A 257,907-nucleotide genomic window follows, 5' to 3' on the forward strand; every position below is an offset into this window, starting at 1 on the left:
CTTTTGGAAAATTGATTTAAATCCAATTGTTCCCCCCCCCCCCGAAAGGAATCAGAAGACCCTATTAAGAGTGGCTCCTTTTGAGGTGCCAGGGGTGTCGGGGAGAGGAGGTGCGGCTGGCAGCCCCCAAGATGGTACCCCCCAATACTCACACCCTGTGCAAGCTCCTCCTCTTGGGTGCAGGCTGCACTTACTGACTTGCCTCTAATGAGTACAATTCAGAAGTGGTGGATGTCCCTTCCAGGAGTAGACTATGGAAAGACTGTGGCTTCCATCTTGGGTATTTTGCTGGGTCCTTGGTCTGCTCACTTGCAGGGAAGCTGGTTATTCTGTTGTGAGCTGCCCTGTGCACAGTCTAGGGTGGCAAGAAACTGAGGGGGGCCCCTGCCTCCAACAGCCCACGAGGAACTAGGACCCTCTGTCCATTGCCTGTGAGGAAGAAAATCCTGCCAACGACCAAGTGCGTGCACTCAGGAGATCCTCCCCGAGCCAAGGATCTACAGGAGACCAGTCCAGTCAACAGCTGGAGCCATAGACCACCAGCTAAGCAGTGCCTAGAATTCTGACCCACAGAAACAAGGTAAGTGTTTTGTTTCAAAAGCTGCCTCAGGTTGGATTAATTTGCTGTTTAGCAATAGAGAACTAATACAGGAAGCGAGGATGGAAAAGGATTAGGAGAAGCAGCTCTACTCATCCTGCCTCCTGTGCCGTATGCGTTTTCTATTCATATACATGTATTTGTATTTAAAATACTGCCAACAGGTGTTATTTGGGCAAGTGGGTTATGGCAAATTCTGCACATTGACTCAGCACCAACCCCAGCACCCTGTCTTGCCTTCCTGTACTATTGAGGCTGGAAATCTTTTTTTTTTTTTTTTTTTTTTTAAGTAAACCTACATGTCCCAGACTCTCTTGCAGCTGGAGATCCATATGTAACCTAGTTCTCACGAGGCAGACACACGGCCTGTAGAAAACTAAGAAGGAAGAACAATTGCAATGTTGCAATGTGAGATAGTGGCATCTTGTGGCAAACCTGTGGGTGGAAATGCCTATTTTGCACTGTCAGAGGTGCTGTGGTCTAGAGGTAGCATAGGCTCTGATCCTCCTCACCTCACCCTGTTGCTTGGCACTTGTGATGCAAATAGAGCTTCCAGAAGAATTCCATGGAAGAGTCAGGCATGGTTTGTTTGATACCATTGTATCATACCATTGGCAGGTTATATCCTGCAGAAGGATTTGCTTCACTTTAATGCTTCTCTCTCTTCTCCCTTTGGCCTTTCCAACTTTTTGTTGCTACATTATGTTTCACTTTTGGTATCTTCAAACCTTCAATAATATACAGAAAGCTTTACTTTTTTTTTTTTTTTTTTTTTTTTTTTTGGCTCAGTCACCCTTTTCTTGACCTCCTTTGAGCTTCCCATAAAACTATTTCCTCCAGGAGGAGCACCTGAGTGGCTAAGGTGGTTAAGCATCCCACTCTTGGCTTTGACTCAAGTCATGATCTCAGGGTCCTGGGATGGTCATGGGTCGGGCTCCATGCTCAGTAGGGAGTTGCTTCTCCCTCTCCCTCCCCCTCTGTCCCTTCCCCCACTCATATTATCTCTCTCTCTAAAGATTTTATTTATTTAAAACTATTTTCTCGGGCAGCCCTGGTGGCCTGACGAGTCCCATGTCGGGCTCCCTGCATGGAGCCTGCTTCTCCCTCTGCCTGTGTCTCTGCCCAGCCCCCTCTCTATCTCTCATTAATAAATAAATTAAAAAAAACTATTTTCTCCAACTTTTTCCATCTTTGCTTCACTGAAACCCTTTCAAGAGTGAAAGAAGGCCCTACTGGTAATTACGCTGGGGGAAAGTATAATCCAGTATATGTTCAGTCACGCCATGGAAACCGGGTTATATTCCTGCCAGATTGCTGTACCTGACCTGGAAATATATACATAGTTTTCTACTAATAAAAAATAAAAAATGAATTACATAATCTTTCAATAAACTAAAATACATAGAAAAACCTAGAAAGGAAATATGCAAACGTGTTCGCCTTGGTTACTTCCAGATGGTGAGTTGATGGGCAGTTTTTATTTCCTACTTCTCTATTTTCTGTGCCTTCCTAATTTTCTCCATTATGAGTGAATTATTTTTAAACTAGGAAATTTACTGGGAAATGTAAAACCTTCCTAATAGCCTAAGTGAATAAAAAATATTTAACCATAGTTTAGAAAACTTTGTGTTTGGGAACAAAGTATTTTTCCCTTTAAAGTCCTCAATTTATTAAAAAAAAAAAAAGAAAAAGAAAAGTAGCTAATAGATCATTTAAATTTTGACCACATTGAAGGAGGAGGTCTTTGGAGGCAGTGAGTGGGGGAAAGGAATCACAGGAATTTTGAAGGTCTAAGAACCCTCAATTTAGAGGGTTCTAGAAATTAAATAGCTGGGAAAGCCAAGGGAGAGAGTGAGGGCCAGTTCCTCAGCACAGACTCACATTGGTGGCAGGATCAAGAAGTCATGAGTGCATATGTATCACTTCTCTACCATATATAGACCCTGGTTCTTTTTTTTTTTTTTTTTTTTTTTTTTTTTTTTTTTTTTTTTAAGACCCTGGTTCTGTGAGCAACCAGGTGAAATCCATGGTTGGCTCTCCGCTGTCTTCAACAGATTTTATGAAGAATACATAAGGATGAAGCTCCCAGATTACCTACTTTCATTCCCAGTCCAGCAGTCTTCTGGGAGGATGAAAAACTGGGCCTAGTGGGGCTTTTTACCAAACTGCAGGAAACCTAGAAGTGCCACAGGTGGGGGTGTCCACTGTGGAGAGCCAATAGGTAGATAATTTGGTGTTGCTGCCTGAAGTAGAGGATCGAACAAATGAAACAAATCTATACTTAAATATTTTCAGAATTTTTTTTTCTAAAATGAAAGAAGACTGTCCTCTTCAGATGAGAAAAATTTATAGCAGGTGGCCAAAGCCATGATACTGTCCCATTGAATCTGCTAAACCATAAGGTTAAAGACAGAATCTTATCAATATGCACATTATCTATGACGTTTAGATAAACTAAACTTAACTGAAGATTAACTCAGACCTCTTTTGAGTAGCATTAAATGCTAGTAGAGGGAAGCCCAGGTGGCTCAGCGGTTTAGCGCCGCCTTCGGCCCAGGGCGTGACTCTGGAGACCCGGGATCGAGTCCCATGTCGGGCTCCCTGAATGGAGCCTGCTTCTCCCTCTGCCTGTGTCTCTGTCCCTCTCCCTCTGTGTGTCTCTCATAAATAAATAAAATCTCAAATAAATAAATAAATAAATAAATAAATAAATAAATAAATAAATAAATGCTAGTAGATATTGGCGCAGCTTTCAGAGCAGTGTTCCTCTGTAGGTCTGCAGGCTTCACCACTGGCCATCTTCTTAGGACCTCATACCCTACAGCCCTAAGCTGGACACACAAATTTCAATTCTCTAGAAGCGGGGCCTAGAAATGTGTGTTTTTAATAAGTCCTCCAGGTATTTCAGATGCATGGTAAAGTTAGTGAAACTCTGCTCCGGAGGTGTGGTTTTGGTTTTTGTTGTTGTTGTTGTTGTTAAAATGGCTATATTACCCAAAGCAACGTTGTTGTTATTTTTGAGATAAGCAGAGTACAACTGATGGATTCTATACCATGTTGTCATTTACGTGAGAAGGTAACAGAAAACCATCTCTTTTTTAAAAATGTTTTTTATTTATTCATGAGAGACTGAGAGAGGCAGAGACAGAAGCAGGCTCCATGCAGGGAGCTCAACGTGGGACTCGATCCTGGGACTCCAGGATCACGACTTGGGCTGGAGGCAGGCGCTAAACCACTGAGCCACCCAGGGATCATCTCTTTGTATGGACTCAGGACCATCTATTTCTCATGAGTATTTGAAATGGGGAATTGAATGAAGAAAATCAGTTTCACAGTTGATGGAAGAGTGAAGATAATGTAGGACAATGAGACACTTGAAGATTAGCAATAGCAAGAAGCAACAGCATGTCTCTCAGCTGGGAGGACAGAGGAGCCCAGGAGCCAGTCTCCTGAAGGAAGTTGTAATCCTGGCAGACCTTTCTAGCAGGAACGGAGCAATTGCTTTAGACCCATAGGGAGCTGGTGTCTGAGTTGGACAGGGAGAGGGGAAAAAGTCACTCTGCTACCCTGTCCTCCATTCTCCCAATGACCAAACCTCCCTGAAAACCAGCTGATTCAACACTGTGATGAAGTATCTTGCGGAGGAAAGCCCCTCTATGGTTCAGAGCTAGTAGAAGGGGGAGGAAAGAATCCGAGGGCCAGTAGGCCCAGGACCGGCACAGAGTCTTAATCCAGTCGACCAAACGATAAAATACCTGAGAGAAATAATCATGTTCACAAGAGCGCAGAGGTTATACCTATTTACCAGAAGGCCCCAGGATGTTAATAACAATCCCAGACAACAATCCTAGCATATCCCAACCGAAAACTTGGAGCCGATATGAGAAGGAAGTCCATGTGGGTGGATTCCCTCATCTTGCATCAGGGAGAAGGAAAGTGAATTGATTCTGCCAACAGCATAGAGCTGTCCCCTCTTCCCGAATCTGTCAACAAATCAAATGCAGTCACAGACAAAAACACTTATTTTTGTGACTTGATGCAATAATTGAAAAGGTCCTCTGAAAGAATATAGAACAGTAGCTGGGAGAAATTCTAGGAATAAAATATCAGGTCTGTTTGCCTCCTGCACAGGAAAACATATGAAATTCTGTTTATAGTAGGGCAGGTAAAGGATGAGCCTGTGAATGAGTCCCAGGAAGCCAGCGTGAGGAGGATTATTTGTAATCCATGTGGGCACTCAGTCGAATGGCTATCTGGGGAAAAACAAAGCTTAGTTCCTACTGCCTTAGAGCAAACAAAAATCCAAAATGGATCAAAGTATATGTGATAAAAATGAAATCACTATATATATATTTTATATTTTATGTTATGTAACATTTATAAAATGTTTAATATATATAATATATAGTATATAATATATAATAATTATTTTATAAATCATATATATTCATATTTTTATAAACCATGTCCTACATTATGTTGCATTACTTTTATGGTTTCTGTTTTGTGGCTTATTTACATTTCTCTTTAATCCAATTAGAATCTAGTCTAGCCCAGTGAGCTAGAAAACTCTGTTATAACTTTATAATGTACTCTGATCAGCCAGGGACGGTTTAACCTCACTACTTTCTTTTCCAAACATTTTCTGAATATTCTCACGGGTTTAGTCTGTATCAATTTTAGAAGTAATTTTAATCTGGTGTTACCAGTAATCTTTTGGGATCTCAACTGGAGTTGTGCTAAATATAGATTATTGTGAGGAGAATTGATATCCTTATCCGTTGGAGTCTTCCGCTCCAGATATCAAAGACGTCTCCATTTATTGAATTATTCATAGGTCTCTATATTGATCTTTTACATTTCTTTTTACATCTGCCTGCAATGGTCTTACACTTTAAGGGGCTACTATGGTTTCACTCTTCCTTACCGTCTAATCGCACAAGCTGAGTTAATCATGCTCCCCGGTCGGCTGACCTGCAGCAGCTTCTTGCCCATTTTGGGGTGGGTTTGTTTATTCCTTTGTCGTTGGTCACCATGCCATTGGGCATGTGTTCATCTCATCAGATCGGGGGTGCTGTCCAGCACGGCCGAGCTGTGGTCCCCCTGCGATGTGTGCCTTAGGTGGTGGTAGGCACCCCCACATCCGGTCCACACACAATGTGCATCCTATCCTCTGCAGTTGCTTTTCCTCCAGGATCTCGAATCTTCCATTCCTAGTTGCCTTGGTAGCCCTGAACTCCAGTGTAGACCTCTCCTGTCCGGTGTGTGACCGGGTTGGGTCTCTGTGTCCCACACTGTGAACTAGCAAACGCTCTGTGGATGAAAACCTCTGGAGGAGCCCAGCTCCCCTCAGTGGGTTACCCATCTCTCTCCTGAGTACCCTGCTGCCCTCTGATACCTTCAAATGGTTTTGTTTTGTTTGGGGTCTTGGAGGGGTGGTGGTTTTCTGGCTTTTATTGTTGGGTAGGTCAGATAGGAGCTGCTCTGCAGAGACAAGCAATGGACCCTCTAATTAGCTTTTAATTAATTAAACTGCACTGTATCCTTTCACTTGGGTGTCACCATTGTGATCACATTTTTATCAAGTGGGGAATTTAAGTTAAGGAAAGAAATTGTCCTAAACCATTGAGGCCCAGATAATGTGGTCAAGGTTACATAACCAGGCAGACATCTGGTTTAAGAACTTAGGATTTGGGAGGATGATTCTCAATGGAAAAATCTAGCATTGGGGCAACTGGGTGGCTCAGTGGTTGAGCATCTGCCTTCGGCTCAGGTCATGACCCAGGTCTAGGGATCAAGTCGTGCATTGGGCTCCCTGTGGGGAGCCTGCTTCTCCCTCTGTGCCTCTGCTTATCTCTGTGTGCGTCTCATAAAGAAATAAAATCTTTAAAAAAATCTAGCATTGTGGGATGCTAGATTCCTACCCTCCTTCCCCTGGACCAAATCAACTTTTCTGTCCATGGTCCTGGCAGGTCCATGGCTTAGATGACAGAGAGGGACCTCTGACACTCAAGATGAAAAAAGGTACAAATGCTCTTTTTCACATAATAATCACAGAAGATATGCCTGGAGAGTGACTGTGAAATACTGAATTATCCCTGGGGGGTGATCACAAAATAATGTATCCTCTGTGTGTATGTATATATGTATGTGTGCAGACATACATATGCATAAATATGTATATATGTAAAACTACTTTTTAGTTATGGCTACGACGCCGGTCCAAGTAACAAATCTATTTCAGCCTAATGAGGTTTCCAGGGAAAATGGTGCTAGAAGATAGGCAAATTTGACATTTTTAGATAGTGCGAGAAGATCAAGGAAAGGAAGGAGTTGGCACTCCCACCTGCAGGCCTATCCGAGTGTTTGCCTGTGGTGATTCCCAAGGGGAAGCTGCCATGATGGAAGCTTAATAAAGGCTTTCTCCCCAACACTGAGTGTATCCCCTAAAGGGACGTACGTGTTTGCCAATACATATGTCAGAGTTGGCAAGCTAGGCAATTTTTGACTACTTTTGCAGACCTAGCTCTCTCTGCGTGGTTTGACTTCAGTTGACAGCTGGAACCACACCATGTGGGAGAGTTCTCCTCCATGTACCCGCTCTTGAGCCACTCTGCTCACTGTGGTGGGTTTTGCTTCCCTTTCTGGTCTTCTTCCTTTGCTTGGACAAATAGGGCTCCCCACCCCCCACACTCAGAAACGTTCATAATTTTTGCACTGCTTCTTCCAAGTGAACAAGAACACTTTTGGGCCTGCAGCCCTAGGAATGGAAACGTGTCCTTCCTACTGACTTTAAGCAGTAGAACCATCTCTCGGTGGCTCTCCTGTCCCCTGAGCTCGTGCACCCAAGTACACTCAGCTGAGTAACCCCCACTGGCAAATGGGCAGCCCTGGAGAAACCTGCTTCTCACAGACATCCTGGACACCCACACTTATCTGGTCTTCCTTCCCTTAAACCTCCTCTGCTTCCCTCCTTCAAGACTTCCTTCTGAACCCCTACTCCAGGACAAATACGTTCCTCTAGGTCTTAGAACAACTCCTCTTATGTTCCATCCACATCCACATGCTGGTCCATTCTCTCCTGGTCCACATTCCCAGGAGTCCTCGGCAGTGTGGACAGGTCCTCCCAACCCGCCCTCCATGCCAGGAGGAAGATTCCATGAGTTTTCTACCTACCGGTGCTGCTTGAGTCTAACTGTCCTTCCTCTGTTGGATGCAAAACCTTGTGTTCATTCTTTTTGGCACCATTTTTCACGGCACAGTCACTAAAGCGCTGGGCCTGCCCACAGGCCACCGCCACCTCCCTGCAATGTCCCGGTGAGTGGCCAGAGCAACACACATGCCCATGTCCAGGGACCCCCATTCGGCTCCCCACTGCCAAGGCCACATTGTAACATTTGAGGTTCCCTGGAGTTATTCCTCTCTGAAAACTGGACCTCAGCCCCCCACTGCCTGACCACAGCCTCCTGTCCCACCAGCCCCACACTCCTCCTCTTTCTCTTGCTTCAGCACAGCCGCCCCACGGTTGTCACTGTGCTCTGGTCAGAACCATGCCCTCCCTCCTGCTGGCTCCGGCGGCCCATTGCCCTCTGTCGAAGGCTCCTTTCCCCTCACAATCCACTCTCCAGGTGGACCACAGAGAAGGTCATGCAGTCTCACAGAGCAGTGTGTACAGACTGTGTTCTCTGACCTCCGGGGGGACCCCCCTGCCACAGCCTCACATGGCAGGTCTTCTCCATTCCTTGGCAGCTGTTGGAAATTCTTAGAACCAGAATAGAGCCCTTGGCTCTCTTTCCCCCTCCTGTGTACGTAGCAAACAGGATCCTCTCCTCTTTCCCGGAGAAACCAGTCATTGAGCAGAACCCTCCTCCCTGCATGTCCCTCCGTGATCTGCATCATTTGTCCTCCACTGCCACCTCCCTGGCCTGTCCCGGCCACATTCGCTGGCCCCTCCTGGTTGGGGCTCTGTGTCCCCAGCTCCCCCCACCCCCCAGCTCTTTTCTGAATGATGCCATTGGCTTTCCCATCTGAAACAGACTCAGGTCCATGTTATCTGATTATCACCTCTGTCCTTGTCCTAGTCTTTCTATTTTAGACGTGGTGAGTGTGAAGTGACTGCAGAGGAACACGTGGATGTATCTAGAAGCCATCTGTACATTTGAGTTTGCAGTTTGAGCTATCTAGGCTAAAGGCCTGAACTGAGGTGTGGAATTTGGAGTAATTGGCGAACACAAATGGTCCTTGAAGCCACAAGAGTGCAGGTGGTTGCCCAGAGATGGGGTCGAGAGCGAGACAGGAGGTCCAAGGTAGAGGAACCCCTCAGGTGCCACAACTCCATGCCCAAAGTAGTGTTTTAAATGTCTGAAAACTGTAACGATGTCTTTGGTGCAAGAACTGTGTGCTGGTCGTTGCTTGAAATGCTCCTTGTTCCTAACGACAGAGGTAGGTGTCCTCAGCTTTCCCACCCCACAGAGGAGGAGAGCGTGACTCGGGGAAGTCCTATGACTGGGGAAGTTGTGGCTGAGTGGATCCTGGGCCCTGGTCAGGGCCTCCTGAAGTCTGCCAACCGTATCCTTTATCCCGACTTCTTGACGGGAAGCAGGAGCTGAGAGGAGAGCTCAGGAGGGTTTTTATTTGTGCAGTAAGTTTTATGTATATATAGACAGCTAATGAGAAAAATTTAAATTTTAAGGCCTAAAAACCCCATCAATATACCAACTATGAAGAGTCACAAGATTATTTTAAAAATGGCTTACAGAGTTATTCAGTGACCATTGATTGCATTGCTTTCTTATGCCAGGTATGATGTTGGGTAGCAGGAATTCACAAATTGGTGAAAAGTAGCCCCAGGTTTCCAGGGCACAGGGCCGTATGAGGATAGGGCCATGGAAAAGTATGCCACAATATGACAGGGCCATGAACGACGTCACTGGAAGACAGTCTTATGTTTGAACTCCAAAGCCAAGTGGATTGAGCCCCCATTATTGCTTCATCCAATAAAAGGGGGGCACAAAGCATCCCGTTGGGATGTTGCAGTGCAAACAAGAGATTCTGCCCACAGAAGCCCATGGGCTGCCCTGACCAGGACAGGCAGTCCAGGGGTGGAGCTGCTGCTCTAGGGCCACAATAAAAACAGGGATTAGTATCATTCACTAACTCATCTTAGAGAATATTAGCTTTCTTGGAAGAGGTGATGATTAGGCTGTGACTTAAGATTGGGAAGACTCTCACCAAGCAAAATAAGAGGCTGTCCTAGGTAGCAAGTACTACCAAGAGCAAAAAATGAGAATTTTCCATGTACAGGCAATATGCTCAGAACAGAGACAGGCGGGAGGATGGCCCAATCATGAGGAAGAGTGCTACAGAATTTGAAGTTTTATTCTTCAGATCAATGAACCCCAAAGTAAGGTGCGTAATCTGTCAGACATTACCCCAAATGGTTTGTTCACTGGTTTGCTGGAATAAAAATTGGAATTCCTGTGAGTATTTTAAAATTTTCTCCCCTATTAAAAACTTACACATTTTGCATGTTTGATGATGGACGTACTGGTTTGGTGTAGAAGCACACCAATGCAGTTTGCAGTTTGTAAATAGACCTATATTGTGATGGACTCTAAAAACTGTCTGCAGGTAGGGGTACGTGCACCCCAATGTGAGAAGCTGATGAGGCATTCTAGGCAGGAAAAGGATGTGTGCAGCTCTGGGTTTCTGACGGGCCTTCCTGAGAACAGAAGCAGCACATAGAACATGACGGAGATGATGGCAAGGCTTAGGGATGGCGATGGCCCCGCCGTGTTTCCAGATTCCCTGCGGACTAATCTTTGAATCTTTGTGATTTGTGGGGGAGAAAGTCCCCAGAACATTCATGAAATCCCCAAATTTTCAACTACTCTGTTTTTTTTTTTTTACACAAATTCTATGTGTATGTTTTTAAATGATGAGTGAACAAAATATATGGTGAATAATTTTTCTGTGATGGGGCTATATACTTTAAATTTTCTGCTAAAAAGATATAGTAATGCATGAATAGTTTTTTATTGTTGACCAATACATTGTGATGAGAGGATATGTTTTAATAACATGTAAAAAATGATCTCTACTTGTGGTGCCTGGGTGGCTCAGTCAGTTAAATGTCTGCCTCTGGCTCAGATCATAATCTTGGGATCCAGCCCTGCACTGGGCTCTCCACTCGGCGGGGAGTCCGCTTCTCCCCCTCCCTCTCCCCTTCCCCCTGCTAATGCATGCACTCTCTCGCTGTCTCTCAAATAGAGAAGATCTTAAAAAATAAAAAGATCTCTACTTGATTTAGACATCTGATGATAACATAAGATGGGAATACGGGCACAAATGCCAACAAAAAGCAGTTTTAAAAACTTGAAATACCAGATTTAATAATTACCCATTTTCCCATTCTTTTTTTTTTTTTTTGAGATGAGAGAGAGAGAGAGAGAGATCAAGCACGGTGGGAGGACGAGGGAGTGGGAGAGAGAATCTGAGGCAGACTCTGTGCTGAGCTGTCGGACTCAATCTCAGGACCTGAGCTGAAATCAAGAGTCTGATGCTTAGCTGACTGAGCCACCCAGGTGCCTCTTTTTTTTTTGTTTTTTTTTTGTTTTGTTTTGTTTTTGTTTTTTTTGTAGCTGACATACAGGGTTATATTAGTGTCAGGTCAGTTGTCCATTCTTAAAGTGAAAACTTTAAAATTGGGATGTGGGCGGGGGGTAGGGGTGATTGGGTGATGGGCACTGAGGGGGGCACTTGATGGGATGAGCACTGGGTGTTATTCTATATGTTGGCAAATTGAACACCAATAAAATAAATAAATAAATAAATAAACAAACAAACTTTAAAATCATAAAGCACCAACAGCCCTATCCTATGGTCTTGATTTTCACTTCATGACAAACATCCCAGAAGCAGAAAAATTTATTTTGCTTCACATTGGCATTAGTCGAATTGTTAAGAGGGCCTCTAATAGCATCTTCGGATCAGGCGTTAGGGTAGTTGCTGCCTCACATAAGCTTATTTTAACCAATGAAAGCATTTGGTCTGCTTGCCCTGACTTGGGATTTGCTGTCAAATTTACAATCTATGTTGCTTTTGCTGATTCAGTTTTTCCATCAGTTTCTAACTCCCCATTGGAGTACTCCACAACAACATTCCTATTTTCTTCTCTTTGTGTTTCTACTGTCAAAATATTTACGGTGAACTGGAGCCTATAGCAAATAGGCTGGAAAACCATGACACAGTTGTGGAATATTCGGGTAAACATTTGGATCTCTTGGCAAAGTTGACACCACTAGGACAGAATCGTGTGTTGAAATTGCCAAATTTAAGGACTTCTTTTGCTGCTTAAACTTGTTTATTGGAATCGCACTGATGGATTTATATGCAAGTGTGTATAAATTTACGCCATCGACTTCATTTGCAAGAATGACTCCTTATCAGCAGATGGCACGTATGTGGACTAATATCCAACCTTGAAGAGGAAGACCGTCCTGAAACATGCGACAAGATAAACCTTGAGGGCACAACGCTCCGTGAAACCAGCGCATCACAAGAGGGCAACGACTGCACGACTGTCCTTTGTGAAGTACCTACAGTGACCCGATTTCAGAGCCCGAAAGTAGAATGGTGGTTCCCGGGACTGGGGGCGATGGGCGCTGGCTAATGGGTAGTTTTGGGGGTTTTAAAAAAGATTTTATTTATTTGAGAGAGAGCGAGAGCAGAGGTGGAGGGCAGGGGGCAGTGAGAGGAGGAGAAGCAGCCTCCCCGCTGAGCAGGGAGCCTGATGCCGGGCTCGAACCCAGGACCCCGGGATCATGACCTGATCTGAGCACAGACACGTAATGGACTGGGCCACCTGGCGCCCCATGGGTGGGGCTTCAAAGGGGAAGCTAGTCCTGGAGCTGGGTGATGGTGATGGTGATGGTCGCACAGCGGCGCGGGTGTACTTAAGGCCGCAGAGCCGCCCGCTTGAGGACTCCGACCCGGATCTGAGCGACAGTACCCTCCCCTGCACCTGGAGCGCAGGTGGCCAGTTCCAGGGGTGACCTCGGGAGCACCCTGCCCACCTGCCAGGCTCCAGCAGGACTGTTGGGAAGCGCCAGTAACAGAATGCAGACCGCTGGGCAGGCGCCACCCCACCGTCCTTGCTCACCAAGTAGAATTCTCGCCACTTAAAAACCTGTGGCTTGGGGGCGCCTGGGTGGCTCAGTCGGTGAAGCCTCGGCCTGCGGCTCAGGTCACGGTCCCAGGACCCCGGGATCCCAGCCCCGCGTTGGGCTCCCTGCTCAGGAGGGAGCCTGCTTCTCCCTCCCCCTCGGCCCTCCCCCCTGCCCCAGCTTGCTCTTGCTCTCTCTCAAATGAACAAAATCTTTAAAAACAAACAAAAAAACCCCAAACTCTAAAACACAAACACCACTCTACAGGTTAAAACAGTAGCAATCATTGTATTATCTCTGACCGTACTGGGAACGGACTGGGGTCAGCAGGGCAGTCCTCACTGGGGGGCCGCAGGTTGGGGTGCCTGGGACAGGGTCCCCTTGATGCCCTCCTCACTTCCAGGCATGCTGGCCGATGCTGGCTGGCGGGGGGCCCCTGGCTGAGCCAGCGCCTCTGGGGCTGCGGCCTGGGTGTTCTCGGAGCGCGGTGGGGAGAGTCCTGGGAGAGCACGGGGAGGCGCTCAGCCTTTTACAACCCAACCTCGGCTGCTGGAGGTGGTTACATCGTAAGGAAAGTACGTGAGATGCCGTGATAATCACCTTTAGTAGGAATTTTTTTTTCTTCCTCTGGTTTTATTTTTTATTTTTTTAAAAAGATTTTATTTATTGGTTCATGAGAGACACAGAGAGGGAAGCAGAGACACAGGCAGAGGGAGAAGCAGGCTCCATGCAGGGAGCCCGACGTGGGACTCGATCCCGGGACCCTGGGGTCACGCCCTGGGCCGAAGGGACACACTCAGCCACTGGGCCACCCAGGTGCCCCTCTTCCTCTATTTTTAAGTCCCCTTTTCCATCAAGTGCTTGAAGATGGCAGAGAACCAGGGCTCTTTCCAGGTCACAGATTGTCCCAAGGATGGCACTGAAGACCATTCCCATTCTCTGTCTTTCAGTGTGTGTGGGTCATGTCTGTCCATGGTGGGGACAGGTATGTAGACTCCAAACAGACAAAGTAACTTGGGATTTCTGCACCTGGAGAGAACAGAAGACACTGGACGTGTGCAGGGCCTTCCCTATGCCGAGACCAAAGGGAGCGGTGAATGGCTCCTGGGAACCCCTGCAACAAGCTCCCGTCCAGTTCTTACTCATGATCAGCTTCTTGGAATGACCACCCCCCTTCATCCTTAGGGGTCTTCTGTAGACGTCTTTCAGGAAGATCACGGTTCATATTGTGATCTTGCCTGGCTGCTGAAATTTTCTAGATCATCTTCCTTAAAGGATGACAGAGACGGGATTTTGCTTTTTCAGATGTAGCTTAAAATTAATTTTTTCCTTATCGCCAATCCAAGTAATTTTCCCAACACTGGTCACAAGATCCACAGATTGAGAAAATAAAAATCACGCCTTTCAGAAGAAGGCAAGCCAAGTTTTGCCGCCTTCTTTAAAAAAAGTACATCACCCACAAACCTGATGATGAGGCAAATCCACAGCCTAAGTTGGCTCTGCAAAAATGCCATAGAAGGTTCACTCTAAAAGGGTATTTTGACCTCGCTGAGACCACCAAGTCCCAGTGGTGCCTACACACACCCAAACAGTCGGCAGCTGATAGAAATGTTTTCCTGTGGTGTCATTAACACACGGGCCAGTGGCACTCCACTCAGGGTGGACTTGGCATCGAACTGTTGGAAGAACTAGCAAGACAGTCTCATTTCCTAGTCAAGGAAAACACTGAGGAATCTAATATAACGTAGAAGATGTGAAACCGTAAAGGGTCTTTACTTTCGAGGAAGAGAAGGTCAAAGAGGGAGGAGCCCCTCCTTCCTGATGAAACTGGTGACTGTGAGAATCTTATCCTGCTGTGGATCCTTTGACTTTTTTTTTTGAATTAAATTTATTTTTTATTGGTGTTCAATTTACCAACATACAGAATAACACCCAGTGCTCATCCCGTCAAGTGCCCCCCTCAGTGCCCGTCACCCATTCACCCCCACCCCCGCCCTCCTCCCCTTCCACCACCCCTAGTTCATTTCCCAGAGTTAGGAGTCTTTATGTTCTGTCTCCCTTTCTGATATTTCCTACCCATTTCTTCTTCCTTCCCTTATATTCCCTTTCACTATTATTTATATTCCCCAAATGAATGAGACCATATAATGTTTGATGTTTTTTTTATATAACTCCTTTCTTAGTTTCCTGGGTAATATATACATTCCTATACAAACAATATAGACAAAGCCAAAAAACTCCTTTTCCCAGTGATTTCCCAAGTGCCTCTCTCCACCCGAGAGGCACCTTACTGTTATTTCTACGCGCGTAGCTTATATGCATGCCCAAAACCATGATTGCTTTGTTTTGTACCTAAGTAGAACCATTCTGTAGGCATTATTTTGCAACTTGTTTGTTTACACTTTGCGATGGTCTGCTTTGGAGATTGGCCTATTCAAAAAAAAATTTTTAATATTTATTTTTTTTGTATATTTTATATTGGAGTTCGATTTGCTGACTTATAACACCCAGTGCTCATCCCGTCAAGTGCCCACCTCAGTGCCCGTCACCCAGTCACTCCATCCCCCTGTCCACCTGAGATTGGCCTACTTTAGTCCCGAGTCTATTCTCTAGAATTCCAGAGCACATGCCATGACTTAGCAGGCCTTTGCTGATTGACGTCTGTGACGATCGTCACCGATCATGCTTTCTGTGCACAAGTGTGAGACTTCCTCCAGGATAGACCTCTACAAGTTGAATTTCTGTGATGAGGCTGTAGTTTTAATTTTAACGAATGTTGCCACCTAACCTTCCAAAAAACCGTGACCAACTTACACCACCAACCTACACCATATGAGTGTATCTGTTCGCGGTACTTTGCCAACAGCCTGGGCCTCCCTCAGTGCATTTCCCTACATATCAGTGGCGTTGGGCTTTTTCTGTGCTTTGGCCATTTGTCTTGCTTTTCAGTGAATCTTTTCGCTTCTGTCTTTTGTCTGTTTCTTACTTGGGATGTAGGGTTCTTTTTCTTAAAATTCATCTGAATTGATTGTATGCTCTGTATATTCGGAGGAACTTCTAAACTTTTGGAAGGGAGGAATCCTGCTCTTCATCCTTTTTAAGGACCTAACACTGTGCTAAATTATTTTTGTGATGTTTCCAAAATTAGACTGTTCTTGGGTAAGGCTCAGCTACTCGTGAGCTTGCAAAGTCACACAAAAAAGTAGATATAACATAGTAGCTACTCCAAAAATCAGCACCCCGAGGAAGACCGGAACTGTGCAAAAATACCAGGTCAGGAGATGAAACAGATTTGAACGTTTGTATGAGGAAATTGGCATATCCTCTTTTATTAAACATTCAGACAGGAATAAGGGAGGGGGGACAACCCAAAAGCAACCTGTGTTCAAGGATAGACCCATTTTGGTTTGCACCCTCAGGAAGGCTGGCTGAAGGGCTGTAACTCTGTGGGTCAGGACAACTCTGTTCCTATAGACATGTCAGCAGAATTCGACAGTTCTCACCTTCCCGTTGCTTACAGGGCTCTCTGGGGGACTGTGACCCCCTCCTCCTTGCTCAACGGACCATCTTCACGCAGTTGTGTCCTAGACAGACACCCTCCTACCCCGTGCCCTCCTGACCTCTCTAGCTTCTAGAAGACTTCCCTGATCTTTCTAAACCAACCCATTTTCCAGTCCAGCCCCCAACCATTGAAGATTGTATCTCAAACACTGCTGGTGAGAGAACAGATGGCTAGAGTCTTTCTGGAGGGCAAGCTGCTAATAGGTTTCAGAAATATTAATGGGCATCTTGTAGGAGCTAAGGATTTATTGTAAGAACAGACACAACGTAACAAAGATACCTGTAGAATGTGTGTGTGTGGGTACGTGTAGAGAGGGCATGGGAAAGGAGATGGATTGTGGGAAAAGGCAATGATAGGTCACTCTGCAATAGTGTTATTATTTTTTAAATTTAGTTTTGACCTCAAACTGTATCAAGAAGTAGATAACACCAAAATGTTGATTAAGATAGATACTGGGATTTAGGGCAGTTTTAAGAACAATTATGCATTTTGGCATCTTCAAATTTTCTTCTATGAAAATATACACTTGCTTTTACGATTAGAAGAAAATCACCAATAAATGAATTCCTGGTAGAAAATAAAAGGGTGGGGAGGGCAGACCTATACATTAAAAAGGAGTTAGGAAACCCATCAATGTGATTAGTTAGGCTCATGATGTGAACAAATTGTAAAAATAAATAAATATATAAATTATTTTTTACATATGGGATTATAGTCTTGGTATAAAATTGCTCATGACATGTATATAAATATTTATGCATGAAATATGTGTAATCGCTTTAGAATTACGGTGACGTGAGTGGGTTGTGAACAGAAGCAATAGGGATGAGTAACAACTAATCGTTATTGACGTTGGATAGTGAGCGCCTGAGGATTATAATAAACTCCCTCTTCTTGTGGGTGGTGGCAGCCTTGGATGCGCAATGTCTTGAGAAGACAGCAACAGAGGAGCATCTACTAGACCCCCTGAAGCACAGCAGGATACACCAAGAGCGGCAGGGGTGCGGGGCTGCACGCTGTGATTAGCCCCCGAAGCCAGTTCTGCCCATGTCCCTCTGTGCCCTGGGCCCTGCTGTCCCTTCGTTCTGTCCTCTGGTCCTGTTTTGCACCCCATATCTGAAGCAACTTCATCTCCCAGTCTCCACATGCTTGCTTCTGTTGTGGACTTTGAAATGATTTCTCTGTTGTGACCAAGAGCCCGCTGGCCTGAGGAGCCTTAATGGTCGGTGCTCCTGGTGGCAGGGCCGTGGGCCCTCTGTCCTCCTGTCCTCTGTCTTCCTGTTCTCCTCCAGACTCACAGATAGGCCTTGGCCCTGGAAGGGTGGGGTGCATGTCCATTGTTCAGGGGCCCTCGGTAGTGCTCGTGCTGCCCACCTTCCCCATCCTCATGCCGAGTGGGTGACCCGGTTCGTGCGTGCTGGTGTCACCATTGCAAGGGGAGCAGCAGGCTCCTGAAGGTGCTGTGGGTACGTCTTCCACCATCATCCTCAGTGACCCCAGGCGTTCTCCTGTTAACCTGATAATGGAAGTAAGTGGTAGATTTTCTTTATATATGTATGTATGTTTTTCCCCACTTCATTCCTATTAAACATCACGACCAATTCCAGTAGACTGGTAGACGTGGGGGGTGGGGAGGGCAGGGAGCAGGTGCCTCACATCCTTTACCTCACCACCCTCACCGCCTGGGCTTTGACGAACGAGCCTGTCACCAGCAATGTCAGCCTGGAAGTTGTTTCCAAAGACCCATGTTTCTTGCTAAATACGCTGAATTCCATTTCTAAATGGTCTCAAGGGGGGGACATCTTCATGTTCTGTGCAAAAGTCCTGCGTGAGGTGGGGGGGCCTCCCATGAAGGGTGCTGACGGACCCCAGGGCCGGGCGGGTCCAGGAACCGGCTCAGGTGACCTCCGGGGTGGGCAGGGGAGGGTGCTGGTCTAGTTCCTCCAGGCCCCGGCCTAGTCCGAGCGCGTCGCTCCCTGACCGAAGTCCTTCCGTGACCCCCCTGCCTCCCGCGTGGCTGGTGTGGGTCCGGTTTCACCCTCTCCTCTCCCTCCTCGTGACGTGATGGACCTCGTTCCCTGTCCACAGCTGCTGCCTCCACCTGAAGTCACCCCCCCTTACTTGGGGCCCAGGGGCAGCTGATACTGGAAGGAAGGGATGGACGAGTGGCTGGCTCGGACCTGCCTGGGCCGCCGAGGGCACCGGGGGGCCTGGAGAGCCTGCCTGCGCCCCCGCTTGCCCTGTGGCCGGCCGCCTGCAGCACAAGCCACTTCCGTCCCTGCCCTGCTCCCCCCAGCCGGTGTGGGGCTCTGCCCAGGTCTGCAGACTGGAGCCAGGTTTGGGGCCCCACGTGTCCCCTGCAGTGGCAGCTGGCATCTGCTGTGGTGGCTCCAGGGACAGCCGGTTGCAGTGACCTCAGACACCAGCAGCACCTTCTACCCCTGGGGCATCGCCCTTCCTCCCTTGGGCCTCTCTAGTCTCCCTCAAGCTTCTTTTGCCTTTTTTTTTTTTTTTAACACCCCTGGAGCATCTTTGTCCCACATGTCCCTGTGCTAAGTGTCCTGTTTGAAACCGAGTAGGAGGGTTCCTCTGTCCCTGACCAGCTTTGGGCGGAGAGAAACCAATTAGCTTCTTGAGGGCAGGGACTGTCTTAGGCACCCTTTATTTAAACCCTCCTGCCCAGGATAGTACCCAGCACACCCGTCTTGCAAGTGAGGATGTAGTAGACGGTGGAAAATTCTTGGGGAGCTTGTGGGTTTTTTTGGAAACATATACAGGTTATTTAAATGTATTAAAAATATATTCGCTTTAACACCTCCTCCTAACCACAGCCTCCTCCCCACATGGCACCGACTGACTCCCTTCCAGTGGCTTCAAAGTGTGCATATGAAAACCAGTTGGTGCCAATCACCGCTAATACAGAGAATGTTCTGGAACTGTTGGAAGAGGAGGCGCTCCTCTCTAAATGCATTTCTGCGAAAGACCTTGGTTCAAGTCTCTTGAGGTCAATCTGTCTTTCCCACTCAGGAACTTCATCACTTGTTCCTTAAAAAAAATAAATAAAAAAAACGACATTTCCATTATTTTTGTGGCCACAAAAATTCTTTTCATAAAATCTTAGCTTGGCTACTGCCAGTGACCGGGCTGAGGTTATTACAGTCATTTTTCTATATTAAATGAATATTAGAAGCTGTAGGCACTTTGGGAAGAAAACTGGTCTGTTTCCAGTGATCTTGAAGGAGTATCTGGGCCGCAGGGTACGCAGTACGGAGGGCGCAGCCCTGAAAACAGGGTCATCTGAGGGTGACACCGCAGGGAATCAGACTATGGGTGTGACTATGGTTGCTGCTGACGTGTAACGAAGAAAGCAAGCTCAAATCCAAGCAGTGGCTCTGTTTCTCTGCGGCTCTTTCATATCGTGCATCCAAGGGGATGGTGCCCCTTGAGAATCTGATTAGTACTTTCCGGACCACCAGGAGACCCCATGCTGCCTCCACTGGCTCTGCCTCTGGGTTTGGCTGGCAAGAGGAGGATGCTCCCTTTGGGAGCACTGGAATCCAGAAGTAGAGGTTGAGAACCTACTGTGTGTAAAATGCTTTGTTAGAGGGGATCCCCGGGTGGCTCAGTGGTTTGACACCTGCCTTCGGCCCAGGGCGTGGTCCTGGGGTCCCTGCATGGAGCCTGCTTCTCCCTCTGCCTGTGTCTCGGCCTCTCCCTGTGTGTTTCTCATGAATAAATAAATAAAATCTTTTTAAAAAATGCTTTGTTAGAACGCTCTTCAGCTTTCATCCTTTACCTTCATTCCTGTGACAGGATGGCATGTTGATAGCGGTGAAGGGAAGAGCCCAGGCTGAAAACGTAGAGCCTGGAGTGGGAGGGTCACACGGACCTGCTTCCAGCTTATGATTCAGACACTTTCCCTTGGGTAAGTCGTTTTACCTTTCTGGGTCCCAGACTTTATAAAGCGAGAATAGCACTTCTCCTACAGGATTATTATACTGATTGCATGAGATCATCTATATGCCTGGAAGACAGAAATGAATGTGAAGAAACACAACTGTGTGTTTGTGCTGAGGGTGCGGCCTTGCATAAAGGGTCATCTCAAGTCAGAACACACACCCCTGCCCCCGTCTTCGGCGCTGTTGTCTTCTTCAGGGGGCTCTTGTCCATCCACAGTGTATCTGTAACACGTTTGTGAAGCCTTGGAACTTGACAAACTTTTTTGCGTAGGCCTTGAGAGAGGGCTCGGTATACGGGACATCGTCTTTGCCTTCCAGAGGCTACTCGAGCAAGTGGACACTGGATGCCTATCACAGGCTGTGCCAGAGAAACGTACAAGATGGTAGGTGAACACAGGGAGGGGAAAGGCACATTCTGACTTCTTTTGGACTCAGAAAAGCCAGAGGTTCTGGAAGATGGCAGTTTTAGGCAAAGGCGAGAGCCCCTTAAGATGACTGCTCCATCATCAAGGGGTCACAGCTCCCGACATGCTGTCCTCTTCATTGTAGGCTGTAGACCTCCCAATTCTTTTTTTTTTAATTTTATTTATTTATTAGAGAGAGAGAGAGAGAGAGAGAGAGAGAGAGAGAGAGATTGGCAGAGACACAGGCAAGGGAGAAGCAGGCTCCATGCAAGGAGCCCGACATGGGACTCGATCCCAGGTCTCCAGGATCAGGCCCTGGGCTGAAGGTGGTGCTAAACCGCTGAGCCACCCGGGCTGCCCTTCACCTCCCAATTCTAAGACCAATATTACTTTCTTCTGTTCCTTCTCCTTCTCTACCTTCTCCTCTTCCTCCTTGTCTAACGTCTCCACAGTGCAGAAAGGATCATACCCAGTCCTTGGACTATCTCAATGCCACAGTAGCAATAGCTGTACTTGACCCTTGAGCAGAGAAGGGGGGGAGATGAAGAGCAGCCCAGGATTAGGCCTCTACCATCAGGGGCAACATGTACTCGGCTGTGTTGCCTTCAGCCACTGGATTTGGGTTGAGTCGACTGGGGTCCATACAGAATTAACTCCATCTTCCCAGTCGTCAGCAAGCACAGTTGAGTGTCTTGTACGTAAATCCCACTTAGCTAGGCACAAAGGATGGGCCTGAGAGGCCCGTGGCCGTCCCTGCCAGCCGGGGACTCCTAGTCCAATGGGCATCAGGTGGGCAACCAACTGCAAGAGCTCACGGGAGAAGCCAGGTCGCTGGGGCGCACTTCACAGGGAAGCTGGACTTCCCTAGAAAAGCGATGAGGACGATTCCCGCCAGGTCACGTTTAAGCTGAAGGACAGGTAGGAGTTGGCCCGGGGGCATGTGGGGAACATCCCCTTTTCTCCCTGCCATGCATCCCCCTCTGTTATCACGAACTTGAGCCCAGATGCTCCCCCGCTCATGGAGAGGGGCCCCCACGCTCCAGCTGACACGACTCAGCACCGAGAAGCATGACAGAGACGGCAGCCGGAGAGCTGGCCAAACCCTGGGGAGCTGCTCGTGCTCAGGCCCAGCTCCTCCAGGGCCGTGGCTGCTCCGGGCTCACCCGTGGGTTCCTCTGGATCGTGCGAGGGAGGGCGATGGTGGATGCCGCCACCTCCAGGAAGTCCACCTGGAGTCCTCAGGCCGTGTGAGGGTCTCCTCTTCAGTTCAAGTACGGGCTTCCTGGGAGTCAGCCCAGGCGCCTGCCTGCCTCCTTGTCATTCCTCAGTCCCTCCCACGAAGTCTCTATATTGACCGAGCTTAGGTCGAGTTGTTTCTCTCGCAACCGCGAGTTGGCATTTCCAGGCCTCAGTTGCCTCCAAGGTGAGATGGGGTGGTCGCTGCTCCTCCGGAGGAGGCCTGACTGGGTGGACGCAGCGATGCTAGTGTTTGGAGAAGGAAAAGCCATGGCCTGAACCTAAGCCTTGGTACAAGGGTGTTGTTATTTAGTTTGGGTAAGGGGTTAAAATATTGAAGCTAAAAAGACTCTTCGAAGAAGCTGCTTGCTTTTTTTTTTTAATAAAATAATTTTTATTGGTGTTCAATTTACCAACATACAGAATAACACCCAGTACTCATCCCGTCAAGTGCCCCCCTCAGTGCCCGTCACCCAGGCACCCCCACTCCCTGCCCTCCTCCCCTTCCACCAGCCCTAGTTCGTTTCCCAGAGTTAGGAGTCTTTATGTTCTGTCTCCCTTTCTGATATTTCCCACACATTTCTTCCCCCTTCCCTTATATTCCCTTTCACTATTATTTATATTCCCCAAATGAATGAGAACATATAATGTTTGTCCTTCTCCGATTGACTCATTTCACTCAGCATAATATCCTCCAGTTCCATCCACGTTGAAGTAAATGGTGGGTATTTGTCATTTCTAATGGCTGAGGAATATTCCATTGTATACATAAACCACATCTTCTTTATCCATTCATCTTTCCATGGACACCGAGGCTCCTTCCACAGTTTGGCTATTGTGGACATTGCTGCTGTGAACACTGGGGGGCAGGTGTCCCGGCGTTTCATTGCATTTGTCTCTTTGGGGTAAATCCCCAACAGTGCAATTGCTGGTTGTAGGGCAGGTCTATTTTTAACTGTTTGAGGACCTTCCACACAGTTTTCCAGAGTGGCTGCACCAGTTCACATTCCCACCAACAGTGTAAGAGGGTTCCCTTTTCTCCGCATCCTCTCCAACATTTGTTTTCTGCCTTGTTAATTTGCCCCATTCTCACTGGTGTGAGGTGGTATCTCATTGTGGTTTTGATTTGTATTTCCCTGATGGCCAGTGATGCAGAGCATTTTCTCATGTGCATGTTGGCCATGTCTATGTCTTCCTCTGTGAGATTTCTCTTCATGTCTTTTGCCCATTTCATGATGGGATTGTTTGTTTCTTTGGTGTTGAGTTTAAGAAGTTCTTTATAGATCTTGGAAACTAGCCCTTTATCTGATAGGTCATTTGCAAATATCTTCTCCCATTCTGTAGGTTGTCTTTGAGTTTTGTTGACTGTATCCTTTGCTGTGCAAAAGCTTCTTATCTTGATGAAGTCCCAATACTTCATTTTTGCTTTTGTTTCTTTTGCCTTCGTGATGTATCTTGCAAGAAGTTACTGTGGCCGAGTTCAAAAAGGGTGTTGCCTGTGTTCTCCTCTAGGATTTTGATGGGGCCAGCGCGGTGGGCGACCCCTGAGGACCCTGGTCACGGAGGGGCGCCCGGGAAGGGGCCCCAGGGCCTGGGCTTCGGAGGGCGGCGGCGGCCCCGGGGAGACAGATCCACCCCCCCACCCCCGCGGGGAGTCCTCCGCGGTCACTCCGGGGCGCACCGAGGTCCTTAGTGCGGGGCCGGGGGGCCACGGCCGAGGCCGACTGAGCAGGGCTGCAGCTGCGAGGCCGCCCCTCCCCCTCCCCCGCAACCCCCGGGTCTCCTGCGTGTGTGTGTGTGTGTGTGTGTGTGTGTGTGTGTGTGTGTGTGTGTGTGGCCGCCGCCTCGGGTGGGGCTGCCGGGCCTTCCCACCGGGGCCGCCCTACGGCGCCAGGTCACCTTCGGGACCTCCCGAGGGGCCCCATCTCCAGGCGCCGCCCTATTCTCAGGCCCCGCGCTGGGGCTTCGAGGGTGGGGGACAGTTTGTCCCCAAACACAGGCATACTCCTTTTTCTGCTTTTTCTTTTCTTTTTTCTTTTTTCTTTCTCTTTCTTTTTTTTTTTTTTTTTTCTTTCTCTCTTTTCTTTCTCTCTTTCTCTCTCTCTTGGGGCTTCCGAAGGGAAGCAGTTTGGCCCAAAACACAGGCATGCTCCTTTCTTTTTTCTTTTCTTTTCTTTTTTTGTTTTTCTTTCTCTTTTTTTCTTCCTCTCTTTCTTCTTCCTTCCTTTCTCTCTTTCCTTTCTATTTATCTATCTATCTATTATTTATTTATTTATTTATTTATTTATTTATTTATTTATTTATTTATTTATTTATTTATGAGCGACACACACACACAGAGGCAGAGACACAGACAGAGGGAGAAGCAGGCTCCATGCAGGGAGCCCGATGTGGGACTCGATCCCGGGTCTCCAGGATCACACCCTGGGCTGAAGGCAGCGCTAAACCGCTGAGCCACCCGGGCTGCCCTCCTTTTGCTTTTAGAAAAAAAAAAAAGTTTTATGTTTTTTTTTTTTTTTTTTAAGTAAAAGTAATATTGACAGCTCTCTAAGAACGGGCATTATTATAAGCTGACGGCTATACGCTAATCTCACACACACACACACACACACACAAAGGGAGCTGCAACGTGGTCAGATGGGAGAGGCAAGGGGGTCGCGCCCGGCAGGGGGGAGCGGCAGGGGTGCGAGGACCCCTAGCGGCCCCGAATCGCTCAGCCAGCCCAAGGCGCACGACAGACGGCCCCTGGGCCCGAGTATAAAAACAACAGCGTGAGAGTAACCGATTAAACGTGCTGTTTGCGGAGGGATTTGGAGATGCTTAGCGCGGCGGGGCCTGCGCCCGGCTGCTGTGCCCGGCGGCCCGGAGGGAGCCCACGGCCTGGGGGGAGGGGGCCCGGCCCCGGGAGGAGCAGGAGCGGCTGGACGTCCCCGCGGTCAGGAGGGTCTTCACGCCCTTTGGTTGACCTGAGCAGCTGCGCCTCTGAAGCCGCGGGAATGGGGAGGGGCCGCCTGCTCGTGCCCTACTTCGGGCGGCGGCTCGTGCACCCCGCGGCCCTCCCGGCTCGGGAGAACGTGCTATCGAGCTCCTTTGCTCCTTCCTTTTCTTTTTCTTTCTTTCTTTCTGAGATTGTATTTATTTGTGAAACACAGAGGGAGAGAGGCGGAGACGCAGGCAGGGGGAGGAGCAGGCTCCCTGCGGGGAGCGCGACGCGGGACTCGAACCCGGGACCCCGGGCTGAGACCCCCGCCGGGCGCCGGCCGCCCCTCCAGCCCCCACCCTCGCCCCGTGGGGTCCGGTTCCTCCCCCAGGAAGGAACCCCCTCTGTCCCCTCGCGGCCTGGCTCTCCCGCGGTCCACGAGGCCGGGCCCCAGGGCCTTTGGATCTACCCCTGGAAGTGGCGCTACCGCCGGGCACCACGAGGCCAGCGTCCTGCACCCGGCACCCCGAGCAGGGACACCCCGTCCGGGGTTCCAGGCCACCGGGGCTCGGAAATGCTAACTTCCCCAAGTGGCTCCGTGGGGACGGGCGTGGATTAGGGCTCCGGTGCACCCGAAGCGCAAAACGCTCCTGCCCTAAGCCAAGGCCTCTCTTCCCCTGGACTCCTAACGGGATCTTCTCTAGCCCATCTTTGTACAAATGACTTTACTGCGCGTAACTGGAGAATTCTGCATTTCACCAGTATTAAGTTTTGCATGCTCGTTGAATATTGCAAGGTGGCTTTCGTCCTTGATTCCGTGCCCTGTGATCCCTCCCACCCTCCCTGTGCCACCTCCGGGTCCCATTCACATGCGGGGGGAGAGACCGTGAGGGCAGCCGCGTGCACAGACGTGCCTGTACAACTGGATAAGCACTGGCATTAGACTAAAAGCCTGATGCTTTCCGAAGTCCAACTTTCTAAAAAAAATTGAAGTGCAAGGGGCGCCTAGGTGGCTCAGTCAGGTGAGCCTCTGACTCTTCATTTTGACTCAGGTCCTGGTCTCGGGGTCCTGAGTTCGAGTCCCATACTGGGCTCCGCGCTCAGCCAGGAGAAGGCTTGTGATTCTCTCTCCCTCTGTCCCTCCTGCACTTGCGTGGATGTGCTCTAACAAGATCTTTTCTAAAAGAAATTGTAAGCTTGAGTTCGTGCTCTATAGCCACATGTTGTCAATGTGGGCGCGACTATGACGCAATGGCAACTGGAGTCACCCAGTCGGCCCTTTGCTCTGACATTTAGAAAAAATTGGCTCAAGGCCTTTATCTGTTTCCCATCAGGAAGACCAGCCTCCTCCCAACAGGCCCGCCAGGGTGCGGTTTTTGTGCTCTTGTCACCCCAGGGGTCTCTACTGTTCCCAGGCAACTCCAGCTCCTGCCGCTCACCGCTCCTCTGTTCTCCCTGCTGTCCAGGGTTCCAGATGTAGGGCACAGATCCTCAGTTTCCCCTAGATGCTACTCACAGAGGACACTTTATATACAGACTTTACCGAAGGCTGGGGGAGGCAGAAGGGCTCAGCATCAAGGCGACACACAGATGCGAATACTGGCCTGTCTCTTGAAAAGCCCTTTGGTTATTTGCAGTTGCCTGTTCTCCTTCCCTAAAATCCTCCTGCTCGGTCCCCCTCCCGTCAGAAAGCCGAGCAGCGCGGCCCTCCACCCCGGTAGGGCTCTGGCAGACTCCGATGATCCCAACAGCGCAGCCAGGAGCCAGCGGAGGTCCTGCTTCTAGGGCAGCCGCTCGAGTCTCGGTGGGCCCAGCAGCCCCCGCAGGTGCAGGATTGCAGGACAGAGGTTTAGCTTTTCACATGTGTGGCCCCTACAAGTGCCTGTAGGAGGCAGAACCTGCTGTCAGCTTTGGCTCTAAGTCGCGTCATTTTCTCCAACTCTGTCCCAGGTGGTGTTGAGCCCGGAGTCCAAGAGGGGGCCGGGCTCCCTGGGTTGGCAGGGACCGTCGTGTTGGCTGGCTGCGGTTATAGCCGCCCTCACGTCCTCAGGATGCCGTGGTTGGGATCGCCGACTACATGATCGCTCGAGTCCAGGAGCAGCTAGTGGGATTTTGAGAATCTACCATTAATGGGCCAACGTGAGAGCCAAAGGGAATGGAGGCTACTTGGAATATTGGGGGCAAAAAGCTAGATGAATTTTAGAAAAAAAGCTTTAGCTTAAATCATTTGAATACATTGATCTGTGGTGATCTGACCTATTCAGGCATTTATAACGTTGGGGACTAAGGACCTTCCTGATGTCCTTGTTTTTTTTTTTTTTTTTGACAGCGCTTTGTGTTTTGAAAACCACAGCACAAAAGGGGAACTATGGCAAGTGGATGTATCCATGGAGGCATCAGGTATCAAGATCAATCATAGGAGCTACCCAAGCGAGGTGGGCTCTGTTGTCTTCTTTCTGCCATAACATTCCCAACACTCTTTCCAGGGGAAAGAACCCCACACCTGGCAGGAGGATGAGGTTCAGTCTGGTAAGGGACACTGAACAAGTGGCCTTTCTGCGCATGCCTTTGGAGATTCTATTTTTCTTTTGAGGAGCAATTGACTTACAGGGATAAGACCTATATCCCTGATAAGAAATCACCAATACCTTTGTCATGTTTGTGCCACAGTCATGGAGGCTGGAGCACAAACTGCTTTACACTGGGGGGCAGGGTACCGTGGGGGTTAGACCGGGAGAGGGTGAGACATTAAGTTAGATGTTCAGGGCGGGTGGGATCTAAACCAAGGAGTTGGAAGCAGGTGACTGAACACATGGGGAAAATGTACCACAGAGACTGTAAGCATTGGGAAGAGCAAAATACTGGGAATCTGGATCAGTCTGGAGGGCCAGTTAATTGCAGAAGTTGGGTGCAGAATAAATCAGAAGTGTGGATATTGGAGACGGGAAAACTGGGAAGGGACTGGTTTCTAACCCAGCCGAGTTAGGTCCAAGCTAGCAGCAGTGAGAATGCAAAAGACAGCGTGATGGTAAGAGAAGCTGGCACACTGGACGGGGGACAGAGGAGGAAGGACGCGCCAAGATGAGGTTTTAGGAACCTGAGAATAAGTCGTGCTTGTTACGGAAGTAAGAATGTAGACAAAGGAGACTTGTTGATGGTGACCGTGAAGATCAAAAGGGAGGAAGAGAGGGCAGTGGGTCTCTAGAGGAGCACAATGACCAGAGGGGCCACATTTGAGTCTTGTCACTCAGGTCAGAATGATGTCACGTGCTTATTTCTGTCTCGAACAAGGGAGAAAAACTGGACTTCATTCAGCAGACGTTTCTGGGTGCCTCTTGTGTGAGAGAGGCACGAGAAAGGTGAACACGAGAGGTCCTTTGTCTTCACTGAGCTCCTGGTAGGAAGCAGCAGACACGTAAGCAGAATGGACAGGATGCTACTTTGGTGTAGTATCCCAGGGGGCTTGTTTCCCCCCTTGGGGAGAGTCCCCTGTTCACAATAAGATGGCAAGGAGGGCGGGGATCACAGAGCAGAGAAGGAAAAGCAAGTCCTTGATTTTTAAGTTCTGGAATAGACTCTTAGAAATTGAGAGTCAGCAGCTTGCAGGAGCCTCAGTCTGTGGGTATCCAAAACAGTGCATGCTCAGGTGAGGCCGGTCCCCCACTGCCCCAGGTGGAAGCACTCCACCAGACGGGGCAGAGCCAGAGGAGACAGGCCCTGGGAGGAGAGCGGAGAGGTGAGGGGTATTGCTCTGAGCTCCATCCAGACTGAGGTCTCAGTCAAGGTGGACTCAGCAGATAGGTGTGGAGCTCCGGGAACAGAGGCACCCCACTTTGTTTTCTTTGAGAGGCAGCAAGCCTTAGAAAGCAAATGCCTACCTGCTCCAACACCCCACCCCCCACCGTGACACACACACCACACACACTCTTGGGAATGGCAAGGAAGCTATGGAGAAAGACCAACTCGGTTGGCAAGACTGACTTTCCCAGGCAGCAGAGCCAGGAGGCTGACAGGTGCGGGGAACTGGCTGGGATGGGAGGGGGCGCTGCAGAGGCCTGGCGGTCAGGAGCAGCAGGGGCAGTCGGGGAGCCGAGGACCAGAGACTGGGAGGACTGCAGGCTCTAGGGGATGCCAGGGGAGAGGCAGGGCTGGAAGGCTGTGGGGGTGACAGCATTCTGGCCGATGCCAGCCGGTATGGACGGAGGTAGACTGACAGCACGATGCATCTCATAGACACTGGATGCAGTGAGGCCACCCCAGCTGCTACCCCAAAACTTAGAGGCAACCAGGAAAGAAGGGGTCCCTGAACTAACTCAGAAAAAGCCTGATTTCTCTGAGTCTGCCGGGAACTAAGATGAAATCTATGCCACTAGGAAGACTTACATGGTGTCCTGCCGCGGACCTGGGTCTGGGTGTAGACATGGCAGCTGTGCCATGTGGCAAAGGCAGACGGAGCCCCAGGCGCCCTCCTAGGACGGGTGGGTGGTCCGAGGCGGCCAGGGAAGCGAGGACTCACGAGCACAGTACCGTGGGCTGGGAGAGCAGAGTAAGGTAAAGGGAACCACGAGTTACTTGGTGATGGCCGGAGCCAGCCTGAAGTCCGGGGTGAAGGGCCGCAGAGGCCCATCTGAAAAGGCAAAGCCCCTCCCCCTGCAGGGCACTGGGAATCCTGAAGGTTCAAAGAGGAGGGACGGACGTGACCATGCGCACATTGAGAACCACCGTTCTGGGTGTAAAGGCAGGCCTGGCCTTGGCTAACTGGCTTCTGGGCTCCTGAGGCCGAGTCCTCCACTCTCTCTACTAACCACCCCCACCTGCGCTGCGGGAGCAAAGGCCTTTCTTTCCAGCTACGGGTCCAGGTCCAGGACGGAGAGGTGTCTGGGAAGTCAAAGTTCCTGTTTAGCATCCAAAGTGGTGGAGCTTCAGGAGCCCAAGACTTGGTCAGAGAAGCCAGAAGCAGCTGGTCTGAGGTTGAGCCCATAGCCATGTCTCCTACACACACAATAACACCGAATTTCCTTCGGTGTTACTGAGCAAACTTTGAGAGAAACTGAGACTGTATTTTTATTTACAGTTTCCTTACAAGTAGTGGTCTGCATGCTCTGTGCAGCCCGTCCTCTGACGAAGGTGGGCTGCGGGTGCCCCTGGCAGCCCGGTCCTGGGGGGCTTTGTGAGGTGTTCCTGGAAGCTCTTCCTGTTGACGGTCACCTCGGTCCTCTCAATGATTCTGTAAGCCATTGGCCAGTTTATAAGAAATCCCCTTCTGTGACGAGACTGGATTTTACTTTCTATATACTGACCACAACAGGTCAAATACATACTTAGCCACTATATATGTAATTTTTTTTTTTTTTTTTTAAGATCACCGATGCTGCAGGCCTCTTGCCTGCTACCTGACCTCAGACGGATGGCTTGGCCTTTACGTGCTCCAGCCTTTTCACCTGTAAAATGAGGAGAGTCAGGGCTCCAATCTCACAGGGTGGGGTAAGGACAAGTTCTTTATAATAGCGTCCGACACATAGGAACTACTCGAATGTTTGTTTTTAGAATGTGAAATATGTGGTTTAACACTGTAACAGCCAGATGAAAAATCTGTTAAGAACTTCTTCTTAAACTGGTATAAAACCCTTTTGGCTAAAAGCAAAAGAAAGCCACTCTCACAAAATAACTTTGAACTTGGCTATTTTGCACTCAAAGGCTTCCTGTAAGGAGGCGAGATGAAACATGCGCTTTACAACCGCCGCCTCTTCTCCAACCTAAGTGCAGTAGCTCGGCTTCTTACCTGTGTTTCAAACGGGCTTGTGAGGTTTCTTGGGAAGGAAGGATTTCTCTGGCTAGAACGAAAGGGAAAGAGAGCAGAAAGAGCACTAGTCTTGGAAGGAGGGGAGAAGATGCTGAGGGGGCGGAGAACTTTCCAGGACACTGAAGACCAGCGGGAAAAGCCTGTGGTCTGCCAGAGAGTATTCTTTGGGACTCCACTGGGGAGATGTGTCATGAATTTCTTCTGAATTCCCTCCTCCCACCCCGATTTCCTGAATAGAGCCCTGCTCTGGAGCTCACCCCCACCCCTGACTGTGATAGCATCTCTATGTTTCAGCGCTTGTCAGGAACCGAGGGGCATGGTATGCTCCCGGGGGTGCTGGGAGCACGAGAGGAGACGCTGCTCATGGGAGTGGCAGGGCCAGCATCAGTGGTCAGTATGTGCTCAGGACCTGCTGGCATCCCACCTTCTCCTCCCCCCCCCCCAAAAAAAAAAAGCACAAAGTTGCATTTATTCCCATTTGTGGGGCTGAGAGTGGTGACAGCCTGGGGCCTTCCATACTTATACGCCCCTGGCAAGAGGATGGCAACATATCCCAAGGCGGATGAAGCCGGTAACTGTGTGCATCTGATGTTCTCTATGTTCCACGGGGGCCGACACGGCTCCAGAGAAGGCTCCAAGAAACTCTTGCCCACCCTCCATCACAGGACAGCCCCATTTCTCCTGAGAATCCCTCGGACTCTACGGTGTCCCTCCCTCCCTGCTGGCAAAACCAAACCACGACCCGTCACACCCCTCCACGCAGTATGCCAGGATTCCAGACTGAAGTTCAACCCACTAGCAGTGAGTGTTTCGTCACGGGAAAGAGCTAACATTTATTCAATCGACAGACGCTGCAAGTCGTCAGAACGCACAGAACACATGATCAGTCTCCGTAAGACAGCATGACGGCAGCCTGCTCCTGTCATTCCCAGATGCCTTTGAATAAGTGACAATTTACACAATGTTTCATTCAACACCTATTAAGAAAATAACTACATAATGTTGATGACATTAAAAAAATAGCCAAACCCAGAAGGTGAGGCCTAATGCCAGCAGAGCCTCTGGAAGCAGGTCCAAGTGGCAGCAAGCGCTGGCTGGGCAGCTACCCTGGCGATGCGCTTAGGCAGCGGGGACCCCTTGCAGTGGGCTGCTCAGTGGACAGTTTTACTAGGATCTAGAAATTCATTTCCAACTCCCAGACTGACTTTTCCATTCCCAAATAAAGATGGAGCCAGACATATGATGAAATACGGACTGTGAGCCCAACTTCATCAGCTGCACAGAGAAAGCTCGATAGGCGAAGATGGTGAAACTTTTTTTTGAGCGGAACATAAACATGTACAAATCTCTTAACAGCACTGGTGTCAACAGCTGCTGCTGGGGCTGCGACAACAGTCTTCAAGGGTGGTGAGGAAGATGAGGACAAACGAAGCGGCTACTTCTTCATCTCCAAAATGGCACTTCCTGGTCCGCGGTGCTTGGCACTGCAGATGCCGCAGAACTGCGCAGGGGAGCTCTAAAGATGTAATTTGAAAGACACAGAATTTAAAAAAGCTCTTTCTACTCTCATATTCAGAAATATTTTACGGGAGCAGTAGTGGGGGTGAGGGGCTATGAAACAGCACTCCTTTCCCTGGAGATGCTGCTGGTTCACATAGGGTTCTGTCTATACCAGCTGTTACTGTGACTCAAAGGATACCCCGAAGCAAAACGACAGCAATGTGACCGGGGTGGGGGGGGGGGGGACGGGAAGCAGGACACTAAAAACAGTAGTGTCGTGATACAGGAATCAGGCTGAGAAAGTTCTACAAACTGTAAAATTGTTCTGTGTGTCGTTTCGCCCTAGCTTGACAGTCCTCAATTTTCCCTAAAGGAATTCCCCCCGGTGAGTACGCCTGTGTGATGTTTTGCACAGTAATCCCCCTTTAACCTTGGGAGTATGCTCCAACCCCTCTGGTGGATGCCCGATGCCACAGACAGTACTCAGCCCTGAACGTACTGTTTTTTCTGTGTATACCTACCCACCGTGGTAACTGACACCACGGGTGAGGGGGGGCTACTGGATAGTACAGGATGCACTTGAGAAATCATTTTTCTTATGTGATAGAAAACAAATTCGGAGAAGCCACAAAGCTGCGGGCTAACGGGTATACTGCTGAGCGCACCCTCCCGCCTGCATCCGTTTTTGTTTTTTTAGTTGGTGGCTGCCAGGCAGCCAACTCACCATGCTGGGCACGGGCAGGCACTCCTTGTGGAACATGTGGCGGCAGTGGAAGACCACCACGCTGAAGGGCTTAGCTGCATCTAGGGGGCAGAGGGCAGCAAAGACATGGGAGAACTCAGTACACGAGCAGACCAGGAACTTGAACCCATCCTGAATGAAAGTCCAGCTGCAGTTTTAATTTTCCAGCCAGCAGTTGCCTTGGGAGGATTACATATTCACAGACACATCCCTGAGGGGTGGTCTCTGCGTCACAGCTCACCGGCCTGGACGCTGCATCAGTGAGGACTACGATCCAGGGACCAACGCACAGCAAATGGAACCACGCCTATTTTGAAAGTTAGGATCAGTGTGTATGTACATGCCATGCCCTCCTCCCCAGGAGCTGCACACCATCGACTGAAGTCCATTTGGGGCCTTAGGAAAATCCTGCTAGTTCACCTCCTGCCTTTGCCAAAGCCATTCAGTGCCGTCAGGGCATCATGGGCTTAGTTTCCCAGGCAGGGACCTCGCAGAGCTGCGTGTGCTCCAGCAGGACCTTGATCCTACGATGCGGTGTGCTCGTCTGCATTTCTGTTAAAACACTACCTGAAACCACCACATGAGCTCCCAGCTTTTCCTGTGCTCATTGCTGTCTTCACCATGGACACTATTTCCTCTAGGAAAGACCCCAATAGAACGAATTCTCATGTTTCTGTCCTATTACATAATCCCTTAAAGCAAAGTAAATCCTACAGCAGCTAGCTCTTTAAGCACCTATGCTGAATTTATATTAAAAAAAAAAACACTTCTTGCACCCTGATAACTATGTTTTAATTTCTTTCAAATTACAGAATTTTCTCTTCTGTCCTCTCCTTCTGTGAGGTGCTCTGATTACATGTGACCTTATATAGATAGATAGATCTACCAACTATAAATACACACGTATATTCCAATTAGATGGCAAGTAGTAGGTTTCTCTCGAAACGTGGGAAAACTTAGAGGCCTAGGATCATACAGCAGAGAAAAAGTTTAAAGAAAACAGGAGGACTCTTATCTCATCTTTTCCCCAGATACGCGATTCTTCTACCTTGGAATTTAAATGTTGTTGATGGTAGTTTCCATTCTGTCTTACTCCAAAGCCCTGGTATCTCAAACAGTGCCCCCTGAAGCAGCATCCACATCACCTGGGAACGGGTCGGAACTGCCAATTCTGGGGACCGCACCTGTTGGGGTGGGGCTGGCAATCTGGGGTTTAACGAGCCTCCCGGGGAATGCAGACCCTGCTCCCCCCACTCCAGCATGAGCATCTCCGCGCTCAAGGGGTGGCGCTGGTGTACAACTGAGTAGGGCTGTGGGCTGAAGTTCTTCTCTAAACTGGATTCTCCCAAAAGTTATATAATTTAGTAATGAATTAACACCTGGGGATGTCCCCCCTCCCAACCGCCTTACCTGATGGGAGAATAGGAGAAAGGCACGATTCACAGATGTTCTCCTCTGCAAGGAAACACACACACTTGGATCATACAGTACTTCTACTTGCCCAGTCTCTTCTGAAAGCAAGGTATAGGGTTCTGATATGATCACTTCCATCTTACCCACCATCAACCAGAACGCCTTTCATTTGAGTTCGGTGCATTTTCTTCAGTAAGGACAAAGAGTCCGCTACGAGAATCTTCTTGCAACCTTCACGAAGTAGAATCTAATGCATACATTGTAAGAAAAAAAGGCATTTTTAAAAGACTCAAGTATGGGGGTGAACCCTCTCACTGCGGATTCAAAAATTGGTGTTTGAAATTGTCCAATGAGGCACTTACTGCTTGCCTGCCTTTGCTACGCTTTTCTCTCCAAACTGCTCAGACCAACCTTTCTAAGCCCCCATTCGGCCACAACTGCACATATGAATACACAGTAGTTTCTGTGGCACTTGTAAAATTAAATATAAGTTGCAGAGTCTGGCAAAGAAGGCTGCATTAACCAACCCTAACGTCATCTTACAGGGCTTCCTAATGTGGACTCTCTCCGGCAGTTTGGCCCCTATGTGACCTGCTCACTGCAACCTCCAGATCTTTGCCCAGAATGGATAACCTGCTATTCCTAAATCCTCTATTTGATAAATCCATCTATCGCACTCATCCATAACTGGGTCCCTGTCATATGAGAACAGGGCACACGGAAACTAAACAGATGTCATTTCTGTCCTAAATCCCGGCCCGGCTCCAATCCCTCTTTCTTTCCGATCCAAATTGTTGAGCGCAGTCCCAAGGATGTAATGTGTCCCTGTTAACCCTCAAATTTGGTGGCTCACAACTGAAAAATGACCACAGATATTAACACCCTGGTACAAAATTCATTTTCTTCATCCCAGCACTGTACTTTTTGTTTCTTTATGCATTTTTCCTGTTACTTGGTAGGCTTCATTACGTATTTTCTCCATCCCTGCCTGGAGGATTAGGAGCGGTAGGAACACTGTAGCAGTCTCAAGTTGGGACGCAGAGGGCAGGCTGCCGTTTCTGGCTGGCCCCACACTTTGTGTTTCAGACCCAGTAGGGATGGACACAAAGTCTCTCCACCTGCTTTTAGCAAGAGACCTAGAGGCAACCCACTCTACCTTCCACCCCACTCTGCTGGCCCCAGTGTTTCCAGGCTGCCTTGGGTTTTCCTAGGTGTCTTATTAGAAATTAGGAGAGGCTGTGTGAGGTGTGCTTAAGCCAGGTGCCTTTTTTTTTTTTTTTTTTTTTAAACCAGAACTTGTTGCTTTTCTAAGAGGGAGGCATTCAAGGCCCGAAGGGCAGAGAGGCTCTGTATTGCACTGTCTGAGGCCCACCTTTCTGGTCTGATGGCTCTTCCTGCAGGATTTCCATGCAGTCAGCTATAACTGCCATGAGATTCACATGACAGCATCACCATGCCACTGCGGTCCAGCTCTGGGTCACAGTGAATGCTGCTCTCAGAGATGCATACTGCCTTTCTTCATACTGAGGTCACTCTCACCTCTAGAACTGTGGGTGTCCTGATGTCAAGTTTTTGATTCATGCCACTGAGAAGGGGAGTCAGGGAATACACCTGGAATGTGCTATTCCCAGGCATCTACACTAACACATGCTCTTCTCAAATCCCAGAAAGCATGGGTTGTGGGTGAATGTAGCCCAGGGGCCTTTTCCCCAGTCAAGGTGAATATTAAAAACAAAACAAAAACCCAGAGCTGACATCCAGATTCTGGAGATACTTTTATTGTAGCTTTATGTTCTGACTACTGATTTAATGACTATAGGTCTACTTGCTCTTTAAAGTTGGTAATTTGTATTTTCTTTGACAACTATTTGAGTGTTCAAATATGCCAAAATTGTAGCATTTACTTATTTTTTAAATCTTGTCTGCATCTCTAGTTATGTCCCCCTTGTTTGTTCCTGATATATATATTACATATATATATCTTCTATTTTCTTGATCAACTTTGTTTTCCTGTTAATCTTCTGATTCTCTTCTCCACAAGAAGTGGTTGAGGACATGTGCAGTCTAACCTCCATGTCTCTGTGAGCCACTCTTGTATCTTCTATCTCTTAATTACTCTGTGCTGCCTACTGAACAATTTCATCAGATCTTCCAGTTAATTCTTCCCTTCTGCTGCGTCCAATCTGCTACTGACCTTGCACTGAATTGACAGTTTAAGTGAATACACACATAGTTTCAAAGAGTTCTATTGGGTTACTTTTCGAATATTCTTATTTTCTGTTCATATTGTTCTACTTTTCCTTACAGGACCTATTTTTTTTCTTTCATGTCTGTGTTTTAAATGGACTTGTTAATAATGCCTTTGAGATTGATCTAGTGTTTTCCAGTTCTTGGAAATATTAAGATTGTCATATCATTTTTCATTCTTCTGTGTAATCTAAATCTCAAATTAGAATTTCTATCTCCTATTAGAATTTCACCAAGGTAAGTAAACCACTGGTCTTGTCTTTCCTCAACTTCATAATGGCATCAAGCCTTCATCTTAAAAAGTACTTGTGGGCATTGCAAGGCAAGTACAATATTATCTTTCAGAGGTTCATTTTTCTTATGGGACTTTTTAAAATTTTTTTCTTCCCACACATTCTTCTCAGCAACTCTTGTTTTCTTGTTATTACACTGTTTTCTCCATAGTTCAAGGCTTTTCAGCATTACCTTTATCCTCATTATTTTCAAGACAGCCACTAGGAGGGTCTATAAGCAATCTGTTATAAGCATACCTTGTTGTATCATAAATTTAAGTATCTATTTATAAAATAGCTGTTGAAAACCAACATGAGACTTTAGATTCTCCGTCTTTTTCCTTATTTCTTTGTAGTTCATCATCATTGATAATCATCCCAATGAAAAGGAAAAAGCACTGGACTCAGATATTCTATAGCGCAATAAAAGAACTGTACATCAGTGAAGTTACTATGGCTTATTAGAAACAGCTGCTGTGGGAAAAATGCCATAAAAATTACAGAGTTTTTGAATTTTTTATTTTAAAAGATTCTTTGAATGTTGAACTTCTTGCTGACATTGCCTTGTTCATACTGCAGTGCTTCTCATTAGAATTGCAAAATGACACATAGTTACCTGGGTTTACAAGCCCCAGTATGATACAAGAGGTAGCCTGGGAAACCATTTACCTCATTCCTCACCCAGCATATAGGCTATGATGCTATGGGATCTGAATTCTAATTGGAAAAACTTTTCTTTTTGTTGGGATTATCATCAAACATGATGAACTGCAGAGAAATAAGGAAAAGATAGGAAGGCTCAAAGGTCTCATGTTGAAGTTCAAAACCAATATTACAAATACAATCCTATCTGCAGATAACAACAGCACAAAGTATACATATGCCAGACTGATTAAAGAAGCCAGAGCTGGTTGTCACGGGCCACTTAGGTCACCTAAAAGCTGTTATGAGGCCAAATAAAAACAATCTGAAAGGAAAAAGTCCATTTTAAAAGTTTATCTCAGGGATCTATATACATTTAAAAATATCTCTTAGAAGAAATTAAGAGCTTATGTACTGTGAATGAAAAGAAACCCATGTGAGTCCCAAAATAGGTAAGAAAAAAGTCACTATTCCTCTTAATTTATCTCTGGATCTCAAAGTAGAGAGAGATGAGGAATAATACAAAACTGTGGCACAGCAGAAAGGCATAAGAACGTGAGACACAGAAGATACTTTAGAGATTACCAAATCTTGAGGTTCCTCAAGGTTGAATGTCAATGCACATACGTGTGCCAGGCTGAGCCTAAGAAATCTCAAGATGGTTGAAGGACATGACCCCCTAGTCCTCCCTCAGAGATTCTAATCCAGCAGATCTGGGGTGGCACCTGAAACTAAGTAATTTTTTAAAGAATTTAGATAATTCTGATGTGGAGCCACGCTTGACAAACACTCATTTAATCTAATGGGAAAACTGAGATCCAGGAAGATGAGGTGCCCTCCCAAAGGTCACCAGTCTTGTTGCTGGGAAAGCCAGGACTGGACTCCAGCTCTGCAAACACCGTGCCCACTGCTCTTCAAATAGACTGCTTGTTCAACCCCGTGTACTCGTCTGTTGTCATAACATGCCAGGACCATGAATGCATCTCCAGAGTGCCACGGAACAACTGGTGGTCTACCCAAGATGTAGTCAGAGGATGTGGGGTCAAGCCCAATTCATCACCATCCCACACTGGCAAAGTGTAAATAAAACCACTTTGAGACAGTCTTCCCATCTGGCAAACAGAGATGACAGGTCCTAGTGACTGCTCTGTGATGAAATGACAGTCAAAAAAGGCAGTGAGAACATAGATGTTGGAATTCCTGAGGAACATTAAAAAAAAAAAAAAAAAAAAAAGACATGAATGCTAACTTTATAAATAAAAATATTTTAAAAATATAAAGTATAAAAATAAGTTTACAGCATAAAAATAATTTGGAAACTGTTGTTAGCTTAATGTCAACATTGAAATATCATTTATGCCATACTGTTTTGCAAATAATTTCATATCAAAATAAAAGCTATTCTGTCCTTGAAATCCGGCCTAGAAACATTTCAAGTTTATAAAGGACAATAAGGGCTACTTTTATCTCACTGACTTCATGAAGCGTCTAACAGTTGCTGAGTAATTACACTAACAGTGTAACAAGGTATAAACACATATGACGTATATCTATGACGAAGTAAACTGTAGAACTTCAACACTGCAATCACGGCTGAGGATGTGTCTTCCTTCTTTTTAACGACATCACAGACCTCTAACACACCTCATACTGAACTTCAGTTGAAGAAAGTTGTTGCATTTTAGAAAACAAGATTTTAAAACAAGGAGTGATACTCATTTTAAAGTTTTTTCCCATTTTTCTTGCCTTCTGTTTCCAATTAGCTAGTGAGCGAGCTCCCGGACACATTCTCAGTGGCCCAAATAGGTTTCCCAGGGCAGCATGCTTCATTGTAAATCTGCTGAGATATCCCCAAGGCAGATGAGCAAGAGGTCCCAAGAAGCCCTTTCTTTCCCTGACACCTGACCTCAGATCCTCAGGTTTGCTGAAAGGTTTACAAGAGCCCCCGGGGCCCTTCCCCACTGCCCCATCCCAGCAGAGGAGGCTCCAGGTTCTTACAAATTCGTGAATCTCGAACACCTGGGTGGCTCAACGTTGGGCACCTGCCTTTGGCTCAGGTCGTGATCCGGGGATCTGGGATTAAGTCCCGCATTAGCCTCCCTGCATGGAGCCTGCTTCTCCCTCTGCCTGTCTCTGCCTCTCCCTCTGTGTCTCTCATGAATAAATAAGTAAAATCTTAAAACAAAACAAACAAAAAACTGTGAATCTCTAAAATTCCCCTCCCCCCAATTTTTGGGATTAACAGGGCTAGCCATTTTTATTCTGTGAGAATGTGTGCAAATAAACTATACTTTTATGGAACAAACAAAAGAAACTAGAGAGTCAAAAACAGGTATGTAAAACTTTTCTAGACACTTCAAAATGCTCTATAAATTATTTTTATGGCGATCTCTTAACAAGTGGCCCAGAGAAAGAAAATAAATGGTCATTAATGGGGATGCCTGGGTAGCTAGCGGTTGAGCAGTCCTGGAGTCCTGGGATCGAGTCCCACATCAGGCTTCCTGCATGGAGCCTGCTTCTCCCTCTGCCTCTTTCTCTGTGTCTTTTATGAATAAATAAATAAAATCTTAAAAAAAAAAAAAAGTCATTAATGCAATAGTAGCCTTTTCCATAGAAAAAACTTCCAAACTCTTTCTTCATATGTAAGAAAGAAGCAGGAGCCCTTCCAACTTGATGTCTGAGCCACAGCGGAGATGGTGGTGCAGTTCTTACAGATTCAGCCACCTTCCCCAAGGGTCCCTCTCCTCGTCCCAGAAGCCATTCCCTGGTCAGTTATTGGGATCCACTGGCTAAGTCACTCCTAGTTCCTCCACACATCATACTTACTGCATACTTACACCTCCTAAGGAAAAGCTCTCAGTACATTTAAAAATATAACAAAGAGGATAAAATACTGGCTTAACAACTGTTTTGGTAGATGATTTTTTATACGGAATTCATTTTGCATCTAATAGTTTATTTTTATTCCCGGTTGACTCGGAACTATGCAAATTTATTCATGAAAAATGAATGAGCAGTAAAACCCAATGGTGCCCATGAGCTTGGTTCTCTGGATTAAGAGCCTCGTAAGAGGGATTTATTAGGTGTTTCTGAAGGCCTTGTAGAGGCTGGGGTAAAAATAAGGCATATTTTCAACCTCTAAGCTTGAGGCTAAGCTTCATGCACTGCTAAGCAGGAGGACAGAGGAGTGATCATTTTGTCACCTCCCCTGGTGAAGAGATGCTCAGAGACACTACCCCTAAATGACTTCTCAATACATCTGGATTTGAAACTCCATGCAAGTCCTGGCATACCCAGAGACAGGGCTTTAGGTCCAACATGGAAACCACTTTCCCCAACGCCCGGTTCCCACCTGGGAAATGGTGACATATTCCCCACCTGGACCACATTCCTGCAGCCCTCGGGCACTGTCCAAATTGCAAGGTCCCCCCTGCTGCTCCGCTTGTCTATTCACCCACTCCTCTCCTACTCTCTCCTCCCTCCCAGAATGTTTCCCTGGGCTGTCTGCAAACCTCCCAATTCCTCTGTAAAATAAACACCTGTATATCTTGAAGCTTTCTGCAGAACAGATTCTCTCCCAGGACCCCGACTCCCCATTAGCCTCCTGAGGAAGGCTCTTGTTCTCCTCCATCCTGCAGGCAGGAAAACCTCTCCTCCTCTAAGCTGAACTACCAGCAATACAGCCCCAGTGCTCATGTGTCTTGCCTCTTGGTTCATGGAGAATGCTGGAGCCCAGCTGCTGCCCTCCCGCCCCGTCCCTCGATGCCTGTGGGGATGATTCACTGCCCTTACAATTCCTGGACTGATTCCATGCCAATGACCCTGACCTTCACCCTGCTTCCTGAAAAAGTTCACAAGGAAATTTTAATGTAATAACATCCCACTCCCAGGCCTGACATTCTTATTCCCTCAGCTCTGTCATTTCTTTTCATCTCTTCCTTCTCTTTTTTTTTTTTTTTTTTAATTTTTTTTTTTTTCTCTTCCTTCTCTTCTTAATGCCACCAATCTTCCTCAACTTCTGGTCCTGTTCCCCTGCCTCTTACCTGAGTCCCACCCCATGCTGCACCCTCACCGTGGCTGGGGGGCCCCACAAGCCCTCACCACGATGCTCCTCTCTCTACTGAACCTGCTAACCACTTCTCTCCCTACAATGTCATGTTCTGGCTCTACCTGCAAAATCTTTACGTTTCTAGGAAAGCAATTTGCCTCCTTATTATAATAAAAACTAATTTTCAAGTGAAGAAGAGAAAGAACAGTCCCAATTGTTAATGTGCCTTAAACAGTTTCAAGTTCTACAAAGCTACCAGCACCTTGAAAAATAGTAATTGTGAGGGTTCTTTTAAAGAAAAGATTAGGATGCTTTGAAATTAACATATTAATTGTTTATATGAAAATAATGGATTCCATTGCTTTTATCCCAAATTCTGATTTATTACAGATAACAAAGTTGTGCTAGTGTAGAAAACAGACAAAAAGTTAAATAAAATCATGTATTTAAACATGTTTCAGGCAATGGATTACTGAGTAGCTTCTAGGAAACTATCAAATTATTTGAAAACCTTTTTATTCCCCCCAATGGACACAATACTCATTCTACTTAAAAGTGGCTTGAGGGGTCTAGCAGCCACTCTAACTACCCCTTACCCTTCCCAAAACCATACCATATCTACCACATAAATGTAAAAATGCCTGCTCATCAAGGAGAGAAAATTTGGGGATGGTTAAACAATTGGATGGCTTCCTTAAAGGCTGAGATTTTCCCTACTTCATGAGCTTCCCAAATACCTGGGCCTACATAAAACGTATCTATCCAACTGAATTCTTTGTTATCTAAAATAACCCTAGATCCAAAAATCCAAAGTCAACTCAGCTCACTCCCCATGCTGACTTGTCCCAGAAAGGATACTTACTTGTAAATTGTAGTCTTGCAGAATCTTCACCAAGGAATCTCTCAAATTGGGAATCTCCATCCCTTCCTTAATACGGTGAATCAGTAGGATTGGGTCCACATGCGTGCCAATGTTGTTCAACAAGCCAGTAATAAATGCTGCAGAATACCAGCACAACAATTAGCATGTTGGCAAGGCACACAAGGCAGTTTTAGGCCAAAAGGGATGCAAATAAAAAATTACTTTTTTTTTTAAGGTAAGTGTTAAAACCATTTGGATTTCTGAAGTCTCAAAAACTAACTTTCCTTTTACTTCATGATGTATAGGAGGAGCTCCATGAGTTACAAGGAGATGGAGAAGAGGTGATTACTGGAACACAGCTGGTAGTGGCAAAGGGATACAATTAACATTTCTAGAGAATTTACACTACGGCTCAGCGGTCACACACTTTTCTTCAATATTCTGCAAGGTACAAATGTTATTCGTCCCTTTTGCAGGTAAAGCAAATGGGGTGGTTAACTAATTCATTCAGGCCACAAAACTAGCAAGCTAAAAGCCCAAATTCACCAGCAGGGCAGACTGCAGGCCCAGGTCATATGTGTTCCATTTCGCTCACCCTGCTTCCTTGGACATCTGTGAGTTACAACTTTATCACGCTGACCTAGATTCTCAAAGATGCACATGCCTGTGACCATCTACATCTGAATTTGACTTGAATCACATTATCCTCTTGTATCTCTTATGAAAATACAAGCATAAGAGCAGTTTCTAAAACCTGAAAATCCTGAAACAGATAAGCCTTCTTACTAAAAAATGGTGGGAAGGGGGCCAACTTTAAATCACTACCACCAGTTTCTGAATCATTTCTAGATCTTCACAAAAGGGTCAGGTTACTGAGAGGTGCCTGTATATTTCTTTCCAAACCGGGAGACCTGATGGAGACAGTCACACAGAGGCACTGCACATGCGCACGCGCGCACACACACATACTCCTGGTGCTGCACTGAGGAAGTGGGGCAGGACAGGACAGAGACTAGGTACTGTCAGGGCAACAGATGTCCAAAGATGGTCAGTGTCTAGTGACAGTTCAAGGCTGCCCTAAAAAGAGACTGGTTAGGGCTTTATATTTTCAAAACAAATGCCCCTGTATTCAAACTGAAAAAAAAAAAAAAATGAAGTCATATCACATTTATTCAATCCGGGTACAGTATGGAGGAACACGCTTCATAGGGACACAGTGAACAAATAACATCAGGCAAACTACCTGTTTGCTTACACATTCAGGTAATGCAGAGTGATGAGGCTCCAGGCTTCTCTGCACAGAAGGAGTACTAGACATCGTTATAATGTACCAAGCCTATTTTTATTATGGATACTTCACCATATTTTTCACCCAATGTGTCTTGAGATAGTTCTTACTCTAGACATAACTGAATGTACTGAGAGAAAACAGGTCTGATCACAGATGGCTTTTCTGCTTACGTGGTTTGTCGATGGAATATAAAATCAGATCTTCCCAGAGTTCTCCATCATCTTGCTCCTTGGCAAATTCAATTGCTTTATCAACATCATGTAATTCCTCCATGATCATCTTCAGGGCACTTCGGCTATTACCCATTCGGCCTAGCAAAGATGTGAGAAATACTTCATTTACAATGCTTTTTAATATTAAAATATTTTTTGTATGTATGTACGTATGTCTGTCTCTCTGTATGTATTTGAGAGAGATAGAGCACAGCAGGAGGAGCAGCAGAGGGAGAGGGAGAAGGAGACTCCTCACTGAGCAGGGAGCCTGATGCAGTTGTCGATCCATCATGATCTGAGCCAAAGGCAGATGCTCAACTGAGCCACCCCCAGGCACCCGACATTTAGGATGTTTTAATAAAACTTTTTTGAAGAATCAACATATCTCTTGTTTATGTATCTTCTTCTGTCTTGAAAGTTAAGACAAAAGCATATTTTAAAAAAAATTTTTTTTAGCATATTTTCTTATGTGACATTAGCATTTACTATTTTTAACATACGGAAACAATTACCTCCTATTTACTGGGTGTTTCCTTTGTGCTGTATATACTCATTTAAGTGCTTCACATAAATTACATCATTTAATAATTACTATAATCCAACAAGGTACGTTCTACTATTATTTCTACTTCATGGAAGAGGATACAGAAACATTAGTAACCTGCCAAGATCATACAGCTACTAACTGGCAGCTCTGGAATCTGAACCCAGGTCCCTCAGATTCCTACTTCCCTCTGTCAGATCGATACTTCTTTTGGACATCTTCATACCCAGATACAGTTAAGACTTATAGTTCAGACTTTTATTTTTTTTTATTTTTAAAGATTTTATTTATTTATTCATGAGAGACAGAGAGAGAGGCAGAGACACAGACAGAGGGAGAAGCAGGCTCCATGCAGGGAGCCCAATGCAGGACTCGATCCCAGGACTCCAGGATCACACTCTGAGCTGAAGGCAGGCGCTCAACCACTGAGCCACCCAGGGATCCTAGTTCAGACTTTTAAAGGCCTTGGAGCCATCTGTCTCTTTAGGTAGCTCTGGATTTGGTCTTTTGATACACTTTGTGCCAAACACAAACTCAACTATCAGAGGGCTACCTCATTTCCTTCTCTTCCAGATTTGGGGGAAAGCCTTCCAATAACCCTTATAGTTGGGAAATGAAAGCATTTACCAACTATGCTTCTATTAGGTCAATAATCTCTATATGCTTTGCTTATTGACCTACTGGCATTTTAATGGCTTTAGCAGTTTCCAGGAGTTTTTAATACAGGATATGTAGAAAGCTTTACTCATAGGAGGGGCAGCAATTGAATCCTTCTCATTCTGAGCAGCCATTATCAATGATAACTGCTGGCCTGCAAATAAAATGATATCCAATTTGTTATACCTTCTATAACATTTTGTTTTTCCTTCAAATATTATTCCCATTTTTTAGGACTTAAAATTGGTTAATTTTTAAAATGTACATAGGATTTTAAAATTTTTACAACTTTAAAAAAGGAGATTGTCTCCTTTTATAAGTTCCCTACTTGCTTGTCTACAAAGACAATATGACATTATGACAAAAATGGACTCCACTGGCATATTTTCTGGGAAGTGATGCTGGAAAAACACCTAAAGTTTGAACTCCACGTTTATGCTACAAATATCTGCACAGAGCTTACTTATGAATTCTTCAGGCATCTACACTGCTTGTATGCAAGTGGTTCATTTTGGAGGAATGTGAAAGTAAGTCTGACATATATGGAGGCAGTGCCAGAGGCCTGGGAACAATGGAGAGCTGGATGATACTAAAAAGTTTTCCTCTCTCCAAAACTTTCATATTCATTGCATTTTCTCCATTTACTCAAGGTGTGATTACTGACAGTGAACATTATTTTCTACCAAGATGATGGTAAAAGAGGCTAAAAAAAAAAAAAAAAGAACAAATTAACCCTTCTACAATTCATTTTTGAGGTGTGAGCCGATACAGGCTTATTGTGCAATACTCAGGTGTTATGTAGATAGCGTTTCTTAAATAATGCTTCTTTCTCTACTGAGCTGTGAATCCTTTTGTATGAGTTAGATTCTTTATTTTTTTTTTTTTAAGATTTTATTATTTATTCATGAGAGGCAGAGAGAGAGAGAGAAGCAGAGACACAGGCAGAGGGAGAAGCAGGCTTCCTGCAGGGAGCCCAATGTGGGACTCAATCCCAGGACCCTGAGACCACGCCCTGAGTCAAAGGCAGACGCTCAACCACTGAGCCACCCAGACGTCCTTGTATGCATTAAATTTTTATAGAGACTAGCTCTACGCATTGTGTGACTTTGGTCTAAAATCCATGTCCACTCTTAGACAACGTACATGATGTTACCACAGTGTTTCTCAGCTTACAGGGACCAAAAGTAAAGCTACTTACTAAGAAGATAAACGGTCTCTTCTACGAAGTTTCTCTGTTGACAGATCTCAAGAGCCTTCAAATAAAGCAGGGTAAGAACATTACTGTGGGCTACCAGACAAGAATAAGTATTAATAGATTCACTTAGACATACAAGTTTAAAAGGATGTTTCCATTGCCTTGCTTTAAAAACAAAACAGAATAAGCAAACAAAACACAAATCCTAGGTTTTGCTGGTGATTGCCCTCATTCGCCTCTCAGATAAGTGCAGGACTGAGCACAATTTAACCAACAACATATATGAGGCAACTCAGAACACTACATGAGCAAAAGCAGAAAGCCAGGTGCTAAAGAAGGCCTTTCCCACCAAGTTTTCACTCAAGGCTCTTTTAGGTTTCTTCACAGCACTGCTCCGCACCTAATTCCCAGTCGCTGCTTCAAGCTCCCTGTTCCCCCCACTGGAGTGTAAGCTCCAGGAAGGCTTTGCTAGTCACTGCTGCATGTTTCCAGGACTCCACAGAGCACAGCTCTGATGGGTAAATACACAAAGACAGACCGAATATTTCTATTGCCAGCTCACAGGGTTTAGGAAAAAATTCTGCTCAATGATCCGTCAAAAGTTGGGGCAGGGGGGAACATATCTGACCATCAAGAAGGATCAGAAAGGAGAAGATCAAGTAAAGAAACGAGGGATTCCACAGGTGACTGTTTATTAATAACTGAGTAATTCCAAATGAACTGGTACACATTTACCATCCATTCTGCTGGACACTGGAGGGTCAGGTGGGATGGAGATGCAGAGATGACAGTATATAGATGACAGAGGAGAAGGGGTGGAGGGGAACATGTGGAAGCAGCATGCAGCCACCCAAGGGAGCACAGGCTCCAGGGAGGCTCACAGAGATGCAATACCACCCAATCCCATGACCAGGGGAAGCATGAATAGAGGACCCTGTGCTAAGACAGGGGAATGAGCCCCAGTGTGGCCCTCTTGTAAAAAGCTTCACAGAAGAGGTGGCATTTGAACTGGGTGTGGCATGACGAGTATGCAATCACCAAGAAACCTCATCTCCCACCCCAGCTATGTAACTGCTCCACCTTGGTGCTCTGCTCTGACAGCCGAGAATCTTCTCAGTGGTCTACGATATATCCATGACCTGCCCTGCCTTTTCGGGCAGCAACACCTCTCTCACACCCGGCTCATCCCTCCACTGTGGCCCTTCTGCCTGTAATGCAGTCCTCACTCCCCACCCTCCACCCTTGGGACCACATGACTCAAGCCCTGTGCCCCGCACAGTGCCTGGCTACTTGTGGTGTGCAATAAATATTTTCTTAAATAGATGGGCAGGCAGGAAAGGTTTCAGGAGGAAGATCACTGGGTTGTTTAAAAACAAGAACCAAAGGGGAAAAAAGAACAGCAGAAGCTCACCAGCTCTTTCAGTTCAATGACTTTTCTTGGGAAATAAAGGAGCTGGTTTGGACATTTAATTTTTGACTCAAAATTTCTATGTAGAATATATATATTTAAGTGTGTGTCTCTGGTTGGAGAGTAACAGCTAAAAGGGAGGAAAAAATGTTGGTCATAGAAATCAATGCTGGGGGCTCAGGGCATGGCGGGGTGGGGAGGACTCTGAACCAAACATAAAAATGGAAAGAACATCCTACTTTAGAATTACAGTGAAATGAGGGGAGTCTGAAATACACAAAGCATTTAAATGGGGAGGTAGGAAGACTGGAAGGTCACAATGAAGGGGAAACACTATTATGTGGCAGAGGTAGCCAAGCTGCCCCCCAATATCCTCTACCCATTGTAGAGGGTAGACAGTAATAAGATTTTAGGTGGGTTGTGTGACTGCCCAGAATTTATTATTTTTTTTATTTTTGTTTTATTTTATTTTTATTTATTTATGATAGTCGAGAGAGAGAAAGAGAGGCAGAGACACAGGCAGAGGGAGAAGCAGGCTCCATGCACCGGGAGCCCGACGTGGGATTCGATCCCCGGTCTCTAGGATCGCGCCCTGGGCCAAAGGCAGGCGCTAAACCGCTGCGCCACCCAGGGTTCCCACTGCCCAGAATTTAAACAACAATGTCCAAGCCTCCTCAGCCATGGGAGAGTCGTATGACTGATGTCCCCGCAGGGAGGAAACATAGCAGTTTCTGGCAATATTCTCTAAGAAGCAATGTGAATCAACTTTTGTTTTCTTATTTTTAGTCCTTTCACCCCATCTGCTCTTGGAAATATGGGTAATACTATCTTACAGCACCAGGTGAAGGTCATACAAGGTGAGGGAATGAGAGAAAAGAGCCAGGTCTCCGACTGTGTGGCACGCTGCCATCAGCAGGGCCATGCCACCAGGATATCCATGTGCCAGAGAACTAAACTGCTACTCTACTGAAGCCATTATTATTTTGGGATTTTTATGACTCATAGCTGAATCTAATCCTAACACTTAGAAAAATCTTCATTAGTTTTGATTAAAAATATGATTTGCCTTATCTCTATACTGTCATGCTCATAAATCAATGGAACTTTCTTACCAACTCCCTATCCTTCTGGAATGATACTAGGGCAGAGACAGGATACTCATGAGAGAAGTAGTGAAAGGAAACAGCAAAAAATAAGAAGTTCAGAGGACCTGGGACCATTCCAACAAAAAGTTGTTGAGAAACCAACCGAGTGCCCTGATTCACGTGAGGTGCTAGAGATACAGATGGACAGTTTATGGCTGAGTGAGACTGCGTGTGCACAGATAAACAAGAAAATGTAATACACGTGGATAGGTAGACTGTTCAGAGAAAGTGTGAATAAGGATGAGTATCTATAAACCAATTTTGTACTTGGAAATTTACTGACACCTTAAAGTACCATTCTGAAGTTTTCAACAAAACCATCCCCCCTTTTCTTGAACGTTTGTGAACATGCTTGTCTCAAGCCACATAGACTCTGTAGTCTACAGGCTCACCTGAGCTAAGACAGTAGGCATTTGCTATATGAGGCCATTTAAATTTAACGATTCAGTTCCTCACTAGACACTCTTTTTTTTTTTTTTTTTTTTTTTTTACTAGACACTCTTCAACTATTTCATTGCCACATGTCAGCACATTTTCATCACTGCACAACATTCTAGGGGGTAGTGCTGCTGGAAGCTCTGTTAGATTATCATAAAAAATGACAAGTCCTGTGAGAAGAAATATTTAAAGGCAAATCTGAAGTCAAGGAGGGTCTGGAATGCAAGCAGATGTGTAATGCTAAGGTCAAAGATAATCTGAGTCCCTGAAACTTGAATTTCACAGATTTTTAAATGTTTTATGACTAGTTTCTAACAGTATCTGAAATTATTTTCTTATATATGAGAAAGCAGAGATTCTAGAAATCTCTAGAAATTTTGAGTAAAATGTAAAAAAAAAAAAATTTCTGGTACATAGAATTTTTCTATTTTTGACACAAGTGAAGCATAAAACTGTTTCCCCAAATTCTTGAATGTTCCTGGGCTACCGTGCTCCCTCTAGAGGAAAGAGTAGGGAAAGTAAGATTTTTAAAGCCAAGAGGAAGAAGACACAGACACACACATGGAAAGGGAGAATCATAGTAAAAGTAAAAATGAAAAGACAGAATAATGACATACACTGAGTAAAAAGCTATACAAAAGTAATATTTTAATATTCCTTTTCCTGATTCAGTATAAAGGCAAAGGGAAGAGTTAGAAATTTGGGGCTGACTAACCAGTACCTTATCAACTATAAATTAAATAAGGATTTCTACCCAGCCCTGACCAAGCCATCGTTTATCCAATCTTTATATGGCATTAATGGGAATCTGTAAACCTTCCATCTCCTGGCTTTATTCGTGCAAATTCATAAATACTGCCATGTTGTAAATGCCATTAGATATGAGGGAAATCATAAATTCAGGTATAAATTCTCAAAGCTGCAAAGCTGATATTCTGCTTTTAACTATTCTAGGCATAAGGCAAATGAGGCTCACAAATGTAAACTACCACCTGATGACCACACCTGGAAATTACTGGAGAAAGGGAGGGTTAACAGTTTAAAAACTGATGACTTTCATGATTCTTACAATACTAAGGAATATCTTTTTTTTTTTTTTTTTTTTAAGATTTATTTATTTTGGAGAGAGAGAGAGAGGAAGAGAGAAGGAAAGTGTGTGTGCAAGAGCCGGCAATGGGGCAGAGGGAGGGAATCTCAAGTAGATTCCCTGGTGAGTGGGGAGCCAACAAGGGGCTTGATCTCATGACCCTGAGATCATGACCTGAACTCACACCAAGAGTCAGATACTTAACTGACTCTTTAATTAATTTTTAAAACTTGAGAAATGATTCCTCACAACCATGGAAAGAAGAGGGGACCTGACTTAAGGGATCCAGGTTCTAAGTCTCGGCTCTCTGACTTATTAGCTCTAGACTCTGGGTTGTTTCTTTCAATTCCTTAAGACTCAGCTTGTTGTGAATAAAATGACTTTATCCACCTACCTGCGCTTTTGTAGAGATTAAATAAAAAGAAGGTACATGAAAGCACAGCTCACGTTATAAAGCACAACAAAAACAAAGGACTTTTACTGTCTTTTTAAACTGCTGTCAGTGTTATAAATTCCTACCACCTCTGTATCTCCTTTAGAAGGAACAATTTCATAAAAGCTTATGGTTAATTTTGGGATTTATGAGTTGTGGTGATTTTCAATCCTGAACTCTGGTCTTTGATAAATACTGCCACCTTGGGAACATCACTTTCTTAAAGGCTTCTGATGTGATATCAGGGTCTCCACAAAGTTGTTGGCCAAATATTATGGATTGTGGGATTTCAATCAATACAAACTAAGTTTGACTGGGATTCTTGAAGATTTCAACCAGCTGTTACTTGAAGTCACCCCTCCTCTCAACAATTACCCAAATCCTCACAAAGGCAGACAATCAGAGGAAGACAGTACTGCTATGCTGCCCGAAGTGAATTATCAACAAGGGTGGTGGTGGTGGTGGTGCTCAACAGGCTCCGAATAATGAAACCCTAAACACTTCCCATTTAAAATAAAACAAACACCAAATTACCACCAAAACATCTATAGGACTCTATACACTCTTCTGAAATAAAGATTTTTTTTTTGGTGAGTGCATTAAAATTTTAAGCTCTTAACTTTACATTTAGTAGAAAACGATACCAAATTTTCTGAGTCTCTCTTTAGACAAAACAAAAACTGTACTCATGACTTTTATTCATTTATCATGCCTGCCATGCATTTAAGGGGGACAAATCTACTTTGCTTTTTATGAATTGTTAGCTTTTTCCAGAGTTTCAGTATGCATAAAGGAATTAACTCTAAGATGATTAAATGTATATAAAGTTCTTATTTCTAGGGAAAAGGAATGAGATCTTTTATGAGTTAATAAAGTCCAGAATATCTTCTTTAACATGGCTTTATGTCCCCAAGCAAGGATAATGATAGATATTTTTTTTTACAAACATAGAGATGGGTATACACAATGGATCCTGATGAGAGATAATCTCTTACAAAGATATCTCAACGATCTGTAACATGAAAGCTTGTCTAGAAAGTTCTAAGAAAGGTAGATTACTGACTTATTTTTAATGGCACGCTTCTACCATTACCAGCTCTAATTCATTTTATTCAAAATTCTCTTTCAGGGGAAAACATGAGATAACTTAAACTCTAATTGGTTTCACTATGCTTTTGTTGAGTTCTTTTACGTGTGAACTGGTTCTTCTCAGAAAAATTCTAAAAGGTCTCTACAATGCTCTAAGCAAGTTCTAGATACTAGGAATGCCACGTGTCAGTTGCGATTTTCTGATGCTCCCCTTTTAGGTAAAATAGAGTGTCTTCTGTTGAGCACTGTGAGACTGGAAAATGTAAAGCAGATGGATTGGAAGTGTGTGAGAAGCACAAACATTCTGGAATCTGGGTGGCACCTCTGCACCCGAGTTTAGTGAATGAGAAGGAGCCCTGGGTGGCTGCTGATCACGGGTGTGGGGCTCTGTTGGAGGAGTCAATCACAGACAGCTCTGGACTCTTGAAAACAAATGATATTTCCTCAAAGAGTGAGATATAAATGAAGGGGCATGGTTCAAAGAATGACATTCTCACATTGTCCCCCTAGATTATAGATTCTGTAGTGAGAAGAGGGAAACATTTGCTTTTATTTTTAGAACAAGATGATAAATTTCCAAATCTACTCTTGAGAAAATGTTTTAGGCTCCAAATTTAAAATGTTAAAGTTTTTCATAAATTATTATGGAGGTAAGATATTTTTTCATTAACTGAAGATTTTGAAAAGCCACTCAGCTAAAACTGGTTCATAATAAATCCAATTCATTTATCAACATGGCTGAAGAGGCAAATATAAAAGTTGTCAGTGCATATAAACAGCATGTTATCAACTTTTTAAAGATTTTATTTGAGAGAGAGCGTGCGGGAGAGCATGAGGGGGTAGTGGCAGAGGGGGAGAGACAGGGAGAGAGAACCTGAAGCAGAGTCTGCACTGAGCACAGAGCCCCACTGGGGTTCAATCCAACAACTACCAGAGCAGGACCTGAGCTGAAAGTGAGAATCAGATGCTCAACAGAGTGAGCCACCCAGGTGTCCCTCTATCAACTTAATGCCTATCTCTAATGGGTCAAATACATTTTTTTGTTTTGTTGATACATACAGCTGACTAAAAAGTACTTGTTATCTGGCCATCTGAATTTAGTAAGATACCCGCAGATGTTAGATAGCTTTCCAACCGTATGAAAAACCATGGTAAACAACACTGGTGGCTATATTGGCTAAATGGGTAGATTGCCCATTTCCTGGTATGTATGTGTGAAGTTTCAACTGTGTTCCAACAGCAGGCTCCTAAAACTGATTCATTCACTCACTCACTCACGATGCAACAAACATTTAATAAGTGTCTAATACAGTGCCATGGCTGCTGGGTTTACCAAAATGAGTGGGACAGACTTCTTGTCCCTTAAGAATATACAGGACAGTGGGAAAGAGACTAGTAACTTTTTACAATTATAACAAAACTTAGTACAATAGAGAAATGGAACATAGTGTGATAAAGAAATATAGAAATATATGATATGGATGTGGAGAGCAGATGGGGTGCAGGACCCTAAGTCACTGACCCTGAGTCTGGAGCAACCGCTTCTGGCTTGGGATAGCCTGGGTCACTCACTCAGCTTGATCTTAGGCCCCACTCTGACCCTGTTAAACTGACTCAGAGTCCTGACACTATTTTTGCTTGATGGTTGAATAAAATGACTTTATCCACCTCCCTGTGCTAGAATCTAGAGTTCTACACCCTGGATTAAACCTTTAATTAAACCTGACCCAGAAATGCTTTAGCTCCTCAACAAAATCTTAGCCAACAGTACCTCCAATTTTCATCGGAATGCCCCAGAAAAACCTACTGCCTTGACAGCAGCAGTCACTTCCCCTGAACAGGGATGGATGAGTGATAGGAAGACTAGAATGATCGACAGCTTACCAACAAGGACAACTTTTTCACTGGAAGTATGTGAGACAAGTCTGTGACTTACCTTTTCAAGTGGGCAATGGGTACTATCTCGGAGAAAGGGAAGTAAGTTTGGTCGATCATATTCAGCATAAAGGCTAATCTGTTTTTCATGGTAGCGCTGCCCCTTATGATGGTCTCTCTTGAAAAGCTTATGCAGATACTAAAAAGAACAAAGGAACAGACCATGAATATAAAAATATGAAAAGCAATACCTGTTTAACATTGCTGCGTTCAGTCCTACCAGCCTCCACGGAGAGCCAGGACAATCTGACACTCTCTCTAGAATGGCCTCGAGGGACCTGGCTCCACTACTTACCAGCCACCTGACCTGAACAAGTCACTAACCTTTTTGTGACTGAGTTTATCTTCCAAAATCTCACTGGGTCATTGTGAGGATTGGTTGCGTTGCCATTTGTAAAACTCTCAGATCTACATTGATACGCCTGGCATTTACTGAGCACCAGAGACATGTTAATGGTAGCTGCTAATATCCTCACCATCATCCACATCATTTCAGAAATAAATGCTTGATTAGTGGCCTTCCTGAATCCTAAAAATTCTCGCTTGTCTTTTACATAAAAGGGGTATAGTGAGACAAGAGCATGTTCTTAAAAACTCAAGCAGTAAGTGCTAAATTAATTTTCATACACTCTGCATCTGCTCTCTGTTAAGTCTCATTGAGCTCTGTGTCTGCAATGAAACGTTGCCTATACTGGGGACATCGAAGGTAAAAAATCAAGACGAATACAGGTGTTCTGAACCAATTTTCAAAACTGAGTCCTTTCCCTAGCTATCTGAAAAAGTCAATGGACCTCAAAGAAAGTGAGTCATTCACTTTCTACTCAGAGGCAAGATTAAGTCTTTCAATATATTATGCATCAGTTAGAAATCGATGTCCAATGTGTACTTAATGTTAAATGTAAACGAACACCCCATAAAGTACCAGAGGCAGAAAGACCTGAACACGCCAATCACGTAAAGTGAGGAAGAGAACACTATAGTGTGTCCCTGAAGCTGACGCTGTACACAGGTTTGCTGGAGTTTGACCTCCACTAATGAGTCAACCAGGCCATATGCACACAGATAAACAGCTCCTCAGATCAACTGGTCACGTCTCCCTGGGGCGAGGACAGGCAGAGAGTGGCCAGCACTTCCATGGCATCTGACGGAGGCCCTACCTATCCACTGGCACTGGGTCAGTGTGTGAGCCAGACACGTGGGGCCGCCTCCCAGAGGCACAAACAGGGTTGGGAAGGTGTCACATCGCCAAGGCAAATTTACAGAGCCATTCCGTTGCCTGACAGGGAAGATGAGCCATGTTAGTGGGAGCTGTGCCCTCATTTCAGCACTGTACTAATTACACTGTCACACAGACACCTGCCACCAGTCCTGTCTTATGCTTTCCACAGGCTAGAAATCACTGCTTCATCACTCAGTCCCCGGGGCGGGGCGGCACAGTGGCACCTTGCTTGGGTAAGGCCATCTCCTTCAGATTTCCCATCACAAATGGTATAGCAATGGCTTCTGCACAACCACTGACTAAAACAAAATGGAACAGAGTACCTCACACTTCGATCCTAGAGTCTTTAAAAGTTCTTGTGTAATACTGACTGATGAATAAAAACTCGATCCCGAGCCTCCTCCTTCTGCAGTGCAGAGGTGGGCAAAGGTACAAGATCCCCCATTGAACTGGATGCCCGTGGTCCTACTGGCACCTATTTTCCCTGAGACTTTCTCTTTTATCATTGTTAAAGGACACAGATAACATGTACTCCTGCTTTCTTCTCATGGTGACAGCAATGCAGGAATCAAACTAGCCTCCCAAGGGAGTCTAGAATGATAGGCCTTCACAGTACTACCTCCAAGACCAAATGAGAGAAGCGGGAGGGGTGAGGGGCAGAAAAACGAGGCTCTGGTCTTGGATCCTTCGGAGGTGTTGCAATTTATGGTGTAACTATATTTAGTGTTAAACACAGAAGCAAGGTACTTACTCCTAGGCACAGTTTGGTGGCACAAGCATGAATAGGATGAATTTTTTTTCAATCACAATCCAATGGTGAGTCCAAGTTAAAAATCTGATCTGTAATTAGTCCTTAGCCAGGGCCAGAGCACATGCCATATCTTACTAGTTATGGAATACTGTCGGTGGTCAAACTTGCAAGCTGAGGGGTGACCTGAGAGAGCTCACGCCACTTCTCCCACACCAGAACTGAAAGGTGGCTTGCCCCCACAGTGCAGTCAAAAGGGCAAATGAAGGTGGTTATGCTCACCACATGCTGCAACTCTGGTCTATCTTCCAGTTCTTCCACTACTTTTTTAATCTAAGGAGAAAAGAAGTTTGTAAACATTGATTTATGAGGACACAAACATAGCTGCAAGATTATCTGGCAAACAGTTCTCCTCTTTACGGCAAGGGTGTTCCCATCTAGTAACACGTATAAAAAACAAAAGACACTCACTGAAATTTTATCTTCATTGTCCAAAAGCATGTCAACAGCTTTCTGGGAATAAAAAGAAAAAAAAAAAAAAAAACAAAACAGCCAGAGTCACTGACACCTGCTGTGTGAGAAGAGAGCGCACACACAATGAATTGCACATGCTGTCCCTTTTTTTTTTTTTTTTTGTCCCTTTTTTCCATACATAAGGGTCCCTTTACTCTATAGTTGCCCTTAAGGGAGATACCTGTGAAGAATGTGTTTTGAGACGTGTCCCAGTCTGAGGCCTATGTTTTGCATGCCACTCAAACAGCATTCTGCTACCACTCCCCAAACAAAATACAGCTTGTCTATGCACAGTTTAACCTCCATGTTATCTGCAATATCTCCACAAGTACTCATATGACTCTCGCTAGTTATGGAGACCGTATTATTTCCTGGACCACAAAAATGAACTTTGCTTGCTGCCACCTGAACCTTCACTGAGTCCCTCTACAGATTTCACAGATGTCAGGAGCTGGTCTTCCATGGAGAGGAGGGTTAGAGCCAGAAAAAAAATAAGATACCTGAAGTTTCATAATGATATAAAGCTTATGGACTTGCAACACTTCCTTACTATGAACACTTCATAAAACACAAAGGAGACAGTGTCTGTAACAACAAGTGCTGGGTAGACAGCCCACCAGGCTGAGTGCCATCCTGGCTCTCCTGACTCTGCTCCTACCCAGCTATCCACTCCATTTTTTCCCTCTAAAACAGGAGGATGTTAAAAGAGATTATCCGTAAGGTATCTTTTAATTAGAAAACTATGATTCCTTAACTTTGGTTCATACTCTTGAACAGCAATCAGTTTCAGCTCATTCATCTTTTTTCTATAGCTACGTAAGCCAAACTAGGCTCTTGAGACACACGGCATGGAGGGGGGAGGTAGGCATAAGGCAAGAATGGATATGGGGAAATGTAATTAAATTTTATAGAAGCACTTCATCCTCTTAATCACCTTTTGCAAAGAAGCAGAACCTCTGCACCTGAACTTCTTCACAACTGCACTAATTCTTTTTAGATCAGTAGTCCTTAAGGACTTGAATCATTCACTATGAAAAAAAGGGCTAAAAGCATCTTTCAGGAAAAAGTAGTAGATTTAGCTCCTATTTATATTAAGTTTAACTTTATGAACACTAACCTACAGCACATCTATATATAGTATACATTTATACACATATACATAATATAGGGCATAATACCCTTAAATGCAATTAAATAGAACAAAAAAATCCAAGTAATCCCTCTGGAGTTTCACAGGTTCTACTCTTTAAACTTTCAATTTTCTGAAGAAGTACTGGGTTTTATGAACTTCTTTACTTCGATCACTGTCCTTTGTAAAAATGTACACACACACACACACACACACCACTGTGAACTGTGGAGGCTGGGTGACCTCATTAGTCAAGCAATCCACTGTTCGAATTTGTCATACAATAAAATAACACATTCCACATGTCTGAGACCAATGAAAACACCACATGCTAAATCTATGAATGCTAATGAGTAAAAATTACAATAAATGGATCAAAATAGAAATCTACCTAAGATTTTAATCCTGGGACATACAATTAAGAGAGGTGAATGAGCCAAAGTGTATGGCCAGTTTCTTTGTTTCTATGAATTGTGTGAATTGTTTTACTAAAAAATTACTTCGCACACACAACTTTCAAAGTTCCACATCAAATTCTGATTGCTTTTACAGAATAACCACATCAAGTAAAGGATTCAAAACATCTAGTGAGGGTCAGCATTCTGAATATGATCAGCGTACAGCCCAACTATGTGATTTATTAACTACCCCAGCATTTGAATCGATGTCTAATTATTAAAAATTTGGAATAGTAAAAATAAAGGGTCAGTACTAAATAAGAAACACATTACCTCAGAATCAAAATCCATTAATAAAACAATTTTATCCTTGATAGAACTGAAAAGATTATGTTTGTGGATCAACTGGAAAACATCCTTGTGTCTTAATGTTAAGTATATTTCCAGAGCATTGCCATAGTTTTTGTCATAGGTGTACCTGGTAATACAAAATTTTTACATTAAAGTTCATCAACACATCTAATTAAAACACACATGTACGCATGTAAAAATCATTATTTTGCATTATGAAAAATTTTGTTTAAATAGAAAGTCAACTTTATTTGGAAAACTATTCCTTGGGATTTAACTGTATGTGACCAGTATGTACTTCTTTCTCACAGCCTTGCCTCTCACCTCACCAAAATTTCGGAAAATGGACAATGCTTAAGTAATAAACATTCTCTTTTATACAAATTTTCAAAATTTCTTCATAGAAATCCATATACCTAAGAAACTATGATCCAAAATGAAGGAAATTCTTATTCTAGTAAAAAAAATTCAGTTAAAATTTCTACAAGCACTGTTCAGCTGGCAAATGGATTATATCCCCAAAACTTATTTGTGAGGGGAATTTATAAAGCTGACATGTGTTTTTCTGTTGAAGCACTGTTTTTCACATTAATTCCTAAGCCAGCTCCCGAAAACCAACTGAACCTAAATTGTACTGTGAGTCCATTAGTAGTACTAAGAATTACGAGTAGTTAGTACTGCAGAACCCAAGGAACATCTAGAACAATGTTTCCAGAAGAAAATGGTCAGTGTTTCAACTCAGAGAGTAACAAACAGCCCTGAACTCTAGGCCGGTTGGGTGAAGCTTTCTTGGTCTTGGCAAAAGATAGAAGGAGATGGGGGAGGGGTGGCTTGAGGTGGTGGGAATGCCAACACAGGGCTGCAGCAAGAAGCACCTTCCTGAGATTTCCTGCAGTTATGGCTTCTCTTTTCACAAGCCCAGAGCTCCTCTAGGGCATGAGTGCATCCCAGGGATATAGAAGAAAGCCTGGGTTACCGAAAGTGCCCAAGAAATTTGAAAAATATTAACCAAGCTCCCATTTTCTGAGCTCTGCCTCAGTGCCAGGCACAGTGCTCAATTAGTTCTTACTTATGACCTCTCCTTTAAACCTTGATATCATCCCGTAAGGAATACATACAACTTACAGAGAAGGAAATCTGAGATTTGAAAGATTAATGGACATGCAGATCCAAGAATGACAATCCAGAGCCTCTCCGGGAAAACCAATGTTCTGGTGCAATCTAAGACCTGGCTCTCTTCCCTCCCTGACCCACTGCCCCTACGGACGTAGTCCGGCTGACAAGAGTTCCTCTCTGGGAAACAGACCACATTACAACCATACAGCCTCACATGTTTTCCTCACCTGCTAGCTGTTTACTGGAGGTTTCTTTTTTTCTTGTTTTATTAAAGATTTTATTTTTTATTCATGAGAGACAGTGAGAGGCAGAGATACAGGTAGAGGGAGAAGCAGGCTCCCTGCGGGGAGCCCAATGCGGAACTCGATCTCAGGACCACAGGATACGACCCTAGCCAAAGGCAGACTCTCAACCACTGATTCACCCAGGTGTCCCTCACTGGACATTTCTGAAGGGACTTTACCAAGAATGAATATAGGAAAATGGTATAAAAGGCTCCCTCCTCTGCGTCCTCCCCATGAAGAGTCTACTAGGTCTAAAATATGAAAAACTTTCATGTAGGTCAAACTGGAAAAAGAAGCACTAAATTATACTCACAGTTCAGCCAGGGTTTTGAGTAAGGTTCTATTCTGACTATCCTTCTTCAGGTGATCCCGAACTGCTTGCACAATTACTGAATTGTTGTACAGATCTCCAGGCCATTCTCGGATCAGAGTGGCAAAGCCCTAAAATCATGAGGGACAAACAGAAGAACACTCTTTATATAGGGTAGCAATGCAAATAGTTTAAACAATACCTAAAAGTATTAATGGAAACAGACAAAATAATTTTACGATTAAACCTTTGGTCCCTAAAGAACACATCACCCACTTTCAGACTCTGGGTTTGGAGGTGGCGAGGGAGGCAGAGAATTACTGCATGCTAATCTCCATTTACTGTTCCTGGTAGGTGGTGCCATCCACTTCTGCTCTTATTTGATGAAATGTGCAAGTTAGCAAGATGCCCTCCTGGTTCTTCAGTAAAGTAACACAGACTTTAGGTTTGATCTGCTCTAACCTCAGTCTGGACGAACTGTAACATTTGGTTGACATCTTGAATATCCTGAAGACAATGTCCAAGCTGGCTACTTTCCCCCAGCTTCTGTGCCCTTTGGGTCTGGCCTCCCATGTGCACTGGGCAGCAGATGTCACTGCACAGCCGGTATGACGGCAGAGGCTGGTTTCCACAGTGGAATCACTGGTACCCTGCCTTCAACAACCTATCATCTTTGTCCTCTTTCCATTTTTCCCCCACTTTCCATTCTTGCCTCTGAACCTAGTTTTATTTGGGATTTGGAACTTTGGCCCAAGTCTTCTCCCCTAACTGGATCTCAAATTTTGTCGTTCTGATAGAAAACCACAGATCCTCCAGTTGGATTCTATTTCTCTCCTGTGGTTAATTCTTGGCCAGCATCCTGGGCAGTCCCTACACTCCTGATTCCTGACTTTAGAACTCAAATTATGGCAGAGTAATTTACTTACTGATCCTTGACAGTTTGTAGAGAAAAACCTTAGATGTATTCAAGACAACAAATAGTACAAATCTTCATGTTATTGAAAAAACTATTATTAATATTAAATATCTTAACTAATACTTTAATAAGCTACTATGAATTTAGTTAAGTGACACTTAGAAATGAAAATAGTGCTGGAATGTGCATCTGTAAAGTATGACAATTTGGTAAAAAGAGAACCAAAAAGAATCAGGAATATAGTCTCCATTAAAGTCCTATCCAAGTAACCCTGGGAAAGATGGCTAAGAGAGCAGAATGACAGGCAACACGTTTTCCAGTCAAACTGCAACCTTTCCACAGAAGAACATGACTGCAGCTTGACTTGAAAGATTTGGGGAGAGGACGTCACTAAGTAAAGATGATCTATTTTCTAAAACCATTGAATCAGAACATTAAGATGTTCTTTGAACCAAAATGATACTTTGGATCAGGTTTCTGTTTAAGTCTCTGTGATGTATTAGATACAAACATCTGAAAAACTTCCCACCCAAACACTGGCAGCCCTCAGTAGCCCTGAGACCAGAAATAATACTGTTTGGGAAAGGAGGCGGCTTGGCTCCATTTCCTCTTTTCCCTAATTCATGTGCCAGCCTGGCAGTACTGCCGATTCCTAACACAAAATAAGACAAAAGGACCGGTCATACTGTGTGATAAAAACATGATGCCTTCAACATAAACTGACATAAACACTTAAACTCATTTCAGATCAGGCTCTTCTCTGCTAAATTGGCTCTGTGTAACCTCGAATAAATATGCTAAGAAATACGAATGCCATCAACCCTCTGGCCTTTATTATTCATCAGAGGACATGGTTATGAAGCTGTTATAATTGAGTGGGTGAAGTCAGAGAATACCTTGGTGCTCATCATAGTAAGTACAAAGTTAAAAGGTATTTACTGAATGAAATGCCATAGCAATTGTCCCACTTTTAATATGCTCATATATCTGCCATTAATATCATGAAATAAAGACTCATTAACTCTTTGTGGAGCTCCGATGGCGCCATCACTTGGTGCCTGGTACTTATAAAAGTAATTCTGCTAGGTTATAAATAAAAAGAGAAAGCTAAGGGCATCTGGATGGCTCAACAGTTAAGCATCTACCTTTAGCTCAGGTCATGGTCCTGGGGTCCTGGGACTGAGCCCGCTTTGGGTGGGGGAAGGTCCCTGCACAGCAGGGAGTCTGCTTCTCCCTCTCCCCCTGCTCATGCTCTCTCTCAAATAAATAAATAAAATATTTTTCTTTAAGACAAAGCTATATGCATTTCAGTAGAAACCCCACACAAACAAGGCATGAAACATCATTATCTCCAAGTAAATACTACTACTTTGTATCTTTTTTAGGAAGAAAACTGAGAAGTCAATATTCTAGAAAAGTACAGCTTTTTTTTTTTTTTGCCTTTTTAAATCTAGCCTTTAGTGCTGTTAAGTAGTACAACATTTTCATCCACATAATATGTGCTATAAAATACTGCTCCTTGGTTAATCATGTGACAATTTAATTCAAAATTAAACATGAAATTAAAAACGATGGAAGCTAAATGATTTAGAAGAGCTTAGGACAGTAAACAACGAATTATTTATACCCTTCGTAACACTACTGGCCAGGTAGACACTCTGAAACATTCAGGAAAAAACATCTACAAGCTCTAAGCTTAAGTCATGCATATTTCTTTCTGTCTCAGTCAACAGTCTTCCAGACACGAATCAACAGGATAACTTTAATGATACAGAATCTAAAATAGTTTCCTGAAAAAGAGTTGAATCATGTGAAAGAATTACAAAAGAATCATAAAAATAATAGAATTGCTTTCCCATGGTTAAATTACATTACTTTACAAAGAGGACAAGTATACCAAGCTTCAGTATTTCTCAATAAAATTCACAGTGTTCCCCATCATTTTCACAGAACACTCATAATTCTCTTTCTTTTGGGAAGATGTACAAAGACAGAATATTTATGACAGCCACTCTATATACTCAGAACATCCTGGAAAGAAATAGGAGAAGTCCATTACAAGTCTTTATTTACCAAAGAAACCTTTCCCAATAACTATGGCCAATAATAGACTCTCATCAGATCTTTTACAGAACATATCACTCTGCCTATGTCACTTATGTTTTAGTTGTTTAAAGCATATCAATATCATCATCCCTCTCAGCCTACACATCTACTGAAGACAGGACTGTGTTTTTAAAATTTCTCTTGGATCCAACTGAGTACTCAGCCCAGTTCTAGGCCATGGTAGGTTCTAAATAAAGCAATGCTGAATTGAACTGAATAGGGAATGAATAGGAAGTGGGTCTCTAGACTATATCAGCTGGTACCCAACACAAATGACACAACCTATTACCATGAACTCTTCTAGAAGATCTATACCTACAGATCTAGAAAGAAACAGACCTACTCCGTTATGGCAGATCGGATTATAATATGCAGTATCAAGAGAAAATGAGAAAATATTGCCTCTTTTAGTATACACAATTATTAACAAAGTAATTTGTTCAAGTTTAATTCATGCTGAAGCACTTAATCCCTCTCTATGATGAGAACACAGAAGTAAAGGAACTGTAGATCACACATGCTTCAGGCTGCTTGAATCTTCCATATCCAGGAACACCTGGCTGACAGTAACTGATCCAACACCTGAGTTATCTGGGTATGGAATGGCTACCATAAAGGTCCCTATAGATCTTAGGATCTAAAATTCACCTCGAGTTAAAACGTAGTAGTGTTAGCCATATTACCTCTCCTTAGGTTGAATCCGTTACTGGTAAAAAGGATCCTAACAAGGCATTTAGTGCTCAATAGGCACTGAGAAGCTAAGGATTCCTTTCCTCATTCTCTCTCCTCCTCTACGTATTAATTTTTTTGCAAGTCCCCTCAAATTCTTTAAAACATAACACCAAATACAAAACAGTGATGACAAACTGCAGCATCCCATGAGGCCCTGAAAGTGAACACCTATCACTAGGTTAGGTTCCAGATGGTGCCACGTTGATGAACGATTATGAAGGCAGGGGTGGGAGAAGCTGAGGACAGCAGCCCAGGGTCCCAGATCTGGTTTGTGGAGCCTCCTGGCTCAGTCACAGCTATGGAAAAGAGCTGGCCTAAAATCTGCCCACCAGAAATCTTTTTCCTCTGGTCAGAGGGAAGGAGGCAGAGTCTTAACCACATACTTTATTGACAGCTTTACTAGAGCAACCAGTACATTATATAGTAATTTGTTTCTATCAGGGTTTCTCAACCTCAGTACTGTTGACATTTGAGGACAAATAATTCTTTGTCATGGAGAGGGCATTTCTCGTGCATCCCTGCTGGCCTCTATCCATTAACCTGGTGTCAGTAGCATGAATTACCTAGTCATGATAACCAAAAATGTCCCCAGAGGGCCTATTTAAGAACCTGTTAAGAACCGCTGGTTTACACACTTGCGTGTGACTTGGACCATGAGCTACCGCTGAATGCATGCCATTTCACTCACACCTGCATACCTAAGTGCCTACCTCATGCCTGCAATATGGTAGATACTACACGAATATTTTCCGAATAAATGTGTGTTAAATTAACCAACTTTAAAAATTATAATCCATTTTGGGTGCATGCAAACACTTGAAGTTCAAATCCAGGCACACCTGTTTCTTAAATGTACGCCTGTGAACAAATTATTTAATTTCTTCAATCTTTAGTTTCCTCATCTGTAAAATTTGATATTACCATTTATAGTGCTGTAAGTCCTGCCTTTCTCCTTCATCAATAAGCTAATAGATCACGTCCAATCCCCTTCCCCCATTCCTGACGCCCCAGTTTCTCTTCAATCCTTCTCTGGCAAACTTAGATCCGAGTCTCAGGCTTCAAGCATCAATAGCAGCTGCTATTCTATGTATGAAATTACCAAACAGCACTTGTCCTTTTTATTTGGTTTTCTCAAGGAGCCAAATGAATTAGTTTTATAGGAAACTATAAAGGAATTAAGGAATTTTTCAAAATGTGCATGGATTAGAGGTTTTCACTGTCTACACAGACACGAGCTGTCATGAGAATGTCACCTCAGTTTCATCCATCACCTACAAACCGCAAATCTGCTTCCTTTTAACTGCTTGCTCCACTGTATGATTTTTCTACATTTCTTACCATTTTCCCATTGAGAGCAAGTAAACATGACCACATCTGAATGCCGTACCTCATAATCACTTTCCAAAAATTCATGCAGGATCATTTCATAGATGAGTGGTTTCAGAATTGGATCTCCTCTTGGCAAGTAAGGACTAATAGCCTAAGGAAGAAAAAGAAAAAAAAAAACATCATTTCAGAAGGGGCAAAACAAAACCATACCACAATTACGCAGAAACTATGAGAGCACAGATCCTCATCCTACCACAGGGTTACATTCTGAAAGACCCATCAGAAATATAAAATATTTTAAGTCAGAAATGCATTTAAAACCCCTGTCGTACTGAACAGCACAGCTTGGCCAAGCCTACCTTACACATGCTCATACCACTTAAGTTAGCCAATGGTTAGCCAAAATCATGTAACACATGGCCTATTTTAGAATAAAGTGTTGGATATCTGTTTAGTTTGTTGAATACTGTACTATAAATGAACAAGAGAATGGCTGTGTGGGTACAGAATGGTTGGGAGTGTATGGGCTGCTGACCTTGGTGCTGGCGTGGCTGAGCTGCCTGGGAGCTATGGCTCACTGCTCTGCCTGGCATCTCGACAGATCATTGTCCAATGTATCACTAGCCCAGGAAAAGATCCAAAATCAAAGCACACACACACACACACACAAGACTCAAACACATCTCCAGACTGAACGTGAGGGGATGGAATAGGATTTAACATGCTGATGGACCCTAAAGGAAAGCTGGAGTAGCAATCTTTTCAACAAGAAGATCACCAATTATCAATATTTATGCTCCAAACTTGGGAGCAGTCAATTATACCAGCCAGTTAACAACCAAATTAAAGAAACACACTTATAATAATACAATAATAGTAGTGGACTTCAACGCCCCACTCACAACAATAGACAGATCACCTAAGCAGAAGGTCAAGGAAACAAGGTCCTTGAATGACACTCGACCATATGAATTCACAGATATATACAGAACATCCCATCCTAGAGCAACAAAATGCACCTTCTTGTCTAGAGCACGTGGAACCTTCTTCAGAACAGACCACATACTGGGTCACAAATCAGGTCTCAACCAATACCAAAAATTTGTGATTAGGCCAGTGTGTCTGTTTTGTGCCAGTATCATGTTGCTTTGAGGATTACATGTTTGTAATACAGCTTGAAGTCTGGTGTTAAAAAACAAAAACAAAAACAAAAAATCAAAGCATGATTCCTACTGAATTTGTATTGCCTTTGCACCACTCTAGAGTTGAAAAATCATTAGCTGAACTACTCTAAGTAGGAGACCATCCATTTTAACTTTTAAAATGTAAGGCAGCAGAGTACTTTGTAAAATTATTATGAAAAGAAAAATTCAAAGCAACTCTACCTTCTTATAACATTTGACAATATATTTTCAAAAGTACATTTGAGGTGTATATATGTATGAATGATGAATAAAAAGACTGCTTCAGTTAAGTTAAACTTTCTCTCTGTTCTTCCTGACAAATTAATGAATATCTAAATAGGAGGGAGAATGTCATAGAGATAAAAGCTACCGTAAGTAGTCAGGGAGTTACAGATCATCTATTCATATTTTTTTTCCTTAAAATAGAATATATCACTCTTTAAAAATTCATAATCATTGTTCAAAATGAAGGGGAAATACACACTTTCCATTCCTTAGCTGTCTCAGTGCTGTGTTAAGGGGTACATTTCCAAACAACGCTGAATAACTCTGAAGTGCACTATGTACTGACTGCTATACTTTGTTCTGAGGACGGAGAACTAGAGTCACCATCCCAAGGGGCTCAGGGCCTCAGGGGGACAGTGTGCAGACATCCAAACAGCCAACTGCAACACTGGCTGCTAAGTGTTACATAAGCAAGGGTTAACAAGGTGCCATGATGAGCAGGTAAGAAATGATGAATGCCAGGAGTCTATGAGGCAGAGAAAGATGGGGCCGGGGTACCCGGGCAGAAGAGCATGAGCGAGGGCATGGAGCCTTGAATGTATGCTCTGTATTCAGGGAGATCAGAGCGGCTCTGAGCTGTGAGACGGCGGTCAGAGAAGTGAGATAAGGCTGGGGAGAAAGGCAAGGGTTTGCTGTGAAAACAATTTGGATTTTACACTTTGAGAAGAAGGGAAGAGCAGATTTATTTTTTTAAGCAGCTACCTCTGGGGTGAGGTTGTTCACAGATCTCTCAGAAGGCCTGCAACAGCACAGACAAGAGTTGAGGCCGTGGCCCCCGAGGTAGGGGCCCCACTGATGTCGACACGTTAAGACTGAGGAGAAGTGGAGATGAAACAGCATGAGGAGGTGAGTCAGATGTTCTCATCAGGTGGTGGCTTTGAGGAATGGGCACACCGTGATGTCCCAGATAGAGACTGAAATGATGAGGAACAAATTTGGGAAAGAAATGGATTCACAACGATCTGAGTGGTTGTTATCAGCAGTTCATACAAGGAAAAAGGCCATCACACACCTCTAGCACAGATACTGAATTAAAAAGAAAGGTCTAGGTTACAGAGCTATCAGTCTGACCCCAGCCACAGGACTGGATATAATCTTCCAGGAGCAGCCCAACAAACAAGACAAAAAGTGTCCATAGGGCAAAGCACTAGTCATAGGGCAGGCAACCTAACTGGGAATCTTTTTTTTCTAAGATTTTTATTTATTTATTTGAGAAAGAGAGAACACAGGTGGGGAGGAGGGACAGAGAGAGAGGGACAAGCAGACTCCTCGATGAGCAGGGAACCCAACATGGGCTCGAACCCAGGACCCTGGGATTATGATCTCAGTCAAAGGCAGTCTCTTCACTGACTGAGCCGGCCGGGCTCAACTGGAAATTTTATTCATGACTCCAAGAGAAGACTGAACACTAAAGGCTTATAAATATTGAAAACATTTTAAATGTTTTAAACTAACAACAGGTATACTTAATTGTTTAGTTTGGATGTTGTACATTAAGTTGAAAGGTAAATTGTTTCCTTCAAAGGAAGCAATCAACAAAACTAAAGGCCATCCTTCAGAATGGGAGAAGATATTGCAAATGATATGTCTGATAAAGGACAGTATCTGAAATATATAAACAATTTATAAAACTGAACATGGGCAGTTAAAAAATGGGCAGAAGACCTGAATAGACATTTTTTTTTCAAAGAAGACATCCAGATGGCCAACAGACACATAAAAAGGTGCTCACCATCACTCATCATCAGGGACATATAAATCAAAACCACAATAAAGGACACCTGGGTGGCTCAGTGGTTGAGCGTCTGCCTTCAGCTCAGGGTATGATCTTGGAGTTCAAGGACGGAGTCCCGCATTGGCCTCCCTGCAGGGAGCCTCCTTCTCCCTCTGCAATGTCTCTGCCTCTATGTCTCTCATGAATAAAAAAACTTTTTAAATCTTAAAAACAAACAAACACCACCACAATGAGATGCCACTTCACAGCAATCAGAATGGCTAAAATTAACAACACAGGAAACAACAGGTGTCTGCAAGGACATGGAGAAAGGGATCCTTCTTACACTGTTGGGAATGCAAACTAGTTCAGCCCCTCTGGAGAACAGTATGGAGGTTCCTCAGAAAGTTAAAAATAGAACATCATATGACCGAGCAATTGCACTACCAGGCATTTCCCCAAAGAATACAAAAATACTGATTCAAAGGGATACATGCACTATGATGTTTATAGCAGCAGCATCAACAATAGCCAAATTATGGAAAGAGCCCAAATATTCACTGACTGAGGAATGGATAAAGAAGATGTGGTGTATTCTTACATACAATGGATTATTACTCAGCCATAAAAAAGAATGCAATTGTGCCATTCACAATGACATGGATAGAGCTACAAAGTATTCTGCTAAACAATGTAAGTCAACCAGAGAGAGATAAACACCATATGATTTCACTCATATGTGGCATTTAAGAAACAAAATATGCATGTAAAGGGGGAAAAGAAAAAGAGAGAGGCAAACCAGAAAACAGACTCTTAACTATACACAGAACAAACTGAGGGTGACTGGAGGGGAGGGAGGTGAAGGATAGATTAAATAGGTGATGGGGATTAAGGAGGGCACTAGTGGTGATGAGCACTGGGTGTTGTATGTAAGTGGTAAATCATGAATTCTACACCTGAATTAATATTACAGTGTATGTAACTAACCATAAATTTAATGAAAACTTGAAAAGGAAAAAAAGGTAAAAACATGAAATATCAAATTATTTGTTATAGCTACATGGTCAAATTTTTCCATTTATCTTCCAGCAAATAAAACAGTATTTGAAAAATGCATTAATTCTTCAATGCATTTGAAAAAAGCTTCATTTTAGGGATCCCTGGGTGGCGCAGCAGTTTAGCACCTGCCTTTGGCCCAGGGCACGATCCTGGAGACCCGGGATCGAATCTCACGTCGGGCTCCCGGTGCATGGAGCCTGCTTCTCCCTCTGCCTATGTCTCTGCCTCTCTCTCTCTCTCTCTATCATAAATAAATTAAAAAAAAAATTTAAAAGAAAAAGCTTCATTTTATAATCTACAGGATGAGACTATACCTGCTTTCCATATTCATTAAAAAGAACATAAAAACTTCAGAGGCACCTGGGTGGCTCAGTCATTAAACATCTGACTCCTGGTTTCAGCTCAGGTCATGATCTTGGGAGCTGTGGAATAGAGCCCTGTGTCGGGCTCTGCACTCAGCCAGGAGCCTGCTTGAGACTCTCCCTCTGCCACTACCCCTGTGCGCTCCTTCTCTCTCTCTCAAATAAGTAAGTCTTTAAAAAAACAAAAAACAAAAAAATATGAAAACTTTATCTAAACAGAATTGGAGGTATATAAGAAGGTAGAGTATATATGTGTATATTTTATACACATAAAAAATGAATCAGATTTATATTTTTTCTTCCTAGCTAACATGCTTCCTGGGATAGAACTGTTTACTATTGTCTTAATTTTATTTCCATCTCAATATTAATATACAATATACAAAAATTCAGAGTTCAAAATAAGGCTATGCTTACCTTAAGCTGCCCAATTTCTTTAAATTTATAAACTTCACATTCCCAGAGTGCCGTATTTTTCCCAAGAATTTTCTGGCATTTGCTGGCAGTAAAAACATCCCAGGGAGAAAGAAAGAAAAAAAAAAAAAAAGAGTAAATAGACATTTCCTCTATTGGTTTAGATAACTCTCTCATCCCAGAGTTTTGACAAATTTCTATGTCAAGTACCAATGAACGTAAAGGTATTACTAGATAACCACTTGATTGTATACACAAGGTTGATAGAAATCATGACAATTATTACAAAATACTTATAAATAAAGATGAATCCTTTCAGAAGACTGTGATTAGGGGCTTTCCCAAAGATTATCCTGTTCTGAGTCTTCTACTATCCAGATGAGCGCTGCTGGTTTTGGGACCTTTCTCGTCTTAAAGGAATGTCCATCATACCCCAAAGTACCAATTTAAACCACTTCTTAAATGGCTTTAAATAATGGACTACCAAAATCAGACTTAAGAAAAGTAGAGTCCTATCATAGTATATAATCTGGAGAAATATTTATATATGAATAAAAACTTAATTTACACATCAAAGAAACAGGTTTCCCTAAATCTCAAAAGATGCAAGGTAGGCGTGAAGGCTATGTTGCTAGGCTGTCCCCTAGTCCTGCAGGCAAGCATCATGAAGCTTCAGGGGGGACCAGTCACACACACACCACTGACGACCACTATGTAACATTTATGTTCTTGTCCACCATTTATGTTCTTGTCCATGCAGACCCCTGCAAACCTGAAGCCTGAAATCTGGTCACTTCCATGGATTTGCCACCCTCTTGCTGGGAGACAATTCTCTTTGAATTATAAGCAGTGGCACTGACTGCCTTCTCAAGGATGCTTGTGGAGGGAACAGCTCTGGAAATGAAAGACACAGATAGTGTTCCCCTCCAGAGCATAGGGCAGGTTTGTTTAGCATCCAGTATAGTAAATAGATCTCATTCCTCTGAAGTTAAAGGCAGGCAGGCTCACTGCCCATTATAAAAGAGTCAGATACCCAAAGCTCGGGGTCCCTCTCCTGGAACAGGAACCACTGCCCTCTATAGTATCACCCGGACAGCCCTCTATGTGGTGCTATGGGATCTGGTACAAATGCCAATACTCTGGCTACCACTGCTGAGTTAGGCCTGCATCTCTGACCCTGCATCTCTGAGTCTCCTGTCTTCTGCTAGTACCCATGTGCTACTCGTTAGCTTATAAAAAGGGTAAACTCTCAGACTCTTCATGATTTTTTACCTCTTTCTCATTAAATTGTCTCACTTTGGTCAAAATGAGGCAATAAGTGGATTAAGTAATAAATCCATTCTGTAGTTAAAGCCATTAATACTCAAAAATCACCCCTGAAAGAAAGATACAAAAAAACGTTGACCTCAGAGAATGGCTTATGTTACTGTTAACATTTCTCAATTCTATTTATACTAACAAATGATCATGAAAATGTCATTATTACCGAGCTGCTATGTCATAGTCTCCTTTTTCCACCAGGTGGTTTATATATGCCAGGCCAATATCCTAGGAAAATTAAATGAAGGAATTTCATAATTAACCAGAACAACTGAAAAGTTGAGCCTCAATTCCCGAGTAGGCCATAACACTGGGGTCCTACTGGCTAGAACCTGTTTTATACATCTGAGTGTGCTGTATGTAATTATGCTCATTTCCTTCCTAAGCAGATTTAAATGCACTTATATTTTTATTTCACAAATTTTAGAATTCACAAAAAAATTATATTCCTATGGCAAAGGCTCCTAACCTGCTCCCGATTAGGAGATTTTCTACAAAAGAAATCTGCAACATTAGAAACATGGTCCAACAATTTCATGCTGTCACAGATATAAAATTGCTTCTTGTGCTTTCATCTCTAAGCTCTGAGCTACTGGTCTCCTCTATATCAAGACTGAAAAAATGCTGTAGGAAATACACAATGACAGATCATATTAAAGGGAAATATTGAATCTTAAAGTTAACATTAATGTGAAAATGAGCTCCAAAAACATGATTCACACCCATGAGTTTACAGATGAAGAAATGGGTTCACAGCAGTGCAAGGGCTGGCTTCTGTGTAATATCCATTCGCTGACGCCACCTCCGCTCTGAAAGGATCAGGTGGACCGCGTTACACCAAAGACACGAGAGCTCTTGTTTGATCTCCCCAAGACTCCTCCTGTGAAATATTATTTCCAACTAAAAGCATCTTCATGAGAAGCTTAAATTTATCTTATGTAACAAAACTTGGATTTTACATTCTAGTTTATATACAAAAAAGGTGTGAGATTTCCTCCTGTACAGCGGAAATGGCAGGAGCCCATGTCTCTCTCTGCCTGGTAGGAAATTACACTGTGTTAGGAGGGGGAAAAAAAAAAAGTCTCTGTGTAACTTAATGTACAGGACTGCTGGCAATTTCAAGGCTGCAGGAAAACACTAATAGTTCATAGTTCGTTACATTTTTACTCTAATGACTATGTAGGAAATCCTATTTCAAATCTGTATAAACTAACGAGTAAAAAAAAGGGTGCCTAACTTTAGTTTTCTGCAAACAGACTACACATTACAGTATCTCTGAAGTCTCTCTGTCCAGGGTTAGAGAAGAGAACATCTCCTTTGCAGAGCCCATCTCCAACCTTTGTCCTCATGCCAGGCCCCCACCCCACTGTGGAACTTATTCCACCACTCATCCTCTTTCTCTGTCCTTCTTTCCTCAACCTTAGTTTTCTCTCTTCCCTTTGTGTAAGCATGTTCTGTGTCTCTCTCACACAAAATACTCCCCATCACCAAGGACCTCTTTATGACCACGTGGCTCCAGCCACAGTCTACTCTCTTTCACTTCACAGCCAGCCTGATGGTCAACATGCAACCCTACTTCATCATCCATCATCTCCTCACTTATCACTCCTTACAGCACATTGGGAATGAATAATACAGAGAAAATTCACTAGTCATTTCTGTATTACCAAACCCAACGGACAACCAACTAGCTGAGTTTATCTTACCTTTGGCCTGCTCACCTCAACTACTTCAGTTTGCTTACCCTGAAATGCTCTCCTCTCCCTGCTCCCCTTCCCCTGCCGTTCCAAAACTGTTTTGGACATGTCATTCCTCAAACGTGGGCATTTCCAATGGTTCCATTCAAGTTCTCTGTTTTCTGAGGCTAGATGCCTACTCTTGTGTGTGGATTGGTTCAAACTCATGCATTCCACCTGTTTGCGGACAAATCTCTGGAATCTTTCTGAGTCCAGATCTCTTCGCTGTGCTCCACTAGGATGTCCCAGAGTTGGCCCAAACCCAATGTATCAAAACCAGTATTAATCTACCCACATTCCTCCATCCCGTTCTCCCTGGCATGGTCTCTCTCTCTCTTTCTCTTAGGGAATGGCAAGACCATCCACCAGAAGCCCAAGACCAAAGACTGGAAGTCAGGCTAGATTTCTTGCTCTCATATGCATGAGGAGCCAACCACCATAATCTGCAGAGTCTGGTTGGATGTATCCTCCATTTGTCTTCACTTCTCCATTCTTACTGATCCTTTCACCTCCCTACCAAGAAGGAAGCCATTCTTGATTGATCTCCATTTCAGCTGGCTATCCTCTGGCCCCTTTCTCCATCAGAGAATCTTTCTAACAGGCACATTTGGTGAGGTACTGAAAGCATAAACTGTAGAGGTTTCAAGATGAAGCCAAGCTCCTAATTATATATGGCCCTTCAGAATCTGGCTCTTGCTACCCATATATACACTCTCTAAATGCCCCACATAACCAAGCAGGCCACATGGTGTCACTTCTCTGCACTGTCACGTATACTATTCTGTTGGGCAGAATGTCCTCTCCAATTCTAGACAATCCTTATTTACGCTCCACAATTTTGAATGGAGGGAAAAAAAGATGATCTGGTTCTCTCTCCTCCTTTGGGTTCCTGAGTTCTTTTATGTGTACACTCTCAAGGCATTAGGCTTTTACAAGGTGTTTGAGAGAAGCTTAAGGTGAGGAAAGTATAGGCAGAAGGAATTTGTGCTACAACCCCAAATAGCCATAAAAGAGTTTTCATCTCTCAACAAGGGTGCTGGACTCGCTGGTCCCTTCACACTCTCTCTGGCTTTCCATCTGCACATCCATTGTCACAGTTAGCAAAGAAATGGGCTTTTTCCAGAGTCCAAAATGTAATGAAAATGTATATGAGGTCCTAGATTAGTTTCCACAACACAAATGACTCTGTGACTATGCAGACACTGAAGCAATCTGGTTTTATGAAACTACTTTTGATAAATTTTGTAATAATGTGATTTTACCTATGACTTAAAGAGACTTCCCCACACATAACTGGAAAGCTTTGTAGTTAAAGTGCGTTTCACAATCCAGGTTCCAAATTACCTGAAACTGTCTCCTAGAAGGTGTTCAAGTCTCTTGTTTACAAGCAGAAATGGATTCAATAAAATGAGATATTTTGACCTGGCAGGTTAGAGAATTAGTCTGAAATAAAATCTCAAAAAGGTAGGAAAGAGCTGTTCTTCTCAAGTTACTTTCAGCCTCATTATAACTTATTGAAAGGTAAAATTATGCTTCAAATAGTAAAATTACATACTTACTAGAATCTTATGTCTTTTAATGTTCTTCTGGCTGATTTCGGCTGCCATCAAAGCTTCCTGTATTTACAGAAGCATGGTAAAAGGAGTCAGAAAAGAAGGGAGGGAAAATAAGAGAGAATGGGGAAGATATTGATGTTATAAACACTATATTTATTATGTTTTTAAGTTCTGGACTACATAAATAAAGCCCCATTTTCCCATGGCTTTTGCCTCAAGCACAGGCATTTTTAATGTTATGGTTGAATGAACCTCACTGCATTCAAACTCCAACAAAAGCAGTCAACCAAAATGAAGACTTCTCTTATTTCCATTTGAATGCATTTCCACATTAGGATATTGGAATCACATTTCAGGCACAAATCAAAACACAACAAAATTTCTTTGGTTCCAACTACAAAAAAAAAATTCATGTGTCATTCTAAATCTGCATGACATACATTGACAAAGGGGTACGTTTCTTCTATAAAATACAAAAATTAAGCTATATGTACTATATGCAAATACATTTAGGTGTATTTGCAACTAAGATTTTAAAAATCCCTGATTTTACTTTTATTTTGGAAAGTTCGTAATTATTACTTTAACAGAAATGTTTAAAACATAAAAGTTATTGGGGCACCTGGGTGACTCAGTTGGTTAAGTGTCTGATTCTTGGTTTTGGCTCAAGTCAGGACCTCAGGGTCATGAGGTCGAGCCTCCCATCAGGGCTCAGTGTAGAGTCTGCTTGTCCCTCTCCCTCCTCCCACCCTCAAATATATACATACATACATACATACATACATTAATACATAAAATCAATCTTAAAAACCATAAAGAATTATTTAAGGGACTACTGGATCTAAAGCAATATATGGTAATAATTGAAATATAAACTTTTTGTATCAATACCTAGACTCCAGTTTATATATGAAAAACATTTTTCCCCCAATCCTTTCAGGCAGTCACAAACTTAAAGCAACATATAAGTGGAGTATTTTTTGTTTGTTTTTAGCTCCACTTATATGTTGGAGTATTTTTTGTTTGTTTTTAGCTAATTAGCATATAAGCCGATCCAGAGAGTTTCTCTCACCAAATGGACATAATATTGCCTTTTCTTCTTTTAAAGTCAGGAAGGTTTTCGTTTTTAAAAAAGAAAAGCTCATCATGGGACATTTTTCTATTCAAATCAGTCTGATTTAAGACTCAACGAAGTGGACATTATTCCATCAGAAAAGTAGTCCAAACCATCCTCAGTGAATAATAATGTCACAGCTTAACTTTACATATGAAATTAGCACAAATGAATGGCACCACCAGAATATAGGAGACAATTCTGAAATACTAGCTCCACTTTATTTTCCTTGAGAAGCCACAAAATAAACACTTGGACAGGCTGGATCTAACCCACCCCACTCCTTCTACCACCACGTCTTCCTCCACTGAACAGTAAAGCCAGTTAACCTCCTTGTAATCTTTTCCCCTCTTAATTTCTGAAAAGAGTATTGGAAAGTTATTAGCCTACTACATATTTTTCGTTTAGAGCACTCTAATTCACCTACACAAAGACTTATTACAGAAACCTTTTATCCTCTCCATGTTACAGAAGTGTCAATACTTTTAGGAAAGGAAAATCAAAACCACCTCGTATTTCTTCTTTTCAAGGAGCCAGTCGATGTGGTCATCTTGGTCTCGTTCCTTGGCTACTACGATGTCTCTTGGACTCACGATGTAAAAGAGCGATTCCCCTTCAGAGTACTCTATAGGTGAGGGAAGAAAGGAACAGCATAAGCTGCAGAAACCCTGGCTATAGTTTCAGAGACTTGGTTAGGGAAGCCAACTCCAGAGGAAACAGGAAACTTGCCCACCTTTGGAGCAAGTATGTTTGGCTCTGGTTGAAGGTGTGAGTGCTTTAAAAAATATTTACAAGTAAAATTATTTGAAAGAAAAAAGGAAGGGAAGGAAGGAATACCATAAAAAAGTAAAAAAATTAATGTAGGTTTATAATTCTGTATTTAACACATTAACATTGTGACTTCGACTGAGAAGGTGATCAAGATTTTCTAAGTCTGCTGTGTATCAGAATTCATCTTCTGTATATACACTTAATTTATGGCCACTTACAGCACTGTTCTACTTTTACAGAACAATTACACTCCATAGTTGGCAATAAATGTTTCCTCCTCATCAAGGTCAAGGCCGTTTACAGCATAAATGACAGATGCCCCAAGCCTTGGGGACATAATCTATCATTTCGGCATGTTATGCACAATGCCGTTCGTGAGGGTTTCCTGCAGAATTCAATTATACAACCTGTTCTGAAGGGTTTCCAAGTGTGCAGCAGAGTTTGCTCTGAGCAAAAACCCTAGCTTGGATCCTTCCAGTTGTGGATCACATTTGCTTTTTGCCAAGTCCAGAATATACACTCACATTCCTCAGTTGATTAGGGGCCATATAAAAGAAAGCTCCAACTCTATAGAATATTTCTTCATTGTCTTTGGCCAGATTGAGAACCGAAATATTCTGAAAATATGTCAATTGGTTTATGAAGTGGGAAAGAATTTCTTAAAAAAAAAAAAAAGAAAAAAAAAAAAAAAAGCTTAGGCTCTTCCGCTTTGATCAATGTATTTTTAAAGGATATGAGGACACTAGCACAGATGCCCTGGCATGACTAAACATCAGTAGTTCATCCTTTATTTCTAAGCAGCGACCAGTGCATTCACTCACCCACTCTGCAAATATTCAGCGAACACCTAGTACTTACCAGGCTCCCTTCCAGGCTCTGGGGATTTGGTCCCAAATAGAAAGACGACTTCTCTGCCATCCCAGAGCACACTTTGCAGATCTATGAAGCTGGGAGTCATATGGCAACCACAGAACCATGCTGCCCAGCATCCATGTAAATGTCACACTAATTAGGACACCATACAAAATGTAAGAACAAAGACCACAGAGCCTACTCACCTGAGTCCTGGCCCCATGCCTACCCTACCCTTCTGCTGTGGGAACTCAAGCTAGTTCTGTAATATGTCTGGGCCTCATGCCCTCAGCTTTGACACAAGACATGTGCCCAGGTATTCTCTATGACCCTTGCAGAACCTCAACTTAAATTCCTGGTCATGCTAATTGCATAAAAGGGAAAAAAACCACAAGTATAAGAAATAATATGAGCCAGAGCTTTGGTCTCTCACCTAAATGATAATCTCTGCACTCATTCTCCTGAAAGCCTCTCACTGTCAGAGCGTCAGAAGAGATCTCTTCACAAGTTTCAGAGAGCGGCTGGATGATATCTAGTCGTGGCCTGGCACAGTATTCTCTTTCCTGGGTGGGAGGAAAGAGAAGGAACAGGCATGTTCTCATTACATTTCTAGAAACTGTACAAATTCATTCTAGTCAGTCATTAAATGCATTGGCTTCAGGATGCCTGGACGGCTCAGTGGTTGAGTGTCTGCCTTTGGCTCAGGGTGTGATCCCAGGGTCCCAGGAGCAAGTCCCACATTGGGCTCTCTGCATGGAGCCTGTTTCTCCCTCTGCCTATGTCTCTGCCTCTCGCTGTCTCTTGTGAGTAAGTGAATCAATGAATGAATGAATAAATAAATAAATAAGTGCATGCATACATGCATGCATTGGCTTCATAATTTTGGAAGATGTAAGCCCTTCTAACCTAACCTGCACAGACAGCCTCATCATAGCACGTTATTTCCTGACCTTTTTGTGTGACATCAACAGGACAGGTGCTGCTGTGTCCCTGCAGCTGTCCGCCACTCAGCTCCAATGGTATGGCCACCACCCACTTCCACAACCCGGCTTAAATCTCTTCCTCACCAACGTGAGAAAGAGGAAAAATGTTACAAACTGCTAAACCACTGCCACTACTGGTGAACTTACTGGTGATGCTGAAAAGCCACACAGACTGAAGAGCTTCATCTAGAACACAATCACGGGTGTTGCCCAGCGTGACAGGCAAGAGTCACTAGGGGTTAGAGCCACCAAGACCCCGAGTGTTTAATTTTATTTCATTTTCATTAATTAAAACTTAGATAGCCACATATGGTTAGTGACCATAGTGTTGAACAGTGCAGTTTTAGGTCGGGAAAGAAGGGGTAAAGAAGTCTTCCTAGGGCCAATGGAGTTCCATAACCCAGAAGGGGATGAGACGAGGACTGCTCTTGCCAAGCTTTTTTTTTTTTTTTTTTTTTAAATTTTTATTTATTTATGATAGTCACACAGAGAGAGAGAGGCAGAGACACAGGCAGAGGGAGAAGCAGGCTCCATGCACCAGGAGCCCGACGTGGGATTCGATCCCGGATCTCCAGGATCGCGCCCTGGGCCAAAGGCAGGCACTAAACTGCTGCACCACCCAGGGATCCCTCTTGCCAAGCTCTTAAATGACCCTTCAGTGAGTAGGACTGCTCCAAATCTCACATGTGAAGGATCCAGGGATCAAAAACTCAGCTGAGGTTGAAGTCACAGAAGTCAATAGTAAGGCTGCCACCTGTGGACTTACGTGAATCTGAGACTTGAAGTCAAGTTTGTTTTACTTTAAAAGTTTGTTTTTGAGCTTTCAACACACAGGTGTAAGATACACACTTGAGTGTTTTCCAAAGGAAGACTTGGGGCCATGTGACACGGGTGCTGAGAACCCAGATGATGAAGGGGTGCAGCGTGAGACAAGTTGGTGCTTCCCCAACACCCCAGGTTCCCTGAGGAACATGGTAGGCCTCAAAGAGTACCCAGATCCATTTTGTTAGGTCAACTGAGGGGTAACTACATTAGCTTTGCATCTCACACACGTTTCAAAACATTCCAAAAATAAAACAGCAACTATAAAAAAAAAAAAATCAACCAGTAGAAGGGGGAAAAATAGTGAATATACAGTATAATTTTTCCCATCTGTGGAAAAATGAAAAATGTCTCAATTTTGAAACAATGGGGAAAAATGGAAAGATTTGAATATTTTAAAAATGAACTGCTGTGGACAGTGACCAAAAATATAGCAAAATTGGAATAGCAAGAATAGAAAAGATATTTAAAGCAAATAATATTAAAAGAAAACCGCCTTGCTTGGGTCACATAAACCGCTCCTTGAAATGCATAAGAAAACTGTCAGTGATGTGAGTCATCTTATTACTTTACAACCTCTGCTCATTGGTCAAGCAGCCCTGCTAAGGGTGAGAATTTGGTCTTGCTGGGTCTCTAATCCCTAATGCTTAGCGTGACTCTGAATGCACATATGCTTTACCAATGAATCAAAGAGAAACAAACACTAGGGGACAGCTTAATAAATCTAGATGAAATAGTTCACAACCACTATAAATGATAATGATAGGAGAATACATAGCCACATGGAGAGAGAACAGAATAAGGTTCATAAAAATTGGGCAACACAGAGGAGTGTGTGACCGTGATAGCAACCATGCAGACGCATGCACGTATGTGACAGGTCTAAGGGAGAATGTTCTGGGGGAGGAGAGGCATGATATAAAGACAGGTTTGGTTTAATGTTGTGGTTACACTGTCTCTTCTGTATGAAAAGAAAAAAAGAGGGGAGAGGTTTGAACCCGCTTTTGCTTTTCTCCTTTTGTCTTAATTTTATCAGTTTACTCCATGTTTAATAATCTAAGGTGTACTTTGGCATCAGAAAATAGCTGCATGTGTCAGCACACATATTCGTGAATCATCTCTGAGACCCTCCCACTTCTTCCTCTGAAAATACTCCATTTTCTTTTCTTCTCAATTCCATTTTCTAATGTGCTCTGTGAGGTTGGCCTTTCTTTGGTCTTTACTCCTTTGTGATAGTCTTGTTTATTATCAAAGGTTTCCCTGCTTCCTTTCTTTTTTGGTTCGGTTGCTTATGAGGCTTTCCCTTTTTTCATTTTATTGCTTCTTTCCTCTGTCTTTCAATCACAATCTCAATCTGCCCCACCTTCTTCATCAGAAAGCACTGTATTTACTCCCTCAGGAGCCACTGCTTTTCTTTCTTTTCAAAAAAATAAATAAAATAATAAAGTGATGTCCTGCAACAGGGCTAGAAGCCAGCCCTATTGATTTTAGTCACTGGGAGGATTCACTTAAAGTCGACAGCATCCCATTGCCTAGCAACATGGGCGCCCAGAGCTTCAGGTTACTATAGTGATGACTTCCCACTGCACGTGCTTGCTCAGAGAAATGCTTCAGAGCAGCTACCACTTCAAAACCGGGGCTCCCAGGGTTTCCCCCCTCCCATTTTATTCCAAGCCAATTGAAAAGGGGGAAAAAAGGAGAGGATACAGACAAGGAGAGCCTACTTACTGTAATGGCCTAGACAATCAATTTGCAATTTCTTTTATATACAGCATCTAAGAGAAAATCCTCTACAATAAGCTCTCCTTGGTTTATGCCTTGAAGCCACCCACTCCTGCCCCCCCTTCCCAACAGAACCCCTGGACTCTAATAGTGAAGCCAGGCTGAGAATGGGGCCCATCTAGGCTGCGAAGGAAGACCGAGTGTCTCCACTAGATCACACAGACAGGCTTCCCTCCAGAGTCACAGATAACGAGATCTGGATTCTCTCTGCTGCTTTCTATTGGCCATGCATTTCATACCCTCATTTCCATTGATAACTGAGACTTCACTGCAACCTATTTCAAAGCTAAAAAAATCAAGCTGCTCTAAATCAGTCGGCCATTGGGAAGTAAGCAAATCTGTCTGGACCACAGGAAATAATGAAGTGCCCTCTCCATAATTCCCTGTGACCACAGGGGCGCCTGTTGTTGCGGAAGATCAACTTTGCTGCTGTCATTTCTGCTAATGCACAGTGTCAGCTTAGTTTCTTCGCCCTTCAGCAAAAGAAATCCTTCATTCCTTTCGACGAAAATACCAAGAGGTGGAAAAAAGAGAGAAAAAAATGACTCCTCTGGGCTCGGCCAAAGGAACAAAGGCAGGCAACGAGTGGGGCTTCTGAAAGGTAAATACATAATCGTTGCTGACCTTATTTTATAGGTCAGAAGTTGTGCCTCGACTACAGCACATCCCTTTCATGGGCAACCTGATCTGGCTATCGTGCTAAATAATGAACCCACATTTCCCTCTGTATTGGGGCTACAAAAAAAAATTACCGTTTTTTCTGAAACCTCCTTCACATAGGAAAGAACAACCAGCTGGTCACAGAGAGGTGCAAGTCCACTAATGTAGAATTCAGTTTCAAACTGAGACACTGCAAACAGAAGGGACACAAGAGTAAGTGTTAACAGGAGCAAAAAGCAGCCCATCAAGGAAAGGACACATGGACTACAAATGCAGGGTGGATTTACTCTAGAAATCGAACGTAAAGGGGGCGTGGATAAACACACTTCTTTGACAATAATGAAAGGCCAGAAAAGGATATCTGGGAACTAGAAATTTTCTATCACCAACAAAAGCAAACCTGTCACAGTCAGACGTGACACTGTGACCAGCTAGTTTAAAAACGACACAGTTAAATCCCATGAAGACACTTTTAAATCCGTAAAATTCAATGTAATACTAATGACAATAATTTAAAAAAAAAATGCCTGAGTTTAGGTTTTTTATAATTAGGGCATTACAGTAGTCCAGAGTTCACAAGGAACGCTATTTGTAATTATGAAATATTATGCTTTTAAAAAATAATATTTAATTTGACGACTCAGAAGCAAAAAAAAAAAAAAAAAAGAAAAAAGTTGTGTTAATACAGATCACATTGTGATTAAAGACCACTATTTCCTAAGTGAAATAAAGATTAAAGAAAATAAGGAAATTCTTTCTTTTTTAAAGACATTTAAAATTTTAAACTAGGGCATCACTTAAGAAGTATATGGATTTAATTATAATAGAGTTCACAGACCCAATAGAAAGCTCAGTGGCAGAAGTACAAATATTGTTAATAGTATGATTCTAATAATTAGCTACTATAAAATATTTATAATAAATGATTTTTGCTTTAAGCAACTAAGTTTGGGGGTGGTTTACTATACAGCAAAGCTAGCTGATACAGTAGTGGTGGTGGCAGAGACTCTTCCAGGAGTCATGCACTGTACTTACAGATTTGGAAGCAGACTCTCATTTGGACCCACCACATTTTCTAAGAGTTGCCTGGCTCAGACATTCTCCACAGTTAGTGGTATTAGCTTCATCTTCAGCTTCAGTTGAGTTCTTTTCTCTCTTTTTTAAAGATTTAATTTATTTGAGAGCAAGCAAGCATGACTTGTGGGAGGAGCAAAGGTGGAAGGAGAGCCAGGTGAAAGAACCTCAAGCAGACTCTATGCTGAGTGTGGAGTCCAACATGGAGCTTGATCTCAGGACCCTGAGATCATGACCTGAGCCAAAATCAAGAGTTGGACGCCTAACCAACCGAGCCACTCAGGCATCCCAGATTCAGTTAAATTCTATGATGAAACCGCTCTTTTCTCCAAACCAGGGTACGTCACTGTAGCATAGCAGAAACAATATTACGTGGCTCAGTTGGCTGAGTGTTTGCCTTCAGCTCGGTCATGATCCCCGGGTCCTGGGGTCCAGTCCTGCACTGGGCTTCCTGCTGAGCTGGGAGTCTGCTTCTCCCTCTGCCTCTCCCACATCCCCACCCCAACCCCCAACTCATGCTCTTTCTCAAATAAATAAAATCTTAAAAAAAGAAAAGAAGAAACAATATTTAACATAGAGTCAGGAAGCCTGGATTATAATTTCCACTAAATCAAACTCAGGGAAGTCATTTATCTTCTGCAGGTATAACTTTTCCCATCTATAAAATAAAGGAATCAGAGTAGAAATAAAATCCCTAACACAGATGAAACGAGGGGCTACTGAATTTTTCTTCTGCATCTTCTCCACTTTCCCTGGAAATCCGTCACTTGTTTTTTTTAACATTTTTAACGTCAACTCTTTGTACAACTGTTCTCACAATTTAATTCTCTCACTGAAACGAAACTTAAGTTGAACGAAAAAATTACTAAATAGTAACATATATATTAAAAAGGTAATATGTATTATGCTTTGTCCTTGGTTAGATCACATAAGTGGTCACAGTGGCCTATGAAGAACCAAAGAATGGAACTCCAAAGGCAGGTGCTCTGGTCCCAGCTTAACTGGGACCAGTCCACTGTCACTAACACTTTTCCTCAATCTTTGTGGGCCTGAACTGAACATTTTTATCCGGGCACTTAAAAATACTTTTGGTAAAACATTAATGTGATAAATGTTCACAGGAAGTTGCATATGCAGAACACCACCTGCACCACAACCACACGTACAGATGAGCACATACAGTGTGGCCAGGCACTGAAGGCTCTAGAGAAGCTCCCATGGCTGTGTGTACACAGGGGGAGGGGGTAAGGTAGGGATGGGGAGGGGTGGAATGTCCAGATGCTACAGAACAGTATGGGGCCAGTGATCAAAGAGGTGGCACTTTTACATTCTAGAAAGCATACAGGCACATTAACCAGAGGTTTTGACTGTCGTCACTCCTGAGGTGGTTAAACCCAGTTTGGTAGAAATGGTCTTGAGTTCTATTTCACTAAATAACATTTCATCATTGAAATGTTACACATACAGTTCAATCGATCGATCAACCAGTCAATCAACCAGAGATGCCACAGACTCATGGGAATTACAAGGAAGCTTTGATGTGCTTGTCTACTAGGCACCACAGGGAAAACATCATCTAGCCAGTGGTGGGTGAACAAGGCACTCTCCCCATTCAGGATGCCAAATATGCTGCCTGGGTTCACACTGACAAGGAGTAACAGTGTCTCTCCTACATGTAACCAAATACACATCAAGCCTTGGTTTTTATGAATGAGCTGAAAGAAACAGAACAATGAAGCTAGAAAATAATTCTTTCCAAATCTTCCCTGTTCTACATACTTATCTCCCAGTCCACAATAGCTTCCATTAATAAGACAGAAAATTTCCTGTTCTCTAATAAGAAAGATAGGAAATCTAATGTGCTCTTAAAGAAAACAAAGGAAAATGTGCAGAACCACACAGCTATTTTTCTGAATTCCAGATACTATAATAAATGTTTTTGTTAAGCACTAGATCTTACTAGACTTTATTGAGAATTAGTAATAATTTAGGGAGATAATGTGAAGTGGCTAAATTATAAACTAACTGGAAAGATGCTACTTATGAAGAAAAGATGTTCCATGTAAAACTAGTGTCAAGTTTAATGTCAAGAGAAGGAAATGTGGAATGGCAGTGTTTATTCTCCTGAAGGACATACATAAATGATGTAAAAGTTAATGGGATGATTTTTGTAATACTTGAAATACCTTCAAGTAATTACTGGGCTATTCCAAATTTTCAATGGACCAATGAAAGTTTTGGTTAACTTATTTTCCCCGAGATCCTATTCTTTTCCACATATCAATGATTTAATCATTTTAATGAAGATCACCTGTTTTTCCCTAAAGGAGAACTAGTTTAAATACAGATAATTTATACGTCTATTACCACAGCAGCTCATCTTTAAGCTGATTATCTGGAAACAATAAATCATAAGGAAAACAAAGACAAATTCAGTTGGAGAGCCCTAAAAAAAAAAAAAAAATACGATAAAAGCTAGAGAGGGATGTGTCCAGAGGGAACCCAAGACAGTAGCTATACTTCAGGATGAGATCTAGAGTGCAGTGATGGCTCTGGTCCTACGGAGGTGCTGTGCTCACTCTTGAGTAGGAAGGACCAGACAAGGGGGTGTTGGTCAGAACTCAGGCACCGCTTTCTGCCTCCACAGACGCAAGTGGTGCTGTGCTCTGGCTTATTCTGGGGGAGAAGCATTCCTTGAAATGCAAGAAGAAAAAAAGAATTCAAGGAAAAAAGAAAGAGTCCAAGCATACTGAGAGAAAGTTTCAAAAAGACTATTCACAAGAAAATTCTATTCAGGGAGGTCCTTTTTTTTTTTTTTAAGATTCTATTTATTTATTCATGATGAGAGAGAGAGAGAGAGAGAGAGAGAGAGAGAGAAGCCGGCTCCATGTAGGGAGCGCGACGTGGGACTCGACCCCAGGTCTCCAGGATCAGGCCCTGGGCTGAAGGCAGCGCTAAACCGCTGAGCCACCTGGGCGGCCGGGGAAGTCCTTTAGATGCAGAATGGGGACCCTGATGCAGAAGGGAGCTTAGAGTTCTAGATCTGCACTGTCCAACAGAGTATTACGCAAGCCAAAAAAGACAACTGGCGTATGCAATGTTAAATCTTCTACTAGCCACATTAAAGACTAAAAAGAGATAAACTTCTAAAAATTTATTTATTTAGTGCAACGTATCTAAAATGTTTCCATTCCAACATGTGACAACATAAATTAACAAGACAATTTACTTCTTATTTCCATACTAAGTCTTCAGAGTCCTGTGTGCAGCGCAGCTCCATCTGCACCTGCCACTTTTCAAGCACAAGTGGCTAGCGGCTACGGTAGTGGGCAGCGCAGATCGAGATGCCCAACAGAGTGTTTGTCTTGAAAGTCCAGTAATTTCACTCAAATATATCTTGATGGTGCTCATCATGGGCCACTCTTTTCAGATACACAGGGGTATGCTTTTGATTTATAGCTTTGAGTTTTGTTTCTTTATAGTTTCAGGAAATTTTTCTTGAATTACATTTTTTGGTATCTGCTCCATTCCTTTGCTTCGTTTTGTTCTTTTCTTTAGGGACTGGTACTTGTAGGTTGAATCATCTTTGCCAGTCTTCAGTATTTATCATTTCATTCCAAATCTTTTTTTCTTATTGCTTTGTGATTTTTTTTAAATTGTCCTATTACTTATAAATATTTGAGTTCTGTCATCAGAGATTTTTTTAGTTCTGAATGTCTTGCTCTTTTTTTTTTTTTTTTTGTCTTGCTATTTCTTAAAAAAAAAATGTCTTACAGCTTGTTCTGGGTGTTTCTTTCTGGTTTCTTGCTTTCATTGCCAACAATGTTATTCTTCTCCTTATTTACTTTCACTTAAACCTCAGTATGGGATTTGACCTTGGTACTTTCCTGGTACCTTCCTGGTCCTGGTCCGTGGGTGACATCATGGTCCCTGAGCTCTTAGAAAGAGGTGGGGACTGGGACAGCTCTTCAAACTTAGCAGAGTTCCCTCTTACACTGTTTTCATTTAGTACTAAAAACCTGGCCTCTTGCTTTTTGAGACTTCTTGGCACTGCCCCTTCTCTTTTGTCTCTATAGTTCCTCTCCTATTCAGGTTTTATTCTCTTCCAGCCTCAACACACAGCACGAGGTACTCAACTGCTAAGAGTTCACAGAGGCTGCTGGGCTGAGCCCCCCACCTAAGTGCAGCCCCCCACCCACTGAGCAGCCGGTGGTCTTCTCCAGGGAACACCCACCTGCTGTTTGGGAGTTCTCATCTCAAATTCACCATATGCCTCCATGCTCCCCTCTATTGTCTCTCACACAGACACTGACACCACAGTGGGTCTTGTGGCTACTGGTGTTTTTTTCCACTCACTTGTATCTGAGGTTTTCAGGGCTACTCTGTCATTTACTTGTTTTGTAAATGCTGTCAGTGAGTCCCTGGTTGTATGATCTAGTTATTCCATTTTTAGGTGATGCATTGGGCAGACTGGAAAATTATGCTACCACTACCACCATCTTCTGAGAATCCTTCAAGCACAAAATGTTAACGTTATCAGTGAGACACACCAACTTTCCAGCAGCAGGGGCAATGTGGTCAGGTTTAGAGTCACAAACACATAGGTACCGTTGGGCTGTCCACTGCATACTCACTATCAATTTCAGAATGATTGCCAAAAGAAATTAACAAGAACTCTCTTATACCATGAGTCTTACATCTTTGAGGGTTATCAACTACTTAATATACTACTTAAGAATAGCTGAGTACTAATTGGGCAGAAGACATTCTTTCAGAAGTATCAGAATGATAAAACCCTGTTTGACTAAAAGATTTTAAGTCTAGAAGCTAATAATAATAATTAAAATACCACAGGCTATGCAAAAACAGAAATGAAGCAAGACACAGTACCAAACCAGGATAATTTATTTTTAGGGGGATTGAGATAAGGATGAAAACAGCAATAATCATGACTGTAAGCTTCTCAAGGGTGGGTATGGTGTTTCTAATAATAAAACATTTCATTATATGTTCATTAAAATATTTTCATCTAAAAAAGTATCTTAAAACGTGTATTAAATTGTACAAGACAAAAATCAAGATTTTAGGTCTGAATACAAAGACCATTCTCCAAATAATTCACAAGCAGTTTATTTCACTTCTTATCAGCGTATTCGGATCCTTAAGTAATGATATTTAAATCAATATTCTTGATTACCACTTGCACTTGTATCATATAGGTTTACAGATACATTTTACTGAAAAATACAGTTATGAAATATATTAGTCTCCTCAGGATAACTCAATCGAAGCTTATTTATACCTTCCCCCCAATTCTCGTTCGGTTGATTTCACGTACGACAGTATTTTAGTCTTCTGACTGTTGTTAAACTAGTTTTTCTCTCTCACTGAGTAACTGACTACGATGGTAGTGTTAGTAACAGCTCTCATTAACCAACATTTCCTATGCGAGAGGGAGTATGTGGAATCCTGTGCATACCATAACAACCCTCTACTTCTTTCGGGGCGGGGCACTGAAGCTCAGAGAAGTTAGGTTACTTAACTAAAGTCACCAACATAGAAGGTAGCACAAGTGGGAATTTGAAGTCTTCCTTTTCCCAGACAGCAGTCACCCAGATATGCACAGGTGAGAAGTGTGCTACAGCCAGTGGGAATCAAGCTAAGGCTTTAACAATTGTGCAGTGGTTCTGCTGCAGCAGCCAGGGTGCCCGGCCCTTCTCTTAAATCTGCTGTGCTACAAGACCAAACAGCACTGAAGCCCGTAGAAGCCTGCACTGCTTCTTTAGTTCTGGCCCATTTTATCTTTGTTGGATTCAAAATGCCCATTAGATGTGACCCGGAGGATCTGGTCCCTTCACTAGAGCTAACTAAAATAATCTGCTATAGATTTGGGCCCCTAAGATTTGTAAAAAAGCAAATGAACAAGAATTTCTCAAGCACCTTGTAAATAGGACCAATTATGTATTCACTTAGGAGCAAGCGGTGAGGCCCATTTGTGATAGAGCCTTATTCTCCAGAGAATTGGACCCCTTGGTCACCAGATGTCAGTATTTCGCAATGGACTGGATAGAATATCCACAGACTTTTCAGTAAGTTTAGACACTCTGCCAGCCAGACCACTGATCTAAGAGAATGCATTTGGAAACCATAACATTCCAGCATCTTCAGGGCTGTGCTCTGAAGCAGATGTGTTACAGTAAAAGTGACTTTACCATGTTTTACATCAGGAAACTATGAAGACGACCTAATACACAGCAATAAAATACAAGAGAATGGTTAATACACAAAATAACAAAAATACTCAAGCCAGGAGCCCATAGTATACATAAGACAAAAACCATTTAAAGAAGTGTAGTCTGCAATTTAATTGCATCTTTTCTAATCAATATTCAGCACACTACGTGCTAAATGACAAAGCTAAGCTGATGTGATAAGCTCCTCTGCTCAATTTCAGCACTCAGAAAACAGCACAGATGAGGAGTGATTTTGTGAGCAGCTCACGACATACTGCTTGCACAACAGAAAAAGTGATACTGGTTAAGGACCTGCTGGATCAAAAGGGTCAAACCAAGTAGTTATACTTTAAGTTGTAAATAGGGTACGTCAAAAAATGAAAAGGCAAATGTTGGTGAGGATGTGGAGAAACTAGAACCCTTGTATAAGGCTGGTGGGAATGCAGAATGGTATGGTGCTATGAAAAACAGCATAGAGATTCTACAGAAAAATTAAAAATATAACTATTATATGATCTAACAAGCTTACTTCTGGGTATTCTTCAACCTGTTTACTTTTTTCATAATAAAATGTCAGGGAAAATACTGAACACAGAAGAATTAAGAGATTACAGAGAGTCTAACTGAATTATAACAGAATCCGTACAAAGCTAGATCCTTAAGCAAAAAGCACGGTGATTGATGCCAGAGCTGCCTCGATTCCTCCTGAGCCTCAGGCTAGGGGATGAGCTGCGTCACTCACATGCACGAGAACTGTCCCCTGCTGGAACCGGTGCATCTGGGTCAGCCCAGCCTAACAGGTGGATGGTGAGACACACTTAGGTCTAGGAAAGACATTTATCTCACAGCTCACCTCCACCACCATACAGATCTTTCCTTTCCAGGTCACTGTTTTCCTAATCAATTGGGAGGCTAAAAATAGAACAACGGGCTAAATGCTAAGAGCCATAGCATACAATCAACTGAAGATAAAAATACACAGAAGCTGCTTAATTAAAGTCAAAAAGATGTCCCTGCTCTTCTCCTCCCTCTCTTTCTTCCTGGCTTCTCTCATTTTATATAGATTCTCATATAGTTTTGTGTTTTTTTTTAAAACAAGCTTCCATATGAAATCAAGATGAGGACGCCAATCATGAATTCCTCGCATGTAAGTCATCTGTCCCTGGCAGTAGATACCCAGAAAATGACCCACGAATACTGGCTTCATTTCTCCACAGCTGTCCAAATGCTATTCCATGAAGCCCATGGAAGACTGGTGGAAAGTACCAAAGAGAGAGAGAGTCCTGTGATAATGCAAGAGATCCAAGTTCAAATAAGTATGGCAGGCTTGGACCACAAAAAAACTACTTTTAACAGTGTAATTTGGAAAAAGAAATGACAGCCAAAAAGTTTATGCACAGAGAATGTCTTCATGGGTTGCAATTGCCCAGTGAGCCTTATCTTTATTATTATTATTTTTCATTTATAAGAACAAATTAATATGTTTGAGAGTGAAATCTTTTGTGTTGTTCTTGAGATTCTGATTTATAAGTAAGAGTTAGAAACATCTAGCTTCTAAGAAATGTACAGCCACTGATAGGTCTTTAACCTTGATGCCATTTTCACCTCATTTACTAAAGAACAGTGGCTCACACCATTCAGGGCTAAAGCAAATCGTAATCCAGACCTCCTAATATTTCTCTTTTCCTCTATCCTCGTCAAGGGCTCTTATTGAAACCACTTTGCGGGATCCCTGGGTGGCGCAGCGGTTTGGCGCCTGCCTTTGGCCCAGGGCGCGATCCTGGAGACCCGGGATCGAATCCCACATCAGGCTCCCGGTGCATGGAGCCTGCTTCTCCCTCTGCCTGTGTCTCTGCCTCTCTCTCTCTCTGTGACTATCATAAATAAATAAAAATTAAAAAAAAAAAAAAAAAAAAAAAAGAAACCACTTTGCCTCCTGCTATGGAAATGGTTTATATTCTTAAAGGTTTGCTCTTAAGAGGGGGAAAAATGGTACTTAACCACTAACTATAGTGGTAAAACGTCAGTAATGTAATACTGCCAGCACCCACACACGGTCTATTTCACGTAAATTGTAGTACAGATGAACTATACTTTAATAACGTGATCCCAGGGCTCTGGGGCCACCGCCAGAGACATTAACATTAACAGTTAACAGAGACTGACATTAACAGTCGCAGAGCTGGGCTGGAAGTCTGCATGGTAATAATCACCACCATGATTCAGTGAGCGCCTACTGTATGCCAAGCACGTGATAAAGATGTTACTTACGTCTCAGTCTCACAACAGATGGCAAAGGTAGGTCTTATCACCTCCATTTTACAGGGGCAGAAAGCCTGGCTGGGGAAGGCGAAGCAAGCTCATCAAGACTATACGGGAATTTGGCAAACTGCCCTGTATCCCCAGAAGCTGGTGGTGGTTCTACAGTTAGATTCTAACCATTTCTAATGGCACTGCAGTATGATCTGAGATAAGATATTTACATCCCTGAGCCCCCACTCTCTTCGTGGTTGAACTGAGAAGCCAACTGACTGCCCCTAGTGGGGCTGCCATGAGGAGGAAGTGAACCGAAGCAGGTGAAGCACAGAGAGCACCGGCCCATGCCTTGTGCGGAGCAATGGACATCAGCTGAGGAGAGAAGAGGATGCTTGCTACACTTTTATGCCTTCCTGGCAATTCTTCCAACCTTAAAAACTCCCAGAGTGTTTTTTTGTGGTTTTCTTTAGGGTTTTTTTTGTGTGTGTGTTTTTCACTCATTTGTATTTAAAATATTGTAATACTTTCTCTCACTATGCACTGACATGTTCAGAGGTTTTTGCTAGGAGGCAGGAAAGAAGGCAGAAGACACTGAAATAATGACCGTGACCTGGGAGTTTCCAGTCGTCTCTGGTTTCCTGTTCCTCTCAGTTCTTCTCAGGACCACTATATCCTGCAGATGCTTGTTCTGTCCACACTCAGAGCAATCCCAACTATGCACGGATTTCTCCCTCTAAGGCAAAAAATTATTAAAAAGTACAAAACATCCCAGATTGAAAAGCTGTGACCATATTAGCCATGGGAGTAATACACATATTTCTGGTTTTAGAAACACAGTCGTGTGCAAATGATTTAGCTTCACCCTGTTATAAGGACCCATCAAAGTGATATTGCCCACCCATCATCTGAAGAGGCAAATGAACTTTCCAGTTGACTTATAATACGGTAAAACTTTGCCACACAACTTTGTCTCCTCCTGCTTGGTTCTAAATAATCCAAAAATAGCTTTTACTATATCTGTTTAATTGGGAAAAGTCCTTCTGCTTTCATCCTTTCTGTCTGAATAACTTTCACACTAAGTTATGAAACTAAGATGTAAAAAGTAGTGATAGATCATCTTTCACATCTGTCTCCTAAATGTGTGTTTCCTTGAGTCCATTCAATACTCGGTATTATTCAGTATCTACAATGTGCCATGTCCCTGAGATACAAACACTGAGCAGAGACAGAATTGTCTGGTAGAAGGGACCAACCCACACTGAAATCACAGCAAGTGACATAGGTGTAAGAAGGGGAGTGACACGTATGCTTCAGAGGGGAAGGTCTGACCCAGGTGACAAGGTCCAGTGTGCTCTCCCGGTGGGCTTTCTCAAGCAATACTTGAGCTGAGGAATGATTAAGGGTCAATGAAGTATAAAAAGGCAAGAAGAGCCCTCTAGAGGGACCTGAAGAAGAAGCATGGATGGGTGGAAGGTGGCCAGTGTGGCTGCAGTGCAGAGACCAAGGAAGAGCTTTGTATGAGCTAACACTGTGGAGGCTGGGGAGGGGTGAGGGCAGCACAGATCCCTGCTCTCACGCCCAGAGTCTCATCTCCTTGATACATACAACGGGAATGGGCTGAAGGGTGGTGACATGATTTGATTTGTGTGCTGACTGCAGTGGGGAGACCAGATCGCCATAATTCACAGTGGCAGATGAACCAGTCAGGGGGCTGCTGTAGTGATCCAGAGAAAAGATTATGGCAGTTCGGACCAGACCAGTGATGATGAAAATTAGTATATTCAGAGAATACACATGATAGGACCAGGGGTCAGTACCTTGCTATGAGCTGCGCATGCATGAACTCTCCAAATTCCGAACAACCCAAGGGAAAGGTGTTCTTTCCCACATTTTATAGATGAGAATGCAGAGGCATGCAGAAATCTGCCCAAAGTCCAGGTGGGAAACAACAGAACCTGAACCCATGGTTATTCAACTTCAAAGCCAACTATCAAGTACTGCATGAAAATCAGAACTATATTTAGAAAGAAGGGTCTCCATAGCAAAGTTTCAAAACTTAAAAACAAAAGCTTCTTGACCTACTTCACTAAGGTCCCAAGTGATGAGCTCTGAAAAGGAACACGATTTTAAGGTTTCCCTTTATTGAAATGGACTCTCTTTTGTTGTCTTACACTCCTAGAAGGCTTACCTATTTCAACATATCGACTTGGCAAGTCCCGCATTTCACTGGCATGCCGTTCCTTCACTGAGCAGATCTAGAAAATAAATTCACAGGTTATTTTACTTATCTGATGGAAAAATCTTCATAACATTTCATTCAATATACTATAGTTTTGTTAAATTAGCCATGTAGCCCCAAGATGGAGCACACACAATCCACTTGATGACTTAAAATGATAGAAATTAATTTCAATGACACATAGGAACCATTGCTTATGTTCTCCAACATTATTCTTCAGTAAAGTCTTATTCAAGGACAAAGGAAGAAGGGAACCTATAATATCAGTTTAACATGTTTCCAATGACCCATTTCTGTACCTCCACTTAGGGCCTACTTCTACCATCGTCCAAATAGAGCTGTGGTAACCAAAACACCCAGTGACTAACCTGAGCAACATTCACTTTAGGCTTGTGTTCTCACTACATGTCAGTCATTTGCTTCACTGCTAAGTAATACTTTACATATAAGTGGTATCATGCTCCTCTTCTCTCATTTTAAAATTTAAAAAAAATCTTTTAAAATCAGTGTATAATATGATGTAATAATATATTATAATAACACAATATATAGTATTATATATATCATGATCCCAGAGTCCTGGGAATAATAGAAAGTAATCCATAAATAATATTAACCAATAGAAAGTAATCCATATATAATATTAACCAGCACTTTGAGCAACTACTGAGCACCAGCCCTGAGTTAAGGGTTTTGAGAAATAGACACAGTTCTCTTCTTAGAGTATGATGCAGTGAGGACGCCACAAAAAGAAGTCCTTTCACTCAAAGGTGAGGGGGGTACAGAAGTACAAAGCAGAGGCATCTCCTGGCAGGGGAGGAAGCCTCCTCCCAAAAAAGGAACTCATGCCAAGGCTGGACTGTTTCTCTGGCCATGCTACAACCTCTCTGAAGACCAGCACACTGGCGGTACTGACGGCTGGGCTCTCCTCTCCCCTCCTCAGTTCTGTGGTCTGAGCTCTATCCCAGTTTGTGCCTCAGAGCAGTAGCAGCAGGTGCAGGTAGGTGAGAGTGAAGCACTATCCTAACTTCCCATCCTGCATAACAACAGATCAATGATTTCAAGAGCCTCTGCACTGACAGGCAGGTTCTCACTCAGGAATGCTAATTTGCTCCATCCAACTGTCTCCTCCACTTCTCCACTTAGGTGTCTAACAGCATCTCAAGCGGACACACACAAAAACATCTCCCGACTTTCCCTCTCAACGTGTTCCATCAGCAGTCTCTCCCATGTCAGTAAAAGGTGGCTTCATTACATTCCTTTTCCCAGCTTCTCAGGTTAAAGGAGAGTCACCATTGACTTCTTTTTCTTATATCCCACATCAAACCATCAATACATCCTATGAAGGTCTACCCTTAAAATACATCCAGAATCTAGTCATTCCCATCAGCTCCACTAGGCTGATCTAACACACCAGGATTTTTACTGAGGTTCCTGCAGTACCCTTCTCCCCAGTCTCTCATCTTCACTGCCCCTTTGCTGTTTGGCTCCACATAGCAGAGTGATCCTTTCAAAATCCAAGTTAGATCATTTAACTAAGTCCATTGCTCAAAACCCCTCTGTTGGCTTCCCATCTCACTCACATTAAAAGCCAAAGATTACACAAAGGCCTGTGAGGCCCTACATGATCTGCCCCTACATAATGCACCCACCTCCCTCTCTCCCTCAGGTCTTCTATTCCTCTCCTCCACACCTGCTCCAGCCACCATGGTGAGAATGGCTTTATGTCCCATAAAGACACACCAATCACACTCCTGCCTCAAGGATTTGCCCTGGCTGCTGTCCCTGCTGACACCTCTCTCCCCCGAGCTGCATGACCTCCTCCCTCCAGATCTCTGGCAAACAACACATTCTTTATGAGAGAGGTCTTCCCTGGACAGACATACATTAAATGCCACCCACCCTGACCCCTCTCCTCATTTCCCTAACTACTTCCCTCAGTATTTACCAATAACAACATGGTATAGTCACTTGTTTGTCCATCTTCCCCCTAGAACCTAAAGTTGCCCAGGAAAGAATTCATCTGTTCCTTTAAGTATCTGCAACACCCCAACACTGTTGCCTGGCACATCAGTAAGTAATTGATGGGTGAATGAAAACAGGAAATGGTTAGCTCTAACTGCACACTCTGCTACAATGTGTGGCTATTTCTCCCCAACAAGACTGCTCTCTGAGAGGAGAGATAATGTCCTATCTTCCGCCTCGGCAGAACACGGGGGTGGGGGGGTTGGGGGGGTGGGATTCTCAACTGAGAGGCAGCACCCAATGTCCTGCTAATTGAGCTGGAATAAGAAGAATTCCCAATAAAAAGAAACATTTGATATGAAAACTTACATATATGAGTTGGATCATGATTTGGGCACAATGAAAGCATGGTAGTTTCCCATGGCTGCTCTAACAGACTACCACAAACTTGGTGGTTTAAAATAACAGAATGTGGGGCACCTGGGTGGCTCAGTCAGTTAAGCATCTGCCTTCAGCTCGGGTCGTGATCCTGGGGTCCTGGGATCAAACCCACATTGGGCTCCCTTCTCAGAGAGGAACCTGCTTCTCCCTCTCCCTCTGCTGCACCCCCTCTTGTGCTTTCTTGCTCTAACAAATAAATAAAATCTTAATTAAATAAAATAACAGAAATTTGTCCTTTCAAAGTTCTGAAGGCTAGAAGTCTAAAACCAGTTTCACTGAACCCAAATCAAGGTGTTGGCAGGGCTGCACACCCCCAAGAGGCTCTAGAGGAGAAGCTCTCTGTGACATGCTTCTTCTAGCTTCTGGCGGCTGTGGGCATTCCCTTGGATAGGGCTTTAAAGGGAGGGGTGTCAGCAAGGCAGTCCCCCTCTCCCCGCTTATGGTGCCTTCCACTTCTCTGTGGTGGTGCTCCTTCTGTAAGAATACCATAAGAATGTAAGACTGCATTTAGGGACCACCCAGATCAAGAAGGACAATCTTCCCATCTCAAGATCCTTAACTCATGGTAGGTCATGCCATACAGAGAAACATTTATGGGTTGTGGGGTTAGGACATGCTATTTCTGAGGGCCATTATTCAGCTGAAGAGAGACAGCTTTTCTGGTAGCAATCAGTAAACTTATGTGTCCCTATAACCTAATTGTCCTTGTCTTTCCCCAAAAGAAAAGAAAATCACAACTTTAAACAACAAAAAGCCACTTGGTCATTTAAGGAATTAAAAAAAAAAAATCAAGAACATGAGTTTATTGGATGAGTAGCCACAAATACAGGGTAAGGAGACTAGAGAATCACTTTTAGTTTAGTTTTTTTTTTTTTTTAATCCTAGACTATTGGGCACACCTCTTCTGCTACTCTAAATATGAATCAGGCTATGTTCATTTCATGCATGATGATAAGAAAGAAAGAACTTGAATCATACAAACCTAAGGGTCACGAGGACCTTACTTCAAGTTAACAATCCTTGTTTTGCTTAATAAGAAGCACTGCACTAACAATTTTTATGCTTTCCTTTTCCAGAGAAGAGTACATTTCAAATAACCATGTCTCTTTCAAGAGTTTTCTAGAATTTCATGGAACAATGACAACTGAGGTTTATGAAGCCCTTGCAATATGTCAGATTCTATGCTCAGCTATTTGTACACATTACCTCATTTAATTCTCCCCAGAGCTCACACAGGTGTTCAATCAGTGCTCCATTTGTGGATGAGGAGAGTAAGGCTTAGGCTCACTCAGGAAGTATGTGAAGTTGGAACTGATCCCAAACCTGTCCAACTTTAAAGCCTGAGTAAGCTGGGATACTTTCTTACACTATTCTTAGCTAATTTTTTGTTTATTTTGTTTAGATTAAATTATATATTTTTAAAGGGAAGCCAACAACTTTGGGTTTGAAATATGTAATACAAGGCAAACACTGGCACGCGAAAAATAAATGTGAATGAGCTTTGTAGAATGGCTAAATTTCATTTACCCAGGCACACAAAGGGCAGATAGTTGTATGCCAGAGAAAAGCCCCTAATTTTATCAATAATAAGTCTGGGCCTCTGCTCCATCCAATTATGACCAAGCAAGTGGGATGATTTAGCTTTAGAGTTCTTTTTCTACCATCAATGCTAATGAAGAAGCTAAGGGTAATGGAAAGAACAATAAAGAATGGAAAACCTGACAAACCAACGAAACCAACCACAGGTTCCATAAATAGCTAAGGCCAACGGGTGACAGGAAATTTAAAGATGATCACAAATGGCAGCACCATTGTGAACAAGGAAGAGTTCACAATTTGTTCTGCATGGCAAGGAAAAGAAAGACTATCTCCAAATTGATGCATATGAGAGGATCTGAGCATAAATGAATAGGACATGACGATAATATTCAGGGGAAAATATTTTGGTTCCAAGAAGCCATTCAAGAACTCATATTCTTCTGGACCATTCTCAGTGGATCTATAACAACACAGACTTATTATAAAGACAAGCAAAACCACCTTGACAGAAGTCCCCCAGCCAATAATCAGCGTCACGCTGTCCTTCCAGCAGAGGCTGCAGGGATACATATCTGGGCGAAGACTTATATCATCCCGGGGCACATTGGTGATTCTCTGCTTTGAGGTGATGTCAAAAATCTTCACACCCTGGAAAATACAATTGCATTAAGCGTCCTCTCCTCAGGAGAAGGAAAGGAAAGGAAAAATTTATTAACAGCCACTGCCATACACCACCAATAACTAGCACTGCAAAATATTGACAGTGTTTATTGAGCACGGCTGGGAGCCATGCAAAAAAAAAAAAAAAAAAAAAAAAAGCTTCTACTCCACAAACCCTGTGAGAACCCACAACAAAAGAAAACCTCTACCCTTCTTCCTGGACAAAAGAGAGTTTATTAGCAGACAGCATCGGTGGCTCAAATACAACACAAATGTGAAATGGACAGATATCAAGCACCACATTTCCAAAATGACAGACAAGTAACACTTCTAATTGTATTGTTCCACTATAGAAATGTGGAGTTTTTTGTTTTGTTTTTTTTTTTAGAAAAGCTTTGAATCTGACAAACCTGCGTTTTCTTTATGTGTAAAGAAAACCATACCTGACATTTTAAAGCATTGAAATGGAAACATCAAGCAAGCAGCTAACTAAAAATAAACCAACAGGTCACAGGTTTGCTTACCTTTAACTGTGACCTGGGAGAAGTTTGAAAAGTCCTGAATAGCAAAGTAGGTTCTGGGAGAAGTCTACCACTTAAAACTGAACAGAACGAATTTACTAAATTATACCCTGAAATCCCAAAAGATATGCCAGATGTCAAAAGCTAATTTTTAAACTTTCTACTCACCCTATCTCATATTGAGTAAAAACCTTAAATAGGAGGCAACACCAAAAATTACAATCTACTTTTTAAAAAGCGGGCTTCTTTTTCACCTGTGATTGTACTGGGAGTAAAACAAGATTGGCTATTCCTGTTCTTGTTCCATAGTGGCTGTTACTTGCCCTTGGCTAACAGGCAAATGGTATTTTCAACACCACATTCCCAATGCAATCCTTCAATTATTAAGATGCCTTTTCATTTTCTTGGCTATTCTCCATGGCTCAGGTTTCTTACTCCAAAACAAAGCCCAGCATATGTTGGGAATTACTCTATTATGAAAGCCAAAGGCAATCTAATCTCTTTAACCTTCCAGGTACAAGGGTGTTTCCACTTGTATGTCTTAGAAAAGACCACCGCAGTCAGTGGCATCCTTCCCTTTGTCACAGCTCTCTCAAGGTGGCCACTTTTCTGGTTCTGAAGAAGAATCAGGAAGATGAAGATGTGCTTTTACCATATTATTGGCCCAAGCAATCAGATGGCCTCTCCACTTCACACTCCTTATGTTCCCTTCCCCTTCGTGCAAAACAGAAGACTTCCATCTGCTCATCCAAGATCGTTCAAATAGCAGCAACTAGGGACAAATATAAAAGATTTTTTAAAACTAAGAAGCATATATTAGATTTCTTTTTTCTTTTTCTTTTTCTTTTTTTTTTTTTTGCCGTTCCACTGAATGATGTTACTACAACGTCAAGCCACAAGATGGCACCAAAATACCAAAATTCATGGAGAAAATACAGATTAGTCAGTTCGTGTAACAGAAAGTTCTTCAAGTGATTGCCCAGAAATTAATTTATTTTGTAACTTGGGAAATCAAAATCTCATAATTTTTTCCTTGAAAGTAAAATACTAGTCATGGTTTAAACTGCAATAGTCAGAGAGCAACCTGTTTTTCATTTAACCCACAAAAAATAATTTAACAATGATGCCTGAAGAGTAATTCATCTCATAAAATAAGACAAACTTGGGGATCCCTGGGTGGCGCAGCGGTTTAGTGCCTGCCTTTGGCCCAGGGCGCGATCCTGGAGACCCGGGATCGAATCCCACGTCGGGCTCCCGGTGCATGGAGCTTGCTTCTCCCTCTGCCTGTGTCTCTGCCCCTCTCTCTCTCTCTCTCACTGTGTGCCTATCATAAATAAATAAAAAATTAAAAAATATATTAAAAAAAATAAAATAAAAAAATAAAATAAGACAAACTTGCTTTAGGATTAAGCTTCTTTAAATAGTTTATAGTTAGCTAGGGTCTTTATTTTAAAAGAAAGAATCTATAATAAAAAATCTGCTGGGGGTCCACCTGGCTGGCTTAGTCAGTGGAGCATGAGACTCCTGACCTGGGGGTTGTAAGTTCTAGCCCCACACTGGATGTAAGAGATTGCTTAAAAATAAAATCTTAAAAAAAAAAAATTCTGCCAGATAAATTTTATTACTAAATTTAACTGGTTAAAATATCTAAGACTGGTGAAAATGTAGTTCTAGTATTTCATGCATTATTGACACAGTATTTTTTCTTGATATATCCAATTTAAATCCCTTAAGACATTTATACAATATAACATATATAATTTATATAATATATAATTTACAATATATAACTTCAGAATGCAATCCTGAAATATATGTTTACCTCTTAAAAGCAATGCTGATGATAGATTCCATCACAGATTTTTAAAAATTCCAATCTTTAGAGTAAATTTCAGTTTATCTTAAGCATAGTCTGTGTCCCTTCCCACCTCTAAAGGGGAAAGATCGGTAACAAGAGAAAGAGAATAAATTCATATTTAATTTATATTTCTTACAGATCTTTCTCAATACTTAGTCTCCTTCAGTCAAAAGGGGCACACACAGACAACACACCAAAACTGTAAAATGAAGTGTCCATCTTCACAAATGCACTGAGGATGGTCACTTTAAAATGACATAAATGTCTGAAGTTCTCTATTATCCATGTAAAAGAAAGGTGGCCTCACATAGTCCATAATGGAGAGGGCTTTTACTGACCATATAGGATCCTGTCTTCCCATCAAATACAAGATATCCTCTTTGCTCTCGAAGCTCTTCCCACCCGTCTCATCCTTTCTCAGTCCAGGTTCTAAGTAAGAAATCACTACTACCATGCCTCCCTGCTCCCAGTTCAAGACCCAGAAATCTGTCCTCTGTCTGTTGATTCTCCCTCTCCCTGGGCCATGATGCAAAAAACACAGTCAAGAAGGTCACTGAAGGTGTTTAGTATTTTGTGACTGGGTAAGTGAAATCTGAGGAAGGAGAAGAAAGCCTGAGAATATAGCCTCCTGCTGTACACATTCCACTAAAAATGGGTAACTAAAAACAATTATATTAAACATGAGGAATTGGTAAGATCATGTCTATCTTCCACCTGTGGTGGATCAGATGGGAAAGGATTTTAAGAAGTGGGCTGTGCCCCCAGAGTGCCCCATAATGACCTGCTAGAAGGAGTGACTGGCTGGATAGCAAGGAGCAAAGTGTGGTGTGGCACGGCATCAGATTCCTCTCCCTCTGATCCCACCTAGGGGTGACCGATGCTGCATGAAAGGGGGACAATCCACACCTGTGCAAGGAAAATTAAATATGACCCAAATTTTAAATTAAGACAACTACTGAACATGACCGAAAGAAAGCGTCAGTGAAGGCCAAGATTTAACTCCCTACAGGAAAAAGCCCATCTGGAAAGGAGCTGGTAGGGTAGGTACTAGCATGCCAAAACACCTTCTGCTCAGTGTAATGGGGTGGAGGTAGGGGAATCAGGGGGAAAACTGCGCTCAGGGACACACAGGCCATGGTCAGCATTGGTAGTGTCATGGGAGTAGCCACTCCTGCTGTCATTTGGCCACACAGCTTGGGAGAAGAAAACAAATGTGCTGGCAATGGGGTGGGGGCCCACCAGTGGCGGCTGTGCACCACAAGCGGTGGGCAGCATTCACACAAACTTTAAAGTGCCTCAGTGATTACAGAAAGCAGGCTTTTAACACGTACATCACTTTCCTGCTGCATCAATGATTATACTCTTTGGAAGCTGTTTCCCCAACAGACAATTGTGTTCCAATCCAGGCACGAAGAAGAACATAAAACTTCCTTCTATCATGTCCAGAATAAAAGATTTGGACAAGTTCTCACAAAATCTATGACACATTTGCAGCAACGACAACTGTGAATACTGAATATAGACTTCTCCCAGTAAATATGAACAAGAAAAGATACCAGCAATATGGAAAAACTCAGTATTTGAAAACAACAGTACTTATAAGAGACATCTCCCTTATTCCCTATCTCACTCCTAACTCCACATGAATGAGATCATCCATCAAGCGGACAAGAACTTTAAAAATAATTCTTCTGTTCTTAGGTGACAACAAAATCAAGCAAATTCACACCCAAAGGATAAGAAACACAAAGTAAAGTTGAAATTAAAATAATATATACTCTATATGGAGTAGGAAAGGAAATCATACTGTGACCAGAGCACTTTTGAAAACGAGAACACAAATGCTGCAAATCTAAACTTCAGGGGATGTGGTTGAAGTTGTAAACAAGGGAGTGAGTCTACAGCTCTAAAAGAAAAGGAACAAAAACAAATGTGCATGCACTAGCTACATGACAAAAACAAAAATACTTTATTGAGAGATGTAACAGGAGAGCTACAGAAATGTGAAGACATATTATCTTCCTGGATATTAAGACTCAAAATTCTCACTGAAGAGCCTTAGTTTTAGTAGTTAATCTGCGATTTTAATGGAAGTGCACTGAAAACCCCAAAGGAATTATTTATAGAACTTCCAAAATGTTATCAATTCATTCTGAAGATATGTGAGAATAATAGGAATTTTTTTTTAATTAAGCAATCTGTGGAAGGATGAGTGTTTGGTAAAATTAGCACATAAAACATAGCAGTGGTCCTAGAAATGAGACAAAGTAAAAAGAAAAGAAAGAACTGACAAAGTTGAATCAAAATGAAGAAGAATGAACTGGGGGTTGGGGCGGGGTGCATATGCTCAGAGAACCAGGTGCCCTTAACTCACTCCCTTTCTGGAAAATCCTTTAGCAGTGGGGGAATCAGTTTTGCAAATGACCCCAGAAGTCCACACCTAGATATTTATGCTCAGAAATGATCAGAAAAATGAGTAAAGAAGTATATAAAGTTATTTATAACAGCTGGGAAATGATCGAGTAAAATGTGGCAGAGCTACATCACCAAGGACTATGCATCCATGACTATACACATATGTTTATTAATGTAAAAAAGATGTTCAGGGCCCATTAAATAAAAAAGCAGATCGAAAAACAATATTAAATATGATGACCTTTAGGGATCCCTGGGTGGTGCAGCGGTTTAGCACCTGCCTTTGGCCCAGGGCGCAATCCTGGAGACCCGGGATCGAATCCGTCGGGCTCCCGGTGCACGGAGCCTGCTTCTCCCTCTGCCTATGTCTCTGCCTCTCTCTCTCTCTGTGTGACTATCATAAATTAAAAAAAAAAAAAAAAAGGATTCTCTCTCTCTCCCTCTGCCCCCCACCCCTTTAAAAAAAATAAATATGATGACCTTTAAACAAAATATGTGTACCCATATATAAAAATCTGATGGATACTTTACAAAGTAATCATAATTAAGTCTAGAAAGAGGTGATAGGAGACTTATTTTTATTTCACTAATTAGTCTGCATGGAACATGTGAATTATTTTTGTGTTAATACGTAGAGGGCTGAAAATCCATTCTCCGATTATGATAATCAGGATAATTTAAGGCAATAGTTGAAACAAAACAGTATCAACGATTCAATGAAACCTAGAGAAAGAAGGAATGTTTGAATCACAGTGAATATGTATTAGAATTTACTCACATAAACTGTAGCTACTTTTTAAATAAAACATTAACTTTAGAAAACTGTTAATGAAGTCTTGTTGCAATTCCAACCAATACCCAAACACATTCCAGTTGAGCCCTTCTGTTGCGGTCGGTGTGCTGTGGCTTACAGCAGGAAGCTGAGGCCGGCTGGACAGGCCTCCCTTTGTCTCCTGCTCCAGATCCGAGGAAAACCTCCAGCAGAGGGCAGGAAGAAAAGGAGGGAGAGAATTCTGAATTCAGCTGGTCTAATGGTTGAGTCTGACTTTCCAGAGTTCTCTTACAATAAATCTTATGTACCCTGCTCTGACATGGAATCAAAGAAACTTCTTCCATAATATTTTTATAGTACAGACGGTGCACGTCATTCTGTGCAACTGATGAGCGCTCAAGAAAAAGGTAGGGGGAGGCTAACATCCTCCTTTCTGTAAAGGAAAACAAATCTCAACTAATTTGCATCACAGTTTTAGACATGATTCATGTTATTATCTGATGTTTCTCAAATAGCAGTAGTTTCAATCAATTTTACCTTCATATTTTGTGGATGAAAAAAGAAGAAATGCTCTGTAAACAAATGGCCTCTAGGAAAGATCTTCGTTTAGAATTCTTTTATAAGTCCTCCTATTTTTTTGGCTCTGATATGTTTTAGGGTCATGCTGGTCCTATCATGGGATAAGGAATACTACAGTTTATATTGTTCAGTGGGAATCATGTATTTACTTTTCATCTCCCCCACACATGGCAAATGCATCAGGGAAAGAAACCACATCTACTTTGCTAGACGCACAGGGCGCAATAAACATTAGATACTGAGTAGGCTTCCCTGACCCTAGCAGTTTCATTCTTTCTCTTACCTTGTTTACTCACACAATTTGTTTGCTGCAGGATGAGCTGCATCACACCCCAAACCTTCCATTTACTCAGCCTTTCATTAGTGATGTCCCTAAGCAATTTTGGATACACTGGCATCTTAATGACGTGAGGCATCCTACACCTCAAATGTTGGTTCAGTTCCCTTTGCTCGGTGGCAGAGGATATAACTTGTACACAACCTATCACAAATTTGGGAAGGACTTCTAAGGTTCACCTCCCTCTATTCAGTTTAGCTGACTACAGTTCCTTCATTTCCGGGATGCCACCCGGCCTCTTGTTTGGTCTGAACGGTGTCTGTGCGACGCTCCACCATCACCACCATGCCCTCTTCTCCTGCTTGTCTAGCCCTGGCCTGCTTCTCTCTCTCTATGTCACCTCCCCTGGCCCCTGAAGCACTTATTTCTGCCTTCCCTCTCCACTACACTTTCTTCCTTACTCACGAGTCCTACTTTCCAATCCATACATAGCAGAAAACCTTAAATGGACCAGTAATCATGGAAGCATTCCCATGACTGTCCTTTGAGACTCTTTAAATTCGAGGAGGCAGCACAGGGGTGGGATTTGATTTACAGCATTCTGTGGGACCCATGGTTGTTTCACACAGGAAGGAAAAGGACCACAAAATCCACTCTCCATTTGCTTTTTTGATCCTAATCTATGGGAATTTCAAGCCGAAACACCCCGTCTGGCAGGAATGCCAAGGAAAGTTCTGCTTCAGTGACTTCAGAAAAGATAAGCTGCTTTTCTTACAAAGAGTCTACACTAATTTAACTATAGCAAAACTATCTGCCTGTATTTCACTGACATTTAATAAAATCTATTTCTTTCTTCTAGTCATAAAACTGCCTAGAGACCTACTGAGCATGAATGTTCTACAAAATATTTTAGAGGGTAACTCATTGCGTGAGCTACCTTTAAAAGCAGCTGGCTAATTTATTTGGTTCATCTTCCACATCCCATAATATTGAATTGTCATTATCACAATACTGAGAGCAATTTAAGCTCAATGGGAGCTAAGTACATAGAAAGGAAAAACTGTTTCCAAGAGGTCTATTTTTTGTTGGAGAAAGTATTCTAGGGCTTTATTTCCCATAAATCCACATTCTGGCAGTCAGCACTCTTGGTACTTATATTTCAATAGGAGCCCTCACATCCTCAGCAATATACTTTATTCTCCTATGCTTTGTGCTGATAAATCTATCTAGTACTTTGCTACACTGGAGTGGTAAGGATGCACATCCCAGAATCTCCCACACATGGGGCGTGATTCCTATCGTGCTGTAATAAAGCCACCGATTCTGGCAACATAACACCTGTCATTACCTATCGTCCACTCTTCCTTGATGGAGGAAAGGGAGTATGATCGGCCCCTTTTTAATCATCTTGTGATCTTTCAAGTATATAAATCACCTGAGTCCGTTAGGCTTCCTAAACACCAGCGGCATTGCTTGCTCTGAGGCAGACAAGGGTGTAGGGAAGAGTGGGCAGTGGGGAAAGCCCATAGGCGTGTCCTGGAAAGCAGGTGCATTACTGCAGGAAGGACCGAGGGGCTTAGAGAAAACAGACTCCATAAAGATAAGACATCAGACTACAGAAGATGCTGGAGCTCAAGGGAAAAAGAGAAATACAGAAATAAAAGGAAAAACCCAGCAAGTTAGAACACGCCCAAGTAGACTTAGTAGAAATGGAGAAATGGCAAAATGATGCGCAGGACCTGTCCTGGAAGCATTTAAAAATCCAAAGTTGGAAAGGATTAGAAATGAAATTTAAAAAGTCAAGAAAGCAGGCAGCCTGGGTGGCTCAGCGGTTTAGCGCTGCCTTCAGCCCAGGGCGTGACCCCAGGGTCCTGGGATTGAGTCCCATGTCAGACTCCCTGCATGGAGCCTGCTTCTCCCTCTGCCTGTGTCTCTGCCTCTCTCTGTGTCTCTCATAAATAAATTAATTAAAAATCTTAAAAATAAATAAAAGTCAAGAAAACAAGAGAGACAAAATTAGCACAGAGAAGATCTGGGATGGGTTTGGCTGCTGACGACAGACAGGAGTCCTGGATATGAATAGAGGTCAGGGTGACCAAGAGTGGAACAACTGGTGCCTCTGTATTGCTTCCTGCTTTGGCCCAGGACCAGAGTTTTAAAACACACAGCTTTCCCAGACGCGATCAAGAAAGAACATAAAGCACGTAGGAAGAGAAAGAGCATTTCCCAGATAGAGTACTGCTTAAATTCAGGGATGATGTGCTGGACGAATTGTAATCCTTCAATCTCCTTTCCCTTAAAGTAATTTAACATGTTTAAAAGAGGTTAAATAACGGCCCCAAACTGCTATGACAGGAAATCTCTGTACACAGATTTCCAGAGCCTGACAGACCACTTGCTTCTGAGTGATGTTTGAGTAAACGCCATGCCAATGCAACACAGGTTTTGGACAAGCCCTTGAAGTTAACCAATCCCGTGAAAACTAGGTAGACAGAACACCACTTTGGAATTTAAGAAACACCCTACCAACACAAGGAATTTAAGAAACACCCTACCAAGCTACAGGTTCAATGAGAACAGAAGAAGCTAAATGCTAAAGGTACCACATAGGAGCAGTTTCCTTTACATTAACATACTGGTGATGACAGATAGACATAGATCTGTGTACCCATCTATATGGGTTTAGCATTAAATGTGGCCACATGTGCGGTAGGCTCCTATTTAAGCCAGCAATCTGCAATGTCTGCATATGCATACGCTCTTTAAGATTACATCTGCTGGGCTGGGTTTAAGGTTGGACCCCTTTAGCAGAAGCGAAAACACAAAAGTCATCCACTGGGTGATTAAACTTGAATTAATGGTCTGTGTGATGCACAACGATCTCTCACTTTAACTACGCATAATCTCAGTTACAGAATACTGGAGGGACATCTTCGCATGGTGGGGATTATGAAAGAGAAATAAAGAAACTGCCAAGTCTTGAGTAGCAGAAAAAGTCACCTCAACACACAGGTTTATGTATTTGAACAAGTATTTCACTCAATTCAAAGTAAAGCAGAAGAGGAAAATATAAAGATCAGGCCACCATCTACAGAAGAAACCAAGTCAACTGAACTTGCCTTTAACAGGGCACACTGGTCTGTCCTTGACAGCCTCTGTGCATGTGGCAGAGCTGATGGTTTGAGGGCAGACTCACATCTCTGTAGGAGCTTATATGTGTCCTGTTTTTACAGGCTTCAGTGTCTACTCTACAGTCTCATTACGACTTCTATATAATGCCTCCCTGGGAACAAGAATAATTATTCCAGATTTAGCCAAAATTGGAGAAAAGGCTGCAGGCTATTCAGTAAGCAGCAATAATTTGTGCTCAAACTGACAATAAATATCAAATGGACAGTCTTCATTGTCCTGGGTTCTATGGTAATATTAAAAGGTGCCCCAAGCAAAGAATACAGTCAGACAAATCACAAAGGAAGATATATAAGTGGCCAGTAAATTAAAATGTTCGAAATTGCTAATAATTTAAAGAAGTTACAAAATAGAACGGACTATCTTTCTTTGTATATCAAATTTGGCAAAGAATATGTGGTGAACAGGTAGTTTCATACATGGCTGGTGTAAATTGGTATGTTTTCTCAAATGCAACTTAGGTGGTGGTATGCATCTAGAGCCTAAAAAATAATCATGATCTCTCCACTCAGTAATCCCAATCCTGAAAATTAGCTCTGGAAAAAAAATTAAAAAGCATAGTGCAAGTTCATGCCCAATGGTTTCTAGCTTCATGACACCATGATTTACAATAACTAAAACCTAGATACAACCTAATTGTCCAATAATATGAGAATGGTTAAGAAAAATTAAACAGATCAATAGGATGGAATACTACATAACCATTAAAGAATGTCTGAGTTAAGATTAGACTTCAACAATGCGGGGAATTCCATGTGATCTGCAATGTTAAGTTAAAAAGAGATCCAAAATAGTTGAGATTACTTTATACCTTCTTTTATTATTGCTTTTTCTTATTATAAAAGTAATGTATGTTTTTTTTAAGATTTATTCATTTATTTAATAGCGAGAAAGTGTATATAAGCACAAGCAGTGGAGAGGGGCAAAGGGAGAAGCAGACTCCCTGCTGAGCAGGGAACCTGGGGTGGGGCTTGATCCCAGGACCCTGGGATCATGACCCAAGCCAAAAGGCAGAGGCTTAACTGACTAGATACCCAGGTGCCCCAGTAATGTATGTTTTCTTTAATAAAAAAAAAAAAAAAAAAAAAAAAGGCAGAAAAATGCCAATGAAGGCCAAAAAGAACACTCATAATCCTGCTCAAATATTATTAATATCACTAATAATTTCATAGGTGGCCTTATACAAATATTAATATATACATAATTTTATTTCTATAAAAAAATCAGACTATACATATATTTTTGTAACATATCTCAATAGAAGCAGTTTAGCAAATGTTGGGCATTTTATTTGTTGCAACTGAGAAAAAGAAAAGCAGACATCCAGGAGGTGGCCGAGCACTCACAGCTAGGCCCTGGTGCTCTCTGGGTGAACATAAACAATTTCACAGAACACCAACATCAGATAAGGCCTTGTGACCATGAAAGATCAGGACAAAAACAAGACCACTCCATAATCAGATCTGAACACAGCCAAAATACGAACATTTTCCAAGTCACATAAATGATCAAGTATCTCCCCACCCTGGCTAAAATGAGAGACCGTTGTGTTTTTGTTTTTGTTTTTTTTTACAAATTATATTTTTAAGCCTTGATTCTTTCCTTCTCCTAGATAAGATTTATTAACATACCCAATGGTAGAATTACTCCTGCTTCCAGAAAGCATCCAATCTAGAATGAAGCGCTGCTCCCTAAAGTCTCTCCCAATCACCTCTCACCAGCCCAAACCTGAGAATTCCTTATAACACTCCATAGTCTTATATCTGGTGGTCTTTGGCTGCAGGGCACTGACACGGCTAATTCACTATTGTTAGACCTTTAATTTATTCCAATTTTCACTGTTACAAGTATCAAAGAGGAATAGAGGCTGGAACTGAATAGAAAACGGAAAGGAAACAAACAATAGGGGAGAAAGTGCAAGGTGAAGGGGTGCAAAATTATCCCACCGTGATACACACATACATTTGACAATACAAACATAACATATGGACATATGTACACGTTCTTCCATCTCAAAGACTTGGAACACTCATTTTCCTACAAAATCACCATTCTGATTAATGGTCTAACAGACTAATTGCTTTCCACCAACAGCATTCCACTCATCTACTTTTGGAAATACATGGCACGCCCTTCCCAAAATCCAGGTACTATGTGTTCATGATTCCTAATGTGGACCTGACACAAAGTTGTGTTCAGGGAGGAGATGTGGGCCAAAGAGTCTCATGACATGACTATGATTCAGTTTGCACTGGTGATGCCAAACCTACAATAGTTGCAATTATGACTCTCTGCTTTAACAGCCTTATCTTAAAAAAAGAAAAAGCTCCAAATTTAACGATGGTACTGATACAGCTTTTATAAAGAGACAGAAAGACACCACCTCTCAGGGTTCAAGACAGTGAAGGTATTAAACCCCATAAGCAAACATGATGAGCAATCTGAACTAGGTAATTATTCTTACACAGTCATTAACTATTCAAAATACTTAAAAAAAAAATCACAGCACTCTCAGCACGCAGAGGAAGATATTTTCAGTAAGGAGCAAAGGATGGTTTGATTGCTCCAGGAAGACAGATGGTAAGTTTTACATTGGAATTCAGGGGGAAGCTACAAACAATATGGAAATATCACATATGGAAAAGTGAGCTGAACTCATTAAAGAAAAAAGGCTTCTACTGTCAACAGCGTTTTGACAGATATGAAACAAGAGAGATCACGGAAGAAAATGAAACTGCCATGGATCCATCCCAAGGACTGTGGGAATCCTGCATGTTGACATCAAAAAAGCAATTAATATTTGAGACAAATGAACTTGATTTTGAAAGCAGTGAAGAATGCCTATTTTTGACATTGAAATGATTTCTACTTTAAGAATTGGATTTCTATTTTCAGCTTCAGCTGGTTCAGTATATACAGAAAACATGCCCAAGTATATGTTTACCACACAGCTATTTCATAACTTGGTTTTACATACCCCAAAACTGTTTGTGAAGGTTATACATGTGTTGTACTTCCTATTAACAGGTGGTTTTTAATCAATTTTGGGATGTTTAGAGCATTAAATAATTTCTCATAATGGGACCAATTTAAAACACAGTACTTGAAGAAATGAAGGTATTTTATGTATAAATGGTTCCACATGCAACCACCAGGATATAAATTTGGTAGTTGCCTGTGAAGTAATGTGTGACAAATGTTTGCACGTCTAAAGCTGCTATCTGACCACCTGTAGAAATACCATCCTTGAGATCCACTGGACAACAGACCAAGCAGGGTAACTGACAGTCGAATCCCTTTTAGGCCCAAGAACCCTGGCTCTGACCTCAGGAGAAGATAGCCAACATGAAAGGAAGACCTCTCCATGTCACATTTAGTGGTTCACTGGGCTGTCGGGATTCTAAAAAAGATCTGCATTAGTACAAAAAGCAGCTCTGTTAAATCCCCTTCCAGAAAAGATTCGGAACACAATCTAGACAAAAAGAAAAATGAATGTAATCTGAATCTGCAGATCACTGTTGGAAACTTACAGAAGCTAGCTGATGTTACACACCCGCCCTTCAGGTAAAACCTGCCACAAGCCTTCAGCGCTGAACAGTGAAATGCTTCTCATTTCATGCACACAGACCCTTTCCTTGTTTGCGAACTGACATTTTCTAGCTTACAAAGCAACCTGTCCCTGCGGCCAGGTCCCCTCATTCTATCCCACCACAATGCCAAACAGCTGACTATCTCGTTTCTAAAAATGAACTTGGCTGCAAACAGCACTGTGACAATTTAATAATTTGTCAGTCGTAGAACAAACTATTATGAAGTGTATTTCAGAGTTCAAAGGTAAAGGTCATAGGAAGCTAAAGTTTATCTGCTGACAGAGAAAGTTTAGCAATTAAAAAAAAAAAAAAACCTAGGTAAGATCTGCTTGACAGACTTATTTCTAAAATAGAAACCTCATTGCTATGCTCATGTATTAGAATTTTTGCTACACAAGAGGTTACACTTTTTTAAAAATCCATAGGTTCACGTGTCTGAAAGCTCTCTCCAATGGCACTTTTAAGAAATGTGCCTTTTCTTTCCTTTTTCTTTTCTCCCAACATGAAAACAAAACAGAATTTAGAATAAGCTTTTTATGCTCATGTGTCAAGCAGTGGAGACCATAAATCCAGCTATGGCATTCAACTACTGAGAAGTTACCTTGAAAACCTAAAATAAAAGTTTATGCCAAATAGAACTATAGCCTCCTCTTCCTACTCCCTGGTGTATAAGGAGCTATCTCTAAAGACCAAAACAGCCAGAACCTTAAAAGGGAAATATCAACAAATGTGTCAAACTACAGACTCAAGTTTTTTCTGCTATGTTGCTGTTTTGTGGGGTTATTCTGAACTGTTTGTTCCAATTACTTGAAAAAAATGTTTTTATAGGAATTATGATTTTAAATAAAATGAGAACAACTAAAATAGTAAATTAGGCATCGCTTTTAATTTTTCCTGTGAATATCCCACTGTAGGGCTTCCATTTTCCAAATTTTGTTTCTCTAGTCCCTGTGCTACTTTCACCAATGCTTACAGAAGTTGGCATATAATTCAAAGACTCATTTAGCTGTCAGTCTAAGGAAGATCGGTGTTCTTAAGGGTTAAGAATGCCTCTATTCCAGATTTCACCTTCATCTGGCTAGAATAATTTCTCTTTCAAAGGCAGAAGATCATAACCTCTCAGTTAATGCAATATTTGTCTTTACTCTCTTTTCTCTCTATAGGATCTGCCATCTGCCCTAATCAGAGAAGTCTCGAGATCTACGATATATGATTATCGCAGTCTTATCACCATTTGCTAAATGCTCGACTCTTCAAACTTGCTCTGCTTAGTTTACAGTGCTAGATGAAAATTGCAGTTGGAAAGATCAGAGTTACAACTGGGCCAATGTCATCTTGTGTTTCTTATTTTTCAAAGGTACAAAATGCCATAACTTTGTTATGAAGCAAGCAGATCTTCCTAAAAACCTGCCAACACTTTCAAGATGAAAATGATCATGTCACAGTAGTGACCCCCCTTTAATGTCACCTTCTCAAAGCTTTTTCATTTTTAAAATCAAGGATACATTCCTTAATGAAATCAGAAATATTCCCTGAAATATTTTCAAATAAATAAATGTGTTTTATAACAAAACACATTAATGCCAAAATCATGGAGCATAAGTGATCTTTAAAAGTGCATACCAGGGGCACCTGGGTGGCTTAGTTGGTTAAGTGTTTGCCTTTGGCTCAGGTCACGATCCTGGGGTTCTGGGTAGAGCCTTCCACCTGGGCATCCTGCTCAGCAGGGAGTCTGCTTCTCCCTCTCTCTCTGCCCCTCCTCTCTGGTTTTTTTCTCTCTCTCAAATAAATAAACAAAATCCTTTAACAAAAACAATTTTTTTTTAATAAAAGTACCATATACACACAGAAGCAAGAAATAGCTCCAGGGATTTCTGCAAACCACACCAAACTCATGCACATTTTGGAAACCTCTGGTTATTTAACTGCATACAGAGAGGTCATTACAGTTTATTGAACAAACACTACTTTTTTACTGCTTAATAAATACATATTTATATAAGCAACTTAATGGATCCAGGGAAATCAGTCGATAGTTTGTACAAGTCCCTAAATGGAAGACACATTTACATAGCAATGTTTCTTAAGCCTCTAACACACATAAGAGAAATTATAACAGCTTTTTAAAGAGCAGCTAATTTGTTAGTCATCACACAAATAATTACAGCAAAATTAGTGACTCTAAAACCTAAAACGGGTATTGGCACAAGGATAAATATACATAGATCAAGAAAACTGAGAGACCAGAAAAAAATTCTAACATTTATGATTACGTGATTTTTGACAGAGGCCAAGACAATGGCAAAAAAAAAAAAAAAAAAAAATCATCTTTTCAACAAACAAGGCTGGAACAAATAGATATCCATATGTAAAAGAATGAGCCTGGACTCTTCCTCACACCATACACAAAATTAACTCAAAGAAATTCTAGACCTAAATTTAAGAGTTAGAACTACAAGAGTCTTAGAAAAAAAACACAGGCATAAATCTTCATGACCTTAGATCAGGCAATGATTTTTTAGATACAACACCAAAAATATAAGTGTCCAAAAAAAAGGGCAGGGTGGGTTAATGGGACTTCATTGAAATCTAATATTTTGATACCTCACAGATACCATAAGTAAAGTGAAAAGACAGGTCACAGACTGGGAGAAAATATTTGCAAATCACGCACTGATAAAAGGCATGGATATACAATATATAAAAAAATTTTTTCACAGGTATATAATAAAAAAACAAAGAGCCCAATCCAAAAATGAGTAAAGAATCCAAAGAGACATTTCTCCAAAGAAGATATACAAATGGCCAATAAGCACATGAAAAGATGCTCAACATCATGGACAATGGAAATCACAACAATAATGAGATACTAGGGATGCCTGGGTGGCTTAATGGTTGAGCGTCTCCCTTCGGCTCAGGGCATGATCCTGGGGGTCCTGGTATCAAGTCCTGTATCAGGCTCCCCACAGGGAGCCTGCTTCTCCCTCAGCCTGTGTCTCTACCTCTCTGTGTCTCTCATGAATGAATAAATAAAATCTTTAAAAAATAATAATAATGAGATACCACTTCATACTCAGATGGCTATAATCAAAAAGACAGATAAAAATGAATGTTGGTGAGAGTATGGAGAAACTGAGGCCTTCATATATTGCTAATGAGTATGTACAATGGTGCAGCCACTTTGGAAAAGTGTGACAACTGAATAATATACTTTAAACTTTATGATATGCAAATTATATATCAATAAAGCTATTAAAAATCTTAAAAATTGATCTAGTATCACTTACAATGACATGTGTAATCATATGCTTCTTCACATCAAAATTCTTCACACATGTACTTTTATCAATCCCAATATACTGAGTCCTTTATATAATACATTAGCCCTTTTGTGTGTTTTTTGTTTTAAATTACTTTAATCCAAAAATTCTAATCAGGTCCATATGACCTGATTTGTTTTTATTTTACTTATCTTTCTTATGTACATATAATTAAACATCTTTTTGTGCTTGAGAAGAAATGTCTACAGATGCCTTTCTGGAGAAATGAATAGGAAAAAAGAATCAGAATGCTTTCTTGTAGAACAATATTGTCAGATACAGAACTAATTGTCAAGTAGTCAATGATAACCAGAGATGAACCAAACTCCTAATGTTCTTGTCCTTTAAGCATTTGGTAAATTTCACTTATACTGCCCATCACAATGTTCATCTTTGTATAAATTCCATTGTTTCCCATATTAGCTCACCCACAATGAAGACTGGACTATTCAGTTGTCTGCACAATGCTCCTATATCTACTCAATGAGCTCTGACCCAAATAGCCACGTTCACACAATCCTTCCTAGAGATGTCTATAAAGGATATCAAACGCTAAGTATAAGGATGAAGAATACACAATCGACACAGTTCACCCAGGCATCCTGCAAACTGACAAGCCATCCATGTAGTATTACTACTGTGGCAAACTTGATGAGACTCCTTGTATCCTCACAGTATAAAAGCAATTACCAGACTTCATGAATAACCGAGTTAAGAACTCAAATTAACACAGAAAAATTCCACCTTCAGATTCTGAGTACTATCACTCAGACACTGCCACTCATTTTATCTCTATGCTCTTCTATACCAATGCCTTCAAGAAATAGAGGTCAACTGTAAAATTTCTAACTCCTAAAATTAGAAACTGGAACACAAAACTGCATCCTATGCTAGAAAAACACTTAAACCAAAGTGATTTATCAATTTTAAGTATATGAGGGATTATTAGTAAGAAGGCAACTGAGGGTGCCTGGGTGGCTCAGTTAATTAAGCATCTCCCTTTAGCTCAGGTCATGATTCTGGTTCCTGGGACAGAACCCTGCATTGGGCTCCCTGCTCAGCGGGACTCTGCTACTCCCTCTCCCTCTGCTGCTCCCTCTCCCTCTCAAATAAATAAAATCTTTAAAAAGGGAAAAAAAGAGAGAGAGAGAGAGAGAGAGAGAGAGAAGACAACTGAAGCAGGTTCTCCAGTCCCAGTCAAGCCTTCAGAGGACAGCATCCCCAGCCAAAAATGCAGACTGAAGCCTAGGGAGACTCAGAGGAAGCACTACAGAAGCAAACCACTCTGTAATTTCTCAACTGTGAGACAGTAAAAGTTTGTTGTTTTAAGCCACTTAAAAGAACAAACACACAAGAAAACACTACGTATTCTTTATCTCCACTCAGTTTTAAATAAAAATGCACTGGTTTAAATTATAGCTGAGTGAGTTTATGCTATAGCTCTCCTAAAATTTCTTAACTAGAAAAGCATGCAATAAAGAAATACTTTAATAAGAGGAATTTTAAAGCTATTCTTCCTGAGGTCAACAAAGACAAGTAAGATAGTTGTTTTGTTTTGTTTTTCCAAGAAGTGAATCAGCTGCAGATCTAAGCTAGAGAATGTTAGATTGAATGGGTAATTCCCACTGATTGATCCCACAGACATTTTTATGGGAGGCTGATGAAGTACAGCCTAAGGATAAGCATGAGCTGGGGGATGGGAAGCTGGCCGGCTCCCAACAAGAAATCAGAGCTGGTGCAAAGTTGGCTTCATGCTGTGGAGAGGCATCGGGATCTCCAGGACCTGCCATTCAACCATTACAATGAGCTAAAACCAGTGCTTGAAAAACACTAGGTAATGACCAGTATGCTTTCCTGCCCAATCAGTCTGATACAGCAAACCAAAGGAAAACAACAGATAACCACCATAAAACATTCAAATACCATTTGGCAGCTGAGCCTCAAGGTAGCCAGTCCGTAGGTATACAGTGCTACAGAAAGAACCACAGACCACCTCATTTTCACGGAGCGCTAAACTAGATATGAAATAATATTTGGCATTCCAGTACAGTGACAGCATTTTTGTTATAAAAATGGGTTTAAAAAATCACTGGCTAATAAAAATAGAAAAAAAAAACAAAACAAAACTTGGACTTATTTTCCAGAAGCAGAAAGATTCTTTTAGAATTTACTGTATCTCTATACAAACAAGTAAATGTACAAAAGGAATACTTTATTCTCTCTCTCCTTTTTTTTTTTTTAAGATTTTATTTATTTGAGAGAGAGCACAAGCAGGGGGAGTGGCAGAGGGAGAGGGAGAAGCAGGCTCCCAACTGCTGATACGAAGCTCGACCTCAGGACCTGGGATCATAGCCTGAGCCAAAGGCAGACACTTAACCAACTGAGCCCCTAGTGGGCACCCCCTACTCTCTTTTTTAAAAATAGCACTTCATTAAGATAATGAAATATGCCAGAAACAGGTCAGAAAAAAAAAAAGCCATAATCGTTCTAAAACTTTATGAAAGCCTGCAAGAAACTTCCACAACAGGTAAAAACATGAGTTTAATTGCTCTTTTGTTATTTTTAAATGCTACTTTTTTGTTTGTGGAAGGGACATTTCAAAGCACTAGATGACAGCTCTGTTTTTCTTGCCCTATATCTACTCCAAAGGATGATCAGTGAGAGGCACTGAGGTCCCATCTCCCCCAAGGGATAATGGTCTTACAATTTCACCACAATTGTCTTTCTCAAAATTTCTCCTAACGAATAGTTAGACATTAAAAATATTATGGATAAATAAAAAGCCCCAAGACTGCACATAATGGAAGACACAAAGCACTTACCTTCTTCCCTCCAGTCACAAACTGCTTGCAGCTGGATTTCACGAAATGGGGGTGCACAGCAATGATCTGCAAAGGAACAAGAACCCATCACTGATTTAGGAGTCACAGTGAGAGCACAGAATGAAACTCCTTTACACATTACAGGTAGCATGATCTAAAAATTATCCTGATAGCTAGGTAAGAAGAAATCTATGCAGGTAATAGCCTAAGACTGATGAAGTCTGAGTTTTGCTCTTTGGTAAAAAGACTTCTCCTGTGAAGCCAGGTCAAAGCTGAACGATGAGAGTGAATTAGCTCTAGTTTCTGGCTGAGTAAAGGACTCTGAGTGGGCACCTCTTCCTTAAGATCAATCAAGGCAACAAGATGTCACAAATGCTTGTAACTGAATATGATGCATGGGAGAAATCCAGAAAAAGCCAACTAATTCCTTGTCCCAGATGCCTTCCAATGATCTGAGGGCACCCAAGTTGAACAGGTGGGGGAGTGTGACCTCCAATACACGTGGAGGGGAGGGGTCACTCGGAGGCCCTGGCAGTGGGAAAGCTAACAGAGCTGTAGGACCCCAGCGACAGAGCTGACCAAGCAGGACCTCCCCTTGGCCCTGCAGCCCAAGTGGTCCCCCCCCCACACCCATGCTCACTGGCTGTCCACTCAGCCAATCTCCTCCCAGCCCCTTTCAGGGGTTTCTCCACAGGCTGCTCCTCCCTCATCACTGTCTACTTCATTTACCCTGACTTTTCTGGAAGGTTTGGGGGCTCCCCTCAGCGCAAGCTCATCCTCGTGGCTCCTCCTTTGTGGTTGTGCGTCTGCATATACTCTTACCACCTTGTCTTAGTTCCAAAACCACTGTAATTGCTAATACATCTTGGTTTTTTTCTAACCTAACATAACAAGCACTTTTGGGCATTAAAAGAAAAGTCACACAACTGTACCTTCACAACTTTTAACTAGATGCCATTTTATATTCTTATTGACTAATACATTCCCATCCTCCAATGGAACTGATTCCACCTCCTACACTGTCATTGTTTGGGCTTTAGGCATATGCTGCCATCTTTCTCCAACCATTCCTGCCTCCCAGGCTAGCCCTGCTTCCCTCCAACACTGTCCTAATCCACCCTGGAAACGAACTGAGTCATTGACACATTCTTAACATCTCTCATGAGAGTCCTCTTACCTCCCTTATAATGCATAACTCTAGAGAGCAACTTATTCCAGATATCCCCTATGTTCCTTGACCACATTATGTCAGCCTTTTCTTCTCTTCAGCTGTAAGAAACCAAGGCCTCCTGGGTCACTGCTCTTAACAGCAGCTCCTACAGGGCCCAAGTGGGCGGTATGTAGGCTCGGTCTCACTAACAGAGGCAGGAGGACTCTTTCCTACCTAGGTCACTCTCCCTCCCTACGTGGTCGAATCCATTCCCCAGCACTGCCCAGCTAAGTATTCTTTGCTCTTTATTTGCAATCTTTACTCCTCTGCTGATTTTTTTTTTTTTTTTTTTTTTTTTGCCATCAACTAAAGCATGACTGGCAGGAATCAGGCCAGGACAACGCCCTGCTCTCCTACTGGATGATCTCTCTTCTCCATCACCAAATTCTTCAGGAAAAAAAAGTTTACACTGGTTGTTTCTACTGCTTCATCTACAATTTCTCCCTTCCTTTCCTTCCTTCCTTTCCTTTCCTTCTTTCAATTTTATGTATTAATCTGAGAGAGAGAGAGAGAGAGACCATAAGCTGGGGGAGGGGGAGAGGAAGAGGGAGAAGCAGCCTCCCCACTGAGAAGCCCAGGCAGGACTCGATCCCAGGACCCTGGGATCATGACCTATGCTGAAGGCAGAGGCTTAACTGACTCAGCCACCCAAGCGCAGCCTCCAATTTATTTCTTGATATATGGTGAGCTTTCATATGCTTTTGAAACTGTCCTCACTAAGGTCACCAGTGACTTCATAATTACCAGGTAAATGCCCTGTGTCAGTCCTCATCATGTCACTTCTACACTGATGCCCACTCCTTTCTTCTGGAATCTCTCACTCCTCTGGCTTGCCTGACACCATTCTTCTGGAGAGCCCTTGCTCCCCACCCCATATACACACTGCCTGAATCATTACATTGGAATGTTCCAGAATTTCACCATCAGTCTTCTCTGGTCACTCTTTAACTTCTACCTGGATGATATCTTTAAACAATGTTCATCCTACTCAACTGTGGTTATCAACTTTGCATTTTTAGGACCAATCTCTACCTGAGCTCCACATTCATGTTTTTAACCTCTAAACCATTTCCACCAGATATACTAGTCATTTGAACTCAGCACCAAATGAGCAACATCCCTTCTTGCAGCTGATGGCATCACCACATACCACTGCCAGAGCAAGAACCAGCTCCTCCCTCCTTCATCACCCCATCCAACCCATCACGATGGCTTGCAGCAAAGTCTACTTTCTAAAAGCTTTCTACATTCACGCCTTCAACTCCACCTTGAATATTCCTGACCCTCCTGTTAATGAGGTCCTATGAAGCCCTGCCTCAAGTTCAGCATTAGCCTTCTAAATTGCCTTCTGTCTACAATCTCTCTCCTGCTTAAATCACCCTCCACTCTGGCAGAGTTGCCTTTCTAAAACACACATCAGATCCTATCTCTCCTTTACCTGTTGATCAATAAGTGTTTGAATAAACAAGTGAAAACAATGAATGACCTCTTCCTTCAACAGCTCTAATCATCACTTTAACGACCATAACTGTTATTTAAGACCGCTCTTCCTGCCACACATCTATCAGCCCTCTAATCTATACTGTATATAGTCACCATATTAATTTTCCTTAAGCTTAGCTCAGTTTATGTCACTTCTCTGCTCTTAAACATTCAATAATTTCTCCTTATCTACCAGAGTTCCAAATTCTCTAGCCTGAAAATAAAACCAGCCCCAAACTGCCTGCACGGCTCTCCTGCCAAGTCAGTGTTTTGTGCACCATCTAAACTAGACTGTTTTTGCCACTTCCTGAACACAACTTGGAACTTTCTGGCCTCTCCATCTATATTATATTGTTCTTCCACATGGAGAGCCGGTTTGTCTGCCCTGTCCATTTATTAATGCCCACCCAAATATCACTCCTCCTGTGAAGCCCTCACCAACAAGGACAACTAGAAGTAAACTCTTGGCTTTGGACTCCTTGATACTGTTTTTACCTCTTTGATTCTTTAATCATAGGCTGTATGTGTCATCTCACTCACTACAACAAAAGATTCCTGGGGACGGACCGATGTCATAGTCATATAACACACATCCTGTGCTCTTTTACACCATCAGATGATATCTAGTACTTCCTAAGTATTGAGAAGATGCTTACTGACAAAATTAATGCAAGATGGGTAGCGCTCAAAGTACTGCAATCCTAATTGTCTTAGTTAAGAAAACCCTTAGAAAAATTAAAATTTACTGAATACTTACTTTAATGGGACAGTCAAAAGTCTCATGAAATTCTTCTCCAGAATACAGTCCAAACACCTGCACCTGAAAAGTAAAATGGATCCTGTGAGTTCACCATGACAGCAACAAAGAAGGCTGCTGAGTCGGTCAAAATACATACTATTGATTTTTTAAAAAGTAGAATATTTAATAATCCAAGACCCCTGTGATCTCTATTAAAGATCCAATGAAAACAATTCTATCAGGGTGAGAGTACTCCACTGCAATTAAGCTTTTATAAGCATCTCATGGATATAGTTCCCTTTACTTACCACAAATTTGTTTTATTAAATGGATACCAACTTTTAAAAATGAAATAGGTATGAATAGGTTATTAATATTCTTTTATGAACTTCCCATAGGCTAGCCCTAAAGGAATTATTTTTTCCTTCCCTTGAAGGAAAAAAAGAGCTTCTTTTTTTTTTTTTTTGAGTCATATATACATAAATCAACCATGCAGATCAATGTAGCAAGAGATTAGGTGAACTGCACTTCATTTATAATCTTATGCTGAATCTACTGAGAGTGTATAAAAATAAGATTTAAGTTTCTACTTATTACTGCCTCCTTTAAATTTGTTCCAGACTACTTTATCCATAATCTGAGTGGTTTACTTAAAAACTGAATGATAGACATATTGCAAAAAGTACGAATCATAAATTTACAACTTGATAAATTTTTATGAAATTGCATAAACCTTGCAGACACCATCCAGATCAAGAAATAGAACCCAAGGAGTGCTTTTGTATTGCTTCGCATTCAGTAACACCCTCACAAATGAACCACTACTTTCAGGTCTATCACCACAGATGAATTGTGCTGGTATTTGAATTTTATATAAATAGAATCATAAACTATTTCGCTGGCTTCTTTCACTTTACGTCTTCCTTAGAAGATTTATCCACACTGTCATGTATAGCAGTAGCAGGTTCTTTGCCTTTGCTGTATAGTATTTCAATGTATGAATACACCACAATTCACATATCCACCTTCTGTTGATCATTTGGGTTGTTTCCACATTGGGGCTATTACAAATAATGCTCCCATGAGCACTCTTTATAAATTTTTTGGTGCACTTAGATACACATTTGTGAAGAGTACGTAAGTGGGAATGGAACTGTCACAGGCTAGGCAACTGTTCACATTTAATAAACAGCCAAACCATTTCGCAAAGTGGTTTCCATCAATTTACACTCTTATCAGCAGAGCTTAAGATTCCAGGAGCTCTCAGACACTTGGAGCTAACTATTAGGGGCACTTAGAACTGTTTCCCAACACTTGGGATGTGTGCACTTTTTTTCTAGTCTCTAGAAGAGAGGTAGTACTCCTTCTTTAATTTTGTAAGAACTCACTAGTGAAGCCATCTAGGTCAGATGGCTCTATGTGAGGAATTTTTAAATTACAAGTTCAAATATTTAAGTAGTTATAAAACTATTCAGGCTTTTGATTTCTTCTCATTTTCATCCTAGTAATTTGTGAAAGGTTCATTTTTGCGAGTTCAAAGAGGAAAATTTACTCATGACACAATTTTTGGAGACAGAGTCATTCATTAAGAGGTAAAATCATGAGGACACCCTTTTTGGGGCTACTCCTTTCACATCCTGTGCCAAGTGTGTTACCTGGATTCCAACAACAGCACACAGTCCAATGGAACAAAGATGGAATGTGATTTACCCTGAGGTGGTCTGTTAGAAGGTATTCTTGACATATAAACACATGCATGTCCCACTACCATCTTGCTTCTCATTGTTTGGAGGCAATTATCATTACTGCACAGATAAGATCCCTGGATACTAATGGCCAGGCCCCACCCTAGACAAACTAAACAGTTCCAGTGGGGTAGAATGGCATTTTAAAAGGTTCACAACTGCAAGTATGCAGTTAGCAATGAAAATCCTGCTCATTTGGTCCTTATAGGAACACCGCTAGGTATGACAGCAAACACTACCAGGCCTGTGGACCAGATGATTCTGCAGAAAAATGAATGACTTGCCCAAAGTCATTAAGAAGCAAGAATAATGTTCCAAACTCTATTCTCTTACACACTAACATTATATGACACAGCCTATAATATGGAAATAGATGTCTTTCTATGTTAAGTGTAGGCAAAGTGGGACAGGAAAAAAACATTCAAAAGCCTCAAATATTTACCAAACGGAAATGAAGGTGAATGTCAGACTCTGAATTAGGCAACTCTGTGACAAAAGCTGAAACTAAATGAAGCCGACCATTCATTCCACTGGACAAGCTTTCTTCTGACTACAGCAGAGTAAAGGTGATATTCAGAACAAAAGTTAGGGGATTTTTATTGTGGGGAAAAGTATATGAGATGTAAATAAACAATGTATGACCCACAGAAGAAGACTGAGGCATCAGTAAATGAGAAAATAAATATTAAGGAATGTGAATCTAAAGGTGAAATTAAATTATGAATCAACAGGGATAAATGTCCCTTAAAAAATTACGAACCCATATTAAAAAAACGTTATGAACCCATAGGAGACGTAATAGTAGAATAAGGGGGAATCAACAGGAAAGTGAACAGACCAGAGCTCTGGGCTATGTCTCTACTGCTACGTTTACTTCTTAATCACCTCTTCCTCAAATACTCCTATTTTCTCCTTCAATATGGAAAACACTGTAACTTCATGAGACAAGTCTCATAAATGTGAGCAGTACAAGCAGGGTAATTTGTAAAATCTTCTACATTTTGGTTCATTCCAGTAATGTGACAGGCCAAAGGAGTTGGTCACAAGTTATACTACTATAGCTAATTAAACCCAAAACAATTTTTATTCATTTCTTCTCTTTCTCCCTCTCTATTCACTTTGCCTTTTGTCAGTGGATATCATACTTGTTTGTGAAAGGCATTTGTTGAATGTCTGCCTAGAATTCTGGCTTTAAGGAAGATCACATTCCAGATAAGAACCTGTAATTACAGACTAAAGTAGAAGGGATCCTTTTGAAAATGGTCTCCTCTAACAATCTCCCCCAATTAATCACAAAAATATCTAATGAAGGAAAAGACAAAATTCAGAACAGTTGGCCTTATAGTCAATCTTCTGCAGTCCTGGACGATTTCTCATGAACTCTAGGCCCGAACCACGGAAAGTATGTGATATGTTTTATTGCTTAAAGTAAAGAAAACGTACCCTCACAAAGCAGTAAGAAAGGTGTGTATTCTTCTCCAATTGAGCATCGAGTTATATTATTTGCCAACCGGGAAACTGGGCGACAGCCCATCTGATATAGAGTAACCGTGCATGAGGTGGCCAGAGTGTCAAAACAACCCCCCAGGAAGGACTTCCCTTGAAATGGCTTCCAGCTTCCAAACAGCAATGGGTAGAGTAGGAAGAGGAATGAATATGAAAGTAGCCATTCCATTGAGGGTGGTCGCTGAAGAGACCCTCACAGAGGAGATTGCCAGTTTTCATTTCCTCCACCCATAAAGAGTGTCAGAGACTCAGGAGAGGTGACAGCAGAGGCTCCCACATCACTGGGGGTGCTGCCTTCACTGATTACCTCTGGGCAGAGGAATTCAAGCTCATTAGCAGGACCCCTGTGCGGAGCTGAGAAGGTGATTTCCACAACACCCAAAATGGTAACAGGCAGGGCCAAGAGCAATCAGACATAGAATGTGTTTGCTAGCCCAGATTCAGAAAGAGCCCTTCTCCTTGATCTGGAATGGATAAACAAGCAACAAAAAATGTATACAAGGTCTATAAAAAGGATACTGCAGAGCACAATTCTGATAACTTGGAGGGAGAAAAAGCATGCTTTTAAAAATGTTTACTGGTAAGCGGATAAGAAAGAAAACTAGAAAACTGTTCAGTGACTTCACTAAGATGACAAGACCTCCATGAGTCTGGAGCAGAAAGATAGCCTGATGATGCTAGTAAATACAATGTTTCTTTAGTTCCTCATACTATTCCAAACAATTTACAAATATTAATTCATTTACTTCTAATAATTAAGGAGGCAGACACTATCATTATCCCCATTCTATAGAAGAGGAAACCGACTGAGGCACACAGCGACAGGAATAATGAACCTGACATCATACAGCCAAAATGTGGCAGGACAATTCTACTCCTAATCTTGACACTGTACTGTCTGGCACTTTAAGACATACAGAAAGCTGTAAAACTTTAATTAAATATACTATCTGGCTAATATGCAAATAGAACTCGAGGGATGCCTGGGTGGCTTAGCAGTTAAGCATCTGCCTTTGGCTCAGGACATGATTCTGGGGTCCTTGGATCGAGTCCCACATCAGGTTCCCTACAGGGAGCCTGCTCCTCTCTCTCTCTGCCTCTGTCTCTGCCTCTCTCTCTCTGTGTGTGTCTCTCATGAATAAACAAATAAAATCTTTAAAAAAAAAAAAGAAAAGAAAAAAGAAAAGAAAGAAGAAAGAAAAGAAAAGAAAAGAAAAGAAAAGAAAAGAAAAGAAAAGAAAAGAAAAGAAAAGAAAAGAAAAGAAAAGAAAGAAAAGAAAAAAGAAAAGCTCAGAGCAACAGAAAGACTTCAGGAAAATTACAAATCCAAGATGGAATAAAACTCTATTCCATAAGGCAAAACTGACATTGGGAGGAAAGCAAATCAGCAAAGGGAACAAACCAGAAACTCTCCGTGACTACATAGAAATGAGGAGGACAAAAACATTGAGAAAGAAAAACACATACGTGTGTGTTGGTGTGTGTGCTTGTCTGTGTGTCATGCACACAGTATGACCAATTTTCTTAACAATATACCTATTTTCAAAAATAGATAAGTACCATTCACCCTCTCGCCTTGAAAAGTTTAGGTACAATAATGCAGCTGGGAGAAAGGCCAGTCTGCAATGGGTTAAGAAGTGAATGGCTAGCTGGAAAAACAGTTAACATACACCCAGAGGGCTCACCATACACCCAACATCTGGCAACAGGCAGGCCCCCCCAGTGTGTCCACTGCCCAGCAGCAGAGGCAGAGGCACTGGGAGGCCAAGGGGGAGCCCCCAGCCTAAGACAGGGGAGCGGAAATCCCGCCCAGGCAGGCGGAATACAGAGCCAGCTCTTAGCCTCTGCACTGGAACTGCCTCCAGCCTAAGTATTATTGGGTTTCTTTGAAGAAATGAAAATAAATGGAACTGAAGCAATAATCAAAATCAGAACTGAAGTAAACTTTCCCAAAATGAAAACAATACTTCAGTATATGGATCAAAAGGACTTACTGTGTTCCAGACAAAATTAATGAAAATAGACCCGAACAAGACATAACTTAGCAAACTGAACTACAAGGGCCGTATATTGTTGTTTTATTGTTGTTATTATTATTAGTCTAAGCTCCAAGGCAGGACAGAAAAAAAAAATTAAAAACGTTTTGTGAAGGAACAAAAGTATGCTAGCCTCAGACATGTCCGCAAAAATAAAGGTCAGACAAAAGGGAGCAACAGCTCCAAAGTTTTTAAGAGAAAATATCTCCACCCTGAACTCTACACTAAATTGATCCTACTTTATGTATGAAGGCGACATATTTTATCTAAGAAAAATCACAACAGCCACTTAAAGATGCATTGCGTCTAGATATCTAGGGGGGTTTATCTGTGTAATAATCTTTATGTTTTTAGCATTACTAACTACTTTGCCAGATCATTCTATACTAGATACTCAATTTCCTCAATAGTGGCTGGCTTACAGGCATACATACACATGCACATACATGCGCAATACCAGCTAGCTTACATAAATTATGTGCACCAAAAGATTTGTTTTCAGTTCTATCAATGCTACTAAAATATACGTGAAAACTATTTTTAAAAATGTATCATGGGTCTACACCAAATATGGCATTTATAAATCTATCTAAATTGGAAAACAGGTATTTGCCGAGAAGTATACCAGGTGATATCTTAAGGTCATTAACCACTAGCCACAGTAAAATATCCCACTTTGCCATATCAAATAATTATTCAACAATGAAAGCTTTGAGAATTCCTTGATGAAGTATTTTAGTAAAAATTCTTTTCCAATATGAAAAACAAATATTCTCTTTCAACAATTTAGTTCAACTAAATTGGTTGTCAGCCCAGAAGGAATTCCTTATCTTTAAGAAAACAAAATAAAGATGATCTTTCCTTTACAAATACATGACTAAAAAAACGTTTCATTTGTTTGGGTTAATTCTAAATTTCATTACATACCAACTCCTCCCTCAACTCCCTGACAGTCTGGTCCTCCTCAGAATTTTAGAAAGCACTATAAAACTTGACAGTGCTCTTTGGAAAACACAGTGTTCCAATGACCATTTCAAAGGACCTTTTGGGCCACATTAAGCTTAGATATATAAAATGTATTCTTGTGTTTCAAGAGGACTTTATTTTTCTTTTGCTGATAGATTAAAAGGGTATAAATCTTTTACATGGAGTACATTATTTTTCATTTACTCATCTTAATGACCCACTGAATTTAGATCATGTAAAAATGCAAAATTAGATTAGGAAATGTGCTCTATTCAGTCAGGAATATGTAAGATTGTGTAATGATTCTAAATGCACTTTCTTCTCAAGCTGTTATTTTAGAAAAGTAGCTTAAATACACTGTGCATTAGAATTTTATCATTGCAAACCAACATTAGAAAAGACTTCCATCGACTGGAAAACAAAAAAGACATTCTTATAAGTGGAAAATCAATCACCACAACCACTAAATGTCACAGCTCAACATCAGCAAGAAGCACTGATAATTGTTAGTTATACACTGCACAAATGATGTATGTCCTCGGTAGAGGAAGTGGGTGCCAGGTTTTTAGAAAACTGTACATATATTGATTTTACATTTATTTAATGTGGCCATTGTAAGACACTTTATTCTTCTGATAAACTATGATTGCTTATCAAAAGATTCTATAATTCAAGAGAAACATTCATAACTTGTGTGAAAATGAAAACCACCGGCCCACAGAAATCAGGCCCACAAAATCCAATTTTGTGGATTTATGGCAGAAAGGCATTAAACTACTGTCTTGCAGGAACTGCAGACTAGTCACTGAAGTATAAGTGGCACAGCAGTAATGATTAAGATGACACGTCCCCCTGCCACAGCTGTTAATCAGCTTAATACTAGTTACATTATTGACATTCTTGTAATTACTTTTCCTAAGGCACATTTGTGCAAAATATATTTTACTTTAATTATGAGCAATCGGAAGCAAGTCCAATACCCAAAAAGAATAATCAAGATTCTCCTAGGGCAGGTATACAGTAAGCAGAGGTGTTTCCAAGCCCCTAGAGTGGGAGAATATTCCAGTCCTCAGAGCCAGACGGTGCTTTCCACCTGCCCCAGTCATTGCCATACCTTGCCATCCTCTGAACACACGCCCATGTGCTCTCCACTTTCATCCAGGCTAATCTGATTTATCTTCACAGGACTCTATTAAAATAAACAAATAAACATGTAAAACTTCAGGAAAATATATATCAACAACCAAATGCTTTGGCTCTTTGTAATATTTAAGTGATATAAACTGTCTATTAAGTTTAGATGTGTGAGTCCAAGACATACTTGGCATTTTGCAAATGCAAATGGTAAAGCACAGCTTTGTTCTCACATGTGTAATAAACCCAGAAACCTAGATTTCTCGAAATTACATATTTCATATGCTTCAAGTCCCAGCTAAAATGTTTTTTGTTACAGGTTATATGGCTTTTTATTAACTCTGTTCTATTTATTCCACATTCCTAAAATTCCTTCCCAACCAAATCCATTAAAAGAACATAACAAACACCAATGTAAAAATCATGATGTAAAGAGAAATTTTCACTGTTTTATTAGCTTGTTATGTCAGCCACGCTATCTGTTCTTCTCTCTTAAATCACAAGTCAACTTTGTATTTGCACTTTATTCTTCGTACTTTCTGGGGGGAAATCCACAGGGTCTAGTTGATATTCACTAATTTGTTATCCCTATTCTTTTGAGTAATCTCAAATTTTAAAAATCTGTCAAGACCGAAATCAGGCATTCTATTTTGGATGTATTTTCCCAAGTATAAATACACAACAGAACTTTTACAACTGTTCATGGCTTTCTAGTTTTCTATGTAGTCAACTGTTTACTTACTTAAACATTCATATAGGTGGATTTTCCAATAGAAGTTAAAACTGGTAAATGTTGACATTAAGAAATGGCAACCTTTTTCCCCCTTCTTAAATAATGGCAGCTTCCTGCTATTTTACACAAACATGATTGAACAAACTAAGCATGGAAAGAAAAGTAAGCCTTTATCAGTTATGACATGAGTCTGCAAATTAGTTTCTTAAAGTTTCTAACCTTAAAGTAATCTGGCTTATTGATAAGAATAAATGAAAAAATAGAAAATGGAATGTTCCTTTCTCAGAGAAAGTATCTTAGAACTAATAAGCAAAGGTTAGAGCAGATCCAGACTCCCAGACCTTGGAAGGCCACTCAATGACTAATGCTGCTGAGACAAATTCCTCAATCGCAGGTTAAGACGGCTGGCCTCAGAATCCTTCCTCATGTTGATTCCCGCACAAGCAACATTCCTGAAATGCAGTCTATGAAAAGCAACCTATCTCCTTAAAAGTTCCTAGAATGTTAGGGTGCCTGGGTGGCTCAGTCGGTTATGTGTCTGCCTTTAGCTTGGCTCATGACACTGGGATCCTGGAATCAAGTCCTGCGTCAGGCTCCCTGCTCAATGGGAAGCCTGCTTTTCCCTCTGCCCCTCTTGTGCTCTCTCTCTCTCTCAAATAATTTTTTTTTAAAAGTTCCTAGAATGTTAAAAAGAGGAAAGGATCTTGTAGATAGATATTTGATCCCTTTTATAGAAAAATAAACCAAAGTCCACGGATGAGAATCACAATAAAGAACGAGGGATCTAAACCTGAGAGCACTGGACAGGCGTCCTGCACAGGGAGTGTTGTGATGAATGGCAAGGAATATGCAACACAAAATACATGCTGAACTGGGACACAGTGAGGCCAGCATGTCTGGACTTCTGGCTGACAAGCCTGACTCGGCACAGCTTCTACAGTCTTCTCTGGATAAATGCTTTCCTCATCAAATATCTTCTGTCACCACCCTCCCAATGCTCATCATTTTGCTCATCGCACATTTTAATACCCATTTACTCTCGGCAAATATAGACCTCACATACCCCTGACTGTAATTTAACCAGGATGTGATATAATCTATCTCAAATTATAATTTAATAGGTGCATGGAAGCCTGAACAATGTCGAGCTTTTCTCTCCTGTCCTGTCTAATTCGGTGGTATCCACACGTGACCATATAGGTTAAATTAGTAAAAACTAAACAAAATCACAAATTTCATTCCTCAATTGCACCAACATCTGCCAAGTGCTCAACCACCACACAGACCAGCAGCTATCGTATTAGTACACCAATCAGAATATTTTCCTCACTGCAGAAACTTCTACTGGACGGTGCTGTTCCAGGCCTACAAAACTGAGCCCTGACACGGACTGCGGTCCTTCTTTATAGGCCTTTCTTTACAACAACTCACAGTAAGAAGTGTATTTCCTTCCCATATGCATGTCACAATTTATGTGATCTTTTTTCTTGGGCTCTGGCATCTTGCCAGTATTCTCCAGGTCACACTGTATCATTTTCCAAAGACTCGGCATACACAGTAGCTGGTCCTCAGGATCTCAGGGGAAACAGTCGCCATAGGATGAGCATACGATGGGCATAGGATGGTCATCGCTACCTCACAATAAGGAAAAGGAAACTTCCAGACTTTCTCAGAGCTGTCTGGAACCACAGGACTTCTCACTGGCTAGTCATAAGAAAAGCAAACTTTTAATCACAATGTGTTTCATCCTGAGTAGAATATGTACTGGCATATTAGCAATCTAACAGGGAAAAGCACATCTACAAAATTTGAGAATCTTCTTTTCCTCACATCTCTGTTAGCAACAGAAATTTTTTTAACCTTATTTTTCTGCCAATGATCATTGATTTACTTCCCTACTTGTAAACAAGCATTTTTTTAAAGATTTTATTTATTTACTCATGAGAGGCGGGGGGGGGGGGGCGAGGGGCAGAGACACAGGCAGAAGGAGAAGTAGGCACCATGCCGGGAGCCCCATGCGGGACTTGATCCCGGGACTCCAGGATCACGCCCTGGGCTGAAGGCAGTGCTAAACCGCTGAGCCACTTGGGCTGCCCAACATAAGCATTCTTAAGTCTGTTGGCCAATTAATTTGCTCAAGCACTTGAGCTTGTTCACAGACAGCTTTTACTCATTTTTCTATGGATATGTGTGTTGCTATTTTTTTTAATTTCCTTTTTATTTTTAGGGTATGAGACCTTGGTACAATCTCTCACCCAGACGCTGTATGCAGTCTGTTTTTGTTTTTGTTTTTGCTTTTAATTGCAAGATGGTTATTACTTTTTTTCTAATGTTTACGTCTTCAATACTTTTGGGACTCATTTTTTTTCCAAAAGGATGTCCAGTTGGGGTAGCCCCATTTATTAAATAATCCATCCTTCTTCTGAAGAGAACTATGTCATATAATAAATATTCACATACACTCAGATAACCTTCTGGGTTTTTAGTTGTGGTCTCTTTGATCATTGCTATATCAATTCATCACTGACTTAATTACAATACACATAGTATGTTCTGCTATCTGGTAAAAAGGCAAGACCCAGCCACAATTCTCCATATTTTCCTTGGCTTTTCTCAAGGATTTTTATGCTTCTCCTGTGAAGTTTAAAATCAAATGACCCTCACTTTGCTAAACACAGTGGTCAGTGGTCAAGCCTAACTTACCTTAACTGATACGAGGATGCTAATAACTCTCTCCTTCTCTTTGCTTCCAGGATACTAAACTTATCTGGTTTTTCTTTTAAATTTCCAGCTTCCCTCTCTGTGTCTATGGCTAGATTCTCACAATCTTCTGATTTCTCTGTTTCATGGTTCAGTCCTTGTAGCTCTTCTCTCTGGCGTCTATATTTGCTCCTTTGGCTATTTTCTCCCAAGCCATGAACTGACTCTTCTATTTCATCTCTAGATTGGGCCTCTTCCTCTTTCAGACCAATACACAGAATTGCCTGTTTCACAGATGTACTTGGATGCCTCACAGGCATTCAACTGAAGTGTATCCCAGCCCAAGATCCTGATGCTCCCTTATGTAAGGGCCCTTTTTGGGGGGGGGGGGGGGAGTTCAATTTGCCAACATATAGCATAACACCCAGTGCTCATCCCACCAAGTGCCCCGCTCATTGCCCATTACCCAGTCACCCCAACCCCCCGCCCTCCTCCCCTTCCACTACCCCTTGTTCATTTCCCAGATTAGGAGTCTCTCATGTTTTGTCACCCTCACTGATATTTTCACTCATTTTCTCTCCTTTCCCTTTATTCCTTTTCACTAATTTTTATATTCCCCAAATGAATGAGACCATATAATGTTTGTCCTTCTCCGATTGATTTATTTCACTCAGCATAATACCCTCCAGGTCCATCCACGTCGAAGCAAATAGTAAGTATTTGTCGTTTCTAATGGCTGAGTAATATTCCATTGTATACAGAGACCGCATCTTCTTTATCCATTCATCTTTCAATGGACACCGAGGATCCTCCCAGTTTCGCTATTGTGGACATTGCTGCTATAAACAGTGGGGTGCAGGTGTCCCGGAGTTTCACTGCATCTGTATCTTTGGGGTAAATCCCCAGCAGTGCAATTGCTGGGTCGTAGGGCAGATCTATTTTTAACTCTTTGAGGAACCTCCACATAGTTTTCCCTTTTGAATGTTTTCCTCATCCCAGTTAAGGACGACTACATTCTTCTGGCTGCTCAGGGAAAAAAAAAACCTTTGAGCTATTCTTGACTTCTGTTTTTCTTTCACACTCTACTGTGTATCTGTCAGCAATTCTGATCATCTCATAAACCAAAGTTATCCAGGCTGTGACCACTTTCACCAGCCCTACAACAGCCATCATGCCATCATCATTCTTGTCTGGACCATCCTAATATTCTCTTAACTAGTGGACCTGCTTCTGCCATACTCTCCCAGAAGTCTGTTCTCAAAAAACCAGCAGAGAGATATTGTTAACAAGTTGATCAGATAATGTCATTCCTTTTAAATCCTCCAATGGCCTCCTATCTCAGGATAAAACCCAAAGTTTTTACTATGAGCTGAGAGTCCTCAACAGTCTGGTTCCAGTCCTCCCGCCAATCTCTCCCCTCACCTATTCTCTGCCTTGTTCTCTCTCCTCCAGCCACGACGACCTTCCTGCTGTCTTCCTGCCTTAGAGCCTCTGCACCTGTCTGCCCATGCCCAAAATGCGTTCTTGCCAGATCTTTACTGGTCACCTTCTCAGGGACGTGCTCTGGCTACTGATCTAAAATTTCAACATTCACCAAAACACTGCAACTGCTTCACTGCTTCATTTTCCCTTGTAGCACTTCTCACTACCTACCTTATTTTACTTATTTATCTATTCTCTGTCAAACTCACTCGCTATATTAAATTCACGAGAGACAGTTCAAAGAGTAAGAAATTCAAATTGCACAAAAATTCTTCCAGAGAAGAGAAAGGTTTCCCAAATCATTTTAGGAAGCCAGCATAACCTTATAATAACAAAATTCAACAAGGTTATTTTAAGAAAGAAAAGATACAAGTGAATCTCAGTCATGAACATAAATTGAAACATCCTAAAGAAAATATTAATAAAGTCGGCATATGTACAAAAGCCAAGTTTATTCCAGGAACACTAAGACTGGTACAATACAGGGAAATGAATGAATGTAGTATAATCTTCTGCATTAAGAAAATAAATGAAGACTATCAAAAGATCATTTCAGTAAATGCAGAGAGTGATCAAACTCAACACCCATTCATGGTAAAAACTCTTGGCATAGTGGGAGAGAAATTCCTCATTCTCACTTAATGGCAAAATGTTGAAAATTTTCCCTCTGATATATTTACAATATTAACTCTTCTAATCCATAAACCTGGAGCATTTCTCCATTTACTAGACAGTCTTTAATGTCTCTAAACAAAAAATTTGATATTTTTCTCCTTAGAGATCTTGCATTTTATTTTATTCTGGGAGTGGCAATGCCTGTAAGCACCCTTTTCTCATTCCTGGTATGTGTAATAGGATTGTTTACACAACATACAAAAATAGGCAAAATTCTATGACAGTGCACAGGGGGTACACATAGAGGGTATAAAATGAAAAAGAAAAACTAAGCATTTTCAATTACGAAGATCAGGGCAGTAGGGTCCCTCTAAGGGTACCGCAAGCAGGGCGAGAGAGCTGTCACATGGTCTATTCTCAACAGAGTGCTAGTTACATGATGTTTTGCTTTATAACTCTTGCTTTTCACTGCATATTTTATGTGCTTTGTCAAGTTGTATTTCACAAAGATAAACATTAAAATGTTAAAATAAAATTAAGGGATCCCTGGGTGGCGCAGCGGTTTGGCGCCTGCCTTTGGCCCAGGGCGTGATCCTGGAGACCCGGGATCGAATCCCACGTCAGGCTCCAGGTGCATGGAGCCTGCTTCTCCCTCTGCCTATGTCTCTGCCTCTCTCTCTCCCTCTATATGACTATCATAAATAAATTTAAAAAAATAAATAAATAAAATAAAATAAAATTAAGAAGAACTTGCTCATGAAAATGTCTGTGGTCAATACCTTCATTGGCTTATTTCTTAAATCATCGTTTTGTTTTGTTTTGTTTTGTTTTGTTTCCCAATGACTGTCAAATAACTCAAATGTTCTCATTCTATTCTGGTCATTTGATTTTCCCAGAAAATACTGCATTTCATATCCTTAAGAGATGAAAATTTCTTTTTCTTCTTTTTTTTTTTTTAAAGATTTTATTTATTTACTCATGAGAGACACAGAGAGAGAGAGGCAGAGACATAGGCAGAGGGAGAAGCAGGCCCCGTGCAGGGAGCCTGATGTGGGACTCGATCCCGGGACTCCAGAATCACACCCTGGGCCGAAGGCAGACGCTAAAACGCTGAGCCACCCAGGGATCCCCTCTTTTAATATTTTTAATATTAAAATAATACTTTTAATATTTTCTTCTTCTAGTATTTTAATAATACTAATGATATTACTATACTACTACTATTACTACTACTACTACTACTACTACTACTACTACTACTACTGAGCTAACATGTCCTATTGTGGCTTATTGTGCACCAGTCTCTAAGAGTTTTACACATGTACCATTTGGTCCTCATGGCAACTCTAGGTGACAGGTACTATTATTTTTCCTATTTCCCATTTGCAAATATGAGAATGTAATTTTAACGTGTTTTATTTTATTAATTTCTAATTACATATTAATTTTCCCTTTTTTGCCTTTGGACATTTTGTTGACCTTACTGAACTTCCTGACATTAATATATTCCACGTTAGTTGTTAATGCTCATTTGTTAATCATAAAATAATCAAATGTCTGGCATTTGCCTTTGAGTATACCAACTGGCCACAAATCAGAGGCCAAAAAATAATGTGTAATTGCAATAATTATTTCCTCTTTGAGAAAAGTAACATTTTATTTTATTTTGTTTCATTTCTAAGGATGGTGACAGTATTAATTGGTTACTTACCTAGTTATTAATAAATTCTACTGTAACTACAACTGTGGTCAGAAATGTGGTTTGTGTAACATTTTTTTTTTTAAATCGTTGCTCTTTGAAACCTAAGATATTCATTTCAAACTAACACATATTCTCTGGTTCAAAATACATTTTTTTTAAAGATTTTATTTATTTTTTCATGAGAGACACAGAGAGAGGCAGAGACACAGGCAGAGGGAGAAGCAGGCTCCACGCAGGTAGCCCGATGTGGGACTCAATCCAGGGTGTCCAGGATCATGCCCTGGGCTGAAGGTAGCACTAAACCTCTGAGCCACCCAGGCTGCCCCAAATACATATATTTTTAATATATGTATATTTATATTATCTAATTTTTACATATCCTTATTTACTTTTTCTTCTTGATCTATTGAAGACTGATAAAAGCATGTTTCAAAAACTTCCCATCACAACTGCAGTTTTGTCCATTCTTGGTTTTGGCTCAAGGAAAAAAAAAAGATTACTTTGCAAAGCTGTGTTCTACAGCAGATTTCTTTTATAAGACACTAAGAAATGGAAATTATCTACATTTCTAAAAGCAAGGAATATAAATGATGAAAATTAAAAGAACAAATTAAGTCAAAAAATGTATATGTACATTAGGGTGACTTTAGGGTGTCTAAATGGCTTAGTTGGTTGGGCATCAACTTTAGGGTGACTTTAGGGTGTCTAAATGGCTTAGCTGGTTGGGCATCCAACTCTTGATGTCAGCTCAGGTCATGGTCTCAGGGTCATGGGATGGAGCCCTGAGTTGGGCTCCACATTCTGCAGGGAGTCTGCTTGAGATTCTTTTCCTGTCCTTCTGCCCCTCTCTCACTGTTCACATGTGTGCACCCTCCCTCCCTCTCTCTTTTAAATAAGTAAATAAACCTTTAAAAATACAAAAAGACTCTGACTTTATCCGAGAGAAGTCAGGTCTTTGCCCTTGGTTTCCGGTAGATAACCTGTGTCATACCTACAGATCCGATAGGAATGTCTTTGTTAAAGGCAAAAGACCTCATAGTCTTTCAATGGGCCATGCCAGAAAGATTAACTTTGTGATTTTAGGTGAGGGCTTTGGATCACAGGGTATCAACCAACCCAGAAGCTGAATTCAACCATGTGGACAACCCATCAACCAATCATGCCTACATAATAAAATCCCAATAAAAATCCTGAACACCAAAGGGAGCTTCCCTGGTTGTCACACATCTATGCCCGGGGTAACATGTCCTGAGGACAATGGAATCTTGTATCCCAGGGTCTGCCCTATGAGACTCTTCTTTCAGCTGATTTTTTTGACTATATCCTTTCCTTATAATAAACTGTAATTGTGGGTATAGTAACTTTCAGTGAGTTCTGTGAGGCCTCTAACTAATTATCAATCATGAGAGTGCATCTGGGAACTTTCTACATCTTGTAGTTGGTGTCAGAAGTCTTCAGCAAATTCACTCATCTGGAAGACTGTGCCTTCAACTCTCACAATTCAGCTAACTCTGGGTAAAGATGATCCCGTGTTTATAAACACAACTGTATTTACAGGTATTTTCACATAGCATATGTGACTGGAAGTAGATACTCCAAAATATTAGCACTGGTTTTATCTAGGTGCTGAGATACTATTACTGTTTAGATTATCCTCTATTTTTTGCTAATTTCTAGGATATATATCTGATTGTAATACAAACATAAATATTTTTAAATGATTATGTAGTCAGTTCTCTAATTTAAAACCAAAAAGATAGCAAAATTTATCTTCGTTGTTAAAGCCGTCACTCTGAGGACCTGCAGCACCTATTTTTACCTAAAGCGACGACTGGGTATCATCACTATGCACATTGGTTTCTATTACTAGTTCCACAATATTTGATAGAGAACAAATAAATAACAGGATTTCAGCATTACAGCTGTCAATGGTACAGGTAGTGGGTCTGGCACCTATAATCATTCCTCACAGAAATAGGAACAAACACCTAACGCGTTTCTGCCATTTCTTCACACCTGAAGTAAACAGTGGGAAAAGGAGAAAAAGGGTACAGAAGGGAAAGTGGAGTGAAGAGTCTTTCTGCAATACTGCCTGTTTTACACACAGAATGTAGAGGGTATGTTTGCAAAGCTAGGACACTGGAGTAGATGTAAACAAGGAGAGGGACCCGAGGAAAAAAGACCAGAGAAAAATGGCCTCAGCTGTATTTTCCATTAGCTACAATTTTATTCCTAATGGAGACATGTTTGGAATTCTGGACAATATAAGTGAGTTTGTTCAAAAATCAATAATGTCAAGCTGACACTATAGAACATATAAAAATGTTTCCTTAATGGAACAAAAAGAGAGGCCTGAGTAAGCAGGAGGGGGTGAGGACTGGCACATACCTTCTAAGCCCAAGTCCACTACAGGTGGTCTCAGGTTCTTAAATTTAAAGAAAAGGCAAAATTACTAACATGTACACCTCATGTGATAATCAATTACCTAATGTAAAAATGCCTGAAATAAATACACTTAGTATGGATTATGTCAGCTCTTCAATTAGGAATAAATTCACGGTCATGGCAAAAGCTGCTCTTAATGGTGTTCTCTGTGGCAACTTCTTTTCCCTCGACACTCCTCATCATCCCACCTTAAGCTATCGGTCCCCCAACAGTGAACCTAAGAAATCAATCTGCTAATGTATAATTTGTAAGGCTCCTCTGACTAACAAATGGATAATTGATTCCTTCACAAATGCTGCATCCCCATGGACACAGAGTGGAATGAATAAGAAACAGAAGATGGATTTCATTTTCGTTCTCTGAGATCCACTAGTTAGCAATCCCAACATCCACATGGTTGCCCAGGCAGCTTCATGCTCTTTAGTCACACTTAGCAAGCAAGCCACACTTACATTACACGTGTGAAAAGCAAACGCCTGTTCTTTCATACTTGGGAAAAGCTCTTTTTACTGCTTATTTTACTCTCTCCTGATGATACACCCTGAGGTGAGCAAGACCTCCACCTGGATTTAAGAAGTCTCTGACAAATACACCTACTCATGAGTTTTCTACAAATCTACAAAACAAACATTTATTTTCTCACTGACTTAGTCTATGGGCAGAACAACCTAACCTTTAACTACAAACTCCCAAATTTTCTCTGTGGCTCTAAGTTCATCTCAGGTTTTTAATACTCAGTATCAGGCTTGAATAGCTGAAGAAGTGCCGATGGTTCACATCTGGCAAACAGTCCCCCATGATACCAACTAGAATCATTCCATCATTAAAATGAGTACGCAGGAAAAGTATTCTTGTGAAGTTTGGAAGATGATACTACCTCCCTAAGCCTTAACAACTATGTTAATTTGAAGTTTATGATGTGATAATCCAGCTTTTAACAGAAGCTGCTGTTTCTGCAGATGAAAGAAAAATGCTTTGTTAGTATCCATTCATTCCAACTTGAGAAATAATTAGTATATTTAAAAAGCTACAAGGTCATTATTTTCCACTATGAATAAAAGAAAAATAGTGGTGAAAGGAGGCACAACTACATAGCAGTTACGTTTCAAATTTTGCCTGATAATGTGGCTGAAATATTATTTATTCTACAAACAACTACTGAGCACCAATTACAAATTGATACTATCAAAAACAGTCCTTTCCACAGAAATAGAAAAAAAAATCCTAAAATGTATATAAAACCACAAGACTCCAAATAGCCAAAGTAATCTTAAGAAAGAAGACTGGCTGGTAGTCAAGCGTCTGCCTTTAGCTCAGGGCATGGTTCCCAAGTCCAGGGATTGAGTCCCACATTGGGCTCCCCTCAAGGAGCCTGCTTCTCCGCCTCTCTCTCTGTGTTTCATGAATAAATTTTAAAAATCTTAAGAAAAAAAAAAGAAAAGAAAAGAAAAAGCTAAGTCATCACACTTCCTGATTTCAAACTATATCACAAAACTATATTGATCAAAACAGCACAGTACTGACATAAACACACACAGAGCAATGGAACAGGATCTAGGGCCCAGGAGTAAACCCACGCATATATGATCACCTTGTATTTCAAGAATACTCATTGGTGAAAGGACAATCCCCTTAATAAGTGGTGGGTAAATTCGATATTCCTTGAAAATGATGGAACTGAACCTTATCTTCTACCAACTGCAAAAAGTAACTCAAAATGCATTAAGAACTTAAAAGTAAGATATGAAACCATAAAAACTCCTAGAAGAAATTATAGGGGGGGGAAAGCTCCCGGATTGTCTTGGTTTTCTGGATTTGACACCAAAAGTTCAAGTAAGAAGACCAAAAATCAACAAGTGGAACTACAGCAAACTGAAAAGCTCTGTACAGCAGACATAATCAACAAAATGAAAAGGCAGTCTACAGAATGGAAAGCAGTATGTGCAAACCATGTATCTGATGCAGGGTTAATATGTAAAATCGACAAGGAATTCATACAATTCAAAAGCAAGGAAACAATCTGATTTAAAAATGGGCAGAAGCCTTCAAATGACATTTCTCCAAAGACATACAAATGGCCAACAAGTACAGGAAAGGGGTTCTATATCACTAATCACCCTGGAAATGCAAATCAAAACCATGATGAGCTATCGTGCCATATCCTAAGAGGACAGCTATTATAACAGATAACAGATGCTGGCAAGGATACGGAGAAAAGGGAACCCTGGTGCACTGCTGGCGTGAATATAAGTTGGTACAGCTACTATGGAAAACAGTGTGAGGATTCCTCAAAAAATCAACACCAGAACTACCACATGATCCAGCAATCTCACTTCTGGGTATATATCCAAAGGAAATGCTTCATGATCTCAAAGAGATCTATACTCCCCTGTGTTCACTAGCATTTTTCTTAATAGCCAAGACATGAACACAACTTTAGTGTCCACTGATAGAGGAGTGGATAAAGAAAATGTGGTTATGTATATTTATATAGAATATTCTTCAGCCATTTAGAAAAAAAAAAAAACTGCCATTTACAACACCACAGATGGACCGTGAGGGCGTGATGCTAAGTGAAATAAGTCAGACAGAGAAAGACAAATACTTTATGATCTCACTTATATGTAGAATCTGAATCCAATTCCCAGAACCTGAGTAAGATGGTGGTTTAGGGGTTAGGGAGTGAGGAAATAGGGAAATGCCGGTCAAAGACACAAAGTAATAAGATGAGGAAGGTCAGGGGATGACGTAAGGCACAGCCTAGTGACTGCAGTAAACAACACTGTATGCTATAACCTGAAAGTTAGCTATGAGGGAAGAGCTGTAAGGTTCTCACCATAACGCCATCACCACCAAATGGTAATTACAGGAGGTGAAAGTTAACCTCATTGTGGTAAACGTTTTGAAACAGACAAGTATCAGATCATAACACGGTATACCTTTAAGTTATATAACATTATATGTCAGTTATATTGCAACAATGCTTGAAAAAATAAAATTGCATATTCTAAAAAAGAAGTACTAACCTATTACATAAACAAAGCTGATTTCTAAGTGAAAAGTATTTAAAATAACTTATGTATTAGTTAAAACATTAAGCATAGTTATTTTAAAGTCGAACAATTACATGTCTGCTATTTGAGGTAATGGCCATTATATTCCTAATGCAAGAATTCCAAAATACCCTTCCCGCATCACAAGCTGCTGAACTACAGAGCATTCCTGTAATTCAAGTAGCTTTGTGGTTCACCAAAGCTTTCCACTGATGCTGCAAAACTGTGAGTAAATATAAAATGACTACCTGAAGATACAGAGTACACTGTCTCCATCTCCCAATAGCCTTAATATTCTATAACTTCCACAAAAAAAAAAAGTTTGCCACTTAAATTTAACTTGCAGTTTAAAGATCAAAAACTGAAATTATCCTATTAGAAAATAAACGTCCCAAGAAAACGATTTAAACTCTAACTAGTGTCTTGAAAATAATCTAAAAGAAGTAAAAACCACTTGAGAACGAGAAGAGAGGAAAGAAGTTCTCCAGAAGAGTCACCTTGTTGGGAAAGAAAAGCATTTTGTCCATTCATTGCGTCATGGCTGTTTTAACACTTGAGCTTAAATTTCCTGCAGTTATAAGAACACTTCTAAATCAGTCTCTGCAAGCCGCTGAAACATTCCTAAGTACTTCAACCTTTCGAGAGTATCATCTAGGGGCGCCTGGGTGGCTCAGTAGGTTAAGCGAGGGACTCTTGGTTTTGGCTCAAGCCATGATCTCAGAGTCCTGGAATTGAGCCCTGCATCGGGCTCCCTGATGCAGAGTAGGCTTGTCCCTCTCCCTGTTTCTCCCCTACTCCCTTTCCCTCTCTCTCAACTCTCGCTCTCAAATAAATAGAGAGCATAGTGTGCCTTGGATGCTCTAAGCTGATGGCAGCACTTGGCCACTGCATCCGACTCATCAAAGCCGGGACAGGGGCCCCTCCCAGCATCGGAGGCCCCCAGTCCCTGGACACGGCTGGCCAGCTGGCCAGGGAGGAGGCCCCCAGTGAGGAGCTGAGGCCCCCACCCCGCTGCCGCTCCCATCAGGGTGAGTACAAGCTCCCAGAAGCAGGAGCGCCGAACGGCCTTCCAGCCTGCAGAAGACTTATTACATCAACATTCGTCCTCTAAATCCTAACCACCTTTAAAAGCACAGGGAGGATTTGAAGGGATTGCCTCTGAAGGAGCCGGCACGCTGCTGATTCCCAGAGCGGTTTTCCTTTCGTTCGACTGCATCTCCCGCCTCTGCCTGCCACATCCCCGCAGGCAGCAGGGGAGGCAGGCTTGCATACGACACGCACACAACACAATCCCTCGCAACCTGGGCACCGATTAAAACACTGCCTCAGTCAGAGGTGAAGTCAGGCTCCTGGTCTACTTTTATTTGTCTTTATTTGGTCCTCTTTCATTTACATGCTGGGGACTGTGCCGGCTGCCAGGTCAACACGGTAAATGTGGTCCTTGCCCTTAGGAGGCGTGCAGGCCACTGAAGCGCGCTGTTCACATTCAAGACCGTGACCTTCCAGGGACGCCACAGACCTGCAGCCATCCTCTGCAGGGAGATGGATGAATGGCAAATTGCAGTCAGAGCTCACTCTCCCCTGAGCGTGCAATGTCCGTTTGCCGAACAGAGCAGACATTCCAGAGAAGCCTCCCTACGACGCCTTGGATAGCTGTCTATAATACTAAATTTGGCAGCTGAGGGAGGAAAATGTTAATAGGAAATCAGTTCTGAGCAACAGCATAAGGAGCCAGCAAAGTTTCTCTTTCTCAGATCCACACCAGAAGAATTGCTGAGCCCAGGCCAGCTACCAGACACTGTACCCAGTCTGTGGTGCTGTTGTAAATCAATCAGCTTTCCTGGAAAACCACTCTTCAAAGCATAAACATTTTCTTATATACATAAATAACCTGTAAAGAAATACAATTGACAGTTTTCAAAATGGTGAAATATACTGTATGAAGTATGATAAAAATTATGTTCTCAAGCCGAGTTAGTATCTTCCTGACTTATACATGTATCCAGCAAAAACATAGAAGAAGGAGGGACAGAGAAAGGAAAGCAGAGCCACCAAAGAAACGCAGTCATCAGGGTATCGCGAGGGAACCGCATATTGGAAAATCTACCCATGAATGCATTTAACTAAAGAGCAACAAATATTACCAAAACCCCTCTCTGATAAAAGAGTATTAAATGAAAAGTGGACACACAGTGCCTGCTTTCAAGGTGTTTGTGTACACAGTCTGTGATTCCAGCACTTTGTGACACTTGTATTTTATAAGTTAACACATGAAACCACGGAGCATTTATATGACTAGTCCACAACCTATTTGACCTGAGAACAGGGGTTGTGTGTTATCATTCTTTATATCCTTTGCACATACTCAGAAATGTTTACTAAGGGAATAAGAAGCAATCAGTGAATGAATATGTGAAAAAGGCACTCTTTCATGTGGGGCCATCAAGAAAGTTGTCACAAAAGAGGTAGGACACTGAGCATTTCCACAGGCAAAGACAGGGGAGCACATTCCAGCAAGAGCCAAAGGACAAAGTCTGGATAGAGCATGGGCCACGATGAGGGAAAGAAATACTGTAGCAGAGACAGGGGAAGCCTGAGAGCTGCAGAGAGAAGCTCTGTTTTATTCCACAGGCATCAGGAGGCACCCAGGTGTTTTCAGGGAGGGGAGTAACAAAATCCCAGCGTTCCCCTGGGAAGACTGTCTGGACAGCTGTGCGAGGGATGGATTGGGGGCGGGGGGCACGAGGCAGGGAGATCGGCTGGGTTTCAGTGTAATAACCCAGGTGAGATTCAATAAAGACTTGACCAATAGTGGTGGCAATATAAAGAATGAGCAAAAGAAAGAACAAGCTCAGAGAAGAATCTAGGGGATATACAAGGTAATGGAGGCACATGATGGAGGATAAACGTCACATGGTTGGAAGTAAATCCCGAGGAGAAGACAGGGCCTTCTAAAGACATGATATCTAACGGGCCTGGAAAAGCCTTGTCTCTGCAGTAAAGCAAAGATGGGCTTTTTCTTGGCTATAGTATTTAGATTTGTAAAGAGACTATTATCTTGTCTAGCCCACTCGATCCTACTGATAAAGAAACAAGGACTTCCAAAAGATAGATGGTCTAATTCAAGGGCAGAACCTTGCTGGGGCCAGTGTAAGTGCTGTCAGGCCAGGGAGCCAGGCCTCAGCAGAGAAGGGGCAGAGCAGTCCCTTCTGTCCCTATGGTAATTCACAACACAGATGTCTCCATGCATGCACAACCCAAATTATCTAAATTATTTCAAATAGTACTTTAGCATAGAAATAAGTACTAGTGTTTTAACCCAAATATGCTTGGCTGAAAGGGGACATCATGAACAGAGTATCCTCTACAGGTGGCCATGGCCCTGAAGTTCCTAGCCTACAGGCTTCTAATGCTACAACTTCAGAAAATAAAATTCAGTTTCCCCCAGAGAACGTTGCCCTAGAGCATATAAGTTTTTTCTTTAAGAATTAATGCAACAGGGCAGCCCGGGTGGCTCAGCGGTTTAGTGCTGCCTTCAGCCCAGGGCGTGACCCTGGAGACCCAGGATTGAGTCTCACGTCAGGCTTCCCGCATGGAGCCTGCTTCTCCCTCTGCCTGTGTCTCTGCCTCTCTCTCTCTCGCTCTCTCCTCTCTGCCTGTGTTTCTCATGAATAAATAAAATCTTAAAAAAAAAAAAAAAAAAGAATTAAGGTAACAGAAATGGGATTGTCATCCCTGCAACCACATAACTAGAAAAGAAACAGGCACATTACTAGTCTTTAGAATTAAGGCTTGGAGGGCTACCCCCTAGACAGCCCAAGTCCTAAGCATCTGCTATGCCATACTTTGAAGGACAAACTTCATCACCAAAAGCAGGTCCAGAAAACCCAACAAAATGCAAATCCATGACGACTGCAGAGCTGATATGAACATCTCACCAGGGCCCACGGATAACCTTGTATAATTCTCGATATGTACATTAATGATAACATCAATGATTAAGAAAAATTCTCTTAGGAGTAAAGATGTTCTTACTTTCTCTTTCATTTATAACTGAATAATAACAGCAACAATGCTGTTGGACAATGCATTCTACTTACCTTAAAACAACATCTGAGAAAGTAAAGACTTTGTGTTTCCACAGGTTGAGGGAAAAAAAAAAAAAAACCCACTTCTCTAAAAAGGCCAGCACATATGGTTTAACTAACAGAGACCAAGTTATTAATCACATAGAAAATGCCTTATTTTTCAGACATAAGATAAAGAAGGACCGTTTAAAATTTCACCAATGCAGCTGTACTTTCATCATAGAAATTGTGATAACACTCTCTAGCACAAAAACTTTATCAATTCTCCATTAAGGCATTTCCCAAGTAGACTGTCATCTCTCAACAGTTCTCAAAAGAAGCACCCTGTAAACGAAGTTGCAATGCCTCTGCACTAAAAAGAAACTCTTAAAGTCAACTCACAAGACCTGCACTGGGGACATTTCACAGAGCATCATTATAGAAGTAAGCGTGCTCCTACACCACCATAGAAAATAAACCTACTGGTGACATGCTATAAAAGGGACCCACGCCCCAAATAAACAAAGGATCGGATGGAGCAGGCTGCAAAATCAGTAAAAAATGAGTGTGCTGTGGAAGTTTCTCTTTCTTCTCTCCTTTTTCCTATTTTTCCTTTCCTTCATCCCTCCCTCTTCTAACTTTGTATGCCCTAGATACAAGAAACAGCATTAAAGTGAATCACATAAATGAACTAAACAAATAACAGTTCTTTCAGCAAGCGTCATAAATGGCAGAAACCAGATGCTTGGCTTGATGTGGTTCCTCATGATAGGTAACACTGAGCCTTGCACTAATATTTGACATGTGTATCTTAAAAGATCCTCAAATTAATCACAAGCTCAGGGGTGGGATATGCTGCACGTTTCACACAGAAAGAGTGAAAGAGAGGTTTAAGTAGCCTGCCTGAACCAATGAACATGGGGAGACTGACCCCCAGCTCAGCTGGCCGCCACAGCACCACATTACCTAACCCCTGCCTTGGGACCACAATCTGCCAACTCCAGAACCTGGCCAGCCTCCCTTCTGCTGGGCATCACTGCCCTGTCAGCCTTCACCTCCAAAAATCCCATCAGCACTTCTCTTCCCACATCTGTTCCAGGGCAGCTGCGTTTCCCAATAATGCAACCGAGTCAAGGCCTAAAGGGAAAGAAAATGTGAAGCCAGCAGGTTCAGGGGGTGGCAAATTTTTGTGTAATTTTTCTTTTCCCTGGCAAAGCAAGAACTGCAGACTCCATCTTGATACCAAGGAATAAATCCTCCTCTTCACAGAAGTGAGGGTTTTTTTTTTCTTGAGGAAGAACGAAGAATTAAATGTAAAAAAGGAAAACTTTATACAGAGTATATCTTTATGACTTAGTAGGGGCAAAATAGTTTTCCCTCAGAAGACATAAAAAAGTACAAACTATAAATGAATTGATTAATATGTATTTATTGCATCCAAAGTTTCTGAACTGAAAACATCACAAATGTGGAATTAAAAGATAAACCAATGACTAGAAGGCATATGTCACTCATCTGACAAAATGTGTCCAGACTCTTTCATCTGCCACCTGAAGAGAGTGCCCAATTCCCTGGCCGCCACCACCATCTAGTGTCTGGTACTCATCAGACTTTTAAATGTTTGGTCATACTGATGAGTGTAAAATGGTATCTATTAGTTAAGAAAATTTCACATTTTCTCAACTATTCCATCAGTACTAGAGAAATTGGGCTCCTTTTCACATGGTTATTAGAGACATTTAGGGTTCTCCATCTGAGAACTTCCTGTTTATCTCTCTGCCCAGCTTCTTTCTGGGTTGTTTGTATTTTCCTTATTGATTAGAGTTCGTGGTAGAAGTAATATTTTAACAAAAATATGCAGTTAAAATTTGCTACAAACACCCTGTGATTACAGCTTTTACAGAACTTAAAAGTATCAAGACAAGTGTATGAACAAAAACAATAAAGTTCAGATTTAAAGTATTAATTTAGTGTGAAAATGGATGTTATCCTAAAAGCAAATCATCAGTGTTTCATTTAATAGAAAGATTTATCGGCAACTGTTAAATGTGACTTGCAGTGACTTCTGATTTTGAGCCTTCTTCACACAATCCACCCTGATCAATGTTGTTATTTTTCCTTGTAAACAGTGAACTTTTTAATTACAAATCAATTTAGAACTTTACACACATACCAATGAAGTATACAAACTAACAATTCTCAAAAGAGTAAACAGCCTCATTAGTAACAAGAAAAATACAAAGTAATCAATAAATTCCCATTTTCTAGAAATCTAAGTGGCAAAGAACTTTTGAATAACAGCTAATGCTGGTGACAAGATACAGTGAGGTACTCTCATGTGGGGCTGGTGGGAGTACAACTAGGTAAAATCTAAGTATATTGAAAGGCAGCAGCTGTAGCAAAACCTTATGAGCATTCACAGCATCTGAACCAGTGATTTTTTTTACCTCAAAGATGTGTTCAAAGGAAAGACTCAGTCACCAGATTCCTCAGCCCACCCAAGGACGTTCACCCTGGTATCACTTCTAGGTTGAGCATCATTCAGTTACTGTATAAGGCACTAGAAAGTTGGCTCCTGGAGAGTAACAGACCAGCTTTTTACTCTAAGAAATTCTATTAAAGTGGGGCTCCCTCCTTCCCACATCCAATACCTACTCCTAACTCAAGCCTGGCCAGAGTATCTTACTAAGCCACCTGTAGCCACTGCTTCAGGTACAAGCATAAACCCCATTAGGCCCATGAAAGCCCTTCCTGGTAGGTTTTTGCCAGTTACTGAAGAAGTCCTATGTCGCTTATGAGGATGACAGTGCTGTGACATCAGTGTTGGGCTGTGGGCCGACCATGGTGCCTGCTAGATAGTGAGCCTATTCCAGAGATGGATACTGTGAGACAGTGTTGAGCCTGGTATCCCCACTTCAACTTGATTTACAACAGAAGCCAGTATTTCCCACTGTTAAACCTGGCCAAGCTGGGTTTCCATCCCTGGGCAAACAAAGTGCCCTAATGTATTAATTTGTTTCCACTAATGTAAAACGGAATTAGATGATTAGACTACCTCACCACCCAATAGGGCATTTAATCCTGAGATAAAACTCTATTTTAAAAGTAGAAAAACTCTGGTAGACTTTCTGCCAAAAAGGTAGCTAGACCCCAACAAGATACTTAGCACAGAAGCTACTCATTCCATTATTTCAGACAAGCCCATTTTTACACCATCTGAGAGTACCCATGCTATGGAGAAATGGAAAACAAATACTCATTGATCCACTGACTGCACTCTCAGTCACTGTATCATTTCTATAAAAGGTCATTCTCCTCCCAAAAAGGGATATGCAATACAGAGCATATTACTTATGTAAAAAGAACCTAAACAGGAAAAATATATTGATATATTGGCAAAATTCTTCCACCTGTCACAGAAGCTAAAATTTTGGTATTTTCTCCAGCCATATATTTCATTGGTCAGAAACAAGGAAGTTATGCAAAAACTTATAGAAGACAATATTTTTCTTTTGACTCATAATTTAAAGAAAAGCCAAAGAAGAAGCCAGTAATTAGATAATCTAGATCCCATTCTGTATGGTGCTGTTTATAATGTCAGGCACTTTAAAGAATACCCACAATTTGGGCTTCCATAAATGGAAATAACAAATATTTTGATATATAAATGTCACCTCTTAAAACACATTATTCCATTTTTTCTGTAGCTTGTCTTTTCATAGTTATTAATTTTAACAGCTTTACTCAGATACAATTGAAACACAATAAACTGCCATATTTAAAGTGTAAATTTGAGAAGTCCTGACATACATATGGACTTGTGAAATCTTCCCCAAAATCAATATAATGAATATATCTATCAGCCCTGAAAGTTTCCTCATGCCACTTTATAAGCCCTCTGCCTCTCTCAATGCAATCACTTATCTGCTTTTTGTCACTATAGATTTGATTGCATTTTCCAGTGTTTTATATAAATGCAACCATACAGTAGGTAAGCTTTTCAGTCTGACTTCTTTCACTTAGCATGACAGATCTGAGATTCATGCATGTTGTAGCACGTTATCAGTAGCTCATTAATTAAATTTAATTAAAATAAATTTTAATTAAAAAAATAAATAAATTTTAATTAATAAAAATTAATCCTTTTTATTAATAAGTAGAATGCCACTGTATGGATATACCACATTTTGTTTATCCATTCCTCTGTAGACGGACATATCGATGGTTTCCACACTGGGGGCTGTGACAAAATAAAACTGACATGAACATATATGTGCAAGCCATTGTACAAGCATATGCTTTCATTTCCTCAGGGTAAAAAGAAGAGAGCATAGGGTGGGTATTATGTTTAATGCTTCTGAAAACCACTAAACTGCTTTTCCAAAATCGTTCTACCACTTTTCATTTCCACAGCAGTGTATGCGAGTTCCAGTTTTTCCACATGCTTACGGACACCTAGTATGGTCAGTCTTTGTCACATTAGCCATTCTAAGAGGTTGTTGGTGGTATATATTCTTCCATTTTACTTAGTTTTTAATATGAATTTTTCCCTTGCTATCAATTTACACTAACAAAACCTAATTGGTACTCCCAGAAGTATTAAGTTCCTCCTTACTAGAAGTATAAAAAAAAAGGACTCATCAGGCAAATGACAAGAATGCTTTTCAAGAATTTCATGTCTTGGGTGGAGAGATGACAAAATACCCTGCAGATTCCCAATTATCATAACATATCATGATTCTATCAAATAAAAAATACTTGTGAATTTCAGCCAAATAATTTCTAGAGAAGGCTAATAAAGCAAAGCTATTCGAATGGAAAATGAGAGCTTGTTTAAGGAAAAAGTAATATACTACTAATTCAAGGTATAAATTATTTGTTATCAAGCTATACACAGACACTCATATGTTGCCCATATATAAAAACCCCTGCCTTCTGGGCCATGACGTATGATTTACCATCACACTTTAATGGTTTCATTTCACTTCTTAAACACTCCCAATCCCAAAGCCAGTCACCATGAAGACACTTCCCTTCTCTCTCCTTTGGCCCTTCTGCCAAACCTGCTGAAGTCTCTCATTACATCTCATCATTTTTTCCCTTTCCATTCCCCAACTCTCAAGCCACTAGTGGAAAAAACAAAATATATATATAGGTAAAAAGGCTGTGATAAATGTTCCCTGCCCTTTCAGATTCCCTGTTTCGTAAGAAGAATGCATCACCCTGTCCAGACTCACTCCAACAATCGAAAAATGCTCACTTGAAATTTTCAGCTTCTCCCACTTGCAAAGTTAATCACACCTCCTGAGCCTCCACACGGTTTATAATCCTTTCGATGTGCTCACTTTTTGATAGGCACCTGACTCCCAAGAAGCAGCACCAGAATGGAGGACCCACTCTACTACAGAATGGAATCCACAGGTTCTCTGCCAGGCCCCCAGTCGACTACCCAGTTCAGAGTCATATTCCAAAAAGTTAAAATCATTACAACTCTGACTTTGAAATGTGTGGAATTCCAGGATGATACCATTCAGTGAAGAAATACTTTAAATTTCAGCTATTTAAGGGGTATTTGCCCAAATGCAGTTACCACCAAAAAGTCCTATATTACAACATTTTGCAAGCATAACACTGTAAATGTTCTAAGTGAGAGAAGAATCCTTAAAGTTGAATATGTTTTCTTAGACCTCTGTGCATAGATGCTACCAAAGTTATCAAGCTACCTATAAAAAATCCACAAACTGGAGATGATTTAATACAAAAATGCATAAAATTGAAAATAAGATTTTCCTTGGCATCAGTTAGAATGATTTCCACTTAAGTAATTCTTAACTCATTTGACACATTTCTTATCTCTCAAAATACAGAGTCCAAATATAGAAGAAGTCCAAATATAGAAGGTGTTCTTTCAACACCTAAGACTCTGAGACCTGTCAATCAGCCTTAGACAGATATTACAGACACTAGCACATTTGAGTCAACAATGTACCACTTTGATAATATCAAAAGATACATGCCATGCTTCCCAAGTAATGATGCCACATCTGGCAGAGCATACTATAGATGGGATTTACTTCAGGTTGATAAGTAAGTGCCATGAGACCAAGAGGAGAGCAGAATTTCTTTGTTAAATGCTTACATTTTTAGATCTGCTCTAAGGGTTCTTTTAATGAAGAAGTCACCCCAATATTATTCTGACCCCATAAGGAGCCCAAAATAGATGGGCTCCTCAGGGCAATAACAAATGCATGGTATCTGTATTCACTCTCAAATAAATGGTCATGTCCATATGATTTCCCATAATGTAGACACAACAATCCAGATATGGCAAAGAAAGGTATAAAGCAGTCCAGGTATAAGGAAGTTTACAGATTTGAAATTATTAGAGCTCAGCCAACTTGTATCAATTCCTCATTATTTGTCAGTTTTTATGCTGAGCACCAAGGATGCAGAGATAAATTACTCACAGAAACTGCCCTCAGGAAGCTCACATTCTATGGGAAGAATGACAGATGCTAAATAATCTCAACAAAACTACCACATGATCGAGATGCGGCAATAACACAAAGGAGGAAGAGATCAAATCATGCTGAGGATAAAAGGTATTTGTGAATATTATAAATGCAGTCTAAGAAGCTTAAGAGAACACTAAGTTTTTCAGGATTACCTTAGCCAAGAGATAAAAGGGCAGATAAGCCCTTTTCCCTGAAACATGAAAAAAAGATGGATGATCCTACAAACAACATTTACGTCTCAGTGACACAGGAAAGAGGAGCTGATCTATATCAGAAATGAACTCCTCTAAGCCAAAGAAAGCAGAAGGGCAGGAGCGCAATCTGAAAGATGGCCAAGTTCCAAAGGCCAGAGATAGAAATGACACCATGGTCATTCACAGGCCAGGAACCAATCACACGAACACCCCTTCACACTCAGGTAGGGGAAATAACCTGATCAGAATGTCTAGGTATGTGAAGGAGGTCTCGAATACACAGGGCAAGCAGGCATGTAGAGAGCAACGGAATACAGACCGGAAGCAGCTCCAGTCCTATTTCCTTCAGGCTTCCGTACCTGGCATCTTTTATATCTAGAATGATCTAAGTCTCCTGAGCTTCTAAACTCTGATGACTTTCTGCATTATCCAGAGTGACTAGGAAAAATCTACACACATGTTAAACACTTAATAAATACTACTGAATAAAAGGGTTAATTTCCAAAAGTAGAAGTTTAGGTTCAAATCTCAGAAGAAAGAATGGAACTAACAGAAAGAAAGATGAAAGGCATTCCAGAAAGATGTGATGAAAAGCATGGAAGCAAACATGCATGTCTGAGGCAATACTCAGAAAATGGTGAGCGTATCAGAATGATTGGAGGACAAAGAAACTAAAAGGAAGATCACAAAGGTAGGTTTGGCCACTTGACCAACCAGGGTCCTGAGTGCTGAGCTAGATAGAGTAACAACTCCACCTGGGAAGTCACCCAGTGTTTTTGGAGACAGGAACTAGACTGATGGGGGCGAGAGCAGGGGATAAACAGAAACTAGGACCCTCTAGGAAAGGGATGTTAAGTTACTGTCCTGCAAATCTACTTTAAATTCTGCTAGAGATCAGAGATTTTATTAGCATATGAACATGAGGAAGTATGAAAGATTAGCAGTAAGAAATACAGTATGTTAGTTTAATCCTAAATTTAAAAAAAAAAATAAAACAACAGGAATAGAAACATCAATAGACTCTGCTATCTGTGGAGTTCAAGGAGAATCCTGAACCTACCTCTTAAGAGATTTAGTTAAAAAAAATTGGTATTTATCTTAATACAAAATGCCCAATAAGCCCCTGTTCTGTTTTATTTTGTTTTCTTATCCCTTTCCTTTTGTAACCATCCATTTTATAGGTATTTATCTGATATCTCCTGCCACGGCACCGAGACAGCAAAGCCGTATCATTTTCCATTTCAAGCAAAAGAAGAAAAACACATGAAGGTAAACAGCAAAAATTTATGTTTGGTCAGTGGAGTTCTCTGCTCTCCCTCTAGTGCACTTAAAAGAACAAAGATTTAAAACATATGGAATAATGCTCCAAAATAACTTGTTCATTGCTTCCAAGTAAGCACTCCTAATCAGTAAGCCATAAGTTAATATGCTTAGGAAAGTGGAAGGTATTTAAGAGAAAGTAACTACAATGATTTAATGGCATTATACGGGCACAAATACTATGTGGACATTTAAAAGATATTCGCAATCCCCTAAGAATTTTGAAGTCCTATGTTATACACCGTGTAAGCATTAAGACAGCCATTATTCGGGGGAATATGGCCTGATCTATATTAAAGGCAATTCTCTTAGCAACATGAGCACTTAATTTGAAAAGCTAGGCCTTTCATTTGACTCTGTGAGTTAAGGAGAAGTGAACTTTATCAATTAAGTCTGCATTAATATAAACTGATATCTAGCAATGACCTCTAAAAAAAATCCACCTCTGTCATTAAAACATTAACATATCTGGATATTTCTTTTAAGTATCCTGAAATATGACTATCGACATGCAAAAATAAGGCAACATTTCAGTGGTTTTCACTCTCAAGCAACAAAATAACAGTCAGAGATAGCTGGGTAACACAGAATCCTCTCTATCTATATTTTTAATGTAATTGTAGAAGAATATACAGGTGTAGGAATAATCTCAGTGACGTGATCCATTCATATAAAGATTCCTGTACAGGAGACCAACTTACCAATTTGCTCATATTTAGAAGTGAGGAGAAGAGTTGCTTCAACAGACAAAGGATAATTTGAATTCTGAATTTTGCTCAAGGTCAGATACATACAAGTGTACAGGTACTTCTGTGTATATATTATTGAGGCAAAATACAGACTAAAGAGCACAAATCTCTAATATACAGTTCAGTGAGTTTTACATATGTATATATAGGGGAAGCTATCACAATAGAAATTATTACCACCACTCCAGAAGATTCTCCTGTGCTCTCTCCCAGGTCAAATAATAATATCTGACTTCTACTGCTATAGTTTAGTGTCACCTTTTCCTGACCATCATATAAAAGGAAGCATTCAGCATGTACACATTTGTGTCTGGCTTCTTTGGTTGACCATTAAGTCTGTGAAATTCATCTGTGTCGTTACACGTACAATCTGTTCTTTTTAATTGCTCAGAATATACCACAATTTACTTATCCATTCTATGAATGATTAATATCCAAGTGGTTTCTAGTTTGGAGCTATTATGAATTAATCAATATAACACTCTTTTATATGTATGTTTTGTGTGTGAGTGTGTGTGTGTGTGCGTACATACACATTGCACTCATTTGTCTTGAATGTATACCTACAAGTGGAACTGCAGGCCACATAGTATTTCTCCTGAAATATTAATGAGAAAACAAATATCTTTCTTCAACATGCTGAATGATCTGTTTATTTCTTTTACCTCATATGTATTTAAAATAAAGTCAGACCGCCTCTAGTGCAATAATGATTCCATCTCAGCTCAAATAGCAGAATCCCTTGGGAACTTTGTTAGAGATTCCTGCACGCCCCCACCCTTGTGCCAAACAAAACTACCACGATCAAAACTATAAATGCAGTGACTGGGGTGAAGAGATATTGCGTGTGGGAATAAACATTATGCAAACATAAGGTATTATTATCTTATCTAATTTTCATTTGTTTCAATTATTCCCACTTAGAAGTGAAAACTAAAGTTGAAAGTGTTTATTCATTAATTTTTAAAAATATGTGTTCACTCTCACTGCATTTCTAATGAAGAATAAAGTTTTGGATTAAAATGGCAACCATTATATTCAAAGAAAAGCAGCAAATTCAAGTCATACTAGTATTTTTAGAATCGAAAGAATCCTTTTTTAAAAGGAGTGATACTGAGCCCCACAAAGCAATCAGATCATCAGATACAGGAAAATAATATAGTAAAAAAACTCGGAGATGAGAAGCTGTAGACTATGGTTTCTTTTCAACAGAGGGCAATATGAAACTTGTCACATGAAAGCCATAAGCCTACTATGGCAATAATGGTCATGAAGAAGCTAGGGTCTCATGGAAAACTTCTGTAGAAGACTATCAAATTCTTTGATAAGGTAAACATAATACCATCAAACCAACTTCCTCTCCTGCCAGGAAAAGAAAGGAAAGGAAAAAAAAGGGGGGGGGGGCAGGTTGACAGGCAAGGTTCTAAAGAACTTCACTTTCAAGATGCCATACAGATAGACTGGAAAAAAAAAAGGGGGGGAAACAATGTGGGCAAATTTAGAGATGATACCATAAATTACCTAAAAGAGGATACAGGATATACTTGACATAAAATTGACATCAAAAAGGATAAGGGAAGGCTCACACTGAGTAGACACAAAGACTGAATGAATGAGTGAACAAACACAGGAATAAACTCCTCTAGCATTTTTCTTGGCCTCCCTTTTGGCAATGGACCCAGCAGGTATACCCATGAACCTCAACAATCAAGCACTGTAATTTCTACACAATATTTAAAGGACGTCTTTAGAAGCAGAGCATCACATAATCCTCTACCTAGAGCAGAAAGTTCAAGAGACCAGTTGGGTGAGATTTTTTTGGTTGTTCCTTTTTGCTTTTTGTTTGTGTTTGCTTTTATGGTGAGGAGATACAGATAACACCCCAAAAAAGAGTTCTTCCCAGCATCAGCTACACGTTCTTGAATGGATGGCGACTGAAAGAACAAACGTTTAAGTCACTAAGATGGGTGTCTAGGAGGTACAGGGAGGTTCCAACATTTATTCCTCTTGTCTGAAAGATGCTGAAGCAAAACAAGAACCCACAATTTGCCTAAGGTAGTAGTATGATTAGCGGGCCTGAGTCCCTTCCTGGACTATTATTCCCAAGATTCTGTCAACATTCAGTGGTTCAATTTCTTTTAAGGAAAATGAAGCAACCTATTCCTTTCATATACAATGTGCCAACTTCAGAAACTGTGGTCTCCTTTATAAACTGCACCAATGCCTTATAATAGATCAGTCTTTCAACAAGTGCTCATGCTGTCTTTGAAAAAGTATTGCCTGCCCCTCAAATGAGCACCCTGTTCACTCCGAATGTTCACACGCACACAACCACAGACGCTCTTGAAACTTTCAAGGTACATCTTAAACACCAGGGTCAAGCTTCAAATTCCACCTTTCCTTCATCCTCGATTATTCCAAATCACAATTAAAAAATTAAAAAGCCTAGCTCTTTAATCGATATAATCCCCTAAGTATCCAAGCACCAAAACATTCACATAAAATATTAGCCTTCTATATTTAGAAGAAATAAACTGAACCAGCAAGGTGATCAATCAATCTTCAATTACCTTTGGCATCTACAGAAGATGGTGAGACATGTACTGACAATTGACCAAATGAGGGGGCTTCACACTTTAAGGATTTCACAACTTCCCCTGTATATAAATTAGGGCCAGTATTCACTAATAAAAGCAGTTATTCTTCTTTTAATAACAATTCGCCTAGAGATTCCACACTGTTCTAATTTAAAAGAACACATATAGAAGCATTTTAATATTCCATTTAAGGCAAAATGACTACAATTAAAGAATTACAATTCAATGGATTTATAAAAATAAATTTTTAAATGGGGTTTACATAGAAAGATATGCAGTTAAAATATTAAATGTATAGACCTCTTTCACTTTTCGTTCACCTTTATAAATTTTTAGCATATACTATAAAATTCAGAGTTACTCTGATTCTAAGTACTCTGATTTAATTGACAAAGGCACTTTCTTTAGATTATTACCACAAACTGCTAAAACCAATACTGTAAAGCACAAATTTTCAGCACAAAGTCTAGTTCATACATTATTTCATACTGTATACTTACTACATCAAACTTCTGAGTGATGTTCCCCTGGACATCAAGTAAATACACCTTGCCATAATGTGTGCCCAGTGCCAAAAACTGCAAGAAGGACAGAGAGGTCAGTTTGTTAATGTGCCATTAGTATACATTTAGTAAATCAAACCATTTTCAAAGTCAAGACTCTGAATGTGTAAGTGATCTGCAATGCCTTGGAAGATATGCACTCCTTGGAGAAGGCTTGTTTCCAGCTGCAGGGAAATAACAGAACAGGGCCTATTTTATTGTGAGAGTGCAAGCTAGCTGTCAGAATGACTCATGAGGACCCTCATCCACTGACAACTAACAGTGTGTATGCAGTCTGTACACAATGCCTGATGGAGTGAGGCCACAAATTCCACTGCAGCCAGGAAAGCACAATCAGCCTACAGTTGAGCTCAGAGTCAGAAGGGAATGATCAAACCCCCCTTAATTTATAGCAAAAATGTAAATCTGTGCTAGCATTTAAGTTTAACAAATATATACACATGACAAAGTATGACTGTTTTTTAGAAAAGAAAATCTAAGTTATGCCGAGAGATAAAAAAGCTTGGAAGTATTTACATTATCATTTAGCATTTAGATACCTCTATAAAAGTTAATGTAGAATACAGAGTGTAAATGTTTACATTCTAATGCAAGAAAAAAAATCCTTTCCTGCCACAAAATAACCAATGAGCTACATATTCATTTTATGATAAGAAATAGTTGAAATAGTTTGTAACTTCCACTGTTCCTTTAATTCTTTGAACTAACCCTAAACAAGCACGAAGAAACTTTAGGACTACCTGAAATATGACATGAGATTTTTTTTCTTCTTTACTTCTTTCAGCATTACTCAAATGGTTCCAAATTCTATGTATTTCATTGCAAGTGAGCATGCTTCATTGCAACCTATAATGAAATGCTCAAATTTACAGGCGCTACTAAGCGTTTCAGTCAAGCAGCACAATCTTTATAAAAATAACCTTACAGAAAGTCCAGATTTAAAAGGATTTTATCAAAATGGAATTGCTTAAAATGAAATTTCAGTTCAGGCACTTAAAATATGAAGCTACATTAAAGAGAAGTCACTAGAAGGGAAAGAAGGGGTTCATTAGAAATTCATCCCCTGCAATGCCTTTCACTCCTGCAAGGTTGCCTTTTTTCAGGAAGAAAAAAGTCCCCAGGGGAAAAAAATCAATACTGGTTAATAAAACATCAGGTGTGCAGACATAACTAGGTATGACGATTCCACCACACAGGCCTGCCTGAATGCACCGGGTGCCATGCCGATTACTCATCCAGGGCAGACAGCAAGCCTGCTGGAAACAGGATGCCTGGGCCCAGCAAAGGAAGGGGCAAGAGGTAATTCTAGGGGGAAATTAGTCTGAATATTTAAACCAAACTGGGACATTGCCTTCAAAGTGAAGGAACATTCTAATCAGAAACAGAGGACTCAGATGGCTCAGATGGTTGTAATTTTTTCTCCACGGTGACTCTGACAATATTTGAATAATAATTTAAAAAAACCATGCATAATACTAACTAAAAACAAACATCTGCCTCTCTCCAAGGCTATGATAAAAAAATGAACCTTAAAAGCTCACTGCACCCCAAATATTCAACAGTATTGATTCTTTTTTTTTTTTTTTTTTTTTTTTTTTTTTAACAGTATTGATTCTTCTCATAAAAAGAAAAGGGGCTTGGATCCTAAAAATGCTTCAGTACTGGGTGATTCTCTAATACCTCTGTGAAGGCCATTCTTGAACTTCCAATGATACTTACAATGATTCTATCAAAAGTTTTAAAAGTTCTATGCAGAGTACCCAAATATTATTAATTCCTTTCCTTTTTCCTTTTTTGAAATTACTAGCTTGATTCATTTAATATTTAAGATAGAAAACAAAGTAATTATTTCGATTTTATAGTTTCAATCTGAAACCATAATTACTGTACTTCTGAACAAAAATGCAGTTGTTTGGGGGTGCCTGGGTGGCTCAGTTGGTTAAGCATCCAACTCTTGATTTTGGCTCAGGTCACGATCTCAGAGTAGTGGGATCCATGCCTGGGGCATGGAGCCTGCTTAAGATCCTCTTTCCCTCTGCTCTTCCCCTCCCCATTGCTTTAGCTAAAAAAAAAAAAAAAATTAAAAAAAATTTTAAATGCAGTGGTTTCTACGACAAGCTACCTTTTGTTTACTAAAACATTTCATCATTTGGATTCAATAAATTATGGCTGCCTTTTAAAAATAAACAACTTTACTGCTTTTAAAGAAAAAACCCAAGTTTGATAAGATAACTGTATAGGTCTTAGAAAATGTATTCAGGTCCTGATATTACTGATGAGTCATACTTTCACTTACTAAGGCTTTTGATTATTCAAAAATATAACAAAAATGCAAAACTGGCCACAAATCACAAAAGTAAATTCAAATCCTTTCAATGTGACTCTTTCTAGGCATTAAAACCTTCATTGAGCTCTTGTAACTATTAGTAACTATTAATTTTTTTTTAACCTGAGAACACTTAAAATCCAGGATGGGCAAAGAATAAGCATAATTTAATTAGCTCCCTTCCCGTTTAAATACAGAATCTTGACTCCTTTTGTAAACTATCAGATGGACGTCCATTCTGACCCATCCCATTCACTAGCATAACTGCTTCTACTCTGAATGAGTGGACTTTGTGCAAAGTAAACAAGCAGAAGAAATGACAAGCAGTCCTTTGGACACCATAAAGGAGCCCATTTCATATGTGATCAGCTGTATAGTATCATCTAAGTTCCCCACAGCAGTTAAAGTATTCAAAACATTAGAGCAGGGAGGGCTTTAACTACACAGGAGAACCTAAATCCTTGGAGCTGGTGTGACTTCCTGTAAACAGTCAATCGGGTGGCAGGGCTAGGGCCTGAATTAAGAGCCAAGATTCTCTCAATTGGATCAGAAGCCTCATAAATAGAAACATGGGCATCAGATTAAGAGTATGTGTTCTAAAAGTCAGCACTGATTACAGTTCCCACTGTCAGAAGACTCCTTGACCAAGCTGGTTCAATTATGGTGTTAACAAAGTTTGATCTCTGGGCAGGCAAACTGTGTTCTCCATTTCATCCATTCAGATTCAACCATATATGCTTAGGTAATAAGTAGGTGTAACCTAAAAGGGTCATAAAGGAGATAGATTAAAAAGATTGATGAACTGAATTTAAATTAAAGGGTACGCCTAAAATGGCAGCATCTCCAAAACCCTATGGAACATGGCAGGTATCAGATGCACTTAACTGAAGGAGGAGTTACACAGTAGAACCTGAGGCAGATGGAACAGGCTAGTGGAAAGAACATTTTAGGCAGAATGGATACAACTTGCTCAGAGGCATGGAGTCACATAAAAAGTAGAACAAAGTCAAGAAACTACAAGTGGTTATATATGGCAAGAGTATCCACTTTGTGCCCAGTGGAAGAGACTGGTGATAAGTCTGGAAAGGTTGGTTCATAGGAAGCACCTGAATATTTATGGAGATGAAAGCAGAAGAGGAAAGGAAAGGGTGTCGAAATCATGAAGACATCAGGAAACCAATACAGAATTCTAGGGAGGATTACATGATCAGATTCGAATTTCCGGAAGACTACTTTAGTGGAAAGGAGTGTTGTGGATGGACCAGAGTCAAAGCAAATCTGCAAGAAAGTAGACTGGCTAGCGGTGTGTGTGTGTGTGTGTGTGTGTGTGTGTGTGTTCTGGGAGAAATGACAGATGCCTAAAGTGAAAGACAAGGGCTCAGGATGGGAGTGGGCTCAAGCAGGTGGGATGGAGGAGAATCCAGGCAGAAGGGATGGAGTAAAAACAGCCAAGTGTTGCAACCAGACCACCACCCACATAGCAGAGAGTGGTAAGACATAAAGTCAGTTACAGAAGAAGGCAAGATCTCAGAGGGCCTTACTGCATTAAGAGCTGAGACTTTATGTAGCAGGTGGTGAAAATCACATGAGAGCTTTAAACCTCTATTTTCAACAGATCATCATGGCAACCAGGCAGCAGAGGGGTTTAGATAGGAAAGTGAGAAGTCTGATTCCAGGCGAGGGGAGGAGGGGCAGGGGGATCACCAGGACTTGGGGGGAGGGGGACTGCATAGAAGCAAGGGAGGAGTCAGCTTTGGCTTAGATGACGAAAGAGACTGTGATGCCGCCAAATAGGGCAAAGAACACAAAATAGATGTGAGATTACGGAGGGAAAAGAACATGAGTTTGTTATGGGTGTGCGAAAAGAACAAAAGGAAGAAGTCTTTAAGAGGCACCTGGATAAAGCAGCACACTACTCTGGGGAGGCGTCAGTGGATGGGTGGTCAGAGAAGTCTGGAAATTTAAAATCAAGAAAAGTACAAACTACAAAGAAATGTGGGCAGTGGACCAAATCCTAGCAAAACCAACATGTGAGGGAAAGGTGGAGGTAAGGAGAAAGTGAAAGAACCAGAAGGGAATCACAGAAGTGATCAAGAGAATAATAAAAGAATGGCTTAAGAAAGCTTCTCCCAAAGCTTTTGTATAGAAGAAAGGGGAGATCCACACTTTTAAAAGCAGCAAAAGATCTGTCAGCTGGTGAATGGACAGACAAAACGTGGTCTGTCTGCCCCATACAATGGAATACTGTTCAGCAGCAAAAAGGAGCAAAGGACTGATCCAGACTACATGGCAGGTGAACCTCAAAACTGTTACGCCAAGTCAAAGCCATATACACAAAAGTAAACAAGGTAGGAGTCCATCTCTAGGCAATACCCAAGACAGGAAAACCTACAGACCCTGAAAGAGGTTAGCAGTGACATGGGGCTAGGGTGAGCACCACTAAGAGGGAAGGGGGTATATGAAGTTCAGTGCAGAACAAGAGTGGGCAGGAAGCCTCCGAGGGGGAAGGATGGGCATGAATTCCATGGGCTGGGAAAGGGGTCAGGGGCTGAGGCACGTCAGGCCTGAGAGATTGGATTTTCTTACTTATGTAGAAATGGCATCATCAGAGACAAGGGACAGAGGCTGAGAAGACAGGCTGAGGACTAACAGGGCCAACGAAGAACAAATCCATAACAGGGTTTGCAGTGGCTTGAGGGGGGAGACAAAGGACGGGGCTGTAAAAGAACTGGAGACACTGGTAAAGCGAGAGGAGAGCTAACCATTTGGTAGAGGCAGGGAATTAAGCAAGGAATGGATTCAAGATCAGAGCTCCTGAAAGTCACAGAACAGGGTAGTCAGAAAATTAATACCAAAGCTTGAGGGATAAAAGGGGTCAAGAGTGAGGACATGGAAAGATCCTCAAGTTCCAGGCACAAGTGCCATCCACGTGGCCTTACTGGGAGGGAGAGATGAAGCGAGACGGAAGGAGAGGTTTACAAGAACTACAAGGCCAGTCTTCAGGGGATGAAACAAAGTGAAGAGGAATCTGGGACGTGGCCACAATGGGAAGGCCAAATGAGAGGTGCCCCAAACGAGGGCATTTCTGCTAAAGAGAGAACAAACATTCTATCAATGTGTTGAGTCCAGGAATCTGTTTAGCAGGATGGAGTAAAAAAAGAAGGGTAGGCACAGGCACTGCTGATAACACAGGGCAAAGCCAGGAGATGGATCACACTTGAGGAGTCTGCCTCACTCTTGGGGCCCATCAGGAAGAGGGCAATGGTTCGCACTGTGTGGCCTCCAGTACTCTTCTCACAACACATTTTGTTTTGGTCCAAGAACAGGCTAAGGGTGCTACACAGTACGGAAATTGGACTTGAACCTGATTTGTTACAACAAAGATTCAAATGTGGAATATTTTAATTCATTCATACGACATATGAGTAATCATTTGGGGTCTTTCTACTGATTCCTAACACCTTCAATGTAATCTCTTCTGCTCTTATGAAAGTACTGAGCGCTACACCATTTCCAATCTTAACACTTCTCAACTCTACTACTTAGGGTTTGAGGAATTTAAAGTGATAGAGTTGCCAAGAACTACTTGCTATAAATCTTTCATATCTAAATTCTACTTTATACACTCTTGCAATGTGGTGCGTGCGTGTGTGTATGTGTGTGTGTGTGTGTACACAAATACATACTACAATGTCTTTGGTTGTTGTTTTCATTTTTTTGTTGGAGAGGACGAAGAAAGGAAGAGAGGGCGGAAGACACAATTACTGGAAAAAGCCACCACCAAGAGCATCAAGACTCCAAAGTATAAACAAACTTGCAAGAGAAACAACTTAACAGAAGAATCCTCTAGAAGGGCTACCTTACCTTGTCATGGACTGTCATGCAGCTAGCTGCATCCTTCTGAAGGATTTCAGTTACCCCATTGGAAAGCCTTTCATACTTCAGTTTGGGTTCCTCTTCACTTTCTTCTTCCTGCACAAAAAGCAGAGAAAATGACAGCCATCACAGATTCATTTGAAATAGTCAGACTCAAAACATATTTCTTAAGGGGGACCCAGAGATGGCTTCCTCACTGATTGTCAATAACTACAACTACAGCTCAAGGGTAAGATCTTCATGTTTCCTTTTTCCAACTGGGTGTATCAACTGCTACAACTTCACCAGCAGAAAACATTCAAAAGTTGAAAACAGGAGTATACATACCTAGTGCCGACAGTATTCAACTTTGGCATCTAAGGGTAAATACAAAACTATGTGGCCACATATGCCAATAAAAGATGTGTGGGCAAAAATACTTGTCAATTTGACCTCGTGGATCTAAAATGCTCACAGCAGCTGAGACAGTAATACAATAAACCTCCAAAGACTTTGTGTTTCAAGATTAAATATTTTTTGTCAGATTTGAGAATATTTCATTTTAGTTAGAATAATATAATTACAAAAAATCAAAGAAAGGAAACTAGAAATTTTATATCCAACAAAATATATTTATACCCTCAGATAAAAATATTTTGATATTTTTAAAAACTGCTACTCCATGATCATTCCTGTTTGTGAGAAAACATATTGTTTACCTTCAGCTGAATAAATTTAATGTTAAAAAAATTTTCTTAAATGCATTAAAATGTCTTAACCATTTTGTATGCATTATTACTAACTATATGTTTAACCTCACTATTGATACAGCGTATCTTAGGATATCTTTAATCCGCACAGTTATGGAGTAAAGTTAGGAACCTATATTGACTATGATGGCTCTGAATTAAATCAAGGATAATAATAAAAATTATTACAATGATTCAGAAAAAGATGTTATTTTGCTGTATCAATTCATAATGAGAAACTATAAAATGTGCATGTACCAACAACTGTGACAGGATAAAGCTCACCAAAACAGAAGTTCATAAAAATAATCTACTCACGGACATTCCCTTCAAAATTATTGTAGCATCTTCACTTCCCAGCTAACATTTGAATAGAGAGAGGCATGCCAATGCTCCCACCCAGCAACTAGAAAGCCTTAATGAAATATATAGCAACAGTTGAGGCGTCAGTGAAAAGGGCTGCTGAAGCTACCTGAGCTAGAAGGGCCAAGATTCCAGGATGGTGGAAAAACTGGAGAAAGCATGGGGGAGGGGAGTTGCCATGCACCAGTCATTCTCCCTGGAAGTAAAGACCAATTCGGGGTGCAGGACAAGAGGCTGAGAACCCAAGCTCTGCCTCAGAAGAAGACACTGCTAAGGGAAGGAAAAGCAGCAAACCTTCCAGTACTTGTTGGGCTTGAGTAACGAAACTGGAGGCTTGAGGAGCTAAGATTCTAGTGAAGGAGAAAGGCAAAGAAGGGAGCTTGTTACACAGCCACTTTTCCCAAAGGAATACGGGGCATGAGGCTAGAAACACTAAACAGAAAGCCTGAAAAATGCAAACCAACTGCCTTGATGTGCTCGAAGAGACAAAAAACAGAGTTCAGGAATTACCAACAAATGAGGTCCTGATGAATACTACAGGCTAACTAGAACTCCTGGTCTCCAGGGGATACAAAAAAAAAAAAAAGTGCTTCCTAAAACTTCAATCTGTCTTTGACTCAGTTCAAACCCCGACTGGATTAAGGTAGTATGTATATAACCCCCAACCTACCTGTCCAGTAAAAGGGTGACTCCTGGGAGAAAGAAAATTATTTGGAGTATGAAAACTACTGGGGCCTCTAACCTTTTCACTTACAATACTGAGAATAAAAAATAATAAAATCAATTTTAAAAAATCACCCGGTATGCCATAGGACAGGACCAACTAACTAAAAATCAAGGAGAAAAAAAAGACCATAAAAACAGACCCATGGGTGACCTGGAGTTAGCAAAAACTCCTTGACATACTATGATTCACATGTTCAAAGAAACAATGGAGGAAACGGAGAAAATAGACGAAAAGATAGAAATTTTCAACAAGGAACTGTAATCCACAAAAAAGAAAAAAATGGAAATTTTAAGAGTGAGAAATGTCACTGAAACTAAGAACACAACAGATGGCTTGGCAGAAGACAGGATTAGTGAAGTGTAAAACAGGTCAAAAAATATCCCAAAGAAAGCCAGAGTAGAAAAATGAACAAAAAATGCAGAAAAGAATAGGAAATATGTGGAACACAGGGAAATGGGCTAACAATTATGGTCCCAGAAAAATAAGGAAAATGGAGAGGAAAGGCAAGATCAACAGTTAAAGAGGGTAAGAATGGAGAATTCCCTAAAACTGACATACCTCAACCCACGAATTCAAGAAGCTCTAATCCCAAGCAGGATAAATATGAAGAAAATCACACTGAGGCATGTCAGAGTAAAAAAAAAATAAAAAAATAAGTAACAAAAAAAAAATGACCCGTAGAGTAGGCCTAGTTCACATGATGACTGGCAGGACATACCAGGCAGAAATGCAAACTCAAATGCCACAAGAAATCTTTACCTCTGGGGCACAGAACCACATCATCACATAGAAAGGATGATATTCATCAAACATCATGAAACAGACTTAACATCAGACACCTCATTCTCTTGACTTAAAAAAATAAATCCTGGAATTATATGTAATATAACATTTTATAGATGTTCGGTACACAGAAATGAGTGGAAATTTTAATTTCATAAAGAACATACACAAAGCCGAAATTCAAATTGTTATGAATACTCTACAGTATAACACACTACCCAAATGCCTAGGAAAATGATGTTAAAATCACAAACAGAAACCTCCACAATTTCTATGCCTACAAGTAACTATGAACGATGCGATCAATAGGAAATGTTTAAAAATGTATTTAGCAGGTGCATTAGTTATCTATTTCTGCATACCATATTATGCCAAAGTTTACTAACTTAAAACAATAAAGGTGTATTATTTTAAGTATTTAAAGATGAATTTAATAGTTTTGTGGCTAAGTAATACAGGACTGGCATAGCTAGGTGGTTCAGACTTAAGGTCTCTCACAGGGTTGCAAGCAAGATGTCCACTGAGGCTGCAACCATCTGAAGGCTTGACTGGGGTTAGGGTATGCTTCCACAATGGCTCACTCAAATAATGGGCAAGTTGGTGTTGGTTGTTGGTAGGAGGCTTCAGTTCCTCACTTCACAGACCTCTTCCCCCTTAGGGTTACCAGGGAGTCCTCAGGACATGGAAAGTGACTTCCCCCACAGTGAGTGATCCAAGAGAAAGCAAAGTCATATATGACCTAGCCTAAGAGATCACACGTCTGCAGTATCCTATTGATCATACAGGTCAGCCACCATTCAGTGTGGGAGGGGAGGTCACAAGATCAGGAATAACAGGAGAGGATGACTGGGGGCCATTGTGCAGGCTAGCTATAAAAGTAATACAATTTTAAGAGCAATAAATCTGATTTTAAAAAATTGGTAGGGGCTCCTGGGTGGCTCAGTTGGTTAACCATCTTCCTTCAGCTCAGGTTATGATCCCAGGACCCTGGGATTAAGCATGGCTTCAGATTCCCTGCTCAGCTGAGGGTCTGCTTCTTCTTCCCCCTCACTCCCTGTTCATGCTTCCTCACTTTCTTGCTTTCTCAATCTCTTGCTCAATAAAATCTTCTTTAAAAGTCAATATTCCATGTTTCTGATGAGGTGTCAAATTTTCTTTCCCCAGTATATACAAGCTATTAATTATTTAGTAAGAGTATTAAAAATCAAAGATGATATATACCCACTACTAACCTTCCAAAAATAACTTTAAGAATAGTGGCAAAAGTATAATAAGCATGGTTATCTATAAAGCCTAAAAAATAAAATACCTATACTTCTTTAAAAAAAATAAATGACCATAGTCAATCCAAGAAGCCATATGTCAAAAATGACTTGCTCTTAAAATAGCTAATTAACCAAGTGTAAAAAACCTATATAAAGGAAAATTGCAAAAAGCAACAAATAAACACTTCTACTTATGTACCTACAAGCAAGAAATCGAAATCCTTACAAAGTTAACATTAAATGTGGCAAAGATGACACGTGCCTTCTGAAGTAAATGTGTTAAATACAAATTGAATCCTGAATGCTAGTCTTTATAATAAGATGCCACATGTTGCTCAAGTTTAGACATCAAATGTGCATCCAATGTGAAAAGTTAATTCTAGCCTCTTGACTGTTTTGCATAAAAGCACTCATCCACGGACCATTAGATAAAGTTACTGTAAATAAGGTTTGCCGGTCTTATTTATAAGTGAAAACTAAATAATTTCTCTCGCATAAATATACAAAAATAAATACTTTCACAACACAGCTCACTGAAGCATTCGTGCTAGGCTTCAAAAATCATAAATAAAATGAAAACTCCAATATTAGGCACTTGATGTAGCATTTCATGCTTTTCTGACAGGTATCTTTTATGTTAAGTTAGAAAGCAGTCTAAAGGTGAAATTTTTAAGGTTTTTTTTTTCTGCTTGCTGTAAACAAAGAAAATGGAAAATGATTCAAAAATACAATTCATGGAGGTTATTCTACTGCGGTAGACTATCACATTTTAAATAAAAACTTAAAAAAAAATCAAGCAGATTTAATATAGTTTCACCTTTAAAGAAATTTAAGCAGAAAAAAAGGGTTTTGTGCAGTTTTAATTTCCATGGAAAACAACTCAGTGTTAATAAAAGGCAAATCAATAATTTTTGTTAAATTTTAATAATCTTGCAAACCTACAAATAAAACCATCAACAGTCTGAGTCGAGATGACAGTTAACTGCGTTTCTATGACAACCTAGCAGAATAGTACAAGTCTTGACTTGCATCTAAGCGAAGATATGAACAGAGTGACATTTACCCATACAAGAAAAATTTGCAGCTTTCCTTTAAAAAGAATCAATCCTTCAACTAACATGGATTTTCACTAAGTGTAGAGCACTTTTAATTAAAGACAAGTCCTTTAAGCCATCCTATGTAGGATTCTAGGACACTATCTGAAAATAAATTTCATATCAGTCATTCCCACAGAGTTCCAACTTAAAAGCAAAAAAAAAAAAAAAAATTACTTTTGTGGATAACAAATTAAGGCAATTAAAGACTTCTGCCTGAAAAACTATTTAGTAATTTGTTACTAACACCACAGGATAAATTTTCACGGCAGAAGTCCTATCACCTAATTTAGATGTATATACCCATAAGAATATTGCACTTTTCACCTGATAATTTAAAATTCATGTATAAGAAAAACTTTTTTGGCATTTATAACCAATTTTTCATCCTCTTTTAAATTTCTCCATATCTTTCACACATCAGTACATTTTATATACTGCTGTTACAGTCCAAAACAGGACTTGAATTTTACTTTTAAAAATATGTGTCACGGGATCCCTGGGTGGCACAGCGGTTTGGCACCTGCCCTTGGCCCAGGGCGTGATCCCGGAGACCTGGGATCGAATCCCACATCGGGCTCCCGGTGCATGGAGCCTGCTTCTCCCTCTGCCTGTGTCTCTGCCTCCCCCCCCCCCCCTGTAACTATCATAAATAAATAAAAATTAAAAAAAAAAAAAGAAAAGCAGGCATCCAAAAAAAAAAAATGTGTCACATGTATTCAGGGAGTTAACAGAAAGACTGTTACATTTTTTATATTGTTACTCTTAATACAGAACTTAAAATGTTATTTCTAGAAACTACTTTATTAAAATGCATTTTTTTTCTGTTTCTTTTTACTTCCAAAATAAAATACCAGAAATACTGAAAGGGAGAGGTGAGATATTTTCTAAGACACAAATTAAGCCAGTGGAAAATACCCCCAGGTGAGCACTCCTTGACGAATCACAACCTCACTCTACAGAGATGGCCTTTATCCCATCCAGTTTCAACAATGAGAAAGACCTCACTTGAACATTCAGAAATTATAAGATGAACGGTTTACCTGGCCACATGTCACCATTGCATCTGGTGAGGGGTAAATCTTTTTAATAAATACCCAAAATGCTTTAAAGCCAGATACAAGAACACTACCATCAAAAAAAAAAAAAAAAAAGAAAAAAAAAATCACTGTTTAAAACAAAAATGCAAAGAGAGAGAGAGATAGGGAATCCCAAGCAGGCTCCACAACCAGCACAGAGCCCAATATGGAGCTTGATCTCAAAGCCCTGAGATCATGACCCGAGCCACAATCAAGACTGACTGTACCAACAGGTGCCTCCAAATAATTCACTTTGAAAGAAGTCTCATGTAATACTGAAATCTTTAGGATCACTATTTAATAAAGAAGACAGAGGGAGAACAGAATAATAAAACAGCTGAGCCAAATACAAATAATCTTTTAAAAAGCATAATTCACACTATTCTGTAAGTCAATCAAACAACAAATTTTTAAGAAAGAGACCTATTCACTACAATAGGGTATTATCAACAAAGTCAAGAACTATACATTTTATTGTATCAATACAGCTATTAGAAATTACAATGTTGGGATCCCTGGGTGGCGCAGCGGTTTAGCGCCTGCCTTTGGCCCAGGGCGCGATCCTGGAGACCCGGGATCGAATCCCACGTCGGGCTCCTGGTGCATGGAGCCTGCTTCTCCCTCTGCCTGTGTCTCTGCCTCTCTCTCTCTCTCTCTCTCTCTGTGACTACCATAAATAAATAAAAAATATTAAAAAAAAAAGTTTTAAAAAAAAAAAGAAATTACAATGTTATCAGTAAACATACATGCATATGCATGCACATTACAGGATATTTCCAAACACAGCATGTCAATCTTGAACTTTTTGGGAAAGAATAAAAGAGATCTACTCTTTGAGACTGCATAAAGGTCCTCAACATAAGATTCATAATTAATCAAGGACTAATGATTCCAATTAACCCTGTTTTGCCTACCAACCCATCCCCACAAATGAATGCTACCTCTCTAAAAGGGCAAGTGCAACCATTAATTATTGTAGATTAGAGTTCTATTACAGAAAATAATTTTCTTTACACATAAAGATGGCTGGTAGGAAAGACGGCTTTATATATCCTTCCAAAATGTCAAAACATATCAAGAAAACTACATAAACAAGCTGAAAGAGTAACTTCCAGTTTCCATTAATAACACAAGGTATTATAGCTGCCTCAATGACCAAACTTTTTAAGAAAGTGACATGGAGATAATGGAATTCATCCACAATAAAACAACTGTGGTCAAAGCTCCCAGGATGCCTTTCCATCAGACTGGTGACAGATAAGCAATTACAGTCTTATATGAATGCAAATAATGTTGCTAAATTTTGACTTTCAAGCAATATTGCTATTACAGAAAACATATTAACCAAAGAAAGTAGCTGAAATTAGAGCTGATAAATGTAATCTAGATGACATGGATCTATTTTTTCATATAGATAATTCACAATGAGTCTATTCATATCCATATTTTTTTTTGAAAGGTAAATAGGAAGAGAGAAAAGTGTGGCAGGGAGAGGGAGAGAGAATCACAGACATGCTCCACACCCAGTGCAGAGCCTGACACAGGGCTCGATCTCACGACCCTGAGATCATGACCTGAGTCAAAAATCAAAACTTGGACGCTTAACCAATTGAGCCACCCAGGTACCCCATATCCATATTAAAACCATTAAGTATATATGGTTAAATAAGGGATTCTCAAACCAAGGGTAATTTTATCCCCACAAGACATTTATTTGGCAATGTCTGGAGACATTATTGTCATCACAACTGAGTGGGAGGAGAAAGTGCTGCTGGCATCTGTTAGTGGCCAGAGATGATGTTAAACATGCTACAATGCACAGGACAAATCTCTCAGGATAAAAAATTATCCCGCCAAAATTGCCAACAGTTCCAAGGTTAAAAAACTCTGAGTTAAATGAATTTCATAAAATTAAATGTTATGCAGACATTAAAATCTGTTTTCAAAAAAACAAAAACACAAAAACAAAAATGTTTTCAAAAACTTTTTAATAACAGGGATCCCTGGGTGGCGCAGCGGTTTGGCGCCTGCCTTTGGCCCAGGGCGCGATCCTGGAGATCCAGGATCGAATCCCACGTCAGGCTCCCGGTGCATGGAGCCTGCTTCTCCCTCTGCCTGTGTCTCTGCCTCTCTCTCTCTCACTGTGTGCATATCATGAATAAATAAAAATTTAAAAAAAAAAAAACTTTTTAATAACAAAGGTGTTCTTAAAATGTCTTATTAGTTGAAAAAGTAGGTCATAAAACCTGCTTTTGCATGCTCCAAATTTTAGTTTATGTAGGGGGAAAAAAATCAGAAGAATAAGCACCAAACACCTGTTTTTCAAATGGGAGAATGACAGCAGGACCCATATCACAGGGTTGCTGGGGCCATTACAGAAAATAGTAATCACTATTGTGAGCTATTACCAGTATTTTCTATACTAAGATAAACATGTATTACATTTATTAAAGAAATAAATGCTGCTTCTAAAGCTATTGTTCAACATCCTCTTCAAAACTCTACTAACCTAAGATTCTTATCTCTTAAAGCTGCTTTCCTTACCGTAACACTTTGAGTAGAAAAGTGAGAAAAAGTTGAGCCTCTAATAATTGAAGAGCTCTACTTAAGATTCACAAGCTATGCAGTCTTCATAAACCCTGGTCTCTCCTCTGCCCTGTAGCATCAGAATTTCATGTTCAATTCAAGGAGGAGAAAAATAAGGTGAAGGTTCCCATGCCCTGAGCCACATGCCATAAACAGGATCAACTCCCATCATTTATTTTATATTGGGAAAGCGATAAGAATATATAGAGGAGGGGGAAAAAAAACGAAAAAAGCAAATAAGCTTTTCATTTCCTTCTAGCCATATAGAATAACCCCCCAATCTTCAAGGTATGCCATTCAGGTGGACAATTTCCGCCACTAAAGCCAACATAACCCTTTTTTCCTTTCTTCCCAATATCCCTTGGTGATCACAAGATCCTGAGAAGTAGGGTTTATGCCTTTTCATTGTTCTGAACTCACCTAACAAAACTGTGGGTACCTAATAAAGACCAGTGAAAACACAAGTATGTGGTACGAGCAGACCGAGGTTAGTAAGAAGCTTTTCTAAGACATTCTCATTTAGATTTCCACACAGGAAAATCCAAATCATAAGCTATCAGCCAAAAGGAACTGCAGAGATCACCTCAACTATGTGTTATTTTATAGCCGGGGGATGGGGGTAAGGGGAGGCTGAGAGGTGGAGGCACTAAACACAGGAAAACGAGTAGCTATTCTGAAACAGCAAATTAAAGATAAATTTACAGAAATGAAGCTCTACCACCAAACCACAATAGCAGATAGAGACCTTACCAAATCCATTTTCATGAAAAACTTACATCTACAATTTATATGTCTATTGTTGTATGGACAAGGAAAATGCTCCAGTTCCTGAGATTGTATTATGTTTTAGAGGACATTAAATACTTCTCAAATGTCTTTCAATTGCACACTCCATATTGTAGATGCAAAGAAGCACCTTGCTGGCCACCCCCACCAAAGTCTCTGACAGCTTCTCAAAGATTTCCAGGAAGAAACAGATAAAGATGAAAAACCTAAAATAGCAATAACAATTAAGAGAAAGTGTTAACCAGAATCGAGGAGAAAATGATACGTATGCTGAATATGAATGTGAGTTTACGACCCACCTTGATTTGCTTCATGAGAATACAATCTGAACAAAAGTAGGAAGATGGTTTAGCTCACCCACTAAACTCCCAGAGCCTGTCCTGCTCAACCAAACAGATGCTTCACCCACCCCTTAGGGACGGTTTTCTCCAGAAGGAGGTGACTGTCGGCAACCTCTGCCCAGTATTTCTCCATGCCTGCAATTTCAGTCCTGGCCACTGTCTCCATCTTTCTCCTACCAGCAGAGACCAAGAGCTGCTAACATGTGGCAGGGCATTATTGATGGTCTGAGAGCCCCAGCCGTTAAGTACTGCAGGACCAAGAGAAAGCTGCTAGCAGGAAAGGGGGACACTGCAGGGAACCAGAGAATGCTCAAAAAGGTAAAAGAATGCATTAGTAAACCAGGAAACTGAATCATTAATAAGTCCAAGGGCTGGGACTTTTAAAAGGCAAATAGAATATGATAACCACATCATAAACCGAGAAAGTAAGTCATCCCAGTTCTACCCATCTTCTGCAGAACAGCATCTGGCCTAGACTGTTTTTACATGTTCTATTAAGAACCCTCAAACAGAAAGTCCCTAAGTTTTTTAAACTGTCCCAACATAGGGAAATAATAAAAACTTCACAATTCATTTCAAAAAGATGGCAGGGGCACCTGGGTGGTTCAGTCAGTTAAGCATCTGACCCTTGATTTCAGCTCAGGTCATGATCTCAGGTTCACAAGATCAAGCCCCAAGCCCTGCATCGGGTTGTGTAGTACAGTAAAGAGTCAGCTCGAGGATTCTCTCTCTCCCCCTCTCACTCTACCCCTCCACCCCGCTCGAATGCATGTGCATGCTCTCTCTAGTAAATAAATAAAATCTTTAAAAAAAAAAAAAAAGTGGCATAATCCTCATACCAAAACTTCCAAACACCACAGTGGGAGAAAACACAGTTCTGTCATCTCATGTTAGAATTTAAATATAAAAATTTGAACTATCACAAATTAAACCCCAACATATATATACATATATATTTTTTAAATATTTTATTTATTCATGAGAGAGGCAGAGACACAGAGGGAGGAGCAGGTTCCCCAGAGGGAGTCCAATGCGGGACTCAACCCTGAGATCATGCCCTGAACCGAAGGCAGACACTCAACACTGAGCCACCCAGGTATCCTGAAACCCCAGGATATATTAATAGAAAACTTTTTAGATAAAATATTGCAGAAATACAAAGACTGGATATTAACAAATCCAATTTCATCATTTGATAGGCCAAAGAAGAAAAACTGTAGGACCACACTTATAAATACTGAAATAGTAATTATAAAGTTCAGCCCTCATTTCTGATTCTAAACAACTTTCAGTAAATAAAAAGGCTTCTCTCTTGAAAAGCTGAGAATGAACATTTGAAATCAAAAGCCAACATGACACTCAACAATAAAGAGAAGCAACAGGAAACTCAGAGGTGTCTATTATCATTTTATTTTTCAAAACTGATTTATAAGTTTTAGTCAAGGTAAAAGACAAGAAAATGGAAAACAATAAATAAATCATTGTTGATGGTCTTAATTAAAGATTATATGACCATAGGAAAAGAAAAAACTCTTAAGGCTTGTGATGATTAATTTTATGTCAACCTGACCGGATCATGGAATGCCCAGATATTTGATCAATCATTATTCTGAGTGTTTCTATAAGAGTCGTTTTGGATGACATTCACATTTAAATTGGTAAAGCAGATTGTCCTTCCCAATATAGGTGGGGCTCATCCAATCAGTTGAAGGCCTGGACAGAACAAAGACAGACCCTCTAGAACAGTAAAGTTCTTTCTGCCTAACTGCTTTCAAACTGGGCAGCTTTTTTCCCCTATATTTGAATCTGAACTGAAACATTGGCTCTTTCTTGGTGTTGAGTCTGTGAAATCCCTGGCTCTCCTAGGTCTCCAGCATGCTGACTCACCCCACAGATCTGAGGACTTGCCAGCTCCATAATCACACAAACCAGTTCTTTATAATAAATCTCTTTCTCTCCCTCTCTTTCAGATCCCATTGATCTCTCTCAGATTTTCTCTCTTTCAGAACCTATTGGTTCTGTTTCTCTATAGAATGCTGACTACTACCCAGCTCCTGCCAAGACAGAGAGCTTGTCTGGGCTGCTGGCCTCTTCCCCCAAATCAGCCCTGAAGACACTATAAAAGGAAAGAGGGATTCCTGAACTTAACATCCCCAAGTGAGAAACTCTGGAGGCAACTGGAGTCATCCAGAAGTGGGAGTTATTTTGACCCAGCACTCACCTCTCCCCAAATTTGCCTCTGGGATTTTGCTACTCCATTCACTAGAGAAATGGACAGCAATAGCTCCACCCTTGCGGGGGTAAGGATGGACCACTCCATACCATCTACACAAAAATTTATTCAAACTGATGGAGTAATCAGGCAGACAGAAAAATGATCCAGGGCACTGCATTCCTATTCTCTGCCCCTATTCTCCACCAAGCCTGGACCTCAACCCACAGTTTTTATATAGCAAGGGGCATGGTGGTGAGATCACAGGGTAGTTATCTAAAGTGGCGCCACCTGTGTGCCAGAGGCTCTGTACCAGTTATCTAGAATGACACCAACTGTGTGCCAGAGGGGGAAACAAGATGGAGTCAAGGCTGTCAGTACTCCTATGCCATCATGAACCAAATACATCAAAGGTGCCCAATAACCGATGGAAATGATGACAACAGACTAAAATCTAAAACTAAAGATAAAACTAAATCAAAGGTTTCCCCCTCTCTCATCCCTTCTGATACTATTTTGAAAGATTTATTTCATTCACTGGGTTTTTTGGAGAAAGCAACCACATTCTAAGGGAAAGAGTGATGGTAGCACAGATGCCTGCCTTTATACTTAAAATAGTTGCACTAAAACTCAAGTAACTCATGGATGAAAAGAAATCTGTAGATTTTAGAAATTAGATTTGTTACAGCATTTCTTGAGTCTTCAGAGAAAAGGAATGTTTTCAACTCCTGACAGAGTAGAACCAGACTCTAATTGTCAAGTGCAATCATTATTTAAACAACATTCTTGGACATATATTAGAAAAGAGAGACACACGTTTTTATAAATATAGCTCCCAAAAGTATTAGCAGTTTCATTACAAGTGTATTATGTGCTGAATGAAAAGTGCTAAGGGAATAAGATCATCCAATCACATTACTTACTGTATTCATTTCCTATGGATGCTGTAACAAATTGTCACACTCAGTGGCTTGGAACAACTCAAATTTGTTGTCTTACAGTCCAATACAGATACCAGTGGGCAAAAATCAAGATGCCAGAAGGACTGCATTCCTCTGGAGGCTTTAGTGGAGTGTTTCCTCATCTTTTCCAGCTTCTAGAGGCCACCTGCTATCCGTGGCTGTAGGTACCCTCCTTCCTGTACTAGCAAAGCCAGCAAAAGTGGGTTAAGTCTTTCCCACATCATATCACTCTGACCACCTCTACCTTTTCTCATCCACTTGTAGAGACTCTTGTGATTACACTGGTCCTGCTTGGATCATCCAGAACAATCTCCCTATTTTATAGTCAGTTGATTAGCAATCTTAATTTCTCTTGCCATAACATATTCATAGGTTCCAGAGATTAGGACACAGACATCTTTGGGGGACCATTATTTTGCCTACCATGATTCTGCCTGTGACTGAGAGAGGATAAAAATAACAGTGGGTATGGAGCTGGATGCCCCCAAGCCAAAGTTAAAAGACAGTTCTCACTTGCTTGTCCTTAAATGAAATCACAATCCTTCTGAGGACACAGCATGGGATAAACAGTTCTCAGCCTGAGTCAGGAGGTCCTTGATATCTGTTTTTGACTAAAGGACCTCTCAAAGTTCTGGTTTGAGAACCAGATCATCTCCAAAATAAGAACAAAATGCCAGTTTCATATAGCTGTTGTAAGGATTTGTGCAATCAATTCATTTATTCATTCACAAGGAGCTCTGCTAAGTGAGACCCCAGGAATAGGGGCCCAGCCCTCATGAGAGTCCCCGGCACAGAAGTGGATAAAAATAACAAAGTAGCAGCAGCAGCATGTTTAATGAATACTTCATGACAGGCCAAGTGCTAAATACACATTATCTCCCTTAACACCCACTCAACAAACATATCCTTCATAAGCATCTAGATATTACCATTTTGAGACAGACAGGACAAGAACTTCTGAGGGCATCAAAGACATTCTGCCAACCGATCTCTTGAGCCCATTCCAGTTGGGCCCCTCACCATCACCACTGCCATGAGGCACCGCAAGTGCTTCTATGCGGATGGCCAGTGGCCTCACCTTTGCAGACTCAAGGGGGAGTCCCTACAGTTCCTTTTACTACTCCTCTCTATGGGCATTTGGCACAGCTGGTCATGCCCTTCTTCCTGAGATGCATTCCCCCCTTGGTCCTCGGATACCACTCTCATGTGGCTTGCTTTCTACCTCACTGGCTACTCCTTCTCAATGCACTGGCTGATTTCTCATCATCTACCAGAGCTCAAAAATACTATAGTACCCCTCAGGTCCAGGCATCAGGCTTCTCATTTATCTGACCTCAGGCCCTAGGTGATCTCATCCAGTTCCATGGTTTTAAATACCATCTAAAAGCTGAGTCAAAAGTTCTTATCTCATGGGGCACCGAGGTGGTCTGCCTTCTGCTCAGGTCATGATCTCAGGGTTCTAGGATCAGGCCCAGTCAGCTTCTCCCTCTGCCCCTCCCCTCTTTAAAATAATTTTTAGGGGGATCCCTGGGTGGCCCAGCGGTCTGGCGCCTGCCTTTGGCCCAGGGTGCGATCCTGGAGACCCGGGATCAAATCCCACGTCGGGCTCCCGGTGCATGGAGCCTGCTTCTCCCTCTGCCTATGTCTCTGCCTCTCTCTCTCTCTGTGACTATCATAAATAAATAAATAAATAAATAAATAAATAAATAAATAAATAATTTAAAATAATAATAATAATAATAATAATAATAATAATAATAATAATAATTTTTATCTCCAGCCCAGACCTGCATTAGTCTTATCCAACTATCTACTTGACATTTCCACTTGGATGCCTAATTGACATCTCCAACTTAAAAGAGCCAAAATGGAACTTCTGGTTTACCTCACCACCATCACCTTACCCTGAACACCAAACCAGTGCTAGCTAGAGTCATCCTATCTCAGTTCACAGCTCCACCTTTCTAGTTGCTCACTTTCATTTACATCTCCATGTCCTAGTCAAGAGGTTTACTGGCTCTACTACAAAAACTACCCTAAATCCTTCAACACCTCTAGCTAGAGCTCTGCCAAAGCCTCCTAACTGGTCTTGCTGCTTCCTAGTTGCTGTCTCCAAGACTTTTTCAAACAGCATCCAGAAAACTCTCACTAAAGCAGTGCCTTCCAATGGTTTCCCATCTTATTCAAGTAAAAACCAAGTCCATAAACTGGTTTATAAGCTCTTTGTTCTGGCCACTGACTACCTCCACTTCCTAACACTCAGCCCCACTGGCATCCTCAAGGACATCTAGTGCAACCCTACTCAAAGGTATTGTGTTTGTTCTTCGTTTTAGCCACAAGACCTTTCTCCCATATACTTATCAAATGTCACCTTCTTAGAGAGGCTCTCCCTGACCACCCAGGATAAAACAGCACCTCAGTCCACTCCAAAGTCCCTTAATCCAATGTTATTTTTATATCCACACATTTATTATATCACCAAATATGTAAGTTTTTGCTGTCTGCCTCCTTCATAAATACTGATGTAAGCCTAGAGCCCAGAAGATAAAAGTACTCAATAAAAATCTGCTGAATAAAAAAAAAATAATCAGCCCATCTTGGCCTGCCTAAAATGATTTTTCTCCCAGGTAATGAAATTATAAATTCTGTTCAAAGAAGTATCAAACCAGAGTCATGTTCATCTTTTCAATCTCTAACAAATGATAGAAATACAGGTTCACAAATCTGAATTTGCATCTGGCAGGTTTCTACTAAGTTTCCAAACATATAATTTTTATAATATATGCTTCAGAGGGAATGTTTATCCATGCCTGAGTGATACAATAATCAGCAAAACCTGTTAATATTAATAGCTCATTAAATGAAAGAGCAAATTTTTGATGCAAAGGCTATTTGAAAGGATGTATTATAACCCCATGCTCCATTTTTCTCAGCAATCAATCTCATAACAAGGTACATTACCATCTTAGTTACTAGTTGCTCTAAATTTGTTTATTAAAATTAATACATGTAAAGAATCAATTTAAGTTTCAATAAATGATTCACAATGTCCTACCCATGAGGTAAGATAAATAAATTATTTTTGTGTGATGCATTTTCTGATTTAAAAAAGCTATCCCCTGATTTCTCACAATGACTGGTTTTCATTTGAACAAAATTGAAAAAGAATAATCCTGGTGGCTGATGCATCTAGAAGCTGCATTTTAATACTCATTTCTCATTCACATAAAATTGCATGTAGGTTTATTTTAAATAGGTTGAGCTATTTGTCAATCCACTTGGTTTATTAAAATTAATATATCTAACATATTCAAGACATTCTGATCATAGTATCTGCAAGATCTGAGCCAGATTCAAACAGGCATCTCTCTAGGAGGCACGTTTATTAATAATGGTAGCAAAAATAAAGACAGTGATGACACTAATTAACCCTCTGTTACTATAGGCCAGGCCCAAGCCCAGGCCCAGGGTAAGGTTATTTCCATGCAGTCTTCACCTCAAAAGAACATACCATAGGCAGAATAAGCTTTAGTTTAGCTACGGAGTTGCATGGCTAGAACCCTCACATGGTACAAAGCCGACCCACTATACTATATATGTTTCATTAGGTGCTCTTTTCTCTCCTTGCCACCCCTCCTTAGCCTGATGGTTTCCCTTGTCATTTTTCTCTTTGCTGTGCAACTTTTATCTTGAAATGTTAGGCTAACAATTTGATGCTTCTACTGCAAATTTCTTTGTATAGCACACTAAACTCTTTGAAGAAAAGGTGGAATATGCTTTTAAATAAATAATACACCAAGAACCTGTCTGAAGAAAGCCAGGTTTAGGAAAATACGTCTCTCCACAAAGCAGAGCTGCTTCAGTTTCCAGCTCTATGGCCAAGCTACTCCACAGTGCATTGTGTCTGGTCTATTAACAGGAAAGACCCTATGGAAAATGATGACATTTCTCTATTGCTGATGCCACAGTTTCCTCTCCCTGCACCACTGATTCTACTCAGAAATAAATGTGTTGTGTTAAACTGTTAAGAGTTTCAGAATTGTTTATTATTGCAGCATAGCCAACCTCTCCTGCCTACAACAGTACCTGTTAGGATTGGTTCATATTAAATGAAATAATCCATGCAAAGCACTCAGCACAACACATGGCACATAGTAAATGGACCTGAAAAAAATTAAATCAATGATTCTTCATGATTTAAATACTGTCTTCGTTAAAATACACTTTATATGAAATGAATCAGATGTTAGAATTATCTGGCAAGGATTTTAAACCAGCATCATAAAAGTGCTTCAACAAACAATTACTAAATTCTCTTGAGACAAAAGAAATACTAGGATACCTCAGCAAAGAAATAGAAGTTAAGAAACAAAACAAAACATGTAAACTTTAGAACTGGCAAGTAAAATAACCAAAAGAAAGAATTTAGTGGATGAGCTAAACAGTAAAGTGGATATGAGAGAGAACATAACCAATGAACTTGAGAACAAATCCACAGAATTTACCCAATTTGAACAAGACAGAAAACTGACTGAAAAACATGAACGGAGTCTCAGGGACCTGTGGAACAATAACAAAAGGACCAACATTCAAATTACTCAACTCCCAGAAGGAGAAAAGAGTGTGGAACTGAAAAAGTAATTAAGGAAATAATGCTGAAAACTTTCCAAATTTGGTGAAGGACATAACCCTACAGATTTAAGAAGCTGAGCAAATTCCAGCTAAGATAAATTAAAGAAATCCACACCAAGAGACACACCTTAATCAAACTGAACTACTGGAAACTAAGGCACCACCACCAAAAAAATCTTGAAAGCAGCCAGAGAAACAGGACACGGTACTTATGGGGAAGCATCAGTGAAACACATCTGTCAATTGAAATGACAGAGGCCAGAGGAAAGTGGCAGAGCATTTTTCAAGCTCTGAAAGAAGAGAACTGTCAAACACAAATGCTATATTTAGTGAAAATATCCCTCAAAAATGAATGGGAAATAAAGACATTCTCAGATAAAGAAACACAAGAGAATTTGCAGCTTGCAAACTTACCCCTAAAGAATGGCTGAAGTAGTAGTTTCTAAACAGAAAGTACCAAAAAACAGATAACAGAAGGCTTGAAACATTAAAATGAACATAGGAATGGGTGAAAATAGGGGTAAATATAGTAAATTATGAGTTTTTAATATTTGATAGTTGAAGCAAAGAGTTTAATACCAAGTCTGCTGTGGTGCTCAATGAATGTAAATATTTAGACAACTGTGCTTAAAAAGTGAGAACAATAGGGGCATCTGGGTGGCTGCTCAGTGGTTGAGTGTCTGCCTTTGGCTCAGTGATCCCAGGGTTCTGGGATGGAGTCCTACATCAGGCTCCCCAAAGGGAGCCTGCTTCTTCCCCTGCCTGTGTCTCTGCCCCTCTCTCTGTGTGTCTCTCATGAATTAAAAAAAAAAAAAAAAAAAAAAAAAAAGTGGGAACAACAGAGGAACATAAATGGAAGTAAGGCTTTTATACTTGACCAGAAGTGGTAAAATATCATGGATACCAGTAGACTGACATGTTACATATGCATATTTTTTTTTTTAATTTTTATTTATTTATGATAGTCACACACACAGAGAGAGAGAGAGAGAGAGAGGCAGAGACACAGGCAGAGGGAGAAACAGGCTCCATGCACCGGGAGCCCGATGTGGGATTCGATCCCGGGTCTCCAGGATCGCGCCCTGGGCCAAAGACAGGCGCTAAACCGCTGCGCCACCCAGGGATCCCACATATGCATATTTTAATGCTTAGAGCAACATTAAGAAAACCATACAAAGTAATACATTAAAATCAATCAATCAATAACTTTAAAGATAGAACTTTAAAAAAAAAAAAAAACTAAAACAAAAATAAAAAAAAAAAAACTTCACTCACAGAATGGAATGAGAAACAAGAGAAATGAAAATCAGAGAAATAGAAAACAAAAAATGGCAGACTTAAGCCCTAACGCCAATAATTACCTTAAACGTGAATGATCTAACACACCAATTAAAAGACAAATTGGCAGAGTGGAAAAAGTCAATTTGACAAAATCACATATTGTACGGTTCGGTTCATATAACGTGCTTGAAATGACAAAATTACGGCGAGAGAGGAGATGGTGGTGCCAGGAGCGAGCTGGAGAGGGAGTGGCTGTGATGATACAAAAGAACCTAGTGGTGAACAGTTCTGCATTTTGATGGCAGTCATGGTCACATCATTCTTCACATGTGACAGAAAAGCATAGAGCCAACACATGGACACACATATGCACAAATGAATCAGGTCTCTGGATTGTGAAATCTGCATCAGGTCTCTGGGTTATCAATATTGACTTCCTGGAGATGATGTTGCACCAGAATTATGCAAGATGTTAGCCTTTGGGAACTGGGTGAAGGGTATAGAAAGTGTTACTTCTTACAACTGCATGTGAAATATCTCAAAATTTAAAAGTTTAAAAAAACATCTTAAGAAAAAAATGTATACTAGAGTCAAAAACAATTTTTATGTAAAATCTTGGATGAGATGAAAAGAATAAACCAAACCTTTTCCCTAACTCTCTCATTTGAGTTTGAGGTAAGGAAGGAAGGACATGTAGTTTCATTTTGAATCCTATTACTTTGCAACCCAAAAATTCTGTTACACACAGAAAACTACAAGAATTTGACACAAGAAACTACAAGAATACGTATAAAAAAATACGTTAAAAAATTGTATTGTTTTGCTAAGTATATAAGTAATGCATTTTAAAAACTTTGAAAATGATAGCAGATAATGATAGTAAATAAAATAAGAATCACATGACCCAGTGATACCATGTTCCTGTGGTCTTTTTTTCTATGATTTCATGTGGATTTTGGAGTGGAAAAAAACTGGATTATTCTCAGAATCAGGTATCAGTAAACTACAACCAGCCCATCTAGCTAGATGCCTGTTTTTATACAGCTTTCAAGCAGGTTTTTACATTTTTAGATGGTTACATACCTATATAATATCCTCAATACTGTCTTTTTGTCTGCAAAGCTTTAAATATTTACAATCTAGACCTTCACAGAAAAAGCTTGCCAGCCTGTGATCTAAATGATATTTTTGTAAAATGCTTTTATCAATTATAAAGGCAATAAAATTCCTTTCTGGATAGTTAGCCAAATTTTTCTATTATAAACAAAGTTACAATGAACACTCTTGCAGCTAAATTTCAGCACACAAAGATGGGTGTGCTTTTTGACGTTGAGAATGGGGTGTATTTAAACTTGCCATGCACAGTCAGGCGCTATACTCTGCAGCTGTTAGGGTGTGAGGATGCTGGGGGCCAAGCCTGGTGTACAGAGGTAGTTCCAGATGCGTAGACGGGGAACAGCCAAGGGGTCACAGGCTCTACCCTTGTGCTATCCCTGTAATTCTGTGATCCAAACCTAATAAATTATTTTTAAAGAAAAAAAAAAAAACCTACATAACTAACATTTACTTTATAAATATTTTATAAATATTTATAATTCTTTTCTAAATAAGTAACATTATTTTATGATAAAACATGAGTTTCTATAATTATTAATGTTATGTATAAATTAGCAAGCCAATTCTCTATCCTCCAGAGAAGGAGACAAAGTTCAGAGATTCTGAAATTGATAATTTCCTACCAGTTGAATAAGCCAAAATCTGTAACATCAACCAAAATATCATTTTATACACAGGCAGGAGTTCCAAGGGAGATTTTTTTTTTAAATCATGTCCAATTCTACAAAGGTACCAGAGGAAGAGCTAGAATAAGATTAGAGAGGTCACAGGGAAGTCGGAATCAGTGTAACTACAGAGTACAACGCCAGGATTCAGAGTCAGACTGCAGGATTCAAATCCATTTACCAGCGGGTGACCCTGGGCAGTTACCTAAACCCTGTAAGTGTTTCTTCATCTATAAAATAGAAGCAATAATCATGGCTAAAACTTGGGCTAGTGAATATATCCAAAGATCTTACCAGAGTGCCAACTGCTATGTCCTACACTAAATGTGTTTTTGTAATAATCTTCATCATCAAAATAGATTCTGAACACTGCTCATTCCACTTACACCATCTTTGCTCCAAGAGAGCTCAGAACCTTCCTCTAAGCAGTAACTTGAAGGATTTTAAAAATAAAAACCCAGATATTAGCTTGCTCACTTACTTTTTTTTTACAAACATATTTAATATGAAAGGATATTATTTGTTTCAGCCTGAACAAAACAATGATAAGTTTTGGAGTCACCAATGGATGAGAAAAGTACCACTTCAGAGAAAAAAAACTGAATGTAAGTTATTAACTCCAGGTTTAAAACATCTTTTTCCTTCAACTGCTTAACAATGGAGTTTTCTCTATTTCTTACAACACAGCTGAGCTAGATGCTTTGGAACCTTCTTGACTCCCCACCGAGTTGTCTCCCACATACTATCCCACATTTGCTCTTGACTGAACTTGAGAAACATTTCCACTTTGTCTTCTGCTCCTGCCTAACCCATACCCATACATCCCTATTACCTCTTCTGGGGCTTATACTAATAGAACTCCCTGCCACAGGTCTCTCCTTCCAGTTCATCTGTCACACCTACCCCTATCCTCATCCCCTACAATCGGGCTTTGGCTGGCTCCCCAGTTTCCAACAGATCAAGCCCAGACTGTCTGGTTTGACATATTGGCAGCTCTACAACTTCACCCTAGTTTCCGTGTCCAGCCTCATTTCCCTAACTTCCTCCACCTTCTAGCCACACGGAATTGCCTCACAGCTGACTGGCTGAACATGCAAGTGCTTTCAACACTCAGTATCTCCCCAAAGACCTGCCCAGCCTCTGCCTAGATTCATCTTCCATATTTAACTCTTAAAGACTCCAAATGAAGAAGCCATTCCCTACTGATCATCCACTATTCTGCGTCCTTGTAGCACCATGCCACCACCCATACCACAGCAATTGTTCCTAAGGATTGACAAGAGCTTAGAGCTTCAAAATGGGAATGAAGTTCTTCTGAACACATACTTCACAGCTAGGCACCATACAAGGTGCTTCACAAACAGCAATCATATCTAATCCTCACGGCAACCACACAGGAACCACATGAGGGGACTGAGGAAAAGATGAGCTGAGTGCTATGCCCAAGACCACACAGCAGGTACAAAGTATAGTTGAGAAATGAATCCAAGGCCTGACTCGGTGGTCCCTCAGTCCCGGTGGATGTAGAAGACACCAGAGCTAGAAGGTAAAAATGACAGAAAGAGCCCAGATCTGAGTTTGAACTCATTTCTCCCCTGCACCAGCTATATGACATTAGACAGGTTACCTTTTAGGTCTTGGTTTCTTCAACTTTAATGGAATGACCTTTCCTTCCATTTCTTTGCTGAGTGTTCAACCTTATTCCCTTCTTTCCTAGTTTTTGTCCATTTCTATTCTGAGTTTTAAAGTTTCTGGTTTAAGATAGTTTTGCATATCTGCAAATGCTTGTTTAAAGACATGATGGAGTGTTATTCTACTGCTTGTTTTGGCTGAACACTTTTGACTCTCATTTGATTTTCTTAATATAGTTATATAGATAGATAGATATTTTTTGGAGGGGGGGTGGGGAGTATGGATGCTCCCTGCCATTTCAGTTCACTTTTACAAGTCTTAGATTGCCAGGACAGCAACAATACGTGTTCCTATGGAGGGAATGAGATATTTGAATGGTTTATTAGGTCTCTTAGTTACACTGGTAATCAAAGTGCATTTTCTTTAATAAGGGGCACTTTTTTTTTTGGTACTGGGGATAGGGGAGTAGGTAAGTATCCTGATTTTCTACTGTTTATAGGTACCCTTAGTCCCCACCCCTTTTCCTTTAATATCACCACCAAGCTTCCAAGGAACATGCCCCCTTCTCTCCAAGAGCAGCCTTAACCCAACACTGTCCCCCCAGTCCCACACAGCGCCATTTAAATTCCTCAACACCCAGCACTGGGATCCAGCGGGTGTCAGATCTGTTCTCAGGACTGGCCCACTCAGGGTGGGACACTCTCCCTCCAGGGAGTGACTTTTGTGTGTACATCAACCCCGCTGGGGCTCAGCTACACTCTGTTTATCTCCAACTGGCCTCCATTGGACTCAGCTCCAGACTCCATCCACAGCTGGCTCTGCTGGTTTTGGATATGTGTTTCTCCACTTATACTGAAGTTTATAGCATACCCTGTTTCCTGATTATGTTGGAGGCATGAGTTGTGTGTGTGTGTGTGTGTGTGTGTGTGTGTTGTTTGCTCTCCTTGTGGATATGTTTAGTATCTGAGGGATACTAAATAAAAGATTTATTTAGGAAGCTGCCAACATCCTCCTCACCTCTGAAATGAAATTCTTGGACAGGACTCTAACACTGCAGAATTCTATACCAGTGAGTCTTGAGAACATGGCAACCAGAGGTCTCCAAAAATGAAAATGGTAACCTAAATTGTTTTTCAGTATTTTATTAAAAACCAACAAGTATTATACCATACCTATAAGCAAACTCTGTAAAGCCTTATCAGGAGCCCCAAAGAGAGTATCGGAGATCCTTAGTAGTACAAATATTAGGAACCATGCCTCTACAGCCAAACTGCAAATGTATAACAGCATAATATATAAGATGTTCTCTAGATTAAAATGTTTAAGCCCACCTTTTCCCTGAAAAAGCAAACAAAATCCATATAAAATTATATGCAAAGCAACCTATATTTACAGACTATACTGGCTACAGTCACATTGGTGTGAATTTCCAGCAGGTTATCATAGATATTTTTCATTCCTCTAAGCTAAAAGAAATAGTTATAGGATATAATATAATAATTATTAGTAATCCATCCATAAAATTGGTTAAGTTCACTAATTTGTGTTATGCTTAAACTTTTATGCACAGACTTGAAAAGAAAATTTGGGGGGGGGGGCATCTGGGTGGCTCAGTGGTTGAGCGTCTGTCTTTGGCTTAGGTCATGATCCCAGGAACCTAGGATCAAGTCTCTCATCAGGCTCCCCACGGAGAGCATGCTTCTCTCCCTGCCTATGTCTCTGCCTCTCTGTGTCTCTCATGAACAAATAAAATCTTAAAAAAATAAAAATAAAAATATAATTTTTTTAAAAGCCCACACTTAAATATTACTTTATTCTCCTTAAAATACAATCTTTAACACAATTTAGCTCCTTAACAGTTTTACATGTAGGTACTTTCTTTTTTATTTTATGAGAAGAACTATAATTTGAATGACTCAGGAATTACAGCAATAAGCATGTCATATTCACTGAACGAATGAGAAAAGAATATTGCAGAACCTATATTGGTTGTTTTAAAATTTATTTATTTATCTTTGAGAGAGAGAGAGAGAGAGAGAGAGTGCCTGAGAGTGGGGGTGGAAGGGGCAGAGAGAGGGAGGGAGAGAATCTTAAGCGGACTCCGCACCCAGTGCAGAGCCCAGCATGGGGCTTGATCTCACAACCCTGAGATTGTGAGCCAATCAAGAGTCGGATGCTTAACCAACTGAGCCACTCACAGGCCCCTAAAACACAGATTTTTTTAAAGTATCAATATTAACCTGCAAAACTTTGCATCAAATTTCCCACTACCAACACACTTCAGGTTAAACTACTCTTCACGATCAGGAGAAAGTGTTCCTTTTCCTGTTTATTTAAGTCAATCCATTTAATATTTTTAAAGACAATGGGCATGTTCTCCCCCAAGGCCCAATCAGCTGCGGCCCTACTTTACTACCCCAGTCCCCAGAACGTCGCACTTAACAAGGTAGAACAAGCTCAAGATAACATGGTGAGCAAGAAATCCTCAGGCTCCTGTACCACCGCCACCTTACCTCAGACTCATCTGTAGATTCTTCGAGAGACTCGGTTTCCTACAAAGCACAGAGGGAGAAAATGGTCAGAGGAGATGACACAAGAATAAAATAAGGGAGAAGAGTCATCGCATCCCCACCACCACCACCCACCTGCCGTTTCTGGGAAGAAATCTACAACTACAGTAGAAAGGACTCCACATGGTGTGACTCTCACAAGCCTCCACAACTTCCCACATCTAGCAGGACTGAGATGGTTACTCTGGGGTCACTCAGACCCGTGGCTCCTGCTGACCTCCCTCGAGTGGTCAGCAGGCAGATGAACAGCCCAGGAGCTGTCACATGAGTACACAGAAGGCTCTTTCCTTCGCTAAAAATGCAAATGGGTCTGGCAAAGCAGCCCTACTGATCTTGGAAGGAAAGAGGAAACTGCCATCCTCAAGGTATCTCTACGCCAATTTTAATACTGAAAAGCCCTTGTGCTATTAATTATTATGCTATGAATCTGGTGAAGTCAAAGCGATTGTCTTGCTTTTAAACAGCTTTTTACAAAAGAATTCCCCTAGAGTGGTACCTATCAGACAAGAGCAAACAAGCTCTATAATTTACATCTACTCTTTAAACCATTAACTGGAAGACAAATTCTGCCATTTAACACAGTTTCCCTCTTGCTCGACAATGAATCTTGCTGCTCTGGAGAAAACAAAGCAAAAAGGGAAAAATTGACTTGATCCTGCTAATCTCTCACCTGTCCACTGAAAGAGAGAATCTGCTGATGCCACGCATCCTCAAAGAGGTCAGCAAAATGAAGATTTACTTAACGTACTTATAGATATCAATAGCAATAAAAGGTTACAACTAATATGCTGACACTGAATGTAAGCATTTTCAACAATCCATGAGATAAAGAAAGATCAAAAAAATGGGGCAAGGACATTTTAGATATAACTAATATTTTTCAAGAAAAAAAATAAACATTTTAAAGAAAGTTAGATGTAGATATTACTCAGGGCAGGTTGTATAGCAGGATATACACAAATCTGGCATTTGAAAACATTTTAATTTCACTTGGCAGGATGTGGAGCAGCCTTGTGAATAATACAGTTTCTGCTCTGAAAGGCCATCTGTAAAATGGGGACGAATGTGACTTGTAATTAAGAATTTTACTGCAGTTGTATCATTACCCACAATGAACATGAGTCTCCTCTAAATCTCAATGCAGCCTATTTAGTTTTCAAGTTCTTCTACATTAGAAAATTCTTATTGCTTTGGAGCTACAATCCCTCTGCAGTAACTTTTTGTACTGAGCACCAATAAGATACATAAAAAATCCAATTCTTCTACTACTTGACAGTTCTCCAGAAAGTTAATGACACGTATCATGCCTGCCCTTCTAAATTGTTTTTCCTCTGTGCTAACCATCCCCAGATCCTGGTTCTCGTCCACTTACCATCCTGATCCTTCTCTTCTGGACATACTCCATTTATTATTAACAGTCACTTTTCTGACATCTTTACTGAACATCTATTATATATATCCGCACAATGCTAAATGCTTTGCACCTAGCATCTCAGAATTTCCTAATGACCCTTGAGGTAAGAACATCCAGGCTCAAAGGCTAAACGTAAGGACTTCTGACACTCTTTCTGCCCCTGTCTATTCCTGAATATTAAGTTACTAACGTTAGCAAAACAAGGCTATGACCACCATGACAATGACCTGTACCTGGATACCTATTCCCCAACCCAAGAACTCTAAACTCTAAAAGGATACTGGATTCAGAATTCAGAAAAATTCCATTAAGCCTAAGGAAATTTTTTTTCTGATTTGAAATCCATTCAAATAGGCACATGGGGTAAAAGGGCAAATCTCTCATTTATGTTCTTCGTTAAAACAAAAGCATTTAAGTCCCCACCCAGCAATTTCAACCAAAAACTCAAAAATCAAATTATACTCTTGCTCTGAACCAAAAAGCATGCAGTGCCAGAATCTGACACCACGAGGCGTGTAGCTCTCAGAAACTGAGTCTTCAGGGAAAACCAGGCTCTCAGAGAAACTTCCTGAGGCCACTGGTATCAATGAGAACATTTGCTCCAGTACAGTCTCGAACTGACCCCCAGCACCAGCACAGACCTCCCAAAGGTAGCTGTGGCTTCAAAAAAAAAAAAATAAATAAAAAAAAAACCACACTTTTATCCACAACCCCACCAAAGCAATGTGTGAGTGACTTCAGGAATCATCCTGCCTGCTATTTCTTATCTTCATCCAAGCCCCTGTACTGAATACTCTAGAGACCAGGGGCAAACCAGAAGACAGGAGGTCAATGTCCCAGTGAAGGATCCAAGAAGCTAGGCTGAAAGGTGAGAAAGGTTACAATTCTTAAAGAGTCAGTGGTTTTCAAAACTGTTTTTAACTTCACACTCTAACTTTTAAAGAACTCCAAATCTGAAAACATAAGTCACAAAACTGTGCTGTTCTCTAGGTGAAATAAACTAGATATGTACTGTTCAATTCCACTTATATGAGGTGGCAAGTAGAACAGACTAGAGGAGAGGCGATGGGGGGTTGGTGTTGGTGGGTACAGAGTTCCAGTCTGTGATGACGAAAAGTTCTAGAGATGGATGGTAGTAATGGCTGCACAGCAATGCAAATGTATACTCAATGCTCTAATCATACGCTTAAAAATGGTTAAAGTGGTAAATACTATGTATATTTTACCACAATTTTTAAAAATTGTGTTGTTTGAAGCAAAAATAATGAGCTAGAAGGTGCAGAGTGATGCAAATGTAGAGCTGGACAAAAATATGGGCAACAGGAGAAGGTTACCCTCAACAACTGCTCCACCTTATCTTTCTTTTGCAAACCAATCCCTTAAACTCAATCACTTACCCAAACCTAACAATCGTTGTGCCTTGACATGAGACCTCTTGAATCTATACACATTGATGGGGGAGGGAGAGGGGAGGGGTACAGAATCTGGGGGAGAAACGGAGGCCGGAGCCTGAGGAAGGCCAGCTCCAACATCTGCAGGAGGAAGAAACAGAGCAGAAAAAAAACAAAAAAAACAAAAAAACAGAGCAGAGATCAGGCCCCAGGAAATCAGCCTGGCTTAAGGATAGACTTGAGACACTCAACGCTGCACTGCCACCTTCTCTCCTTCCCAACAGACTGTGTGACACAGCTAAACTTAATGGAAGACAGGGTGTGAGAGATCCCAATGTTGGATGTGGGCCAAGGCTAGAGGATCTATTTGCGCGATGTGTATCTATTTGTGTGATATTCCTGTATCATCAAAGCGCCAGTTTCTAAAAGTTCAAAGGAGCTGTGGCCAGTTTGGAGCACTCAAGCATTAATTAGGCTGGTTGAATAGCAAAGATGAAGGAGTATCTGGGAAGTGGGCACTATGGGCAGACTCAGGGTACCAACCCCACTGAGCCCAAAGGCTCAGCTACTGGCACCCATCATAGTCTGCAAAGGAGGGAAAACCTGGATGTCTGCCCAGCATAGACAAAGAGACCAGAGGTGACATAGTGACCCAGTCCCAAATCTAACTGCATTACAATCACATCAATTCAATTTGGGGAAACTGGCTAACACTCATGCAAACACTCCATCTTCAGATTCTGATTCAGGGAGTCTAAATACGAGCCTAGAATCACAAGCATTTGATAAAAACGACGACAACAACAACAAACACTGAGGAGGACCAAGTTCCCAGAAGAAACAAAGGCAAGGGTGACTGAACGGCAGAAAACAGGGAGCTGTATGAAACACAGAACCCCAGACTCAATGAGTGCTCCCTCTCCAAGGTGGTAATGTAGGTAGTCAGCGAGACCACTAATAATCAGCTGCTGACAGTGGCCTTCAGCCAGCCAGTCCAGACAAAGATGAGAGGAAAATCTTTTAAGGCAATAAGCATGTCCAGCTAAGCTAATTTTTGTGACTACATTTTAGTTATATGATGGTAAAGAGTGGATCCTCTAAAAATTTCTCTGACCCTGTGTTTTAGCAAACTCTTATTTGGGGCTTTGGGTTTCTTTCTTTAGTTATTAGTGAAGTTGCTTTTAAAAGATCTTGATCAAACTGTAAAAAAAGAGAGAGAGACAGAATTGTGCATATTTGAGCAAAGCCCAAGTTTGGACAATAAACTGTTGTCCTACACATAAGACGCTTCAATCTGAGTTAGGGACAAATGGGGCTAGGCAGGGAGAGGTAGGGGGCCAGGGAAACAGGCTCACAAGAATCCCCAAAATGCTGAAGTGTAAGAAAACCAGAGATAAGGAAACAAGCCAGACCACCCTGCCCTAGGTGTGGGTGGGAAGGATGTCTTTTTTTATGATAGTCATCTGTAACCAACAAAGAATAACCAGACCCCAAGAAGTAAACCATATAGGATGTTATCACTAGTCCTTGTTTTTGTGGACTGTTCCACTGAACTTCTTCTTAAAGGGGAATTTTAAGAGGCCCCCTTAAAATTTCTTGCAGAGCTGGTTTGGAGGTCACATATTCTTTTAGTTGCTGCCTGTCTTGGAAGCTCTTTATCTCTCCTTCCATTTTGAATGAGAGCCTTGCTGGATAAAGTATTCTTGGTTGCATGTTCTTCTCATTTAGGACCCTGAATATATCCTGCCAGCCCTTTCTGGCCTGCCAGGTCTCTGTGGAGAGGTCTGCTGTTACCCTAATACTCCTCCCCATAAAAGTCAGGGATTTCTTGTCTCTTGCTCACCTCACACCAGTGAGAATGGGGAAAATTAACAAGGCAGGAAACAACAAATGTTGGAGAGGATGCGGAGAAAAGGGAACCCTCTTACACTGTTGGTGGGAATGTGAACTGGTGCAGCCACTCTGGAAAACTGTGTGGAGGTTCCTCAAACAGTTAAAAATATACCTGCCCTACGACCCAGCAATTGCACTGTTGGGGATTTACCCCAAAGATACAAATGCAATGAAACGCCGGGACACCTGCACCCCGATGTTTCTAGCAGCAATGGCCACGATAGCCAAACTGTGGAAGGAGCCTCGGTGTCCAACGAAAGATGAATGGATAAAGAAGATGTGGTTTATGTATACAATGGAATATTACTCAGCTATTAGAAATGACAAATACCCACCATTTGCTTCAACGTGGATGGAACTGGAGGGTATTATGCTGAGTGAAGTAAGTCAGTCGGAGAAGGACAAACATTATATGTTCTCATTCATTTGGGGAATATAAATAATAGTGAAAGGGAAAATAAGGGAAGGGAGAAGAAATGTGTGGGAAATATCAGAAAGGGAGACAGAACGTAAAGACTGCTAACTCTGGGAAACGAACTAGGGGTGGTAGAAGGGGAGGAGGGCGGGGGGTGGGAGTGAATGGGTGACGGGCACTGGGTGTTATTCTGTATGTTAGTAAATTGAACACCAATAAAAAAAATAATAATAAATAAAAAAAAATAAAATAAAATAAAAAAATATATATAAACACACACACAAAAAAAAAAGAAAAAAAATAAAAAATAAAAATAAAAAAAATAAACTTCTATCGCTTTACTTCCTCTCCTTTGTCTGGGACTTCGATTCCAACCCAGCTCTCTCCCGTATCAAACCTGGCTCACATACTTTATCCCATTTCATACTCACAAGAGTTCTAGAGAGTACATGCCCCAGTTTACAGTCAAGAAAACTGAGGCAGTCAAATATTTGTACTCACATGGGAGAACACATGCTCATGAACTGCCATCTAATAATCAGTAACTGCTCTACAATAAGGATAAAATTCCCCCAAGTTTTAAAATGTAGAGGGAAAATTAAAAAAAAGAAAGAAAGAAAGAAACTCTACTCTTTTGTAGGAATAGGTGGTCTGACTGATCAAATATTTTAATAGACTAGGTTCCCTGATGGTTGGTTGGAAAGATGAAAGGGGACCAGAGGGAGAGGAATGTAGAAAATGTAATCTACCAATATATTTGAATTAATAACTTTCAAAAGTTTCAAGTTAAGATAAAACAACACAAATTCTACTGCATCTAACTTACAAGTTGCCATTTTTAATTCAAAAAGCTAGTCTCTCCCTAATGAATTCATTTCAACATTTTATTAAGCACCTAGTACCTGTAAAGCACTACCCTTTGAGAGATACAGACATGAGTAAGCTCTGTCCTCATTCTTGAGGACTCAGCAATCTGCAGTAGAGAGAAGATAAATACACAAACAACCAGACTTCAAGCAGAATGTTATCCATAAAAGAGGTATGAACAAATACTGTTAGGCATCTGAGATAATGAAGGTCAACTATAAATCATTTTAGAGCTAAGTAAAACTGCTGGTTAGAAGATTTCCAGTCCTTTCTGTGACCTATATAATATATATGTAGTTACTTCTGCAAACTACCTTCACCATACTGAGCATAAACAAAGATTTCCCAATGACTTAAAAAAATGTTCAATCATATCCAAAAAAAGTGATTTTTGAGTTTGAGAGCTTATGAACTACTTTACATTATGTTAATTCAGTACAGATCTTACTGTTTGGGATCTTTCTAAAATTAAAGAGGAAAACACTGCAATCACCAAAGAATACAATGCTCAGAAAAGTTAAGAGGAGAGATTTAGTTTTGTCTTGTTCATCATAAAGGGTTGTTTGCCTTTATAGTGCATGATGCCAAGGGGAAAAAAAGCTTTCTTTGCCCTAACCTGTCATCAGGTAATAGCTAATTTTAATACACATCTCAGTTCTTAAAGCATTCTAGGGTGAAAAATTATGTCAAGATTTTCTAAAAGGTTCAAAGTAGCAGAACAGAACAATTAGCAAATTTTTTTAACTCCACTTTTGTGCCCTTTAAGTGTTCAAAAAACTGTATACAAAAGGCCAGGGCAGGCGGGGTGGCTCGGCGGTGTAGCGCCGCCTTCAGCCCAGGGCCTGATCCTGGAGCCACAAGATCGAGTCCCGCATCAGGCTCCCTGCATGGAGCCTGCTTCTCCCTCTGCCTGTGTCTCTGCCCCTCTTTGTGTGTCTCTCGTGAATAAAAAAATAAAATCTTAAAAAAAAAAAAAAAGCCAGATTTTAATGGCTTCTCTACTGTGAAATGCACAAATGAAGCAGGGTGAGAAAATTCTAACCATTTTTAATCTACAAAAGACTACTAACAAAATATTATTTATTAACTTTAATTTAGTAGCATTATTTATTAGTTTTAAAAAAATAACAATTTGTGAATGTCTGCTTCCTTCTGCAATTAACAAAATGCTGGACTTTTTGTGAGTGACATCGGTGGGGGGATGAATGTCCACTCTAACCGTATGCAAGCTATTCAAGTGTCAAAGGTGAAATTATGACTTGAAGGACATTTATTAAGGTGCTAAGGGCCCATTCTGCTTCATAAAAAAAAATATTTAAATACAAAAACAAAACAAAACAAAAAACAGACTTAGGGGATCCCTGGGTGGCTCAGTGGTTTGGCGCCTGCCTTTGGCCCAGGGCGCGATCCTGGAGTCCCGGGATCAAGTCCCACGTCAGGCTCCTGGCATGGAGCCTGCTTCTCCCTCTGCCTGTGTCTCTGCCTCTCTCTCTATGTCTATCATGAATAAATAAATAAATAAATCTTAAAAAAAAAAACAGAATTAGGTTTCTAAGTATTTTTTTAAAAGGTGGGGTATTCAAGTGAAAAATTGTGAGCCTTGGAGACTGACGACTGGAGGTTTAAAGCCTAAGTTACTTTAGTTGTCTGAATTTCCATTTGCTTATGTATAAAACTCCATCATTTAACACATATTGCGGGACTAGGTGTCAAGCAAACAGCAGTGAACAAATCCTTACTATCATGAAGCTTACATTCTAATGGGGAGAATATACAGAAATGAACACAGAAACGTACAGAACAAATCAACAAATTTTAAAACACGCTGTGTTAGATGGTGATGAGTGTCAAGGAGGAAAATAATGCAAGAAAGAGGTTTCAAAGAATGATCAAAGAAAGTCTCACTGAAAAAGATAACACTTGGACAAAGACATAAAGGAACTGGGGCAGCGGGTTAGAAGGGCCTGTAGATATCTGGGGTAAAAAAGGGAGCAGTGTCGAGCAAAGGCCCTGATGTAGAAACACATCCGCCTATTGAAGGAACAGTAAGAAAACCAAGCATAGCTGATGCCGAGTGACAAAAGGGGAACAGAGAAAAGCAGTGGAAAATGAGGTCAGAAAAAGGAGAAGGAGATTCTGGGGCAAGTCCCACATGGCAACCTGTGTATCCTAAAGGCCCCTGGCTTTTCCTCCGAGTGCAATGAGAAGCCATTAGGTGTAAGACATAGAAGGTCCTCGTCCTGACATTTAACAGAATAAACGTTTACCACGCGAAAGTCTTTGGTGAGGACCAAATGTGACATTGTAGGGTTTGCACTGGAAAGTGCTATAAAAATCCAAAGCATTTGTATTATATCCCTAACTTTCTATGCGTGCTTTTTTACATCAGACGGCTTTGCCAAACGTCTCTGCCACACAAAACACTAGTAAATAGGAAGGGCAACTTTCTCCATTTCTACTACCTTTATATCTAAGATCTTGGCTTTCTGCCTTTAAGCCTAACTACAATATTTCAACCTGAAAGACCAACAGTGTGAAAAGCAATCTCACCACTACCATCAAACCTAGCAATGACTCATGAAATTACACGTGCTTAACGAGCATTTTTCCTTCGAAGTGACTGGATGGGAAAAGGCGGCTTCAGTACTTGGTAGCAACACCCCTGTTGTCACAATGACCCCGCAAACCCAGTTTCTACCTTATTTCTTAATTACTGATATATATCAAATGTACCTAAGGCAAATTTTCATCATGCGAATGAAGTACGTTACAAACGGTACAAATTATCAACCTGTTAAAACTTCCCTTTGTTACAGTACAGCTCATCAAAATCACTTTTTTGAGGCAATCAGGGAAACTGATGACCGTGTTAATTTGTAAGGAAAAACACTGCCAACCTGGAAGGGCCCTGGAAATGGAAAAGTAAGTTATTTCCCCCACTTTCTGACCTTTTGTCTGCGCTTTTTTTGTCTTCTTGATATTACTCCGTCATTTCAGCTAACATCTGGCTACCACCATTGCCTGCATGAAAGTGACTCTACTGGGATCCCTGGGTGGCTCAGTGGTTTGGCGCCTGCCTTTGGCCCAGGGTGCCATCCTGAGGTCCCGGGATCGAGTCCTGCGTCAGGCTCCCGGCATGGAGTCTGTTTCTCCCTCCTCCTGTGTCTCTGCCTCTCTCTCTATCATGGATAAATAAATAAATAAAATTAAAAAAAAGAAAGTGACTCTACTGCCATCCTTAACTACTACTTTAAAATCTTCTCTCTCTCTCTCTGCCATGAATAAATAAATAAAATATTTTAAAAAGGGGGTTGGGGGATCCCTGGGTGGCTCAGTGGTTTAGCACCTGTCTTCAGCCCAAGGCCTGATCCTGGAGTCCCGAAATCGAATCCCACATCTGGCTCCCTGCGTGGAGCCTGCTTCTCTCTCTTTCTCTCTCTGCCGCGAAAAAATAAATAAAATCTTTAAAAAAAAATAAAATAAAATCCAGTGCCACGTTGCCAAGTGTGGACTGGCATTGCCATCTGATGTCCACACAGCAACAAATCTCATGTAACTTTCACTGAGCCCAACTTTCACGAAGTACTTTAACTTGGTACTATTTTTTTTTAAAGATCTTATTTATTTACTCATGAGACACACACACACACACACACACACACACAGAGGGAGAGGGGGAGAGGGGGAGGGAGGGAGGGAGGGAGGGAGGGAGGGGGAGAGAGAGAGAGAGAGAGAGAGAGAGAGAGAGAAAGGCAGAGACACAGGCGGAGGGAGAAGCAGGCCCCATGCAGGGAGCCCGACATGAGACTCGATCCCGGGACCCCGGGGTCATGCCCTGGGCCGAAGGCAGGCACTAAACCGCTGAGCCCCCCAGGAATTCCCTAATTTTTAAATTAAAGATTTTATATATTTATTTACTCATGAGAGACACACAGAGACAGAGAGAGGCCGAGACCCAGGCGGAGGGAGAAGCAGGCCCCACGCGATGTGGGGAACCTGATGTGGGGGCTCGATCCCGGGCCCCGGGGTCACGCCGCGGGCGGAAGGCGGCGCTAACCCGCTGAGCCCCCGGCCGCCCCCGTGCTACTATCTTACTCTATCCTGAACCACCCTCAGAGAACGTTACCCCTCTATCTCCATTGTATATTTAAGGTTGAATAACCAGCCCCGGAGCGCCGGCGTTCCTGCCCCTGACGGCAGGCGCCCAAGCACCGCTGCACGCCGCGGCTGGCCTGGCAGGTGCGAGGCCACAGCCCCTCCGCTCTGCCCCGCAGAGGCAGCTCTGCTCTCACCGGGATGCAAAGGCCGTGGAGGCCACTGCGAACCCAGGCCGCGTCTTACGCCCCCAAGGGCAGCAGGCCCCCGGGCCAGCCGCGCTGCCTTCAGGCCACGATCCCACGGAGGGCAGCCCACAGGGCACGGCGAGCGAGGCCGCCCCGCGGGGGTGTGTCCGCCAGCCTTGCCCGCCGCCCGCCAGCAGCGGCCGCCCATCTGCCTCCCCGCCCCCCGACACGCACCTTCCCGCGGCGCGCCCCGCGGTCGGCCTGCCGCGCCCGCCGGCAGCCCCGCACGCCCGCCCGCCCGCTCCGCTCCGCTCCAAGCCCCGACCGCCGGTCGCCCTCGCCTCTCACTCGCTCGCCTTAGCAGCTACAGCCCTCACCTGCTCCTCTGCTTCCGCCATGGTGCCGCCGGGGAGTCACATGACAGACCCGGAAATGAGAGAAACCGAGGCGCGAGGGCCCGGGGGCTGCTGGGAAATGTAGTTTCAGCCGCGTGTCGCCGCGGAGCCTTTTCCAGCTGGGGAGGCTCTTGGGCTTCATCCGTGCTTTGACTCTCCAAGCTCCGCGTGCCTGTGCTATGTAGAATCTGAACGGAACCGTCGTTAGTTCCATGACTTATTTTCTTGTTGTTCTTACTGGTCCCCTGATTATGATATTATCTATTGATACTTAATGTATATCAGGACCTAGGGTTATAGTTTTGCATGAATTTTCTTATTGAATTCTTCCAGCCGCCCCTACTGTTTTCATTTATAGAGGAGAACACCGTGGCTCAGAGGTCACACCGCTTGTGAGAAGCAGAACTACGATTAGAATTTGGACTTGTCTAATGCCAAAGACTCTGTGATTAGAAAATGCTGCTTAGTCTACAAGTGTTCTTGTCCTTTTTGAAAAACATATTAAGTGAATATGAGGCATAAGTCACTCTTTGCAGTGGAGAACCACATAAAAAGTTATACTTCAAAAAATATTGGGATAGCTTGTACTGCTTGCCCAGAGCCCCACGTTTTCTCATGTGAAATGAGAGTTTTTGGCTCCCTTGTCTAAGAGATCTTCTCACCCCCTGCTGCTGAAAGGGTGGTCCACAGACCAGTAGCATCAATATCACCTGGGAACTTGTTAGAAATGAGTTTACCGCCTCGCCAAACATCTAGAGCTGGGCTTTAATAATATCCTTAGGCAATATATATGTACATTAGAGCCTGAGAAGTGCTCAGTGCAACAGTCTTTCACACTATAGCAAGACACCTGCTTTTTCTTGTCCATCATCCATTCACAGTCCCACCTTTAAGCTATGGAGGTAGAGGTAAGAGTAAACACTTTCTCAAACTCACATGGAAAGTTCACCAAGATAGACCATATTCTTGCCATAAGACACCTTCACAAATTCAAAAGAATAGAAATCATAAAACCTCCTCACAGACAACAATGTAAACCAGAAATCAATAACAGAAAGATAACTGGAAAATCATAAATACATAGAGCTTAAATAACACACTTCCAAATAGCACATGGGTTAAAAAATAAGTCTTGAGAAATATTTTTAAATGTTTCAAAGTAAATAAAGATGAAAACACAATTTATCAAAATTTGTGGCATGCAGTAAAAGCAGTGTTTAGAGGGGAATTTATAGCACTAAATGCATACATTAGAAAAAAAGAGAGAGCTAAAATCAGCAGCCTAAGTTTCCACATTGGGAAAACAGCAAAAGATAAGCAAATTAAATCCAAAGTAACCAGAAGAAAAATAACAAGAATTAGAGCAGATCGATGAAATTGAAAACAAAAAAATCAATTGAGAAAGTCAACAAAACCAAAAGCCGATTCTATGATAAGATCAGTAAAATCAGTAAGGCAGGGTAACTAAGAAAGAGAGAGGACACATATTACTAATTCCTGAAATGAAAGAGGGAACATCAATACAGTTTCTGTGGACTTTAAAAGGATAATAAGGAATACTGTGAGTCACTTTATGCCCACAAATTTAATAATCTAGATGAAATCGACCAATTCCTTGAAAGACACAATCTACCAAAAGCACCCAAGAGGAAATACCTAACATTATATCTATACCTATTAAAAAAATCAAATCAGGGGCACCTGGGTGACTCAGTCAGTTAAATATCAGACTCTTGATTTCAGGTCAGGTCATGTCAGGATCAGGGGATTGAGCCCCTCACTGGGCTGTGCACTGGGTATGGAGCCTGCTTGGGATTCTCTCTCTCTCTCCTTCTCCCTCTGCCCCTTCCTTCTTTATCTCTATAAAAAATCAAATCAATAATTAATAACCTTTCAAAAGGCCAGATATTTTCACTAGTGAATTATGCCAAAAGTTTACAGGAGAAGTTGTGCCAATTCTCTGCAGTCTCTTTCAGAGGATAGAAGCAGAAGGAATACTTCCTAGCTCATTCTATGAGGCCAGCATTGTTCTAACACCAAATCAGATGAAAACATTACAAGAAAAACTACAGACCAATATCTCTCATGGCCACAAATTTCAAAATACTTCACAAAATAGTAACAAATGGAATTAAAAATGTATAAAAACATTATAGACCATGATCAAGTGGGATTTATCTCAGGTATGCAAGACTGGTTAACATTAAAAAATCAATTAATGTAATCCATCAAATCAACGAAAAAAATCACATAATCATATCAATAGATACAGAAACACCCATTCATGACGAAAAGTCTTGGTAAGCTAGAAATACAAGGGAAACTTCTCAGGTTGATAAAGACTATCTACAAAATACTTGCAGCTAACATAATACTTAAAAATGAGAAACTCAAAGTTTTCTAAGGTCAAGTACAAGGCAAGGATGTCCCCTTTCAATACTTTGATTCAACGACATTTTGGAAGTTCTTGCTAATGTAACAAGGCAAAAAAGGGGGTAGGGTAGTACAAGTATACAGACTGGGAAGGAAAACATAAAACTTTGTTTACAGTTGACAAGATTATCTATGTAGAAAATTTGAAAGACTTGAACAAACCTTCTGGAACTAATAAGCGATTATGGAAAGTTTGCAGGACACAGTTAGTATACATAAGCTGATTGCTTCCCTATATGCCAGCAATGAACAAGTAGAATTTGACATTAAAAATACAATACAGTTTACATTAGCATCCCTCAAATTGAAATACTTTTCTATAAATCTAACAAAATATGTAAAAGATCTATATGAGGAAACTATAAAATACTGATGAATAAAATAAAAAAGAACCAAATAAATGAAGAGACATTCCATGCACATAAGTTGGGAAACTCAATGTTGTCAAGGTGTCACTTCTTCCCAACTTAGTCTATATCTGCCATGCAATCTCAATCAAAATTCCAGCTAGTTATTTTATAGATATCCAATTCTAAAGTTTATAGGGGAGGAAAAACACCCAGAATAGCAAATATAAGATTGAAGGAAAAGAGCAAAGTTGGAAAACTGATGGTACTCAACTTCAAGACCTGTTATAAAACTATAGTAATCAACAATGTGGTATTGGTGAAAATGTAGACAAATAGATCAATGGAAGAAATAGAGAGCCCAGAAATAGACACACATCAATACAGCCAACCAATCTTTGACAAAGGAGCACAGGCAATACAATGGAGCAAAGATGGTCTCTTCAACAAATGGTACTGGAACCACTACACAGATATTTACATGCAAAGAAAAAAATCTAGACACAAACTTTACACACTTCAGAAAAATTAACTCAAAATGGATCATAGACCTAAATGTAAAATGAAAAAATATAAAACTCCTAGAAGATAATATAGAAGAAAACCTGAATGACTTTGGGTATGGTAATGCCTTTTTAATACAACACCAAAGACATGATCCATGAAAGAAATTGATGATAAGTTAGATTTTATTCAAATGTAACACTTGTGCTCTCAAAAAGACAACAACAAGAGAATGAGAAGACAAAACACAGACCGGGAGAAAATATTTGCAAAAGACTTATCTGAAAAAGGACTGTTACCCAAAATATTCAAAGAACTCATAAAACTCAACAATAAGAAAACAAAACAACAACAACAAAAAAAAACAAAACAAAAATAAAATCAATTAAAATATGGGCCAAAGACCTCAACAAACACCTGAACAAAAAAGATATACAGATAGCAGATGAAAAGATGCTCCACATCACAAATCATTGGGGAAATGCAAATTAAAACAACAATGATAGGGACGCCTGGGTGGCTCAGGAGTTAAGCGTCTGCCTTGGGCTCAGGGCGTGATCATGGAATTCCAGGATCAAGTCTCACATCGGGTTCCCTTCATGGAGCCTGCTTCTCCCTCTGCCTATGTCTCTGCTTCTCTCTTTCTGTGTCTCTCATGAATAAATAAATAAAATCTTTTAAAATAAATAAATAAATAAATAAATAAATAAATAAATAAATAAATAATAAAACCACAATGGCATACACCATTACACACCTACTAGAATGTCCAAACTCTGGAACACCCATAGTACCAAATGCAGGCAAGGATGTGCCATATATTGCTGCTAGTAATGCTAAATGGTACAGCCACTTTAGAATTTTTGTTAGGTTTTTTTTTTTTTTTTACAAAAGTAAACATACTCTTACTATACAACCTAGATATCATGCTCCTTGGTATTTATCCAAAAAAGTTGAAAACACATGTCCACACAAAAACCTGCATACAGACGTATTTCTGGCAGCTTTATTTATAATTGGCAAAACCTGGAAGCAAACCAGATGTCTTTCAGTAGACAAATAAGTAAATAAACTGCATGCCCAGTTTATTTACTGTATATAAATAAATTGTATGTCTGGGCAATGGGATATTATTCAGCACTGAAGGGAAATGAGCTATCAATAAATGAAAAGACATGGAACAAACCGAAGTATCTATTACTAAGTGAAAGAAGCCAATCTGAAAAGTTTACATACTATAGGATTCCAACTGTATAACATTCTGGAAAAGGCAAAACTATGGAGACAGTAAACTGATCAGTGGTTGTCAGGGGTAAGGAGCTAGGGGGTGGCCAAGAGGGGGACTTAGAATAAATAGAAGGAGCAATGAAAATACTCTGATGGTATCATAATGATGAATGTATGTCATTATACATTTGTCCAATCCAAAGAATGACCATCAAGAGTGAACTGTAATGTAAACTCTGGACTTTGGGTAACAATGATGTGTCACTGTAGGCTCATCAGTTGTTGCAGATGGACCACTCTGGTGGGAGAGGAGTTGATAGTTGGGGAGATTATGCATGTAGAGGAGGCAGGGGATATATGGGAAATCTCTGTACCTTTTTCTCAGCTTTATTGTGAACCTAAAACTGCTTTTTTAAAAAAGTCTTTTGGTGGGTGTGGGGCACCTGGATGGCTCAGTCAGTTAAGTGCAACTCTTGATTTTGGCTCAGGTCATGATCTCAGGGTCATGAGATTGAGCTCTGCATCAGGCTCTGTGCTCAGGGGGACATCTACTTGAGGATTCTCTCTCTTTCTCTGCTCTTCCCCTGTTCAAGCACTTTCTATCACTAAAATAAGTAAACAAATCTTTTTTAAAAGTCTTTTTTTAAAGAAAATGTCATTTTTCTGTACAATTATACAGAACATAGAGTAGTATCTCACCCATTGTGAGGGTGGAAATACCTAGTGGTTACTCTTTCCATGATAATTTCCCATAAATGATCACCGTGTTATGTATGTTAATACTTTACATTTACAGATTACTAAAGGGAATGGTGAAGATTAATTTGTTTGTAAAAAGAAAAAGGTAATATGTAAGTGATCTGTCAAATATAACTCAGTAATGAATAAAAGAGAGAAGAGACTCTAGAAGGATTTTTTTTCTTATGTCCATTGCAATACTTTTGGGGAATATTTTTCCAGATTTTCTACATAAGAACACCTATATTTGAATTTTAAACATAACTTCAATTGTACTCTACAGTTCTGTGGCACATTTTTAAATTCTATTAGTATGTCAAAAACATAATTCCACATAAATAAATATATAGCTACAGAATTGTCAACACTTAGTCTTCTATTGAGTTGATTATTATAATTTATGTAGCTAACCCCTCACTTTTGAATATTTAGATTGCCTTCAATTTTCACTATTATGTATAATATTGTGATAAACATTGTTTCTTTGAGCACTTGTCCACTTTATAAACATTTCCTTAGAAAACTGTGTAAAAAATGGAATGGCTTGGTCAAAAGTCTCTTGAAGTTGTTGTAAAAGTTCTTTGGAAATAACAAGAAATGCCTAAAAAACAATTTTTGAATACTCTAATGTGGTAATTTGAATAATTTATGAAGTCCTTTATTCACCCTTCGATTTCTTATTTTATGTCTTACTAAGAAATATTTCAAAGACCATCTGTTTGTATTTTCCCCAGACATAGACTGCTTATGTGCAATCCACTTACTGAACTTCTTTCATATTTTTGACAGAAAAGCACAAAACTAATTTTTTAACTTAAAGCATGAATTCAATCTGTTCAGAATCCAGGTGTTTAGCTGTGCCAAGGAAATGTATTATTTTATAGAGAATCTTTCGTTTTCAATCAAAATTTTGAAACAAAATACTTAAACACATCCTGCCATTGGATCCAAATATCATTTGTGAAACAAGGTCCATTTTTCAGCAAGAATCCAATTTCAAGGTATGTTTGTGGAGCAAGACCCTTTCTCTTCCATATATCTTGCATCCTTCAAACACAAGAGACACTAAAAATTGAAAAAGAAGAGGAAGATGAGAAAAAATGAGAAGGAGGAAGGTTTTATTGTCCTAGGTAAAAGTAATGGTTGTCCTCGACCACATTCCAAAATTTAACATAACTGGCATATTAATTTATTGGAGCTTAACAATCATTTTTAGTTTAAATAGTAATGTGTTTCTTGGCTAGAAAACACTACCGTTAAAGTCCCAGTGATTAAATTTAAAGAACCCTCTTTTTGGTTTTATAGTTTTGTATTTAGTTTGGTTTTGTAGTTTTGTATTTACTTTGAACATTGGTTCGTGAGGAAAACCAAATTTAACCACCCTAGGGGTTTGTTTTTGTTTACCACATTGAGTTTCTACAGTACTCTGGTCATTTATTGGAATATGATAACCAAGTAGTTTATCCACCACTTCCAGCATTGTTATTACAAGATGGCACAAGCCTTAGCTACAAGCCCCTGAAATAGAGGAACCCCACCAACAACAACCCCAACTCCCTACCAACTGCCTCCTGAGGCCATCTGCAGTGCTCCCCCTTCATGCCTGTCCCTTACTCTGGTTCCTGCAGATCCTACTTCAAACTGGGATGTTTTATTCCTGCTATTCCCATAAACCAGTTCCTACCCCTTTCACTTATCCCATGCTACAGATCCTGCCCCCTCTTCTTTCCATTGTGCTTCAATGTCTGTTGATGGTGCAGGTAAATGGAAATGAGGGAAGGGAAAAGTCTTTATGATAGGATTGGCCATGGAGAAGAAAACCCTGCCCTACCATCAGTTGATACAGATGATGGGACTCTCTCTACCAAGTCTCGCCCTGGTTTTCTCCTATCTTGGGTTTGTTTCTTGCAATTGAGAAATCCTAATGACAGAAAAAGCCTGTTTTAAGTATTAATAATATGTGCAGTAGACATTGATTGGATTGGGACGTCTGGGTGGCTCACTGGTTGGGCACCTACCTTCCGCCCAGGTTGTGATCCTGGAGTCCTGGGATCGAGTCCCACATCGGGCTCCCTGCATGGAGCCTGCTTCTGTGTGTGTGTGTGTGTGTGTGTGTGTGTGCCTCTGTGTGTGTCTCTCATTAAAAAATACATAAAATCTTTTTTAAAAAGACATTTGTTGGATTATCTGTCCAGCGCCCTTTCCTAGGATTGGTCTCCCTACCAACCCATGCCCCTGGCCCATGGGTGCCTACGAAGTCCTTATACTTATTAGATTCAGTTTATCAATCTTTATCCCTTCCCTGGGATTTTTAGAATTAAGATTGAAATAGGCCAAACTATTGCCTGATTCTGTGAAGTATCCCAGTAATTTGTTGTTGTTGAAACAGGTTCAAATTCATGTTCTGATGTTTATTTACAGCCCAAAGAGCTCTAACTGATATGTACACACACACACACACACACACACACACACACACACACGAGGAGGGCTTTCTCCTCTAAGCAAACTCTATAGCGTATCTTCTTTTGCTCTAGTAAGAGGGCTTTGGTAACCAGGGAACCAGTCTTGATTCTCAGCCCTAAGGGATTAAGGGAGAGAATCAGAACAGAGACAGGACCAAATTCCCCTCTCTTTGAATGGTAAATGCAATTGCCACTCCCACTTCTTCTTGATATATTCCCTCATTTGCAAGAAGGACTATGCTGCTGTTCTAAGCTAGCTGAATTTCACCCAGTAACTGATTTTTACCATGCCTTCTTAGCTAGATTTCAGATGAGTAATCGCACATAAATATGGATATCAGGCTAGGAGCCACATTGAAAGGCAGTTTCAAGTTCAATAGAAACTGTAATATGAGCCCCTCAAAGATACTGGCTCAATTATCTGGTTCAGGAACTAGACCAGTAGGGTATTAGTCTTATGTGTCCATTCTTGGTTGATCTAGAGGTGGGATGCCTATGAAGAAGAGAATGTTCAGGAAAATCTTGAGGATACCAGGCAGCTGGCCCAAAACCTACCTGCAATTGCCACAAGAGTATTCTTACTGTGATAGGCATATTTGGAATTCAAAATAACACACCTCCTCTTGCAGAAGTGGCAGGTGGTTGGCCAGAAGGTTCCCTCTTGTTGATAGAAAGAAAAAAAGTACTTACTAAACAACCAAGACTTGAATGTGCCTTTTTGCAATAAAACCCTTCCTAAATAATAGTATACAGTCTACTCTTGGAGCACTGAATTTCCACCTTTTTTGAGTTCCCATCTTGTAATGCTTGGAAATCTTCCCTCTTCCACAAACAAGCTAAACTTAATTAACAAGTTTTTCTCTTTCTAATAATCTCAAGAATTGCTAAGTTTGCACCTGGTCCACAATTTGTAAATAAAATATTATCTAAGAAACTTCTTTTATGCCAAACTGCAGAATGGAAGAAAATATTCAAAGTATAATAATTTGCAAGCATGGTGTAATTTCTTTTCCTTTTTAAGATTTTATTTATTTATTTGACAGAGAGAGAGAGCAAGAGCATGAGTAGGGGGAGAAACAGAGGGAGAAGCAGACTCCCCCTAAACAGGGAGCCTGAAGTAGGGATCAATCCCAGGATCCTGAGATCATGACCTGAGCTGAAGGTAGATGCTTAACTGAGCCACCCAGAGGCCCCTAAACATGGTGTAATTTCAGTGTAATTTCATACCTGGAAAAGGATTCACTGGTGATAGTTATATGCTGTGCTCCAAGCACCACAGTGCTGCAAATGTCCAGAGGATCATTGGGTTTAGTGCATCTATAAACCCAAAGAATAATTTTTTTCCCACAATGGTGGCTCTTTTCTGTGTTTGCATTCCACAAATTGGGCTGGCCTTATTGAAACTCTTAGAAATCATTCCAGGGTGACTCCCAGATCTATGTAAGATCTATACTACCTTCTGGGGCAACAGGCATTTCAATCAGAAAACTTAACAGGATGAGGATTCTTGCAAGGCAAAGGGTCATTGGTTCCTCCCTTGGCACCACTCTCACTTTTGGTATAGGAAAGCTATTCATCACTCCATGCACCAGGTATTGGCATTTACAATATTCTAAATTGGGTGACATGTAGTTAATATTGTCAGAATAAAGTGTGCTTAAATGCTTCTTACATTGTTTATTGCAGGAAGGTATCTGGGAGGATTTTTATTCAGCCTATTCATAGGATTATATGGGGAAGTAGCTTGTTCTGGAGCTTCTAGGAGTTTGTTCTTAACTCATTTACCAGATCCTTTCATCCATGAAATGTGTCTAAGATCCCTATTTCCCTTTCAGAAATATTAATAGTATAATATCACTCTGTAACTTGTTTTGAAGCTTGAGCAAAAGGCGTGGTTTTCACCACTCATTTTACACAGATGACATCCATTCATTCAACAATTAGCATGTATTAAGGGCAGACACATGAACTCAAAGATTAGGGGACAGACACCGAAGAGTCACTAACAGTAGAGTTAAATTTACTAAATAAATAAATAAATAAATAAATAAATAAATAAATAAATAAATTTACAGAGACTCAGATACAGTTATTTCCTAAGTTGTTCTCTTTTCCTGTCCTCTTTTTGAGGATATACCCTAATTCGTCGCCTGCTCTCTACCACCACCTCCTCCTCACAGGTCTTTTCTCGATGATTGGCATCATTCTACATGCACTTGCCCCATCATAGAGCGAGATATCTTCCCTGGTGCATCTCCCTCACTGACAGTGCCCGACTCCAACCAAGTTCTGTTAATTTATACTGTTAACATCTCTCTCTCTACTTAACATCCCTTCTCCCCATCCCCAGTTTGTCTTTTCTAGTTTAAGTCACCATCAACCTTCCCCTAGATGAGTATAACACCTCCTCCACTAGTCTCTTAGCCTCTTTTCTTCTCAGTCTATGTCCTTGTACTCACTGCCACTACAGTGATACTTTAGAAAGAAGACAGGGTGGATCGTTTCTTGGCCTTTTGGCTAGGATCAAGGGTAGTACCTGTTCTTATCAGTGTAATATCTGATACGTTCTCTATCTGAGGACAATATATTAAATGGAGTTTTGGAATTAGAAAATGGAATAGGAGCTCGCTCCATCCACTCCACACATTGACCTGGTATTGCAGTACTTCCAGGAACGGTGCACCCCCCTCAGGGGAAATAAAGGTTGCTTAAAAATAGAAAGAAAGAAGGAAAGAAAGAAAGAAAGAAAGAAAGAAAGAAAGAAAGAAAGAAAGAAAGAAAGAAAGAAAGAAAGAAAGAAAGACATGGTGGGACAGTTGCTCTGCTTCAAATCCTTCATGGGCTCTCCAGTTCTCTTGGGATAAAATCCAGTGGCCTTGTACTCACCACCTCTTCAGCCTCATATGCCTCTCCTCTTTCACGCTCTTCTCTGGAATCACTTGCAGTGCCTTATGTGTCCCACTGCCTCCAATTTCTGGGCCTTCGGATGGGCCGTTCTTTTTTTAGAAGAATCTCCCTGTCCCCTGTCCCCTGACCCCACTTCCGTACTTGACCACTAAGGCCTCTGGTTTCAAAACTCATTGCTATTGCCCTAACAACAGCAAGAAAAACTATTAATAGTCTTTTCTCCAGGAAATATGCTTTCTATTTCTAGGTTGTACTTGCAGCACTTTTCCTAGAATTTTAGGCAGCTCTGTCTGCCTGTTTATCTGCGCCTGGCTCTCATGAAGTTCTAACATCTTTTGCAGGGAAAGAGTGTGCTTTTATCCTAAGCAAGTGAATTAGGGACCCTTGCAAACTAGTGCTCTTTCAAGCCACTAGGCTATTATTCCATAAACATATGACTATGTATTTTGACTCTGAGTTGAGTAAGTTTTCTTCAGTGTCTAATGTTGCCTACAATAACTTTTCCCACCCTTCCAGGCTATTACCTGATGATGAAAACAACTTGATATTTTACTTTGTATCTTCCACCCACTAAGCTATACAATGACTTCTAGAATAACTTAGCTTTCAAAACAACTTCTGACTCTTGGGACCTTAGCTTAGTTTTCTTGAATCTTTGCAGACTATTGTCCTGGCTCTATTTGTTGAGTGTAGAATATCAAGTCTGGAACATTCAAACCATGGACACTTATTACTAGGCTGATAGGAATGGTTTTGCTTTATCACTTTCATGGACCAAGCCTTTAGAAACATACTGGCATAAAGTGGGGCACCTGGGTGGCTCAGTCGGTTAAGCCTTGGGCTCAGGTCATGATCCCAGAGTCCAGGGATTGAGCCCGCATCGGTTCCCTGCTCGCCACTGAAGGAAAATCTGCTCCTCCCTCCCTCTCTGCCTGCCACTCTCCCTGCATGTGCATGCGCTCTCTCTCTGTCAAATAAATAAATAAAATCATAAAAAAGAAACATATTAGCATAATGTCATTAAATATGGAAGACAGATTTTGTTTCTTAATGGGAGAATTTAATCTTTACAAATGCTGAGCACAGTTAATTTTCATCTTCTAAAGAGTTAATTGTGTGCCTGAAAGTCTCACTGCTAGGTGGATTCATTCAGTGTATCTTAAACGTTTTAGTTTATTTGGGGTTTTATTTGTTTTGTTTGACCTACTGCAACTCGCAGTGAGAAACTCATCTTACATATATGTCAAGAGAAGAGAATACACACACACACACACACACACCACACACACATACACACACTCAACTGAAACAAAATTTCCATGAATAATATTTATCCTTGGTATATGTGGTTCACACTGACATCATTGATATTTTTCTATTCTATCCAACCCTATGCTATCCTACAGTACTCTGTTTACTATCCATTAAGTTGATTTCATTATGCAATGGAAAAGTACTGCCTTATAATTTTTGACAAGAAGAAAACAAGGCAAGTAAGGTGGACTGGAATAACTCTAGTTTTTTACTCTCCGGAACATTTCCCTATCCTTTTGTCCTTCCATGTTTAGGTGATCTGGGTGGAGCTCAAGCACTGTGGCTTCTTCACATTTTTAGCCTTTGAGATGAGCATGTGATTAAATTGGGTCCGTTATATTTTTTTAAAGATTTTATTTATTTATTCATGAGAAACACAGAGAGAGAGAGGCAGAACAACAGGCAGAGGGAGAAGCAGGCTCCTTGCAGTGAGCTCCATGTGTGACTCAGTCTTGGGACTCCAGGATCACACCCTGGGCTAAAGGCAGATGCTCAACCACTGAGCCACCCAGGCATCCCAGTTGGGTATATTATAACACATTTCCTCCTGGACACAAAACCTTTCCATGTAAGGATGTTTAACCCCATGTACACTGATCAAAACTTCTCTGCTAGAACGAGAGTGGAAGATGGCCTCTCTCTTCCGGGGCTGCTAAGCTGTGAAGAGGTGGGTGTAGACTGTCAGCAGCCATCTTTATCTTGCTTGTTTGGAGAAAGCCTGATTGAATAGTACAGCCAAGCTCTGCTGAGGGATGGAGAGAGAGAGAGAGAGAGAGAGACCAAGAGAGAGTGCCCTGGAAGCAATCTGTGAGGGACTGGATCAAGCTGTGAAGAATTCTAAATTTATCTTATATTTCCCAGGTATACGAGAAAATATTGTTTCCTTTTTCTTAAAGCTGTTTTGAATTGAGTTTTCTCACTTGCTGGGTGGAAGAGTCTTGATCATTTGGTTAAGCAGATGGATACGGAGGACTTAATATTTGTGATATGAATGCAAAGACCACAGACCCGTGTCCATATTGGAAATATTCATAAAAGATCCCCTCTACCTCCCTTCTACATCCATCGAGAAATGGGCTGTTTGGTGACTTACGCAGCAGGATGATATATTTTAAGAATAGTTTCAATATTAACTCACATGTCCTTGCCTGCTCTGTCCCCAGCTCTTCTTTTTTTTAAATTTTTTTTTGTATATTTTTTCTTGGAGTTTGATTTGCCACCATATAGCATAACACCTAGTGCTTATCCCGTCAAGTGCTCCCCTCAGTGTCCATCACCCAGTCACCCCATCCCCTCGCCCACTTCCCCTTCACTACCCCTTGTTCATTTCCCAGAGTTAGGAAGGAGTCTCTCATGTTCCATCACCCTCTCTGATATTTCCCACTCATTTTCTCTCCTTTCCCCTTTATTTCCTTTCACTATTTTTTATATTCCCCAAATGAACGAGACCATATAATGTTTGTCCTTCTCCAATTGACTTACTTCACTTAGTATAATAGCCTCCAGTTCCATCCACGTTGAAGAAAATGGTCAACAGCAAAGAAACAAACAATCCAATAATTAAATGGGCAAAAGACATGAACAGAAATTTCACAGAGGAAGACATAGACATGGCCAACAAGCACATGAGAAAATGTTCCCATCACTGGCCATCAGGGAAATACAAATCAAAACCACAATGAGATACCACCTCATACCAGTGAGAATGGGGAAAATTAACAAGACAGGAAACCACAAATGTTGGAGAGGATGTGGAGAAAGGGAAACCCTCTGCACTGTTGGTGGGAATGTGAACTGGTGCAGCCACTCTGGAAAACTGTGTGGAGGTTCCTTAAAGAGTTAAAAATAGACCTGTCCTATGACCCAGCAATGTCCCCAGCTCTTCTAGCCCTCGCCTTTTCCCCTCATTCAGCCAGCTTGGCATTCTTTATTCATTTCCTCAGAAAAAGGATGGCAACCCAGAAACACGAAGTCTGGGATTTTCACTTTCAAACTTTGGCTTCAGGAGAACATTAAAGAGGTGTGATGAATAAGACAAAGAGTTTTCTAGTTATAAAACCAGAAAGGAATTTCCAGGCTGAGATGAGTGACAAATGAAAGGCATATAATGTGCAAGAAAGCTGGGAGAGGCCCTAGGGAAAGCCACCCAGTTCTGCTCCAGCATGTGGTCCCATGAACAGCAGCCAACACCAATCACTGGGGGACTTGTTGGCTCCATTAAGGTGTGGACTACACAGTCCCTGTGCTGAGGAGTTTTGTTAGTTGTTCTTGCATGGAGGCTTCATGAGAATCTGTCTTCCACAGCAGTTACTATAAGGCCTGCTGGGCGTCAGGTAGGAAAATCGCCTTTCTCTGTCCCTATGTACCAATCCCACTAATGTGGTGTAGACAATCCCCACCTAGATACACAAAAGCTCCCTGAAATGGAGATTGGCCCTGGACACAGAGAGGTATTTGAGAAGAAAAGAAGACCCGTTGCACACGAACATGGATGAAGCGATTTCTTACCAACCTGAAATCTCTGTAGAGCTAGGAAGTAATAAAAAAGACAAATCTGACCTGACCCCCAAGCCTCCCACCTCCCAACACACACCATTACCACTCTACCACCATCACACTTGAATATTTCATGTTGTGCCGAACAGGAATACAGTCAATCAGTACTAAACTATTTTACACGTTTTTGTTGCATGGCTTCTTGTGAATGTGGACAAATGTTAATTAAGCCCAGAGCTAGGCACTGATAATATAAAGATGAATAATATAGAATTCCCTATCCTCATGTTGCTCACAGGGTGGGGGAGTGGGGGAGTGCAGAAATATATGTAACTGATCCCATCAAAAGGACTGATGGAGAGGGGATCCTCCTGAGTGGCCTCCCAAGGCCTCTTCCATTCTACCGTTTGGTCACCTTTCTTTCTTTCTTTCTTTCTTTCTTTCTTTCTTTCTTTCATTCATTCTTTCTCCTTTCTTTCTTTCTTTCTTTCTCCTTTCTTTCTTTCTTTCTTTCTTTCTTTCTTTCTTTCTTTCTTTCTTTCTTTCTTTCTCTTTCTTTCTTTCTTTCTTTCTTTCTTTCTTTCTTTCCTTTATTTCTTCTTTCTTTCTTCTTTCTTTCTTTCTTTCTTTCTTTCTTTCTTTCTTTCTTTCTTTCTTTCTTTCTTCTTTCTTCTTGTCAAAAACTCCCCTACACTGGGACTCCTGGGTGCCTCAGTGGTTGAGCATCTGCCTTTGGCTCAGAGCATGATCCCAGGGTCCCAGGATCAAGTCCCACATCAGGCTCCCTGCAGGGAGCCTGCTTCTCCTTCTGCCCATGTCTCTACCTCTCTCTGTGTGTCTCTCATGAATAAATAAATAAAATCTTTAAAGACAAAACCAAAAACTACTCTACATAGTCATACTTTTCTTTTATTTTTTAAAATAAAATAAAATAATTTAAAATTATTTTTTTATAGTCATACTTTTCATTTCGGTTTAGCCATCAACATTCAACCTGTGAAGTTCAATAAAGGAGTTTTCCTGTATCTCCCGAGGGGAGAAATTTGACATTAATTAGAGTTTAAAAAGCCCAGAATAAACACGCATGCAACAGCCTCTGAGAGATCACGTTCCCTACCTGTATTGATAAACTCTGACCAAAGCATGTGGTGCCAGTACCACGTGCGACAAGTGCTTTCCATGGGGTCTGGCTCCTAATTATAGCCTTGTCAGTGGATGGCCTCCTCCTGGACTAGTTTCACTCAGCACTGCCTCACTTTTCTCCTCTTCATACAAATAGCCTGCCCTTCCTATTTCCTCTCTTCCTCCCCAGACTCCAATAATTGACGCCAACCCAGCACCCGGAGGCCCGGATGCCAACCCTTGGGCAGCATTTGATTAAGAAGCCACCGAGCTCCCACGTCTGAATCCTGATCTCTGTGCTCCTCTCCATGCCATTAAGTGGTGCTTGAAAGAAACTGCTTAAGTCCATGGCTTTGTGATGGTTTTCTTCCCCCCCTCTGCTTCTTATCAGTGAGGCTTACTGAAGAGAGACATTTTGAGCTAAGAGCCTCTTCCAGGGTGGAGAGTCTATCTTCAGGTTTCAAGAAATTAAAAACAAGCCACCCCCCTGCCACAATGGTAGAAATGGAGCCCAAAGGCTCCCCTGAAGGATGGGGCTGCCCCTCAGGAGGAAGTGAACCACCTTTCTAACACATGAGGAAAAGGAATTTTTCAGAAATGGAAGACATACAATTTTGAAAAGGCTATGTGGCATCCCAAATACCCACAACTTTAAGTAGAGCATTCTAATTGAGTGGCTGCATTACAGAATAATTTAATAAGAAGAGACCACATCTGAGGAACAGGCCAAGCATTTCCCTGAACAATAGTTTTTCTACATTCTTTTCATTCCATAGGCTCAGAGAAGGTATTTTGATGGATCATAAGCCTCTCATGAACCCATGCCCCGGATTTAGAAAAGCTGGAGTCCCTGCATGCCAACCTTTCAAAATAAGCACAGTTCACCTCCTCCTGGCTCCCAAAATGAACTTTAAAGGAAAAAAAAATCAGAAGTCAGGAACTACCTGCACTAGGAATTACAGCCAAAGTTTTTAACCTGACCCTGTCACATTTTGGCAATAAATTAGATGTCATATTAGATGTGACATATTCCTACTTATTGTCAAGGATGAGATATTGAACATAAGTGCCAGTGTTGGTTTCTATTTGCATTAAAGCAACACCAGAATGGGTGTCTCTCTTTAAGAAAACAGAATTAGCTGGATTCATGCTCTTCCCATATGTGGCAGCAAGTTCATCACATCAATATGTTCCAAGGTTGGCATTAGAGAGACAACTTTCAGATGGGAAGGGGTGGCTGCCCAGGCCTGGCTGCCTCCTTGGCAGAGGCCATTTTTTCCCCACATCAATGTGCACATTATTCTCAAGTTTTTCTCAGAATTCAAACCGAAGGACAAAATGACTGGAGACGGGAAGTGTTTGCCTTTGGCCACTCATTAAGGCTCAGTTCCCAATTTCTAATTTCCTGTCTGGGAATATGCTTTCCATTATGACTTAAACTTAGAAAGTTTCCTCCTCTGGGAGAAAATATCTATCAACTATAGGGGAGAGGGCTTACTTTATCCTTATAGGATATCATGTTAGCATCCTGGGACCCTGGGTGACTTAGGGGTTGAGTGTCTGCCTTCAGCTCAGGGCATGATCCCGGGATCCTGGAATCGAGTCCCACATCGGGCTCGCCACAGGGAGCCTGATTCTCCCTCTACCTGTGTCTCTGCCTCTCTCTCTCTGTGTGTCTCTCATGCATAAATAAATTTAAAAAATTGTTTTAAAAGAATACCATTTAGCACCCATAGTAACCAACATCAGGATAAGAGAATGTGTGGGTATTTTCTGTACAGGATCACCTATAATAAATAGAATCATGATTACACAAATGTATTCCATTCATATATAGATGCTCCTTAAATTTTCTCAACATCCTGGTGAATATATCGTGATCGTGATTTACTCCTGACTCAAAATATTCCACAAACTTTCCTTTATGACAATATAGAGTCTAAACTCTTTAGCATGACATTCAGGGCCCTTCAAGTAGTAGAATGAAAAATAAAGGAACAAAGTTTCAGAGCACTACAGTGTTTTAGTCGTGACCAATTCCGTTCTAGACTGTGGTTCCTCCAGGGCATGATTGCATTATAATTCCGTCTCTGCCATTTCCATGTGACTTTGAAGACACAATTCAACGTGCCCATATAAAGACACTCAGTTTCAGATACATTACCTATTTTCTCCAAGGCTATTTGGATGGAAGATGGCAGAGGTGAGATTGGGAATAAGTCCGTTTAGTTCTAGAGCTGAGCTCCTATGAGTTCCTGTAAGTCAAGTCAGTGATGGTTATAGTGATTGGGACGCAGCAGAAGCTCTATACGCAACTCTAAGTCCCTTGCCCATGTGGCATCCAGAGTTAAGCACCTGACAATATCTCTGGTAATTGGCTTCTCATGTGTTTTGAGTTACTGATCAGATTAATGACTTCCATTTCTCAAATTAGGAAATTTAAACTCAGGAAGGTTAAACAGCCAGCACAGTTCTGGGGATAGAAAGTGGCAAAGTCAGGCTCTTTGATTCTTCATCTAATGTTTTTGCCAAGCCACTCACTAATCATATATTTAAAATATATAATTAGAGAGAAATGTAATTGACAATAAAAGAAGGAATATTTAAACTTCTTAAAAGAAGAGATTTTTTTTTTTTGGAGAAAAATTCATGCTACTCTATCGGCAAGATTGTCAAAATACCTATTGTTTAAAAGTAACCCATTATTGTTCTTTTGAAACAGAATTTTAAAGAAAATCTATGCTCTTCTGTAGATGAATAAAATCAGATTTTAGGAAGGAAGCTTGAAGGGGCTAGAAGCATATTTATGATAAATAGAAAGGAAATCTATTTTTATTGACTCAGTCCTTAGGACATCAGAATGAAAATATATGTATATGCTTAGGTATTATTCTTCTAAACATTTTTCCTCTCTTCAACTCCCGCATCGTCCTGCTTGAAAATACGAGGGAAATCTAGGATTTACGGTAGATTTCTTAGCCCTTGATGTACCTGGAATAGAGGAAAGCAGAACCTAAAAAGCCAGACGTGGCCTGAGCAAAAACAAATACATTTGTTAGGTTTTCTGCTCATTGTTCTTTTCAGAAACGCACTCATCTAACAGTGAAAGTGAATATAGATTTAAGCTTAAAAAAAAGAAAAGAGAATTTTTCCCTTCCTAACGTTGAAACACCTTATTAAAAGCTTGAGAATAAAACTTCCTTCCCTGTCAATGTTTTCCTTTTCTATTAAGCAAATAGTGATTTCCCTTCCCCCGCTTTTGATACAAGAGTTGAAATGACCATGGCCCTTTTGGTCTGCTTCCTTTGTGCATTGACGACCAGGAGGCAGTGTTTGTAACCGGCCTGCTGCTAGGCAGCCAACAGGGGGTGCTCAGTGCATATTTGGATGAAGGGGGAAAAAAAAAGATTTGATTCCAAACAATCTTCAGTTTTATTTTTCTCTACTTTCAGTGCAAAAGTAAAGACTATAATTCTCACACACACAAAGGTTTTGCAAATACATTGAGAAGCAACGGGAGGGAATGCATAGGTTAGTGAAGGGGACCTTGGGGAGAGGCAGTATTTATACATGAGGCAGGATTGAGGTTTGGGGGATTGGGTCCCTGAAGGATCTAGGTCATTGATCTATCAATTACACCTGAATTTTCTCGGCTATAATGACAAAATTTATTGGATAATTTATCAACTGCTTACTTTGTGTATATAGAAACAGAGTGAGTGGTGGAGAAGATACATTCTAATTTTGCTTTTCCTTGTTACTCTTTAGCACATAACTAAGAATTCTGACTTGGCTCCCCCATGAATGGAATCAGACGTTCCCACTGACAGTTTCTGTCACGAATAAACTTCTTGGCGTTCAAATGGCGAATGGAAATAATAAAGACATTTTGGTATATAAAATTTGGAGGACAGCCATACATTATAAGATTAAGGGGGAAAAAACGGAGAGGTGTTAAGATTCGAAGTAGCTCTCACCTACTTAGATTCAGATTCAGCTCAAATTTATAAAACCCCTAAAAATAAAAGTACATGTGACATATTCAAATATTGTCTGATCGTAATGTTTAAAAGATCAAGCTTAAACTGGGAAGGAAATTAAAAAGAAGTTGCCTGAATACCGGACAAATGCTGATAGAAACAAGTTATTTTGAATCATTTGCCTCTGAAGACAGATGAAAAAGATCAGAAGTCAAAAGCTCTTATTAGAAGAAAATATAGTGTGTGGCAAGCTGTGTAAAATTTATCTGGCTATCTCATCAAGAAATACCAAAAGTCACAGGTACATATTGAAATATTTTAAAAATAATTAATACTGCTTCCTTTTTATCCAACTAGTAAATAAGGTTTCCTGTAGAATCATTAAAGCCTTTATTTTGATTTACACGGCAAAGACTTCAAAAAGACTGATGGCCTTGCTCATTATTCAACAAAAACCACAAGGAAAAATGTACATCTTAGAAACATACTTTGTTTTCTCTTTCTGGAGCCCAAACAACTTCTAGCTAAAAGACATATTTTGATTAAGATAATATTTTTCCCTAATCAATATTTTTTACCTCTGGGTTATTACTTCCTTGAAGGCTTCTCTGCCTCTTTTTTTTTTCTTTCTAAATTAGTCCATGTAGTTTATGAGAAATCATCAGCACTGCCATATGCTGCCGGTTACATTAAATCTTTCCCCTAGTATTTACTGCTGGGGTGGCAAGGCTTGTCTCTAGCCTTTATGGTTTGGCATCAAATCTTGAAATGTGTATTTTATATTTAATTGGAATGGGGATAGGAGCACTGGAGCAGAATTAACCATTAACAAAATAAGACTCCTCTCGACCAACATTCTCCAGTTTCCAACTTGGTTGGTAAAATGCTTGAACATTCCTTGGTGTGAAACCATGTCAATTGTGGTACAGATCCTTTGTCCCTGTGCCTAGAATTATGTGCTGCTGAGTAAGGGACAGCGGAGGCTAGGTAGGGGGTTACATGACTAGGGTCACTCAGGGGGCTACAAACCAGGCTCACAGAAATCCCAATATGGAGAAATAGACATGGTATCTACAAGATACCTTGTTTGTCCTTATTATAGCTACTAGTCCACCATGTTTGTTCTAAATATAGACATGATATTCACAAATCCATCATGATGTTGACAAGAAATTTACCAGGTTCCCTAGTCAGTTTCTTATAAAAGATGAACCATAAGAGCCCTCAGTGGCAAGGGGTCTGGACCCTCTCATTCTAGAGAGCCTCTTTTCTTTCCTTTCTTTTCTCTTTCTTTTCTCACTTTCACTTAATAAACTTTCACTTCACTTGATCCTTTTGTGTGGTAGATTCATTCTTCAACTCCCTGACACAAGACAAGAACGGAGCATCCCTGCAACTGTTAGACTTGTGTCAAATTGCCATCAAAGTGTTTAAATACTTACTCTGGATTTTTGTACCTATCTCAATTGCAGATGGGTGGCAAATGGTTTACAGACCAGCTCCAGTCTGTGGACCACAGTTTGAGGAGCATTGGTCTGAGGATGAGGAGGAAAAGGACACATATGTTCCCTCTGTTTTTGTTGGCTCCTTCTCTCCAGTGTCTTCCTTACCCCAACACTCTCCACTCCCAACCTCACTCCCAACACATGTGCACCCGCACATATATACACGCACACACAGTGGTTGAAGGCCTCAAATTAAGGCTCAGTGTAATGTGCTGCCTTGATATCTGGTAAAATTTGGGGGGCCTTAAATGATCACTTGGCTCCTGTGGATAAAGACCTTACCTAAATAACTTTCCTTATCAAAGGGCCAAGCACAGTTCCTGCTTATTCCTTAATTCCCTGTTAGCACGGGGAATTATGCAAATGAACCAATCACATGTTCCCATAGGCACCTCATCCTCTTGATACTACAAAGACAGCCTCTCACAGTTCAGCCTGTTCCTAAGCACAAACCCCATGTGGCACAGCGTGGCACCTGTGGTATTCCCTTCTCTGGAGTGTGAGTATATGTAAATAATAAACTGCTGTCTCTTCCATCCAATGTTGGTATCAGGTTCAACCACCCTCCAACCTCAGGGTTGGAGAGTCCCCCCTCACCAATGGGCAAATAAGAAGCAGATAAAAGATATACACATGCAAACACACACATGCACAAACACACTCATGCACACACACAGCTCCTGAGGAAAGAAAGGTTTACACTAAGCCTGTCCTAAGGGCAATGTTTAAAATTATATTCCTGCCCCTGTACTATTGCTCTAAAATACAGTTTGCTCTATAAAATAAGCAGGGAGGAATAGGAAGAGGACGATGTGGATCTCCAGGTTTGGAATCAGAAGATCTCAGGTGGAAAGGAATAGCATCAAAATGTCCTGGCATACAGTAAGCTTTAAAAAGAAATATGCATTATTTCCCACTCCTTCTACAGGAGCATTGTGTGGTCCAGTGTGATACCAGACATGAGTATTTTGTAATATGTCATACGTGTATTTTTTAAAAGAGAGATCTTAAAATGGTGGCTAGCTAACAGCTACTCATTCTGTCCCATTTTCCCCGAAGTATCCTGGAAAGGTAGCTTTGCAGCTGCACTAGACTTGGAGAAAGCTGGTGTCCTCTTAGGAAGAGAGGTTTTTGGTGATTGAAATCAGGCAATTCTCCTCTGTCCCCCATTCTCTCCACCCCTATTTGCCTTCCATATATCCAACTAAATTTTTTTTTAATTATGGTAAAAAACACATAACACAAAATGTACCATTCAACCATTCTTTTTTTTTTTTTTTTTTTTTAATTTTTATTTATTTATGATAGGCACACAGTGAGAGAGAGAGAGGCAGAGACACAGGCAGAGGGAGAAGCAGGCTCCATGCACCGGGAGCCCGACGTGGGAATCGATCCCGGGTCTCCAGGATCGCGCCCTGGGCCAAAGGCAGGCGCCAAACCGCTGCGCCACACAGGGATCCCCCATTCAACCATTCTTAAGGGTGTAGTTGAGCAGTAGTAGGTAGTTCACAGTGTTGTTCAGTCAATCTCATGAATTCTTTTCATCTTGCAAAACTGAAACTTTGTACCCATTAAACAACAACTTCCCATTTCTCCCTTTCTTAGCTCATGGCAACCATCTTTCTACTTTCTATGTCTATGAATTTTACTTCTCGAGGTACTTTATGTAAGTGGGATTATGCAGTATTTTTCTTTCTTGTGACTGGCTTATTTCACTTAGTGTAATGTCCTCAAAGTTCGTCTATTTTGTTGTGTGTGTCAGAATTTCTTTCCTTTTGAAGGCTGAACAATACTCCATTGTACATACATGCCACATTTTGTTTATCCTTCTACCTTTTGGCTATTGTGAATAATGCTGCTGCAAACATGGCTGTATAAATATCTCTTTGAGACCTTGCTTTCAGTTCTGTTGAATATATACCCAGGAGTGGAATTGCTGAATCACATGGTAATTCTATTTTTTATTTTCTGAGGAACCTCCATACTGTTTTCCATTGTGGCTGCACATTTTTACATTCTCACCAAGAGTGTATTTTCTTTTCTCCTCATTCTCATCAATGTTTGTTATTTTTCTGTTTTTTTTTTTTTGATAGTAGCCAGCCTGATGGGTGTGAGGTGCTATATCTTTATGATTTTGATTGGTATTTACCTAACTATTAATGATGCTTAGCATCTTCTCCTGTGCTTATTGGCCGTGTGTATGTCTTCTTTTGAGGAATGTCTATTCAAGCCCTTTGCTCCTTTTTTAAATAAGGTTTTTAAAATTGTTGCTGAATTCTAGGAGTTCTTCATATATTCTGGATATTAACCCCTTATCAGAAATATAATTTACAAATTTATCTCTCTCTTTTCTTTTGTTGCCTATGTTTTTGGTGCCATTTACAAGAAATTGCCAAATCCAAAGTCATAAAGTTTTTCTTCCAATATTTTTTACTTAAAATTTGTATTGTTTTAGCTCTTATATTTGGCTATTTAATCCATTTTGAGTTGATTTTTGTATATTATACCAGGTAAGAATATAACTTATTCCTTTGCATGTGGGTATCCAGTTTTCCCAACACCATTTGTTGAAACATTGATCTATTTTAAAATTTATTTATTTATTTATTTATTTATTTATTTATTTATTTAGATCTTGGAACAAGTGTGCTTCCTTGTTTGTATGCTCAAAGGTACAAGCCTAGCAGAAAGAATGAAAGCAGGGGAATAGAAGAATGTGGCTGAGCTTAATGGCTGGAAGGGTTGTTTTGACCTTTAAGAAAGATTTGGGGAGCTGAAATGGAAGGAGATGTATTTGTGAAATGCCCTGTGTGACTATGGATCTTTTTAAGTTATTTCCTGTAAGGGTACCTGGGTGGCTCAGTGGTTGAGCATCTCTGCCTTTGGCTAAGGTCATGATCGCGGCGTCCTGGGATCAAGTCTGGCATCTGACTCTCTGCTCAGTGGGAAGCCTGCTTCTCCCTCAGCCTATGTCTCTACCTCTCTGTGTCTCTCATGAATAATTAGATACTCTCTTTTTTTTAAAGGTATGTCCTTTAGTGTAACAAATTACCACGAAACTTGGTGGCTTAAAACAATGAGTGTTTATTATATGGTCAAGAATCTGGTTTTCATGTGCCCCTGACTCAATGTCTCTCATAAGATTGTAGTCCCAGTGTCAGCCTGAGCTGTGGTCTTATCTTTGGGTTTGACCAGGGAAGGCTCCCTACCAAACTGGTAGTTCACAGGATTTAGGTCCTTGTGGGCTTCAGTTTAATGCTGACTATTAGCTTGGGGCTTCCCTCAGTTGGATAAAACATATGTGTACATGGTTGTGCACCATTAGAAAGAAAAATTTTACTAAGAATTATATGCTTTTTTTGAGCCCAAATTAGTTTGCCCAAGAGACATTCTGTGAGTGAAGAATCTTATAATATCCATCTTGCCTGATAGAATCATCCATTGTGACTTTCAGGGCAAATTGATAGAGATCTACAGGAACCCAGTAAGACCGGGTAGCTCCATCAGAACCACTTTCTAGTTCATTGTTGGCTGTAAAATTCAGCATGGCCAGAAGAAAAAGGGCTGTACTTAAAGGCTTACTTATTCACCCCCATCTCATTCTCCTCTCCCTGCAGGTACCCATGAGCATTATACATCCACACCTCCTTGCCACATGGAGAGACTTATGCCTGTAAGCAGAAGTGACATGAGCGTGTTTAGTTATCAGTGTGATCACACTCGCCCACCATGGAGTTCACTATGGAGAAGGTCTTGGGTTGAGAGGAAAGTGAAGGAAGACTAAGGCAGCCTGGATCCCCTTCACATAGAGGACAGTTGTCCTCTTAGTAGACAGGAGACGTGGATGAGCAAGAAATGGATTCACATAGTGTGAAGCCTCTGAGTTTTGGGGTCATTTATTACTGCAGCACACCTTGGCCTGCCCTGACTAGGTCACTAAGTTTCCTCCTTTACTGTTGACCTTGGAGGCAGCAATGTGGGGTTATGGAGGGCTTCTTCACTCAAGTAACTCTCGAGGTGGCTCAGACCAGCTAGTGTGAACACATTAATGGGGGTGGGACCTCTGTGGAGCTGCCTGGAACCAAAAGCTACAGTCTGGTCTTCAGAGATGCCACTAGGTTCTCGCTCTGTCTGAAGGTGTAAAGGAAGACTATACTAATTCAGTCAGACTCCCAATGGTCTTCATTTTTTATTCTTCTAATGCTGAATTTGAGAAAAAATTGAGTAAACATCTGCAGGATCTGAGGGAGAAAAGATGTGACTCTAGAATTTTACAACCACCCATATTTCCTTTGTATGGACAACAGAAATATGTAATTAAATAAATAACAAAATACAATTCTCTAGTCAGAACAAAGCAAAGGAATAAAACCCTAAATTCAGCATGGATTAGAATAACCATTAGCAAATGCTGAATAATAAAAATTGAAAAGTGTTTTATTTTATATATATTCATATATGTATGCATATATATTACTATATATTATTAACATATAACAAAGTTACAACAACTAAAACTGTGTAAATACATATTAGTGAAGTGGAATAAAGGGCCTAAAATAAATTCTACTTATTATTTGATGAAAAAAGTCACCACAGCTATATGGTTAGGATGAAATATTCAACAAATGGTGTCCAAGATGTTAGCTATTTGAAAAGACAATAATAGCACCTTTACCTCACATCTAATACACCAAAATAAATGGCAAGTGAAAGTAAGTGAAATACCTAACATTTAAAAAATAAAATACCACACAGGTGAATATATTTAACTAATCTTAGCATGGAGAAAGCCTTCCTGATTAGAAACACAATGAAAAAAAATTGAAAGAGAAACGATAAATTTCATAAAAATTGTGTGCGTCCAAAACATTTTAAAAGGAAACAACAAATCTATCAGGAAGCGTTAAATGTTAGAGCTCGCATATCAATTGGTAAGAAACAGTTCCAGAAAAAAAGAGGGAAAAGACCATCAATCCACCAAAGAGACATCGAAAATGCTGATAAGCGCATAAGAAATTAACATGTTTTGTGTCTAAAAATGCAGGATTAAAATAAAAATGAAATACTCATATTTTGTTTGACAGATAGAAAGCAGACTTTAAGAAAATGTTAACACTCAACACTGGAGAGAATCCAAGGAAACTCTTGGGAATGGCTGAGAGTTAAACATTGCTCAGAGTTTGCCCATACTCGCAGGAGAGAAGCCCAATGGTAGAGGTGCGTTTCAAGTGAGGGAGCAGGGGACAGCTGAGGGGTGCAGTTGCAGTGACGTCACGGCGTGGTGCAGGGGAGTAGCTAAGCACAATGTTAGGCCACACGCGCACACACACACTGCCTGTGAGGGGTCTCAAAGCAGAAGATGACTAGCTCCTCATTATAAAACAGATTTACTTATCTCAAACGTGTCAATCAATACACGTTTCTTTCTTAGACTTAATACATTCCTTTCTTAGACTATAATTATATGAATACCTGTCCATATGAAAAATGTGGGGTGGTGCTGAAAAAAGGGATCATTCTTTTATCACGGAATGAGACTACAGGTGATTTTATAGTTGTCAACCCCAAATGCAAGGAATTCTCTTTGTGAAATGGCTTGCATAGCACCAGATTTGATTAGATGATAAAATAGGCTTTTTAATCGTGAAAAGAAAATTAATGAGTCTCCTTACCAAAAACACTGGACTAGAACGTACACTCAAAGTTTTTTGAAAACTCTTGCATTATGGCAATTTCTGCATTTTATACCACCCGCTTTAGGAAGAAAATGTAATATCTCATGTCTTTTGAAGTCCATTTAAGATCAGTGGAACAATTTGGTACAATCTCAAAATAAAAGTCACAAACTTTTCTGTTCAGAGGCTAACAATGGTTAAAACAATACTGGAATGCCAGACACACCAAGCCTCTAATCACCAAATCTCCTGTTTCCATGACATAAGTGAGATTCGGCCCACTTGCTTGTAATTAAGATTTACTGTTGGCATCTTCCTGCCTCCCTGCATGGGCATGCATGAGTATAACAGACATGGGCTATTTAGGATTTGTATAGATTGAGTTTGTAAGAACTTTGTAAGTCCATCAAAGCTCATTTGCATTGTCTTCGCAGAAGTCTGTCAGAATGGTTTGGTTTTGGGATAGATATTTCTCGAGGTTTTGGGACAGGCATTTCCCTATATCTCAACAATGTAGGGAATGGACAACATTATACAAGTTTTCCAGAACTAAGCAGACTTGTAAGACAATCAGAACTTGTCAATGAAGAGCTGTCAAGCATGTGATTTGTTGGTTGATTTACTTAACACCCATGTTCACCTGGTAACTTTCTTATTTTGACTTGTCTTTCTATTGAAGTCTTAAATGGGACTTTTCTCTGTCATCTCGATCCCAGACATTTAGCCCACACGACCTTTATTTCTCATTTTGAATCAACAAACTGGTAGTTCTGGTGCTCACCTTAGTTTTTCAAACAATTTAGTTTTGTAAAAGTTTCTTGGGCTTGATCACTCTTTCATAGTGACAGGTGTCTAATTCAGATATTTCTTGGGAGGCCCTCCTATTCTAGTCAGCCTGTCTGATTTCACCTCTATCACATTCATATTCACATTTCTCCATGATATGCCAAAACGACAAAGTGAGGCAATGTAATCCCTTCTCCTCTGCATTCTTATCTCCTGAGAGATTTATGGTATACCCTTGCTATTCATTCATACAACACATATTGAGAAAATGTCACATGTCCTACCCTGTGCAGTGTGCTGTGGGAGCAGATATTCACCCTGGCGCAGTGAAACTGTGGTTTTGAACCCACCTGAGTCAGTTGGGCACGCATAGCTATTTGGTTCTTTCTGGTAGATATTAGTAGCTACTAATATCGATACTCGAATAGTTAACTAATCTCTCACAATCTGGTTTTAAAGGAAAACAAGGTCACAGGACACACTCTGCCACACATGCAAACATTTATTAGATAAACAGTTTTAGTAAGCAGGCCCAGAAACCATCAAACAACTCATTCTGTGAGTTCAATGGAGACCTACCTCTCTGTACTTTAGGTGATCTGCAAACACCTTGAATGGAAGGTTCACTTGAAGCAATTGTAGCCACAATCCAGAGGTGTAGTTTACCTGATAATTGGCAGCAATCATGAGCTTTTGAAATTGAGCCTGGAATCTTATCCCAGATGCCATCTTGAGGACTTGCTGGCATGTATAAGGTAAGAGCATGCCTAATTTACTGAATTTTCATATCTCAAATGCCACTTGTTTAACTAATTTAAACAATTCTAACATTTTTTTATGCTAAGGATCAAGCCAGTAATGTGACCAACACAAATCCATTTCAATCCTCAGTATGTAAATTAGCAAAGTGTCTAGTTTTGATTGAAGATTAAGATAGCTGTGGTCTCTGCATAGCTGTGGCCTTTCTGATTAAATGCTAGCTGACCCCCCTTTGAGTGTAAATTCCTGATTAGGATAAGTGACAGCCCCTAGGGTATAAGTTAAAATTAACACGCAACATCCCTTTACATCATGCTGTCTGTACTGAAGCATTTTTAAGCAAATTATAGACATTATAAAGCAGGGTTTTAAGATATATACAGTTTTAATACCATTTCAGTTTCTTCCAAATAGCATTAAAGCATGGAAAGAAGGGACTTTTGGCCCCTTCCCTGGCAATAATTTGTATTAAATATAATCCTTGATGACAACTTTACCTAGGAAAGGAAAAATGCTATTTTAAATGTATCTATCTATCTAAATATCTATCTACCTATCTCCTTACTTTACAGCTTAAGCTGGCTGACCTAGGATAAATGGAGAATTCTTCTTAAGGTAAAAACTTCCCTTTTGTAGGGTAAAATCATCTATTTGACACTAAAACCCTGTAGGGCATAGCCCAGAAAGTTAAGATGGAGGCCAATAAATCCTGAATTTAGAACTGATAAATGAATTCAATAAAGTCTCAGGATACAAAATCAACATACAGAAATCTGTTGCATTTCTATACACTAATAATGAAACAGCAAAAAGTGAAAGTAAGAAAACAATCTCTATGCACCAAAAATAATAAAATATCCAGGAATAAACTTAACTAAGGAGATGAAAGACCTGTACTTTGAAAACTATTGAACACTGATGAAAGATATCAAGACAATGCAAATAAATGGAAGAACATTCCATGTTCATGGGTTGGAAAAACAAATATTAAAATCTCTATGCTACCCAAGGCAATCTGCAGATTTAATGCACTCTCTGTCAAAATGCCAACAGCATTTTTCACAAAACTGGAACAAACAATTCTAAAATTTGTATGGAACTACAAAAGATCCCTTGAAAAAGAAAAGAAAAACTAGAGATATCATAATCCCAGATTTCAAGTTATGTTACAAAATGGTAGTAATTAGAACAGTATGGTATTGGCATAAAAATAGACGCATAGATCAGTGGAAAAGAACAGAAAACCCAGAAACAAACCCACAATTCAGTTAATTTTCAACAAAGGAACAATGAATTATACAATGGGAAAAAAACAGTTTTCAACAGATGGAGTTGGGAAAACTAGTCAGCAACATGCAAAAGAATGGAACTGGACCAGTTTCTTTTGCCATACACAAAAATAAACTCAAAATGGATTAAAGATCTAAATGTGAGACCAGAAACCATAAAAATCCTAGAAGAAAGCACCAGCAGTAATTTCTCTGACATTTGCCGTAGAAACATTTTTCTAGATTTGTCTCCTGAGACAAGGGAAATAAAATAAAAAACAAACAGTTGGGACTGCATCAAAATAAAAAGTTTTTGCACAGCAAAGGAAACAATCAACAAAACTAAAAGACAACCTACTGAGTGAGAAGATATTTGCAAATGACATATCTGATAAAGGGATAGTGTATAAAATATATAAAGAGCTGACACAACTCAACATCCGAAAAAAAAAGAAAAACCAATTTAAAAATGGGCAGAGACATGAAAAGACATTTCTCCAAAGAAGACATCCAGATAGCAAACAGACACATGAAAATATGCTCAACATCACTCATCATCAGGGACGTGCAAATCAAAACTGTAATGAGGTATCACCTCACATCTGTCAGAACGGCTAAAATCAAAAACACAGGAAACAACAGGTATTGACTTGATGAGGATGTGGAGAAAAAGGAGCCCTCTTATACTGTTGGTGGGAATGCAAACTGAAGCAGACACTGTTGAAAACAGTACAGAAGTTCTTTAAAAAATTAAAAATAGAACTACCCTACAATCCAGTAATTGCACCACTGGATACTAAACTCCCAAAATGCAAGAATACTAATTCAAAGAGATACATGAATCCCTGTTTGTTGAGGCATTATTTACAATAGCCAAATTATGGAAGCAGCCGAAACATCCACTGATAGATGAATGGGTAAAGAAGATGTGAGATATATATATATATATATATATATATATATATATATATATATATATATATATACACACACACACAATGGAATATTACTCAGCCATAAAAGGAATGAAATCTTGCCATTTGCACAACATGGATAGAGCTAGAGAGTATTATGCTAAGCAAATAAGTCAATCAGAGAAAGACAAATGTCGTATGATCTCACTCATGTGTGGAATTTAAGAAACAAAAGGAATGAGCAAAAGGGAAAAAAGAGAGACAAACCAAGAAACAGTCTCTTAACTATCGAGAACAAACTGATGGTTACCAGAGGGGGGGTGGGTAGGGGATGAGTGAAACAGGTGATGGAGATTACCATGATGAAAAAAATAATAAAATAAAATAAAGAATTAAGCCTGGTGTAGTAGGGCACTTGCAGTTCCCTGAATTTGAGTCCTCCTGATTGATGAATGCCATGGTCATTGCCTGTGATGTACATGAATGGTTAAACACAGTCTCGCCCTGTAAGCAGCAAAAACCTCAAAAAATTTATTGAGTTAAATTTTAATGTAACAACAACAAAAGAACTGAATGACTCTGCATGACAAGGTAACTGGAGTTTTTTCCCTCTTGGATGAAGGGAGTCTTTAGGAGGCTCCCAGCTTGAGTGGGAAAGGATCAGAGAAGCAAAGATGCAGAAGACATGTGATAGCTGAGGGAAGGGAATCAAGTGGAGTCTGGAGAAGAGGAAGGACTCAGAAAATAATATCTGCAGTAAAGATCACCCCCAGATCTTAGCACAGTGACGTCTAATACCCAATTTTATGCTGTGGCCAATTCTAACCTATCTGTATGTAATTCATTTCTGATAGCCTAAGCCTTCAATAAAATGTCTGCTACACAGAACAGTTGTGGTTATTGGTCCTTTGAGAGAATGATGGAAGAGAGGTGGGGTAGAGCATGGACTACAGGGGTTCAGAGAGAAGACGGCAGCCCAGGCATTAACCAATGAATATTGGTCTCTCTCTGAACTCAGCTGACTAATTGAGAATTCAGGAAGATTACACATTAGAGCAGGGGGTGACCATGAACTTGTAAGGTCCTCCTGGGAATCCTCTAAAATCTTGGGGAAGGTTTGAACTTCCCTCAATACATGTAGCAAAGGTTGGGGCCATACTATTTCAGATATAAAGTTAAGGATAGTCTCAGGAGATTACAGACACCTAGACCTAGAAGCTGGTATACAACAAAAGATCTAAATCTAGAATGCATCCCTTGATATTTATTTGACCCATTTGCTGCATTTTGTCTTAGATAACCAAGTAAGTTGAACTTGAAGGAGAATAATGAGAAAAGCTTCATCCAATATTGACTCTCTCCAGATGAACAGAGGTTTCAAGACATTTTTACTCATGTAACTGAGAAAATGAATTGTTTTCTTACATAGGAATATTTTTTAGGGGCAATATTCTTTCTATGATTAAAAATACGTTCTCATTCAAAAAATTTTTTGATGCCAGAATGGTTTGGTGTTTAAAGCAAGATCATGACATAAATCTTAGCTGCTGTGCCCATAGATTGTTCCCAGTACCATGGGTCTGGCATGGGACTAAGCGTTGGAGAGATACAGAGAAAAAGAAGTTTGCGGCCATATTCAAGCTCCTGCTGGCGGAAAGATAGATACGATTGACTTTAACAAAATGAGCTTACTCTTTATTCACCCTGAGCAGCCTTCCAAACTTAACATGACGACTTCAGGATCATAAAATAGACATTCCTCTAAAATGTTTCCCATTGAGCTTCTTAGAGCTGTGGATATTGTGGGAAGGCTCAACTTTAGACTCTAATTCTGAAGAGGCCACATTTGCCTTTTAGACTACAATTTATTCATAAATAATTTCTTTGCATCTTCCCCATTCGCCATCCAAGCTGTTGTGATGATTCTCAAGGTCACTGATCATTTAGAGCTTTCCATTGACCTGATTTGGATTTTAACATGTCTAAAAACCATTAGGCTCCATTTGTTTGTTTGGAAAATCTGTTTTTATTTTATAGGTACACTCACAGATTGTTACTACACAGTTGGCATCCAGGCAACATTAAAAAAGAGGCTTATTTGGCTTTCTGAGGTGGGAGTGATATAATCCACAGAATGCCAGGGGAGTCTGTGGTGTTGGGCATACTGAGTGGGATGGGTATTACTTGCAACATAGAGGAAGGTTTAATATACTAAATCTGAGTGGTTAGAGTTGTGATCTTTATTTTTTTTAAGATTTTATTTATTTATTCATGAAGGCAGAGAGAGAGAGAGAGAGAGGCAGAGACACAGGCAGAGGGAGAAGCAGGCTCCATGGAGGGAGCCCAACCTGGGACTCGATCCTGGGTCTCCAGGATCACGCCTGGGGCTGAAGGCGGTGCTAAACCGCTGAGCCACCCGGGCTGCTGAGTTGTGATCTTTAGAAAGAAAATGGAAAGACGTGAAATAACCAGAGGAAGGAAAAAGGTTTACAGTTGGATATACAAAGGGGTGTGTTGGGGCATAGGGTGCAGGTGAGGAGGCTGCTAAGATGATTCACGTTCTGGCCCATCACCTAAGGTTCTGTGTGTAGACCAACTTTGATGGCCTCTTTCCTTCCCACACCAGCTGGCCACCCTGGATGGGCACCCCGGCTATTAATAATGGTTCAGGAATCAGGTTTCAAACACAGGATTCCCTACTACCTATGTATAAACCTTCGTCAAAACATTACCCCTTTTAGCATCAGTTTCTCCTTAGTAAAATTAGTATGATAATATCAAATGGAAGATTTTGGTTGGAATTACTATATTTCATGGAATCTCACTGATTGTGAGACATAATTATTTTATGTACAATTAAGGGAAAAGATGCCAATCGAACTATAGCACCATCAACTACAAGATGGACTCTGGGGGTGCCCAGGGCCCAGTGGGGTCAGTCAGTTAAGTGTCTGACTTCAACTGAGGTCATGATCTCAGGGTCCTGGGATCAAGTCCCACGCTCAGTGGAGAGTCTGCTTCTCCCTCTCCATCTGCCCCTCCCTCAGCTTGTGCTCTCTCTCTCTCAAAAAAAAAAAAAAAAAAAAAAAAAAGAAAGAAAAAAGAAAGATACACTCTCATGTTGGAAATGCTGAAATGTGAAATCTTGGAATCAAAGAGATACCACACAAATGAAATATTTAATGTTAAGGCGTATTGCAAAACATAAAGTACTACACAAATATTATTTATTATTGTTCTTATATTGAAATATATAATGACATGAACCTGACGGATACACAAAAATGATTAACTTCCATCAAGTCCTGGCACAAGAGAATGAGGAGCCAGCCCTTGAAACTTGAGAAGGCAGAGACTTTGTGAAATATTACATTGAGGTTTGCATCATAAACATAGAAACAGATTCCAAAGATAATCATATTCTCACAGAGCCATTATGTGCCACAAGTGAAAATTATATATGTGTTAGAACATAAATATCTGAGGTCTATTACATATGAAATCATGTCATTCTTTCGTAGCTCTCCCCGAAAGGAAATTCAAGAGGTCAGATTTGGAACACCAGCTCCTGTTACCTTCATCTTTAAAGTTCACCTTACAATGGATGGTGCAATTAGTAAACGAACAATCTTTGGGAGGTGTTGGCAAAATTCTAGGTTATTTTTCAGGTCGCAGACCATTGACACAGCTTCACATGGGAAATATTCTGTAACCTTTCTCTTGCTAGGGAAAGGGAAAACAAACTTGGGCAATGAAACTAGGAAATCTAAGTGGCAGGTGGCTTTGGGGCATGGGAGAGCCCTATTTTTAGTGATGATTACCGTTTAAGGACTTGCTGTAGTCAAACCAGAGAGGAAATTTTTTTAAAAGAGGTATTTGGAGGACAGAAGACTCACTGAACAGTTCCCCAATTCCCTAAATTTATAATTGTGTATTTATTTTTTGAGCATTGGCGAGAATGGATTCTAGTTTTCTTGGGGATCCCTGGGTGGCTCAGTGGTTTAGCACCTGCCTTCGGCCCAGGGCATGGTCCTGGAGTCCCGGGGTCAGTCCCTCATCAGGCTCCCTGCATGGAGCCTGCTTCTCCCTCTGCCTGTGTCTCTGCCTCTCTCTCTCTCTCTCTCTGTCTCTGTGTCTCTCATGAGTAAATAAATAAAATCTTAAAAAAGAGAAAGAGAGAGACAATGGATTCCATTTCTAGAATATCCAAATCTAGATGACCTCTACTGACAGAGTACAAAAGAACCATGGCACAAAGTGATTTTTATTTATGCATTAGTTTTTAAAAATGGAAGTGTAGTTGACACGCAATGTTACATTAATTTCAGGTGTACAACACCATGATTCCACAACTCTGTATGTTATGCTGTGCTCCTACCCACTATAAGAACTACCATCTGTCACTACACAACACAGTTGCTGTACCATTGGCTAATATTCTAATATTCCTTGTGTTGTACCTTTTGTCTTTCTACTTGCTCATTTCAGAACTAGTAGCCTGTACCTCTCACTCCCCTTCTCTCATTCTGTCCATCTTCTATCAGGACCTCTGGCAACCACCAGTTTGTTCTCTGTATTTATGGGTTTCTGTTTCTGTTTTTTTGTTTGTTTCTTTTGATTTGTAGAGCTCACAGATAAGTGAAACCACATGAGATTTGTATTTCCCTCTCTGATTTACAACAGCATAATAACTTCTAGGTCCATCCATGTTATTGCAAATGGCAAGATCTCATTCTTTTTTATGGGTAAGTAATAGTCCATTACATGTATGTACCACCTGCTTTTTATCCATTCACCCACCAGTGGACATATACATTGCTTCTATATCTTGGCTACTATAAATAATGCTGCAATAAACATGGGGGGGGGGGCGCGGGGCTGGGTGGCTCAGTGGTTGAGCATCTGCCTTTGGCTCAGGTCATGATCTCCGCCATGATTATCTGAAAAAAATGAAAACCCATAAACTCAGAAAAATATGCATCTCTATGTTTATTTATTTTATTTATTTATTTATTTATTTATTTATTTATTTATTTATTTATTTTAAAAGATTTTGTTTATTCATGAGACACACACACAGAGGTAGAGGGAGAAGCAGGCTCCCTGTTCCTGATGTGGGACTCAGTCCCAGGACCCCCAGGATCATTACCTGAGCCGAAGACAGATGCTCAACCATTGAGCCACTCAGGTGCCCCAAGATATAACAGATTTGAACACTACTATCAACCAATGTAACCTAATTGTCAAAGAACATGACATTCAACAATTGCAAAATCCTTATTACTTTTCAGCACATGTGGAATGCTCATTATGACGGACTATATGCTGGGCCATAAAATAAGTCTGAGCACATTAAAGAATTGAAATCATACAAGGAATGTTTTTTTAACTACAACCAAATTAAATTAGAACTGGGAGAAAAAGATACCTGGGAAAATCTTCAAATGCTTGGAAGTTAAGCAACCCAGTCCAAACAGTGCATGGGTCAAGGAAGAAATAAAAGAGGAATTAGAAAATATTTTTAATGAATATGAAAACATAACATGTAAAATTTTGTGAGATGTACCTAATGCAGTTAGAAATTTTATATCTGTAAATTCTATATTCGAATAAAAGGAATAGAGCAGCTTGGGTGGCTCGGCGGTTTAGCACTGCCTTCAGCCCAGGGCCTGATTCTGGAGACCCAGGATCGAGTCCCATGTCGGGCTCCCTGCATGGAGCCTGCTTTTCCCTCCGCCTGTGTCTCTGCCCCTCTCTGTCTCTCTGTTTCTCATGAGTCAATAAATAAAATCTTAAAAAAGAAAAAAAGGAAGATTAAAGTCAATGATCTAAGCTGGCATTTTAAAAAATTCAAGAAGAAGAGCAAATTAACCCCAAAAATAAGCAGAAAAAGGGAATTAAAGATAATTAGATAAATTTCCATTAAGTGGAAGGTACACTAAAAAAAAAAATCAGTGAAACCAAAATGTTAAAGGATCAAAACCAGATCAATTTCTAAATAGACTGATAAAGAATGAAGACAGAAAAGACAAATGATCAGTATCAGGAATGAAAGAGGGATGTGACTACAGATCCTACAGATATAAAAAGAATAATCAGGAAATCGTGTGAATAGGCCAGAAATTGAAAAAGAATAATCAGGAAATAGTGTGAATAGGCCAGAAATTTGATAACCTAGATGAAATGGACAAAATCCTTTAGAGATACAAATACCAAAACTGACACAAGGTAAATGCCAATACATTTGATCACATGAAAGACATAGTGTACGTAATATGATACCTTTACTTATGATTCAAAATAGCTTACCTATTCCATCAGAGAGGTCTTTTTGCTTCCATATTTCAATTTAAAATATTGAGTAGATAAAACATTTATCAGTGTGTTGATAGTTGTATTGGTCTGCCCGGGCTGCCATTGCAAAATGCCACAAGACCATGTGGCTCAGACAACAGATGTTTATTTCCTTACTGTCCTGGAGGCTAGAGGTCCATGATTAAGTGCCAGCAAATTGGATTTCCAGTGAGGAGTCCCTTCCTGACTTGTAGAGTGCCACCTTCTTGTTGTGTTCTCATGTGGCCTTGCCTCTGTGCATGTGCCAAGAGAGAGGGAGCGCCCTCCTTCCTCTTTTTACCAAGACACCAGCTCTGAGCTAGTGGCCTCATTTAACCTTAATTATCTCTGTAAATGTCTTATCTCCAAATACAGTCGCACTGGGGGTTGGTACTTCAACATCTTGATATTGGGGGACATACTTCAGCCCATAACAATAGGGGGTAAAGAAAAAAAATATAAAGAACACTAGCTATGTCCGCCAAGTTTAAGAGGGAAATCATTACCTACCTTAACGGTGAGAACCCCTCCTCACCCTTTTACAACCCCAACCCTTCTTATCCTCATGCAGGGCTCACCATTATCTTGACTTCTGAGCCTATCATTGTCTTGCTTTTATTAATAATATTATCACCTGTTTGTGTACCTGAGCAATAAGGCGCTGCACTAAAATTTATGTAAACAGAAGCATATCACATGTATTTTTTCTACGACTTGCTTCTTTTACTCAACATTAAGCTTCTGATAATCAGCCTGCTGTTGTGTGAGACTACAGCTAACTCATGACTTTGTGTTGCATGAAATTTATTTTGGTGGACATCTGCATTTCTTCTAGTTTCTTGCTGCTAAAATTTGTGCTGCTCTAAATATCCTTATAGATATCTTTTAGTGGACAAATGCAAGAATTCTCTAGGTCAGGGGTTGGCAAGCTTTTCTGTTAAGGGCTGAAGAGTAAATATTTTAGATTTTGAGGGCCACATGCTCTGTGTCTTGACCATTCAACTCTGCCCATATATTGTGAAAGCAGTCGTAGACAGTATGTAAACACACGGACATGTTTGTATTACAATAAAATTTTACTTACAAAAACAGGAGTTGGGCTGGATTCGGCCACCAGGGCATGGTTTCCCGACCCCTGCTCCTGGTTATTAAGTAGGAGTGAAACTGCTGAGTCATAGTAGATATTTACTTTTAACCTGGCTTAATAATGCCAAGTTGTTTTCCAGAGTGATTGTATCAATTTACATTCCCACCAGCTTTTTAGATTTCCAGGAACTTTACAGCCTTGCCAAGACTTGAAAAGATCAGATTTTGTTTTTCTTTTTGCTAATTTGAGGGGAATGAAATGACATCTAACCGTGATTTAAAATGCATGTTTTTTTATTACTAATGTGAAGGAACATCTTCTCCTGCGTTTTGTCTTTAATAAATTATTTGTTGAAATGATATCCCCATTTCCTATGGAAGGGTTTGTCTCGTCATTGATTTGAAGAAGTTATTTATATGTTACAAATTCTAATTCTTTTCCAGTTGTAGTCTTGAAAATATCTTTTTCTGTTTTGTGGCTTGTCACCTCACTCTTTTATTTTTTAAAGATTGATTGATTGATTGATTGATTGATTTATGATAGACATAGGGAGAGAGAGAGGCAGAGACACAGGAGGAGGGAGAAGCAGGCTCCATGCTGGGAGCCTGATGTGGGACTTGATCCAGGGACTCCAGGATGGCGCCCTGGGCCAAAGGCAGGGGCTAAACCGCTAAGCCACCCAGGGATCCCCCACCTCACTCTTTTAGTGGTGAATTTTGAGAAATGGAAGGTCGCAATTCTGATGTTATAAAATGTGCCAGTTGTAAAAGATTGGTTTTACTCTTTGTGTTTAAACTATGTTTAGTCTGGTGCTAATGTGGACACATCAGTTTTCTTTTGATTATAATTTGCATGGATTATCTTTGTTTTTATTTTGAAGCTTATGTTTCTTATAGATAACACAGAGCTGGATTTTGGTCTTTGTAGCCAATCTGACAATGTTTCCCACTTTCTTGGATTATGTGGTCTGTTTTACCTTGAGGATGGTTACTTACACATACAGATACAGGTCTATCATCTTATTTTTAGCCGATGTTTTTCTAAATAGCATGGCCATGCAGAGCAGTTTGGGGAATTGTTGCAGAAAAGATCTCAGTCATTAAAGAAAAGGCCAATAGGATTGCAGATTAATAAGCAAGAGGGAGGATTGCAAGGGAGATTTTAACACTTGGCAGGGTAAGTTTTTGAGTACGGAACCGTTACAGGCTGAATTGTTTCCCTCCCAAAGCTCACATGTTGAAGTATTAACTCCTTGTAGGGAATATGATTTATATTTAAAGACAGGGCTTGAAAGGGTAGTAATTAAGGTAAATGAGATCACGTGGGTAGGGTCCCAATCTGCCATGAGTGGTATTTTTATCAGAAGAGGAGATTAGGACCCAGACACATACAGGGGAAGACCAAGTGAAGACACAAGGACAAGGCAGCCTGTCGGCAAGCTGCAGGGAGAGGTCTTAAAAGAAACCAGCCCCACTGATGCTTCGATCTTGGACTTCTGGCCTCTGGAGCTGTGAGAAAAATAGATTTCTGTTGTTTAAATCATCCAGTGTGTGTTACTTTGTTAGGGCAGCCCTAACAAACTTGGGCAGGGACTGGCATTAAATGTTGGTTGCTTTCAGGTAGTCATGCCGATATTTATGTGTGTGTCAAGCAAACCTTCAGGATTTATCATGTAGAGTAACTACTGGCAGATAGTCCATAGTTGGCTTTTTAATACGCAACCACTACATACCACATGAAAATATTTCTCTCTGCTGTTTAGAATGGCTGAGATTGGTAAGAAAAATATGCATCCGTGGCATTTAATTGCTTATGCCCTGGGCTATTTATTTCAAGTATATTCTATGAAACAGTCCATGGTTGGAGAAGTTACAGGATCAGGTATTCTACTGGGTAGCTAAGTTCTAGTTGATATCTGTGGGTCGGTTTCAGCCTAAGGTACTGGCTGGCTACCATCCTTAAAAAGACATCCTTAGATCACACCTGACTTTGGGAAGAGTTAGGCTGGGTGGTCTTTCCAATTTCATTTCTTTCTAATTTAATATTATTTAGTATTATTTAATATTTTCTGAGGATTTTCAATCTTCTCTATTTACCATGCCTAACGTGAAGGCTGCAGGATACTCAAAGGTGCGTGTATTTTCTTAGGCAGGAAATATTAACCTTCAGATACTCATACACAGTGGAGCCTGCCTAAGATTCTCTCTCCCTTTCTTTCTGCCCCTCCCTGCATGCCCTCCCCCACCTTGCAGATATGCTTTCTCTAAAAAAAAAAAAAAAAAAAAAAAAAAAAGAAGAAGAAGAAAAGAAAAAGAATAAAATGGGGAGCTTGGATGACTTCATATATTGAAGACATCAATGATTTGCAAATTAATGCAATTCTAATAGCTACATTTGTGATATATATCTGGTGATTTATATTCCCTTGGTTATGCTTTCCTGGAGATGCTAAATTTTATTTAAAAGAGTGTTGTTTTAATCAGGAAAATAAAGTATTAAAATTATACTCTGTTCATAATTACAGTAAAATTGTCTTTCCTTGAGATAGACAAGTTTCCTTGGCCACTGTACTGTGCCAGTCTGAGAGTACCATTCTCATCATGGTCTATGTGAATAACACTCTCTGGAATTGTACAGTCCACAGCCTGAGCTATTGTACAGGATGACCTGACCCTGCACACTGAGTGATTTTTGTTCTTGCTTTTTCCCTAACTCCAAGGAAAGTCTTCTATTCTCTTTAAAACAAAAACAAAACACCCTGCTTATTTTAAATGTATTTTTAAAGATTTATTTATTTATTCATGATATATAGAGAGAGACAGAGAGAGAGAGAGAGACACAGGAGGAGGGAGAAGCAGGCTCCATGCTGGGAGCTCAATGTGGGACTCGATCCCCGGGACTCCAGGATCGCCCCTGGGCCAAAGGCAGGCACTAAACCGCTGAGCCACCCAGGGATCCCCCACCCTGCTTATTTTTAATAGATAATTGACCATACCTGAGGAGTCACATCACTACGTTATAGAAATTTCACCAGACTAAAAACAGGACTGTAGTAAAGTTCTGAAGTTATTTGAAATCTTTCCATTGTTTTAATGAAAAAGCAGCACATCTCATCAAGAACTTTCTGAACCCTAGCCAGACAGAACTCTTCATCTGGAGGGAATTTAAGTGCTGGTGTGTTGGAAAGCCCATCATTAGCTGCCCATCATTTAGCCGACTGGTAGCAGCAACGATGCCAACATTGATTACAGATGGTGCTGTATAGAAAGGATGGATTTTGGTTTTAGGAAACCCACTGAATGACGAACTTTTGTGAGTGAGTATGTAATTCCATAATTCTTTGCAAAATCTAAATATCCATCAAAGTGTATTTTTTTTTGTTTTTCTCTTAAGTTTTAAACAATGTTTGTTTCGTGGGTCCTTCAAACAGCAACGATGAATCTACTGTCCACATTGCACATGCCACCTAGATTTCACAGAGACTGCAGGTACTTTCTGTGATAAGATCAGAGCTTTAACTTAATGGACATACTGTTTCCTTAAAAATTCAATAGGGAAACAGACATAGCCCAGAAAGCATGTGTTACACAACAATGGATTTAAGTAATGTCATCAGCAGAAAAAAGAAAGATTAAGTAAAATGTTGCAATAAATAAAGCTGACCAAAAAAACTGATAGGAAAAGAGAGAGAAAGAGATTTTAATTTCCCAAATTTTTCTGCCGAACGTTTAGATTTGAAGACAAGGATGAGATTAATTTTGAAAATGAGATGTTTTTATTTTGTTTTAATTTAATGATGAAAATGAATAGTTTTTCAAATTAATTTCAATTTTAATCACAGTAATATAGGTTCATAGTTAACAAGTCAAATAGTAATAAAAGGAAAAAAATAAAAATGGAAAACAGCCGTGTCTTTCTAGTCTTGTCCCTGGAAGCAACAGGTTTCAAACTTAGTTTTCTTTTTTGCTGTATAGCTGGGGATCCCTTTCTCTTCTTTTCCTAAAATAGTTGCAAACCATAATTGCTGGCATCGTCTGTTATCAGACCTTTATTATTATGACTATATCAGTTAGGGTCCATCAGAAGAGTACCCAGTTGGAATGGCCATGCGCACTGCTGTAGGCACAGCTATAGAATCTTCTCTGTTAAGGGCTCTATTCTTAATGAGTGACTTTTCAGATTCCCTGGTTAAGGGGTCAAAGCATAGCACCTTAAAATCAGTATCTAACATTGAAAGAATCCCATACAGTTTTCTGACTCTTCTTATGGGTAGGAGATGAAAGTTGCATGATTTGTTGCTAACATTGGGAGAAGTATCCTGACAAGTCCCAAAACACTTGAACCCTCAGAAACATCAGAGACAGAGTCCTGAGACTCTGAGATTTACCCACATCTTTCAGTATGTTGATGTGTCATCAAGGTATCTAGGGTTCCTGATTTTTCTAGCTCTCCACACTGTCACCAGGATGTCATTACAACAGTGGACAAGTCTGATGTCTTGTCTTGTGGGAATAAACTTAAGTTTCTATATTAATGCAGAGCATGAAATAGTACCTATTGGCTTCGGAGGATGTGCTTAGTGTGTTTTGCTTTCTCTCTTTTCCCAAGCCCACATTTTTGGGGGAGAATAAGCAAAGGTTTTTAGATCCACCTTATGCTTATTTATTATGTAATCTATCTCTTTTTAAAAAGATTCTACTTATTTATTCATGAGAGACAGAGATATAGGGAGAGGGAGAAGCAGGCTCCATGCAGGAGCCCAATGTGGGACTTGATCCTGGAACCCCGAGGTCACACCCTGAGCTGAAGGCAGACACTCAACCACTGAGCCACCCAGGTGTCCCTCACTCAAAGAATAATAATATTATTAACTGTGTACTTTGCTGCATTATATAGATCGTCACTCACCACGCTTGCAACTCTGTGAGGTGGGACCAATCGTCCCCATTGTGCAAGTGAGAAACTGTAGAGAAAGACTCAGTAAATTGACCTGAGATACACATTTTATAATTATATTTACTTGCTATCTCGGCATGCTTACTAAGAGATGGTTGTAAACAAAAGTATCTACTTTAGGAGAAGTCTAGCATTAGCTGGTAAAATATGACTATTTACTCACCCACCATGTACTTAGCCAATACTTCACATTCTACAGGTTTCATCGTTCTCTGTCTCTTCCTTTGGATCTCTTAGTGCCAATACTTGAATTCCTTACCTTGGTTACTTTTACTGATTAAAAATATTTATTTAGGTCACTTAGTGGTGTGTGTAAGACTTAATTTTTTAGAGCAGTTCAAAGTTCAAAGCAAAACTGAGAGGAAGGGAGGTACAGAGACTTCTTATATACCTTCTGCCCCCACCCATGCTTAGCAACCCCACTATCAACAAGCCCCACCAGAGGGGGTACATTTGTAACAATTGATGAACCTATACTGACATGTCATTATCACCCAGAGTCCATAGTTCACTTTGGGGTTCACTCTTGGGGGTACATTCTCTGGGTTTAGACAAATGTAAAATGACATGTACTCATCATTATTTTATCATACAGAATATTTTCACTGCCCCCAAAATGCTCTGTGTTCCATCTATTCATTCTAATATCCCACTCCCTCCCTGATCCTGGCAACCACTGATCTTTTTCTGTCTCCATAGCTTTGCCTTTTCGAGAATGTCACGCATTTGGAATCATACAATATGTAGCTTTTCCAGATTGGCTTCTTTCACTGAACTAGATGCATTTAAGTTTCTTCCATGTCTTCTTATAAATTCATAGCTCTTTTTTTTTGTAGTGGGTGTGGGTACTAAACAATATTTCACTGTCTGGATAAACATGGTTATCCATTCATCTACTGAAGGACATCTTGGTTGTTTCCAAGTTTTGGCAATTATGAAAAAACAGCTGTGTGCAGGGCTTTGTGTGGACATGTTTTCAACTACATTGAGTAAATACCGAGGAGAAAGATCACCAGATCATATGGGAAGAGCATGCTTGCTTTTGAAAGAAACCACCAAGCTGTCTTTCAAAGTAGCTGTTCCATTTTGGATTCCCACCAGCAATACATGAGAATTCCTGTGGCTACACATCCACACCAGCATTTGCTGATGGCAGCGTTCTGGATTTTGGTCATTGTCATAGGTGTGCGGTAGTGTGTCATTGTTCTTTTAATTTGCATTTTCCTAATCATAAATGATGTGGAGTATCTTTTCATATGCTTATTTGCCAGCTGTATATTTTCTTTGGTGAAGTGTCTGTTGAGGTCTTCCCACCATTTTAAAATCTGGTTTGTTTGATTTTTATTGTTTTTTGGGGGGGTAACTTTTTGATCAAGAGTATAGTAATAAAATAGATCCTAAAATTTTATATTCCTGAGAATATCTCTCTGCTTCTCCCACAGAAAAACCATACATTGGCTGAATGTGGAAATGCCGTAGACATTACTTTAATAGGATCCCTTCATTTTGGATAAAAGTCTGACGACAATCTGAATTCAAAATACCTTCAAATATCACTACTAACAAAGAGATGGGAAGATGAGTGAGAAATCAGATACGATGAATTAATCAAGGCATTGCACTGTCTTCCAGAAGAAAATAAAGCAAACTGATAAGAAGGAAAATGTATTAGACTTATATAAGAAAGATTTTAGATTTGAAAGACCCAAGATAGAAGATTAAGCACACTAACCATGTGCCAAAAAAAATTAACTGTGAAAGAATAAGAAACATCCAGCTTGGAGACTATTTTCTACCGAACAGTGGGACGATTCTGAGAGGCCACATGCTATTTTTATTTTCAATTACTTGATGAACTTCCTAAGGGAGTGGTAGCCGACAGAAGAACTGGAATTGGAAAGGAAACAGGAAGCTCACAGCCAATTTTATAGCTACTGAAAATTATCTATTGAGGAAAGAAAATAATGCATTAAAGAGAGAGCTAAAATGCAGTGAAACAGATATTCCACACAGGAGATTTAGAATAAAAAGGGAATAATGTTTCTGGGTGATGGATGTTCATTGTCCCAACTCTCTCCCCACAGACCCAAAAGTACCCAAGTGGTTAAACAAAGGAACCCAAACTGTCAACATCCAGCTCCCACACCACTCATTTTTAAAGGGAAAGATTCAATCAGTGTACAAATATACAAAAATATGAGTCAAGAAGGACTTAGCCATTACTATTCTTGACAAAAGCATGGATGTGGATGGCAGGGCCTCTTTCCAACATGAGGAAACAAAAACCAAAGCTAAATCAACATAGAACCCACATAGAAACGCAAGAAATAAATAAGAAAAATGTAGACTGCCAACCACAGATTAAGGGTACTTTTTTGAGGAATTAGAAAAGATCATTTTTATACTGTAATAGTAACTTAAGAAAATTTCTAAGAACATGAGTGCTGTGAAAGCATCAAAGAATATGTGATAGAGTAAGAAGTGAAAATGGAACCATTAGAGCTATAAAAAATTGAAGAGAGAAATAAAATTCATTGCATTTTTGTTTCAAATATCTTTTACAGTAAAAGAAGTATAACAGGATAAATACAGCTAAAACTAACTCCCTTTTCTTTCTAATCCTTCCATCCCCAAACATAATCACACTCTAATTTGGTCTGTTTCCTTTATACCTTTACTATGAATATATGTGATCATAATAAATAAGGAATAACGTTATTTTATGCTTTTGGAATTCACACAACCCATATCATTATATATATATTACATATTACTATTGTAATCTGTAAGCTGTATTTCTAAATACTACATTTAAAAAGTTTTTTTTCCCGTTGCTCTGTTTCAGTCAAATATTTGTCTAGCATTTCATTGCATGAATAAACCTCAGCTTATGTGTTCTCCTATTGATTTTAGGATTTTCTTTAATTACCTTTTGTTATTACAAATAGCTCTGAAATAAACATCCCTTTATGTCTCCTTAAGCTCATATAGATGCAAAATCTCATCTAGTGTAGATTCCTAAAAGAGGATCAAAACTATGTACAACTTTGACTTGATGAGGTATTGTCAGTTTTTTTTCTAAATTATGTTTCTTATCAGAATGTAAATAGTTCTAATTTCCTCCTGTCCTTGCCAAACACTTGATAATTTATAGCATGAAATGGTAACTCAGAGTGATTTTAATTTGCAGTCACTGATTGCTACGTAGTTGAACAAATTTTCTTAGGTTTCATAGCCCATCATGAGTCCACTTATATGAAGTGTTCATATATTTTAAAATTGGGTTAATTGGCTTTTTCTTATTGATTTATAAGAGTTCTTTATGTATTCTGGATATCAATCCTTCATGGGCGAAAGGCATTGCAAATATTTTCTTGAAAAGAATGACTTTTCTTTTAATGTTTAACATGGTTTATTTTGTTAGAGAGAAATTTATAATTTTAAAATGCATTAATTTTACCATTTGTGATTTGTGATTTTGTGTCTAGAGATGCTGTTTTTTCCCTTGTGTAATAAAATAATCTCATACGTCTTCTTCTAAAAGTTTAAACTTTTTCCTTTTCATATTTAGATCTGAGAATTTTTTTGAAAAAAATTCATAAATGGTTGTTAAATTTTATCAAATGCCATTTCTATACCTATTGAGATGTTCAAATGGTTTTTCTGTTAATCTGCCTATATAATTCAATACATTAATAGATTTTCCAACGTATTGGGAATGCAAGCCTTCTTTGCATTTCACAAAAAACACTATGATATTTTGATTACTAGTACTAATACCATAAGAAAAAGAGATAAGCCCCAGATGATCTGTATTCCCAAATACCAACCCAAGTGAATGGGACAATCTAGATGGAGACTTTGAAGTTAAGAAGCTGTCCTAGCAAAAGTTATTTTGTAAACAAGATAAAATTAACTGTACAATACAATGTACAGTAAATCACCTCATATTTCTCCAATGAACTGACGGATTTGGTTCCTAATATATTATTAGAACTTTGTTACTTTGGTTAAGTGAGACTGACTCATCATTTTCCTTTATTGTAAGTCCCTGTAAAGGCTTGTCATCAAGATTGTAACATGTTATAAGTGAGTTATAATAATTACATTTTATTCATTCCTTGAATATTTGTTAGGAGCGTAAAACTGCCTGGGTCTGATACCTACTTATGTTGGGTAGATATTAAACTATTGATTTTTAAGAGTTTAAATTTTTTTGATAACTTAAGATTTTTACACTATATTGTTCATTTCAATTATTTTCAAAAGCATTGGCATGAAGTGTTATAAATTATCATTGTAGGGTTGCAGGGTTTTTCTCTTGTGGGGTCAAAGAATGAATTTCAATGACACAAAAGGGTGAAGTGAAGTGAAAGTTTATTATGGGAAGGTGAGAATAGAAAGGAAAAAAGCTTTCTAGAGTGAGAGGGGTTCTGCATGGGTTGCCACTGATGGCTTTTACAGTCAGTCTTTTATAGAAAGCTGACCAGGGAACTTGGTAAATATCTTGTCCATAACATTTAAGACAAACAAGGTGGATTGGTAAATATCTCATCTATATTTAGAACAAACATGGTGGATTTGTTCTGTTCCCTTCTCTCTGGTTAATGTCTAGTCTATAACATTTCTCCACACTTGGGATTTCTGTGAGCCTGCTTACATAGCTCCCCCCACCTGTCTCTCCCTACCCAGCCTCACCTGTCCGTTACTCATTATGATTCTAAAATCTGTCTTGCATCTCTAATAATCTTCACATTTTTTCACCCTAAGATTATTCACTTGTGTATTTTCATTTTTGAGATAATCATTATGGTCCAAATATTGTTCATTTTATTAGTTTTGTCAAGACAACAAAAGAGCTCCTTGTGGAAGGAAAGGGGCATCTCTTCCTTAGAGAAGATTTTCGACTAACAAATGAAGGGGTGATAAAACAGACCATCACCATTCAGTAAGCACCACAGTAATAAACTTGCAGGCAAGAATCACTAGTAGATGCTAAAATTAATAGGTCAAAGTTTGATTCAAAAAATGGGATATTTGTGAAGCTTAAAGTATCTCCCCACAAGATATGTGTTAATTACAGACTGTGAAAATCACACAGGGTTTCCATATATTCTTTACCCAGTTGGCCTAATGTTAACAATTTACGTAACCATAGGAAAATTATTGAAACCGGGATGCCTGGGTGGTTCAGTGGTGGAGCATCTGCCTTTGGCTCAGGTCATGATCCTGATGATCCTGGGGTCCTGGGATCAAGTGCTGCATTGGGCTCCCCGCATGGAGCCTGCTTCTCCCTCTGCCTGTGTCTCTGCCTCTCTCTGTGTCTCTCATGAATAAATAAAAATTTTTTAAAAACCCAACAAAACAAAACAAAGAGGAAAAAAATGGAGCCTTCCATTGAAGAAACCTAGCAGATACTGCCTTAACCAGGTGGTCAAAATTAACATCATCAGTAATGAACAATACCGGTATCATGCACCTTCTGTCATAATGAAGGCAGCATATTTTGTTTCTTTCTGTGGACCTTTTGCCAAAACATGCGTAACTTATATTTAAATATAAGGAACATCAGGTAAATCCAAATTGGAAGACGTTCTACAATATAGCTCTTCAAAATTCTCAAGTTTATGAAAAACAAAGAAAGAATACCAGCTTTCCCAGATGAGACATACTCAGGGAGAAAAAGAACTGAATGCAACCCAGAACCTGGATTGAATCCTGAGCTTGATAAGGAGCAAGAAAAGACAGCCTGCAGATTAGTTAATGGTATCATATTAATTGTGTTAATTTCTTGGTTTCAATAATTTTTTTTAAAGATTATTTATTTGACAGCGAGAGGAAGCACAAGTAGGCAGAGTGGCAGGCGGAGGGAGAGGGAAAAGCAGACTCCCCACTGAACAGGGAGCCAGACATGAGACTCAATCCCAGGACCCTGAGATCATGACCTGAGCCAAAAGCAGATGCTTAAATGACTGAGCCACACAGGCGTCCCAGTTTCAATAATTTTACTATGGTTATGTAAGTTGTTAACATTAGGCCAATTGGGTAAAGGATATATGGAAACCCTGTGATATTTTTGTGACTTTCTTGAGTCTGAAATTACATTACATACAAAGTGAAAAACAAACAGTAAAACTGCAGCTATTGGATTTTGTTGCTTCTCCCTAATGTCCGTGATAACTTTTATTTTTTCCTTCCTTTAATTAATTTATTTTTTTGCTCTCTCTTTTTTCCTTTTTTCGTTTTTATCTTCTTCAGTTGGATGCTTAGCTTGTAGTGTTTCTTTGTCACATCCTGCAAGTGTTTCTGTGTCAGTTATGTGGTTTCTGCATAAAAAATGATCCCCAAAGTTGGTAGTTTAAGACAACAATCTATAGGAGCTTCACAAGCACAGTGGATCAGGGATCTGGGCTCAGCTTAGCCAGTTCCTTAGGCTCTGCAGCTTTCCAGAGGCTTCAGGGAACGTGCCAGGTGGGACTGCGGTCAACTCGAGGGTTGAGTGGGGAAGGATCTACTTCCAAGCTCACCCAAGTGGTTGTTTGCAGATTTTATTTCACTTGCTGTTGCACCAAAGGGCTCAGTTCCTTGCTGGCTCTTGGTTGGAGGCTGCCCCAATTTCTTACTACATGGGCCTCTTCACATGGCAGCTCACCACACCACATGGCAGCTTCAACAGGGAACAAGGGAGAAGAGCTAGCAGAGCAAGCAAGATAGAAGTAACCATCTCCTACATTTCTGTTCATTGAAAACAAGTCTTAGGTCCAGCTCTCTATCAACTGGAGGGGTTACAAAAGGGTCAAAATACCAGGATATAGGAATTAAGAGGAACCATTTAGAAGCTGCTAACCACAGTATTCAAGGCTATCCATTTTGCATTCTTATTACATTTCATACATTGATGTCATTGTGAGTGATCTCACTGTTAACTCTAAATATTTTATAATTTCCAATATAATCATATCTTTGATCCACAATTATTTTGTAAAAAAACTTTCCAATCTACATTTATTTCTACCATCAAATGTTTTGCCTTATGCTCACAATGTATTCCTTTCATATTTTTTTCTGTTCTTGCCTTCCATTAAGTGGATTATACTTTATTTACTTTTATCTCTCTATTGGCTAAGAAGTCATATTACTATTTATTAGGGATCGCCCATAAAAATTTAACATGCATATGAGATATCCAGAGATGATCAATATTTATACCTTTCTTCTGAATAATAAAAGACCTTTCAATATTTTAACTCCAATTTCCATTTCTCCCATTTTATAAATTGCTGTTATTTAGTACTCTAATTCCACTTTATTTTTATATCTAATCCACCATTAATGATATCTTACTCTTTCCCTCACAGTCTTTGCTTATTTATTCATCCATGGTCTTGTTTTAGATTGTTTTAAAAATTGTGGTTGTTGTTTGTTTTCGGGACCTTTTGAGGGTTTATCATTAATTCTTGGATCCTTCTATCTGAGTCCAGTTTTCTTTTTCCTAAAATATAATTCTTTCAGCCACACTTCTCACATGTTGGACATATGTTGAACCCCTTTTGGCTCCCATTTCTTAAGCCCTCTCGCTTAATTGTCATCTTGTGTTTGAGCTCACTCCTCACTTCACTGTCTGCACTTACATTCTGCTATTTAGCTCATCCCTCAAGCTTTGAGTGAAGTTTTTCATTACTAGAAGATCTGATTCTGTGACCCTCTTCTTTTCCATTGGATTTCTTCGTTCTTTGAGATCTAGTACCTTCTTTCATTTAGTGATTACAATCATACCCATTTAATGGTTTTTTTTTTTTTTTTTTTTAGAGAGAGAGATGGGGAGGGGCAGAAGAAGGAAGATCTTAAGCAGACTTCACACTATGTGTGGAGCCTGATACAGGGCTTGATCTTATGGCCCTGAAATCACAACCTGAGCCAAAATCAAGAGCCGGTTGCTTAACAAACTGAACCATCCAGGCATACCCCCCCACACACACCATTTAATCATTTTTTAATCTAAAGAATGCGACCTGTGTATTCTCCTGTTTGTTGTTTCTGATTTTTTCTGTTGGTGTGTTGTTTGCTCATATATTTTTATTTTTTTTTAAGTTAGAAGGTCAATATTAAGGGTTTTTTTCCCCAGTGGGATTTCTATATGCAAAAAAAAAATTATGATAGCATCTTCTAGAATAGTTTTGCATTTGTTTTTATTGGATAACCCAGGTAAATCACAAAGCTTTGGATGAATTTTCATTATAATATAATGTAAACGAGCGGGAAAAGTAAATTCATGCTTCAAACTAGTTCTAGTTGCTACTAGCTTTGGGTTTCAACCAACTGGAAAAATGAACTACATAAAAGGGCTTGATTCCATTTTCATATCTATCATTACCCAGAGGGCTCAATACCTGTCCTTAAGGGGCAATAAAATCTCAGTCCCTCTACATTACCAGATAGAAAAAAACTCATTCCTTTAAAAAACAAAACAAAACAAAACAAAACAAAACAAAAAACAAAGAACATGGGGGACAAAAAGAGAGGGGAAGAGAAAGAAACCGAGAAACAGACTTTTAACTATAGAGAAGAAACTAATGATACCAGAGAAGTCGGGGGGTAGGGGTTTGGACAGGTGATGGGGATTAAGGAGAACACTTGTGATGACTGGGTGTTGTATGGAAGTGATGAATCACTAAATTCTACATCTGAAACTAATGTTGCACTGTATGTTAACTAAACTGGGATTTAAATAAAAACTTGAGAAAAACCCTCTCATTCTTGGTTTTGTCTTGTCAACCTGATTGCTTAGTCTGATTTTCTACTTTCTTTTTATTTGTGTCTCAAACACTTCCCTTCCTTCTGATCAGACCAGCTTTCTAAAAATGTATTGTTATAGGATATTGTAACGTGTGACTGTGCTTCCTTCTATAGTTTGAAGTGGGCCCAGCAAGGACAGATCCCCACAAGTTGGCATCGGCTAGCGTGTTCCCAATGGGAGACATTGCATTCAAACCCAAACTCTCATGTGGATGGGGACTCCCAGCTTTTCCAGGTACTCATACCCAAATGCAGACTGTTTGGCACTAAAGCAGCTTGTTTATCCTCAAATCTGACAAGACCACTCCTACTGACACGAACAGTAACCATGACAACAGGAAGGGGGCTCTCTCCGGAAGCAAGGCCCTGTGTTGTCCACGTGGGCCTCACCCAACCCTGCAGAAAATCATAGAAATGGAAAGGACTAATAGATTTAAGTGATTACACTTAAAACTTAAAAATGCTAAATACGTATAACAGAGAAAGAAGGTTCAAATGTCATACATAATTGGTAATAAATAGAGCAAAAAAATACTCACTTCCTATAAATGAAAGACTGAGTATGTTCATAAAAATGGCTTGTTTCTGAAACATAAATCAATAGACATATAGATAGACATAAAATGACCAAGAATAAGTTTTATTTTATAAGTTTCATTTCAACTATTTTACTTATATTCTAGAGTAAAATAAGCACATAATTACATTAATATTATCTTGAACCAAAATATTTATTATAAAAGCAAACAGATGAACGTATAAACTAAGTTATGACAAATCTCTAATATTAAATTTTGAATTAGAAATATCAGTGTGAACTCAGGATTTTTCTCCCTTAGAACATTTTTTTTTCTAGTTTTGACCTCTGAAACAATGTATAATCAGTCCTTCTGCATACTATTCTTTTCTAAACAGAACCTAGAGCTGCTGTAGGAAATGTACAGGAATATTCTGGAACATCTTGGCACAAAAAACAAAAAACAAAAAACCAAGGAGCCTACCAAAGGCTAATGGATCGTGTCAAAAGTACATACAGCCAGCTTGACGGGCTCTTCACGGCAAAAGATGTGACAATTTGAGCATCAATGAGAATAATGATTGCAATTGTTTAAAACTCACTAAAAATATAAAATTCTATGAGTTATTAGGGGTATTAAAAAAAGGATAAAAAAAGAAAGTATAACTCATTGCACAATATCGGAGGTTACTAGGGCACAAAATCATTTTGAAAATTGATAACAAAAGGAAAAGAACAGCATATATCCTGCCTTTGCAGTATGAACTGTGTTTCAGAGGAATCAAATATCTTCAGTGGATGGGGGCATGCTTTGGGCTGTACAAAAATTGCTAATAAGTGCAGATGGAGTTCCAGAATTCAAAAAAAATGAACATTTTACAGTTTCTAAAAAAATAACAACTTCAGCCAATTTTCATTAATGGGCTGTAAAACTGCTAGATGAGATGTCAGTGGACATTTTAATAATGGAGGAAATGAGGTTTTGGCACCTGAACCCCTGAACCCAAGTAACTCTTAAAAGTAAGACAAACAGACTTGAAATGCCTTCTAATAAGATGCAGTGTGAAACTCTAGCACCATCCATGATGAAATTTGAACCTGAATATCAGTAACCTTCCAGATCCAACTCCCAGTCTATAGGAAATACAGGAGAGGGGCACCTGGGGGGCTCAGTGGTTGAGCATCTGCCTTTGGCTCAGGTCATGATCCCCGGGGTCCTGGGATCGAGTCCTGCATCAGGCTCCCTGCACAGAGCCTGCTTCTCCCCCTGCCTATATCTCTGCCTCTGTGTGTCTCTCATGAATAAATAAATAAAACCTTAAAAAAGAAAAGGAAATATGGGAGAAACAAGTTAAATCATATCAGGATAGAATAGTCAGCAAAATTCAGAACATGGAACAGACTCACTTTTTTCAACATTTAAAGCAAAAAAAAAAGAAAGAAAATTTTAAAACAAAGTGTTTTATAATAAAAAATGAGAAACTTAGAGATATAAGAAAATACAAATATTATGACTCTTATTTGAACCAAACCAATAGTAAAAAGACATTTTTGGACAATATGTCAATTTTGAAAGTTTGAATATAGACTGAATATCCTAATATTGAATATTAGATAATATTAAACATTAAGTAATTAAATGAAGTGGGAATATAACTGGTTTTTATAATGTAATAAAATGGCCTATATTTTTTTTAAATTCACATTGAAATGTTTAGGGGTAAAAGAACATGACATGGATTTCCTTTAGAATATTTTCCCCCAAGAAAGCAAAGAGCAGGTAACAAAACAAGTCTGGCTGTTGAGGCCAGATGGTAGTTATAGATCGTACTCTTTTGTGTATTCTGGAAGCTTTTTAAATAAAACTAACAAAAGAGAATGATGATGTCTCTTAGCAAAGCACTAAATTTGAAGAATAAAAACTAAAAATTTTCTAGTAGTTATGCATATGAAGCTGGTCACCTAGAACATTTTTCTTCCTCTGATAAATTAAACAGCAGGAAATCATGGAGAAATGTCTCTAAGGTTGCAGATGATTTAATGTAACCTGAGAACACTTTATCCAACCAGGAATTTATTTACAATTAAGGCAACAGAGAATAATACTTTTAAATATGCACTAGTTCAGAATTGCAATAGCCTGAAAATCCTGTTTGGAAAAATAATCCAGTCTACTTCAAGATTAATCAAAGTCTGGAATCTATGAATGGGAAATTTGTGTTATGGAAGAACCTGTGAAAGCATGGAGTTCAATCAATCATGAGGTCATTCGAAATAATAGTGCTAATTATGTTTATACAACATGATGGAGTTTTGAAAATTAATCATAGAAGAGGCCAATATTCTTTAATATCCCCTTGTCTGTTTTACTTTATAGTACTTATCATAATTATTTATATGTTTATTTCATTAAGATCTGATTCCAATCATGTGTCTGTAAACGGGTTAAGGGTGGGGGCCACTTTTTAAAAGTGTGTTTAATTTTTATCACAGTGGGCTCCCACCATCTAACATAATGCCCCCTATATTATAGGAATTTAGGAATGTTTTGAATAGTTAAATAAATCCCCAAAGGTGACTATAACATCTTAGAGTTGGGGAAGTTTTATTTTTTTAACAGCCATATGGAGGTATAATAGAAACACAACAAACTGCCATATTTAAACTGTACACTTTGGTACAGTTTGACATATGAAACATGATTCACGGAACAACGGAACACGGAACAATCACAATCAAGGTGAACATATCCGTCATCCCCAAACGTTCCCTGGCGATCCTTTTAATTCCTCCTTGCTCTTCCTCATTCTGTTCCCTGCTCCATGTACAGGTCAAAAGTTAAGGAGCACATTTTATATATGGAAGTTTGTTGTGTATCAATTATACCCTTATCTACTCTCTGTTGCTATAGATTAGTTTGCATTTTCTGGAACTTTATATAAATGGAATCATACAATATGATTTTTTGTACTCTTTCTTGGGGAAGTTCTGGCATCTTCTACTCATGATGATTATCCTGAGAATCATTCATGTTGTCATGTGTATCAAAAGTTTAATTCTTTTTTTTATTGCTGCCTAGCCTTCCATTGTATGGATATACACAATTTGTCCGTTCATCTATTGATGAACATTTGGATCATTTTCAGTTTGGGGTTACTACAAATAAAGGGGCTATGAACATTTGTGTACAAGTCATAGAATGGACATATGCTTTCATTTTCTCATGAAAAAACACCCAGGAGTGGAAAGGCTGCACCATGTGATAGATCTGCTTTTAACTCTTTAGGATATCCAAACTTTTATCAAGGGGTTGTTGCATTTGACATTCCTGCCAGCAGTGTAGGGGAGTTCCAGTTCCTCTCCACATCTTAGCCCTTCTTGGTATGGTTCTAGCCATTCTAGTTAGGAGTATAGCAGTATCTTATTGTGCCTTCAAGTTGTATTTCCCTAGCGAACAATGGACATCTTTCCATGCCTCTATTTACCATCTGTAGAATTCTTTGGTGGAGTGTCTGGTCAAATCTTTTGCCCTTTATATTATTGAGTTTTATATTGAGTTCCGAGAGTGATTCATATATTCTGGATGCAAGTGCTTTATCAGATGTATGACTTGTTGATATTTTATTCCATTCTGTTGTCTTTTCATTCTCAGTGTCTTTTGAAAAGTAACCTTTTTAATTTTGATGAAGTCAGGCTTCTCATTTGGAACTTTTTTTTTTTTTGATCTGTGTTTTTGGCATCCTATTAAGACATCTTTGCCTAACCCGCAATCACAGCAGTTTTTCTTCTATTTCTCCAGGGGGTTTTATGTTTCTGGTCTAACATTAGGTCTCTGATCCACTTTGAGTCACATTTTGCATATTGTGTGAGGCATGGCCCAAAATGCATTTTTTTAAAACATGGGGCTGTCCAGTTGTTTTAGCACCATTTGTTGAGATTACCTTCTGAATTGTTTTGCATTTTAAAAAAGATTTTATTTATTTATTCATGAGAGACACAGAGAGGCAGAGACATAGGCAGAAGGAGAAGCAGGCTCCATGGGGAAGTCTAATTGTGGGACTTGATCCCAGGACCCTAGGGTCATGACCTGAACCGAAGGCAGACGCTCAACCACTGAGCCACCAGGTGTCCCACTTTTGCATTTTAATAAAAACTCAGTTGTTTATGTATATGCCAGTCTATGTCTGGTCTGTCTAATCTGTTCCATTCATCTATTTGCCTGTCCTCCAACATTTTCTTCTCTTTCAAAATGACTTTGGCTATTCCAGATTTTTTGCCATTCATACCAGTCTTATAATCAGCTTGCTAGTTGCCACAGGAAAGTCTGCTATGGTTTTGGTTGTCATTACATTGACTCTATAGATCAATTTTGGCAGAACAGATACCTTTAAGAATATTGAGTCTTCCAAACTATAAACATAATAAATCTCTCATTCATTTAGGTCTTTAACTTCTCTCAAGCAACATTTGATAGTCCTCAGGGTATAAGTCTTTCACATCTTTTGTCATATTTATCCCTAAAAATGTTCCTATTTTTTAAAAAAGATTTTATTTATTTATTCATGAGAAACACAGAAAGGCAGAGACATAGGCAGAGGGAGAAGCAGGTTCCCTGCGGGGAGCCTGATGCGGGACTCGATCCCAGGACCCCAGGATCACACCCTGAGCCAAAGGCAGACAGATGCTCAACCACTGAGCATCCCAAGAATTTCCTATTTTAATGCTATTGTTTCTTCATTTCAATTTCTGGTGGCTTCTTGCTAGTATTTAGCATTGCAACTGATTCTTGGATATTGCTCTTGAATCTAGCAACCTTTCTAATCTCACCAGCTCTAGGAGCTTTATTGGGGTAGATTTCATTAGCTTTTCTACATCAAGTTTTAAAAGGATAGCTTTCATACGGTAGTAGTATAATTTCCCTTATCTTTAATGGGAATGGGAGGAGATAGGACTAGAGACAACTATTCTGAACTCTTTTTCTATAAACAAAGCAGGGAAATGAAGGTGATACCTGAAAGAGATTCTGGGGGCAGGTGCTTTAAGAGATGATCTAGTATGTTCTTTATGCTAATGGGAATAATCTTCCGGAGAGAGGAGTTTTATTGATGCAGGAGAGAGAAGAGAAAACTGTGAGGATCATTGAGAGGGAATGAGATCTTGTCCACAAGCAGCAGGGTTCTTACTCAGAAGCAAGGACACATCAACCATTGCAGCATGGTGGAAGGGAGAGCATTTGGTAGAAACACACACAGATTGGCTGTTTGGGTTGCAGCAGTGGATGGATGTTCCCTGCTTCCATGACTTTGGTGAAAGCAGAAGGAAGGGGACACCTGGGTGGCTCAGCGGTTGAGCGTCTGCCTTTGGCTCAGGGAGTGATCCAGGAGTGCCAGGATCGAGTCCCACATCGGGCTTCCTGCATGGAGCCTGCTTCTTCCTCTGCCTGTGTCTCTGCCTCTCTCTCTCAGTCTCTGTCTCAAATAAAAAAAAATAAATAAAAATAAAAATCTTTAAAAAAAAAAAAAGAAAGAAAGAAAGCAAAAGGAAGGTAGTCACGTAGAGGAAGACGGGGCCCAGAATTGCTGCAGGTTTAAGGAGGGAGGAGGAAATGTGGAATTGTCGCTTGGAAAGTGAAAAGAAACTTGACCAGGAAAATGGAATTGAACTGCACGCAGCACCAAAGGCCCCTGTAAGATAAATGAGTGTGAAGTTAGACTAGTGGGCATGATTCTGTGTCTTACAGCTATACTCTTCTGCGTGTGTGCAAGATGAGAGTACAGCAAGCATTATATTTAACGTGGGCTGGGTTCTGTTGTTGGCGTGACTGGTGAAGGGGAGGCGAGATTGCACTCATTGCCATGGCCTCTCTGCTCACCAGCAGTGGGACTCGGGTTCAGATGGTCAGTCAAAGCCATGAAACACAATAGGCTTCACTTGGATTTAAGAAAGAACGAGTGCTGGGCAACACAACATGCAGAGTGACAGCACAGAAGACGTGTGTGACTCCTCTATGAGCACCATGATTTCCCAGTCATCCTGTACTTGGGAGGGACCTAGTCATCAGATGGCATCAGCTCAGTGAAGCCCGTGCCCAGGATCTCTCCTGTTTTTATACCTAGCTGGCCACGAAGCCCCCTCAGGAGCAAGTTTCCAGTTTATAGCTCCCAAGATCATAGTCCTTTGCCTAGTCATCAACCAGACTTTCATTCTTCCATCTGATATAAGGTGAACTCCTAACAATGCCTTGTTTTAAAGTCACAAGTAGATTCAACTACTAGTCAAATTCTCTGTCCCTGAGGCTAGAGAACACTTAGAACTCAGGACTAACACTCAGTCCTTTCCTTCCAAGAAGAAAATGATGGTAATTATGAACCAGGAAATTTAAACTTTTTTTTTTGAAATTTAAACTTTTTAAGGAGAAAATGATGTCAAGGACAATAAAGGTCAGTGGCTTGGGGTCCCTGTGGGATTAAAGGAATGATAGAACCAAAGAATTCTGCAGATGAGCAGCTCAAGGGATAAGTGCTAGGAGGGTCATCTACTGGTGGGTAAACAATACAGATGAAAGTAGATCAAAATGCTACTTTTTTGACTACTTGGGTTTTGCTGATGCTTCTAGAAACAACTCAAGAAAATGGCCAATTCAATGAGTATTTGATAAGACCTATCAATTTGTTTTGTTGCCTTCAGAATAATCTGCCCCTTTCAGTGTGATTTTTGTGTTTTAAGCTACAGTCTCATCTTATTGCCGGATCAACTTTCTTCTTCACACTAGGCCCAGCCAAAGGCTAACCTTTGTTGGACTGTTTCTTGCTACCAGCATCCCTTCTTCTAGTAGATCCCACCATTGCTGGCTCCGTCGTGTCTCCACCAACAGCATCTGCAAATGTGAATTCATTCACTAATGGGATGTGTGAAACGAAACAAGCACTTTGCAATGTTTTATTGATGTGCTTCTCATTTCTATTTATGTCCTCAAATTTCTGCATGTGGCAATAAACACAACTACCTTCCTTCTTCGTTATGCCAAGATGACCACCCATCCTTTTTATGTTGTTTTATGGCCTACAAGTGTTCTTTCTCATTTAGGAACAGTGTTTCCAAAAATCAATGCTGTCACCAAAAGTCCAAGGCATATGCATTATATTCTGTAGGAGGAAAGAAGAAAGAAAGTGTAAATGGAAATTACAATTTGCAAGTTGTAAGAGCATCCCATTATTCC

At 40.6% G+C, this 257,907-nt stretch overlaps 1 protein-coding gene and 1 non-coding gene across 4 annotated transcripts; one reads left to right on the forward strand and one right to left on the reverse strand.

Moving 5' to 3' along the window:
* Positions 1–31,454: 31,454 nt before the first annotated feature.
* VPS41 (VPS41 subunit of HOPS complex) lies at positions 31,455–198,600 on the reverse strand. Of its 3 annotated transcripts, XM_072791621.1 has the most exons (29): positions 198,539–198,600; positions 187,842–187,880; positions 163,065–163,172; positions 156,812–156,889; positions 128,120–128,194; positions 120,771–120,833; positions 117,322–117,387; positions 99,152–99,271; positions 97,820–97,966; positions 93,323–93,389; positions 81,664–81,761; positions 77,758–77,887; positions 76,211–76,326; positions 74,591–74,647; positions 71,462–71,523; positions 69,979–70,060; positions 65,016–65,108; positions 59,878–60,005; positions 58,147–58,291; positions 56,245–56,286; positions 56,056–56,106; positions 53,808–53,945; positions 46,275–46,329; positions 43,834–43,974; positions 42,373–42,509; positions 34,449–34,548; positions 34,299–34,343; positions 32,871–32,950; positions 31,455–32,162 (listed from the first exon to the last, which is right to left on the reverse strand). In XM_072791621.1, the coding sequence occupies exons 1-29, from the start codon at positions 198,557–198,559 to the stop codon at positions 32,082–32,084; spliced, it is 2,565 nt and encodes an 854-aa protein (XP_072647722.1). In that variant the 5' UTR covers positions 198,560–198,600; the 3' UTR covers positions 31,455–32,081. The 3 variants fall into 3 exon arrangements, with proteins under 3 accessions (XP_072647722.1, XP_072647723.1, XP_072647724.1); XM_072791622.1 differs by lacking the exon at positions 56,245–56,286; XM_072791623.1 differs by lacking the exons at positions 97,820–97,966; positions 99,152–99,271.
* A 10,167-nt stretch (positions 198,601–208,767) lies between these two features.
* Positions 208,768–208,958, forward strand: LOC140613656 (U2 spliceosomal RNA). The gene has a single exon (XR_012014558.1). It is a non-coding gene; the product is annotated as a U2 spliceosomal RNA (small nuclear RNA).
* Positions 208,959–257,907: the final 48,949 nt, after the last annotated feature.

The sequence above is a fragment of the Canis lupus genome, chromosome 21, assembly GCF_048164855.1.
Source record: "Canis lupus baileyi chromosome 21, mCanLup2.hap1, whole genome shotgun sequence".
NCBI classification, from domain to species: domain Eukaryota; kingdom Metazoa; phylum Chordata; class Mammalia; order Carnivora; family Canidae; genus Canis; species Canis lupus.

Coding starts and splice junctions, on each gene's coding strand:
- VPS41 (XM_072791621.1), bottom strand. CDS start 198,559: ATGGCGGAAGCAGAGGAGCAG. Junction 81,762..93,322: donor AAGTCGATATGTTGAAATAG/GTAAGCCTTCTA, acceptor TTCTGTTTGCAG/TGTCTCAGTTTGAAACTGAA. Junction 77,888..81,663: donor AGGAGGTTTCAGAAAAAACG/GTAATTTTTTTT, acceptor CCTCCCACCCAG/GAAAGAGAATACTGTGCCAG.